The 238,035-nt window shown below is 39.0% G+C and overlaps 8 protein-coding genes and 3 long non-coding RNA genes across 24 annotated transcripts; 6 read left to right on the forward strand and 5 right to left on the reverse strand.

Annotated features, from left to right (window-relative positions):
* Positions 1 to 27,563: 27,563 nt before the first annotated feature.
* Positions 27,564 to 58,697, reverse strand: LOC116961887. 4 transcript variants are annotated; one of them, XR_004407200.2, is made up of 6 exons: positions 58,492 to 58,697; positions 49,182 to 49,245; positions 37,816 to 37,864; positions 34,761 to 34,857; positions 30,862 to 30,940; positions 27,564 to 27,872 (listed from the first exon to the last, which is right to left on the reverse strand). It is a non-coding gene; the product is annotated as an uncharacterized LOC116961887 (long non-coding RNA). The 4 variants fall into 4 exon arrangements; XR_004407199.2 differs by lacking the exon at positions 27,564 to 27,872 and having other exon boundaries at positions 30,842 to 30,940; XR_004407202.2 differs by lacking the exons at positions 27,564 to 27,872; positions 49,182 to 49,245 and having other exon boundaries at positions 30,842 to 30,940.
* SFTPD (surfactant protein D) lies at positions 31,779 to 37,298 on the forward strand. 2 transcript variants are annotated; one of them, XM_009973348.3, is made up of 4 exons: positions 31,779 to 31,886; positions 34,045 to 34,210; positions 35,662 to 35,739; positions 36,477 to 37,297. In XM_009973348.3, the coding sequence occupies exons 2-4, from the start codon at positions 34,060 to 34,062 to the stop codon at positions 36,851 to 36,853; spliced, it is 606 nt and encodes a 201-aa protein (XP_009971650.3). In that variant the 5' UTR covers positions 31,779 to 31,886; positions 34,045 to 34,059; the 3' UTR covers positions 36,854 to 37,297. The 2 variants fall into 2 exon arrangements, with proteins under 2 accessions (XP_009971650.3, XP_032850049.2); XM_032994158.2 differs by lacking the exon at positions 31,779 to 31,886 and adding an exon at positions 31,910 to 32,269 and having other exon boundaries at positions 36,477 to 37,298.
* LOC116961888 lies at positions 46,959 to 49,779 on the forward strand. The gene is made up of 2 exons (XR_004407203.2): positions 46,959 to 48,873; positions 49,307 to 49,779. It is a non-coding gene; the product is annotated as an uncharacterized LOC116961888 (long non-coding RNA).
* LOC116961889 lies at positions 57,120 to 61,619 on the forward strand. The gene is made up of 2 exons (XR_004407204.2): positions 57,120 to 57,791; positions 59,553 to 61,619. It is a non-coding gene; the product is annotated as an uncharacterized LOC116961889 (long non-coding RNA).
* Positions 61,620 to 62,821: 1,202 nt separating this feature from the next.
* On the reverse strand, positions 62,822 to 67,523 carry LOC116961886. The gene is made up of 6 exons (XM_032994157.2): positions 67,336 to 67,523; positions 66,932 to 67,011; positions 65,484 to 65,598; positions 64,664 to 64,770; positions 64,315 to 64,429; positions 62,822 to 63,452 (listed from the first exon to the last, which is right to left on the reverse strand). The coding sequence occupies exons 1-6, from the start codon at positions 67,400 to 67,402 to the stop codon at positions 63,265 to 63,267; spliced, it is 672 nt and encodes a 223-aa protein (XP_032850048.2). The 5' UTR covers positions 67,403 to 67,523; the 3' UTR covers positions 62,822 to 63,264.
* A 2,639-nt stretch (positions 67,524 to 70,162) lies between these two features.
* On the reverse strand, positions 70,163 to 103,696 carry MAT1A (methionine adenosyltransferase 1A). Of its 4 annotated transcripts, XM_032994125.2 has the most exons (10): positions 85,372 to 85,553; positions 82,514 to 82,642; positions 80,813 to 80,890; positions 79,831 to 79,953; positions 78,000 to 78,112; positions 76,325 to 76,468; positions 75,387 to 75,605; positions 72,152 to 72,334; positions 71,523 to 71,656; positions 70,163 to 70,904 (listed from the first exon to the last, which is right to left on the reverse strand). In XM_032994125.2, the coding sequence occupies exons 4-10, from the start codon at positions 79,931 to 79,933 to the stop codon at positions 70,802 to 70,804; spliced, it is 999 nt and encodes a 332-aa protein (XP_032850016.1). In that variant the 5' UTR covers positions 79,934 to 79,953; positions 80,813 to 80,890; positions 82,514 to 82,642; positions 85,372 to 85,553; the 3' UTR covers positions 70,163 to 70,801. The 4 variants fall into 4 exon arrangements, with proteins under 4 accessions (XP_032850016.1, XP_042645868.1, XP_009970926.1 ...); XM_042789934.1 differs by lacking the exons at positions 82,514 to 82,642; positions 85,372 to 85,553 and adding an exon at positions 103,581 to 103,696; XM_009972624.3 differs by lacking the exons at positions 82,514 to 82,642; positions 85,372 to 85,553 and adding an exon at positions 88,186 to 88,778.
* Positions 89,838 to 111,952, reverse strand: LOC104365787 (DPY30 domain-containing protein 1). Of its 6 annotated transcripts, XM_032994134.2 has the most exons (8): positions 111,723 to 111,952; positions 111,341 to 111,484; positions 109,507 to 109,659; positions 109,289 to 109,411; positions 107,321 to 107,512; positions 106,305 to 106,397; positions 104,617 to 104,675; positions 89,838 to 90,948 (listed from the first exon to the last, which is right to left on the reverse strand). In XM_032994134.2, the coding sequence occupies exons 3-7, from the start codon at positions 109,651 to 109,653 to the stop codon at positions 104,631 to 104,633; spliced, it is 600 nt and encodes a 199-aa protein (XP_032850025.2). In that variant the 5' UTR covers positions 109,654 to 109,659; positions 111,341 to 111,484; positions 111,723 to 111,952; the 3' UTR covers positions 89,838 to 90,948; positions 104,617 to 104,630. The 6 variants fall into 6 exon arrangements, with proteins under 6 accessions (XP_032850025.2, XP_032850022.2, XP_042646308.1 ...); XM_032994131.2 differs by lacking the exon at positions 89,838 to 90,948 and having other exon boundaries at positions 104,237 to 104,675; positions 109,507 to 109,662; positions 111,723 to 111,949; XM_042790374.1 differs by lacking the exons at positions 89,838 to 90,948; positions 111,341 to 111,484; positions 111,723 to 111,952 and adding an exon at positions 111,011 to 111,105 and having other exon boundaries at positions 104,237 to 104,675.
* Positions 111,953 to 112,045: 93 nt separating this feature from the next.
* Positions 112,046 to 116,775, forward strand: EXOSC3 (exosome component 3). 2 transcript variants are annotated; one of them, XM_032994129.2, is made up of 4 exons: positions 112,046 to 112,425; positions 112,546 to 112,695; positions 113,562 to 113,713; positions 115,180 to 116,775. In XM_032994129.2, the coding sequence occupies exons 1-4, from the start codon at positions 112,144 to 112,146 to the stop codon at positions 115,379 to 115,381; spliced, it is 786 nt and encodes a 261-aa protein (XP_032850020.2). In that variant the 5' UTR covers positions 112,046 to 112,143; the 3' UTR covers positions 115,382 to 116,775. The 2 variants fall into 2 exon arrangements, with proteins under 2 accessions (XP_032850020.2, XP_042646175.1); XM_042790241.1 differs by lacking the exon at positions 115,180 to 116,775 and adding an exon at positions 114,618 to 114,714.
* Positions 116,776 to 125,554: 8,779 nt separating this feature from the next.
* On the forward strand, positions 125,555 to 135,775 carry PRXL2A (peroxiredoxin like 2A). Its single transcript, XM_042790298.1, has 6 exons — positions 125,555 to 125,772; positions 128,487 to 128,666; positions 129,033 to 129,124; positions 132,737 to 132,877; positions 134,991 to 135,155; positions 135,293 to 135,775. Exons 1-6 carry the CDS (start codon positions 125,763 to 125,765, stop codon positions 135,389 to 135,391), a joined length of 687 nt encoding a protein of 228 aa, XP_042646232.1. The 5' UTR covers positions 125,555 to 125,762; the 3' UTR covers positions 135,392 to 135,775.
* Positions 135,776 to 143,338: 7,563 nt separating this feature from the next.
* Positions 143,339 to 185,604, forward strand: TSPAN14 (tetraspanin 14). Its single transcript, XM_042790116.1, has 9 exons — positions 143,339 to 143,743; positions 159,258 to 159,355; positions 167,933 to 167,983; positions 173,619 to 173,765; positions 174,630 to 174,800; positions 177,452 to 177,577; positions 179,247 to 179,291; positions 179,811 to 179,930; positions 181,834 to 185,604. The coding sequence occupies exons 2-9, from the start codon at positions 159,275 to 159,277 to the stop codon at positions 181,903 to 181,905; spliced, it is 813 nt and encodes a 270-aa protein (XP_042646050.1). The 5' UTR covers positions 143,339 to 143,743; positions 159,258 to 159,274; the 3' UTR covers positions 181,906 to 185,604.
* LOC104360131 (rap1 GTPase-GDP dissociation stimulator 1) lies at positions 183,857 to 222,729 on the reverse strand. Its single transcript, XM_032994091.2, has 13 exons — positions 222,553 to 222,729; positions 208,602 to 208,712; positions 207,611 to 207,733; positions 207,318 to 207,443; positions 205,262 to 205,390; positions 203,918 to 204,043; positions 203,130 to 203,273; positions 198,951 to 199,085; positions 195,645 to 195,770; positions 191,476 to 191,615; positions 190,445 to 190,571; positions 189,286 to 189,414; positions 183,857 to 188,003 (listed from the first exon to the last, which is right to left on the reverse strand). Exons 1-13 carry the CDS (start codon positions 222,554 to 222,556, stop codon positions 187,819 to 187,821), a joined length of 1,605 nt encoding a protein of 534 aa, XP_032849982.1. The 5' UTR covers positions 222,557 to 222,729; the 3' UTR covers positions 183,857 to 187,818.
* Positions 222,730 to 238,035: the final 15,306 nt, after the last annotated feature.

A 238,035-nucleotide genomic window follows, 5' to 3' on the forward strand; every position in this document is an offset into this window, starting at 1 on the left:
TATGCAGTCATTTAAAGTTTGAGGGAGGGGAAGGTGGTACAAAATTACAGTTTGTTCCTAGTTTGTCAGCTCTTTGGCCCAGGACAGAAAAATAAATGAAAGAATATCTGATTCTCATTAACATCCACTGGAATCTTGCTGGGATCTGCTTGATTAGGTCTTTCTTTTTGTACATAGACAAGAACTCAGAGTATTATACATGCTGATGTTTATGCTGTCTAATTTTTGGCGTGAATGAAGGGTGAGACTCTGTAATAATAATTACAGTATTATTCCTATTCCTACTTATCCGTGTTATTACTACAGCATTTTTCCTGGTGTGTCCCGCTATATAATTCCCTCCTCTCTCAGAAGCAGTTGATACTTTTACCTTGCCCTTAATATACAGAGTGGACACAGGACATCCAAAGATTTTATCATTAATGAGGGTTGACTCAGGGTACTGGCCCAAAACAGAAAGCCACTCTTCATCTGCGTAGTCTATGTGGCAGGCTGACAAATTAAAAGAAATGCATGAAGAGCCTCAGCTCTACTCCATCCTTATTACTGTGCAGAAGTATGAATGCATAATAGGTTACACGGGCAAGGGATAAATCACTACTAATTCAGAAGAAAAAGATCCTGCACAGGATAGCTTCCACTTTATATCTTTCCAAGAGCTCTAATTAAACTCACTGTATGAGCACCTATTAAGAATGGTGCTCCATAATGCCTGGTCTGAGGTTTTTCTGAAGGAAGGTTATTTCTAGGCTTTTGTTCTTCAAAAGTCTTTAATCCTGACTCTAGTTGTCTCAGTGAAAAGTTTGAAATACTTTGTAAACTCCTGGTTTGGGGATAAGAGCACTCTGCTGGTCTGACATCAAAGTGAATCAATGAGCTAGCTGTGCATTTCTATCCACTGCTTTAGCCATATATTCTTTTGCAAGTGTCTAGAAGCTGTCACCCTAGAAGCTGTGATGAAAATAATTGGATATAGTTCCCACTTCTGTTATTCCCATATGATATCGTTGCTGGTGAAGAATACTCAAAACTGAGGGCTCCAAAGGCAAGTTTGAAACTTCAAATGCCAAGTGTTCTCACATGCTGAGCTGCTTGCTTCTCCAAGGAAATCTGCAGAGAGGTGCACCATATATCAAAGAGCAGCCAGACAGAAGACCATTTCCCCAAATGAATGATATGCAGAAAGAAGGTACATTCAAGGATCTAAATAGTGAGGAACTCAGTACTCAAACTGGGAATCAGGAGAGTCAAATAATTTTGAAGGAAGGGAAGGCTGTATACAAATAAGAAGATAGAAAATGAAATTAAAAATCCAGTGAAGAAAGACATTTCATGATTTGTGAATACTAAACCACCTGCCCTTATGATTTTTATTTGTCACTTGATGCTGGAATTTACAATAGACCTGTAAGTTTGGATACTGCATATAAACATGCTGGGTTTACCACAGCTTAGTAAAATTTCTGTTGTGTGATAAACTATGTTTCATCAAGGTGGTGTCCTAACCTGGTGAGAACCTAGGGCTGGGGAAATTGCTGAGAATCCTAACTGCCTCATACTTGCTTTTGCAGGGAAGCAACCTTCAGGGAAGTTCAACAGATGAGACGTTTTTGTGGGTTACAAGGCTACAAGATGAGCCTAGGACGCCATGTGTTGACAGCATACAGATACTACATTTGGTTCTTAGTCAAAATAACAAAGGTCAGTGTGGAAATTCCAGATTCCTATTTTAAAAAAATAGATCTCTAATTCCAAATCTCTGTTTAATAATGTTGGCTCTACAGTGTTTTTATAAAATCATGGCTGACAAATAGCACTGCTCTGAACTGGTGTTTTTATTACTACTTTTTTTTTTTTTTTTTTTTTTTTTTACTGAGACTAAATTTATTCTCCTGAACAGGAAAGATGCAAAGGCAGCCTGACAGCCTACATCTCTATCTGATGCCACCATATCAGAGAACAGCCCCAGAAATGGGATCTTGGGAACAAACCCCCTCCTGACACTGCTAAAGGGATGGAGAGTTTGAATTGGCTTTTGCAGCTGGAGATGTCTAACAGACCTTCCTCTGGGTAAGGAAATTTTCTGACAGAAGAACTGCCTAAGACATCTTTTCCTCAGCATTATATTTTATGTTATTAATTTTGCAGAGCTACCTGTGGCAATATCCCACATGCTATCCTTGCTACTGTACTTTTCATGTCTGCACAATGGCACCATAGCCAGCTGGACACTGAAAGCTCTGTTGAGAAGTTTATTCTAAACACAAACTGTACCACTAGCATTTTAGGAAGACAAGTAGTAGGTGATTTACTTAGAAGTTTTAAGACATATTCTTTCACCTCATGTTGTTTTTCCAGATCCCACATCCAATTTATAAACATAAATGGGTATCTTTCAGTTGGCCAAGTTTTTTCCAGGGATAATTCAGAGTACAGTGCAGGAAAGGCAATCACTGCAGTCAAGCAAGCCTCCAATATCCCTCCCTCTCCTAGGTTATTAAAAAATGAATCCACTGACTGAATAAAGGGGAAAAAACTTACAATCAAAACTTTCAGTGCCTGCAGTTCTGATTTTTCAGTTGTTCATTTGTACTGTAACACAGATCATGTCTGTCCAAGGCCGAGCAAAGGGCACACTCCCAGAATGTCATTTGCAGTACCTGTAAATAGGGGTGGTAAGATTGAGGTAGGCAATCATTAGGATTGTGCAAGGCAGAGATAAGCCAGTAAGCAACATCTTCCTAAAATAAAGCACAAAATTACAGATTTTAGTAGAAATATAGAGGATTTTTGTTTTTTGTTTTGTTTTCTCTTGGCAGGCTCATGTTGATGGTTAAAATCCAGCAGGTTTGTGTTCCATTTCTTTCCTACTACATTCTGTTGAGCTGGCTGTCGGGGAAGCCAGTGGTGCAATAAGAGTTTCACTGTGTACTGATCAAGCAAAGGTGTTGGTAAGTAAAGATCTCTTCTGCTCTGATAAGAATTTAACCATACTGAGGCCTCACAACCCTTGCAGGTGCAGACATGCTGATTAGAAAGGACCTTTGTAGGCTGCCCTCCTGGAGCACAGCAAGCTGATGAGGGGGACTGTTAGCAGGATGTAATCTATCAGTTTAACAGCATTCTGTCCCTGAGCATTCTCTGTATAAATGTAACATCTGCTTTTGAGGAGCAGTTTCCTTAGTACTTGACTTCAATAGGGCTGTCCTGTTCTGTCAGACTCTCAGGTTTCAGACTAATGACTCAGAGCTGTCACCTCCAAGACTAGGTCTGGAACAAGGACTCCCTGCTGCCTCTTTGGGGATCTCTTCCCTCCTGTCACCTGCATTGGGTGAATCATGTCCTAAAGCATGTTTTTATGGAGGAACAAAAGAATTAACCTGGGAGCTATGTCTTTAAATAGGACCTCCAGAACTAGCTGTCTCCTAAATATAAAAGTTTCATGGCATCTTTCAAGGCCTAATTCTCACCTCTGCTGAGAAAGTCTGCTGCTCTGTAAGCCTTGCAACCTGAGGACTGTCATTACATCCACACTTAGTGCGATTCTCAATGTGAGGTTCTCCATCTTAATATAAACATGGATAGCAAAACCTCTTTTTTCTACTGCAGCTCCCTAATATTTACTCCATGTTTATGAGACATTTGGAACATTTTGCTTTTTTATCTAAATCATTGTTGGTGCAAATTATTGTTAGTCTCTCTGGGAAATGATTTCATTGCTAGAAAACCCTGCCACCAATTTGTCAAAGGTAAACAGACACTGGCTCTCCTAGAATAAAGGATTGGGGTGGTCAACTTGGAAAATTTTGGAGATAAATAGATCTTAGCTCCTGGCAGGCAAAACCAACAAAGGTTTGTGTGAGGTTGAAACTCTGTAGGGAGTGGACTTCTCTGGGAGCTTAATATTTTGTTTGCAAGTTTTCTTTTATTGTGACATTGTTTTGAGCTTTGTCTTGCTGCCTTAATGGGAGACAGCAGAAATGCTGACTTCCCTGGTGTTGGGAAATTAACATAGTGTAAAAATTCAGCAGAAGAAGGTCCTTAGACGGCTGTTAAGAACTGGCTTGAGTCCATGAAGCTGGGTAAGAAATATAAATCAGGATTCAAGTTTTGTTACACTAGTTAGCTAAATACCTGTCTTTATTTTATTTTGGTATATGCCATTGCCCCAGATTTTGATGTGAGCCTAATGGAGGAAGCACAAAGACATATATAGAAAAGTGGTTCTTTTTAAACTCTACTTTTTATCCTAATGTTCTCGCAGTAATATGTTAGTGATTATACTTTATATTGTACTTTATCAGATGAAACACATCAAGGAAAGCTGCTCTCCATGGGTAATCTTTTCTGAAGCTTAAAATAAAGAGAAATAATTGAGGTGACTAGCAAAATTCACTAGCTGAATTTGATTTTCTCTCCTTACCCCAATCTGTCAACCAAATGGTGCTTCATTAGGCTTGTTTTTCATTTTGATTGGTAGAACTGGGAAAAAATAAGGCCAACTGACTTTAGCATGTGGCTTATTTACTATAAAAGTTTGTCAGCTCATGTTTGTGGTAGTTTCGTTTTAATTTTTCCAGTTAAACACAGAATACATGGGACATGATTGCCTCAAATTTGACCCTCATATTAAAATCAATGACAATCACTATGGTGCAACCTGTCAGAAAGTCACACAGAGCTTTATCTTATGATTTTACTGCCTGTTATTGTTGTTCTGCTCAGAGAGGGCACCAAAGTATTGCAGATCTGGGATTGAAGAGAACTTCAGCTCTGAGGTGTAATAATGAGGAAGAAATGTATCTTATTAATATGCAAGGTTTGAAAGGAGAAATTGGGAGGCAATCAGATCATTACTACTTAAATGCACATAAGTTTTTGCCCTTTAAGCTATGGATGTTTGCTAGTAGTGGAAATGCTATCAAGAGAAATGGTCTAATCACTCTAAACTTAGATATACAGCAATCCTGATAGCTGTGGGAAGAAGAGTCCCGGTAGAAACACGATAGCTGGAGAGTTCAGGATTCATCCCAGACTGGAATACTGTATGAATCGTTTGGCATAAAGAGAAATGCTTTAAATTTAGACATACTATGAACAAAACATTGAAATGGATTTACAGCACAGTGAGATTTATGACTGTTGCTATATTAGGCATTTTCATTACACCTTGAAATCTTCAGATTCTTGTAAGCTTGGTTGTTTCTTTTCTGGTTTCCATACGTAAAGATACAACCAGAGGTTAGATTAAATGGTTCAGATACTATCCCTTGCTCTTGGTCTTTGCCTGAAGATGGGAGTATAGTTCCTAGGAATGTAAGCAACTCTTTCCAAGGCAACCCTTTAAAATTATGTAAACTGAGAAATTTATGAAATTACTCTGCTTGATTTGTCACAGATCTGTGGACTTGGCAATGACTCTTCTTCAGCCTTTCAATGCCTTGGTACTTCGGCTTTCACTGTTGATGGTTACAAGTTCAGTTAACACTGATAAACTTGAAGAGAAAATTTATTCCTGCCCAGTAATTCAGTGCTGCAGTCAGTGGCTTACCAGGCAGAGATGGGAGTGATGGTCCCAAAGGTGAATAGGGAGAACCGGGTACAGAGCTATGACTACTGAGCAAAATTTTATTTTTTGACGCTCCTTATTATCCCTTTAGTCTTGTTTCATGCCTCCTTCATTCTTTCATTTTGTCTGTTTACTTCTCTCCTTTTCTTCTGCCCCATTAGCCTTTTGTAGACTCTGCACAATTTCAGGAAGCTGAAAATGCTTTTTCCATTTACAGTGCTACTCTAGATGCTTGGCTTTTGATAAATAAAAAAAAAATGCAGTACATATTCACAGCACCCCATAAAACAGAGCTGTAATGAGATCTTAATTTGATCGTACCATTTGTACTCTGAATCACTTGCAGAGTTTTCTATGATACCCTGCTAAATGATTATTGCATTTTATCTCCAGGGGCCAGCTCTCAAAACCAGAAATCATCAGTGCTAGAGTTGGCTACTAATCTGATGGTCATCGCTTGATTGCTTCATACTCACTAAATCCCAACAACAGGATTCCCCCAAGGCATAATTAGTCTGTTCGGTAAGTTTTTTCATGCACTACTGCAAACAGCAAATAGATCAGCAAGTGCTTTCTGTCAGGTGGTAGAACCAAGTCACCTGCTCTCCCAAGTTGCCTAATCGTAGTTTCTGTCCAAACACTTCATGAAGCACATGTGGAATTGTATAGTTTCTTGCTGTATCCTGTCTGCGTTATCATGTGTATACCACACATCCTGGAATTAGATAACTGCTTTTCAACCTCCAAGTGAACTCCCATCATTGTCAATACCCCTTGATATGAACTATGACATAAAATTTCAGTGGCATACACTGATATTCTGTATAGGCATTTTCTGGTCCACATACCCTCAGTATGCCCTCTGCAATTTCATGGTTGAAATAAGTGAAGCCAGCACTATCTGTTTCAACAGACTGCTTCAGAGGTATCCTTAATCTTATGATTTAGCTTATTTTCTAGATCATATACTGTGATGTGTGATTGGATTACAGCTGAAGTATATTGGCTTCCTGGTTTTCGAGCATGTGTACCTTTGCAACAACATGAGACAGCATTTATGTCATTGATTTCTCAGTGCCGTATGTAGGTGTAGTAAAATAATGCATTTCCTGGCAAATTAAGTCAAGGAGAAAAAGGAGAATGTGGAAGTAAGAAATACATTCCGCATGTTTTTATAATCTTGTTTTTAACCTTTTATTATGTTTTCCAAAAAATATTTCTGTTAATGTCCAGTATTCTTATAACATCGTTTGAGGAAAGATCTGATTTCCAGAAGTGTGAGGAGCAGAAAGATAAACCGTCTGTTACATAGGAGATGAGTTGACCAATGTAAGTGGGGGAAAAAAGTGTCTGGAATGAGCCACTAGTTTATTGTTGTCTGCAAGTGAAATAACAAACTTTCTATCTCATAAACAACATTTTTTTTCTTTCATTCTTTGCCTGTTCATGGGTGGTTCTGCTTCAACTTTAATTCATTTAAAAATGTTTGCATGTGTGCGTTGTCTTTGAGAACTGAGCTTATCCCTCTAAACAGATGACTTTGCCAACGCTGAGAATTCAGATATTCATCCCGGTCAGGGATCAGTCTCTCCCGGTCGGACAAATTCCCGTGGAACAAATCTGCAACGTGGCCTGCGGTTCCTGCTCTGGAAAGCAAATAGCTCTCGCATGGCATCAGGTTACAGGAGAGCTATACATCTCAGAGACAGTTGTTGTGCAGTCGTTTTAATATAAATTACTAACTAACACCCTTAACTGCTAGTGGTAGTAACCGGTGACCTGCAGAGCCAGAAACGGCTTTGGAGACAGAAGCAGGGGTGCTGGGGGGTGAGCTAAATAGATGCAGAAGAAGCAAGGTCAACTCGCTGACTAGTTTTCTCTTTGGCCTGGTGAAAGGATGGACGTGCTTGTGCTGGGGGGGACCGAAAGCAGCAGGTTGAAGCACACATTACAAATTTCTTGTGTTGCTCCTGGGGGAGGGTCAGTAACTGAACACCGGCTCACTGAATACATCTTTCCTGAACTGACCCGCCAAGATTTAAGGGTCGCTCTGCCAACGCGCAGGGCAGGGGCTTTGCCACCCCGACATCAGGGAACAATTTCCCTGGGCACATGTCCCAGTTTTTGTATCGTTGTGATAAGGTGGTAGACTCCTTTCACAGTAATCCCAGACACCTGTTAAAGACAGATTAATTTTAATTTGATTTATTTTATTTATTTTTTATTTATTTTATTTATTTTACTTTATTTTAATTTATTTTATTTTACTTTATTATAATTTATTTTATTTTTATTTACTTTATATTTTTTTCATTCATTTTCTTTTATTTTATTTTTATTTTATTTTATTTTAAGTTATTTTACTTTATTTTCATTTTATTTATTTTATTTTATTATTTTTATTTTAATTTATTTATTTTAATTAAATTTTATTTTATTTATTTATTTTATTTTATTTATTTTTTATTTATTTTATTTTATTTTATTTTTATATTATTTCATTTTATTTTTTATTTATTACATTTTATTTTATTTTATTTTATTTTATTTCAATTTATTTTATTTCATTTTATTTTTTATTTCTTTCAATATATTTTATTTATTTCATTTTATTTTATTTTAACTTCATTTTATTTTTTTTTATTTATATAATAATTTTATTTTAATTCTGTTTTTTTATTTTATTTTTTTATTTATTTCATTTTATTTTTATTTCATTTCATTTTATTTTATTTCATTTTAATTTATTTTATTTTATTTTATTTTCATTTTATTTCATTTATTTTTTATTTCATTTGTATTTTATTTTATTTTATTTCATTTTATATTTTCATTTTCTCTGATTTTATTTTTATTTTTTAAATTTATTTTCTTTTTTATTTATTTATTTCATTTATTTTTTATTTCATTTTATTTATTTATTTTTATTTAATTAATTTTAATTTTTTTATTTAAATTATTTTTATTTATTTCATAATAATTATTTTTAATTTCATTTTATTTTTTAATTTAATTTATTTGATTTTATTTTATTTCAATTTATTTTATCTCATTTTATTTTTTAATTTTTATTTTATTTCATTTCATTTTATTTTTTAGTTTAATTTATCTATTTGATTTTATTTTATTTCATTTTTATTTTAGTTCATATTTTTAAATTTTATTTTATTTCATTTTATTTTATTTATTTTTATTTTATTTATTTCATTTTATTTTTATATAGTTTTATTTAATTTTTATTTTATTTATTTTATTTTTATTTTAATTTTTATTTCATTTTATTTTATTTTTATTTAATTTTTTATTTTATTAGAATTCATTTTATTATATTTTATTTTTAATTTATTTCATTTTATTTTTATCTCATTTTATTTATATTTTATTTTTTAATTTTAATTTAATTTATTTTATTTTTATTTTTTTTATTTTATTTCATTTTTATTTTATTTTTTCCTTTTTTAATTTTAATTTTATTTTTATTTTTTATTTATTTTATTTCATTTTTATTTTAATAATTTCATTTTATTTTTATTTTATCTCTTTTTATTTTACTTTATTTATTTTATTTCATTTTTAAATTTTTTTATTTCATTTTATTTTTATTTTATGTATTTTAATTTTATTTATTTTATTTCATTTTTTTATTTTTATTTTATTTTTATTTTAATTTTTTTTATTTCATTTTATTTTTATTTTATGTATTTTAATTTTATTTATTTTATTTCATTTTTTTATTTTTATTTTATTTTTATTTTATTTTTTTTTATTTCATTTTATTTAGTTATTTTTTATTTTTATTTAATTTCATTTTTTAAATTTTTATTTTATTTTATTTTTTATTTTAATTTATTTTATTTTATGTATTTTATTGGGGTTTTTTTATTTTTTTATTCGTTTTTTATTTTTATTTTCTATTTTTCTTTTATTTCAGTTTTTAAAATTTTATTTTATTTTATTTTTTATTTTTATTTTATTTTTTAGTTTATTTTTTATTTTATTTTCATTTATTTTATTTTATTATTTTTATGTTTTTATTTTTTATTTCATTTTATTTTTATTTTATTTCATTTTTTAATTTTAATTTATTTTATTTTATTTCCTTTTTAAAATTTTATTTATTTTGATTTTATTTTATTTCAGTTTTTTTAAATTTTATTTTATTTTATTTTTATTTTATTTCATTTTTATTTTATTTATTTTTATTTTACTTATTTCATTTTATTTTTACTTAATTTTATTTTTATTTTATTTAATATTTTATTTTTATTTTATTTATTTTATTTTATTTTTATTTAATTTAATTTTATTTTTATTTTATTTTTTTTATTTTATTTTATGTATTTTATTTCATTTATTTTATTTTTTTATTTGTATTTTATTTTTTATTTTTAGTTTCTTTTTTATTTTATTTCATTTTATTTTTATTTCATTTCATTTTTTTAAATTTTATTTTACTTTATTTTTTATTTCAGTCTTATTTGATTTATTTCATTTTATTTTTATTTAATTTTATTTTATTTTATTTATTTTATTTCAATTTATTTTATTGTATTTTTATTTTATTTCATTTTTATTTATTTTTATTTTACTTATTTCATTTTATTTTTATTTAATTTTATTTTATTTTTATTTTATTTCATATATTTTATTTTTATTTATTTTCATTTTATTTTAATGTTATTTCTTTTATTTTATTTCATTTTATTTATTTCATTTTATTTTATATCATTTTATTTCCATTTATTTTGTTTTAATTTTATTTTATTCCATTTTTATTTTGTTTCATTTTGTTTTAATTTAATTTATTTATTTAATTTATTTTATTTTATTTGAGTTTATTTTATATCATTTTATTTTACTTATTTTATTTATTTTATTTTATTTTACTTTTTTTTGTTGTCTTTAACAGGTTTCTGGGATTAGTGTGAAAGGAGTCTACCTTATTTTATTTTATTTAACTGATCTGTAATTTTTGCATTGGAACCTGGCAAGCTACTTTGTCATGCTTGCAATTTGAGTATGCATTCCTTCAGATCCTGATTCAAGAACTGTAATATTATATGAATTAGAAATTAAAAACTTTAGAACAAGACTTGTGATCTGGTTCCCTGTGAAATTCCGGTTTTCTTGAAGTGTGGGCTTCTTATTTCCAGGTGTCTCTTTTGCCTACTTCTTCAACAAAGAGTCTCTTTACAGCTGGTATTAGTTACTTCTGAAGTACAATTGTGATATGGATCAATAAGTATTACACGATTTTTGGTATAATACAGTTATGTTCACTTTTGATTCTAGCTTTGATTTTAAAGAACATCAAGCATATCGGTAGAAGAATATTTGCCTCAACTGGAAGATACTTTTGATAATGGAAGAATCCCTTTTTTTGCCAAAGCCAGACGCGCACTTGCCTCCTCTCGGAATGAGGCTGAGAATAGAGCTTCGAAAGGCTTAATAACACCTCCAAGGGAAGGTGATCTGGGGCTACCTGATGAACAGACTGAGGGCGGGGCGGGTACCTGAGTGGAGGGGCTGTCATTTACAGAAACTGGAATGCTGGAGAACCAAGTAATCTAAAACATGAAGAATGTGCGGTAACACAAGACTCTTGACAAATGAACTAATTGTCCAAATTCGTGTGCCTTAATTATTTGTGAATTCCTGCGCTGAAGGATCTAAGAAAACCCAAAGTTTTTGCTCTCAATTATGTGGTTGATGTTGAAGTTTGTTCCCATAAAAGTGGCCTGGAGTAACCAGAACCAGACTGTATTTATAATTATTTATAATTGTTTTCTCTTTAACATTCACTTTTGGATCTCCTAATGAAATATAGATTTACTTTTTTCAATCATCATTATGAATTAGATTGTGTTTATCATAGTAAGGCTAATAACTTACGGCATGCTCCACAAACTGATTGTTATACCTTCCTATGAGTTCCTCATAAATGAGGGAAACATTTTTTAATAACCTTGAAACTAATGAAAAATTTTTATATATTCTGTCTTTGAGCTGAGCTGTAAATTTGGAGAGACTACTCTCCACATGTTGCTTCTGATATGTTCTTTTGTCATGTAAATAATGGACAGTGCATACAGTCTGTTGTGGTTTGAGCCTGGTCAGCAGCTAAACGCCACGCAGCCGCTCACCCACCCTCCTCCCACTTGGGAATGGGGAGGGAATCGGAGGGGCAAAGGGAGACTCACGGGTTGAGATAAAAACAGTTTAATAACAGTAACAGAATAATACACTGACAGCAGTATCAACGGCTAACGTACAACACAGCTGCTCACCTCCCGCCTGCTCCCAGTCGACGATCCCAAACACCAAGGCCCCACAGCCACGCTCCTGGAAGTGAGAGCCCCTCCCGGCCCTCTCCTGCCTTTATATAGTGAGCACAAGGTCACATGACATGGGCTATCGGCCAATCGGGGCCCAGCCCTCCAGCTGTGCTCCCCCCGCTCCCGCACACAGGTGAGGGCACTGGGACCTGGGGAGCCCCTGGGGTCTCTGTGCTGCAGCACTGCTCCAGCTACTAAAACAAACAGGAACTCTATGCCAGCCCCAACCAGGACAGTATCCACCCCTTATTCCATATCATTTTACCTTATGCTCACGTTCCATATTTCTAATACATTATTGTTATTTACAATCCTCTTCCTTGGTCAAAGACATACTCATACAGATGCCATTCCCTCAGTCCATGGTCCATCATTTCAGGATGTATCATGAGTTGACTTGGTCCATAGCTTCAGGTTCCATCTGCCATAACAGTCCCTTCAGGCAGGAGGAGCAATGCTCAGTCAGTAGGGCAGAGGTGTCCTTGGACCTGACAGGAGGATGGCATGCAGTCTCTGTTGCAGTCGGAGCTGGTGGCTGATGCATCTGATGCTGTCTGTATTCACAGTCTGCGGCAGTCGCTGGGCATCAGTTGCTGGAACCAGTCCTATTTTCATCCAAGTTCATGTCTGCCATAACAAAACATTGGTAGGGTGGTGTGGTGACTAATCTAATACAGCTTATTGGCTATTTTCACCTAACATTAAGTCCCCTTGAGGTACACATCGGACTTCCCCGTCCTTCTGCATTACCCACCAAGTGCACCCGGGTCCTTGGGCAAAGGTAATCCCACATATGGGCTTACCTTTACCTGAAGGAGGTATAACCCAGACGGTCTTCCCCAGCATGTTTTTAGGGTGCACTACCGGGACTCTGTCTCCATCTACATTATGCAGAATGTTTGACTGCGCAGGGCCAGCCTGGTTGGCAGATCCTCTAGTATTGACTAACCAGGTGGCCTTTGCTAAATGTGTGTCCCAATGCTTAAAAGTTCTGCCTCCCATTGCTCTCAGCATGGTCTTTAGTAACCCATTATACCGCTCAATTTTCCCGGAGGCCGGGGCATGATAGGGGATATGATATATCCACTCAATGCCATGTTCTTTTGCCCAGGTGTTTGTAAGATTATTTCAAAAATGAGTACCATTATCTGACTCAATTCTATCTGGGGTGCCATGCCGCCACAGGACTTGTTTTTCAAGGCCCAGAATAGTGTTCCGAGCAGTGGCATGGGGCACGGCATATGTTTCCAGCCATCCTGTAGTTGCTTCTACCATTGTGAGCACATAACGCTTACCCTGTCGAGTCTGTGGGAGCGTGATGTAATCAATCTGCCAGGCCTCCCCATATCTATACTTTAACCACCTCCCTCCATACCAAAGAGGTTTTAACCCCTTGGCCTGCCTGATTGCAGCACATGTCTCACATTCATGGATAACCTGTGATACAATGTCCATAGTTAGGTCCACCCCTCGGTCACGAGCCCATCTATATGTTGCATCTCTTCCTTGATGGCCCGAGGAGTCATGGGCCCAACGAGCCATAAATTTTTCACCCTTATGCTGCCAGTCCAGATCTACTTGGGCCACCTTAATCTTTGCAGCCTGGTCCACCTGGTGGTTGTTTTCATGTTCTTCCGTTGCTCGATTTTTGGGTATATGAGCATCTACGTGGCGTACTTCGCAACCAAGTTCTCTATTCGAACAGCAATATCTTGCCACAAATCAGCAGCCCAGATGGGTTTGCCTCTACGCTGCCAGCCACTCTGTTCCCACTGCCGCAACCACCCCCACAGGGCATTCGCCACCATCCATGAATCAGTGTAGAGATAAAGGACTGGCCATTTTTCTTGCTCGGCGATACTTAAGGCCAGCTGGATGGCTTTCACCTCTGCAAATTGACTGGATTCACCCTCTCCTTCAACAGCTTCTGCGACCCAACGTGTGGGGCTGCACACAGCAGCCTTCCACTTCCGATGTTTCCCTACAATGCGACAGGACCCATCGGTAAATAAGGCATATCGCTTCTCATTATCTGGTAGCTCATTATATGGCGGTGCCTCTTCAGCTCGGGTCACCTCTTCCTCTGGTGACATTCCAAAGTCTTTGTTCTCTGGCCAATTTGTAATTACTTCCAGTATTCCTGGGCGGTTGGCGTTTCCTATTCGAGCCCGCTGTGTGATGAGCGCGACCCACTTACTCCACGTAGCATCAGTTGCATGATGTGTTGAGGGGACCTTCCCTTTGAACATCCAGCCCAGTACCGGCAGTCGGGGTGCCAAGAGGAGCTGTGCTTCTGTACCAATCACTTCTGAAGCAGCTCGGACCCCTTCATATGCTGCCAGAATCTCTTTTTCAGCTGGAGTATAACGGGCTTCAGATCCTCTATATCCTCGACTCCAGAATCCCAGGGGTCGACCCCGGGTCTCCCCTGGTGCCCTCTGCCAAAGACTCCAGGTAGGGCCATTCTCCCTGGCTGCAGTGTAGAGCATATTTTTAACATCATGTCCTGCCCGAACTGGCCCAAGGGCTACAGCATGAACGATTTCTTGTTTAATTTGTTCAAAAGCTTGCTTTTGTTCAGGGCCCCATAAAAAGTCATTTTTCTTTCAGGTCACTTGATAAAGAGGGCTTACGATCTGACTGTAATTTGGAATATGCATTCTCCAGAAGCCTATCACACCTAAGAAAGCTTGTGTTTCCTTTCTGCTGGTTGGTGGAGACATAGCCATTATTTTATTAATCACATCCATTGGAATCTGACGACGTCCATCTTGCCACTTGATTCCTAAAAACTGAATCTCCTGTGCAGGGCCCTTGACTTTACCCCATTTTATGTCAAAGCCAGCTCTCAAAAGAATTTTAACTATTTTCTCTCCCTTCTCAAAAACCTCTTCTGCTGTATTCCCCCATATAATGATGTCATCAATGTATTGTAAATGTTCTGGAGCTTCACCCTGTTCCAGTGCAGTGTGGATCTGTCCATGGCAAATAGTGGGACCGTGCTTCCACCCCTGGGGCAGTCTGTTTCAGGTGTATTGGACACCCCTCCAGGTGAAAACAAACTGTGGCCTGCATTCTGCTGCCAGAGGGATGGAGAAAAAGGCATTGGCGATATCAATGGTGGCGTACCACTTAGCTGCCTTTGACTCCAATTCATACTGAAGCTGCAGCATGTCTGGCACAGCAGCACTTAACGGTGGTGTGACTTCATTCAGGCCCCGATAGTCCACTGTCAGTCTCCACTCTCCATTAGACTTCCGCACTGGCCATATGGGGCTGTTGAAGGGTGAGCGAGTCTTGCTGATCACCCCTTGGCTCTCGAGTTGATGAATCAGTTGGTGGATGGGAACTACAGAGTCTGTTGGTGCGATATTGCCGTCGGTGCACAGTCGTGGTAGCGATCGGCACCCGTTGCTCTTCAACCTTCAGTAGTCCCACAGCAGAAGGATCCTCTGAGAGCCCTGGCAGAGTGGACAGCTGTTTAATTTCTTCTGTCTCCAAGGTAGCTATACCAAAAGCCCACCGGTACCCTTTTGGGTCCTTAAAATACCCTCTCCGGAGGTAATCTATACCAAGAACACAGGGAGCTTCCAAGCCAGTTACAACAGGGTGCTTTTGCCACACATTTCCAGTTAGGCTCACCTCAGCCTCCAACACAGCCAGCTGTTGAGAATCTCCTGTCACTCCTGAGATACAGATAGCCTCTGTTCCTTGGAAATTCGACGGCATCAGGGTGCACTGGGCACCAGTGTCCACCAAAGCCTTATACTCCTGGGGGTCCGATGTGCCAGGCCATCAAATCCACACAGTCCAGTAAACACGACTGTCCCTCTCCTCCACCTGGCTGGAGGCAGGGCCTCTCTAATGCTGCTCATAGTATCCATTGTTGATGAAGGGGTTAGTGCAGTCTGTGCGAACCTCTGTCTCATCCTGGTTACTCACTTCTTGTAAGTACGACTCAGAAGTTCTTCTCATAGGATCAGGAGCAAAGTCAATTCTTCTACACTGTTTGGGTAACTGATTAGCGGAGACCGGAGCAGCACTTATCCTGGAAGAACCTTGATTTGTAGCCATTCTTCCTTCCAACTCTCTAACCCGCTCTCTTAGAACGTAGGTGGGTTTCCCGTCCCATTTCCTCATATCTTCTCCATGGTCGCGCAGGTAATACCATAGGTTCCCCTGTGGTGTATACTGTCTCACTTGAGTAGGGAGTCGTTTGCTCCTGATAGCCGAGACCTTAGGCTGTGGAGGTGGAGAGTAGGACATGTCCTCTTTGAGTTGTCGGACTTCTTGTGACAGTTTCTCCACAGCTGCGACGATGGAAGAAGAGAGACTTTCTTCGTAGTGCCGGAGTCGGCGAGCCAAGTCATCCATAGTTGGTCCCTCTTCGTCTCTCCAGTCAAATACTGCTAGTGCATTCAAATGTGATGATGGAACACTCCGTATAAACTTCCGCCACATGGGCCGGGTGCATTGGACTTCATCTGGGTCTGTGGGTAGTCACGCATCATCTGGATCATAATAAACCATCTCCCACACAGCCAGTTCCCTCAGGTATTGGATACCTCTCTCCATGGCAGTCCACTTACTTAGATGACATGCAAGATCTTCCTTGAAGGGATATCTGTCCCTCACACCTGACAGTAGTCGTCTCCAAAGGCTGAGCATTTGTGTCTTTCTTCCAATAATCTTGTCAATGCCTGCATCCCTGAGCAGGGATCCCAGTTGCCTGGCTTCTCTACCTTCTAATTCCACACTGTTGGCACCGCTATCCCAGCATCGGAGCAGCCAGGTAAGGAGGTGTTCACCTGGATGGCGGCTGAAATCCTTTCTCGTGTCTCATAGTTCACTCAGGGATAGAGATCGGGTGATTACCACTGGCTCTGCCTCCTCCTCCTGTTCTTGTGAGGGCCCTGGTTCACCATCATCTTTTACAATGCGAGGGGATTTTTTAGTGTATTTCTTCTTCTGTATGGGAGCGACTGATACTGTTGTGGATTGATGCTCCAGTTCACCCGCAGTACTTATCGTAGGGGTCAGATTGGCTGCAGTGCCTGTTGCCTGAGTTGGAGTGGCTGCAGTGCCTGGTGGGGGTGTCAGAGTGGTTGCAGTGCCGGTTGTTTTGCTCGCAGATGCAGAGACGTCTTCCTTTTGAGGATACTGCATGGTGGCAAGCAGGGTTCGGTAGGCACGGGCCAGGCCCCAGCACGTTGCAATGATCTGTGTCTCTCTTGAGGTGTCAGGATGACAGCACACCTTTTCTAAATATTTTACTAATTTCTCAGGATCCCGCACTTGTTCAGGGGTGAAGTTCCAAAACATTGGAGGTCCCCACTGCCCTAGGTACTTGCCCATGCTACCCCACACCCCCAGCCACTCATAACTCTGCAACCCTGGGGTAGACCTCTGGGTGGTATTCAGAAACAGTTGCTTAACCCAAAACAGAACCTGAACCACATTCAGGAACGCTACAGCTTCCAGAAACAAGACAACAACGTTAATATGAGCGTTCCATGGATATTCAGAGTTCTCAGCATTTCCAAGTATACTTGCAAGTAGCTTGGAGAAGGGGAAGATGGAAAAGGTATCTCCCCCTTGGGTGGGCTTTCTGAGGAGAAAAGGTGGAGGGTATAGTTACTAACCCATTCCAGTAGGTGCTCCACTACTCCCAGGACCGAAGATTTTATCATGCCATAAATTAGTGTTACATAATACAGCAAGGCAAAAATCTTAATCCAATTCCCACAGGTAATAAGCAGCAGCATGGGGACTACATATGGTAAGTAATGTGATGTATAACACAACTGCAGCAACAAAAACCACGATTTTAGGAGCCAAGCAAATGACATTATAACAGGATGGGCAGTCGGCATTATAACAAACTTGATAGTACCCACAGATCAAATCTGTTATTATCTCAACCCTTCGTGCCCCACATTGGGCGCCAAAAAGGACTGTTGGGGTTTGAGCCTGGCCAGCAGCTAAATGCCACACAGTCGCTCACCCACCCTCCCCCCACTTGGGAATGGGGAGGGAATCGGAGGGGCAAAGGGAGACTCACGGGTTGAGATAAAAACAGTTTAATAACAGTAACAGAATAATACACTGACAGCAGTATCAACGGGTAATGTACAACACAGCTGCTCACCTCCCACCTGCTCCCAGTCGACGATCCCAAACACCAAGGCCCCACAGCCACGCTCCTGGAAGTGAGAGCCCCTCCCAGCCCACTCCTGCCTTTATATAGTGAGCGCAAGGTCACATGACATGGACTATCGGCCAATCGGGGCCCAGCCCTCCAGCTGTGCTCCCCCCGCCCCCGCACACAGGTGAGGGCACTGGGACCTGGGGAGCCCCTGGGGTCTCTGTGCTGCAGCTCCTCCCGCTGCCAGACCAACGGGAGCTCTAGGCCAGCCCCAACCAGGACAATGTCTTATGTGATTTCAGTGTTTAGTGATGGTTTTGCTCCTAGTGCACTTTTACTTTAGTTCTAAAACTGACTGATAACAATCACTTAGAGCCTAGAGTGGTATTTGTTATCTAGGTACTGAGGTCCATTGCACACAAGTGATTACTGACATTCAAATAAATAATTTATTTTTTGAAGTTTCAGATATTGTGTTATTTTTTAACTAATTTTGTAACTAATGGCATTTATTTTCTCTGCACTAGATTATACAGGCACAGAAAAAAAGCAATTACTGAAATTGGTGAAGGGTATGAATTTTCTAGAGTATGATTTATCTGCTGATCTGCATCAGGTTTTCCTTGTCATCACTGGCAACATATCTTTTCAGTTCTCAAGTGAACTGCATTCCTTTCTTTCATTAATTGGTGTCCCGCAGCTATGAAAATGAGAACTTTTAAAATTTTGCTTAGGAGTTTGTAATCAATATTTATTATGTGAAAATGCAGGATATAGTGCAATAGTTAAAAGACAGATTTGGGTTGATGCAGGACAAGAAAGAGATATTCTAGAGAGTAGGTACAACACTGTTGTGCTTCCAGTTTTAGGGATCAGTGGTAATTCAGTCTCCAGAGCATTTATTTGGAATGATTATGTAAGTCTGCTTTGAGATTATATCCAAAAAAACCTGTGATACGTTTTGTGACCATTTCATTTGGAGCTGGACTAAGAGCAGTGATGTATTACACCCCCAGTGCATCAGCCAGTAGGTTACAGTGACCAAACTGTTAATGTGAAAAAGACTTGGAGTCATATTTTGCAGATGTCAATGGCTGTGTTCTTTCAACTGATTTGTTTTTTAGAAATACTACTCCTGATGCCATATCAGTCACTCTCTCTAGATTCCATCTCTGAAATATAATTTAGACTCATTTTAACATTATTTTGCACAATAAATCTCAAATATGGTTGTTAGAAATTTATGAAGCTTCTGTAACCTTATGTTAAGATTGTTTGTTTGGAGAGCACTACACGTCATTCAAATGGGATCTGTACAAACTGCAAAACTGTTTGCAGGTAAGTGCAAAATTATTCTTATGCTAAAAACATTGGGATCTCATGAAAGCAGAAGGGTATGCTCAGTTTTGTCCAGTCCAAAGTTAACAGATTCCAGCTTTTTTTACCAGGCTGTGTATGTGAAAGGTGTATTTGGCCCCAGCAAGGATGGTGTATATATAGCAAATCCAAGCTGCATTTCTTGAATCTGCTTGAAGTAAATGCCTGGTCAGCTCATCTCTTGGGTCCTTCTCAGGGTCCTTCACCTTCTTCCATCTGAAGCCTTCTCAGGCTTCAGTCTGGTATCACTTCTCCTGTTCCTAGCATTCCCCATCTTGTAGGGTGTAAACCATCTCAAGGCAAATGGCTCTCCAGCTGAAATACCTCGTGTGCAGAAGGGAAGCCACTAGCTTCCCTTCCTTTCTAGAAAACCAAACTCTGCTCCATATTACATTGATAAAAATCCATCTCTGGTGCAGTTTCCCTAGAAATGCAGCTGTGTAACTGAAAGTATAGCTCCATTAGTCTGGCCTTACACAGTAAACTGTCCTGTCCTGAACTGGAAGAGCAGAATAGCAGTACTACTGTTATACAGTCCACAGAGGAGGAACAAGACCTGAAAATAGAAAATGAGCTTTTATTAACTCTTATTACTTGAAACTTTTAAACTCAGCAAAGCATTATCAGATGTGCCTTAAGTTCTGACCTTTCTCACCATGGATCTTAGGGACACCTTTCTTCAGTAGGTGCTGAAAAGAGAGCAAGAGTTTGAAATTGTGTTCTGTTATCTTCCAAATCAGCATCCCTGATGACCACTTAATTTTGCATTAATTATAAACTAATCTGTATTTGCTGTTATACCCCTGATTAGAACCATCTCATTTGGTGCTAATATGACCTCTGCAGAGCATCTGAGTAATTTAGGATGAAAGCAGCATTTGTTAATCGGCTGCTGGTTTATCTTGCTAAAACACAATTTCAGGCTAAATACAGTCATAGAAAGAACCATCCTGTCACATGAGAAAAAAAACAGAATCTCTCAAAAGCTCTTTTCCTTCTCTTTATTTTTCAAGTGGCAATTTTCACTGAGAACTACAAGGTGGAAACAGGAAGCTATCTCAATCAGTAGTGACTTGTACTTACTGCTTTACTTTCTACTTAAGAGGCAAAGTGTTATGAAGGGAAGTCTGTGCCTTCAGCACTCCCAAAGTGGCTCTACCCTTTGCCCTAGCACCTGGAGGCATAAGGAAAGAAAAATAATTCCTACATTGTAGTTTGGCCAGTGATGCCCAGGAGAAGAAACAATGCAGGAGAACCTGGAAATCTAGGTGCAGTCTCACATCTCTCAAACTGTCTGCCAAACCTCTCAGCATTAGCAGCATGAGTGGATTGTCTGTTATCTCTAGGGAATTAATTTATCCTGAGGCATCTACAGTTACCATCTCTTTTTATGGTCTGTGACCCTTATGATGTTTCAGACATTGGTAGCTTGAACTGTTTAGAACAGTGCTTCAGGGTAGACAGTTGTGAGAGCTTTTTCCTGGCTGGCTGTGTGCTCTGGTACATTTATGTCTTCAATTAGTGGCAGTTTGTCCCACAAAGATGAGCTTGTGCGTTAATCCTGCAAGAAGCTTCTGGCAGCTTTGCAGTGGAAGGAAGACTCTACAGTGTCTAAGTGGTTGGCATCCTCTTCCAGGGTGTTTAAATGCAGATACAACTTCAGGCAGCTGGACTAAGAATACAGAATGTGAGAGCAGTAGTCAACCCACATTTAGGTGACCAATTTCAGACTGCCTGATTGTGCTAACATTGGGCCTCATGGAAATGGGCCTGTATCAGCTCAACAGTGCAGCAGACTGAATTTCAGTGTTTCATTGCATCTTTAACAGAAAACATTACTGCAGAGCTGAGAACAATGCATGAGTGCGTATACTGTCTCACAACATTCAAAACCCCAAAGCCGCCCTCTGTGTTGCTCTGCCTTAGTTCTGTTTTTTACCCTGTTGTTTGGATACTTATGGTAACTGTATCATGATGAGTCCCAGTTGTTTACATCCCTAACTGTCCTACTTCATCTCACAGCTTGTACTGAACACGTTTCAGAGATGCGCCAAAGGCAGTGAGAAAGGGAAGGAGGGATTAAACCATCTGGTCCCGCTGCCTTGTTGCCCATCAAGCTTTCTGTGCTCTCTCGGGAGAGCTCTGGACAGCATCTTTCCCTTCCTCCCATCTGCACTGTTGGACTACAACCCTTGGCCACCTTTGCCTTGTGCTTGAGATAAATGTGAAAAACAGTCTCTGTGCAACCTTCCCCCCTGCCCCAAGAATGATTCCCAAGCACGTTTTTGATTCAAACTTTTGTTTTCATGCAAGAAAAGAAGCTAAACTACTACAAGCTGCTTTAGCTGAGATAGGCACAGCACTTCAAATTTAGTTGGAAATTCTGAAACCTCTTAAGCAACATCATAATGAACACATTGGTTACTCTCCTTACTATCTCTTGCTTTGCACTTTGTGGATCTCAATGACACCTGTGCAAGGGTGTCCTGCTCAGACGTGGTTTGGTCAATGCTACTTTGCTTAACAGATCACAACCGTTTAATGCCTCTACCCCCTTATGCCCTCTCCACCCTGCTTAAGCAGCTATATGCATTCACAGAAGCAAGGTGAAGACAGGAAAAGAGAAAGGCAGGAAGGAGGAAGAAGTGATGCATCTTTAAAACCTTTTTACCTCTCTATAATAAAAGGTAAAGAGCTGCAGCTAAACTGGAAAAAGGGGGGTATTAGTGGTACTTACTAAGCCTGCTAAGTAGATCTCTTATTTGTGCATCAAAAACTAGTAGTGCAAATATCATCTTGAAGCCTCAGATTGCCCTCTATGTGCTGTTATTTTCTAGTATCTGGTATTTAGCTGAAAGATACAATTGCCAGCATCTGCAGAATGTCAGCTTTTTTTTCAAAACTAAAGTGCATTTCTAGCTTTCATGACTAATGGTGAAAAAAGGTTAAAAGCCTTTCAATTATAAAGTTCTACAAACAAAGTGAAAATGTTTGTTTCCTTTTAACCTCATATTTTAAAGTCTACCGTAAAGCAGAACCTGTAATTTTAACAAATGAGGATTAAGTGTCAGGAACAGTATGGCAGGACTCTGAACAGCAAGAAAAGCTGTTAGCTCATTTTACAATAGCAGTTGTAAAAGATATTTAAGAAATGTTTCAAATGTTGTCTACAACGCTTAACTGTATCATATATCACTTCACTGAAAATTGTATACTGCACTTTGTCTCGAGTTACTGGGAGCTCTCCAGTGGTTTTGAATGCTGCAGCCCAGAAGTTTATCTTTGTCAAATACTCTCAAAATAGTTCTGAAGTTGGCCTTTATTCTAGCAAATTGTCCAAGTTGTTGGAAAGTACAATAGTTTACATCATTTATCTCTGTTACAGTGGCACAGTATGTTACTCTGGAAAGGTGAAAGAACATAAAAGATGGGAGTTATTAGACGGTTGATCCCCATTTGTGCGGAAACATAGCTGGGAAAATAGATGCTAGAGAAACGCAATGGACCATTTGCATGGTAACACCGGTACTGAACCAATCAGGAGCACAGTTGTTCTCTCCAGGTTTTCAAAACTGAATTTTTGAAGTTAATACTTAAAATCCACGTCAGCCTTAGGGGATAGTCCAAGATAACAGTGGACATGGACTGACCTTGTGAAGGGGGCACCCTGTGTACCCAGCAGACTGGGCTCCGCATAGGGCTGAACATACATCTGAAAAGGCACGGTTGGGAAAAACCTATGCTCCACTTTATTTCTAGCTTAAATCCCTGAGGCAGTCTGGTCAGACAGACAAGCAATGAGACTACTTTAAAAATAAACATATTTGAAGCACTCTTGTGCAGATTCCCACTCCTGACAAACAAGCATATTTCTGACTGCCAGCTGCCAATGTTGCAGGCGTGTCTCTGTCACAGTCCATTCCCTCACACACTAGAGGTTATCAGATATCACAGCCTGCTTTTATAGAGGGAATGCTACAGCCTCCTTTCCTCTCATGAATATAGACAAGAATATTCTGAGAACAGGAAAGTATATGACTGGCAACAGAAGTGAGAAACCACCAAGGACTTCAGGAGATCAAAGAAAGGCAGGAAAAGGAAAATATTATTAGCAGGACAACTACTGCTTCAGTGATTTAGCATACTTATTTGAGGATATTGGTCTAGACATTTAGGTAAACTTTGCTGTACTCGTGGCGTTTGAGCTATGCTGATGTGAAAAGGATTGATTTAGTTTAGTACTTGTTTGGAAGCTCGTGTCTCATGTCATGGAAAAAAGTCGACAAAAAGGGTACCCATAGTTGTGCTGCTGTTGATACTTCTAGAACAATACAGATAGGCTGGAAATATGTAACATCTTTCACAGTCATTGCTGTGTAGTCAATATTTGAATAAGATAATGGCTGTGTAGTTGCATGGTACGTATATATGCTGGGATCTGAGACAAGATGAACAGAAGTTGCTGTTTGTGCTTTTGCATTTCAGATGGAGAAAGTATGGAGACACACGTAGTCCATTTTACAGGTATGCATATATTTGTCACTCTTAGCAGAACAGATTTGAAATCTCTAGGCCAGGCTGTAGTCCATATCATTAAGAGTAGGATAACTGCTCTTTAACCAGACAGTGAGCTTTTTGAGTGTACAGGGGCTAGATTTCTGCATGCCAACTTCCTAGAATGATTCCTCAAACCAGAACAGTGAATGCCAAGCCAAATTGGAACATAAATAAATAAAAAAAGTTCAACAGGTAGCTGAAATGGTTATTAATAATTTTGCAGAGTTTCTCTTGTCTTACTAAAAAAAATTATGTTTACGCTTCAAAACTGCATATAAAGCTGCTATAAGGAGTGACCCCCATGGAATAACAAATTTATATTTTATTAGTTAAGTAGTTGACATTCATGGTTATTACATTTCTCAGGGTTATTAAATATTCTCTTTGATTTGTCATGCTAATCTGCTGTGTTTTAATAACCTACAAAAGAGTTTTAGTTTTAATCATTCTGGCCTCAAGCAATATTCAAGATTTCCCAGCCTCTCCAGAGAGAATCTGAGGTTGTAGGGCTCTGTTCATTCTCTTTTGTTTTCTTTCTATTTCTTTGGGTCTTCATCTGTTCCTTCTTTTTACCCACTAGATGAACTCCAAGGGGCCTTTAATTAGCTAGATAAAAAAGAAAAGGCACTGCAGAGCTCAAATAAAACAGATGGGAGTGTATTTCTTCATGCAACTTGAACTGCAGGTTGCAGTGGCTTGTGCCTTGGCTTAAGAAAAATGCTAAGTGACTGTGATCCTCACCAGCAATTGAATAGCCTCGCCTTTTTTCCCCCTCAATATCTGATTAGAGAGAAGAATTTCCTCCCGGTGATTTCTCAGACATTCCTTCTCCAAGTTTTCCCATTTCTTAATGGTTTTCATCTTTCTCCTCAACATTTTACAGCCTAAGGAAGTTTCAGAAGGACAAATAAGTACCCTTTTTTTTCCCTTTGAAAGTCACTGGGAATTATAAAATTTTAGAAGTGCGGGTGTTATGTTTTAGACTCAAAGCAAGTTGCGTATTCCTACCTTATTACATAGTGTTCCTTGAATCATTCTGTTCAGTACAAAAATACTCTTTACTGGTTAAAAAGTAAAAAATTCAAGAAGTTGCCACTGTTTTGTTCTGTTCCATGTGGATATTTTACTGAAATCCTCAAAGTATCAAACAAGTTAAAAAATACTATTGGGTGTTGCAATGCTTTTTAAAATGCCATAGATTCAGCTGCTTGAATTTCAGTTACATTGCAGTAGTCTTCTGCTCCTCACAAATGAATGAAAATATACGGTTCACTGTGCTAATATTTCCAGTTCTGGGTATCAGTTTTCACATTTTACAGTCAGAACAAAAGGCTCTCAGTATAGCCCAGACTGTAATAATAACAAGCAAAATGGTAGAACATGGGTATAGTTTTAGTTATAGGATATAAACATAGCAAATATTTGCAGGGAGAGGTCATACTTTTTATTAGGGCACCAGATACAGGCCTTAAGCTTCTATTTTTTAATGTGAAGAATTTCTGTGATCAAATCTTGCCATTTTTACGATGTCAAGATAAAACATAAAACATGAGTCCTCATACTTCAGGGAACATCTCAAAATGCATGCTCAAGCAACACAACAAACATTGCAAACAATGCCAATTTGGTATGAAATAAACCATGTTTCTATTGAGAGAATCCTCTCAATTTTAACTTATTTCCTTACCCAACTGTTAATTATGAAGTAAACTTTTCCTCCAACTACATCCTCTGTGAAGAGTAGTTTTGGTCAAATTCACTCTATAGAAAAATCCAAATTGTTTCAACAAGCTGTGTTTATTTTCTTGAAGAGTTTGACTCACAAAGTCTTTCAGAGAACGTAGCAAGGGAATTGGCTTGTAATTAAAGAGTAAAACTACAAGCACCTTTCACAATACCCATAACCTTTTTACCCTAAGATTTCTGAAAACTTAGTAATAAACAAAATTACTGCAGAAAACTACAAAATAACTGCCTTTAGTTATTTGGTCTCCAGAATATTCTGTTCTGGATGTCTAGTTACAGTCGGGGAATGCTCAGGGTTGAAAGGAAAAGGGTCTTAATAAATATAGGTGTGTAGCTGAGCTTGTCTTTTCTCTTCTTCCCTTACAGGAATCATCCAAGAATATTTCTACACCAAAGACTGTGCAATAACTGCACCTTATATAGTTTCAATTCAGTTCAGGTATCAGCAAAAGGTGGAGATGAATATCTGCTTTCTTGAGTGCTTAAGTCTATGGCTTTTCCTTGGCATCTCAATGCTCGAGCTGCCCTGCCCGTACTACCCGGCATGGCTACCTGGAGGCTCAGAGCGGGTGCTCAGGGGCTCCACTTCCCATGGAAACTGAAATAATGAACTGCCTTAAATTCTAGCGGCTGCCAAAGAGGTGTAAAGCACTCCTCTATACTTTTGTGCTAATTAGAATCTAAAAATGTGCCACTCCATAAGAAACAGATTCAGTATATTAAATACCGTATGCTTCAAACAACACAATCAGCTAAAACAGAGATTTTTGTGTTCAATCTCCTGAAAAGTTCTGTGCAAAATGAAATTCTGTAATACCTATTGTCTTAATTTTCAGCTCATAACAGCAATAACAATCACAATGTGTGGTGTTTCCTGGGAATTCATTACCAGCTGGAGTCCCTTCAGTGAGATGCAAAGCAGTTTCATTTTACTGTGACCATCAGATCTTAACAGCAGCTCAGTGAGTATATAATTTTCATTTGTAACTCTACATTTTCTGCCATGTGTTTTCAAAAACAAGTTTCTCCCAAGGACTTTGAATTTCAATTGCAAATAAAATGTTGACAATGCTTTTGGATATATACGTTGTAACACTTATCAGCGAGACATTAGATGGGCCATTTCCCAGCAATAACAACGTCATAACAGCTTAGCAGGATTTTTTTGCTATCTACAGGCTAGATTATCTTTATTTTAAATTGATAAAAAGGACCAGGTGGCTGTTTATAAGGGCAAGAAATGAATTACAAGCATATGTTTCCAAGGCAATGTTGGCCAGTGGCTGTTCAAGCATAAATTGCTTCCTATTACCACTTTTGATAGGGGAGACACAGTACAGTTCATCTCCATGGGAACACAATATGGCAGAAGCCCTCTATGTTTAGTCTTTGCACTATTTCCGATAAAAAAAAAGGCAATATTTATTCCATCGTGACATTACTAGTTGATATTGTTGTGGATAATTTTGTTGTGTTGTTGACCAAGGATTAGTAATCATCTCCCATACTGTTACATGGTATTCCCATAGAGGGCTACATGCTTAGCATGGAAGATACAAGGAGGACTTACAGAGTCAGTAATATGGCCTACAGGATAGAAAAGTGAATTAATACTTTGGAAAAGAACTGTGTTTCCTCAAAGACCCCAGGGATAACATCTCTCTAAACTTTAGTTTCTCTAGCTGTGAAACAGGTAAGACACAGGTGAACTGGAAATCATTATTAGGTTGTGAAGTTAGAATGAGGTTATTTCTGGGTTACTCTTTGTTTCTAAAAGGATAAAGCAGAAGCTGATTTATCATATGGTTAAATTTGTACTAAACCTGAAGGGAGAATTTGGGAAGGGAGAAGGGGAAAGTACTTGTCCTGCCTGAAGGAAGGAACAAGGCTGTGTCTAAAAATCTGCCACGTTATGTCAAAGTAGGAGCTGCTTGATGCCTTTGTTTTAATGTGCTCTGGCTGAATTTCCCTCATTTTTTTTCAAGGCATAGAAATAATGGTTCAGTCAAAATGACTTGTCTAGTAACTTGCCTTTTCACATAATCCAAGAGGCTGCTTTGCTGATGTCCTGTAGTATGCTGACAATGACTCTGTAGTTTAAATCAGTTGCTTCAAGTATATGAGAGAAGGAATCAGATATAATCTGAAAAGAAAGGGCAAGTATTTCTTCCATTAATGTAGTTTTAAGTTAATAAGTTTTTTGAAGGAAAGAATCATGCCTGGTTTTTTTAACAAAAGTTCTGAAAAACCTGGTCACCCCTTTTCTTGATAGTATAGTTTGAATTTGCCTTTCCGAGAATGGAAAATAGGTTGAAGGGAATGCGAGTTTTTTAAATTGAAATGCTTGAAGGCTATTTTTTCCTTTATTTATCTTAAACTTACATTTTCTGTACTTTGTAAGAACAATGCTATGCAAGGGCCATTCAGTACAGTCTGGTGGAGCCAGCTCTTTAACATCCACTACTCCTAGGTCTGTTGCCATCTCTGCTGTCCTCTCTTTAGGAACCTCATCATCTATATTCAGCATTCCTCTTCCTCTCCATCCACATGCTTATACCTAAACCTAGAAATCTCTGCCCTGGGATCCATTTCCCCAAATAACGGTGCGTTATGAAGCTGATAGCATGTCACTAATACTGTGTTGGTTCACAAGTATCAATGTGTTTCATCAGCAATTACATTCTTCCTGTAAGGTGCTTACCCTCAAGTTAAAAGTGGCATAAGTCTAGAGTACACACAGCAGTAATACAAATTTTAAGACCCATCCACAGCGGAACTTGTATTCCTTCAGAATTAGCAGTGTAATAAGGTACCATACTCTCTACATTTTTCATCCTATTTCTGCATTAATACGCTGTAAACAAGCATAAAAATTATTTTGTTAGCATTTCTTGTTTTCCAAAGGCAGGGAAACTGTTGACCTTACCATAGTTATTGTTTGGATTTTTGTCAATAAAATTAAACCACGGGTGAGGAGGAGGCAGAACTTTACCCATTGGATCATTTCATTACTTAGTGGATGACATATGTTTAGTTCCCTATATTTCTTCTGATGGGTGAAGCTGATGCCAATGAGTCTTCTTAGAACTGACTATAGGCACCTAAGTCTGCATGGTTTTAAGACTGTAGCAGCAGAGCAAACAGATTACAGTGGAAACTACCCAAATATAAAAAATGAATGTTGATTTGAACAAGGTAAAGATGGAGAATTGACCACACCTGCTTACCACACAGATGCTGTGCCAAGAACAAACTCAGAGAGCTAGTATCGGGAACTTGCAGCACAGTGACACATTTAAGATTAATGTCTCACAGACTGCTAAAATAAACTAGTGTGGCTGTACAGCACTTCATTTTACATAAAAGTGTGCAGCATAGTTTTATGCAGATAGGGCTATGATAAGGGGGTTAGTAATCAGCTCAGTTCAAAATAGTGTGCTGAGCAAAATCGAGAGTTCACCTTGTTTTCTGAAAATTAGAGGTTTGACAGCTACCTAAAATTGGTTCTGGTTTTGAAACCACCTTGGCAGTTATTAGTTTTCAGATTACTTTTCTGAGGGCAGTGTGCACAGCTGCTATATAAAGAACCAGTCTTTCTGGGTACACGCCACCTCTGAAGAGAAGATTGATTTAGTTTCCATGTTCTCCTTTGCTAATACTTGAGCAGATCAGTGTGAGGTTTGGGTTTAATTCACTGGTATTAACCAGACAGCATATTTAATGCATTAGGGGACATGAGAATGAATCTTATTGCTCTACTTAACAGAAAAAAGGATGCAGTATCTGGGGCCCACTGAAACCATTAGGGTTCCCTGGCTGGGTTTTGTGGGTGTTACCCAGCTAAAGATCTTCAGTCATTACCACACGAGTTTACCTGTAAATTTCAGAATACCAAGCCTTTACAGGGGTGCCAGGTTGCAGAAAAAAAATATTTACTTACTTCCTTCCTTATTCCAGTATATTTGTTTTCCCTGATTCTCTGCCACATAACTAAGGAAAGTAAATCTAATGACTAAGTAATCTCTCATGGTGGATTATGTTTTAGATTTCTTATCAGCTTGCATTGTGAAAGTATAATCTGATTCATGGCAGAAGAACCGTTAGCAAATATATGCTGCTTTTAAAGTTTTGGTAAAAGATAAAAATTTATAATTTTTTTCTCCATCTTAAATCATGTTTCACTCATGTCACTGTTTTCTGAATGGACAGAGTGTGTAACTTGTGGGGCTTTACTGACTTCCCTGATTAATGTTTCCAATTCTTTCTTTCATTCTCTGTCTCTTTTTTTTTTTTAACGATAAATTGTGTTAGGTGGAAGAAATCATACAAATCTGCAAAGAGTTATCACATTGTTCATGCATTAAAGATGCGCGTGTATGCTTGTGGAGGATGTATATGGGCAGTGATATCACAGAACAGTATTAACCATTACAACTGTAGCAGAGTTGCATAGAAACTGGATCTATCTGAGATTGTGCTCTGGTAAGTTAGATTCCTAAGAACTTTGTCACCTAATAATTTAAAATATTACTTCCCAAAATCTGGATCCATTAAGTTCCATCTTATCTTGCAACTGCAGAAATTTTTTAGAGCTGTCAGTACCTCAGAGTTCTGCTGCCATTCAGAAATAGAATTACCCATGCCTTGATTGTGCTGAATTGCCTGCTGTTTGTGCTATTCCCAAACTGCAGCAGGATTCAGAAACTAGGTATTTTACCTCCTGGGTACCATTTAATCCACATTTTATATGCATAACACCAGTTCTTTTCATCTACATCATTTGGACTACAGAAGGAAAGAGTTTCAATGGGTAGGATTAGACATCTTGTAAAATGACCAGCCTCCATTCAAAGCTTTGCTGCATATCAGGTAGAGGAAGGACTCAAAGACAGATTATTTATAACATACATTTGTGAGTGTTAAATCATCATTTGCTAAAAAGGACACTGATATCTCTTCAGTTTGCCTTTTTCTTTTTTTTTTCTTTTTTTTTTGAGAAGGAGGACAAACCATGCAGAGCACTTTTAACTGCAGGACAAGGCTCACAGTTCTGAATGGAAGTGGATTTAAGTGACTAAGTTAATTATAAAGGGGATCTTAAACATATTTCCTGCTTTGTTATTTTTAATTACCTAGGTCAGCCGGTTGATATTAGACATCTCTATTTGTTGAACAAGGAGCCAGAAGAATTTTGGCTTGCAGCTGTGAATTCTGCTGGGTAGAAAGACACTATAGTTAGGGATCATAGTTTTAGTAAAATGCAAATGAAAAGTAGAAACTGCTCTATCCTTAAGAGACCACAGTGTAAGTTGGCAAAATAGACAAAAGTTGTGAAGCAGAGCTATTTCTATCCTAAAGGTGAGGGACTGATGTGTAGGCTTGCTGAGGTTCATAAAACAAACCTCAGCTAGGATCAATCACAAATGTCCTTACAGTAGAAGACATCAGAACCAGAAGGAAGTTATTCACAAGATCCCAATCTTTATTGCTGGGCAACCAGAGGATCAAAGCCTCAGGTTTCTTTTTCACTTGAAAATGTTGTTTGTTTGAGGACTTTGTGCATATATATATATTTTTCCAGGATCCTCTGACCAACTGAAGATCATCTGTACTCTACATGCAGAAGAGTCCGGATGCTCACACAAACGTTGAGCATACACATAGCTAGAAAATTATATTAAAGTAAGGTAAATACATCAGATACCAGGATGGGAAGCAAAGTTTAGAATTCTGATTATCAGGTCAGATTCTATCTGGAAGGTAATGTGCTTCCCTAATTAACAAGAGCACCTTCCTGGCCATTTTTGCTTTTTTAGAAAAAGAAAAAAATGTTACTTAGAATTATTACTTAGAATCACCAAAAGTTTCTTTACACTTTTATATGTTTTGTAAATGTCTACAAATCTGGAGTTATCTGTTAGTTTTAGATCATTTTTTTTCTCCAACTTTGGCTTTTTGTTTTTATAAAACAAAAAGAAATTTCTCAACCCTTAAAATTGTTCTCAGTATTTGCGTAACACGTGTGCAAGCAAAACTGAAAAGGCTCATTCATACCCTCATTATCCAGTCTCCACTTCAGCAGTGTCATATAGCAAACACAACACTATATAAAGAAGACTTGTGTGAACAACTCTTCATTTCACTTTGAAGCAGAAGGGTAAGTTGAATTTCATTTTAATAAATCTCAAAGAACTTCAGCTAGAAGGCAAACCTGTTCCTGTTCATTTCTGTGGTCATATTTACATTTTTAAATTGAATTTTCCTTTATTAGTATTTTTTTTACTTTGCTTATACTAGCAATTTTAGTAGATGAGGAGATGCCTGAAGGACACCAGATTGTAATGACTGATGAAGGTCATTAAAACTGGATGAAAAATGAAGAGCTGCTTTTTCCATTTTACTCTAACTGATCAGGACTCTGACTCTGCATCATGATCCAATTATGAGCTGCATGCACTAGTCCATTCAAATGTAATTCCCTGAATGATCACCACCAGATGAAGAGTAACTGCTGTAATTGTATTTTGTTATCTCAGAGATGTAAGTATTCCTAGCCACCTAAGGTAGGTTTGTGTTAGAGACTTTAATAATCTGCTCTCTGACTCATTGGCCAGCATTGTCAGAGGTGTCTGCTAGCCTTCAGTATAGTGAAGGGTAAACAGCCTAGGACACTTCAGATTCAACACACCAAATTCAACACCACTTTTAATACAGCACATGTGTTCTCTGGTGGCGTGGAAATTCTTGACCATGAGGAATAGACACTGCTATTACTTAAACAGATCCTATATACTTCAAAATACTGAAATTTATGACGTAATTCAGTAATCTTATGTTCAAGGGTATGTCCCACCGAATTTATTTTGATGAGACATTCCTCTAGAAAAACAAGTGAACTTTGCCCTTTAAAAGAGTTGGTGTTGATGCAGACTTAGAATAATGTCAAAAGCCTTCTACAACAGAGTCAGTCTAGAAGATGTAAACAATACTCTTTTTTTTAAAAAAAAGCTCATTCCAGTTTTAGTGTATCCATTTAATAAATGATATCAATATTAAACTGATATTTTGATTCTGCTTGGCATATATGCTTTGAAACAAATAGCTTGTTTTAACTGATGAACCCAGGTGTTACTAACCTTGCAGCATTAAAGCCAACCAAGATTTTATTCTCAACTTTAAGCGGAGCTGGATTTAGAACATATTATGTGTTAGTTAAAGTGATCTTGTCAATTCTGATTATTTTTTTTAAGGATGGAAATTTTTAGGAGAGTGTAGTACATGATCCTCTCTAATTCATGGTGAAAGAAAAGTGAAGTCATGTGCATTAAGTTATGTGTTTCGCATGAGAGTCAACCCATCAGGGTCCTCTCATTAGAAAGGGATACCCATTCTGGCATCTTGAACCTTTGTTTATCTCTCTCATTATTGCAACTGAATGATGCCAATAAGTGGATATCTCCATCTTGTAGTGGCTTATAGTCCATCAGTTCAGGTTTTATAACCACACAGCATTACTAATGCTGCACATCCACTAGCTGCATTTTAAACCCATGAGCTGTAGTTTCAGAGTGCTTTATAAGTCATGATATCTCAGCACTGAGATTCTAACCCTACTTAATATTATATCTGGAAAGGATAAAGTAAGATGAATAGGCCTATTGTCAACCAGCAAAAATGCATTTTCTACAAGACTAACTCTGACATTTTCAAGCTCGTGGAATTTTGTTCAAAACAAGATAGGAATGTCAATTGAGCTATAAAATTTTGCCCATGTGTAAAACACACTATCAGTTCTCATATTTCAAAAAATGTGCTTAAATAAGTACCATGCTTAAAGAGATTACTAACTAGCTCCAAACCACCACCACAACCACTGTAACAGATTGTGTCTTTCAGGTTGGTAGCATATGTATCTATGTTTCATTGAGTGATTATAGCCCTTACAGACAACTAATGGCTTAAGCGTGATAAGTTACATCTGATCCCATCATTTCTCAAGGATTAATCCAACAACTAGTCAGTGATAGCAAAAAGGTTGATTTGTATTCGCTACTCCTAAACGTATAGCTGTCATTCTGTAATGAGTGTGCCAATCTATGTCAGTCTAGAAACAGTTTTTTGTATAAGCTATGCAATGGTAGAAAAACAGATCTGGAGAATCTCTTATACGTATAGACTTTATTTAAACAAGGAAAGAATGCAAATTTCAAGAAGGGACAAATGGGGGGGGAGAGGGGAAATGTTCAATTATATAAACCACTGCCTACAATTTCTTACAGATTCATTGCCTGACAAATATGTGGGTTTTCTTACAGCTGACTTGAGCAATCATGTTGTCTTACTCCTCCTACATGCTCACAGCAGTAACTGTCTTGCTAGTGACTTGCCATGCACTCTGTAAATGTCCAGGAGTTCCTGGCCTATTGGATATCCCTGGACTGTCTGGAAGAGATGGTTTGAAAAGACAGCCACATCTACTAGGTAAGTAAACTTCCCTTTTTTGCAATAAATCCTTGTCATGAAGACTACATGAATAAAAACAGTTAACACAGAAGGACACGTGCTGTCAAGGAAGCATCTGTGTTAAACAGAGGAGAGAAAACTGAATAGAGGAAATGGTCTATTTAAATTTTTTTTCTAAAAGATAAGCCTCCTCTCTCTGCTCAAACAAAGAGGGAAAATTAACACTTTAACAATGCTTAAATATATGTATTTCTATGTATTATATTTATAGAAATATATATATCTGTAGGGCTTTCCCATTGACCTTGCAAAGGGAGTTGCTTCTTTCACAACAGAAGCTTTTTATTGCTTTTTTTCTAAATATGAAGAAAATGTTATTCTGGTATTTGCAAGTGTAATTAGAAGGCTTCTGGCACATTTCTCTAGTATTCAAAGATGGTAGTTGCAAAACACCCCAGTTCACACTGTGTAAAAATTTCTTTCTGTGTAGAAATGCTTTCTCTAGGTCCATTATCAAAATTATTCATGTATGTTGCACATTTCAGTTTGAGATTAGGTTCTGTTTTACCCTGAAGCTTCCAGAATACGCATCCACTGGAAAGAAACGATGATTCTCTTTTCCAGGTCCCTTAGGAGCCCTTGAAAGATGTAGTCTTGCTTGGCCACTAGGTGAGAAAAGAGAAAAAGGGGATATTGGACCACCCTGTGATAAAGGCTGATGTCCATGTAATGTTCTGTCAGTCACATGGACTCTCTTTATTAGGTCAAATATCTTGTTTATTACTGGCTGTGAAATGCAGTAAGAGGAGTTGCACCATTGCAACTTAGAGAGAGGGAGATGCAGCAGTATTTTGTGCTGCTGCTTTGCCATTTGTTTTAGTTGTGAATAATGGGAGCACACTAGTACCATTCTTACCCATGGAAATTTGTACGAAAATAAGTAACTAGCTTTACAGTGAGTTCCCGTCTTTAGCAAGCAGTGATGGATGGACTGTATTTCACACAATCTGTGCAAGACCCCTCCTATACCAATGTTTATTGTTTCCGTTAAAATAAGATCACACTGTAAAAACCCAAAACATCTGCCCAGCAGATTAAAAGAAAATAGTTCCCACCCCAAAATCTCCCTTGTTCACTAATGATTATTAGACTGAAACAAATTCTCTTTGGAAAAGCCACTTTCACAGACATGATAAACAAAATGCTTCAATCTAGAAAAATTAATTTTCTCCTGTACAGAAGGGAATGATCAGCATTTCAGATGGTTGGAGATTTTTGTTCATTTGCTTTAATACAGGTTAAAAACAGTATGAAAAAATATTGGGAAAATATTTATTTTAAACCAGGTGATAAAAAAAATAGACCGTGTGCTAGCCAGTTCCAGAAAATTATTCCTTTTATCCAAGGAATTGTTCCTAACAGCAGAGCCTAGTTTTGCTTTTGTATAACTTCTCTTTTTCTCTGTATAGGTCTACCTGGTTCTCTGTACATTGAACTCTGCAATGTTTTAGTAGAATTGAAACATCGAATTTCCAGACTTGAAGGCGGTAATTTTTCCTATTTTTACGTTTTCAGCTCAATCACTTTTAAGTGCAATAGACAAAATTACTTATAGAATCATGACCTGCAGGAAAGAAATCACACTTGGAAATGGTACTACATCCCAAAACTCCGTTTTCTCATCCAAAGCAGGGGAGATCAGGACTCATTTTCCCTGAAGAAACAGATTTCTCTCAGGAACATGAATGCACATTTATTCAAATTTGATTTATTAAAAAAATTATTCCAGCTGATGTTACACTTTCCACATGGATTCATGGGAAGTCCACAGCCTTGTACCACACTGCTAGCATTTTTATCTATCATCAGCACCCAGATTGTTAAAGGTGGTAAATTGTTTTGTACTGAGAAAGGAAATCACAAAAACTATCATTTCTGTTTCACATGTTCAAATTTGAAGCAAATTGATTCTCTTTAGAGAGTACACACAATATAAAAGTGCTGATAGTGTGTGTATCAAAAGTTAGTAGGGCATCCTTGTCTTGGAGAAGACAATGACAGATGGTCACAAGCAGCATAACCCTACACTTAGTCAACAACTAGTGAATTGGTAAAATTTTAAAGATCTTTATTCCTCTTCATGCTTCATTCTCATTCTTGCTCTCTATTCCTCTTACCACTTCCAATTTTTTATTCATCTCTTTGTTTCTCTTTCTGTGCTTTCTCATCAATATGCCATAGGAAATGTAAAAAGTTAACTGTTTTTTTTCTTCTCATGTTTTAGTGCTTACTTTGGATGGAAAAATAATAGAAGTAGGAGAGAAAATACTTACCAGCAATGGGAAGGAAGTTGATTTTGCATCCGCACTAGAATCCTGTGAAGAGGCTGGAGGAACTCTTGCAACTCCCACAAATGAGGAGGAGAATAAAGCTATTTTGGGTATTGTGAAACGGTATAACAGATTTGCTTACTTGGGCATTAAAGAGGGTGAGATTTCGGGCCAATTTACATATATGAATGGCATGCCTCTGAATTATACCAAGTGGCACACACATGAGCCTAATGGCAAAGGGACAGAAAAATGTGTAGAGATGTACACTGATGGGAGCTGGAATGACAAAAAATGCAACCAGAATCGCCTCACAATCTGTGAATTTTAAAGAATGGTCTTTCAGCCACCTCAGTGTATGGAGACAATGAAATATCCTATGTCTCACATTTATGCAACTTCTGTGATGATTCAATGTTGTAAAATCTAAAATTAATCATATTATAGAAATTTTTTTCATTAAGAAAATGCCAAATGTGGTAGGTGATTAACTTAATTAAAATGTGTCTAATCTGCTGTGTTTGTTTCTTTTGGAGGGTTAGGAATAGCTCAGCATTCATTTTTCATGGCAGACTCTCTGTGCACTGTACCTTTGTGAAGATTAGAGAAAAATTCCAAGCTTTAACTTGGCATATTGGAAAAGCGTCAAGTTAAAATTGCCTGTGGCTTTGTAGTGGAAGCATTTTCAAGTATATAATAGTTTCCATCTTAAAAGAAATGCGCAGAGGTTGACTTCACTGGAAAAATGATGATCTCAGGTTTTGTATGTTTCTGATTTATAGGGCTTGTATTCTGTCACATTGAAGCATGCACTGAATCATTCAGCACCTCTAATTTTTTATAAAACAAAATATTAACAGTACCAGTTACAATTAACTTAGTTTCAGAAGCGACTCTCTACAAGACACAAAGATAAATTGCACTAGATACATGTAGACGTAGAAATATGTGTATAAAATACTAAAGATTGACTTTTTTTGCTCAAACATCACCTTCCCTCATGAAACCATGACCATTGCAGTGATACAAGGCAACCTGTCTTCTCCCAAACCACTGTACCACCACATACTATTTTGGGGCAGCAGGCAAGATTGGAAGTTCATTCAGTTCAAGCACAAACTATTACTCTGCTAATATCATACCAAGCAATCACAGAGTCAGACCATGACTCCAATCCACTAGGATCAGGAAGCATCTTTGCACAAAATATTTTCACCACTACTTAGTTTGGGTAGCTGGTGTGTAATGGGAGCTCAGTAAAATACCACAAGTAGCAAATTCTCACACACTTACCTTGTAGTGAGGAAATCCCAGGCTCATCCCACTGCCATTTTCATACCACCTGAGGGGGAAGAAAAAAAAAGGAAACACTGGAGTTAAAATACACGCATAAGCACTTTTCTTTTACTTCATCTCCTCCTCTACCCCCACATCTGTCTCTGTGCAGGAGGCCCATAGGAACCTGGGTTTGACTCTGGGCAGTGTTGTTCCTTGTCCCTAGCCTGAACCGAGGAAGGGATGGGATCTATTCACATAGTTATTCAAGCCCTGTCAAGTAGGAAAGTTTTAGCAGGAGATAAGGGGCTACTTGCAGCAAAGGATTCATGTCCAGCTTTGCATACAGCACTCCAGTTGATCTGAGAGTGGGCAGGGACTTTGAAATAGAAAAAGTACACCTGGTACCACGTTGGATGGATTTCAAAGTGTGAACCTGTTTTACCAAATAGCTTCCTTTAAGACCTATGACTGTGATAACATTTTGGCCAAAGATTTCATGTGGGAAGGGAAGAGATCATGCCATGACAAAAATTTTGACTTTCAGGTTGCTTTGAGAAAAGATAAGGCTAAACTAGTACCTTTTCATTTTCTTCGGCTCAGCTCTTAGAAGCAGCAATAAAGTTGCTAGGAAGAGTTGTAAGTTTACTTCAACTCTTGACAGTTTACAACCTCTACCTCTTGCATATTAATTACTAGTACTTCAATGAGTAAACCTTGTTAGCAATTTTTGAGTCTTTCAACTGTACAGATTCTTTGTTAGAGCAAGATGATTACCTGGCATAAGAAGGCATCATGTTGGAGAAGGACACATACACACAAAAATCACTCTACTAACATGATCTTTTGCTATCTGAACCAAACTCACATTCATTTACATAGATCTCCAACTAGGTTTGGAGTAAGCTATTCCTTTAGTTAATCAACAGTTAATTTCCATCTGTGTTTACAAAATGGCTATACAAATCTCTTGCTAAAATCCTTAATGTATAAAATGTTATGAATGGCTTAACACAATATATCACCTGTCTCTAAATAGATTTAGACTTCAAAACTTCTTTTTTTTATACAGTTAGGAAAAGTAACATTATGTTTTCAGTCAAAAGCTAATTTTTAATACATCAGTAAGCAAAACATCTAGGCTAGGACTCAGACTCAAGTTTATTTCTGCTTAAGCCATTACTAGTGGAAAAAAAAAGAAACCAAACCAAAACACTAATCAAGCACACACATGCTGCTTAAAAATAAAAACTTCTCAGATCCAGTCAAAGAACTGCTAGGCAGCACTTTCCCCTCTATGGTTCACACTGACATCTGTAGCATTTCACATAATTGAACGAAACTCCTCAGTTATTTTCGTAAAATATCTCCATATATTATACTTAACTCTTGCTATGCCCTAGCCTTCCCCTTACACCATTCTAAAGCAGCCCTCCTTGTCCTGCGGCCACAGTCTCGACCGCCTCATATACAAAACTGAAGATATGAAGGGGATATCTGCCAGTTTCCTGCCTTCTTTATAAAAAAAATACAAAACTGCGTCCATGTTCTTTAACATGGACTTTTATCTCCTAACTGATGAATTTCAGAGAAAAAAACAAGTCCAGTGTCAACCGTCATATGTGGAAGAAATAAAATTCCCTAGTAAAATCAATATTCTACAGTCAGGCTTGGAATGTGTTTGTATCTTATGGAATTAATATGTGGTAATTAAAATCCTAGTGAAGGTACATATTCAGTAGAATGTTACTTGATTATTCTTTCTGGTTCCACAGGAAAAAAAAAGTATCCAGAAATCATTATTTTGTTCTTTTGATGGCTTTTCTTGTATTTGTATAACCCCATCAATTTAAACCCTCAAACAATTTTAAAAACAGTTATAAGTGTTTCGGTCTATTTTTTTGTGAAATCTCTAAATTCTGCAGTTATATATTAATGGATTTTTTTTTTTTTTTTTTTTACATGGACAGAGAGGTTAGGCTCAAGAAGAAACAGAATAAAGTGTTTCTCTGTTCTGTTGTTGTAGGATAAATAATTTTGATAAAGTCTTTCCTTAAGAATACAATGAGCAAAACCAATCCCTGGTGCATAATGATCAGACCAGGAAAAATCCATGTTAGTCTTTTTTTCATAATTTATAATCATTTGCTATAGAAAAACAACATAGCAGTAAGAACTTTAATTCAGTAAATAACTTATTTGCTTCTCAAACATTATAAAAGCAGAATTTGAGACTTAAGATCTTAGTACAAGTTAAAAGGTCACAAAAATTCAGTCCTTTCTGAAGCAAATGGATTGCATATCACATAAGAGAAATTTAATACAATTGTTATTACAGTATATTTAACAGTGAAAGTTTTGTCTGGCCATAAAAATTATGGATATTGATTTCAGAAAGAATTCTCTCTGGTCTAGAGTGATATTCTCTTTTATGAACAACTGTATAATTTAATTAGGTGTTTTAGCTTAGAAATATTATTAGCAATTTTGAGCGCTCAAAAACCTCTCTTCTGCTCCCATCAATCCCTTCCACATATAAAGAAATTGACCTTCAATTACAGCAAGTAAGTATTTTTCTGCAGCTTCCTGATTTTTGTAGAAATTTGATTAAAAAACCCAAGGCTCATGGTTCTTGGGAACATTAAGTTCAAATTCAACCTTATGTGAATATAGTAACTGGCAGGATGTGACACAAGCTGGCAGGGCTACCTTACCTTGTACACGTTGTGACCAGTGTATCTCCTTTATTTATTTATTTATTATTTTTTGAAACCAAATTTAAAGAATAATAATTACTTTATTCCTCTGTTCTTTTCTACAGAAAAGAAAATATATGGTGGAAAAATACCAGTACTTGCTGCTGCGACATCCTAGCAGTTCTGCAAACACAAAGTAGGGTGAAGGTTTTTCATACATTTTACTCTTATTTTCAGATTTTCTTTAGAAGAACACTAAGAGTAAATAAGACAAGAAATATTTGCCACCAGGAAATTTGTTAGCTGGTTTTGAAACCATGCTGAGAAGTGGTAGAAATACTAATGGCCTTATTACAACTCTTATGAACCAGAGGAAAACAATTTTCTTAGGAGTATTGTTTAATGGTATAGTGGACATCTTTGTCTGGACCTCAGAGTGTCAGATTGCACATGATTTTCATTACCAGAAGTTGAAACATATTGTTACAAAATCATATTAACCTACAGTTATACAAACACACCTGGGTTTAAAGCACAATCAGAACAGGATGCATGGCTGTTAAGAGTAGCACCTTTAAAAATAATAAGGGGACTCGGATCTGGTTTGAAGTGCCTGTTAGGAAACCAGGGTTTGGCAGGATTTGGCTCAAGGGTGATAAGCCAGGTGAAACCTGGAATTAAACTTTCACCCAACTCTGCCCTTGTGGCTTGGGAGACAAAAGGAGCCGTACAGCAAGGCTACCTTAACCCTTGAGGAGGTTGAAGCAATGGTAATTATGGTAGTAAAGACTATAATAAGCAATTTAACCTTCTTCTGCAGATAATGGAGGACAACTGCAGAATAGATGGAACAGTAGTTTCATCTGGTTCATAAACATGAGGGTTTTTTCCTCTCCCCCATTAGAATGCTGTTTTGCTATTAACAGCTAAAGAGATGAGATATTGTTCTTGTTTTCTGTTTGTTGTAAACACAAAACTATTTCTTTCTGTATTTTTCAGATGAGCTGCACCAAGTGAAATATCAGACATCTAGTGACCTCCACTTGGATCCTTCACACATAACTTCAATCAGTGGGGCAAAGTAGCAGTAGCATTTACACTGATCACACTGTCTACAGGTGAAATTAAGACTTTCTGTGCCAAAATGCTGCTCATATTTTTTTTTTTTTTAAAAAAAAAGCCCTATTGAAGTTTGCCATCCCAGGTATTCTTACTGAATTCTTTGCTTCCTGTTTTTAAATCTCAGCAAACATAGCCTAGGCCCTCCCCTGAGAAGGAGAGACACTAGGTCCTGTGTGCTCTTGTGCTCTTCCTGATATTCCCAGGCATAAGGGAGCTGCTGAGGACAGTCTGACAATGATTTGGAAAAGAAAAAGAAATACAGAAAGCACCAGACAAGGAGGTAACAAGGTAGGATGGAAACAATAGCAGACCTGCACAAAATCAATGTAACCAGAAAATATAAGTGGGGTTGGGCCCATTTAAATACAGAGAATAAGAAAAGAATTTTCAACATTATCTGGGGTGTGACTAGCACTAAGAAGGGGAAAAAAAACCAAAACAACCCAACAAAAAAACAAACCCAAACTAAACAATGAACCAACAACTTTCAGGAGGTTACATATACAAATAAAAGGCTAGCAGGCTTATGGAAGGAATACACACCCGCTTTCATAAACTGAAATTCAACTCTAGTGTATATATTTCTTTAAGCATCTAAAAAAGCAGCGTTGACCAACTTTTGTCATTAGCATGTTTTGCATTTACCTACTTTGTGCAACATAACCTATTCTCAAAATACCCTTCATTTGCTTCACTAGCACTGAAATTCCAAAACCTCTTCATGATAGGTGTGGAAACACAGAAGAAAAGTTGCTTCACTACTCAAAAATCGTTTGTTCTTTATCAATCATATCTCTATCCTTCAATCTTGCTGAGCTTCTGTTATATGCAGCTCAAAGCAGGATCAGAAAAGAGTTTACAAGTTATGATTGTTATATAGAATATTTTATTAGGCAATCATAAACAAGCATAGTAGAAATGCAAATATTTTTAAATTTCTATTTTAGCTTGCTCTATCTTATCAACATGCTGATGAAAATCAAGAGAAGAAAACTTTAGAATTTATCAAATCTGCATCAGTTCTTGTGTGATAGACTCCTGAGAAGAAAACTTCTGTCTCCCTTCAGGTTTCCCAGGCCACCAGTCAGCACGTGAAAGCTACTTAATGGAGGCCAAGCCTCATCCTTTTCTCATACTGGCCTAGCCTGCGCTTTCTTCCAAATGCAGTTGAAATACTAATGTTGTTCTCACCACAGATGCAAAGACCCAGGTCTTGCCAGTGACCTCTTCTAGGGCTCACCTGGACCCCAGGTAATGGCTTGTCTCATGTTCTAACTGTTTTGTGGAAAAAACAGAGAATACCTCCGTCAAAAGCATGTTGAAAGCATTAAGTCAAACACTCAAAAGCTAAGATACTTAAAGGTTACTCATGCAAATTTAAAACAGCCCTCTTCTGTCAAGGTACATACAGCTGGGTACTGCTTATTTGCTTTTCACAGGACTGGTGCCTTTTCCAGGGTACTCAATAAACAATGCTGCAGGAATTAATCAGGCTTCTGTGGGCACACCACCAATGACAAAGAACTCTACATCAGTCATGGCAATGCATTTCCATTTCAGCGATGTGCCATGTCTCGAGGCCTCTGTACTTACAGGGCTGGTCTAGAACAGCTTTTTCCTGCCCTGACAGGTTATCATTTTGTTGGATAAAACTTATTATTTATGATATATAAACTTCCCCTGGAGTATTTTGTAATTTATTTTAGTATGTGCTTCTCTGGCTGTTACATCTACATATGACGCAGATGTACCATTGTCTTTTAGTTTTGCTGGTACAATGATGAGATTCTGTTTAGTTACAAGACTTCAGTAATTATCACTGATATGTCTTCAGTCCATAATGAAAATGATGGTGGTGTTCCTGGTGCATATTTTATTTCAGGCAGACTTTTTTTGGCTTATCTTCAGTGACATTTAGGATTTAACATTTACACAGCCATCCTGTGGAAACACTGGGCATTTCAAATATGTATTGAGAAATTGCTTTGTTCTGCTCCAGGGTTGGGCTTTTTTCAAATGTGTGAAAGTGTTTCTAGAAATCAAGAAAGTACCCTCAAATATTTTCCTCACATTTTAAGTGTGTTTACTTCTTGAAGAAAACAAATCCCCTATCATTTAAGTTAAAGTTCATTACTTTTCTATTCATATGTAGATTCCTATCATATTACATGTTTTGTATTTCCTGGAGGTAACAAGATGAATATCAAATCACATGCCCTATAAATTAGGCCATTTAATGAGTCTTTCTTATTTCAGATTAGAGCTGCTAGGTAAACTAAACATTTTTAAATAGGTTTCTGTTTAAATTATGTTGAAACATACTAAACTGTATGACAAAACTGTCCATTTTAGATTTTTTTTTCTTTGTATCTCAACATTTTTATTAAGTCTTTCACCTACTTTTACAGAGGATATCACCTGAGGTGAAGATACTTTAAAAGATGGCTGCCGTAATGGAAAAATAAATGTTAACAATTGTTTTGATCTTAAACCAATTGGTAAAGACAGCACGGCCTAGTTTATCTTAACATGGCTTTCTCTTATTAAAGCAGATATGTGTTTATTGCTCCCCTGTAAAATTAAGGCTGAAACTATAGCTTTTTGCATGAGAAAAATGGCATATAATGGTATCTGCCGTATGAAAGAAGAGCTTTGAAGGGGATGTTTTGGGTTTTTGCTCTATAGACTTTTGTAGAGTAGCAGACTGAGTCTTTGGGAAAAATATTTATTTCAAATAACCTAACTTCATAACTACATCAATGACAATCATGTCATTGGGGGCAAAGCTTTTAAGGTACAGAAAACTTCTAACCCAGACAGCAAAATTCTGAAATATTGCCTTTATTTTTAATACAGCACTCTACACTGGAGAGTAAAAGAGTCTGTTCCACATTTGTTCCACAAAATCTTAGGAGTAGCTTTTTCCTGCTCTCATTCTGTGCTCAAGGTAAACCTGCAGGTTTTGTGCACTTGCCCGAAGATGGGATAGGTAAAGGATTTACCAGGTAGATGCAGTTACCATCTCCATTTTTATCTGGATGTACTGTTAGGTTCTATTTTTATGCTTTGTAAACTCATTGCTATCTTGTGTAATCTGATGTGGGTTCTACTTGATAGAAAACAGATCTTTATTAATTCCTTGTATGAAGTAAAACGCTTAAATCTCTCCCACTCAATGCACAATAGTTCAATTCACAGAGAAAATTATATCATTTTCCATAACACAGGGCACAAGAAACTTGTTGGTAGGTGTTAGGCTGGAGCTGCAAGTGCTTCAACAGCCTGAAGGATTCTGTCAACAATCCGTAGGCACAGTTAAAAATCAACTAAACCTACTGCACAAGTGCCACTGTTTTGCCTGGACTGGCTCGAGCACTTTAGAGAATAAAGACTAACCCAGTTTGCTAATTCAAGTTTTCCCTAAACATCACTGCTCTGCAGGTAGTTTCCAGAAATATATTCCCTATCCTTACAAAGATCAATGTATGAAAAGATCCCCTATTTAAAACACAGCAGTAAACCAGGTCAAATGTTTTAGAAGTTCATATTAATTTCACATGATTTGTCTTGACTTTATCTTTAAAGCCAAGATTTAAACTGTAAACACCAAGTGCATAATAGCTGGTTTTGTTCGTAAATTTCCTACTGCTAGTTGGTAATGAAATGGAAGACATTATCTACCAATTAGAACATCATATTTCCAGAGTTGAAGGAGGTAATGTATCTGCCTTTACTTTCTGCTGTAGCTGGATTTGTGGACATAAACAAGATGAGTAACAAAATGGCTTCTTAGGAAAAAAAGAAGACTCTTCTGCAGTTTTATTGCATTCCATTTATATTTTGTTCACTAGTAGATAGGAGAGTGATAACTCAAAGGTGGGGGGGAGGGGTGGGGCAGGAAATTAGTTTTTCATAAGTAGTGGGATACACTGAGGTAACAGCTCTGAAGCATATGTGCAAGCAAGTCAGAAATGCACCAGATTAAAATTCCTGCCTATGCAGAAGTGTTCCATGGGCATCTCACGCTCCTAACAGACAAACTAAACAATAAAACATACTAAAGCAATCACAACCAGATCACATCTAAGATCCTACTCATTCAAGGACTGACATATGTCCTTGTATACTGCAAACCATCTCAGAGAGCTTATACCAAGTCCCAAAGAAAATAATATTATACATTTTCCAAATGTAGAAATCCCCATTTCCTTCCCTCCTCTAACCTCCAGTGCTTTGCCTCTTTTGTTGTCTGTGTATTTATGTGTTTCTTCCCTTCTTCCTCTCATCTTTTCAAATGTCTCCTGGTTTTGGGGGTTGTCTTTTTTCTTTTCTTTTTTAACCTTTGATTTCAAGTTTTCCTCTCTGTTACATCTTTCTAGGTTTAATCTAAATTTATGGAGGAAAATAGCAGGAATTACAATTGGCAGCAAAGTGACCATAAAACAATGCCCAAAAGATTAACAGCTTTCACCTCCTCTTCCAGTCCTCCACTTGGAAAAGATGATAACAGCATCTGGAGGAAAAATATTTGCTACTAATGAGGAAAAAAAAGCTGATTTCTATATTAGACTGAAAAAATGCAACGAGTTTGGAGGGTCTATTGCCTCTCCAAGGAACCCAGGTGAGAATTACACCATTCTGTACTTTGTGAAAAGTTGTAATACCTATGCCTACCTGGGGATAAAAGAATCTCTAATTCTAAACAAATTCCAGTTCCTGGGTGGTACACAGGTGAGCTATACTAACTGGAATTTAAATGAACCTTCTGGCCAAGGGGAAGAGGAATTTGTAGAGATATACACTGATGGCACTTGGAATGACAAAAGGTGCAACCAGAATCACCTTATTGTCTGTCATTGTTAGTGCTCCCCGATGCTGCTCTCTGGCAGGCTCCCTGCAATATGCTTGCCTATCCCTAGTATCTAAATTTGTAGCTAGTGAACTCAGATAATGCAGGATGAAAAATAAAAATCACTTTTCCCCAGCCTGATTTGTCTTTTAAGCAAATGCCGGCCATAAAGAAGAAATTACTTACGAAAGCAGTGACCATTTTGTCTGTTCTGTTATTCATTGGCCAGTGAGTTTCTTGATACAACTGCGTATGGGTTCCTATCGCTCTGTTAGCCTGCTGACTTGTTACAAGAGCAAAAATTAGATTTATTAGGCACATACCTAAAGTGACTTGCAACCAGATCTTCCAGCATCCCTTTTCCCACAAGCCTCTAAATTGTGTGTATTTTGATCCCTTTCTGTATGTTTCCCCTCACCAAACCTACCTGTACAGACATTCCTGCTACCACTGCTGTTACTCAACATGCATTTTTTTGACCACCTTCACATAACTGATCCCCTGAAAGAAATAAGCAGTGCTGCTGTGTGATGCAGAGCTATGAGCACAGGGGGGAACTCGCCCACCTTACATATTCCATGGGAAAGCTTTAGAGTCAGCAGGTCTTTAACCTTTGTGTACCTGAAAAATAGTGGCCAAAAGCTACCTGACCTAAGCCCCTCCAGCAACTCCTAATCCCTTTCCCGACTGAAAGTGGTAGCAGCACAAGCAGCCCGAGGTCCCGGGCCACATGGGATGTGTGTGCAAGAAAACGCACAGGAACCGACAGGAGTTGCAGTGCCCATGTGATGTAGGGACATCACTAGAGCCATGACAAGGCCAATTTTTTTAAGCTAGATAGGGATTCAGATATAGCTAATTTGTGGGCATCACAGAGCTGCTTGGCAAACCCTCCCCGGGGTTCCCATGGGGGTAGGCTTGGTAGACGCCTGCATTTCTGAAGAAGCCTATGCTCCTTGCAGAAGCTGCTTAGGGCCTGCACTCTCCAGCTCAAGCTAAAGGATTAAAACAAAGCTTTCTGAACAACTGTGTTATTGGAGACCAATCACCTACTAAAGTTGAGTATTCCCAAGGTTAGATTCACAATTGTGCAGCATAACAGGCCCATCCAGACACGTCTGATTTTTTTTTTTCCCTTCCTATGGAGCAGTTGACTTTAATATAGCTTTGGCAACGAAGGCTCTGTGTAACCTCCATGACATGGTACAAAGCCTGGTTGAGTATCTGGGCATGCCTCCATTTACATAAATGCAAATGCCTGGCTATTAGTCACACTCACATGCATTTTGTTAGTTCCAGCTCGGTCACAGAGAGCTGGGCAAGGAGACATGCAGATCTAGAGCCAGACGAGCTCCTCTCACCCTCTGTGTGACAGGGAGACAGAACAGTCAAAGGAGGAGGGTAACTGGGGGGGCAAGGCGCACTTGCAGCCGGTGTGAATGCAGGGGCCAGTGGAGGGGCTGCTTGAGCCTTGTAGCCATGCACGTCACTGTAATTCCAGAGCAGCAACTGGCCATGCACAACATTCCTGCTCTGGCTTAAATTTAATTACTCAAATCTTTAGAGTGCCTGTTCTCAGCACCTGCTCTGTGACAAGGCATGGATCTTCCTGCCTCCGTTCAGCCCTCTGCTTGATGTGATGGCCTGTGAATCATTCTTGCTGTTTTTCTCTGAAAACTAAGCAATTTATCTTACAGGTATTTACTTCGGATGATTACTCCAACCAGGCTAATGTCAAATCAAGACACCTTTCTGCTTGAACAATTTGGTACTTGCCGGTGGTCTACCTCCACAGGTTACTTAATTATTCCCTCCAGCAATTTTCAAATCCTTCAGCATAATAATGCATACTAAATGGGACCATGTTTCCCTGTTCTGAGAGCTGTAAAGTTATCCCAACATACGCACAGAGTTGTGAGCAAAGTCCTCAGTTTATCCAATGCATCTGTTTGTCATGTAAGGAGATCTACATGCTGTTAACTAATGCCACATTTCTGGACAACATAGCCAAACTATAAACTACAGAATCCTGTTTCATTCAGGGCCTAGGTAGACTGTTATGCTGCTATGTTAACCCAGTTGAAACAGGTACGTAGAGGGGGAAATGAGGACTCAGGAGTCCATAGGGACTGTTTGGCTTTAAAACTCTATTGCTACTCATGAACCTTTTACAGGTCACCAGTATCTGCCTGCACCCATCAGCTCACCCACCCACAGCCTTCAGCTTTCAGCCTTGCGTGACTCCTATTGTGAAACTAACTCTGCCACGAGCATGAGGAAACAAACACAGGCATCACCTCATATAGTAGTTTTCCACTCATTGTAATCCAATAAAGTTTAGGAAGTTTACAGTGATTAACATCAGCCTGAGAATGCGGTTGGACCCTGCACTAAATGCTTAAAACTATGGTAAGTTTTTTGTTTTATCCTGCTTATCTCCAGGGGGTTATATCAGAATTAGAGCTAATTGCAGGTACGTGAAAAAAAGTGGCTGCCTTCGGTGTCAGCCTAATGAATGTGCCACAGCAGAAATGTTCCCCCACCACCCCGTGTATGGGCATTTTCCTCGGTGGACTCCTAGGGAAGAGGATAAAGGACTTAATGTGTTATTCTTACACAGTTACTACAGGTGCTAGCCCTGTTCAGATGCTCTAGCTACTTGTGGTACTATAAAACTTGTGGACCTAAAAACCTCAAAGCAAGTGTTTCCCACCCACCCTGAAGCTGCTCCCTCCAATAACCCTGCTGACAGCAGGCAGGTCTGGAACCAGCAGTCTTGGCCTGAAAAGCAGATTGAGTCAACATTTGAGCACCTAATTTATTCTCTAAATCTGAATTACAGGGCAGCACAGCATCCTCCGATTTGTAAGAAGACAGGATTCCTCAAGGTTGGCAACTGTTTACTCCACAGTTTTCTGAAACAGCTATGAACTTATTTTAAAAGCCTAATACACTTTATCCTAGCCTTAAATACTAGTTGTGCTTTATAAGGCTGCCACGATTTGCTATGTATTTACCAGTACTTGTGCATTTACTGGACCACCCACCTTGCTGACAAGCTAAACTGTGTGACATTCTTCACTGTTCTGCCAGTGGAGACCACCACTTCCAAAGGTGAGAATACACTACCAGGATTATGATTAACATTTTATTAATTTTAAGAGTTAGTAAAGAAGAGGATAAGCAGATATCTTGGAAAGAAACTTAAAAAGGAACTTGGTTTTGGCAAGATCAATGAAATATTAGTGTCAAATATCAAGAGAGATGGAAGTCACATGTCAGGTTTGGGAATAAAAGTGTTACTGATTCTTCCTTGCACAATTTAAATTTTTTTTTTTTCCACAACCAAATGTTCAGAAAATTGTTAAATCTATAAAAATATCCATCATGTGAAAAATTGTTCTTAAGTTATTTTCTGTAAAAATACCCTAGTTTGTATTTTCTATGTTTTGTGAGCTTAAACCTGTTACCAGTTAGGTGACTGAGGTCTGAAGGGACATGTTTGAAGTCTGAACTTTGCTTTCAGTAGCTGCATACATAGACCCCTTTGGATATATGCATTCCAAGACAGCTGCACAGAGTTCATTTTCCCCACCAATGGGTTTTTAACCCAGGCTGCAGTTTGGCCTTCACATCTTTCCTTGTCACCACAGAAGTGCTGGATGCAATATGGTGTACAGCTAAGAGGGCCAGTTTTCAGGGACCGGGTAATGCCACCTCCACAACAGCATGAATCAGAGCCAGCGTTGGCTTAGCAAAGCCTCTGAAAAGGTTTCTATGTGCTTTTTACTTCATATAATAGATACTGTAGCAGCCTGACTAGCTGTGATTTTTCAAATATTTAAATAAAGCTAAGCTTGTAAATATCAAGGGGGCTGTTGAACATACATAGTTGGAAAAGAGCTTGATGTATGAACCCCTTGGATCTGCAGGAACCTTGGGGGTATCAGCCATCGTGCTCTGAAGGCTGCCTGTACTACTCATTAAATAACTCAAATTCTAACTGGTTATTATTATCAGATTATTCAACTTCTGAGTAAATAAGATGATTTACAAGGAAAGCCCAAGTGGTTTCCTGGCCAAAAAAGGGACATTATTTTTCACTACAGGTGACCGTCTCCTAAAGAAATGTGCATGTGTGAGCCACCAGCTATTGTTCTGCTGATCCTGAGCAAACTGTGGTCGAGGCAGAATGGCTTCATCCTTTCTTTGGAAAGGATTGTGCCTCTTTAAGAACACCCAGTGGGAGGTAACACAGGCACCACTGTACAAACAAGTACCTGTGCACAGGTGCCGGTGCCGGGCTCACCTGAGCCTCACGCAGCTGAGGGGACACTGCCCTCACCCTCCCTGCTTTGTCTGGCAGGTTGAACACCTTCTCTAACACACACTCTTGCTGCCTGAAGGCAGAGGGCGGATGCCTAAAGCGACTCTATTTTATCTGCAAGACACCTTGAGGACGCTGAGAAGGTAAGAGTGGACGGAAAAGAGCTGAATGTCTGTGTGACCACACAAGCTTTAGAGAAAGCCAGAACTTGTTTCAGGTAGTCTAGTTGAGAAAGATGCAAACATTCAACTCAAATTCAACTGCTTGTTGGCCTGTCTGCAAAAATGAGGGGATAGCTAAATTATTTCTAAGTTGGTTAAGAGATTTTTCAGCAGGGAAGGGATGAAGATGAAACTAAAATAAATTATAAGAATAGCAACTCTAAGTTCACTGATATCAAAATAGTTTGCTAAATGGTTATAGAGTTATGTCAGCAAGTGCACTGCATAAGGCAATCCATTTTTTTTTTTAAGACTAGTGGATCTTCAGCTTGTAAAAGTTTATTCAAAAGTGTTTAAAGTCTAAATATTTCAGAACAGGAAATGTCTATTTGACTCATAGATGTATATAACCCCTCTCCGCACTTCATTCAAGAGTCAAAAACCTAATAGACATATGCCAGGAACTCTAAGATAACACATAAATCCACCTTATTAAATACAAAAATCAGAATTTACATGTCCAGAAGTTATTTATGCATACTTCCAATAACAGCAGAAAAACTTTATTGCATGTTAACTTTCATTGTAGGCACCTGCTTACTTTGGAAGTGAAACATACCACAAGTAAGGCATGATCAGCAAAATCCCAGTGTGCTATACTACTTTTGCATTATTAAATATGCTGTCTTCATCATACCTTTCTTTTTACAATCTTCTCCAAAATTTTATACATATCTTCTGTACACAAACTTCATATTGTTTTTAAAATTCTTTAAACTACATTTACATCCTGTAGTGACTTCACTTACAGAAAGCTTTACACAGGTTTACATAAAAAGTAATCAGATTAAACTACAGCATGCTTTATAAAGGCTGAAATCCTTTCAAAAAGGAATACTACAATATTTATAAATCAGCACTTTATTCTGCTGTTATTTGTAGAGGAGATATTTATAATATAAACAAATTCAGTGATACTTCTTTTAGTATTTTATGATTCTAAGCATTTTCATAACACTCTTTTGGTTTGAAAGGTTTGGCTCTTTAGAGGTGAAAGCAATGTTATTAGATCTTTGAGGTTTTACATAGTTGAAATACAGCCTTTTCTCTAAGGTACTAAACACATGAATTCGATTTCTGGATTTTACAGGAGCTTAAGGGCACTTTTAAATTGCAGTATTGTTATCTGTTGATCATCACTGTCATTTCAAGCCACTTACCATGTCTGAAACCCAACTCTCAGTACTTTTCACATTCCTACTGTTTGCTACCTCTGTTTAGAACATACAGTCACAGAAATGGCACAGGAATTCACCTTTCTGCAGCTGCACTCTGTTACAAGGCACACCATGGACATTGCAGCAGTGACGACCTCTTCAGAAAGCTAGTCTACATGTGCAGTTGTCTTTAAATATTAATAGGAAGTTGGCAGTCATGTTAGAGAACACATACACAGTAACTCTTGTTTTCCTCACTTGAAGGCTTAAGATTTAAATCACTGAGTGGAACAGGAAGCAGAACAAGTTCATTGCTGTTGCTGGTTTAGCCCTTTTGACTTGTTTTTCCATTAAAGTAAGTACCTGTCTGGGAGAAGAAGTGTTCACACCTCTAAAATGGCAAGTGTTCTGCAGCTCCAGTTGTGCTAAAGCAACTGAGAGCCAAGCTTTAGATCTAACTGGGCAGCTCTCACATCTAGATAAAGGTTCCTCCCTATCTAAAGAGCTATAAGCCCTCTTTCTATAAGAGGGCAGAAATTCAATATTACATATCTTACCAGATATACTTAATTAGCATAATTTAGTGGAATTGGTGACTTGGTAAAATATCAGAAATGACTGCGTGAAGAGATAACTAATATCCAATCTTTAACATTTCAGATCTATGTTTTTGTTTAATACTATTGATTGTGTTTTTTCATCCAACATGACTGTATAAATCTCCACCAGGCAAACTCATGATTGAACACTGTCATTTGATTACACAAAGATAAATCTGACCAAGGTATTCCCAAAAGTGCCAATAACACATTATGTAGAAGCTTTTCCACTGTCTGCTCTAGCTTCAGTATGTTTCAGTAATAATGAAAATCCAGGCTTCTAGGAATAGGATTCTGAATAAGACTCTGCCGATGGAGAAAGAAAAGGAAAGGATTTAATCTCACTTAACTATTACTGAACAGTACAGTCAATGGCCTAAAACTTTTGTAGAAAACTTGTCCTGATTGATTGGTCTTTCTTAAAGCCACAATCGTTTTCTTTCTTGTAGGAATAGTTTTTCTCTTCCCTCCTCCCCACAACATGGAACATGAAAGAGACTAAACAAATTGTGATTACTCGACAAGATACATGATAAACACCAGTGCCCTTCTACCTGCTTCAGGGACCATAGCAAAACCAAGCCTCCCAATAAGTGTTTTCAGCCAGGTCTTTGCAAATGATACTTACTATTGGAATCTACATGCCTGCATCAGTCAGTATTTTCTTTGCCTATGAGAACATCTAGGGCAAAACCTGATGCTGTTGCCAAGGGTAACTAGTAACACTAGAAACAAAAATCTTAGAGCAGACCATCCAGCACAAAATTAAGCACTAAATTCACCTGTTTGGTGAATCAGTCAAGGGTCTGTTTTCCTTGATGTGTTTCCATAAATAATCAGACACACAAGCCCATAAGCAAGTGTCAGCCTAAAGCATGTTTATGCTAGCTTTACAAATATTTAGCACCAAGGTTTTTACTCAGAGTACTGAGTAGTTCACCAATGGGGAATTTGTTCTGTTGCAGTCACTGAGGTTCTCATCTGCCTGAAGTCATCCAACTCCAGAAATCATTTAAGAGCTACATGATTTAGACAGAATCAGTTATTTCCAAAAGCATGTAAATATTGGTGTAAACCTGAAATGCTGTGTTGGGGGAGATGACAGAATTGCAGCTTCTCTGTTGGAACTGAAGATGAGAAAAGGCAAACAGTATTTGCCCACATTTCTTGTTTGCTTCCAACTGAGAGAATCTTCTGCTCTCAGGTGGTTTTTGATTGACAGTAAGTGCTGTATTTACTAATCAGAATATCCTGATAGAAACAAAAGAAAATATAACTCAGTTCACTGGTATGTAATAGACTGCAGACTTGGATCCATTCTGCCTTTTGGTGGCTTCACTTACAAATTTAACAGGCTCCCAAATACTTTGTTAAAACTTGTTTTTCTGTTCACAGGTTAGCTGGCAGTACTAGATCTGTGACCTTTCCAAGTAGAGAGAAAAAGCTGTTACATGATAGTCAAATATTATGAAGTTTGGAGGAGGACAAGTTATACAAATAGGTGCCAATACAGGTATGAGATTATCTTTCTGCCCTATTCGAAACATCTTCAGAGTAACCACAACTGAGAGCAAGTAACAGACTGGGAGGCCACTGCCTCCCACAAACATCTTGCCCAGGGACCTTCTCAAGTTACAGTGACCACTATAAACTCCAGAAGTCCATCTTAAAGCTTTACACTGCTTCTGTAAACTGCAAATACAACTTTTCTGAGTAACAATATTGCTACCTTCAGCATTTGATCTCATCATACACAAAGTATATGTACTCCTCCTCAGTTGGGGATAAATACATCTGGATTTCCATAAGGTTTTCCCTACTATTAGTTATCTAAAAATCAATATTCATGAGTAACTCAGTGAAAAAATGAAATATTAGTAGAGAAAAATAACAAACTTATGTTAAAAAGTCCATTACAGCTAGAATCAAAGATTGCATTCAATACAGCAATGCCTGCAGCAGGCAGGACAAGCGCTCTTAAATAGTTTCAGCTGGTGGGGAAACATTGGGATAGATTCCTTGCAAGGCAGAAGCCATAAGGCAGCTGTCTCAGCTGCATCTTGTCCATCCACTTCACTGGAAGAGAGCAGCCCATGTTAAAGAGTAAATCACCCCATCTGCCCATGTGGGTTTGTTTTTTCCTAATAATCAAAAGTCAAGGCTTCAAATCAAATGGTCAAACTGTATTTTCTAGTTTTTCTATATTGCAGCAGACTGCAAGCTGACAGACAAGTACATCAGCTAAATATACTATAGTGCAAGTCTTTTGTATCCTGCTTATATTGTCCTCTGTGACAGCTGTATGCTGTCTTAAAGATATTACAATTCATAAATGGATCTGTGCTAAGATAAGGGGAGCAGTGAAGCAATCTACAGTCTAAGACATACATTTTTACAAGGCCTACTTTAGATTGCATTAAACATACACAGTTAATGAAGCATACCAGCTTCATTTCCAGAATTATGTAACAAGGCTATAATTTTGTTTTCTGTGGAGGGTGTAAGTGTAGAATTGTGATTTTTCTAAGGAAGGATTGTTTCTACAGTGCTAGGACAACCTCTAATGTCCAAAAAGGTCTTCCATCAACCGTAGTTCAGAAAAAATAATTAAATTTGTGTAGCTTCAAATCTGAAATGGAAGGTACAACCAGAAATCACAATTACCTAATAGGCTTCTTTTTCGCCTCCCCAAAGGTCTTCATTATTGTATACTTCTCTAAAGTAGTAATTTATTGCATTCCATTTATTTCCTTCAGCTCCAATCCTTGCAGATGCCTTTACTCTTCTACCCTGTTAAATTTTGGGGTCAGATCTAAAGCATCCTTCACAACAAATTTTTCTGTGATTTAGAGACCAGATTCAATATGCTCACACGTTCATTGGTGAGGATTTTAGTGATGATAAAGAACTTGCAAAGCTCCATTGACAAAGTGTATTTATTCTAATAGAAACAACACAGCTTTTGTATTTCTAGAACTATGTTTTGGTTGGCTGCTATTTTGATTCATTCATACCTTCCATAATCAAACCTCAGAGGTTTAGAAAGTTGGCAGGGACACTGGCTGTTCAGAAAGATTATTTAACCACGCGCAGATTGTGTGCATCAAACACTGTCAATGCAAGAAACACCTAATTAACTGAGCAGTTGCAGACCTTTTACAGCTGTGCTGCATGAAACACAGGTTGGCTGACACAGGCAGGCAACATCTAGAAGGGTCAGTGAGTCAGAGCCTCCAGCCTCTGCACTTACACATTGCACAGCACTACAGCTTAGACTCTCTTGTCAGTTCACCTATTTCTTTTTGGAACGGATTCCACTGCCATTAATGTACCTTACTTAATGATGTATTTTACCGAAAATTATATAATGTAGTAATAGTTATGTATGACATAACCCTCTTCTCATGTAGGAGTAGCTATGAAGAGTTGCTGATGTATTCAGTCCCCAAAGACCAAAGCAAGCTGCACATGCCCCCGGGGGCTGCGCAGCACTCAAGCTAGGAGCCCAGAGCCTTAAAACATGAGAACATGAGTGCAGGGAAAGCACAGAATAGGTGGATGAAGGACAAATTACTAGTTTGGGAATATTATATAAGACTTATTATCTGTTACAAGCCATCAACAGCTGTTCTAGCTGAAACAATGTAGTCAACAGCTCCAATAAGCAAACAAGGTCCTTGGTAAACCAACCACTGCTCTTTACAGCCTTGAACTACTCGGCCTTGACTACTTGAAGCTGTCTCCACACTACCACAGACCATCCCATCACTTTCCAATTGCTTCTACATCATCAGCCTCACCGTTATTTTCTGACTGCAGAGCATTTCAGCTCCTCAGAAGGGCCAAGGCAGACAGAAAATCAGCAATAGCACCCAATGAGTGATTCCCCCCGCGCATACACATGGGGCTGTTTTGTCCAACCTCTTTTTCACTGACAGTGGTACAACTGCCAGGACAGCAATCCCGTATTCCAGCATAGTGATGTGTTATGTCTTCTTCACCAAGGAATGACACAGAGGGGTGATTTCCCTGTGGTGCTTCTACTGCCTGTGCGCTCAAGCACACCTCACCTTCCTCATCTCAAACCATAGTGTTTACTTCCTCAGCAGAGGAAAAGCCTTCCTTCAGCCTTAGCACCCAGAGTGCCTTAGAACCTCTATTTGTCATGCACCATGGTATATAGTTCAGCTGAAGATCAATGAAAGTTTGTGGAAGTGGTGTTACCTCCCCTCACAGGCAGGATTTAAGGAAAGGGGCAATGCTCTGCTCTCATCCTCACCAGATCAGGCTGCTGGGGAGCAGTGGATGCTCTCACTGCATTTTTATTCTTTTTTTTCCCCTTAACCAGGTGCTGGTGAGGAATCAGTAGAGTAGAAAGCGGCAACAAGGGACTTCCCATGCAAAGTACGTCTGAATAACTGCTTGTCCAAACAGGGGAATTGAAACAAACTGAAAGAGTGGAATGAGGAAGATACTGAAACAACAGCAAGGATTGAAATGAAAGCTGAAAAAGGAAGAAAAAGCAGCATCAGAAAGAGTTTAACAGAAAATGTCTGACAGAAAAAAAGGCAGAACCAGAAAGCAAGTCAGAAATTAAGATATTTAAATGAATTGATGAATGACGAAAATTGAATTTGAAGACGAGGCCTACCTCTAATACTCCCAGTGCAGCAGCTCTGTGCAGCAGTGAAGCAGCACAAAGCAGCTGCCTGAACCCAAACATCACTTCTCCACAGTTGCCTCCCCTGGCTGAGAACAGCCTCACACTTACCTTCATCCACCAACCAGAAGGAAGAGAAGAATAAAATCAAGCGTGCCACAAGAAAGGTCAGAATACGACACAACCTAACAAGCTCCAGAAAGCAGCCCGCATCAGTCAGAGCTGCAGGCCTGAGCAGATGAAAAACAAGAAAAAACAAGCAGCTCTTTTGTGGCTGAGGTGAAAACGGACACAGGACACAGCCAGCTTCAGGGAACAAACCTGGCGGGCAGCATTCCAGCACCAGCGACTGTCCTGCCGCAGGTATGTGGCTTCTCTGGCAAGGAGGCAGCAGCCATGAGCATGCTCCAGGCTCTGACCTAGGGCGGCTTCACCTACGTCCTCCATTCTTTTCCCCAGTTTGCAAGATTTTACATTAATCTAACCGTTAAAATTTGACACAACCTTGAGAGAACTGAGTTTTTTGGAAAGGTCACTGCTGCAAGGCAGGCACCAACCCTGGCTGGGCAGGCAAAACCAAGTCTAGAGAGAGACCATGTTTTCCACTGCCAAAAGTCTGAGTCTCTCTCTCAAAATAGTCTGAACTAGTACCTCAATAACAAGAGGAGATAATAAACCTACAAGAAAGACTGGCACCAGAGAGCCAAGCTTTGACTGAGTAGTGGAGTGCAATTCATTTAGAAGCCATCTAGAATCTGCCCAAAAGACATCTAGCCTTCATTAAGAAATATCATTAACTAAATCCTCCAGTATTTGTTACCAGACATCTGCTGCTTCTCCTCACAAGACCCAGCAAAAAACCTCAGCTGAGTGCAATTTTAATGCTGTTAAACCAGGTACAAAATTGCGTGCAACTCATTAGCTTCCCATATATACTCAAATTCTTCTACTCTCTCTAAATAAGTCTATTCTATCAACCCTGTTTCAGCCTTTTTCACATAAGGGTCAGGATTTGGTGACAGAAAGCCAGTATACCACCCACTCTGAAAAACAACAGACAAACCTGAGATCTCCTCTGCTGAAATCTAGGCCAAATTCTCAGGCAGCACCGCAGCCCCTCAGGAAACCTCCTTACTGCCAGGACACAGAAGCAAGAGATATGGTGGAAAAAAGCTCTCCTCAGCCCCTGACCACTACCTTTTATTCACCCTCCTTACAGCTTCAGCTTCCTTATGGTTTTCAGGTGTGTAGATCCTGTGTTGAAGGAATTGCACTGAGCCCTTGATTAACCAGGCCACACCTGTTAATAGTTCTGGCTCCTTGTCTCAAAACCAACATGATTTAACTCCTTCCTAACTGCTCTACTCTCTATTTTGCAAAACTAAAGACTTGAGACTTACTAGCTCTGCTTCTGCTCTACACGTACAACCTGCTGCCTGGCTGCTAAACCTCTCTGCATCTTAAGCTCATACCTGTTTGATTAAAGCGTTCCAAATAGAAATCAGTTTTCAACAGATTTAACAGTTTCATTAAAACATATCTGTATTAATTTTCAAAGCATATAATTCTTCATTGAGCATCCATGGAAGCTCTATGCCAAGAAAAAGTTTCTAAAACCTACAAGGGAAAAAAAGAGACAAAAAAAATGAGACAAAATACACATTCTGATGGAAGATAACTTACAGTTCTCCCTTCTTTCCGTTGAATCCTTTTAGCTTTAGCTTTCTTACATGTCAGTGTAATAATAATTTTGTGTAATGATGCTCAAAGTGGGAGGGGAGGGCCTTAGAAATCAGAATTTTAAAGAGAAGATGACAGAGGCTTGTCCAAGAGTCAGGAATGGTGTTTCAGGGTGGACGTAGTGTCTTACACCAGCATCAGTGACGGCAGCTGAGCCAAATGGGAAAGACAGGCTGATGCTCCACGAAGGCTCTTGAGAGGACAAAGGGCAAGAGAACAGGAAGTCTTCTGGGGCCTGCAGCTGCTGAAAACATGTTTGTTCTTCAGGATGAGAAAATAATAGACCAAAGAGGCTGACAGCCCTTTGTTGGCTAAAACAAATACATTATAGAGTTGTAATGCCTATTTGCAAGAAAGTAATGCAGTGTATTTTTTGCTTTACAGCTTCAGACTCTTGACATGGAGGAAATCATGGTGGAAACGGTCCTGGCGCCGTGGGAAATACTGCTGGTCATTTTTGCCACAGTGCTGATAATGAGTTTTCTCATGTTTCTGCCCCCTGCTGCAGTGGTGACCTGGAGAATGAAGCGTGTGCCGCAGATCTCACTGCATGGCTCGGTGTGAGCGAGCCCTGGTACAAGCTCTAACACCACCGATCCCTTCAAAGGGTGGTTCAGAATGATAACATCTCTCAAGACCACTCATACTACCTCAGATCTATCCAACAGTGATGGGTTTCACAGTCTATTGCTGCTAAGTTCCTGTGAAAAGAGAATGTGTACAATTTTGTCTTCACACACTACAGTTCTCAGCACTTTGCCTTCCATTTTTTTTGGCTATGTTATAATTACCATTGTTGGTTAGTTCCTAGACTGACTTCTTCTATTGCATTATAATGGACTGAAAACAAGACTGAAAGAGAAGCAAGCATAATACAGCATTGTATTCCCTTAAGTAATATCAGGAAAGGCTCTCTTTCTACTGTTACACTGTAAGTATTACCAAAGCCTTTAGCTGAGATGACTGACAGTTATGCAGGTGGACATATCAAAAGCATGCAGTATACTCTGGGGTGGTAGTGGTTTAGTCTGGTTGGACTATGAACCCTACAAAATAACAACAGAGAATCGTGTAATAAATACACCTCTTGTGCTTCTTTTGTCTCATCTGAAAACTTACTGGCCTGAAATGTTATTTCGTTTCCTTCCTCCTATGTGAATTTTCCTCTCTCTGCAAATCCTGAGTGCCAGAACACAAAGCCCTCCCCAGCCCAGGCTTAGAGCAGGAACATGAGGGGTAGCCCGATGCTCAGACATGCCCAGCCAGACGCTGACTTGAAGTTAATGCAAACATACAGCAACTATTTGTCTGGATTACATTATGCAAATTTACTCTGGGAAATAATACGATTCTTTTCTTTAGTTTTTAATTGTCATATAGGCTTATTGGTTCAACTTCACTTTCTCTTATATAAATGGTAACTTGGATGGCAGGAATAGAACAAAACTGATTCTCTGCAAGTTTATGGAAAAAACTCCAACAACCCAGACTCCATCTTAATATCGAATTCATGCCACATCAAATTAAAGTTTTCCAGATTAACTCTTCAACATTGTGGGACACTTACTAGCAGGATTTCTGATGCACAGATTTAACAGTTTCTGTTAACTTACAATAGGAGTGGGTTTGATTTCCTCATGAAATCCAATACTGGGTTTCTTTTCTTTTGTTGATTGGTTTGGAAAGCTCACTAGAATAGATTAATATAACTCAGAGGAAAATATTTTTTACACCAGTAGGAAAATGATACTGGGAAGTGCTCAGTGCTTCAGATATTTTATTTGACCACGAGCTGATAATGAATTGGCTGGAAATGAAAGACTGAAAGACATTATAATTTCATTTGATAGCAATTATTTGTTTGCCAGAAATAAACAAACCCACCAGAGATTGAAAAACCATTGCTTTTCTTTAAGACTACAGCACTTTTGTCTCCACCACAATGACTTCAGTTACTGCCTCATACTTTATAAGCAGTCAAAGCAGCCAACTCATCCCTTTGTTGGTGTAATTGTCTGCTACACTCATAGTCATATGACTGTCTGGTTCTGGGCCCAAAAGCAACCGATGGTTTTTTACTTGTAATGACTGGATTCTGAGCCTGAAAAAGTGTGTAATTTTATATATCTGAATCATTAAACTGATTAATGAGGTAAAGGTCAGTTATGTATTACCTACCACATAACTATGCTATCTGTGCCAAAGAGATTTACAGGAATAGGGAAAAGGTAAAGAAGAGAGAGGAAACACAAACAGATGAGCTGGCTGTCTTCAGATCTATGGCTTCAGTGTTTGCTCAACATAAAAAAATTAAAACAAAACCCCAATCACGGATTCCACTGAAAACCAAGCAAGCAGTAACTAAGCTTTTTGTTTAGATTTCGTAATATTTCACATGCATGTCTGTTCTGTAGCTACAGCTCCACAAATAAATTGGATCATCAGTGCTAAGTTGTCTTTGGTCTTCACTTGTGCCAAGCGCCAGTGGAACAACAGTCTGGGTTTTCTGCTCTTCACACCTCTTACTCTGTGTCTTTGATTTTCCAGAGTACACAAGTACATGGAGGGGTGGCTGTGTGTAAAAGAGTAGAGCACTCACAGAAGACAGGGGATTGGAGCAGGAACAAGTGTTTTTATATTTCATTACAATACTCAATAACAAAAACAATCATTTGGATATTTTTTTCTTGTTTAGAGCTGCTACAAATTCAGATGATCAGCTAAATTTTTGCTAACTTTGGCAACAGCCAAATATGCCCCAGTTTAGACCAGTTTTAGAAAAAGAAAGAAGAGGGGAAAAAACAGGGAGGATGACTAGCCAGAAGCTGTGGAAACACTGGACTGGGACCAGTATCTGCCCTGGCACTACTGTGCTGAGATCAGATCATCGCAGGAGGTCGGCCCTGCGCTCAGCCCGAATCCTTAGAACTCTACCCTAAATATGGCCTGTCCCAGATCTATTACCAGCCAGACCTTGTTTGCTTTTGTACTTTCCCTCTGAAGCTAAACCACAGCTTGTGGTAACCACAGCCTCTGCCTAACAGAGGCCCCTCGGGTGTGTGTGTCACATACATCCAGGGAGTGCAAGGAAACACAAACACAGAAGATCACTTGCAGCCCTGGATCCCACAGTGTGGGCACAGCTGCTGTTAGAGCAAGCCAAAGGTCAAAAAGACTTTCTTTCCAGAACCACCATGGTTTTGCCCCAGAGACACTGAACAGAGGAGACTGAAGCTGATCCCTGGCACACAAACTTGAGAAGTTATCATACAGGTCCCTCAACACCCACCTCCTTCATCTTTCAGTCAGAGAAGACATGATGCAAATATTTGCTAGTTTAGGGCAATCCCAGTTCTCATGTTTTGTACTGGACTGAGATGTTACACTTTTACTGACAATTTGCCTGGTTACAGCAAGCATACAGGGCACTTTTGACTTCTAGAAATGCATTGAAGTATACCTGTAGGCTATGTCTTTCTGTGGAATGTCCTCAAGGTGATAAATACAGGAGAAGCCTTTGAGTTCCACCAACAAATGGCAGTGCTTCAAGCTCATGCAAAACACAGCAACTTGAACAGCTGTATGTACAGCCTGATTTAACCCCGAGTCGAGCAGGCACATGAATAAAAGATTACACCCCTACAGGCAGAAACTGTTGTCACTTGCATTGCTTTAATGGTCATCAAAGAAACAATAGTGATTAATTGGCAACTGTAAAACCAACTAAAATTATGGCTCTTTTTCAGTAAAGATGACCCCTGACAGAAAGTGGTTTCTGATAACAATTATTGTGTTCAAATAATGACTACGTCCATTAAACAACTCTAACTCTTATTTAATTCCAGCTAGACAAATTTAAGCCTTAAAAGTGATCTTTGAAACACCTCCGCCACATGAGCTGTGTGAGTATGTTTACCCTATATATCTCTACCCAAGAGCTGAGGTCAAATGATCACTATGATCTCTACTATTTTAACTAAATAAAAGCTGTAAATTTACATGTCTTAGCAATGATTTCACGGCTCTACGTCACTTGTCAAAATACCCATGTCAAATTGCAAATGGCTGGTTGTTCTGTGGCACAAGATTTTTGGTGCTAGTAACCACAGATGATACAACCAGCCTCCTTGTCACGGTTGGAGATGTCGATGCCCTGCTCACCAAGTTCTTTGAGGAAGATGTTTAGCTGCTCTGTCTCAGTTTCAGTGCTGGCTAACGTGCGCAGGCAGGTGCTGTTGGTGGGGAAATAGGCAGATTTAGCCCCACTGATGGCTGTCTCAGAGGCTGGAAAGATCAAAAATGACACACAAAAAAAAAAAAGGCAGAAAAAAAAATTCAGCTGAATTAGCTTAGATATGTCCTGATCTTTAAACAAGTGTCGGCATTCCTATTTACCAAACTAAAGACCTCAGCTTGGATTAAAAGTGCTGATTGCTTTGGGTAAGCCTTGTAAAACAACTGCTCTAGCAACAAGGCACTGTCAACAGTAAAATATTTTCCATTAATATCAGGAGAGATAGGTTGGCCCCTTTGTGTATCTATATGCACATTTATTTTTAAATTAAGGCAATAACAGTGGAGTCAGACAGCCTGCTTCAGGTCACAGATTACTCACTGGATGCAGTGGGAGTAGTCTTAAACCCCTTGGGCTGCTACATGAAAAAGGCAGCATCGTTGGCTGGGGACCAGCTCTTGGGTTTTATTGTCTGTACGTACAGTGAATAGTGCTGGTGTTGGCCCATTTTGCTGAGGTTCTTCAAGTACTGTTGCAGGATAAACAGCAGTTTTATGTTCTACTGCTGTCTGTCCAGTGGGTCACACAGCCCTTGTGCAATGGAGGGTTTGTGTTAAGATGATACCTGTTCACTGTTTAAAACAAAAGGTGCACCTTCCCACAAACACTGCATACATGTCATATTTGCTACACCAAGCTGAAATAGCAATATTCAGGCCTTTGTGATAGTTTTAAAGATAACATGATTTCTTGTTCAGCAGTTTGTCAGCCCAGAACTCTCTCACAATGTCACATACGCCAAGGTTGTTACACATGGCAGAGAGGAAAGAGAAAATTTATTTCCTCCTTTTTTTAAACAAAACAGATGGAGCCTCCCTTGCCTGTGACCAGATGTGATTGAGAAATACTCACGGTTACAAACAGCCAGTGCCTTTCCCCCGACAAGCTGTGTTGTCCAGGAAAACCCAGTGCCGTTGCCACATACTTCATACAGTCTACTTCTTCTGAGGAATTGAAAGTCATAACCCTTGAGAAACAAAGATGGAGAAAAAACAAACAAATGGTGTCTTAGGCTACATCATGGTAACTGCAAGATGAAGAAACATTCAGTCAGTAAAGGTCAATACAAACACTACAATCTCTTCCTGCCCTAGGGGAGGAAAAAAGAAGTATAACAAGGAAAATTATGCATTGCACAATAAACACTTGCAAATTAATGAATAGTTGCAGCAATATTACAGCAGTAACCTCTGAATATTACCTTGTTGCACATGGGTTTGCAGTACTGAGCATTGTCAATGGTGACACACACCAGCCCACCGTTTCTAGGGGCTAGTGGGAGTGGGCACGGAGGCAGCTGCTTGCAGACTTTCGAGTGGATTATGAAGGAAAAAAAGAGAGCAAGAAAACAACATATCAGAAAGAAAGTGAGTATAAAAGTCTCTCCCTGCCAAGCAAAATGTAGGCATACTCACTGGCCTGGGTATGGGTGATAGCTGCCCCCACTAGCTGACTTTGTCAAAGTAAGCATTTTCCTTTATTTAAAACCGTCTTTGTTTGTTTGGGGCTTTTTTTGGCAACACCCAATTTTTCCATCACTTGTCACTGTGACAGCGAAGTCCCTGTCAGCCCCGGGCACACTTTAAAAGTGGCTCAGAGCGGCATTTGCATTCACAGCACTGGCATTCAGTACCTTTGTGGCCCAAACTATCCAAATATTTCCTCGAAAAATACGAATGACGTGCCCGCTGCCGGGCGCCGGCGCGGCTGCCGCTGCCAGGCAGAGCAGGCCCTGCCGCCCCTGCCACGCCGCGCTGCTGCCCGGCACCGGCGGCCAGCCCGTGGGGCCGGGGGCACCCCACGCCTTGGTGCTGCCGAGCCCCCCGGTGCCTGCCAGCCCAGCGGTTAAGCCGCCTTGCTTTCTGGCTTGTTGCTCAGATGCCTTTTCCCCCCCACACCTCAAGAAAGGCAGACACTTAGCTCACGCTGACTGCAGGTACAAAAAATTTCCTTAGTGCTTCTCCATTGCCACTGTGTTCAACACCCGGTAAAGAGGAGCAAGGGTTCAGGAGGGGCCTCACATTTCTCTTGAGCAGGGCGCAGGAGATCAAGTATGTCTTGCAGTGTCCAGGCGAGGAAATTGATTGAAGCTTTTTCACCCTTGGCGATCATTTCATGAAAGCATTTTGAATATTTCTGTGGAGTTAGGGGAGAAAAAGACTAAGCTGAAGAGGGAAAGCCTTGGAATTAATTGATGAAAGATGTCAAATTTTTTTTTTTTTTAAATGCAGAACAAGAACCATCTTGAAAATTATATAGCTTTAAGTAACGTTAATTTCCCCACAATGTTTTTGGAAGAAATACAGTAACTTTTTTTGAAAACAGTGGTTAGATAGGTTTTTTTCATTATATTGGTTTCAGAAGGAGGACCGGTATGGGTTGAGGCTTTCTTTCCTATCTATGAAAAGATGCTTTTATAAACAACCGTATGTGTCTTTTTTCTCTGCAAAACATTGATTTGTTACTCTTACCTTCATATGTGAATAGTGCAGAGCTGTGGTGAACACCACAACCAAGACACAAGTGTGTGCCATCATTATAACGGGCACCAGTTACTTTGGACTTACACAGGTGCAAGAAGAAGAACAAGTCCAATATTCAGTGGCAGCTGCTGAAACACTAGCCAGCAATGGCTAACTGCTTCTCAGGATGAAGCTTACAGAAACACTGCTGAAATTGATGGGCATCAGTCATACCAAGAAATCATATAGTTTTGACTCTTTGGGGGAAAAAAAAACCTCAAACACCTGGGAGAATGCCTCCTCAGCAAGTGCTGCCCTCAGACTTTTTTTTTTCTGCCCTCGTGTGATGAGAACAATACTCTGGGCAGAAGCTCACAGTAGATACTGGTATGTGGCCCGCCCCTACCCCAGCTATTAGTTCAGTGTTGCTGATTTACAGACAGATGTCCCTACTGCATGTGAAAAATGTTTTATATGCTCTGCCCTGGTATTTCTTTACCATTTCTGCCATATTCTAGGGTCACTGCCTGCTCACCCCATTATGGTATACCTAGCCCATAGAAGACAGGAGCACTAACTCATAAAACATAGCCTTTTGGTTGACTGGCTTTACTTGTATTTAAAATATTTAGCACTTCATATTTGAAAGTGGGCTTGAAAACAACATTATGAATGTATAACAAATCACATAAGCCGTAAGTGGTTATGTTCAAGCCATGCTACATATCTGGAGCAAAGCAAAATTGGAAAATACACCTACAAGGACCGTTTTTTGGTTTTGACTAGCAGCAGCAGGGCCAAAAACAAGGCAAGTCAAATGACACAAATCTTTTTTTGCTCTTCCACCTCGCATCCCACCGCACCATGTACTTTTACTGAGCCGGGCATTGCCAAAGCAGCGTGCCGGCTGTGCTGGCCCAGCCAGGGCGCACGGCTGGCAGGTCCCCTCTCCTCCCACACTGCAGAAGGGCCGGGCGGAGCAGGGCCTGGGCCGGCCAACCTCTTACCCCAAGACTCTCATTCACATCCTGTACGGTTGCACTGTCACAGTCACTTGGGCTGGCAAAAGCTCCGATTTCAGTAAAATCTAAAAGACAAACAGAAGCAGGTACATAGGAGGTTAATAATCCCTCCCAACCCATGAACAAACCCCAAATACTGCATAACAGAACCTGCTTATGGGAATTGTGCCACTGGGCTGCAGTCCTAGTGCCGCCTGGTATACTGGCGGTGATCAGGGCTCAAACGTGAATCAGCTGTACAAATACTGATTTAGTCTAAACAGTTAGAAATCTGATCACCTGTTTGCAGCCACCCGGGGCTGAGTTCCCAAGCGGGATGCTTCATTTCTCTAAAAGACAGCTGCTATTTAAATAATTGTTAATCGTATTCAAAACCAGCAATATCTTACCTGCAAGAAGCACTGTTAAACATGTGAAAACCAGTGTTTTCCAGAGCGTGCAGGATCTGGACAACATTTTTTTCTGTGGGAGACTTGGGGCTAGTTACTTGCTGCTCGTGGAGCCTACGAGCTGGTGCGCTGGCGTCAGGCACAAAGCTGCATGTCTGTGGTCGCTGGTTGGTCACGGCATGCCTCGCGCCGAGGCAGGGCTGCAGTGAGGCGTTACGGGGGTGCACATATTGCCCAACTTGCTGGGAACCAGCGGGGAGTTTGCCAGCACAGTTTAAGGAGGGCAAGGGGAGGTTTCTCATTACCGTACTCTGGCTTTCCTGCTACTGCCAACCCCACCGGGAAATTTTCAGATTAACTGGTTTACAGTAAACATGTGTAGCGTATGCACACTCTTGCATGTTCTTGCTCTCTCCCCACCCCACCCCATCTGTCTGTGTTTGTCTGTCTCACGCTCTCACACACACATCTATAGCTCATATAGAAGACATAAGTATGCATTACCTACAGGGCTCAACCCTGTAGCTCATGCTCCAAGAGACAGCTCAAATCATCAAATGATGACTAAACTGATTTGAACCAAGCAGATGTGCTCTATATCCTGTAGCATCCAGAGTTTAGCTACTCGGTAAGGAGAGCAAATTATGGTTTCCAATGTTTAGCTTCTGGATTATTAAGCACAGATTAAACAAAGCAGAGACAGCAGCAGAAAAGTTAAAAAAAGAAGAAATATCGAGGGCGCAAACTTACTTTCTGTGTGTATATCATATAGTCAACCACATACCTGCTCTCTGTGTGCATATCAGCAACTTCATGGTATTTCTATTTGGCATTTTGGGTTTTTTTTTAATGGAGCCATGAACCTCATATGCTTATATTCGTTTATGCGGAAAGTTTAATAGCTAGCAACATTGCCACAAAGTTCAATCACTTCTACCCTATGCATTTGCTAGTTAATGCTCACGTGCTAGAGCTGTGGTTGACTGACTGACCCCCGTCTGTAAACTGCAGGTTTCAGAGTCAGGGCCTGTCACCCCCGCCAGCGCCAAGCCATCGCGCTGACCTCGCCCGCCCACCAAAGCGGCCTGGCACGCCCGCGCTCCCTCGCCAGCCACCACTGTCAGGGCCATTCCTGTCACCGCCCGAGCAGAACGGGTCATGCTGTCTGCAGATGTTTGGTTTTGTTGAGACAGGGACACGGTGCTTTCGTGGTACGTTATGCAACACATTTATTTATACAGCACTTTTTCAGGTTTCTTTTTATTTATTTTTCCTCCTGCTAATTGTAGTATAACATATTGTGGCCAGGAGATCCTGAAGAAGTGAAGCCAAAGGCAAGGCCTCCATCGCATTAACAAAGACGTACCTTGATAAACAGGTATGCGTAGGACTGTAACAATTCAACCAAACAGTTCTGTGGCGGCATGAATGGCGACTTCCTTGTTATTAGTAAAATACCTTTGTATAAGGTAAAAGCTCATTAGCAAAACAAGTCTTTAACAATGGAGGCCAAGGTTTATGTTTCCAGGCAGATCAATAGGACCTGGCTCCAAACAGTTTACATTTTTGAAGCTGACACACACAAGCAGCTTCTTCCTTGCAAGATGAGCAAAATGCAGCTGGGAAAGTAGTCCCTGGGCAATTTTTGCCAATACATTCTTTAAGATGCATCTGCCCTTTAAGATGTTTTCCTACCAAAATATATCCAGGTGTCCAGTGAGGGCCATTGATTAATGCTCAAAGTCCTCTGGAGATCAGAAGTTCCACATAAACCTACTACTTGTCCATCTCAACTCACACGGTACACATAGCACATTAGCATAATTACTAAAGTGGAGCAACTTCTGGCTTGAACAGATAGAAGCTGTGTTTGTGGCATACTCGAAGAAAACAAATGGCAGTTTTTGTTTAATGATCAGCAGGATCAGGCACTTTCTTTCTACCTCGACACCTGTTTGGGAGACACTGTACAAAGGAATTTAGTCAGGAGAGAAACATGGGGTGGCAGCATTTCACCAGTGAAGATCTAACAGGGTGCTGCTTAAACCACAAAGCTAGGATTAAGTGACTCTTGGGGGCCATGCGCAGGTAACCCTTGCATTGCAGAATGGAGTTCATCCTTGTCACCTACTGACAAACAAAACCGACCACAAATGTGATCTCACACCCTCCCAGTTTAAACAAACCTGGGATTAATCCACAGTCATTTGCAAAAAGTAGCTTGTCACTTGAGAGGACTATCTAGTACATGAGCACCGAGAGGTCCTTGCCCTCAGCCTAGCTTGCAGTCAGTCCACCACGTGCACCCGCTACCCAGCTCTGTTGGAAGAGGCAGCTGCCTCCACCCCCGGCAGGGGCAACAGGGTGCTCCCACCCCGGCGGGACACGCAGCCATCCAGTGGCTCGTCCTGCAGGCACAGACTGCTGGGGGGGGCAGTGCTCCCAATTTTAACCTCACGCTCTATGTATTTGTTGTTGCTTTGCAGTTACTGCTATGCACTTAATTTTATTCCAAAATTACATCAAACCTAGTAAGTCATGCAATGAACCTAACATTTGGGAGCAAAAATTACAAAAGAATGCTGTATAGCACAAACTTAAGAGTTAAAAATAAAAACCAAATACTTTTTCACCAAATTTCTATTAATCACAAGGACTAACAGTGATCACACACAGTGAAAGGTAAATTGGTATCACAATTCCAAAATCTACTTCAATTATGTTGGTAAAGTAAAATCCTACAAGAGTATAAGAGGCTGAGTTGAGATGGACCATTATAGTGCAACATTAATAAAAAAAAAACCAAACAAAAGTACCTTTACAGACATGGTAGGAAAAAGCTTTTTATTCAATGATTGTTGTTTTATAGGAGAACACTTATGTTTCAAAAACTCAGGTAATTGAAACACAACAATAACAGCACACATGCAGTGAAGGTGATTTAAATATTACATATATGTTAACATCTTCTACAAAAGAGGCTGAGATACACTTATGTGATATTCAGCCTTCTCGCATCAAAGCAATCCCCAACTGTATGCAATGCTAACTCCAATAAGGAAATTGGACCCCAGAATTTCCCATTGTCTAATTAGAAGCAAGACATCTGCTGATCTTTAGTCAGAGTTGGGAAAGTTGTCTTCGCCTTTGCCCATGAAAAGTTTGAGGTTCAGCCATGGTTTGTGTACCTGAGTCATACTTTGCCTTTATCAAAAGAACCAACAGAGCAGCAATAAAAAGTAAACTGTATTTTGTTGTCTTATGCTGATTAAAAAAAGACTCTGTCCTTTATATCTTAGATAATGAAAGACATTGAGGGTTAAAAAAAATCAATTTCCAAGAAAACATCCTTTTCTTTCTTTCAATTTAAAATCTAAAATTCCTTTTGTAAAATTTGCTTTTCAGACGCATCCTCATCAGTAGCGGACTTCTCTTCCTTTCTGTTTTTAAAGGGTGACTGCTAGTGTCAAAACACAAGTTTTTTAGGCACTTCCCATGAGAATTCATTTCTTCCAAAGTGACCATAACATGCAGTCTTCTGGTAAATGGGCTTTTTTAGGTCCAAATCCCTGTGTGTATAATAAAAAGAAGATAAAATTCTTCACATTAAGATTTTTTATTATAACTACAATTAAAATCCTAATGTTGATATCCATTTCACACCCTTAGTCAAGCAAGCATATTCTGGAGATCCAAGCATACCAGTGAACATGTCCAATGAAGAACAAGAAAAGTTACAACAACACTTAAATGTGAAGTACTTTAGGGCTACAGGAAAAGTCCTTGCTATTGAGAATTATTAATTTTAATGGAAAGATGAAATAACCTTCAATTCTTTTCATAAAACAAAACATATCTTTTTCACAGCAATGTAACTTAAAATTCTTGGAATAAAAAAGCTATTTTATTTTATTTGAGTTCCGCATACTATAATGCTGAAAGTATATGCTTTATATGAAATTTGAAAAGTACGTCTGTTATCTTAAAAGACATGGCACACATCCATAAGAAGTATTAACTGTGAAGACTAACAGAATGACAGAATCAGAGTCTCTTTTCTACTGTATGGAACAATCCCATGCTAGTTCAAGAGGTTGACTCTTAGATTGTATTACTTAATGATTTTGCAAGAAATCATTTCTAGCACGTGATCACCAAGAGATTTTCCTTTTTGTGTGTTTCTGTACCTGACAATGACTCCAGGCCGAAGATCGAAGTTATTGTGCACAATGTCCAGCAGCTCTTTCTCTGTTTTTTGGGAAGTTCCATAAGTGAACAGTGAAATGGACAGTGGATGAGCAACCCCAATGGCATAAGAAACCTATAGCAAAAAAGACACCATAGTTAGCAAATAAACATGGCACCTCCATGGGCAACAGTATGCAGCAGAAGAAAGCATTCATTCGTGAACTATCTTAAGAAAACTAAGACCTCTCCTTCATTTCCCGTATTTGCACAATCTGTATTTGTAGAAAAAAAAGAGAAAACTTCGAAAATGATGAGGTCTCTGGATAACATTCCTCCCCATAATTCAATCAGCTCATGCTCATTTCCATGACAATAAGTGTCGGAGTGTTGAGGGCTCAATAAATGCCTAGAAAAACAGCCAACAGAATGCAAGCTAAAGGAAAAGTTCCAGCTTCAAGAAGCTGCTATTACAGTAGCCTTGAACCAAGCACATGAAGGTCTTGCTTTCCTCAACCCCAAGCCATCACCAAGACTGCTCCTACTACAGGGTCTCATACGATGTGTATTCCAGGTGATGCTGAAGAAGAAAAATCTTTTTGAGAAAAGCAACATTCATAGCAAACCATACCTGAACCAGAACACGACGACAGAGCCCAGCTTTCACAAGAGACTTGGCCACCCAACGGGCTGCATATGCAGCTGATCGATCCACCTTTGTATAGTCTTTGCCAGAAAAGGCACCACCTCCATGGGCTCCCCAACCACCGTAAGTATCCACAATGATCTTTCGACCAGTAACACCAGCATCACCCTGAATCAGCAAAAGAATTTGTCCGTTTTACAATCCATTTTATTGTAAGTCTCAGACAAGGCTATGCATCCTTCAGAAGACCACAACAATGTGTAAGTTCACCACATACGGATTGCTGTGGGGTAGCTGAAGGAACGAACTTGTCTCACCAAGCTACAACAGTGGATATAAATGTTCTCTAAAGCCAGATTCACATGACAAGCCATTCACGAATTGCATTTGGTAATCAAGTAAACAGGTTTACAACCAGAGCATGCACTGCCTGTTTCTAAAGTAAATTCCAGACAATAAGGGAACTTAGGTTTAGAAGTGACCTATCTACCACATCCAAACTGAATACAGAATATTGCTAACAAACTACCTGACATATAGGAAACTTTGAGAGATTTTACATTGTTAAAAAAAAAAAAAATCAGGCTTTCATATCTTTTAGTCAAAATCTGAAGTTGTGTCAATATTAAATAGTAGATGTCTTTTCTGTATTTACCATCAAAAGGTATGTTAGTGTTGCCTTATACTTCTTTACATGGAGGCTGGCATTCAGCACTTCCAGTGCAGTATCATTACAGAGACTGTCACACAAATATGTACTAAAAAACACATTTCCAGACCCAAAATATTTCTAGTCTAATTTAAACTATACACAAGTGGTATGGAGTAGTAGGCAGTTATAGGTAATGGAGAAAGAAGCATTACTTCTTTCTAAGAACTGATACTTACAGATTAATATTCTTAAATATTAAAGAAGGAAGTGCAGATAACCTTCTAGCTGCCTACACAACTATTCTGATTGTTCCTCACAAGTACTTGATATTTTCATTTGATCTTGGTTAGCTGATCAGTACCTGACTAATTGTCTGACCCCCCCAATTTACTAAATGCTTAAGCTTTCTGGTGCGAATGGAAACATGGTCAGGTTTGAAATTCAGTCTCCACTTGTGCAGGAAGGTTTGAAATTCTTTGTCTACAGAATATCATGTCAGTAAAATTCAACTGCTAGAATGTTTGCACAGCAAACACAAGTGGAGTGTCAAAGTTTTTCTTAGAAAGACTGTGCATATACACAGAAGAAAACCTTTGGTACTGTTTGTTCCATTCTGCTAAGAAAGCAGCAAGATGTAAATCTGAATTGCAGTTAGCTGAGCTTGTCTAAAGGTTCCTATCCTCCTGGGGTTCTTCTGCTTGACTCAAACCTTAATTTCTGATGGCACAGACAGTTACAATGAGAACACATAGTGTGTGCCATCATGACTTTACTGCAGAACTGGGTGAGAGGAAGAGAAATGGACAGGTCAAAGGGGAAAAAACAAACAAACAAACCCAACAAAACTACCCCTCGATTTAAAGGTGCTCAATTTAAATCCATTTAAATGGATTTGTAAAGCTTGTGGAAGTCACTTTCCCAGCGAGCTGTAATGTCCTCACAGTAGCAGCGGGTGTTGCTGTTGGGAAAATGGTGATAGCAGCAAAGTTACTAATTTTGCCCCGGTCAGAATGCAAGGTACCACTGTGCTCAGAAGCATAAGGTGAAAATCCAAGTGATGTGTGTCTTCTTTAGATTAACTGAGGTGGAGAACAAGACAGCCTTCTATACCTAGCTTTGTTAAAAATAAAACTGAGTAATACTCTTATGAAAAGTGATCAGAAAGTTCAAGATGTGAAAGACAAGAAAACAAACAGTTATTTTCTGGTTACTGCAATGCTATTGTAAATTGCACAAGTGATGATAGGAGTTGTAAGGCCATGGACACACGGGCAGATTGACCCACAGTAAGTAAACTTATCCCAGGTTTAAAAAGCTGCAAACATACACTGCAATGTGCCTGTGTTTGTATGTGCAAACATAAGCAGTAGTTCCATCGCAAGAGCAGAAAAGGTATATCCTGGTTGTTTTACCAAATTTAATTATATTACATTTTTAAATGGGTGCAGTTCAGTGTACACCTGAAAAATTTACATTTTTAATGAGTGCAGTTCTGTGCACACCTGAAAATCTTCATATATGTAGCCTTCTTTTTGTATGTAGCTATGATTGCTGCATGGGCTCATTTGCTCCAAGTTACAGCTCCAGTTCACCTGTCCATTTATCTATAGTCTAGGATGTCAGTGATACAAAAATTACAGTGATACTACCAATTCAAATACACAAAAATACATCTTTTGTATAATCATTATTATAATGATTAATCTCAACACCTTCCTACTTGTCCCATGGCACTAATGTAAAAAAGACGCAGCACCTTCTGGGGTGCAAATTCCAGCAAGTGAATGAATTTGAACAGCAAACGAAAAACAATGTGTACTAGGATTTGTTGTAAAATCTGATCTAATTTCAGGAAGGAGTTTTGAAATTTTGCTGTGATTGTTTTGAAGGGAACTGAAGACTAAAACATTGGGAATGGTGAATTTGTTTTTGAAAATTAAATCTCAGAAGTCCTGCTCCTACAGAGAGTGGAAGTTCTGCCTGACTTCTGTGAATGCAGGACCAAATTATAAATCCCAGCTCCTGCATTCCCTAGATAAAGCAAAAGCAACATTTATTTTCTCACCAGGAGAAGCCTATCAGGGGCTGATTTTCAGAACAAATGAAGACATTCAGCTCTCATTGGTGTCAGGCAGAACAGTGCGGGCTATACAGATCTGAAAACCAGGTTCACTGTAAGAGAAGTAAAATTTCATTTGTCCATCTCTCTAAGGAGTGTTTTCCATGAGAAAGGATTGCGTGTCTCACCCTGTGCTGGACTTGAGAGGGTTTGAGGAAACCCAGATGTGGGCTGTACTTTCCACACACAATGTAAGATTCAGCTCAACTTGCCTGCCTAGTCACAACACATGTATGATATAATCATGCCCTCAAAGGTTACTTTGGCATAGAGCACATGAAACCCTGGGTGCTTCTCTCACATACAACTGCAGTTAAAACTTCAACTAGGCAGCTTGCTTCTCACACCCTAGGACAGACATGCCAAAAAGCAGGGCATTTCTTTTAAGACACACGCCCAGTGACAAAGGCAAGCTGATAAAAGCACCGAAACAAGATAAAAACACAAACCTGAGGCCCTCCAATAACAAAACGTCCACTAGGTTGAAGGTGATAAATAGTTTTCTCATCCAAGTATTTTGCAGGGACAACAGCTTGGATCACACGATCCTTCAAGGTTCTGCGCATGTTCTCCAGTGAAATGGTTTCATCATGCTGCACTGATATGACAATGGTGTGAACACGCACTGGGATGACTGCTCCGTTCTCCTGGATATACTGAACCGTGACCTGAACAGAATGGGGAGAAGGAGGGAGAAAAAAGCAAAGTTGCTATAAAACATATTACTGGTCTACATCAAACATCATGTTATACTATTCCAAGATCAAAATTGTGGCAAATTATCAATGCTGGTATCATAATGATCACTGTTCACTTTGTTTCCAAGGTATGAAAAATGACTTCTCTCATTTTTGATTTTTGCTGTGATGAGCAAAAAAAAAAAAAAAAAAAAAAAAGCAAACAAACCCCAAAACAAACAAACAAAAAACCTCAGTATGGACAATCTGATTTTCTATGAAATTTTCCAAAAATGTGTCTTTCAGCTGTGATTTCTAGCAAAACTCCAAGCCTCAGAGAATTATGTTCTCAGTGCCTCTTTAAAAAGGCCAGCCCGAATCCCTAAATACAAATAAATCCTTTGGATCTCCTGTCACTTTTCAAATGAGCACAGACTGCTTAGGTCTGAAGGGTTAAATATTTCTTCACTGATAGGTGGATAAGTGCTACTAGCACTCTGATACAGGTTAACCATTTTCCAACAGTCAAGGAGACAGCATCATAAGCAGTGGAAATGCTTTGTCTGCTGCTTGTAGGTTATATATCTGCTGTTTGTAGGTTATCCTGATGCTCTGAACACCATCAATTGCTGTCTTTAGAAATATTTAAGATTTCTGGGAAGAAAAAGTGTTAGTTTTCAACCGTCTGTAATATCCATAGCAGTATTTACCTGTGTCTTAGAGTCAGGCCTCAGCCAAGGAAGTTCTCCATTACGCCTCAGCTCTGCTAACCTGGCATTCAGCTTATGAGCAAGAATAATTGTTAGAGGCATACATTCTTCTGTCTCATCTGTTGCATAACCAAACATCAAACCCTACAGGAGGAGAAGATATACTTCAATCACTGCTAAAAGCACCACAACCAAAGGCAATGAGATTTCATCTGAAGCAAAGAGTAAACAGTACCCTTAGGTTTACTTTCTACTGTTTTACATTACAGTGCAAGAAGCCTAAACTCAGATCAGGCTCCAACATGTTACAGTGTAATGAGAAACAAACCACTAGAATTTTTCACTGGAAGCCTGGAGGTTTACGTGTTAAGCTGGAAACCTGGACAAAAATTGAGAAGTTTCTGTGAAAAAATCAGGTTCTTTTACAGAAAAATAAGTCTGTTGGAGCAAAACAATTTCAGGACTATTCTGCCATAGGAAAGGTGTTACCATTAGCCTAGAGAAGTTGTAGAGGCTTTTATGTATGTATACAGACACACTTATACTGCAGCTCTCATCTGAAATTTCAGCAGAATGGGATATGAATACTCCATGAAGGATGTACCGTTCACCTGTTTAAGGAACCTGCCTCAGATTTTCAATGCCACATGCTTCTAGTCATAGCTTCTACTATTATTCAGTCATGTTCCCTGCATCAGATTATATTTTTTTAAATAGAGTTAGTGGTATTTCCCTTCTCTTCATCCAGTGGATGTTGTGATAAAAGAAAAAAGACAAGAAGGTACTTTGATACAATGGTAAGAGAAGCCATCAAAGTGCCAAAGGAAGTCAGATGTCTTTTCATCTTATGTAGTATTATGACCCCATGGCAGCATAAAAGCATTTTAATTTAGTCCTTGAGGGGCTTTTGAACAATACTAGCACGGCTCCTGGACTCTGATATCTCCACTTATGGTTCTCAACAGCATTCTTATAAACTAGATATTACTACTAATGATAACTACTGTAAATGTTAAAACTCGCTCATACTGGCATCAGTCTGATTATGGAGTTTTTATGTTAGCATCTTTCTCTTGGGAACATACCATAATTATCTACATGTGTTATTTAGCTCATAGAAATGCAGCTTGGACAGCCTTAATTATGTGGAACACCTATTAAAAAAGCTGCCTCTGGGAAATAAATGAGAATTAAAAGTACTCTGGTGTATTTGCCTTCAATGTACTAATGCTGAAGACAGCTGAAACATCGCCTAATTTTTTGCTGTGTAAAATCTCAAGAGCTCCGTGAAAGTTAAAAGATCCTTTGTTTATTCCATCTCACAAGACAAGTCTGGCTGCAAGATGAATGGTCTAATGAATCTAAAGCTATTCAACAAAAACAAGAAATACATAAGCAAAAAACGCTTGCTAAATTCTGAAGGACACATCCTCAGCTACTACAAAATGCCAGAGGTCTCCTAACTTGCATGGAGTGCTATAACAAACTCCAGGCAAAAGTCTACCCTTAAAGAAATTCCAAATATTTTAATAAAAATATAGGTTTTATTCTGGGGTAGCCCAAGATGGAAGTGTGAAAATCTTCATATTGGTTTTGATTTTGAAAATAGGGCAATAAGATGGGGCAAACTTTCATTCAACCAGCTTTGATGTTTTAGATGTGATATTATGTCTACCTGATCTCCAGCACCAACATCCTCTTCATCCCTGTGTAGATGAACACCTTGGGCGATATCAGGTGACTGCTGTTCCAGTGCCACTAAAACATTACAAGTCTTGTAGTCAAAGCCTATTTGGAAAAAAAGAATAGCAGTGAATTAGCTTTTTCTGCCACAATTAAGGGAAGTAACATGGAATCATATGACAAAATTGTCATTCTGAAGGATACCACATTCAGAACTCAAAACCTAATTGCTGTTTTTATTACTTTTTTTTTGTCAATACAACACTTGAAGGCTATTTTGAAAGGGGGTGGGATATATAGGGTTGCTTTTATTGCTTGTTACTGCTTGTTTTCTCTTGCACTGGCACCCTGTGCCAAACCAATTCAGACCATAAATTAACTGCATTATACTAGTCAAAAAAGTAAATAATGAGCCCCTCCCAAATAAATAGTATTAAAAACTTCTATGTGAATTCCTAGGAGCTGATGTTTTCAGCAAATGAAGGCTCTGCTCTCTGATGATATAGTATTTGCAATATACATAAAGCAGTGTCTGTCCCTAAATCTCTTGTGGGAGTTTGTGTGAGAGCTACAAACAGAGAAAAAAACTATTTCAAGTTTCACAGCAAATCTGGAAGTGGGAATTTTCTCTTAAAGATCAAAAAGAAGGTTTTAAAAAGAAATTCAAAGACTTACAGAAGATTGTGGCAAAATTTTCCACCTTTCCTAGGTATATTAATTGTAACTTGCTTCTCTCCAAATCCAACCTTTCCTAGAACTGTAGCTACAGACAGTTGCTGACCAAACTCATGTTTAGCCAATACAACATATATACATGACCATATGCATATGATCCTCTTGAAGTATGCTCTCCACCCTCTTTTAAGTAGGCTATGAAGAGAAGAAAATTATATTTCTGCATGCAATTGTTTGTTTTAGCTTTTTGTTTTACTTCTGCATATAAATTCTTTCTTACTGGGTAACTGCATCTCCCCTTACCATTTTTGGCAGTTAGGATAAAAAGGAGATTTATGACTTACTAGATTTGCCAGTGTTTCCTTAAAGAACAGCTGTTACATGATGGTGGAGGTACCCTGCAGATGTGCTGCTATAATATTCTCCCACCATAACCTCCCTGTAAATGCAGTAGCAATTAAAGGACTGCAGGAAACAACGTTTTTTAATCAAGCGCTCTTAAAAGTTACACTTCACTGTAACAGTATATTTGGAATATTTGTAATGTATAAATGACACATGGCAAATCAGAAAGTGAAATGTACCTAGTAGATAAAGCATTTTGTCTTTTTTTTTTACCTGCACATTACACAGACTGGATTTGGACTGCACAGTCCTCAGTGTAGGAGGTGTAGTTCAGAGCTAGCAGAGCTTGCACAGTGAGAACCTGATTTACATCTGGAAATTCTAGATGCTACCACAGTACAAATATATAATGGTTCAACAAAATTAACTAGGTTTCTTCTTCCCTCTCTTCTGCGCCAAGATACATCAATCGGCTTGCCAAATGAATAACCAAGATTCGTGTTCTCACAAGTTTGGAGGAGTGGTACGTTTTGTGGCTCAAGCTGCAGTTAACTATTCTGGCCCAATACCACAGTTCAAAGTATTTTCTGTCTGCTCCCTCTAAGTTTTAACTAATACATGATGTTTTTTCTACTTACTGGGATAAAGCCAGAAAGTGTATCATGCAACACCATGTAAGCAGTTTTCACACAGGATGTTCAGTTTTTATCAGGCTTGCTAAAGTGCTATGGAAGTGGTGACAGACCTGTTTTGAAGTTGCCTATTGCCCGCTCTTCAAGGATTTCATGATCTTTTCCACCAACCTTTAGCTGAATCATCATAGCCAATATGTCTAATTGCATCTCGGACAACTCGTTGATAATCCACAATGGCATGAGATGTGATTTCTCCACAGAGCAAAACCATTCCTGTCTTACATACTGTCTCTGAAAAGAGATATGAAAACAGGATTACAACAGCAGAATAATGTAGCCTTCTAAGACAAATAAGCATATTTGTGATGATGGTGATTTTGAGAGATCTACTGGGTATGTACAGTCTAAGTCCACTCTACCCATATTTTTAGCATGATTAGTTCCTTCTACAACAAATTCTTTTCATATTCACTGTATGTCTGAAAGTAAGGAAAAGACTAGCATGTCCAGTTTACAAATGGGAAAGTCAAGACACTGAGCATGATTCAGTGATATGCAGACACTTTATGGAAATATAGCATTAAGCTCTGATTTCCAAATCAACTTAATCACTCTAAGATACATAGTGAGGCTAAATAAAACGCATCAGTGATCAACTATTTGAAAACTTGCCTCCAGTGCCAGGAGGAAGAGTCTGAAGATGAGGTTTAGTTACATAATACATGAACTGGTATAAAGACCTGAGAGTTGACAGTACAACTCTGAAGAGATTTCAAAAATGAAGCAGTTATGGGGACTTGGACTGAAAAATTAGTACTTCATTAAATATAGTAAATGAACTTTTCAACAAAACATTCAAATATTCTTTCAAAAACCCACTGTAATGAAGCCAAATCTGTTTCTCTCAGGAAAATTTGGTCCACACACAAAATTAAACAGCCTACTCTTCTACAGTCTGCTTAGGCTTCAGTCTTTATAAAAACTTTTGCTGTTTCTTCTCATCTCTCCTTCTCTTGGAGACTAATTCTTATGTAATTTTCCTGAGAGTAAAATAAGTTAGCAAATGATAGCATCACGCTCTTTGCGAACATAATAAAAAAAAAGAACAGTGACTGGGTGATGACTTAAAGCAAAGCAGCAAACAACTTACCACAAGCAACCTTGGCATTCGGGTCCTGTTTGAGATGGGCGTCTAGTACAGCATCACTGATTTGATCACAGATTTTATCTGCAAGAGATCAAAGTTGCAATTCATAACCATAGCACTCAATATAAATGTACTATTCATATTACTTTGAATGGGTAGGTATTTCAGCTAGGAAATTTTATAGCTAATTACCGGAGTATTTAAGCTAGCTAAATAGAAAGACATGAAACATCCTGCAAGCAATGTCAGTAGACACAATGGGGAATTTACTTACTGGGGTAAACTAATACTGGCTACAACTTTACCTGTAGTTTTCTGTACTTAAGTGTGAAGCAAGTATGTTGTGCACACAATAACCTGAGAGGCTAAGAGGCTTTACTCCCAGCCCTCTCCTTCTCTAATATCACAAGCCAATAGAGCATGGGCTCCACATCAGTACTGTGCTAACAAGCAGGTGATATTCCACCATCAACTTCCATCTCCCCAACAAAAAGTTAGAATGTACATGACCAACACTGCCAGTAAAGCCCGAGAAAGTGTTTAGAATCATACAGACAATGCACAGCTCGGAGTCAAGTGCCTGTTTCGGGTTTGCTTCTTCTCACTGCATCCTACCATCCTGCAATACCATCTCCTAAAAATCCCTGCAACCCACCTAAGGCAGGGGAGCAAGTAGCACGTGCAGAAGCAAGAAGGGGTTACCAACTGAAGTTTGCCTAAGGTAAATCTTGAGCCTATCTTCAGTTACATCCCAAATACAAAGGTTTCACCTCAGGTTTATCATAATGATCTTTTCTCATTTTCTTTCTTTCTTTTGTTACCTTTTGAATGAATAATGAAACTTAATTGAATAATGCAGCTATTTAATGAACATAAAAGAGCAGCACTCATAACAATGCCTTCCAAATGGTAATTTTTCTCATATATTTTCATTTCATTTTATTAATTTCTTAAGAAAAGTCTAGTATTGCATACTATGTTAGATATTGCCATAACATGCTGTGTGGCAAAATAAATTAATCTCCTGCCTTGCCATTTGCAAAGGAGCAATATTTGGAAAGCAATGTTTTATAAGAGTATGTCATTAGAGACTTTTAATACATTTGACCTCAAGTCAAAATAACTTATTTTCATGAGGAAGGTGTACATTTATCCAAGAGGGATAAATCAAAGACTAGAGAGTTAATGTGATTCTGACACTTAACTCCCATATTAACCACTTCAGCACAGAAAAAAACAAACACAAAAGACAATTAGCAACTGTAGGCTGTGCTTTCAGTCTTGCAAGAACTGTACATGGATTACTAAATTTGGGACAATTATTACCAGATAGGAATCACAACCCCCATTCTTGCATTTCAGTTAGAAGTCCAAATGAATCTTGTTTAGCAAGACTGGGGACAAAGGTAGCAGGAGTAACTAAAATACATCTCTGCTTTCTTCAAAGTTTCCATTTTTATACGGAAATATGTCCATATTTCAAGCATAAAAGCAAAAATTACTGATGAAAATATCTAATTTTTGATTACCTGAGTGAGACAACAGAGCATCTGGGAGAGGATGACCTTCTTAGTGCAGGTCTAATGCCCTGCAGTAGACTCCTAGTGATTGGGACTGCTTTCTAGTCTTTTTTTCACCGCCCAGAGTTTCTATGCCAGGAACAAACTTTATCCCTGTCCTTGCTCCACATGACGCATGTCTCACCTGCATTAGATGCCAGTGTCCCATGTTTGTCTAAGTTCTATATTATATGCATTCTTTCCAGAACATTCAAGAAGAGTACAGGTAATCCCATATGACTAATTCATCCTCACTTCTCCTTGTGGCACCTATCTGATACAAAAAACCTTATGTTGGTTTTGCATGCTGTGGTTGAAATTAATTTATGAACTAAAACTTTCATGAAATGTCTCAAGGGAGCATTAGCCATAGTAGGCAGTAAAATCAATAAATGAAGATTTAACAGGATGTTTTAATGTGTCAGGATTTTTTTTTTCTTAATGAACTGTATCATTAGTATCTACAGTATTTCATGTATATTGGTAGGTAAAAAGCAGCTCAGCTTCCCTCTCAAGGGAAATAACACAGCAAACATTCATGAACAAAAGGGGAGAATTCATTTACATTCATTTACAGAAGGGGAGAATTTGTCTTACAAAAATTCTACTCTGAAAAGATCATGACAGAAAAACAGATGAACAGTCAACCATAGAAATGAAATTATCTCCATACAATAGCATTAGTGAGATTGCTACAGAAACACTAGATTTTGTTGGTGGTATTCCAAAGAAGATGTTAAGAACTTACGGGAAGGTTTAAGACAGACTGAGAAGAATGCCCCAAAATCAGAAAAATCTGTCTTTCAGGATTAAATCAATCAAGCTCAATAGAGTCTTGAAAAGCTGAAGGAAAGGCAACCCACCAGAGGAAATCCTTATAGGCATTGGGATCACAGTCTCTAAGAACCTAAAAATAATACGCTAAGAGAAATTTTTCTTTCTGATGGACAATAATGTAACTACAGTTGATAGCTGAAAATTAAAGAGAGACAGAAAGATTCAAACCTGAAAATCTTAAAAGGGCGAGGGCCATTGAAACCATTCATCTAGAGGTATACAGGATTTGTTGTTCCTTCAAATCCCTAGATGAAAATTGGCTACCTTTTTGAAAGGTATGAATGAAAACCAACCATCATTTACTAGCATGTTTGAAGAATTCTTGCATGAAATATTATTATTGTGTATGAAGGTCTGACCAGATTAGATATCAGAGGTCCCTTCTGGTCTTTAAAATCTATGTGAGAATTTAATCAATTAAAATAATAAATTATAATTTAATCTACTATGCTGATAGCATACCTTTAGATTAAGTAGGCTGAGACAAATCAGTCTGACAATTTATATTATACCTGACTGTTGGCGCAACAACTAGCAGCTTTAGTGCAACTAGATCCAAATAAATACAGATATATCTATTAAGACTGGAAAGAGAAATCTCGCTGGATGATTGGCTGATTAATGCATTAAATTAAAGGCATGTCTATTAGTAAAGGTCTCTGGTGTAAAATAAAACCAGGCATTCTATTTTTAGCAATGCTTAGCAGGCTTTGTGCACCCTTCATTCTGTTATTTAAATTTCTCATCTCAACTGTCCCATTTCTCTTATTAGCTGCTAAATGTGACAGGCTGTATTTGTCCACTATTTCCTTCCATTTTTTGTTTCTTCATTTTTGGAAACAGGGAGAGTGTAATGGACCACCTCTGGTGAGGCATTATCATCTAAAAAAATGATGTAATAGGTAAGAATTTTGTTCATGCATACCTTCATGTAGTGAACTACTATCCAATAGGATAAATATTGCAAAAGGGATGTCTAGGCTGAGGATTTCTTGACCGAGCAGGGAAGTATTAGATAACCATGAATTCTTTTCATGAAATCAAACCATCCCACAGACCCAACCTCATGGCAGAGATGCCAATTAGCCATAAACAGTTCTTGCTAACTATAAAAGGAATGGGAGAATCTAAGGGAGCTGATGATATACCCTACTCAAATGCCCAGTTGTCAAATTATGAAGTAAAAGAGGCATTCAACAACAAAAGTGATCTCAAAATCTGAAGGAGTTTCACAGTTTTCTGGAGAGTTGGACATAGTTTGTAATGTGAACCTAGACTGTGGAAGAGCCTAATGCACGCCGTGATATCTGCATGTTCTCAGGACCTGCCCTGAAAGAATTCAGTTTCACGGATTCGCCACACACACACACACATGCCCCAAATACATCTATGAACAGAAGTAACAACTGAAAATTTAATTCAAAAAAGCTCTGCCCTTTGAAGCACAATGAACAGGTACAACCACGCTTCTGACTTTGATGCTGTAGTAAACATAATAAACAGTGAACATTTCAAAAGGTAAGGTTGATTTCTTAAAAACCTGTAATCATCAAAACAAGATTCAGTCTTTTTAATGATGCATTATTTATATCAACAGAAAAAAAATATTTTTAAACTGGAATGGGAAATTATATATTCAAAATGTGATAAACTGAGCAATTCTCAATTTTCTGGTTAAAATTAAAACAGTCATGAAACACATATACCTATTATAAGCACTTCATCAAAAAATAAGCTTTCCACCAAAAAGTTTCACTAGAAAGAATCTGAATTCCCAAATTATGCTGAATTACATTTTTTCTATTTAAGAGACTCCTGAGGAGTGCTAATTGATAACTGCCATGGTACTTCAAAATTAAAACTACACTGTTTAAATATCTTGTACATCTGTTCTCCTTTTTCAATACCCAGTTTACTGAATTATTATGTATATTGTTAAGTATATACAATGTTAGATATTGTTAAATATATATAATGTTAAATATAAGACATGCAAGCATCAACTTGCTGAGGTCTGCATTTTCTGTTTGCTCATTTTTTCTTTTGTGACTTTTTTTCTGTGAAAATTCAGAAGGTAAACATATGTTTTTAATATGGTTGAAAATCTGCTGGTGCTTCTAGCAGATGTTTTCTCTTATATTTTTAAAGAGATTCCTTGATACTTACTGGAAAACTGAATGACATTCTGTTTGCAGGCAATTCCACCTGAAGTCACACCAGATAGGGGAAGGAATTATTCCTAAGTGGTTTGGCACCTGTAAGACATTGTGGGTCAGAGAAACACACAATGCCTTTCAAAGCACAGTGAAACCATTGTGCAGCATGGATAGACACTACTGGACAAAGCAAAATGGAGCAGTGACAAAAAGCAGCTATCAAAAAAAAAAAAACCAATCTTTCTCTTCCCCATGCTGCTATCTATGTGCTTTTATTATACTGAAATGAAAAAGTCACATGTGTCTTCAGAGAGTTTGGTATTTACCCCACTAAATGCCAAGATTGAAGACGTGGAAGGAAGTCTCAAATTTTATACCCAAGTGATTTTGAAGAATTTGGACTGAGAAAACAGGATAAACAGAGTCTTCTATAAAGTCTTTGGGGAGAATAGGTAATACCTGTACATTAATTATTGCCAGCTATTACTTGCTTCAATGGCATTTGGGCTACTTAGTGACACACAACTCTTGGGCATTGCACAGGTATACGACAGTTCTCTCTATACCCAAATAAATAGTATGTAATTTCTCCTGCTTTGTTTATTAAGAAGGAGGTTTCCATTAAAGCATTCAGTCCTCAGCTAATATAATCAGAACAATTCAAATTTCCACCAGACAAAGATCTAGTTCAGGATGTTTGTTCACTTCACATAATGCCCTCTAGCAAAATTATACTATCACACGCAGAAGTGAAATAATCAAGGACACGCAAATTATCCATTTGGTATCAAACAGAGGAACTCAAAACTCACAATTAAATTATAGTGCTGCTGATAATGTCAGAAGCCCAAGTACTGCCTCAGACACCGGGCCTCATTTTAAGAAATAGCCAAGATTTTCCTGAGTGATAAAAACTTAATGGCATGTCTACACCACTTATAAAACCACAGACATGGAAAAGGGGGGTTGGCCAGGAGGTAGGGGTGATCAGTTTGATGTCAGAAACTGGAGCTATTGCGATTAAGACCTATTGCTGGGCTGTGTTCAGGAACAAGAATTTGCAGGACCACCAGGAGCTACTTATTGCCAACCTGGCCTCCCTTCAGCTGGAAAATCTGTATCCTTCCTCTGTCATAGGCGTATGGGTTTTTAGTACCCTACATGAAGACTGAGGCTGTTTAAGAAAGTGTGAGTATCAAAGTCTTGAGAATGTGGAGTAAATTTCCGTTTTCGACTCCCACTGCAACAAGCCTCTCAGGCGGCCACTTCGCATCTCACAGGATGCTGAGATCTGGCAACCTCTGCCAGATGAGAGGCCGCTCGCAAATCTAAATAACGGTAACACTGTTTCCCAAAGGCCTGCCCAGTGTTTCAGCTCAGGAGGAAGACAGTGTTCATAGGAATTAAAAGAGGGCCTACTGAGGGCCAATACAGGTTTTTGGGAATAAAGAAGGAAATGTGAGTAAGAACTGAAAAATAGGCTGAATTCTAAAACAAGAAACAAGACAAAAAGTTAACTGGTAAAGGAAGGAGACCAAGGGACAAAGTTAAACCTGGGGACTCAGTTGAACTCTTTCTGTTCTGAGATTTATCTATTATCACCCCAGGGGGATTAAAAATAACGATTAGAGTAGCCTAAGTTGTGACCTGTCATCTTTGGAGACACCATCAGCAATTTAAAATTACCATATTGTATAATGTTATTTTTCCCATGGAATTACATTGCGCTACAGACGCTGGTTGTAATTATATATAAATTTGAGATGGGATCAATGTCCCAAGGACCAAATGTGGGTGTCATTTTCTGATTGTGTTACATCAGAAAGAACCCCAACTGGCCTAACCTGATGTAGCTGCCTTGACATTGTCAGAGATGGACTCAATTGCATCAGCCATGGATCTGACCTTCAGTAAAGTTAATATTATAGAAGAGTATCAAAATTATAGACATAAAATTCTCACTGCTGACCTTTTATTCACTGCTGTGTCATTCTACCCATTTAAGATTTACTCACATAATGCGAGGACAGACCTGAAAAAGCCTTATTATAGCAAAAGGTAGAGGACACCAAATTGGCTTTGAAAATAAATACACTTTTCAGGACATCAAACAGCCTATTGTCCCCTGGCCTCATTTGGGGGAACACTTGCTGTTGACATAAGGTACATGTTTATGGCAGATGAACACTTGTTTTCAATAAAATTGAACTAAGTTCTGCTGACCATACATAAAGTTTAGCAAATAACTGTCCGCTATTTGCTTAAGCAATTCCATATATTGCATCAGGTGATGGAATGGGGGGAAAAAAATCAGCAACTTTGCCATGTACAGCTGCTGGGGCCATTGATTTTTACAGGCTTTAAAATAGCCTGCTTAGAGATATTCCTGTCAGGGGTGGCAGTTTTAGAGCACAGCATATATGCAGGACAGGTTCACAGGGCCCATAAAGATATGGAACTTTAGAAGCAAGCTATGCATTCTTATCCGTATGTGAAACTTGAGTCTATCTGATCTCTAGTAGTGTCTTCACAGTAATACTGAAAGAAATTCAGATGAAAAGGATCAACAACCATAAACTACACTGCCCTCCTCAGTGTAACACACACCCTGCAAAAGCACATAAACTCCTGTTGGAAGCACCCTAGTTATAGCAGTCCGACGGTCTATATGGACAAGGTCCAATAGAAACAAAGTAAAAAAGCATCCTGCTACAAATAACTTCTATAATAAGATCAATAGCAGATGAATTCTTTTTCAGGCTTTCAAAACATTTTAAATGAAAATATTATCCTTTTTACACATTTGTCAGGGCTAGTTTCTTACCTGGATGTCCTTCTCCCACTGACTCCGATGTGAACATGAAAGCCCCTTCATCATCCAGCGTGTAATCACATAAACCATCCACTGGCCCATTCATGATTGTGATGCTTTTCCTGATGGATTACTATAAACACTGGTTGAAGAGTTCTACCTTCAGTGCCTTCTCTTAAAGAAGGTTCTTTATCAGCAGGACTATCCCTGTCTTCACTTACTACCTCTCACAGCCACTTGAATTTCAGTGTGTGAAATCAGCATGTGCTTGCATCTGCGTACGCATGCAAGGAGTATGCATGTGCCTGAAGTCTGTATCCCTACCTAGCCTGATCTGTCAGTCCCTGAGCTGCTCCTATATATGGAAAAGTGAAAGTGCCTAGATAATCATGTGAGGAAAATGGAAGAGCTCATTTCTTGGCAGGGGAGTTAGTTAACTTTAGGATATTTCACTAATTAACTCAGTTCTTGGAAACATTCTGGAATCAACCTGTGCAAGATTGGTTATCTTAGCAACTCAACCGAGCATGAAGTAATGCAGGAGTACGGGTGACGGTTCAGGTCAGCTGCTTCTTCAGTTTGTCTCTCCCCTAATTTTGGGATCTGTGTTGTGCTTCCAACTGTGTGTTGTGGTTTTACAGGGATAGATAAGAAAATCTATAAATGCATGCCTTTCCTAGCAAGAGACTGGAAGAAGTTTGCTCTGCATCATGTAACTGTATTTTCCTTTACTTTTTCATGTCTTGAAAGCTCGAATTCTCTCCTGAAATATTTTTTTTCATTTTCATTCATTCTTCATGCACATCTGAGAGACGAAACATCTGATAAGATCTAGCATGATGCGTGCTTCTCATTTATGCAGACCTCTCCCTTCAGCCTTTGCTTTGCTTTTCCTCTGTCTTCTATTAATTCAGATCCATCTTAATTATCTTTTTGTATTATATTCTCATATTATATTCCATAACCCTTAGAAATACAATAGTTGCTACATCTGAGTACTCAGTGCTCAGTTCTGCTACTGAAAATTTCTTCTAGTCAGACAGTTCATGTCTGGAATATGCTGATGGCATGACAGGCATGAAGACAGATGGCATTTTGTGGGTATATGTGTCCTTAAGTTAGTATACAAAAAACAAGTAAACATACCCATGAAGCAGATCCAGGAAGTGCCCAGCACTACTGCACCATTATAAAAAAATGTAATTATTAATTCCTTTACAGAAACCATTCTAGTCTCAATCTCAGACCAAATCATTTGTCTAGCAAAAAAATTTCTCTTCAGTGAACACCGAATCATACTCTCTTAATCATTCAAAGTGTAGCTGATATTTGGATTGGAATAAGTAACATCCTGCTTGCTCCATAGCCCTTGTAATTTTGACAGCAGTGAAACCCTTATCACTCTTCAGTTTAAAAACTGACTTTGTTTACCTCAAACCCTTGGTCAGTATCAATTTAAAAGATCACTTTATATAGCCCCTTGGATTCAAATTTCTGTATTGCTATACATTTATGTAAGAAACCATTAGAACTTACACTTTCTGCCTACATTCCTGAAAACAATAACCAATGCCTGTGAATGTACACTAGTGATCTGCTGTAGCATTGGCCCCTCTGTAATTATAATCAACACAGAATCATTCATTTCAAATACATTTTCTTGGTTTTCTGTTGTACTGAATTTATTTCACAGAATGAAAAGCACTGGTTGCACTTAAAAATGCAGAATTTACACATCAGATACACACTATGAGACATAGCTTTCTCTGGAGTAAACTGCCATCACCCCACTGACACAAAGATTGTATCCCAGCCTGAATAAATTACGCATTAACACCACCAAGAAAAACAGAATTTATAAAACAAAAATAGAAGACCAAAGAGTAACTTACTATGTTAATCCTAGTTAATGGGTAACATTCAAAAATTATATTAACTATTAAAGTAAAATAACGCCAGTGACAAGTGTTCATTCTTAAATGCAGACTTTTTCTCTATGGCAGCACAGAAAGACATGATGGGAATGGATGAAGCACCTCTGACAAAAACTCTTTCCATACACGTGAGAGTTTTCATTCCAATTCTACAAACAATCCTCCAGCAAAAGCAGATAAGATTGAACATTGTCTGTGCGTTCCATTCTCTCTTGCTTCTGGTTTTGTTCTTTCTTGGTTTTCAATGCCACTTAAGGACAGAAATTGTAGTGTGGGGACCAGTATTCTTGTTTTTAAAGTAACACTTATGCAGAAAGCAGAAACAAGCCTCTCACATAATCCTCTTATCCCTTATAAAAATAAAAAAAACCCACAAGCTCCTAAAATGCTGTAGATTGTAAGTAATTTGACATACACGAGTAACGAGCTTGCAGGCCCATTGTTTATTTTCCTTTTACAGTTCCTCTTTTTGGACTGACTTCTGCCTGGTTAAGTGCATTGGTCCTTAAGGCCTTTGGAGGGTCACCCTTCATGGAAATAGCCTCTCTGGTAATCGTATTCTAGAAATGCTGCACAGCTGCATTTCACATAACTTGTGTAAAACCTCCACTTTGAACTGCTTCCAGTTGTGGCTTTACTATCAAGGGCAACACATTTGCTCCATGGCCATGAAGCATCTCAGCATGTCCTCTTCTAGGACGTCTGTGACCAACTCTAAACCACTGTAGGGTTAGGTAATGTTTAATTTGGCTTTTCTTCCCAAACAATTTGACTCGTCAAATATTTGTAAAAAGGTAAGACAGTGCTCTACCATAATGTCTTTTTGGCACAGAACTTCTGCCTATTAAAAAAAAAAAAAAAAAAAGAGGATAATAATGATTCATATCAGCATTTATCCCCATTTCATTTTATTAATAATGACTCATCAATGTAACAGGCTTCCAAATTTTCTGTTAACTTTATTGCCATACTCAACAGCTTTGTGGTACTGAGCCCTATGAAAGTCAGTTTCTCTGCAAATCTCTTTATAATTTCTATGTTGCACAACATTGCATTAAGTATCTTTTGACTATACTCTATGACCTTTATTCAGAAGATACCTAATGGAAAAATCCTCTCAATCAGTATGACTCCTGTGCTTTGAAATGAAGCTAAAGACAGGAAAACCACAATATTATAACACTGTCCTCCTGTATTGCTCTAAGTATTTATTCATATTGACTATAACATCGATCCCAACCACTGGAATAGCAACGTGAATCCTTCTATTAACTGTAAGAGTTTCCATTTTTGGCAGCATCCCATGGTTTTGCTACTTTTACTCAGCAATTCTGCAAAACTATCCCCCTTCTACTTCATATAACACTTAACAGCTGTCAGAAGGCATAATTTTACTGCAGCCTTGAGAAAGCCCTGAAAATAATGAAGTGAACAAGACTTAACTGAGAAAAAGAATTTTATGAATGTTATTGATGCTGCTGATTCTCTAGACAGACATGACTGATAAATTGTCTTGATCCTAGACCTTTCATGACATTTGCATCAGACCATTTTATTTGCTCACCTTCTCCTCGCCTTATCTGCTTTTCCACTCTACTCCCCTTCCCTCATTTTTGTCTTGCTTATATCCTTTTGGTTAAAACACATTTCCTTTTTTTTTTTTTTAACTTTTACTTACTCCTTTCCACCTCCCTAGCTGTCTCTACCGATGTCCCATTTATGTTATAAACCACTGAGAACTGAGCCTACATGGATGAATGATATCTGTAGAAATAAGAAAATGAGCTTGAGCTAATAGCTTACAGATAAAACACTTCTAACTCACAGTAGAAAGGGACGGAAGAAAGTAGGTATCCCTAAGACCTGGTCATCCTCACTTCAGCTGCAGAAGAATCATGTTTTCATTGGAATCACTACAGGTTTACACTCATTCATACATACTGTTTCACCACTGTGGTAACTTTTAGGTGACTTGAGTGAAGAGGAAATAATATCAAGAACTCTGGAAAAACTTCCTGTATGACTGGCATCACTCATGGGAAAAACACTGCTTAAGTTATGTAATTTGTCTCTCTCACCACACCTTTCAAATGAGAAGGACAATGACTTGATTTGTAGAGAGCACACACTTCACAGCAACTTAGAACTACAATTTAATTACCGTTGAAGGACCCAAACATGCTTAACTTTTAAAATATACAGAAATACTTCATGCATACAAATAACACATAGGAAAGTGCTTCCCTAAATACTTCTGTTTTGTTCTCTCAACTTTATCATCAGGTAAGACTTCGTTTTACTAAAGTTAACTATTTAACAGGCTAACAGTTAAAGTTTCTTATATTGCTCTTTTATTCTCACTTTACAAAATCATGCAAGGTATTTGCTCCTAATTTACACCTGTGGAAGTAAAAGTTTTCCATGTGTTTACAAAAACAACTTTAATACTAGTTTCATTTGTGCTATCTACTAGGAGAAATTTATATAATACAAATTGTTAACAAATGGATTCTTCAATACAAATAGTGGGTTTTCAAGAAGTTACTGCAGTTCATCTTTTTTCCTATTGGAAATAAGCACTAAATTGTACAAGCCTCACAGGGATGTCTTTGAGGACTTTTTGGTTTGCAGCCTGTACATTTTGGTTTGGGGGGAGGTGGATGTTTTCTTTTTAAAGTTAACATAAGGAAGATTTGTTTAGCTGGGTTTATTTCTTTTGCATGATGAATGACAAACTTGGTCAGAGGAATAGAACCTGAACATCAGGAACTCAACACAGAATTCCCACCTGCTTCAGAACTCTTACCTCTATCTGTTATTACCTGAAAATGAGAGTGGCTCAAGGCCTCTTAGATGTGCAGGTGTAGAAGTTCACTGACCCATAAACATTCACAGTAAAATAAATATTGTGGGGCAGAAAAAAACATTGTGATTGTAGAAGGAAAGGAGGTAGTATTCCGAGATGGGTGTTTTATCACCCAGCATTTGATCTTTTGTATCACCTTTCTCCTTCTCTGGAGCATTGGACCTCCTGCAACCTCCGCATACTACCATATGCAATTCGGCTCTTTCATTCTTCAGTTTTCTCATAACTTTTTGAGTGAATACCATTTCTACTCACAGCAATTTCTTGGTGTGCATTCAATGTAACTTATTCCACAGTTACTTCAGCTTCAGAGAGATCCTCAGCTGTGTCTCCCATCTGCCTTCCCTTCCACTCCCTAAGAAGTCTCTCCAGGTTCTTCCATTACAAACATCAAAGGATATAATTAATTTTGCTCCTCTCCCATGTGCTTGTCCTCTTTGCATCTGTTTGACCTCAAATTCTCTATTCTGACACATCACTGAATCATGGAATGTTTGGTACTGGATGGTCTCTAGTCCAACACTCTTCTCAAAGCAGGACCAACTTGAACAGGTTGCTCATGGCCATGTCACAAAGTAACATGCGCCAGGGCTTTATACATGAAGTAGCAACTTTGAGTTGCTTCTTAAGAAATAATTAAAGCTACTTTGGGGGCTAAATTCTGCTTTCATTAAAGCTAGCCGTAGTCTTGGTATTCATTTCACTGAGAGCACTATTTCCTCAGAACTGGGACACTAGGCGGAATTGAATATAACTTAATTTTATGTTTATTCATTTATTAAAAGTTCTAGCTGTTTGTGTCTCAATCCCAAAGTCACTCCTCAAGGTTCTGTAAATGAAATACCTGTTTATATACACGGGGGCATTTTTAACACCCCATTGATAGACACCTCAGTTGCCTGCATAATAATGATAAACAAAAGAGTCTGTTTTCTAATCAGTCTTCATGAATTAGCATTGTCGTACCAGAAATGGTGGAAAAATAACAAGATTAGTTAAAGTTTAATGTTTCCCTCACACTGATTTTTTTTTTATTGCTTCATTTAAACAGCATTAAACCATACTGGTATACAATTAGTTCTGCCTCCAGTCTTTGGCAGTTTTTCCTGTTTACAATATAAGCTCTACAGAACAATGTACAAGCATTTGTTTGTGTTATGTCCTTACATGAAGCACTATTACAAGGGGATCACAAATTCTCTGGGTCTTCTATAAATGATGAAGGGGTAGATGAGAAAGGATAGAGCCCTACTCCATCTTTGCCTCATGCAGCAAAAAATTTTTTCAGTTTGCAAACATAACAGCGTATAACTTACAGATTCAGCATTTTGCTCATAAGCTATTATGCTAAATTTAATAAAGTAACCCATTCATTGTTAAAGTTATGCCTTGGACAAGAATGGAAAAGTCTTCAGATAGAAATGTTAACCTTACAGAAAGCCATTTATGTATATTCCCTGGATGTTTTTTCCAGTTGCTATGGTCAGTTGTTTGGCTAGGGAAAGACAGTCATTTGACATGTAACAAAGCACAACCCTTAATTTCAGTTGCGTGGGGTGGGACCACACAACAGATACACACACAGTCAGTTCCCTTCTGGGGGGAACAGTTGGGACTCCTTGCTGTTAATGACAGGTGTGATCAGCCGTCCAGACTAAACCCCGTTACAACCATAGATCTGTATCTCAAAACCAACTTGGCTAGGGAGCTCCAGCTGTCTGCCAGCCACTTCAGGTCTGTACAATCATCTGCTTTCACGTGTCTTGTGACATTATTATTGTATATATGTAAACCATTAGTATTTCCTCAGTATCTTAGAAAACTGACTGATGCATTTAAGCAGTCATTACCCAAGAGTTTTTGCTGCAGTGTTTCACTGATGTTTACAGTACAGGTGGTCTTTGGACTTTGAAACAAATATTGACTCTAGTACATGAAGTCAGGTTTCAGGAACCCATCTGCAAGAACAGTTGTGGAATTTGTAAGTTCTGGCTTCCTGACAGAGAACATTAGGTTAAATTCAGACACTTTTGACTTTTTCTAGATATATAAAGCCAGAAGAGACTTTTTTTTCTATGTAGTATATGACTGTAATTACTTTTCTGAAACATTTAGTAATCAACCACCATCATAAGTCTACCCTATATGCATAGTGTATGTGCAACAATAATCAGTATCTGCAGGATGTACCTCTTTTATGGTCACAATGACAATATTTACATACTTGAACTGCTTGATACAGGGAAACATATCTACTTACACACTCAGTACTAATCTAGTAAATAATGCATAGCAGAATTTTACATTCATTTTGCATGACTGAGAATGACTGAATGCTGTGAGCTCCAAATTTAGGCTTGTATGGCTATGTGGAGAAAAAGATACAACACACACCCAACAACTTCTTTAGTCATAATTCCTATCCATGGATTATTCACTACCTTTTCAGAAATGCTCCCACTGTCATTGCTACTGAGCTCAAATACACTACTGGTGCTCTGAGGGCTACAGGAAACTGCTAGCTAAATAATCTGATTGGTCACATCTTTCAGAAATCCCCCAACCTGACCTTGTTACCACAGCCAGGGAAGGTTGCCATTCAGGTAGCAATTTCACATACTTCACCTGGGCAAACATATTAGCAAACAGCAAACATCATTATCTTTCATCTATGTCTGAAAGATTTCACTGCAACTAGTCATTCAGCAATTTCAGATAAACAAGTCTGAAATAAAACACAGCCAAAAATATTCTTAGGTATCTGTCTAAACAGGGGACATTAGATAATGAATGAAAAGTATGTAGCATCAACCAGCACAATTATGTAAATGGTACTAGACAAAAATGCATACAGTAACCAAAACATTTCTGCAGATTCCCATTCATACATTGAATATGGAATAGAAAATGTCAATCTCACCAAAAGATCATCAGGCTTATAGGTAGAGTAGCAGTCTCACAGTTTCATTATGGTACTTTTTTTTTTTTTTTTCCACCTCAAGTCCTTTGCCCTGAAACAAACTAGAAGTCTCAGGATATTTTCCAGATTTGTAAATAAATAAATTTAGTTTCTTATGACGAGGCAAATAAGAGTCCAACATCTATTACTGTGTGCTACTGACGTTTTAAATAGCATTACAGAAATGCTGCCTTGCAAATTTTTGAATTAGTTTTGAAACTTTGTGTTCAAAAGAAACTCTGGGGAATGTCAGCAAAAACTCACAAGATGTGCAGTGCAGCATATCATTACATACCTCCCCCCCACCTTTGTTTTGGCTTTATTTTGGCTTTATTTTCCTAAAATTATTAAAATTATGCTAAGAACTGATTCATAACCAGCTAGAAAGAAACAATAAGGATAAGAGGTCTCTGCAAACATTTTTTTCGTACACATAAATATATGTATCTGTCCACATACTTTTTCTACAGAGTAAGGAAATTTTCCTATTACTTTATCTCTAAACAAGTATTTTGATATCACAGAGTGCTTGAAAGCACCTAATTGTGACAATACCTTGAAATGAGATACATGAAGTTGCATAGAACAATTAGGGTCTAAACTTTCAAGATGGTATTGTGGAGCTTTGTACAATTATTGTTATAAACTTTCATATATCCTGGGCTAGGTGTACAACTGAGTCATGTTTATACCATTGTTTTTCCAACAGAATGCATATTATGAGAGTGAAATGCAAGTAATATCCTTGTAAAAAGCAATTTTTTAAAAGTCACACGCAGGATTATCAAAGTTTATAAACAGAAGAAATATTATCTTTTAATGATGCTTCCAAAATGATTAGTAATACAGACATATGCACCTAGTGGTTTCTTATTCCCCATGTTCTTTGTGACTGCCAGTCTACTCACTCTCAGCTGGAAAATCAAGAACCACCAAAGAATGCTGAACCATCCTGGGCACTTCTGCTAGAAGTGTATGTGTAAAAACTTTGTCTTTTCTGCAAGGGGAAACTTTTACCCTTCTGCCAAATGGCACTAGGTCTAGCTAAGAACTAAAGTGGGATCTGTGAGGTGCAATGATCTCATTTTGACCCTTAGCAACAAGAACACTCAGCAAAGAGAAATGTCAGAACTAAGAATGCCGCATCTTACCTCTTGTATTGAAACATGCAAAAAGGACTAAAACAAACAAAGAAACCTCCTGAGTGTGATCTGGTGTCAGTGTTTGCAATGTGAATTAAGACCACGAAATTCAAAATTTGGTTCTTAAGGATCAAGATCAGTATTTTTTTCATTTCTGCAATAGAGTATTAAAGTTACGCTCATCACAAAAATCGCAGTACTCCAGGAAGTGGACCAGCAACACTAGGTCTTCTCAAGGAAGCAGATCCTGTTTTAGTCCTCTAAAGGGAAACTTAGGCCTGCAGCCCTACTAGGCAGGGAAGGAGGAGGACAGAGCTACCAACTACTCTCTTTACCATCCTAAACCCTAACCTACATGGATACATAGGCTACCCACAGGTAGCAGTTCCTAGTTAAACATGTGCAAGAGCTGCTCCTAGGGTATACCTCTTTCTTCTTCCACCCCAATATTTTCTCATCCCTTGGTTCTTTTTATTTTTCTCTCTTACAGTTTTTCCTACAAATGGATTTCAGGAGTGCCTTAATTTCCCAAATTCATACCAATCATTGATTCCATTTCCTAGGCAGAGCACTGCTTCCTGTTTCTGAGGTTGACAGCTTACAGGGTTGCTGCTACTGCTCCTGTCTTATGTTCACAATCCACATTCCTTATAATTAAACACCAGTGTTGCCTTTGGTCTTTCAACAGTTAGCTAAGAAGTAAACCAGAAAGAGAACAGAGCAGATCTGCCATAACTAAAAACTATCAACCATTTCTGTCAACTCTTAAAAGAGAAAGCATTTGACTCATACACATTAAAAGGTATAGACAGTGAAGTGAGAGAAGATCGCATCATCTGCTTTTGAAAATTAGTATTGACAGCCATCATAAATCAACTCCTCTAAGACATCCTCTTTTCTGTGTCTTTAGAAATCTTGGCTAATGAGAAAACTAATGGTAAGTCTACACCGCAGTTTATTATTAACCACTTCCCAGTTGCCACCAATGGCTTAGCATCTCAACAGCAACAGTTAGAAAACAAGGTATTTGGAGGTTTTGTGTGATCGGTTCTATTTTGTTAGCTCTCCACCTCTGCAGTACCATAAAATATGTCACTGGGATTCTGTAAGTCTTTAGAAGCAAGGTCAGCAAAGTGATTTCAATGTGTAATTATTTTTAAGACACATACAGATATTCCCACGCAGCTGGCATAAATGTTTTTACCAGGACTGAAGTGGGAGTCCTGCCAGTAAGTTCAGTAAGCACAGACCTGACCTCGTTAGAAACTACAATATTCTCTACACAGACAGAAAACCAGAATATAAAATTCATTTCCAGATTTTGAATTCACAAATATTTGAACCTATTCAAAGCTTCAAATTTATTTTTGCTTTTACAATGTTTATAACACTGAAATACTGTAAGCAATGATTTTTTTTTTTTTTTGCTTAATGCTAGGAATTTACTTATCCTAACAAACAAAGCAAAATACAGAATAGTCAATGGATCTTTTTTTAAAGGTTCATGGTCCTTTGGTTTAAAAGAAGTGTGAAAAAGAATCTTGGTGTACTGCTCCCAGCTTCATGAGCTTACCACACATACAAGTGGCAATTTTCTTGTAGTCACAGAATAGACAGACAGTTGTAGCTGCTAGAGGGATATTTGATGAGACCGCAACAAAAAAAAAGGGAAACCTGTCTTTACAGTACTCTGCTTTATGTCAAGTCAGGCTAAGTATATAAAAATATATAGGTCTGGCTGTATTCTCCTGATTTTTTGTTTCAAGCAAAGATTGGGCAGATTCTAAGACAGATTCATACATCACGTAACTATGCTGTTTCTAAGTGGTAGTTTAAAAAAAAAAAAAAGAGCTGGAAAAAGCCACATAAGGGTAAGGAGCATATAAGTTTGAGTTAACAGTGGCCTACATCTGAGCAGTGTTGAAAACATTTATTTTAAAGGTATTAGGAGACCAGTGTCTATAAAAATATGATCTATTGAGAAAAGAGAATAGTTAGTGTTTCAGAGGGATGACTGATCACAGTTCTTGAGAGAAGCCTGACTAAATTTTAAAATACAAACAAATACAATAACACTTAACACAAACCTAAGTGAGAAACAAAATAGTCATGCATTTTTTTCTATAGGCTCCACTTAGACAGACACATATGTCCACTGAAAAAATGTTGAAGAACAGCTGTCTCAGAACTTGACAGCAGCCCCAGCCCTAGAAATTTTCAGCTGTCAGTGCCTAAGGGTAACTTTTCAGTGCAGCTAGGTTTACAATGAAACAAACAACAGATCCTGTTTCCAGGGTTACAATTATCAGCTAAATAAATAGCATTTTTTGAACTTATCTACTAAACACATCAGCGGCAAAACCGCAATTGCTTAAGATAATAATGAACCAAATACAGGTGTGTCTGCATGCAGCCAGTCATTTCTGGAAGAAAGTGCATTCAGGAGGTGGAGTAGAAATGAAGCTGAATGATTGGAGAAGCCCAACACACTCCCAGGAATGTGACTTGAAACTGAGCAAAAGGGAGCTGCAGTGTCCCTTTGCTGCAATGGGAATGATTTATTATCTGAATGTTCCCTCTCCCTCACTCTCCCTGCAACAATTTATCTCTCTGTTTCTGCAGGATCCTCCCCTACATGTAGTTTGAGTCAATCAATTATCTTATGTTTTAATATTAAATATATGAAAAGTTTAATAAATAGGAGGTGGCTTCTCAGAGGTAGAACTCATGCTCATGTCAGTAGAGAACAAAATCATCTTATGATTTCAACAACACCTTTTTCAGCAACTTCAATGAGAACAAAATTGAGAACCTTGGAAGACTACTTCCTTAGTGCATCAAAAAAATGTTTTGCTTCAAATTTTTTTGGAAACAACAATCAGCTCTATTACAGAGCTGAAAATATGATTCAGTTCATTAAGAAAAACAGACTAACCAAGATGCTGATCAAGTTCAGACATACTTCCTCCTCCTACTCCAGAAAAAGCTAATTTTTTTACCTGGAATCTGCTAGACTACATCTAAATTATAGAAGATCCACTGATTAAAATAATTTATTTTGTCCAGAAAACAATTTGCTGAACTCAAACACCAATGGGTTCTTGCATCAAACTAAAATCAGTTATTTTTTGCACTTACTTTCCCAAGATAATGGAAAAAATTATCTTTTATAATAGTAACTTTTGTTGAGAACCATGAATGACTACATGCAGAAAGTACCAGAATCTCCTTGGAGAGTTTGTTAAAAGATTCATAAACCTTCTAAACACTCCTTAGAGCAGGTAAGATTACTTAGATAACTTTGGTATGATATTTCAAAATATCAATGTTTTTTTCTAAATCATACCCAAGCTTCACATCATTATTTAAAGTACATCGAAAATTTAAATTATGCCAGATGTAAAATAATGGAAAATAATTTTTATTTTAGTGAAGCATATATTTCTGTGTCTGTACAAAGATATCAATACAGCCTTTGTAATAGATAACAACTCAAAATAAGATTAATTGACAAGAAGCAAAAGATGACCTTCTCTACTTACTACATTACTTGACTGCCTGTGGATTTACTTTCAGGTGGTAATACAAACCTGCTTGGTATTACTAATAAAATGGTTTACTATAATCACTTTTTTTTTTTTTCCTACCTCCCCCTCAGTTTGTGTTCATATAGTCAAAAGACTAACCTAAGGAACCGGTCACCTCAATTTTTTTCAAAATGGCCATTGATTTTGGGTGCTCTACAACTAAAGGTGAAATGGAAGCACTCAGTATCTCCACGCAACCCCTAGTGAACATAATTTTTCATGACATAGTATCTTCTAGAGTAACTTATTTCAAATAAAAAATAGCAGTATAAGTGACAACAACTCTGATCTCTGATCTAAGTTAAACACTAATTTTGGGTTATGATGATGATTCTATAAAGTGCAGGTCGACAGGGAAAACCCACAGCATTTTAGTTGGATATACATCTGAGAGCCCTCAAATTCTGTGAATCAGTCTTCTGCTGCTTAAAAAATCTGCTACAATGTGACAGCTCAATTAAATGGCAAGTTCCTCTACCTTCCCCTTCTTCTAGTACTATTAGGCCACTAATACCTTTATAAATATTTATGCTTTTTCCATCATACAAATTGAAACAAATACTCAAATATAAAGCACAAAGACTACATGAGGGTTTATAATGGTAATGCCAGAAAACAAACAAAAGTGAAAAAACATCAAACAAATGTACTGGTAAGATATTTTAGAAAGTAGTTCAGTCCTTATCAGCAATTAACAAGTTTAGACTCTCTCTTCTAGCTGTACTCATTAGACAACACTGTTCTTTATCTAACCTAAGTACAGGAAAAACGTCACAGAAGTAAAGCAATTAATAGCTGACTTCAAATACGAGTCAACTATATTAGCAAAGTTCAGCGGAATTCAATTTTACATTTAATCCAGACTAATTCATCTGACTCTCATTACCATTTGAAAATTACTGGATAAAGCTTTGCTTACAAAAAGATAAGTTAGTTCCTTTAGACTAGGAAGGAAAATCATCCATCATAAGAAAGAGTACAGCCTATTCTGGTAAAAGATAACATTAAAACATGCTTGCTGCAACATGTATGTCTCCTTGTAAGAGAAAAGCTTCTCACATTGCAAAGCTGAGTTTCCATTTTTGTGAGCAGACTGATAGTTAATCTGATTCATTTTGTCCTATTCTGGGCTTCATATCTGTTTTCATCCTTACGCTTCACTATTGCTGGAATGAGAACAGCTGTGAATGGGCACGTTACTATCAGCACGTTCTTAGGAGGATCTGTACATGGGGTCTGATAGCAGCCTAAATAACTCTGCTCCTATTCTGAAGAAAGGAAAAACGACAGTTTCATTAATCTTCTGTCAGTATTTAGCATCTTATTTTCAGCAACATTTTCCATCAACTGCCTCTGAATTCAATCTTCTTCATTCCACAAAAACGTATTCAAAGAGAATGTAAGCTGTAGCTGAAGTTACATTAGGCAATTGCTTTTTTTTTTTTTCAGTATACAACTTCAGATTTTATGCAGAGGTTAAACCGTACTAATAGTTCTGAAATCACATCCAGTAACAATAAAATAGTACCTTCTCCTCTGTTCTCTTTCTGTTCCAGGCTCTAGCTTGCTATACTCCAAAGAAGGTTAAAGTTCAGGAGAACACACAGATGATTTTAAGCTGCCTTAATTTCCTTCCAGGCTTAGACACCCAAGCAGAAGTCATCTTTGTCATGAACTACATTTCCAAGTTACCTACAGGCTGCTTTGCACCTTTTAAGAAAGCACTGATCTAAGAACTGTTTATCCTCTGGTCCCATACCCAACGTAAGAATTCCTATAAAGCTGTAAGAGGCAATCAATGCACCAGGTCTAGGCACATCAAATCCTGAAAAAACAGAAATTCCTATAAAAAAAAAAAGTGAACAACTTACGTCTTCTGTACATAATATATCAGCAAATGAATAGGTAAATTGGAATCTACCATTTTCTTTTGACCCCTGCTAAGCAATTTTCTGATTAAAGTTTTGATCCAAAGGTTCAATTCCTCTCTAGAAAAAGAATGGGGAATACAAACCGCAGGATCAGAAAGAAGTCACAGTTAAAAATAAGCTAAAACAAAATGACAAACAAAAGTTGTAGCTTTCATGGGCAGTAACTGACAGAGCCACCAGTATGTTTATCTAGGACGCACTCTAGCGGACATACATATAACAAAATCAAAGACACAAATGTTACGAAAAGATAGAAAATGAAAGTCACATGTTGGAAGTACTAATTAGAGCTATTTACTAGTATGTTTTAAAATACTATCTTATAACTCGAGTGTATCTCCTAATTAAATATGAAGGCTGAAGGCTTAAGTTTTCATTGTCAACATGACTGGACATAAATGGTAAATGAACGCAAGCTACTTACCAATTTTTGAAAATTTTAATCTAAACAACAACATTCAGTTATACATACTGGACTTTTCTGACTATTTATACCTGGAAGGTGGCATTCTTCTCTCTTGATTTTAAGGATGTTCATTTAAGTCATGCCAGTTAACAGCATCCAAAAAGCAATATGGCAATAAAGAGGGCAACAGGATTTTTTTTAATAAACATACTTTGCTATTTTTAAGGGAAAAATAATATATTACTATACTGGAAATCAACAGTGCTTACCTTTTAAAAATTGATAGGATTATGCCTAGTATAAACTACATGAACAGAACAAGTTATTTAGAGCAGAAAAATACTTATTACATGGTTGACCGTTGCCTGTTGGGTATATAGATATTTTTAAGTTTGCCAAAGACAGCAAAACCCTTAAATCTAGATATAATATGAACAAATTAAAGTGAAATTATCCCAAAAATCTTTTTCATCCCCAAGCTGAAGAATGCAGCGAATGCACTAACTATGTACTGAATTTGTAATAAAAAGTATTTTCATTTTACAATATTGGCAATGACTTAATGTTAATTGTCCAACTAACCTGTATTATTAGAAGACACTGAGATGCAAAGGCACATTTTAGCCAAGAAGTGTAGGATTTCTTAATGCTGGTGTCTTTTCCATTTATAATGAACAGACATGGAACAATCTTAACAACCTAGACCAACATATCAGCGATTACAGAAATTTGTTCTTATGAAAACTAATGCAGTCTTTAAGGGTTATAAAACTTATTTATATAGATAAATATGAATCAAGCTAAATATTCCTCCAGATTTTTAAGAAGTGAAGCTTTGAAAGCTAATAATGGTATTTAGTAAAGACAACACAGATGTAATTTATTGAATTGCAAATTCAAGACAAATGCAGAAAAGATTATTTTAAGACTTGACTAATCAAAACTGATATGCAGACACTTGCAGCTCACCTAATAGCACACAATAACCAGAAAAGGTTATTATAAAGCATGGAGCAAGCATCTAGTATTACAAAAAGCACCTCGATTTCTAAGACAGACAAGATCTTTTATTATATCTGTCTGTGAAGTCACACAGAGTTCAATCTATCTCTTCCAGGTAAACTGGAAAAATCTTTTTGACTTGATTTTTGCACCTAGTTTGATGTGCAAAACTCTCCATATTCTGATCTTTAGAGCATTCCCTCTTTCTACCAGAAACCATTCAAATTCTTGGAAAATCCTTTTCCAATAATCTTTTATTCTGGTAATATTGATTTAAATTTTCATATTGTAGCCTCTACTCCAAAATAGGCTCGACACATTAATTATATCTGTAATTATTAATGTTACCATTCAAGAATCAACAGCTAAGAAGTAAAAAAAAATATTTACTGCTTTCATTTCAATTAGTTTTCTTCCTCCAAGTCAGCCATGCTAGCTACAATGATTTAATAACAAAAAGCAAGCATCACATGCCAGAATTAACAGACTTTATACAAACACCCAGAAAGCATGAAAACTGAAACAAAAGGTATGTAAATCAATTCTGTATAGAAAATACATAAATTAAGATATTACACTTCAGGATCAGCAAGTAATGAGTAGAAAATATATTTACTGCTTTCAGATCAGTTAGGAACTTTCTTGTTCTGCTTCTGCTGTGAGATCTGTTATGCTCTAAAAAAACAAAAAATGAAATTCTATCAGTTGCCAGCATTAACTGAACTTTATGAAAAATAAAAAAGAGGAAAAAAGAAAAAACCTACATGACAGACAATTCAGTATTCATTAATATAATTCTGTATTCTTCCATTCAGTAAAATACAACAAAGTTTATCACCAAACTTTTACTATAAATCCAGCGAGTCTGGATGAACTATGATGACTCAGAACAATACAGTTTCAATAGTACAAGTCTATGTATTTTAATTTTATTGATCTGTGCTTAATTTGTAGTTTAATTCAACAAACATATCACTGTAAAACCTGAAACAGCATCATCAATGGCCAATGTAATCCAGCTTTAAACAATCTTAGGCATGAAAACTTAGAAGATGGCACATATAAGAAGCAGGTAAATTTACACTCATTTCCACTTCCAGTTTTGCAATCACTTATTTAAGAACACATAAAATATGCCTGAAACCTCTAGAGTAGTTTTTAATATGTAATTATCAGAAAAATATAAAAATTGGGGCTATATGAGCTCTTGAGAACTCATCTGATTTACCTTAGTGAAAAAAACACCTGTGAAAACCTGACCCTAAAATGAGTTATAAATATGTTCATAAATACATTTAGAGAACCCTTGTAAAACAGACTGTTATTAAAGTAACCTTAAGCATAAAGCAGATTAATATTACAATATAAATACTGAGCTAGAATTACACTACTGATACCATAAATTGAGAAAATTATTAAGGCTAATAAAGGAAAAAGGCTTCTGATAATCTCGTCATTATCAAATGAGATTTAGTGTATCAAAATCGCAAGTCATACCACCTGGAATATTTTAACTGGAAAAAGTCAGACAGATACCAATATCTTTATGACCAGTGAATACTCATAAAGCTGAGTCATTTCACAGGATTTGGCATCATCTGTTAAATGTACTGCCACGCCTTACAATAAATGAAGGCTGATTCGGGTTCTCTCATTTCCCTGGACTGTCAAGTATAAAAGGAATTTTAATAAATAAATAAACAAAAAGCTGGGCATTGAAGATGTCTGAGGATCACGAGAGACATAGATGTAGTAGTGAAAGCAGCACATTCATGCTAGCACAGGGCTCAGATTCCCAGCAGGTCCTAGCCCTAGTGAGCACTGCGTGTCCTTAGCATTTGGTGTTCTATGTTAAATGTTTGCTCAGATATCTCTGTGGAAGAGTGCATTCTGCTGCACAAAATATGTATTTCGCACCAACCAGAAAAATATAAATAACTTCGATCACTCAAAAGTGAGTCATCTTTTGTGTTTTAGTACATGATGTATAAGACTATCTGTTCACATGGAAAAAGAAGGCTGCCTCCTTTCCGAGAATATTCATACTTTCATTTGTAACATACCTGAGTACAAAAGGACATTTAAAATCTTGAGCCAACACCACACAGTCTTTTAGAATGGCTTAGCTTAGAACAGGCTATGGGCAGTCTGGAGGTTGTGGCCAGAACACCATCCCTCGAAACCACAGGTGAGAACCAGCATAGTCTTGTCTGCAACAGTATTAACCTTTGATATGTCAGCACAGAAAAGCAAATCTGTAAGAATCAATCATTTATAATCTCCCTGTTCCTTATAAACACTTACCTCAAACTGTCCATTCTCATCTAGCTCCTCAACTCTGGTCAAATTAGGAGCTCCAGGTCTATCTGTAAGTTCAGCTATTGTCTTTTCATTTTCCTATGGTAACAAAAATCAGGTTTCAGTTAAAAGTATTCTATGTCATGAATAATTATCCATAGAGAATATTTCAGATGTGCTGAAATGACATTACATATTAAGAGAATACTTTGTGTGCGTGCTATGTAAGTGTTTTAGTATGTGAATATGGTCTATGTGAATATGCTTAAGACTATTTTTATCATTTTTTTAAAAAAAATCACAGAATTTTGGTTTAAATTTCTGCAGATTCATTTTTTCTGTCGCTTTCACACTGTCATCTTTCTACAACTACGTTCTATCACTATTGTAACAGAGTGCTCTAAAAACATACATATCTCTAAAATATGATGTAATCCATGTAAATTCAAGAGATATTCACATTTAGAAATTTTATTAAGATAAACATTATCAGTGTATGTTTTTATGGACATAGCATTAAGAGACCATACATTTACATGGACATGTGTATATGCACTCTTCTGTTAGTATAAATTTCTGTGTACCAGGAGGATCTCAGAATCAAGAGGTATCCCAATTCCAAATGACAGTGCCTTTTCCAGGTATAGCAAATTGACTTTGTGCTGACATACTATAAAATATTACTGTCTAGACATGCTTAAGTTATAATACTTTCTCATAAATACCATCAAGGAATGCGAAAGTATCAACTAAGCTGACCTCACACTAAATTTTTCAATAAATTTATGCTCCGTTCTGAATGTAAACTAAATAAACCTAATAGACCAAAATTCAAGTATAAAACCCAGACTGGAAACAATATGTTAGATGTCTTCCCCCCTCTTAACTTTTTTGGGTTTTTAATTATGGGTTAGCTCAATACCCATGGGCTTCTCCCTTATGTTTTGCATTTAGTGCCTGCATCTGGAAAAGACAGCTGATTAACAGTATTTTCAAACTGCTGACTAAGCTTTGGCTTAAACCTCTTGATCTTTCTGCTGCAACAGCATTTCCTCTTCTGCATCAGCATTCTGCAGTTCCAACTCCTGACGTTCTTGCTTCAACTCCTGACGTTCTTGCTTCAACTCCTGACGTTCTTGCTTCAACTCCTGACGTTCTTGCTTCAACTCCTGACGTTCTTGCTTCAACTCCTGACGTTCTTGCTCCAACTGACTCTGCAGACAGTTTAAGAAAGGACAAATTAGAAGGAAAAAAAGTCCACATTCATCTTCCCCACCTCATTGCTTACAATGTATTTCGTGATTGAAATCTTAAAACAAAAAAGGAAGCATAAAACATAACTGCAGTGTTAATAATATAAACCCCTTTCGGTATCATCCGACTCAACATTTTCATAGGGTTCAGACTCACATGGACAGAAAGGTTTTACTTCCAAAAGGAAGAAGAAACAGATGGCTGAAGTTAATGTACACACTTAAGATACTGTCTCGTTCCACATGCTCTTTATCTGTCTATAGTCATTACCTCCTATACTTTGGACTTTGCTTTTCGATACTTTGTATAGTATCTAGTAGACAGATAGACAAATTTGTATAGAATCAAAACTGAATAAAAGATTGGTAAGCAATGTCATTAACATTAATCATCTTCATCAGAAACCTTTAATATTTCCAATGGGAAACATCCAATACAAAGTGTTTATTCTTTGTGAGCCTAACTCCTACTGCAACAAAACTTCAAAAACTACATAATCTAAGTGTCCACATTCAACCACACTAGGGCCTAGAGAATACTGTTTGCTGTAGTATTTTGTGAGCAGTTACTAAAAATATGGTCATATTGTAGTAATTAGTTTTCACATTCCTTTTTGGGAGATATAATCAAAACATACCCGAGTACGTGACTATAGCCAAAACTGTGAGTTAGGTTAAAAATGTGTCTAATATAAGTATTGTTCAACAACTTTCCCTTAGTTTTCATTAAATAATTCACATAATTCTCTGTGAATTATCTCTGGACACAATCTCATATTCTTATTTACTATTCTAAATGACTCATGAAATCCGTAAGCACATAACTTTCGGTCTATGGATTTGTAAATTCCAAATTTTAAAAGTGCAAGTGAAATACAATGAATGCATTTTACACTAGAACTGTGCTTAACAAGATCAGCACAGACCTAAAATTACACCTTTGATTTTAGCATTATGAAAGTCAGCCATGTAAAAAAATCCAGTCAGATAACGCCAACATTACCGCAACAACACTGAAGCTGCTACACAGGTGGTCAAATTCACATGAATCCTTTATAAATAGCAGCTAGAAACACAGGTTTTATCTTTATCTCTCATATTTAAAGCCCATATAGCATAGGATTCAAATTGCTTTATGCCAACAGAATGCTCAGGTAGCTAAGAAAAGAAAAAGGCACCTCACTGTATCGGGCTATACATACTGCGCAAACGTGCATTCTTTGTTCATGGATTCCCACCCATTTTCAGGACTCTATACTTTCTATAGTTGTATATACATTCTCATTATCTTTTTTGGCATTACTGATCTTACACTGAAGTAGCTTGAGACAATGATCAGTTATTACTCGTAGGCCTCCTAGGAGGCCTGTCAAAAATTTTTGCAATGATTTCTAGCTTTGTTTCCTCTTGTTCATAATTAATTACAGAAGATAGTCTACTTATTTTAAGCTACTTCTCATGTAAGTCTTAAATTGGTTGCATTTTACCTTAGGCTACTTCATTGTTTTTTTTTTTTTTACAACAGTTTACCACATAATATGTGAGTTTTCCTTCCCATGTGCTGATTAATTATTTCAGTTAGTATTTAGAAAAGTGAGATTAAAATGCTTGTTTTATGCTACCTTCTATCAACATCATCATGCAGATATTAGAAGTATACAGAGAACTACAAGATTGTATAGCTTCATATACTATTAATATACTATTTATAATTATCTGTTATGAAATATTATTAACTTGACGTTGTTCTTCAAGTTTCTGCTGGATCATGAGCTCTTCTTCCTTCATTTTTCTTAACATTTCGAGTTCTGCCAGGGCCTCCTCCCGTTCTTGTTCCAGCTCACTCCTTTCCAACATTCTCTATTTCAGAGGTAACAAATAATCAATTAAAATAAACAGAGATTAAATAGCATCAATTATACTGTCATGAATTTTTTTGCCCAGGAGGGATCCACCTTTTTTTCTTCATCTAAGAGTCTTCTGTAATTGTAAATCCAATGTGCCAGATACTCTATTGGATCTGCTGGCTGATGCTCTACGACCTCTGCCAGTCCCTTTTTCAAGCAACTTCCCAGGCATCTCTTCAGATACTGAGACTCCATTCACATCTACTAACAACAGACAGACAGATATTAGCCATCAATGCCAGAATTAAATTAGGGTTTTTAAGAATTATTGCCTCAGGCACCAAATATTGAATATAACGTTACTCCTTTTATTAAGCTGGCAATGAATAGAAGAAAATTACTGAAATTTAATATTTGTTGAGTTCTTAAAAGCTCCAGTGATAGATCAGGATCAGTTATACTAAGCACTGCAGAAAACAAAACAAAACAAAAAAACCACAAAAAAACAAACAAACAAAAAAAACCCCAAACAAACAAACAAAACCCCAAACAAACAAACAAAACCCCAAACAAACAAACAAAACCCCAAACAAACAAACAAAACCCCAAACAAACAAACAAAACCCCAAACAAACAAACAAAACCCCAAACAAACAAACAAAACCCCAAACAAACAAACAAAACCCCAAACAAACAAACAAAACCCCAAACAAACAAACAAAACCCCAAACAAACAAACAAAACCCCAAACAAACAAACAAAACCCCAAACAAACAAACAAAACCCCAAACAAACAAACAAAACCCCAAACAAACAAACAAACAAAAAACCTTTACTGTTTAGGCACATATAATTTAGAAACTGTAGGGAAATATCCCGATAATTCTAGGTCAGCATAATGGCAAACCAACTCAAAACGACAACAGGACATCGAGAACTTCTATACAGATACCGGAGGAACAGCGAAGTACTGCTGTGAATGATTAAGGATAGATCTTGTCTTGAACGAACAAGGCTACCTTTAGGATATGTATGCAAGCCTAGGGCCTGCAGCAATCACTCTGCACAGTTAGGAAAGGCACAAATCTCCGTGCACACGCAAGTTTTTACCGGTCCCGTGCCAGTAAACAAGTAACACAGCCGAAAGCCGCTCCCTGCACAGCTGGGGCCCGCTGCGGTCGCGGGCGAGGGGGCCGAGTCCGGCACCGACCCCTTTCGCCGGGAACGGCGCCCGTCCAGCAGCGGCCCCCGCGGAACACGCCGCGCCGCGCCCCACGACCCCCGCGGGAGGCAGCCGGGGCACTCCGCACACGCCCTGGGTGAAATGCCGCGGACAGAAAACCGCTCTCACCCATCGCCTTCACATGGGCTCCCGCAGCGGCGGGCCAGCTGCCAGGGCCCTGAGAGCACTCAGAGACACCCATTGCCACCCGGAACCTCTGTCCACACCCTCTGCCCCCAGGCGCCATTTTAAGCACCGGCAGGGGCCTTTACCCCTCCCCTGAGCCGCTGGCTGGGCGGGCCCGTTCCTCAGCCCCGCTCCGGTGGGGCTCTTCGGCTTTCCTGGCGACCCTGTCGGCAGCCCGCCCTCCCTCCTTCCTTCCCTCCTCACCTCGCTCCCACCGACCGCCCCCGGCCCAGCGGCCAGCGGTCGCCCTCTACCACCCACGCCAGCGCCGCCACGGCCGCCACAGCGCCCTGCGCAGAGAGACGCGCCGGGTTGCTAAGCAACGCCGCTCGCGAGCGCCCCGCGGAGCCGGCGGGAGGCACGCCATTGGCGGGAGGCACGCCATTGGCGGGAGGGCCCGGTGGGCGGAGCCAGCTGCCACCGCTATCTCCGCCCCCCCCCGCCCCGGGGCGACCGCCGGTCCCGGGATGGCCACCGGTAGCCTCGTCCCTCCCGGCAGCCCCATCCCTGAGCCCAGGCGCGGGGATGACCCACCGGCCAGCGGCGGAGCGATGCCGCCGAAACGGGACGTCCGCCACCGCTCTGGGGGGCGGCGGCGGCGCAGTCGTCCTAGGGACGTTGTTGAAGGCGTTTAAGGCCATCGCTCCGCGAAGCGTTCCCTCGGAACGGGAGGGGTTGCTGCAAAAAAAAAAAAAAAAAAATAATGTGGAACATCTTCAGTCGGTCCTGGATGCCAACAACTGGCAACGAATAGATCCTTCCTGGTTAATTTAGGTGTTAAATCGGTGTGTGTGTATAAATATGTATGCGTATATAGGTAAGGAATAGAAAGCAATTTGGGGAATAGTATTGGAATTTTAGCATAAGGCACCTGAGGTTACTCCGAGTAAGAATTTTGTAGCCGAGTACAAGTTACCTTTTAAAATAAAGAGGTGGTTTCCCATGCTGCTTGAAGTTAGACTTCCAGCATTAAAGCAGAGTGATTTATTTTTATTTTTCTCCTCACCGACAAACTCCTTGGCTGACACTCGCCTGAAGCGCAGCCGGCTCTCTTCCTGCCTACAAATGATCGCAAGGGAAAGGGTTAATTCGGTGTCTGTTTTTCTGGAGCTTCGTCCCAGTGACGTAACCCTTGGTCTTCCGCGGGCAGAAGCGGAATCCTTTCCAGGACTAAGGGCTTCCGCGGGGTGACGAGGCACCCGGCTGACTGGGACGGGGAGAACCCGGCTCCCGCGGCGGCCGGCAGCGGGGCTCCGCCTCCGCGGAGGATCCGCGGTGCCCGCCCCCCCCCCCCCTTCCCTTCGCGCCTGCGCGGCGGTTTCTGCGGCTGCGCGGCGATGGCGGCGGGCCGGGGCGCGGCGGCGGAGGAGTGCGTGGGGCAGGTGGTGCTGCCCGGGGACGTGCTGCTCCTCCCCGGGCACCCCGAGGAGGACGGGGAGCGGCTGCGGCTGGGCGCCGGCGCGGCCCCGCGGGGCCGGCTGCTCTGCGGGCCGGGCCTGCGGCGGTGCGGGGCCGGGCTGCTGGTCACCAAGGGCGGGCTGCTGCGGCACCGCCGGGCGGGCGGCGCGGCGGCGGCGGCGGCGGGCGGCGCGTACTGGGTGGACTCGCAGCAGAAGCGGGTAAGGGCGCGCAGGGACCGGCCGGGGGCGAGAGGGTGGTCGTAAACCCCCGTCTTGCCCGTTCTTCGCTCACCCGTGCGTCCACCGACCGACCTCCCCCCCCCCCCCTCCGCTTTGCAGTACGTTCCGGTTAAGGGCGACCACGTCATAGGAATAGTGACGGCCAAAGCGGGAGACGTGTTCAAGCTGGACGTCGGCGGCAGCGAGCAGGCGTCACTCTCCTACTTGGCCTTTGAAGGCGCCACGAAGAGGAACAGGCCCAACGTGCAGGTTAATGCGCCGGGTTGTTGGCGGTGACGCTTTAGCGGCGGCGTTCGGTGGGGCTTCTGTTACGTTTCAGTAGTGTTTCTTAGTAAAAGCACTTCTGTGAACCGCGCATAGCTTTATTTGCAGTGATTTCGCCTTGGCCCTCCTCAGAGGCTTCTGCACCATCAGGCTGTGGGCTTTCTCGGGTTTCTTAAGAGAACGTGTAACTTGGTGTGACGGTTTGGCAGCTGTCAGATGTCAGGCTTTTTCACTCCTTAGGCTTCAACTGCCACACACAGTAAATGCATTTCATGAGTGATGCCCATCCAAGGGGGCACTCTGAAGTTAAGGTTTCAAAACAAGCTTTTATACCATCTGGTGAAAAAGGTGTTTTTGACAACACTGTTATAAACAGTTGCGTGGCGCGTGCATGGCACAGCTTCTCTGTTGAACTGAAATACCATCACCAGAACGTAAAAATGGACTGTAAGGAAAAAATAGCTTAGCATGACTTTTTTGGTTGTTGTCCTGATGAATGAATACAAGAGCAGGTTACTTGGACTTTTAATACCCTTAAAGTTTGAAGAAAGAGGAATTCGTGTTTAAAGTTTTTTTTAAAAAAAGGAGAGGAATACTCCATGAAATAAAATTCTGCACTTTTTTACATCTTTAAATTTCTAGGAGTGATACAAGGTAATTGTTCTTAGAGGATGTTGCCTTTAGTAAAAGAAGAGACAATGAAAATTCCTATTACACCAGTTTATTTTTCTATCACCAGTATTCTAAAACCATTTTGTGGCCTTATGAGATCTTTATCAACTGAATATTTATTGCAAATATGAAGTATGATCTTCTCTACGACTTTTGCTTTTTGACATTGCTTTATTTAGGTGGGAGATCTTATTTATGGTCAGTTCCTTGTAGCAAATAAAGACATGGAACCAGAGATGGTCTGTATAGACAGCAGTGGAAGATCAAGTGGAATGGGAATAATTGGACAAGATGGCTTCCTCTTTAAAGTTTCCTTAGGTCTAATAAGAAAGTAAGTACTAAGAAAAGTAAGTAGTCACTCTTAACATGTAACATGGCGGGTAGGATTCACACAGCTGTTTCTTCTGAGCAGTGTGGACAATTTCGTAATCAGAATGTGTAATTGTTTTAGTGCATTTATGCCAGTTTATTGAATATAGATACTGACCTAGAAGGAACATTTATTTTTTCCCCCCTAAGAGATTTAAGAGCTCTTCTATACCATGTTGTGCAATCTGTTTAAAAAAAGTGATGTAGTTGCCAAGGCAACATGGAAAATAAAACTAGTGATCTGGGGAAATGAAGCATTCAAGCTAGGGTTTTGGGTATATACCTACTACCTTGGAGTTTAAAAATCAGGAATGCTTACTGTCCTTTTTCTGCTTAATGGGATAGTTGGGGAAGTACCTCTGGCTGACAGATGGTTAAAGGGGTCTGTACACATCGATACACATTATTTTCTGGCTTCCAAAGAAAAATAAATTGCATTGAAATAAGGATAAATTGGTGGGATTTTCACTTAAAACTGACATATTAATCCAGGAACCATTTTAGACTTATTGTGAACTTTGGAGTTACTTATGCTCATGTAAGTACAAGATTTTGGTGACTGTCAAAGAATACTAAAGTATATGGATAAATGATAGTCAGACTTTGTTGTTGCTTTTGGGTGGGGGTGTTTTGTTTGTTTTTATTGTTTGGAAAAGCAGTCTGGAGATGCAGAGCAGCTACTTCATACCTGGGTTTCAGTAATGATTTGTCTGTCTTATATGTCCCCTTGGAATTCAGTGTGAACCAATAGAAGTTTTTTTGCAGCCCTTCTGTTTCTTTTCCAAATTTTATCTCTAGGCAAGTAAAGAAATAATAGTCTATTACAAGTAAACTGCTAAATCCTGGTACATTTGTTTCTTCTTCAGGAAATCCCATTGAAGCTCGATTTGATCCTAGATGTATTAAAATATTCTTGACACTTTTTTTTTTGCTGTGCTGTCACCTAATAAAACCAAACTATTATATGTTTACTGCTGTTGTTATTGTCTCCTGAAGGAGAAGGGAAAGTTGTGTGTTGAAAGACACATCTTTAACTCTGGTGTCAAATTTATAAATAGCAGCACTTTAAAAATGTCACTTTGTCAAACAGCGTAGTTTTAGAAGTTACTAAATCAGAGATTTACTATAAAAGTATAAATTACCTTTAAATTTGTCAGGTATCACTTCTGAATCTAATTAGGGAAAAAAGCTAAATTGACAAGTTCTGTATTTTTTTAGGCGCATATATTTTATATAAGGAGAATTCAGAATCTGGTACTGTATTGCTATTTTGGATGCATATGTAGCTTGATCGTCTTACCTTTTGGTATTGCTTTAATAGCAAGAACTCCTGTAATGCCAGTACTGCAGTTTAGTTATTGATAGCAGTGTGGTGTTTTATCAAATGTGAGCACTTTTTCCTCTGACTTTTTTTAATCTTGTTTACAGACTCTTGGCTCCAAAATGTGAAATAATCCAGGAGTTGTCACAATTGTACCCATTTGAGCTGGTGCTGGGAATGAATGGAAGAATATGGGTAAAAGCAAAAACAGTTCAACAGACTTTAATTATAGTAAATATTTTGGAAGCCTGCGAGTATATGACTGCAGAACAGAGAAAACAAGCACTTGCCAGATTGTCAGGGAATTGATAAGAGAAAACCTTGAGGGTTTGTTAGAGATGACTGAGGTGTTTTAGTTATTTTTGTATTCAGCTTTATATTAAAAATCTTTTTTTAAATTAAGTACTAGACTTTTGTTGTTGTTATTCAGTTCCTTTCCCTATTCACTCAGCTTATTTTTGTCTTCTTTAGGAAATTTGGTTTTACCCACTTTTGTGATTACTAAACGCTGTTTATAAATTTTTTGGCTGATGCGGAGAAGTCTTTAAAAGCTACCATTAGCTGTGAGTTTTGAGGTGTAACTTCTTAAATTGTCTTTAAGAAAACTTGTCAATTTGTAAACTGCATATATTTGCTGCTTTGGTCATTATTAATATTAGAACTTCAAACAATACATGTTTACTTGAGGTAGTGGAAAGTATCCTGCAGGTCATTCATGCTGGTCAGGTGCTCTATTTATACGGTGACAAGAAGTGATGATTTAGTATTTTACAAAATTTGGGAGTAGAAATGCAGGTGGAAAATACGAGAAAATAATTACAGGGTGTGGCATAGGGTGGTTAAGGCAAATGATCAGCTAAGACCCAGCGTATGGTCACAGTGACCCTACCACTTTCCCTGAAAGATAACCTGGCTAGTATTATTAAAGAAATGGTGATTAGGACACAACTTCAGTATCAACATTCAGGAAGCTTGATGGCTCACTGAAGGTAAAAAATATACTTAACAACAATGCTATTTGAAGCCACTTGCAACTTTTTCATGTGTGCTTTCAAACTAGAGATTAGGTAAACATCACTGCAGCAATAGGCATGTATTTCTCAATTCTAGACATTTTAGATTTATTTTTTTTAGAGCACAAAGATTATATCTAGCTTTGCATCATGTTAAACAAAATCAGCATTTCTAAAAAAAAAAAACCTCTATTAGGTTTCATTATGTAGTAGTTCCTCACATGCATATAGAGGAAATGCTGTCCTAGAAAGGATAAACTGTCAGTCTATTTTAGTATGTAAATAGTTTGCTACTGTTTTGAAAGAGGAAGAGAATGCTGGACTAATGGCAGGGGAATTACTGATGCCTGCTTCCTGTGGGATAAAAGTGGAAACAAAATTCTTTCTATTTATTTCTTCCAAAGCTCAACCTGTGGTATTTGATGATATGGTTTTCTTTGGCATCTTTCTCATTTAGAAATTGCTTCAGTTCAGAGCCACTCCTCTGAGTCATCTTTTAATATGCTTACCTAGGGCTTCCCCTGATTCAATAAAAACACAACTCTAATGGTTTCCATGTGAGTCTAGTGGCTACAATTCAGAATTCTTCCTGGGTTTCACTGCCCTCACTACTTAGCATTTAGGGTATTGCTCATCTGGCTTGGTAGATTTGTAGTTGTCTTTTTTCACCTGTTCTCTCAGATGAACTGACTTTCATTCACATCCCATAAATCTTTTAGGCTTATAATCTATGTCTTGCTACACATGAAAAGCTGTAATTTAATAAGGATTTTACTAACTCTGCTGTTTTCCAGTATTTTTTAAACTCCAGCTAACCAGAGCCCCTGCAGGTTGTCTGTTACTAGTACAATAGCTGGCATAAGCAGAAAAGCACTTGCCAAATCATCTCAGGGTGTTAACTTCATTTTCTGTGAATGTTCTTGGATCATAATAGTAAAACCACAGGAATGGGGAATGACATGGATCATTTCCTGAAGAGTTGTGGCTTGAAACGCAATTAGCCTTACCATTCCCCATTATACCTCTCTAACCAGTCTCCCTTCCCTCCCAAAAGTCTGAGGTTTAAGCCTAACCTGCAAGATACATGAAAAATTCCTGTTTTAAAAATGCTTTTTTGGTAGTGCAGCATAGCAAAGGGTGACCTTGACGGTTTTCAACATCATCAGTGCCCTGTTTCACACCACCCATTATTCTGTCCCAATGTCAACACCTTATCACCAAATGGGACCTTAATTAAATCAAGAGCGTTAAAATTATGCTTGATTTTAATTTAACAGAATGGTGTATCCCCAAAGTACTTGAGTAATTAACCCTTACACAATCATGTTAAGTACACTTAGGTTTGTTTGACAATTTAGGCAGCGGCAAAAATGACAGTGGATGTGAACAAAAAGGGCGTGGGGAAAATGCTTGAAAGAAAATACATTTAAACACATTAACTAAAAGAAGGCAATATTGCTTTTTTGTTTGGCTTTTTTACTTGGAAAAAAGAAAACTATTCTTTAAACCAATACTGGCTTTGACAAGCTTTATCTAATGAACAAAATATTCAGGCAAAATCTCTATGATGACTGTGAGCTTCTAGTTCTGGCTCGGTGACTAAATCAGTATCACCAAAAAAAGTGGTTCTAGGAAGAAAGACTGATCACGAGTTGATTATATATTTTTCTGGAAATGTTACAAGAAACCCTTCACATTCCCATTAAAGGCACATAAGCACATACATTTCAGGAAATGGAACTTGAGGAAGTGATGCTGTGGACTTGAAATGTACCTTGCTTAGCAGAATGTCTTTCTGTTGCGTTTATCTGCCTGACCTGTGCCCTTGTCAGTTCAAGTCATTATTTAGAGTTACTCATTTTAGATACTTGGTGATTGTGCATTAGGCACTTTGTTATTTTGCTTTTCTTTCACGTTGTTGTGATGAAAATTAAGAAGTAAAGATTGTAGATGTCAAGACGGACACAGTCTGTATCCTGAGAGCAGCACAGCCCATTAAAAAGAAAGTTCATGAAGAATTAAATGGAAACCACTGAAAATATGAAACGTGTAGTTTGTGGCCCTTTCTAGGTTGATGTGTTGTATAAAGACCAAGAATAAATGCTAACAGAAAGTGCAGATACGCAGTGTTGAAATTGTGTGTGATAGTAAAACATTTGTATTTTGCTCTAGCAGAAAACAAATAGTTCAATGTAATAGGATTAAGAGCTTAACTCTAAGGCTATAGTTAGAGTGTGGCTGTAGCTCTGCTAGATTAGAAATTTACTGTGCCCAACTACTCATTACCACTTTACCACTAGAAGTTGCAACTGAAGTTTGCTGGCATGTGTATTTGATTCCTAGCCAAGTTCTGTCAAAATGACCCAACTCAGCATCAACACTTTTAATAGCAGGGTTACTTTGTTTTTTTAACCCGGATATTCTTTTAGCAGAATCAGTCATGGAATTTTTCTCTCAAGTTTTTAAATGTTAAGAGCAGCTCATCTACTACTGGAGAAGCTCAGATTTGTTACAGAAAGCCTGGTTTGCTTCACTAGTACATAAACAAATAATTCTGAATAACAGCTAGATCAACCAGTAAATCAACAGGTTATTTTAAACTTTACAAAGTGATCACCTCGAAGCTTTCAGCCTTACATAAAAAAAAATATTTACACCAGCTTTTCTAGCTACATACAACCGACGCGGTGAGCTACATTATTTGACTGAGTATAGAAACTAGCTGTCTTAAGGACGATGTAAGACACTACTTGGTTGTATTAGTAACACAGACTTGTCCTTACTAATGACTTGTATAGATTGCAAGGTGCATAACTATTATTGTAGTCTATAGTAAGGAATTAAACATGTAAGTTTTTCCCCAACAACGTGGAAGAGAAACAGCCTAGAAACATGCTGGGTGCCTGGGTTTTAATAGAAACTGTGTAGTAGTTGTGAGCAGTTAACCAGGAGTGCTGCAGAAGGACTGTTTTCTTCTGATGTCCTGATCTTGCAGAAGTGCAGTTACTGCCTTTTCAGTGCTATCAATATGGGTATTTAGGGATGTTCAAAATCCTGGTTTGGCCTGTAGAGCCTGAAGCGTTATCACTATTCTAGTGGCTTGAATAGTCATTAAAAAGAACTCTTTTCACTAGGCCTTAGTGTCCTACCTAGTATGGGAAAAATTAAAAAATCAGAATAGAGTAACAGTATAGGTAGCACTGCAGTAAATGGGACAAAGAAAAACTGTAGGCCAGTGGAGATTCAGTTTTGTTTTAATTACACTTGCCTGATGTAAAAATATTAAAGACTGAAGGACAGACGGAAGGACTAATGACCTCGCCCGCTCTCTCCAAGGCTTTGGTTATCTATTGCATTGTTGTAAATGGTAGCCTCTTCTGTGATTCAGTGTTTATTAGGCCATTGCCAAAAGAGATTTGTATAAGCATCTGTATACCCATTAAAAAGACTTACTAATTCTTTCTTCCTGCTCTTGTCCAGATGGAGGATGTTGCACCAGTCTCTTTTTGGTGTTCCACTGTGAACTGCTCGTGTGGGTGAAACTGATTTCAAAAGACCTGTAGGTCCTTTGGTTTCTTCTGTGACTACTGCACCCTGATCTTTCTTAAGATAAACCTAAGATCCTGTGTCCAGGCTGGCTGTAGACAGACTTGTGCTTTTATTTCCTGAGAATCAGGATGATGTTGAAAACACCACCACATGAGTACATACCACTGTACAGCCTCCAAACGAGATGGCTTTTGCCTGGTCTGGTCAAAAACCTATGTCAGTGTGCAGCTGTGTGGATATGCCTTTAGAAGCACATGGGTGAAAAGTTCAAGCTGTATTTTTGTATATCCAGTCTTATTGTTTCAATATCAAAAATCTTAGTCTGGAAATCCTTCTACAGACACAGGGCCTAGATCCTGCCTTAGCCCACCACTGTCTGTTTCCTTGTTGCTTTTGGGATCTCCTGTTTCCTGATAGAAAAGACGGTTTGTTTAATATAAGCCATTTGTCTAACAACGCCCTTGGTCTAAAGCTGATTTATAGAAGCATGATCCAACAAGAAATAGAAATAATTAACTTCTGAAATAACACACAGCTTTGTCATTCTGTACATGAATTTAAAGTTTCGTAATGCTAGATCGTGTTTTAGCATAGATACTGATACAGTGCATACTGGGTGACTTATGCACAGGCATGCTAGGGAAATTTAATTAACAGATCTGCAAGCAGTTTTCAGAGTGATACTCTTCATTCAGTTTAACTGCTATAAAACTAAATTATGAAAGCAGGAAGAGAAGGGCTCCGTGTGGTTTTTAAGAGCACTGTTCAAAACCTGAGAACTAGAAGATTAAGTTGGTGCCTGGTGCTCTGTGAAATGTTCTTTTTGTGTATGTTAGGGACTTCATTATTCTCTTTAACAGGAAAAAAATGTGTGAATAACATCTGAATAGGTGTATGGAAAAGCCAAACTGTTATAGATCAGTCATAATTGATCTATAAAGAGGGAAAAACAGAAAACAAAAGAAGTCAAATTCCCATTCAGCTTTCCTGCCAAAATCTCACTACCTTTCTAAAACAATGAAGACAAAGGTAGTCTAAGAAGGAAGTCTAATACAGACAAAGTAGTTGTCCAAAGTAGTTGTTGCTGCAACTCCACTTATGCAACACAGTAGCTTTTCATGGAAAGCAAGCCTTTCTGAGGACATGGGTAGAGAAGGTTACATTCCAGTATTTTCATGACACTATTTTTCTTTGCATTCAGCATCTACTAGAAGTGTGCATGGGATTTCAGTGCTCTGTGAAGTAGGAAGATACTGGATGGAATCCAGATGTGAGGGCTCAGATTTTTCTGTGTTTTTCCTAATAGGGACAAATGAAGTTGGCATCGCTTTGGGACTGCTTTTTGTCTTGCCTGATGCCTTATCATGGATGCCTACTTAGAGCAAAGAATAAATAAAAAGTTGTTTTCACCTTGTGATAGGTGTTTCCCCACCCCACCCCCCCCCACCCCCCCCCCCCCCCGGGAATACTGGCTACCTTTGAATTGTGAAAGCCAGCTGCCAGATTGTTCGAGGTGTAACGTGCAGAAGTATAATTAAGAAAATAAGTTTTTTTGTTTTATGTGCTTACCATGGCAACAAAAATAATGGAGCTGTAATTCTGTCCTTGCCAAATGTTGACAGCTGGAGCCACAACCATTATAAAATTCAGAAAAAAGGAATGTTGACAGCCTGCAGAAATTAGGGGTTTAATTACATGATGATGGCTGATGAAATTTGTCAAGTGTTTTTTTGGTCATAATGTTTTTCCAGAGATTGCTGTGTCACAGGGGCAAAGATACCTACGTTCTAATGCTGATTGCATTTCACAATGCAATCAAAGCCACTTTAGCAAATTATGTTTGGTCTTGACAGAGAACCTTCCCACACTGGCTAAAGAGAAAAAGTGGAGGTATTATTTGGTTTCATATATTTCCAAGAAAAAATGCATCCCCAAACCTTACAGTTGTCCCAGATCCCCCAGGTCTTTCAGGTAGTCCAGTAATGCTGTTTCTGCCATGAAGTTTCCTCATGTTATTTTTTAATTGCTGGTAAGTCTTGAGTGACTTAAGCACTTTTTATAATTCCTTCGTTTTCTAAAAGCATGTGTACAGATAAAAGCATAGCTACTGCAATTTTGGGCAAAAAGACCCAAACCCTTCTCCCTGCAGCTGCCCAAGACCAGTTAAGAGAGAGATAAGAGAAGGCCATTTGGTCTAGATGAGTTTGGGACGTGCTGAAAAACAGCCGCTCTCCGTCCTTTGGACTGTAGGCTCTCTGGTACCATCGAAGCGGTTACGTTGTGTTCCTGACCAGACGGTGCTGTCATTGCTGCTGCCTTTTTTTGTTTGGCTTTTGGTATTTTAAGTGCCAGGTTACCAGGAGACCTGAGGAAATAGTCCCAACGTAGTGAAGATGAGTCCTGGAGTTCCTGGCTGGAGCAGAGGAGCCTAACGACCACAACCAACTGAAGAGCGTGTTTGTTAAATGATGTGACGCGTTATTGGCTGGCTTATCTGAGCAAGTATATTCTTGAATGTAATATGTATGTAAGTGTTTTAAGTGCCCCATTAATCAGACTGCTTGAATGATAAGCTCACTACATTCTCGGACTTGAGTCGCTACCTGTTGGGTTTGTTTTTTGTTTGTTTTTTTTTTTTTTTTTTTCTTAAATCTATTTAAGCACTGTTTTTTACAATATCTTTCGCTTCTTTCTTTGCGTAGTCAGTAGCTAAAAAAATCCTAGTGAGGGGAAAATGGGTCCCGGGGGGTGGAACTGGAGGGTTGCCACCGCCCCGGCCCCCCGCGCAGGCAGGGCGCAGAGCCGCGGGCCGCGCGGCGCGCCGGGGGCGGGGCCTGCGCGCCGCGTGCCCGCACGTGCCCTGCGGCGGCCGCGGGGCGGGGAGCGGCGGTGGCGGCGGTGGCGGCGCGGGGCCGCAGTGTGAGTGCGGGAGCGGGGACGGAGGGAGGGGCGGACGGAGGGACGGACGGATGGATGGATGCCGCCGGGTCTGCCGGGCTGCCCTCCCCGGGCTGCCCTCCCCGTCGCCTCTCGTGTTGCGTGGCCCGGGCGCCGTGGGCCCTGCCGCCGCCGCTGCCGCCGCGGGGAGCAGCGAGGGGCCGGGGTGGCCGTGCGGGCAGCGGCACCGCCGCGCAGGGCGGGCGCGCGGGCTGAAGGGCCCTGCCGGACTTTGCCCTGCCGCGGCAGCCGTCGGCGTTCTGCTGCTTCCCCCGGCCTTGGCGGGCCCGAAGTTCTGCCTATGGCCTGACCTTGCGGCTTAGTATTTTGATTGATCCCCGCTTTCTTATGTAACTTAATCTGGGTGTAAGTAGGCACAGCAAGATCAGTGGAAGACAGAGGGGTGCCGCGCTTTGTTCCTCGTGTCGTTCCTGGTGCGTTAGTTTGGTCCTGGGTGCGATCGCGCTCCTCGAACTGAAGAAACCCCCTGAACGCTCCTTCGGGCTGCTGGAGGTACCAGCAGGGCGTCCTCCCAGCCTCCTCCTGTGCAACCACGGCGACACTTTCCCCATCAGACCTGGTCCATAGCAGGCAATGGGAAGGCTAAACTAGGTTGTGGGGAAATTGTACTCCCCTGGGTGTTATATACTGAGACTAAAGTGTCACAGCCTCACCCGTGCGTAGGGCCCCCCCTGCCCTGTGGGTTGGAGCTGAAACGTGCATTGATTATCTTGTAGTTTTGCTTTTCGTAACAAATAATTTTGTTGTTAGGAATTGGGTAATGTGAGGAATGTGAAAGTTTAAAATACAAGCAAGACCTAAGAATCAAAAAAGGTAGAAAAATAATTCTAAATTTAAGCGTGAATCTGCAGGAGGTATGGCTGGGTTGGAACAGGTTGGAACCGCTTGCTGCCTGGCAGGTCGCAGTGTTTCTGGTGAGCAGGGATTAGGGGGGGTCTGTTGGTATTCTCCTTCTCCCCCCACCTTTACAAACTAACACAGTGTGCAGCTTTCCTGCTGTGGATCCCCGGCAGACCCAGCGGTGAGCTTAGTCTGCATTACCTTCACATAAGTGCTTTTTGCAGTTCTGTAGTCCAAGTACTTCCCCTCCGTCTCCATGGCATCTCCATTTTGCTGATTGAGCACAGATTTGAATTTTCCCATACTTGGTATCTAGCTGCCTGTCCCCTTTGAATACACATAGAGAATTGGAACGTTTCCAGAGTGGTGTGTCAGAGCTCTTTGCTCTCCCTTGCTCAAAAGAAAAGAAGGGGTTGTTGAGACGTCGGGTTTCTTTAAAACAGTCTCAGAATGGGGGGAGATTAGTTGGTCTAACAACTAACTTCCCTCCAGATGAAGAAGTATGGTTTGCTTGCTTGACACAGCAACTTTCTCTTCAGCTAAAGACAAGCGCAGTGTTGTGCTGAGCTCAGTCATGAAACATGCGCAGACTGGGAAGAAACCTACAATGATGCCTGTTATTCTTGACACAAAGAATGGTTTGTTACGGGATCTTTGCAATGGCAAGAAAAAATTGCTCGTGTTGTGACAATTACTTGCACTCATGCCATCAGAAACGTTAGGAGGCTTCTTTATGCATTGATTTTGTCATTTAAAGGGCAGTTTATGTTGGAAGGGGCTTCTGAAGTTTCTCCAGTCAAATCCCCTCTTGAAGCAGGGCTAATTTTGAAGATCAATCAGGGTACTGTATTTCGTAATCCTTAATGGTATTTAAAAGCTCATGAAATCTTGATGAGTGTGTTACCAGATTTTTGTGAATTGTAAATTGTCTTTATAAGACTTAGATTACAAAGATATTTGTAATCATATGACTCATTTTGGGGGGGAATGTCTCATGAAAAATAATCAGCTCAACTTGTTTGGGATATGCAAGTTGTGACAAAGCTCTGAAAAATTTTTAGGCTTAATATGGAATGTCTTGGGGGAGTGAGGAGTGGGAGAGAAAAGCAGAATTAGCAATGGTCAAAGCCATTTTAGACTAGGGCATATGTGCTAGTGCAGTTCAGTTTGCGAGAGTGCCCACTGAGTGTTTCCACTTTTCCTCAGTTGTCTTCTTAGGAAAACTATGTAAGTAAATCTGTGTGTACCCCGAGTTTTACTGACATAGACTTTCCAGGGTTTTTTGACACAGCTGCAAAGGGTCCTGTTTACACTGCTAAAATAAATGTTTAAGCATAGCTATCCTCTTAATGACAACTTTTTCTCTGGTTGTGGGTGGGGGGGAAATGAGACATCTAGAAAGCCATGTTTTAACTGGTGATCTTCACACAAAGTGAAGACCATCAGCTGGCACTTACAACAGGGTTAAGACTAAGCCTGTTTAAATTCAGGTTAGCTGGGTATTGATGGACCATAAAATACCTCACTGTTATCTTGGAGATCTCTTGTGGTCACCACAAAAACACACAAAAAGATGTTTTTCCATTTTTCTTTGACCTCTGTAAAGAGAAGTGCTTGTTCCCTTCTGGGGGTTTTAGCAGAGTGGAGAGCTTGCAGATCTGATAGTTCCAGAGAAAATGATGTTCTTTAGTGAAGGGACATTGCCACTAATGCAGGTAACCAAGCATAGAAACACTGGGTTACTTCACCAGTACAGCCTCTATATTGAAACTTTTTTCTAACATTGTGCATTGCGATGGCTTTTTTCATTGTTTTCAGGGTTGTTTGTATTGTTTTTGGCATGTGTGTGTGTGTATGGGGTTAGAAGTGGAATAGGCTGAAACACAGGGAAAATATTACTTGTAAACATGCACAGTTCTACAGAAAAGGACAGTTTAGCATGCAGATCTTAAAGTTCAGTGCTGGGTTGCCAGCTTCAGAAAAGCTTTCTGTAATTCCTGTTCCCTGTACCCGCCCACCCCATAAAGAGGGTAACCGTGTGTTGAGTTAAAAAAAAAAAAAAAGAAAAAAAAAGTTGAGTGATTAAGATACCTTTAAAACAATCTTGCCGTGGATTGGACAGCTGTTCTTTCGTAACCGCTGCAGGGCGACTGTGGCACGAATTGCTTAAAGACGCTGAGAGCCAGGTCCTGGCCACAAGGCAGAGGCTCGGGAGCTGGCCTCCTGCCTGGTCCTGCCCACTCGCCACCCGTGGCAGCGCGGTTTGTCTTCTCTCCTGCCTGCGCTCGCGTTCGGGGGAGCTGGTGGTGGCTGATGCTGGCGCAGGCTGCATGGGTTCCGGTGAGTGCATGCACCTCAATGTTAAAAAGGCTTAGGGGATGCTCTGGTTGTACCTTCTCCTCGTGGACTGTGGCTCACGGGATGCTTTGTTGTATCTTCTTCTTGTGGATTGTTCTTTGATGTTTAAAAACTCATCGAGTTTGATCACAAGGCAGTAGTGTTTGTATTTTAAGGTGGAGTGAAGCGTTGTAAAGTTCTTCTGAGCTTCAGATTTCCTTAATAAACAGCAGCTAAACAGAGAAGCTGCTAGCTACAAATACTCATCTGTTTTCCATTTAGTCTCTTTACTTGGGGTTCAGTGACACAGATGCGTCAGGGCTCATCCTGTCTTGTTAGCAAATGTTTTAATAATCTTGGTTGATGTTTCCCATACAAATTTTTCAAAGTGGCTTACTATGTTGTTTGCTTAGCAGGGGAGGAATTTCAGTATCACCCTGTAGAGCTGCTTCTTCCATTTCCCTGTTTAAATAGCAAAAGATTCACATATTTGAATAGGGGTTTTTTTGTCACTGAGTGGAAACCAGCGTCCAACTAATCTTGAAGAGGTGTGTTGACTAAACTTAATGATCTCTCTATCAATTACAACTGAGTGGAAGCTGGCTTTTAGTGATGCTAAAAAAAAATAAGAAGTTATGTGAGAACTACTCATTAATCAGTTGCCACAAATTTAGCAACATTTTTGTACGCAAATGACATGCACAAGGGATTAATACTCAGTTTTTACCTCCCCTCTCGTAACTAAGAATTAAGAGAAAAACAGTTCCTGACCAGACAAGATTCAAGTCCAAAGAGTAGTTGGATAATCAGGCTCTGAGAGGGAGCCGGGCTATAGCCTTTTGAGTATGGCACAGAGATTTTAAGTCTTGACACAAGGATATTGCTGCATTACAGCAATACATTTTGAGTTACATTTTGGTCATTCCAAAGGCTGGGGTCAGGATGGTCTCTGATTTGAGTCACAGATAGATACCAAAAAAACGTTATTACAATATGACTTTGTTTGAAAAAAGTATGTAGAGAAAGCAGATATGGTCAAGGAAAGTTTCCCTTAGTTAGAAGTAAGTGGTGAAATGAGGTAAAATCTGTTCTCTTATCTGCATTATGTTTATGTAAACTGGCCTTGTTTCCTGCTTGGGATCCTGGATTACTCACGTTTCTAGATACTGCGATACTGGAACCAAGTATGCTGTTAAAAGAACAAAGCAGTATTTTTTCAAAAATGTTTTCTAGCTATTTCTTCAGGTAGGCAGTTGGCTGTAGTTGTTTGTCAGTAATATTCTGGAGCTAGTTTTAATGATGGAAAGGGATTTTCTCCTGGAAAATTCTGGTCACAAAAGCAAGGAGCTACTCATAGTTCTTTCTGAATTCTGCCAACAGCTAGCTGTGGCAATAAAGATTATCTGTGTCTCTGGTTTATTGCCAGTCACAGTTCCAAACAGTAATATTTTCCTGTATTTATGAGGGGAAAAACCCCTCTCCCATACAAAAGTACATACAGACAGCAATATTTACCAAAAGAGACTATCAGAGAAGAGGGTTTTCAAGATGGCTCTGGAAAAAGTTTGGTTCTCCGTATTGTGTAATACTAAAGTTGGGTGACTGCAAATCTAACAGCCCTTTGTGACACATAACTGTTGTGATGTACAGTGACTTTTTATGCTGCCAAAACTCTGGTGACTCTTGTACCAGTTACTGCTCAGAGCTGGGCCTTGAATTTTGTTGATGAGGCAGGGCTAAGTGTGCTTTCCTGCATCCCCGTAACTGATACTGCCTCACTGGAAGGTGGCTGTCAGCCCCTTCCAGGATTGTGAAACATGTTCAAGGATCAGGATTGGGCTGTGGGGAGTTTGTGGATAGATGGTGGTTAAATAAAATTGCCACCTAACTAGAGTCACTGGTAACAACAAGCAGTGTTTGTACTTGTAAGACATGAGCATGCATGTGTAATGCTTTCCATTGCAATATTATCAGTTCTAACTGGTGGGTGTGAGTTCGGGTTGTTTGTTCCTGATGTAGTTTCTGCTTTAGCCAGAGTGGAAATTGGTTAGCATACAGAAGGTGCTGTCCAGGGCATGTTTGTAATGTTCGATCACTGTATCTAATAAGATGGTTGCATGTCTGCATATTTCTGTCTGCAGGCATGACTGATGAGCTCTAATTTTGGCTTGGTGCCAGTTTTGGTTCTAATGTGGAACTGTAAGGAACAGGAAAGGTTACCAGTTATGGTGAGCTGGATACGGATTTTTTTTTTTTTTAATTTTTTTGTGGTATATTTGTAAAGTTCACTGTTTAATATAGATTAGTGGAGGGGGAAAAAAATCTACAAACGTTTCTTTTTTGAAAGAAACCACTGTTTTACTGTAATAATTTCAGTTACTGACTGACATAATGGTCATCTTGTTAGAGGCTCTTCACTACACACATAGTCATCATTCTCCCTGTTGCATCTGAGCACTTTAATCATGAATGTTTTTGTCATCCTGATAGCAGGAAAAAGAAAGGATATCTTGTTAATAGTTTCGATGTGGATCAGGTGCAGAGCTGGAACGTAATCTAGATCAGTACCAGTTCAGTACATTAATAAATACACAGATCATCTCCAGTCAAATGAAGAATATCCATGTGAGCTTTTAGTAGTTGTTTTAAAACAGTTCCTCCTTGCCTGTCATCATCGATGTCCAGTGTTAGAGCTGCTTTCTTATTTCTTTTTTCAGAAATGTCCTTCCTGCCCGACTTCGGGATCTTCACCATGGGCATGTGGTCTGTTGGACTCGGAGCCATCGGTGCAGCTGTGACAGGGATTGTCCTTGCTAACACTGACTTATTTCTGTCCAAGCCAGAAAAGGCTACGTTGGAGTTTTTAGAGGAGATAGAGCTAAAAACTGTGGGATCAGGTAAGCTTCTGGATGTTTCAGCCCACGTTCTTCAATAATTGGGCTTTTATAAGAACCTTTATAAGGCTAGGGTTAAAAGAGTTTTTCTAAGTCTTTTCTAGTTACAACACATAGTTGGGTGTCCTTGAGAGCCAGTAATTCTGGTGAAGGCAAAGCAACCAAAAGTGGTGTTTCTGGATGAAACATGACACACTTCTAAAAGTCAATAAAGCAACAATACCCTGTTACGCATGTAGAATTTTTTTTCCAATAGAACTTTATTTGAATGTGGAATTCTCTGCAGTGCTTTGTGTTGCTCCTTAAAGCATTAATAATTATAACCAGGAATGGCTGATACTGTTGATGCTGTTTCTCTTGTATAAACAGAACAAAGAACATTCAAAGCGGGTGAATTATGGAAGAAGAATGGTGCAGTGATCATGGCTGTGCGAAGACCTGGATGATTTTTGTGCAGAGAGGTACTTGCTGGGATTGAGGATTAATTAGGAAAAGTTGAGCTCTTATTTGCATAGATTCCTGTTAAATAAAGAGAGGGGGTGAATAGGACAGTCATCAGATACATCTCAAGTATCTGAAAGGTGTTTCCTAGCCCAAACTGGTCACCAGCTAACAACACACTTAGTTTTCTTTGCAGCTGGTTTGTATAGTCTAGGTCCTGAGCATTCTCCTTCTGAAGGCGACGGTTACATGATTTTTACATCTGCCAGGGACCTAGTCCATGGGAATGAGAAAGGGACATTGCACAAAATCCAGTGGGTAATGAGCCTTATGAGCCAGTTGTATTCCATATGTCCAAAGTAAATCTCTGTGAGCCAGGTAGTCCCTGGTCAAAAGCAGCCCAAGGCTGGACCGGCAGAAAGCCACCAGATAAAGCTCATCAGCAAAAAAGAGGTGTGCATAAAGGGGAGTCCTCGTTGTTCAGGATGCTGAATGTGAGGCAGAAAGATAAGGAGTCTGAAGACAAGGAGTTACTGTTCCATAACAAGGTGGGTTGGGAAACAAAATTTGATCCTTAAGTTGGCATTAGGCTCCTTGGATGGAGGTGGGAGTGTACACTTAAAATACGATTTGAATGTACTGCGTGCCTGGGAACAGCCATAACTGGCACGTTGGCCATTATTTTTCTCATAGCTATGGGGAAAAATAGCTATTATGTTGTTACTCACTACTCTATAACATGGAGTAATTAATATTGCAACCACTTAATTAAGGGATCTGCTCCCATCAGTAGTAACTGCCTAAGTATGTATAGAATTCATGGAAGGTTAAAGATTAAAGTGCTCTGAACAGGTGTAGCATAGGCAGGAGGAGAACGTGCTACATGCCTGACTGTGCCTTTCTCATACAGTCAGACAGGAATTGATTAATGATTTTTTTTTTTTTTTTTTTTAATGCTAACTTCCTGAGTAGAAAGAAAGAGTCCAATTCAAAGAACTGTGTTGTTTTTTTATTTCAGGAAAAAATTGAGGAGAGAGAAATTTAATTTTCCAGTTCTTATTTTTGGTTCAAAGCTTCAAATTTTTAACAGAGGCAGTCACACTACTGATCAGCTAACCAGGGCAAAGAATTGTTTTGTATTTTAACTATAAAAGTGTTTGAAAAAGCTGTTAAATTTTCTGAATTGAAGTTATTGTTGATTGTATGCTCAGAGCATTTTTGTGAGTTGACTCTCCTAAGAACAGTTCAGTTGTCTTTTTTTTTTTTTTTTTTTTTGTCCATTAACATTTCTCCATAGTATAGACACTGCTTCTTTTCCTACTGTCACTGACTCAGCTGGTGGAATAGTTCACCGCTTGTCATATCTGTTAAGCTGCAGGCTGTAGGTTTTTTTTTTTTTTTGCAAGAGGCAAAATACATTTGGTTCCCACTGTCATAGATCTTGGAAAGGATGCTGAATTTTGTCCCTGTTGACAGCACCAAGAAGGAATATATACTTCCCTGGACACAGTGCTGGCATTCAGAAGCGACCGTTCTACCTCATAGATCACTGACCTGGTATCAGTGGTGAGGACATGCTTCCATTGTCCACTGCAAAGGATGTCACAAATCCTACTGGAATGATGCCTTTGGATCCTTGAGAATTGAGGCCTGTAGACTTAAGAAATATGGAGTCTTTTTATCATCTGCATCCTAAATCATCAAGATTCCTTTTTTGTTTAAGATAGACTATGCTTAACATGACTGCACTTCTACATCTCATAGTCTCGATCTGGCCGTGTAGTCATCCAGTGCTCCAGTCACTGTGAAAGTGCCACGGGCCTGCTAAATATTGTAGGTTTAAACTCAAGCAGTCTAAAGTAGCAGAAGAGCCATATAGTTGAACTGTTAGTGGGACAAACTGAAATGAGAGTTGTTCTTTTGGGTTGTCCCTGCCTTGGTGGAGAGAGGAAGTATTCTGCTAGGGTGTGCCTGTCTGCTTTTTACAAAAGTAAGAAAACAGTTTCACAGACTAGATGAAAAGGTCACAGCCCCATGGTAGGGCTGTACAGCTGTTACGTGATGTCATTTGTCCCCCAAAATAGACTTATTTGCTTTCCTGTATTGTATAATTTTTAAATAGCAGTAAAGAAAAACAAATCGCGTCTAGTCCCAAGATGCTGCTTGAAGTCTAATCTCTTGAGAATTTTAAAATTTAACTGTTCTTACATCATTCCTGCTCTCTCCTCTCCCAAAAGCCAAGCAGGGAGACACAAAATAAACCCCACCAAATTGCTGAAGTGCCTTTCTCCAAAGGGCTAATCAGTGTTTGGTGATCTGTCCAAATTATTTCTCACTTTACAGGGCACCCTACTGCAGTAGCCTGCAACATCAGTTCTCAGACATGTTAGGTCACAATACAAATCTTTTTTGTTTTGTTTTGTTGGTTATGAGAGTTTTGAACTATATTAAAACTCCCAGATACAATTGTTACTACTTCCCCCTTTAGGAAGATCATAAGGCATTTTGTTGAGGGAAAACAGAAACTAATTACCAGGTCTTTAAGAACAGAAAAGAGGGGAAGGATCTAACAAGCATAAGCTATGATCATTTAATTCTCACCACTCACTACTCAGTGTTTACTTGGGACGCCAATTCACCCCTTTTTCATTTCATCTGAGAAAGCCAGAGTAGTGAACTGGAAAGCTGCCCTTACCCTTTAACCTGCTGATGTCGTTAATGTCTTTTTTCCTGGCTCTTCACCCCTATCTGTCTGCTACTTGATACTCTGTAAATTCTAGATGTCCTGCAAGCCTTTGAGTTACAGCATTCCAGTTAGATGGCTGAGTTCATGTAAACCGTGTCCATTTTTAAAGCATGGAGTTCTTTGTGGGAGTTTTGTCCAGTAAAAATGACCTTCCTCCATTGGAGATGAGAAGAAACATATTTTCAGTGAGCACTCTGATCTGTTGGAAACCTCATAGATCTTTGTACAAACTCTGAGAGTTGGGATTCCTTCAGCAGAACAAAAAACTCAGCAGATGAGTGGTGATACCTTACACTCTTACACATCAGAAAAAGTAGTATTGCTCCTGGAATACCAAAGTTGTATGAAGAAATTCCCTGGTAATTTTCACTGAGGGATCTAGGAAGGAGAGTGCATTTTCACTCCATTACTTATTCTGGACTTGTATAGCCTGCTCCTGCACAGAGCCCTCAAAATACCTTGCGAAAGGGCTGATAGTGACATATTTCTACTTGGAAAAAAAAGATTGGAAATTCTAGCCTGGGAAAGTTAAGTGATGTGCCGACAGTATCTTTTCACTGTTCTGTAAACACTTTAAAAGATAGTTAAAGCCCTAGTACAGGCAAGGTGTGTCTACAGCTTTGAGTTAAAAGTATGTTTTTGCCAAGATTTTAATATTTTTATACAGTAAATGCTCAAAAAAACTCCATGCTTAATGAAGAAGATTTACTAAAATCTGATGAGACCTGCCTAGGAGTAGAGCTAGCTTGAATGTCTGATTTACAGGTCTGTTTCTGTTTTGTGCCTCAAGCTAGAATTTATGAATGTTTCTGATGCTCTTGAAATTCAAGGTGAAGCTTTCCAACCTCTGTTTACTGCATGAAATGTTTGGATTTTTTTTCCTTAGGAGGCTTCTGAGCTCTCCTCTCTGAAACCTCAGCTGTCCAAGCTGGGCGTCCCTCTCTATGCTGTTGTGAAAGAGAAGATAGGGACTGAAGTGGAGGATTTTCAGCATTATTTCAAAGGAGAAATCTTTCTGGATGAAAAGGTATAGTGAAGTCTGTGTGCTCCTTTTGTTTAAAAACAAACTTATGACTGTCCTCTTCGAAGAGCTTATCTAGATAATATAAGAGAGAATGTGGTCTGAATGAAAAAGGATTTAGCAGAATTGTAGTTTAAAGAAGTTGATTAGCTTTGCTTTTCTGTATATACATATGTACTGCTCAGTTTACAAACTACTCTGTAGCTATGCACTGAAAACATTCTGTTGCAGATTTATTCCTCCCCTCCCCTTTCATAAGTAAACAATTTGGCCTATTAATATTTGTTCCTTTCTTCCACTGGCTGTGTGACTTGCTGATGTTTATGATGTGTGAATCAAGATCTGGAGGTGACAGACGTAATTAAATCATGATGTACAGGCCAAATTGTAGCAATATGGCTTGTCTCAGTACGCTGGCGCATGTTGTATTGCCAGTCTTGTGTCCTACAAAACCATGGCCCTGTGATTACTCCTTAACCCAGAAGATACATAGAAATCATTTGGCTTCTGAAGGAAAATGAATACGTAATACTCAAAATCAACTAGAAGATACCTTTATTTTCCCTCCCCACTCTGCCTGTGTGAAAGAATCAGGCTGATTTGAAAAAAAAAAAAAAAAAAAAACCAACAAAAAAACCCAAAACAGATGGCTAATAAAGTTTTAGAACTAGGCACCACTGTTATCTCTTTGCCAGTGTTTTTATTGCTGTCGTGGTTTAGGCCTGGTCGGCAGCCAACCACAATGCAGCAGCTCTCTCTCCCTTCCCCTCCGGCAATGAGAAGGGACAGAGAGCCAGGCTTGGGGTTCAAGATAGGACTGGGATGGGGAAAAATTTCCCCTTTATGATCACGAGCAAGAGCCAGACTTGTTAGGGGAAGAAAAAAAAAGAACATACATTTATTACAGACACTAACAACACATAACAGAGTAGGACAGTGAGAAGCATTGCCACATCTTGAGAACACCTTCCCCCCACCTCTCCCTTCTTCCTGGGCTCAGCTCTGCTCCCGATATCTCTCCCTCCTCCCCCAGTGGTGCAGGGTTAGGGAATGGGGGGTGCAGTCAGCACTGCCACTTTCTTCATCTTCGGTGAGGGGAGTGTCCGGAACTTGTTCCTCCTGCTCCATCGTGGTCCCCCTCTCACAGGAGACAGTCCTCCACAAACTTTCTCCAACATGAGTCCCTCCCATGGGCCGCAGTGTTCCCCACACTGCTCCGTCATGGGTCACTAACTTCCTCCGACTGGATTCTCTCCCACGGCTGCAGCCCTTCCCGAGCTGCTCCAGCGTGGGACTCCCCTGCGTGCTGCAATCCTCCCAGCGCTGAATTACAGCAGCGGGGCTGCCTTTTCCCATGAGACCCTGGTCTTCTTCGGGCACAGAACCTTGATCATCCAAGCAGGAGCCACAGGCCATAAATCAATGTCTGCTCCACCGTAGATCTTCATGGGTGATGGAGGGGGCCGCCCTGCCATCTCCCCACAGGATACAGGGGGGTCTCTGCTCCGGCACACCTCCCCCCTCCTTTCTTCCTCCGTTCCTCCACTGACCTTGGTGTTCACGCAGCTGCAGCAACTCCTCCTCACAAGTCCGACTGCACGTCACCACGTCCCTTCTTAAATACGTTATCGCAGAGGTGCAGCCGATTGGCTCAATTTCCCAAACAGAAGTGGAGCTGACTTGGAGCTGGGGGTGCTTCGAGAAGCTTCTCACAGGGGGGCTGCCCCGATAGCCCCCTCCCCTGCCACCAAAAAAACTCCACCATTCACTCAACCCAGGACAATTGCCATACTTAAATATTTTTTTTTCTTATTTGTGATCACAAGGCACCCTTGTTGTCAGCAGTAGCGATGTAGATGTACATGAGGCTTAAATACCTGTGGATCAGCTTAAAATCCACATGAATGGCAGCAGTACCACTAGTTGACTGTGGGGAGGTTGACTGTGGTCAGGTGGTGCGTTAGGTTAGCTCAGGTGCAATTTCTTTTTAGCTCTGCCTGGTTAGCTTTTGTGTGCTGTGACCTTTCTTGGATACCGGGTTGGCTGGTTTCCTGAATTTCATTTGGGAGAAAAAGTCCTTTTTACTTTGTTTGCTGAGGTATTTTCTGTTTCTCTGCAGAAAGGCTTCTATGGTCCACGCAGACGAAAAATGATGATGTCAGGCTTCTTCCGCTTTGGAGTCTGGCAAAATTTCTTTCGTGCTTGGAAAAGTGGATATAGTGGTAACCTGGAAGGAGAAGGATTCACCCTGGGAGGAGTATATGTGATTGGGGCAGGAAGACAGGTATTGCAGGCTATCTAGGAGGCTTTTATGTCTCCTATAAGGCCAGAAGTTTCTCTTCCAGAATTGTTCAGTTACTGGTCAGTTGTTCTCCTCTGGGGAGACTAGCGTATAAATTTCTCTCTTGTGTCTTTGACTAGGGTGTTTTCCTGGAGCATCGTGAGAAGGAATTTGGAGACAAAGTCAGCCTTCCATCTGTCCTTGAAGCTGCTGAGAAGATAAAACCACAGGCTTCATAAGCAGAAAAATAGTCGCATGTGTTTCTGATCGCAGCTTGAAATGTAGAATGTATCTGTTTGTTGAACGTGCAGTTTAAGTGCTTCTTAACTATTTAGTGATCAATGCAGAGGAAACGTTCTCTATTCAGACAGAAGATTACGAAAATCCTCCTCGATCCTTTTTTGTTGCTTTGCAGCCTTTCAGGTGGTCAGGATTTCAACTGCTCTTTTGTGTCTGACTGTATTAATGAAAGGTTGGGTCTAAAATCTGACCTAGCCTAGATGTTTTCAGTCAGAGACAGTCGATTGAAAACCTGTCTACCTAGGGTAGCAAAACTCTGCTAAGGTTGGAGTAATAGATTACCAGTTGAGGTTGAAGGATAATAAAACTTGATGTAAATGAAATGCCTTCGCTTTTTGCTTGTTCATTAACACATAGACACATTTGTGTTTCTAGAAGACTAAATCCTGTCGGTCTAGGTTATTCTGAGATTCTGCATTCAAGATGTGTCACTATGTCTACCCAGTAAGTTTCTTAGTTAAGTATTGGCTCTAGCTCTTCCAGTTCTTTGTGTGGTTCCCTGCAAGGAAGATTGAAGACATCTAGTGTTCACCTCGGAAGATAATTGTGGCATGAGGCAAGTTCCTTCTTGTATTTAAGATTCTAAAAAGAAAGGGAACAATATCAGAGAGCAGATGAGGTAGAGTTTCCATCCTGATTTGCATTCTGTGGTAGAATGGCTGGGCTGTTCCTCCTAAAAATAGAGATGGTGTTGCACAGTATGATCCATGAGAGCCAGTGCCATACATAGCCAAATACATGTACCTAGACTGAAGTATGAACAGGACAGCATTAATTTTCCAAATATGCTGATGTTTGAAAGTAAACAAAATTTTAACATTGCGCTTAGAGAGAATTATCAAATGTTGCATGTCCTTCCTTAGCTAGCATAAATAAAAGGCCAGGTAACTTCGGAAAAATGTGTAGGCTAAAACATACTAAGCTAGCAGAAGAGTTAATGGGAATGATTATTCTGTCCTGGCAGCAGGTCAGTCTGAACTGTTATTCTACTTTCTTCTGACTAAAATTAATGAAACCTTCATGTATCATTGGTACTGAGGGCAGGGATACTTTGCACCTCTGAAACTTTAGTAATATGCCTATTTTTGCTTTGTGTGCCAGTGCCTATCCATTTGTATTGTTGACCTGTGTGAAAAAAAATGGTCATACATGGTTCTGACAGTATGAAACCTAAATGCCAAAACCTCAAACTTTGCAAACACTGAGGCCTGCTTTTGTCTATGTTAGATCAGTTATATGGGCTTTAGAATTGCATCATTATGAATGCAATCCTGACTTTTTAAATTGTATTTTATTTTAATATTTATGTCCAGGCAGAACTAATGTTAACTAAAAACATTTTTGTGTTCTTCAGAGTCTGTTCTGCACAGTTCCCTGAAACAACACTAGCAGTGAGGATTTTGAGGGATTCATATATTTACCAAGATGTGTAATTTGAAAACTAAATGGAAATTGGACTCATGTGCTACTATCAGCTGAAATTTGTGTTTGAATGTTCTGGGGGATGAAAGAAGGAACAGGAGTTTGGAGAGCAGAGCAGCAAAGTCTACAGCAAATTGACGACATGATACAGACCTTCTCTGTAAAGCCTCTCCTAGGAGTCATGGACAGGTGCAGAGAACCATGTACTGTGTCTATTCATGTTCTGAGCTGCCCAGGTAAGGACACCCATAAGATGGTGTCAGAAAGCTGTTGGGTGCTCAGAGACATAAAATGACTGGAGGTGGGCTCCTCTGACATCCAGTGCAGCCAGGCAGCTGCCAAGAGTTTGCTCCATGAAATAAAGAACTGTGCTTGAGGGCTTTCTGTTCTGGGTTTTACCATGGGAGAGAAGTCCCCTATCATGGATGCTTTTCTGACACAAGGTGCCTAAAGCTCTTCCTCTACAAACCTGCTAAGTTCAGAGCCTTGTGTAAGTAACCACTTGTCTGCAGTAGGCGTATAGTTACTTTGGAGTGCAAGTGGTAGGAAACACAAAAGATGCTAAAAGAAATAGGTGTGAGCTAGTGTTTCTTACAGTTGCAAGATGCTACTAATAACAAAGATCTTACAACAGGAGGAGAATTCTGGATCACAGCTCCTATAGAGTTTTGAGTTTTCTTTCCAGTAGGAACCGGAAAGCTTTGCCATTTGCAGAGAACAGATCTTGCACAGAGACAGGCAAAGAAGGTACTGATCTTGGACCTGGGTTTCAGGCCTTGTTCCAGGGGCTGTTAATGCATTTTACATACACATGAAATGTGAAGGGCATAAACAGTCCTTGAAGAGTGGGATGGAAGCCAGATAAATTGCAAGATATTTAAGATTAAAGTGAAGTGCCTTTAGAACCTGCTAAATTTGGAGAGCACCTACCTACAATTTTGTGTACGTGCGATTGAATTCCACCCACTCTGACAGAGCTGGCTGCCGGTTCTTTCGGTCTGACTGCAGGAAGTCCTAGATGATGATGAGGACGCCACGGGGTTGCAGCCCTGCTGTTACCCCACCCAGAGGGGCTGTGTTTTGTGATGTTGGGAACAGGAGCAGGAAGCCATCATGTCCAGCATTTACAATGTTTAGCTGAAGTATAATGGCTGTTAAACATACAAATCACTAATGCTACGACGTGATGAAATGTTCTTTTAGTGTAGAAACATTTTTAGAAAGACTCATCAAGTCCTTTGAAGGGTGTTTATTAAAATACTCCTGGAGAATGAAAGTTCTCTGCTCTGTCAGCTCCAGCAAAGGCATACATATGGTAAACACATCAGACCTAGGTCTGGGAGAGTGTGTTTTCTTACTCATAAACAGCTAGCAGGACAGTATACTTCTTGATTTGAAAGTTACATAAGCTTACCCACATTTCAAAGTTTTCTAACCGTGTTTTAGAGATCGAGTCAAAAGTTGGAGCCACAAAAGGTCCAAATGGTATTTGAAAATGTTCTGAAGAATTATTATGAATAAAGCTGTTGTGGGTTTTTTTTTGTTTGTTTGTTTTGTTATTGTTTTTGGGTTTTTTTGTTTTGGTTTGTTTTTTTAAGACAACCTTGTGATTATTTGGAGTTGACTCATCCTTTCTGAACTCCATGTTGACAAAATACAAATGGAGAGGATAGAAAATATGTGGTGCTTAGGAGCTGTTAATAGGAATTGGAAATGGGCGATCTCAAAGAAATAAAAATGGCAGTGAAATAGTTTATTTCCAATGCTGGAGACTGCAAGGTCTGACTGGTTATAAAAATGTTTTCTTTAAATGTAGCATAGTTATTGAAAAAAATTTTTTTCATAGTTGTTGATTTTGTAGTACGAACAGCTACCTCTGCTGGCACGGTTCCTTATATGCATTTAATGTTTTGATTTTCTTTTTTAACACAATATGTACACAGATCCTAAATCGCTTCCCAGTGCTTCAAATATCACATCACAGTTCAACACTCAGCTGGTTACTGGAAACTCTAATAATTGAAAGTTTGTTTAGTTTGGGCTTGAGAAACAAAACTCCCCTGTAGTAATTGCTCTTCAATGAACTTTCCCTTGTTTGAAGCCCACTCATCTTTTTTTCAGTACAAACACAGGGTTAATAAAAAAAAAAAAAAAAAAAAGGAAAATGCTGTGAAATCAATGAGGTGGGTGTAATAAAGGAAGGTGCTTTTTACTTGAACATTTAAAAATACAGATTACATTTCCTATCTGCGGTGTCCTTTTAAAGCCATTTGGAAGATGGTCTGCCTCCTCAGAGGGTGTTTTCTGTTTATTTTTTGTTCTGTATCTTTGTTTCCCCGTGTGAGTTATCCATTCCCACGGCTGTCAGACTCCCTGCAGTTGGTGCCCTTTGCGAGGAGCCACAAAGAAAAGGGAATGCCAAGGGATCTCTGCCATTTTCTGATGCGTTTCTAGTGATGCACTGTGGTAGAAAGAAAAGAACGAGCAAATTTCCTTTTCTCCCTGAACCACTGGATGTCACTGCTACCCCAGCCAAAATGAAGGTCAGCAGTAAACTCCAGGGTTTTTCTGCAGTAAAAGATTTGCATAACAAAGATGCCAGGAACAGGCCGCTGTAGATTCCGATTAGGCTAGAAACAAGCCGTCAGAAAAGACATCTACTCCTGAGATCTTTTTACTTGTGTGGACGTTTTCCTTTTTAAAATAAGGAACTTGAAAGATACACTGTATTGACTGATACAGTCTGTGGTATGTAGAGATTTCTGAATGAGCGAAGGGAATAAATTATTAACAGACTCACTGTAATCCTTATTAATGTATTATGTTTCAGTCATACTAATTTTAGATATTGCCAGTGCGTGCGTGGCTTCCTTTATCCCAGAGAGTTCTGTCAGAGGCTGGGATAGTGGAGCCGGAGTAGACAGACGCAATACCCACTTGGTAACAGCAGAGAGAGCTGGGGAGCCGGAAAAAACACCGTGGAGATGTGATAAATAAAGTTAAATCACTGATTCAGTCTAATCCACTCCAATTTTATTCAATATCTGAATAGTTCCATCTTAATTTATTCTTCTTCTGACTGATCTCAAAAATGTTATAAACGTTTTCCCTAAAATATTTCTATTTTCTCTTCTAGGTCCAGTTACTGATTTCTTTGTATTTGAAGTTTTTTAAAGTCTCTCAGTAGCTTTTTCAGTGGGCTTTCCCCCTCTCCCCCTCTTAAACTCATAATTATAAAAAACAGATGATAATTCCAACTTTAACTCTGATTTCCAGAAACCTCCCTGCTTAAATAGAAATTTCTTCCACTGAGTAGTTGTGTTTGATGATAATGATAATGCTGAGTAGATACAGTGGAATTGGTGAAAAGCTCTGGTCATGCCATTTTCCACCAGCTACTCCTCACAATGGCTCATTCATTAGTTTCAGGAAATGTTTTGTAGTGGTCAGAGGAAGCAACATTGACAAACCATATGTGAACATCAGCCTGCACAAGTTCACTAAAAAAATCAGATTTCCCGTTTTCATTCCTGCAGTATTATTACACCCTTTTACTGGTGAAGTGACTGTCTTTTAAAAGTCTTGCAGTTTGCCCTAGCACTTAGGTAATGTTCCTGTGATGGATGAGATATTTACCCTAATTTTCTTGGCAACACAGTGAAGCACAGAGAACAGAGATAATGTCCGAGGCAAATAAATGGGACATGGAGAGGTTGTTCGAACTACCTCTGTGCTAACAGTGGGCACAGTCAATTCAACTACTCTCTGAACTGCTAACACTAACCATTTTACAAGACTATTTTAAATTTCAGGGGAACCTTATTTTACTGATGAATGCCCTTCCTAGTTCCACAGTCCTTACATCTTAAAGTTGCTGAATTTCCCTGAAATTTCCCATTTCCCCTGCTGAAATTTAGCAGTTCCTATTGCACCCTCCATCTTCCCATCTCTTACAGCAGCAGCACACTGGAGCTTTCTGCCTTGGCTCTGTGTTTTGTGGAGCTGTGACTCGGTGCTCTGTAAGATGATTTAAGTACTTATGAGATGGAGAAAGGATCTCTTTGCCACCTGATAAACCAATGACTTCTTCTAGCTCCCCTTCCTTACTTAGATCCTCCCTAAAATTCAGGTCATTCTTTTAGCATCTTCTTTCAGCTGTACTAGTCATTTCAATTTTACTTTGGTTTCTAAGAAGCCTCAAGAAAGCTCAGGGGGCCTGCAACACAACATGCACACCCTTTTTTTTTTTTAACATTTCTTTGAACAAGGACATGGGGGGGATGAGGAGGAATCTTGATAACGAAACTGCTGGGTGGGTGGTGCACTGGTATATCTCTCCCTTTTCTCTGACTTCAGATGGGTGTGGGTGAGGGGAACTGTGCATTTATGACTATAGTGGTTTGAGCCCAGAGGGCAACTGAGCACCACCCAGCCGCTGGCTCACCCCTTCCCCCTCAGGAATGGGAAGGAGGAAATACAACAAAAGGCTGGGGGAATTGAGATAAGGACAGGGAGGGATGACACTAATTACTGTCAGGGAGAAAAGACAGACTTGTTAGGGGGAAAAAAAAAGAACATCAATTTAATTCAAACACTAACAGCAATACTTAACAGAGCAGGACAGTGAGATGTATAACCACATCTTAAAAACACCTCCCCCCACCTCTCCTTTCTTTCCAGGCTGAGCTTTGCTCCCAATTTTCTATACTTCCTCCCCACCAGCAGTGCGTCAGGGCATGGGGTTGCAGTCAATCCCTCACACATTGTTGCTACTGCTCCTTCTTCCTCAGGGGGAGGACTCCTCACACTCTTCCCCTGCTCCAGCACAGGGTCCCTCTCACGGGAGACAGTCCTCCACAAACTTTCTCCTGCATGAGTCCTTCCCACAGGCTGCAGCTCTTCCCAAGCTGTTCCAGCCTGGGTCTGTCCCACGTGTTGCAATACTCCCAGTGCCGAACTACAGCAGCAGGGGTTTCCTTCAGAGTCCTAGCTTACTTCAGGTGCAGACACCTGCTCCAGCGTGGGGTCCTCCACAGGCTGCAGGTGGGCTTCTGCTCTACCATGGACTTCCATGGGCTGCAGGGGAGTCCCTGCTCCGGCACACCTCCCCCCCGCTTTCTTCCACTGACCTCGGCATTTGCATAGATGTCTCCCTCACAACTCCAGCTCCTTCCAGGCTCCCCTTCCTAAATATGTTATTGCAAAGGTGCAGGCACCGTCATGCCTTGACCAGAGGAGAGTCCAACTTGGAGCTGGGGGAACTCTGAGAAGCTTCTCACAGGGGCCACTGCTGTAGCTCTTTCCCCACTACCAAAAACCCCTGCCACACTCACAAACCCAACACGATGCCACATTAATTCTAGCATGGTTTTGGTTGTCAGCCTATACATAGTGGAGAATTACCACACAAGAGAAGCACTAAGCTCACCCTGTTCAATTGCTCAACAGCTCCTTTCACCCTTTAGCTATGTGCTCGGTGGGATCACGGCTGTCTGTGAGCAGCGCTTATTCCCAGTCTAAGAGGAATAAGGTAGTCCCCAGAACTCAAGCCCTGAGGCAGTTGAAGGAAGTGCAGAGAATACAAGAAGGCCTGTGATAATGCCTCTCTTGTTGAACTACCTTCCTTAGCCTCGCTTTTCTACACACAAATGTATTTTCACAGTGAGGCACTGAAGAAAATAGTTTTGCTCTATATATGAGGAAGGGAATGAAGGTGACAGAAGTTTCCCTGTGACAAAAGAGATCATTAGGTATGGAAAACAAGGGGCCAGGAGCAGTGTATGGAAGTTAGGAGCGAAGCTAGACAGGGGAGGGCATTTCTCCACCTGCCACGCGGTGACTACCTCAGGTGTGAGCTATCACTTGCTCACCACATGGGTTTAAAAATCCACGACTCAGCTGCTCCTTCCTCTCCCTTCCATCTTCCCAGGGCCTCGAAAGAGATTAAAAAAAAACCCTGTGATGCCTGAAGACTCAAAATATTTTTCAGGGTAGCTTTATTTTTTTCCTTCACCTTCTGGCTCTCCAGGTAAAGCTCGATTGTGCCTTCAATATTACAACGAAAGTACTGTCCCTAGCATGCTAGTTCTCACTCCGAAAGCCCCCGAAACGCCGCTGAGGGGACGGGCGGCTTCGCGGGGGACAGCCGAGCTCCCTCAGCCCGGCCCGGGGCGGGGCGGGGTAGGCCGGCTTTCTGAGCCTCTTCCGCAGGGCGGGGGACGCGGCCCATCTCGACAACAAATCGTCTAAAAAAAAAAAAAAAAAAAGCTGGCCGCTGTGCTGAGCGGTCACGGTCTTCCTCCAGCTGAGCGGCCGAAGGGGGCTGTGAGGGGTCGCCCCGCGGGGAAGGGACGGCGGGAACGTGAGGGGCGGCCGTTCCCGCCGCTGGGGCGGGGCGGGGGCCCCAGGCGCTCGCAGCCTCCGCCCGGCCTCGCGGTCCCTGTGGGGCACCGGGGTTCCGCCGCCGGCTCGGGGAACGCCTGGGGCCGGGGGGGGTCACAGCCAGCCAAGCCGCCCAGAGGTCCGCGGCACCGGGGGCTGCGGAGCGAGAGCTGGGCCTCCTGCGCGTCCCCTTTGTGTGGAGCACGGCTGCGTGCGGGGAGCGGGCGTGGCCGGCGGGCCGGGCGTGCATTTCCGCGCTGCCTCGGTCCCCGGTGGGAGCGCGGCAGCGGCGGGGCGGCTCGGCTGGGCTGGGCTCGGCGCCGCGGAGAGGCACTGCTGGCCGGCCGCGCCGACGCGGGGAGGGTCCGGGAGCGCCGCCGCGCCGCGTCCATGGACTAGCCGAGGCAGCGGAGGGACCCCGATTACGCCGCCCGCCGCCTCGCTCTCCGCCCAACTTGGCGAAACTTAGCGAGAAGGCTCCTGCCCCGGTGAGTCCTTGCCCGCCCCGGCCCGGTCATCCCCCTCAGCCGCGGGCGTCGCGCCGTTTCCCCGCCGTACGGAGTGCTGCTTTCGCCCCCCCTCCCCCGTCTTTAAGCACCGGCATTTTGACACCTCGCCCCCCCGCCCCGGAGCACTGCTCTCCCCTACGAGACCCGCTGGGAGCTGGCAGCCATTGAAGCGGGCGGGGAGCCAGCGCTGCCCGGCTGCCCTCCCTCGGGGCGGGCAGCAGCCCTCAGACTTTCTAAGTTTACCGAAAACGTGGGGCTGTGGGGCGCCTCTGCCATTGTCCTAGTCCATTAAAGGAAGCCGGGGAGGCCAGGCGAGCCTTCCTCTGGGAGTTCACGCGAAGTTGTTTCGTTGAGTGAGGTGCCACAAGGGAGAAAAATAATTCTAATTTTTTTTTTTTTTTTAAAAAAAAAAAAAATAAGCCTATCGGGGTGCTGCAGCTGCAGGGCGGCGTTTGCAGCCTGCTTGCTCCGCCGTGGCACCGGCTGCTGCCAGCCCCTGCCCGCGATCCAGGCGGTGCTGGTAGCAGAAGCAGCTGCTCCATGTGTGTGAGGATTGAGGCCTGTGACTTTTTTTTTTCTCTTAAATTTCAACTTCAATTACTTGTAAGCTGTGTTAGCGAGGAACCTCTCTGACACCCTTTCAGCGTCCTGGCAAAGCCTGTTTCAGCTCCTGTGGGGTCCCAGGATGGAGGTTTGGATAACTAACACATCACCAGCTCCCGTTTGGCCACTTACCTTCTAGCCGGTTGTCTTTGTAGTTTCAGGTGTATGTTTTATTCCTGGTCTGTGACCGCTACAGAGCGCTGCCGAGAAGCTACTGCATACAGACCCTGTGAGAAGAGTTCAAGTAAAATACATTATGTACAGTTAATGTGGGGAAGGTGGTTTTTTTCCTTTGTAAACTTGTATTTTTTTTAAGGAAGGGAATGGCCCTTGTGCATTCTCGCATGTGTGAAGGGAGAGGGTTTAAGCTAAGATGGAAAAGGCTTGGTATTAGGAAGGACCTGTGGTGTTATCCCAGCCCAACTTCAATACTGACTTGTTTTTGTGTGTGTAGAACAAACCACGATTTTGGACTTTCAGAGAGTCTGCATAAGGCTTTTAATCATACATGTGACCTTACCTCACGTACTCGATGTAGACTTAGTGGTTTAGTTTTGAGCCTTTCTGAATAATAATAATAAAAATAACGCTGTAAAAATAAGATAAGTTACTTATTGTGTTGGCCTTAGTAGGCCTTCAAAGGTGATGATGGAGGGAAGGATATTTTAAGTTAACTGGCAGGATAGGATTTTTCCAGCACTGGTGTGGTGGTGTTTTTGTGGGTGTGGGGTGGTGGGTTTTTTTTTGATTGTTTGTTGGTGGGTGGTTTTTCGTTTGTTTGTTTTTTTTTGTTTTTTTTTGTTTTTTTTTTTTCCGGAGCATAAAGCTTGTGACCTAGAACTCTGAGTAAAATGGAAGGAAACCAGTTCCTAGAGGATGAAAGTACAGGGCATATCTTGTTCATAAATGCTGTCTGGGGTGATGATTTCCTTTCTGGCTATCCCCATTAGTGAGTTGGGCATCAGTACTCACATGCTCTTACGAATTCCTGAGCCACTTCATGCTCAGAGTAAATGTGTGACACTTTAAATGCTTGGGTGTGGATGGCTGAGATGCTACCACTATCTGCTTGACAGGAATTGTGAGGGGAGAGAAGGGGTTAGGGGCGGATTCAAGTCTACTTGTTGGTGTGAAATAGGAATGAGCTGTGGGGGAAACTACTCTGCAGCTTTTGTGTTTTGTTTGTTTGTTTGTTTTTTTGTTTTTGTTTTTGTTTTTTTTTTAAGCATATCCAGGATATCTGTGTTGGTGGAATAGTATTATCTTCTGGCTAATGACATGAGAAGAAGGTACTTTTAGGGTATGATGTATGTCCTTGTGTTCTTGTGGGGTGGGGAGGAAGAACATAGTAGTGTTGCCTGTCCTTAGAAGATTTTCATGTTCAAAATGACAATGCCACTGAAGCAGCAGTTTTTAGAAATAGCTTCCCAAAAGTTTGGAAATGCATTTATAATAGTGTTGAAAAACAATGTGCAAGTAAGTTAAAGCAAAATGCCAACCGTGTATTTTTGGTGTTCTTGCTCATAATGGAGTTGCTAGACCTATATCAAAATATTTGACAGTTGCTCTTCTGTCTGGTGTGAGCTCTCTGTGATTTTATTTAGTGTAAGTTGATCCATTTAGCTTCCTTTGTGTCGAAGTGTTATCTCCAGTCCCCAAATAAGAAGACCAAATCAGAAGAAACTTCACTTAAGTCTTAACTGAGTCTTACTCTTGTTTCAGGGCATAGGCTTTGCCTGACATTTAGTGCATTGTAGAATAATTAATCTTGTGCTTTTTTCTTCTTTCCTCTGCTTCTTGCCCCCTTGTGGGACTAGGGTGGGAAGTGTGGCAGAAAAGGAAAAAAATCCCCTTTGTTAGGAGCCTTCATATAGGTAACATACCTGACAGGACTGAAATGGGGTATGTTCTGGGCTACCTTTTGCTAGTTTTAGGCCTTGTAATACCTAATGAAAGAATCATAAAAAGCCCTTGCTCTGAACCCTAAAATGCTGTCTAATTGGGGCACTTCATTTGGTATTGAAGAAGTAACTTTTTGCTCTTAGATGTAGCAAGAAAATTGTTGACATGGTGTGTTATGAATTTGGTCATGTCTGGATGCAAATGTGTTGATAATCTGGATGAAGTTTAAATTGTAGGCTAACTTCTAATTAACTGAGGAATATGCTTTTTGATCCCTTATAGATCGTTTTGCCTTAGGGTTGTCCTCTGATTTTCTTAAAGGGCCGTTATATTTAGTTTATGAAGCTTTGGTGTTTGCCTCCCAGTCGGCCATTACCTGTAAATTGATGTTTGGAGGAAAAAAAAAAGGGGGAGAGGGTAGATTTTTCCACTGAGAAACTCCTACAATTCTCAGTCTTCTGTCAAATATCCCATCCTGTTTTAGGTGTGGCACAGTTTGAGCACTGCTGAGCGTAAATAAATTAAACTCTTGTTCTGATATCACTGTGTTAGAATAGAAATCTCGGGGGGGGGTGTGTGTGTGTGTGTGTGTGTGTGTGGAGAGGGAGTGGTGTGTGTGGAAGTGGAGTTCACAGACCTATTGTCAAAATCGTTCATACAGATCCTTCTTTTATGCCATTTTCTGCTTTCACAAAACAAAAAATTCGGCTTGGATGGGATATGGTAAAATATGTGGGTTTCAGATACCAGACAAAGGAGACATTTATGCCTCACGTGTGAATCAAGAGTGTTTTTACTTGTGGGCTTTTTGTGCCATGCTGCTTTGCACTTGGCTTCCTGGGTCAAAATTTCCCGTTTCTGATAGAACGGACTTTTGTACTTTGGCATCTGTGTTGCGTTTCCAAGGCAAACAGGCTGCAGTTCACAAAATCCATGAACATGCTATGGTTCTTATGTTGCTCTAAGCTGAAGTACCTCAGATGAAGTAAATCAAACTTTCAAAGAAGAATTTTCTTCACTTCAGAGTGAATGTTTTGGGCTCTTGGTAAGGGGGAATTGAGAAATGGTCCTTTTTCAGGCGGCTTCTGATTGTGTGTCCAAAGGACAGTCATGTGTCATCTTCACTGGTATTGCACAGTCCTAAAATCTATGGGTCTTTTAGGACTGTAGTGTTGGTAGTTTGTGTGAGGGTACTGATTCATCCTTCCATCCCCTAGTGCAGTTTGGACAGGAACAGGATTCTTCCTGACCCTTTGGCTCATGCTCAGCTGAAAGCATCTGATAAAGGAAAGGTTAAGAACAATGTCAGAGATGATCAGAGTAAGGCTCATCAAAGGTAGATATGTGTGGGGTTTAAAGTTTAATAGTTGGGTCCTCCCCAAAAAGCTGAGATCTGCTTTGAATTTAGCAATCAAAAAAAAAAAGGGGGGGGGGAGGGGAACCTGAAGTGTTCAGATGACTTCATTTTGAAAACAGACACAATTTAATTACTTAAATATAGTTGAACATCTTGTATTTGAATTTTTGCATTGTAAAACAGATTCTCTTTATTCTGGATGACTGAACAAAACCTGTTTTCAGTATGGCCAGTGAGCTGAAAAGTCATTGTTGAGTAAATTCTCTTTTAGGCATGTCACAGGTGAGGATTACAGTGAAGGATTTAACCTGCAGAAAATGGTGATCCTCAAATGCTGAAAGGATAAGGTATTGCAGTGTTTACAGTTGAAACCACTGTCTTGAATAGCTAGGCTTCTGCTGACTTTCTTTACCAGTCTGACGTATATCTTGGAATTGAAGCCCTTTGAGAGAGAAGTACCATTCTGCTTGATTATTCACACTTGAATTCTATTATTGCTTATGCAGAAAACTTTTAGCAAATGAAAATAAAATATGCTGACCGCAAGAGGAACCGTACCCAAGCCCTGGGCTCTCAGCAGGATTTAAATACAAGTTTATTTTGCTTTCTGGTTCAAAGTGTGCCTCAGCCCCTGTTTGGAAGGGGGGGACCAGTACTTGTTTTGCTTCAGTGTTTCCTGTCTCTCTTCCTTTTCGAGAGCAACAACAGTGTTTTATCCCTTTCCTTGTAGTAAAGCTCATACATTATACGTCTAAGTGAATGAATTTCTGTACTTTACCAGACTGTGTGCATACATATGTTTTTTATGAGCGCTGTTTCTGTGTCCTTGTCTCTAGAAGTCCGTGCAAAAGCTGAAAATCATAGCGTTGAAAGTCCTTAATCTAAACCTGAATGTGAAAGACAAGGGTGTAATAAACATAGAGGTTTGCTTCCTCTTGATCTTTGTAGTAAGCATTGCTGAATGTTGTCCTGGTATTACAGCAGAGCTTCTCTTCGGTCTTGCACTCTCAGTCTAGAGAGCAGGCACTTGGAACAAATCAATAAAGGTCTTCCATGTGAAGACCTGTGCTGAAGCCCCCAATGTAGTTGTTCTTCCTTTGTCACTAATAGGCTCGGGCACTTGCTGAGCTTGTGTGTGCATATCAGCTTCTGGCTTTCTTATGGGTTGTTTTATTTTGGCCTTTTCATTCTCTTTCAGACAGGTTGCTAGTGTACAAAGCTAAATTTGTTCATGTGGCTCAATGACCCTTTCCAGAAATCTTTTTTCCTGTTTTAAAGGTTTTTGTTTCCTGCTCAAAGACTAAATAATTGATACTCGAGTCTCTCTGGAAAGGTGGTTTCTTTAAATAATTGATGGTCTTGGAGGTAACAAGGCAGCTTCCAGTTGCTGCAGCAGCAGTTACAGGAAGCAGAACGAAGCAAAGTATTCAGAGGCAGCTGAACACTGTGAATTTTAATATTTCAAAAAGAGCATGATTTGTTCTGCTTGGTGAGAGCTGTCTACTCTTCCTTTAGGGTATAAAATCAGTGCTGAAACGTGTACATTGACATCTAGAAACTTCTGGAATAGAAAACAAAGGGAATAACTTCAAGTAACTTGCATCTGAAGGAAGACACCTGAGATGTTGGGCTTTGGTCTGCATGTAACAGCAGCCTTCTGACTGCTGGAATATGGAGCTGATTCTCTTGATGCACATTTCTTTCCCCTCAACAGTTTGTTACTAAATGGTGCTCAGGGAAGTATTTAATGTTGTGTGGAATATGAGTGCAGTGGTATAGCTATATATAATAAATGGTACAGAACAGCAAAGCTTTTTAGCCTGCGCTGAGTATTAAGTTACTTCAGTTTGTCTGCATGGCAAGCCTGTGAAGGACGAAAGTTAATCTAAAAAGTTGTCTGACTCGAAACTAATAGATAGGCAATTAGTGAGATGACTCTTTGAAGACATCAAGGCGGCTTTCTTTGCAAAGCATATGGTGTGCAGAGGTTGCAAAAGGCATTTTGCTGCAGTGGTCATAGTGGTCTGCTTCTGCAAAGCAGAAGGGAGTTCAGCTGAAAAACCTTGTCCATCTGGGACAAATTGGAAGGGAAGGTGGTGTTCAGCTCTTTTTTTTTTGGGCCGTGCTGTGTGTGTAACCCGTCACTCCGTCAGCCTGTTAAGATGGCAGTTTCCTGTTTTCTCACTTTTTTTTTTTTTTTTTTTCCTCTGGAGGTATTTGTTTTTTCACTTTTATTAAAGGCACAGATTAGGAAATATTTGTGTCTAACCTCTGCACCTTCTAATTCTGTTGGTGCATTTGCAGTTAGCTATTGCAGGGACTCACGTCTGCACTGGAAGGAGCTCCGGCAGTGTCACTTCACAGCCTTTGCTGCCCTGATCTCTTAATGGCACCGTGTTGTTCTTGGCGTAATCTTGAGAGGTGGAAAGCCTGTTTTTCCTCCTTCCCCTGGGGCGGATGCAGAGTCTTCCAGCGAGACAGTCGAGGGTTTCTCACGACCCCGCCTGAGCACTGGCTCCTGGGGGAAGGGCTGGAGCTGTTCAAGCATGGGCTTGGCCTGAAGCAGCTTTGGTCTTTGTCTTTTTAATTCTTTCGCCTTGTGTTGTGGTAGCGTGTGCAGGGTGCTCTGCAAACCTACCTGCTACTTCTCCTGAAGCATTAGCTTATTTCTGTGTCTTTGGGCTGAGACATCTAGTCTGCTGAAGAGCTGGCGGTGGTTAGGGTTGTGAGGTGTTTGAATGCCATTTTGTCACATCTCCTAATGTTTTCTAGTGTTGTGCTAGAGGTTTACCTTCTAGTTGGTTTTTGGAAGTCACACAAATGTGTTTCTTTACCAGAAAGTCAGGTGGTAGGGAGAATAATTACATGGTTGTTGGCGCTGTATGTGGCCACAAAGAGCTATTTTTTCTTGTGGCGTACGAGCTAGTGATTGTCCTGCTTGACATGTAGAATAAAGTTCTCCTGGGTGTGTTGTGAATGCAGTTGGTGTACAAGGTGAAGGGCAGAAAAAGAAGGAAAGCTTTGACAGCATTGTCCCCAAACCCAACGTTCATTAACACCCCAACCCCCAGTAAGTAGCATTCCCTGGTGCTGGGAGGGTGCCTCATTTGGAATGAGCATTTACTTGGTGTTTGAAAGCATGAGTCCTGTTGTTTGGGGTGGGAGGGCAGAAAAAAATTGAGCTTTTATGGATTCATCTCCATGCCATGTCTCCATGATATGGAGTCAGCATTGTTAAACCAGAAGTACAGCTAGATGCATTCATTTCTTAGCATGCTCATTACTGGAGATCAGATGTCAGTGCTGGAATTCTTCTAACTTAGATAGCTTGAGCTGGTTTAAATTGTTAAAATATATTTGTATTTTATTATACATAATATATATGTATATATTATATAAATATATATATAGAAACATGCAGTGTAAAGGCTAAGAAATATGGTGTGGATGTGGACAGACTGCATGTTATACCCAAAGCAAAGAATGTTTTTAAGAAAAACAAACAAACAATACAACAAAAACCATAACAAATTATATGCTTGTCATTTCCTTAGCATATATTACTATAATCAGTCTCCTGTTTTTCTCTCTTATGGAAAAAAGAAAATAAAATGATATCCTTTTTGTCTGAAATGTAACTAGAGACTTGAACAAGTGCATTCCTATAAAAGGAGGAAAGCCACAATATGTGTAAAAGTTTAGGATGTTCTCTGAAGGAGGAGCGGATTTGTCAGCAAAGACAGTTCGTGGCTTCTTGTCTTTTCTCCTTTAAGTTGTGACTTATTTTTGTGATGTAAAGTGGTATGGCAAATGGAGGACCCATTTTGTTCTTGAAACTTTTTGGCCCGTATGGAGGTATAGGAGGGAGCAGGTAGTGTGTATGGAGTAGGTTCTGTTACTGTTGGATCACTAAATAAAAATAAAATTATTTCCAAAACTGGAAGTTCTGGCTCCTCAAAATATTTACTTTGTAAGTGTTCCAAAGCCTTGTGTTGGAACCAAAAAAAAAGTCAAATTACATGCTTGTTTTAATTTGAGACCTTGAGTTTTGCCTTGCTACTGTTGATGTTACAGGGAGTGGGTATGTATCTGCTCTCATGAGAGGTAGTAGAAAGAAGCCGAGAAGTTTTGATTAGCTAAGGTTGTTCTGGCTACTTGTTCTAACAGACTTTGCTCCCTGGAGTGAATAAACTCCTGGTCAGAATGACTGACACGCTTCTGTGCATTTCACAATACCTAGAAGGAAAACATAGCTTCTGGTTTGTTGCATATACTAAATAAGTTACAACATAGGCAAACTCCTATTCAGGTGGAACTGGTCAATACTTTAGTTTAAAGAAAATTCTTAGACATGAAAGATTTTTCCAGAGTTTCCCAAAATGTTAATGAGCCATCCATTGAACTGCAGTGACAGTGTCTAGTGTTGGTTTACTTATTTTAGTGTAATCTGAGTTTTAAGTTGTATGAGCGTGGGTTATCCCATAGTGCTTTTAAGGGTAAGGTCAGTGAAGGCCCTACATCCTGTATTCCTGCTGTTGCCCACAATTCTTAAGTATTATTGAAGAGCCTGACAGCTTACAAAAAGATTTTTTTTCTCTTCTACTGTCTTTTAGACTTCTTATGTTTGGAAAATCGTTGGCTTTTAGACTCAGTTCACTTGTGACATTTCCTTTTCTTTCCTTTCTGCTTCCCGTGCTATCTCTTGCTTGAAGTCAGAATATGGAGTGTGCACTTTATTTGCAGTCAGCTACTTTGAGCAGATTTCCCTTGAACTAGGTAAGAGATCCATGTCTTTTTAGCTGGTGCCTTTGTCAAGCACTGCTGTATGTTGGAGCGGAAAGTCTCTTTTCTGTTCACTTATTACTTTAGTGAACCTGAGGTCAGTGAAGCAGAAGTAGCATAAACCTAGTAAAATTTAGTGGATAGCTGAGTAGAGTTGTACCTCTTCTCAGAAAATATTTGCAGTTTGAATTCACATGCTCAGTACTTGCATTCTACAGTCATTGGCTTTCATGTTGACCAGTTTGTATAAATGAAAATATGTAATTTTTTGATCTGCTTTTGTTTTGTGGATTTTTTTTTTTAGCATTGTTAGTAGCTTTTATAGTTAAGTAGTAGTAAAGACTTTAACGTGTGAAAGCATGATATAGTAAACCATATATTTTGGTAGCTCTTGTGTGAAGAACTGTGAAAAGTGAAATTGTTACAACTGCTATTGTCCTCTGTTGGTGCTTTTTCACAGCTGTGGGAGTGATCCCTAATTCTTCTTCCCTTTTTCAAGTCTTCCTTTAGTGTATTTCTGTTAGTTTAAGAAATCAAGTGGAGCTGAAAATACCCCATGAATAATAGCTTGACTAGCTCCTTGAATTATAGTTGTGCAGTGTAGAGCTTTTATGCCAAAGTATTGATGTTAGTGAGGTAGGCTGTTCAGGAGGGGCTAAGAGATGATGCTTCTTGGTACCTATGTAGATTATTTTTTAAGAATTTAACATTAACATTATGAATGTTAGTCTACTTTCAGTGTACTTCTAAATGATATTTCCTATCCAACTCATCCACATAAAAGTAGTGGCTGGGCCAAAAGCACATGCATAACTTCAGTGAGAGTTATCTGTAGAGCTGGGTTGGAGTTCTTCTTAATTGCTGCTTCCTTGTTTTGGGTTTGGGAACACTGATGTATGTTCCCTGCATGTTTTCTGAAGGTGCAGTTTGTGTTGTAGTGAATAAGGCCTGGTCACTGAAACATGAAACTTGCCATTTATATGGAGGATTAGGTCTGCTCTTGAGGGATGGTTTTGTAGTTTGCGTCGGACCAACTTGTGCTTGAAATATTCTTTAAATACTTTGAGGACTTTGAGTCTTCAGTGCACTACAAAAATAAGAGCCCCAAAAGATCATGTCTCCTAGTAAAACAGGGATAACCTATTAACAATATCTGCCTGGCATCATGATCTTCCAGGTTGAAAAATATCCTTTTGTTAAATAATCATCACGTTACCTCTAAGAACGAGCAAATCTTTCGCTGCTCTTCTGGACTGCAGCAGAAGTAAATATGCTATACTTGTATTCCTTGAGAAGCTTGTGCTTTCTTTGTGAGGCTCCAGTTGGAGTTCCTTGGAGACAAAATTACAAAAATAAAAATGACACATGCTTGCAGGGAATTCCTGAATCATTGACAGGGCTACTCGCTCTATGTCAAGGAACAGTTAAGTCTGTAAGAGCTTCAAATCCTGTCAGTTTTTCTTGCCTTTGTGTTGCAGCAGCTCAGTCCTTACACATAAAGATTTGATGCCCAGCACCCAGACGACTCCCTTGGTGGTCAGCTGCTCTCTGGCATGTGGAAAGAGCAGTCTGTAGGTGCCTCCGAGTTGCTTCATTTTCAGAAGGTCCTAAGAAAATCCCTGAACTATCCCTGGTCAGGAATAAATCTTTCTTTCACCTTCACAAAAAATATCACCATTGATTGAGCACCTCCAAAGAATATGACAATTATTTTTAATGGCCCTATGTCTTAAATAAATGAACTGATGCTTTTTGATATAGATTTGGTGTTGATGGAGTGATGGAATGAAGTAGTCATATCAAAACAAATGATAGGTCAAAGTGCATCTTTTGCTGTATTTTAAAAATTAATCTTGCTCCTCAGTGTGTTCTTTTGACTTTGTTGATTTGCTTCACCGGCTTCATATAGACTTGGTGCTTTGTATTGATAAATGATGGGGGGAGCAGCCAACAGCTTACAAAATAAAATTTCTCTTTGTTTTCTCTTGCCTCAGTTCTGCCCCTGTTCCCCTAGCTTCATCTATTTCAGTGTTGGCTTCAGGTGTAGTGGAACTTGTGGTGCTGGTGTAGGCTGGCACTGCAGGGATGCTGCATTTCCATGAGCACCCTCAGAAGCTAGCACTGCTTCTGGCCTTCCATCCTTGTCCTCCTGTCACCTCCTGACTGCACCCACACTGGTATTTGTATGAGCTCTGGGGAGGTAAACTGGAAGGCTTAAAACTTTTATTCTTGGCAAGTGGTACAAGATCACAGGATTGATCTGAAGATTTGCTACATGATTTGCTGTGTGATTGTTTCCTCCACTTGAACAGGATGATTAATGGTTGTGGATTTTAGGAGGGAGCAGGGACGGGGATCAGGACTATGTATGGCGGCAGTACTCGCTGAACCTGGAACTTCAGTGTGACTTAGGTCTGCCTTGTAAAGTTAATGCATCCTAAGGGTCAAAAGAATTTGTGGACCTAGATCTAGAGATGTGCATTAGTGTTCCAAATGTTTTTGTTCTAGATTTAACATCTTATCTGTGAGGATTTCCCTGCATATCCAAATTAGATTGTTTAATATATCACAGAATCTGTTTTATGAGAGTTAAAATCTATAGACTATGAATATCACTGCTGTAGTGTTTTGAAGGTAAGAATGGAATCTGTGGGTGTAGAATGCTTTGGAAATGGCAGTAGCCTCTTAATGAATGACTACATTTTGTTCCTCTCACTGAAGCTGTAAACACCAAGACAAAATTACATATTCTACCAAAGCAGCAGTGCTCTGTATTTAATTTTTAGAAATTCCTGTTGTCATGAGTGGGTGATAACTGTCAGCTGACACAATGTGACTTGCTTTGTCTGAAACACAGTAGAGAAAGCTACTAGTCTATGCTGCCCACATACGACTTTAATCTTCCAAGTGTTTTGTAGTGTTGACTAGCCATAGTTATGTAGCCTATGATGTAAATTAAATGAAATACTGATATAGCAGGTTTCTAGATGGTAACAGATGGCCCTCCTACGTTAGGAAACCTATCTAATACTGAGACTGCTTTTAGTATAAACATAGAGAAGGTAGCTATGTGGCCTTGAGTGGATTGCTTGGTCTGTTTATTTGTAGGGTTAGGGGAAAAAGTCAGACACACATACACTTTAGATTTATTATGTCAGAATGTCACTCCCACACCAGTAGTGATTACACTGCTCCATATGCTGTTTGGTGGTCCATCAAGAAGAACCAAAAGACTCCTGATGAGGCTAAGCAAAGAGAGTAAGTTAAACCTGCTCTTAATATAGGGCAGGTGTTTCGGGAGGTAACTGTTATAGGACAGCAACAAGGAGCCAGTACTGGTAGTACTAAGCCCCCTGTCACTTCAGAGCATTAAAAAAAAAGGGCATTTTGCTTTTTCATTCTGTGAAGATACTGTGATTGGCATTGACTGGCGCATCTTGCTAGCTGTATGGGGAAGTGGGGAGAGATGTCTTACAAGCTGGTGATCAAAATGAGGTAGGTGGGGAGTGGTGCTTATCAGTAAGGGTACTTTTGATGTTCTTATTCCTGTGAATAGTTTCACTGAAGTTGGGGCTTGAACAGTTGGATGTATGTCCCAATGCCAGGGAGGGCAACCTAACAAAAAGTAAGACTTCAGACGATGTTTGTATTTCAGGTCCTGAAATGGCATGCTTGTCTTTCTTACTCAGATTATATTTTAAGCTTCTTTGTCTAGTACAACCCAATTTTTATGGAATTGAGTGATGTGCTAGCTAAATGCCACCTGCTACCTCCTTTTTTGTAATGGTAGCAGCAGCAAAAGTGATGTTTCTTATTAATAGTATGTACATTTTACAGTTGCTGCTCCTGTCTTTTTTTGCCAGGATCCTGATTTTCACAGGGAGGGAGGCAGAACAGCGATGGAGGCCTCGGTGTGCCTGCCTCTGGAGAATGCATTTGCTCTGGCAGACAGTGTATTGCTGTAATACGGGTTTACACTGTTGCAAATGGAGTCTTGAACGCAGCTCAGATTAGTGGGGTTCTGCTGTTGTCTGCTAGGGTCCCCTCTTTTCCCTCTCTTCCCCAGACCTATGAGATTTACTGACTTGGACAAGTGTATGGCTATTGATTGTTGAAATATAAACTGCCATTTGGAGCTAGAGACTGAAATAAATTGAGAAGAACAAGCGTTGGTTTATTCTCTTGTATTCTCTCAGCTGCAGGCTTAGAAAAGCATGTCAGGAGGGTGGTGTTTAAACAAGTCTTCTTTACTATGTCTCATAATAGTAAGATTCCTAAATGTTCTCTGTGAAGCTGAGTGGGTTGAAAAGGTCAGTAACTAAAGCTGAACCAGGGCATGAGGAAACAAAACTGTCAACTACTTAGGAATGTGTATTGCAAAACTTAGCTTATGTATGTGACTGGGTCACATCTAGGAAGGTCCTTTCCAGTCATTGTCTGTACTGCCATAAAGTACAGTTTTCTTTGTTTTAACAAAGTGTAAGTGCTTTTTGCTATGAATGAACAGTGAACATTAGAACCTAGTTAAAGGTGAGGTTTAGGAAGGCAAAATAACTTGTTTTCAGTATTCGGTATAAACTATGGAAATCAATATCAGAACTGTGGAAATATCAAGCTCAGGTGTTAACGGTGAATGCTCACACTCTCTACCCTGACAAATTTTGCAGATTTTATTTTGGTAGGAATGTGCAATTATGCCCTTTAGTCTTTCTCCAGACTCTGCTGTTTCTCTGAAACCATCGAAGTAGTTCATTTTGTAAGTTCAGTCCCTTTACTGGGGCTATTGAGGAAAACATGTTTTAGTTCTGACTCAACTCACTTTTACTCAGTCTTGTATGGAATTTTTTTATTCCATCTTGTATGGAGTCACGAGGAGTAATTCCTTCTTTTAATGATTTTTCTGTTGCTACTGTGTCTGTCCAGATGCACTGATCTAATGTCACCTGTGGGTAATGTACCTTAAGCAACCTGCATAGGTAGCATATACATGAAGGCTATGTAGATGATGTCTGGCTTTATTATATACAAACTAATCTACTTCATGTCAAGTGGATCCGTATGACTTCTGAGTAATACCTACCAACTTTCAGTATGATCTGAAAATTCATCTTATGCAAAAGTAGGCCATTTTAGCTTGAAAAAAAAAAAAAAGCAGAAATTATTCTGAGTCCTGTAATCTTACTTTGGTATGCCAAGTCACATGATTTTCCAATTGTTTTATCCATAACTGCTTATAGCTATGGAGTCTTCTACCAAAAGGTACCCTCCTTAGATTTTTCTACATGTTCTCTGCATTTCTGCAAACTATTTCCATTTGGCTGGGCTTGAAGAGGGGTGGGGGGATGTGTCTGGACCAAGGAGAGACTTTCAGTCTGCTTCCAGATGGAAGCCAGGCCTGGCATGGGGAGATTTCTGGAAGGAAAATCAGTCTGGGATCTTTGTCCATAGTCTCATGGGCTGGATATGTGTGTTGTGTGCCCTTGATCTGTTTGTATGAGTGTGGTTAGGTTCAGGGGGAAAAAGTGTAAGGTAAGTCTTGAAATACTGGTGTTGAGATTTCAAAAAATAAGCTCTTCCAATTACACTGATGGTAATACTCCATCATTGTCCTGGAAAATAATCGGTATTTCACTTAAAAGCTAAAGCAAGCTGTTTACGGTATTAAAAGGGATTCCTAAATCTGCATGTATTTGCTTCTGTTCCTTCTTATGGTGGGATTGTGTTTTACATCCAGATGCAGATTGCCGTTCAAAAAAAATTAGTTTTCCCATCTCATAGCTGTGGATATGGTGGAGATCTGCAGTTCTCTGTTCCTTGGTTTCAGACTTTGCTGGGTAGGATTGGTTTTTGCATGATGTCTGTGAATGTCTGGGTCATCATTGTCCTTAAAATCTTTTTCTTAGTTATGAGGTGTTTGAAAATTCTCTATGCTTGCATACCTGTTGCAAGCTGACATCTTATGAGAGGAAAACATTTACCTCAAGTGAGGGGAGGGTTGAAATGTGGAACTGCTTCTTGCCTGTCATAGGCAGCACATGTGTGGTCAGCTCCCTCTAGGATGTGAGGGCTGTGCGAATGCTTTGTCTTCCCCGATCCAGTTCTCAATTTAAGTGTCTTTTTTTTTTTTTTTTTTTTTCCCTATGCATGGCGTTTCTGCAGAGGTGGTTTAGTTATGATACTCTGAAAAGCTGTAGTTCTCTGACATATTTGATCAACAGTTGTAGTTGAATCTTATCTCTAAGGAAGCAAGAAAACTGAACTCTGCAGAGCATCTCAGCTGTTTAATGGTGGGGCTTTTGTTCTTGAGAATAAAACCTCTTACAGGGTACTGATTTGGTAAAGAAACATTAAAGTATGGAAAAGACAGAGTGCAGCTATCTATTGTATTTAACAATCTGTAGACACTGAGGTTTTCCAGGTAATTACTTCTAACATCTTGCTAGCTAGGTTGTTGGATGTGCAGTCCACAGGGTGTGTGTTTAGACACTTGCGTAAGTCCAGGCAGCCATCTGTGTAAGTAAAATGGTTTTGAAGGAGTGAGAAAAGCGGATGAAAGTCAGCTTGCTGATGTAGATCTTCCTAGGCTAACTGTATAGCTAGTTTCCTTTTTGGGTGTCCCTCCCTGTTACCACATAAGGGTGCTTAAAGAAGATAAGATTATTAAGCAAGAAATACTTAGAGGGAGTTCAGGGTCAGAAGAAGTTTCTGAGATGACTTTGAACATACCTCTGAATGGCATAAGTAAAGGTTACTCTAGTCCCATTCTCAGGAAAGCAAGAGAGATCTGGGAGAAAATTCTTTATTCTTAAAATCTTTCATTGCCTAATTCTCATTCTCTTTTCTGTGCAGGTGCTGTGCTATAGAAGATGCACTATTACCGATATTCTAATGCAGAAGTCAGCTGTTGGTACAAATACCTGCTCTTCAGCTACAACATTGTCTTCTGGGTGAGTGCAAAATGTAGACACTGAAATACTTTAGGCATACCTCAGTTTTATTAACTGAATGTCTCAGTTGAAGACAGCAGGCTGAAATATTTATGTGAAAGCAGGAAGCTGATGTATGGTATGTCCTGGGTGTTTTGGAATTGAAGAAGCCTATCCCATGTGAGAAAATAATTATTATTGAAAACTATATGGATACTGATTCCTTACAATCTTTCCCTTCCTTGCCCCTTCTTCCTGTCTTACCTTCTGAGTGAAGATAAAATACACAATAATGGTTCTCTTTGTATTTTGTTTCATTTGTGGTTTTTTTTTTTTTTTGGTTTGTTTGTGTTTTTTTTTTTTTTTTTTTTTTTTTTTTTTTAAAGTGGAGAAAGGAAAGATCTGCTTAAAGGATTTGTCAAAAGCAAATAGTATAGTCTCTGCTATTGGTGACAGGGCCTCTGTCTTTTGAATGATAGAGGTCGTTAAATGCTGGTTGTGTTTAGGCAAAGGTTAAAGCTACCTTTAAGTGGTATATTAAGTTGCTTTCCTGCTAAGAGAAATCTTGTCTAATGTCTCCTTCCAGATCATCTTTGATCTCCCCGTTGGGGTGGTGTAGCTGCAAATACACTATTCAGAAGAGAAGAAAGGAACTGCCAGCTGGCATTACAACATAGTCAGGATCTTTGCTGCCCACGGAGCATGGCATTTAAATTCTCTGATATTGTCTTGAAATACCTAGCCAGGGACTAGCTTGACTATAATGTTTGTTTAGAACTGTGAATATGAAAAGGGTGCAAAACCTGGTGTTTCTAGATGTGTGATAATCAAGTTCACTGAAGCACCTACCTACCTACCTTGGAAAAAAAAGGCTATTCCCAGGATAGTGTGTAGCATTGCATTAGAAATAGTTAACATGTCTGTAAGGGGAAGGGGAGGGTAAGGTTGCAATTGAGAAACTTGATTATTCTTTTCAGAACTTGCAGGTGAAATGTTAGGAGTTTGCACCTGAAGTAGTGGAAACTGCAGTTGTGGAAAAGCATGGGTAGTCATGGAGAAGTGCAGATATGTGACATGCCTGGTGCTAGCAGCTTGGACTAGCGTTCTGATTCAGAGTGGAAATACTTCTAAGTATGGGTAGCCTCTTCTCAAGATGTTTAGATTTTTTTGAAAGTCAAAAGGATCACATAGTAAGAGTGGAAGTGTGGTATGTGGTTGAAGCAACATGTTTTCAGTTAAAAGTAAAAATGAATTCTCCTGATTCTGACTTGTCTGAGATCAGCAGATATGCTAGAGAAGACTATTCGTTAATTCTATTTGTTTGCTGTGATTCCTTAAACCATGTTTTAACCTTTACTACCTAAAATTTAAGATATACAGAATTGCTACCCAAATCTGCATCTAACTTCAGTAAAAAAAGGGATTTAGTATCTGAACAGAGATTGCAGGCTGCAGTCTTGTTCGTACTTGTCAGTAATGACTTGGTGTTTTGCTTGGTTCACCCACATAAACTAGTAAACTAGATTAGAATTTCTGCACATTTTGACTGCTGTGGCAGTATTTAAGGTAGAAAATAAGCTTTTTTTAAAAGCTGCAGGTATGATGGACAAAACTCTGAATTAATCTAGAATCATAGAAAAGTCTAGATTTTGGTGCAACTTCTGGAGGTTATCTGGCCCAATTTTCTGTTGAGAGCAAGACCTGTAGGATAGGAAGTCACTGCTTAAAGAGAAGAGCTGGGAGTCTTGAGCTTCTTGATCATCAATTTTGTGCTGTCTTCAGCCTCAAAAAAAAAAAGGCCAGGTGATACTGAGACTGCAGTGTTTTGGGTATAGTTGTTGAAAACCACAGAACTTTGCTACTGTTACCACCTCTTGTTTATTAGTGCAATGTTTTAACATGATACTGTAGCATTAAGCCACAGGGAGTTTATCCTTGTGTGGATAACAGGATGTGTGCTGGTGTAGGAACTTTTTCCAGTAAGGGTTAGTTGGACACAATATTGCCACAGTGCAAATGTTTTTACTTGGACACAATATTGCCATAGTGCAAATGTTTGTTAGTGATTTTTCTCACCCTAGTAATTGAGGATTACCATCATGGCCTTGTGTCAAAAAGTAGGTGCTCAAAGGCCACCAGCTCTGTAATTACTTTTCTTCTATATAGTGCAACTCCCATGTACCTGTCGTGAAGTGTAATGCAATGAGAAGTAGTATTTGTTAAGTTATTCTGGTTTTCAGAGAAATCACTTTAACTGGGCGGATGCTCTTCAGCAGGTAGTGGGAGGGGTATGTGAGAAATAGACTCTTTGTTCATTAATATATTAAGATTTTTCTAGACCTCTGCTTTCTAGTGAGTGTCTCATGAATTGGGATCTATTATTGTTTTTGATGAGCAAACAACCTTTAAAAAACTGACTTTTTTTGTCTTTAGTGGGAAGAATATCAAGAATTTGCCTTTGCTTTTTCACAGGAATTAATTTTGTCTCTTTCTATTTTCTTATTCCCTGCAGAGTCATTACATTTCACTTCTTTCAAATTTCTTTTACTGTAGTCTCTTGAAATTAATGATGAAGAACCAAGGATTTTTTTTTTTTCTTTTCCTTAAAGAATCATTTGTGAAGAGATGCAGAAAAATTGAGGAAAATTTGAAAGACAGCTTGTGTGCTTAATCTCATCTGTTGGCTGAAGGAATTTGTTTTCTGAAATACTAGTTGTCTTGGTAGCTTGCTCTATGAATCGTCTGCAGCTTCTGTTGAGAAGTTATTATCAGGTTGACCTAGCAAATTATGTGTAACTGCGGCTCTTTTGATAAGAGTTCGGCACCTTTAGTTGTAGAACAAGCTATGTAAATGTTGAGTGGGAGGGTAGACACTCCTATAAGCAATGGATGAATCATTTAGTTGACACAGTGATTCAGGAGCCTATGACATCCTGCTGACTGGGATGACTAGTCTAACAATCTTTTTCTTCTACAGACTATGGGTTTGTCCAATTAAATTAAATTTTCTATGTGTCTTAGAAGAACTGAAGGACTACAAAATCAGAAGGGAAATGTATCTATGACTCGAAAAAGCAGCATTTAAGGAGGGAATGTTAGTCTTGATTTACTTTTATTGACTTGCAGGATAGGTGCTTGTGGAGAGCTGGTTTTTGAGTGTTTGTGTTAGTGAGGATGGCCACTGTATAATCGGTATGAGGAATGGTGTTTAGATATGTTTGCAGACAGCCTTTAGTTCATATAAGCTGTTACTGGAGGTATGATTGTAGCTCAACTCACAACACAGTTTATTCACAAGCCAAGTAATTTGCATGTAAATAGTTGCATTTGTTGTTCTGTCACGCTTACTAAAGATGCATATTCACTTACCCGATGTACCTCTAAAGATAATATCAGTGAGTGTGTAAACTTTAAAGCATATGGTGATTTAGTTTACAGAATATTTAAAATTTTTAGTGGGTTGTTACTTTTCTTCAATTTGTGTCAAGTTTCAAAAACAGTTCACATAGATTTCAGTGGAACAAAATATTGAAATCAGGACAAATATTACTATTTTAATAATGGGAAGCTCACAGTTTAGTCAGCCTTTATAAATCTGTAAATCTTTATTCTTTGGAAGTTCATCTTTTCTGATGGGCATCTTGGCAATAGAAGGTTCAGCTCTGATGGCTTTGAGTTAGTTGTGTACAACTAGCTGGCAAAATCACTACTTTTTTTTTTTTTTTTGTGCTTGGCTTTCCCTTGTAAGAAAGGGAGTGGAGGCTCTGTCTTCTTAGGCATGATTTTAATGTGTGATTTACTTTTTGATCTTGCCTTTTAAGCATGCTAATAAGATTTAACTTCTCCAAGCACACTTGTTTTAATGAGTAGTGGTGAGTCAGTATTGCAACCATTAAGATAGCCCTGCAGGGAGTGCTCAGAAGTTCAAGTGAAATTACCCTATTACAGCAAGGCTGGACCTCCATTTGAATTTTAAAGCTGCCTTTTTTTTTTTTTTTTTTTTTTTTTTTTTTTGCCTAATAGCTTAATTTGTCATAATGAAATTAAAAGAATACAGTAGTACAAGGTGAAGAGCTTGGTGCTGGCAGTTTTCTGTTGTGAGTCATTTTGCAGGAGTCCTGTGAAAACCCCAGTGGTGGGAAGGGACAAGGGGTGGACAACTGACCCCAGGGCGAGTGCAGGGGTGCCCTGTCTTGGGGTGCAGCACTGCTCTGTGCCTTCCAGCTTGCACTTGGGAAGGCCCAGGGAATAAAAGGTGGTGCCTCAATCACCTGCCTCTGGTGCTTGCTGCTTTGTCTCCAATTGAAAGATTCTTTTTTTTTTTTTTTTTTTTTTTTTGGTGTAGTCCAGGAGTTGCACCTTCAGTGAGGTAAGGGATTGCATGTCTGCTCTGCCAAAACCTTTTAGGTTGCATGTGAGCTCACTGTCGCTTAGATGAATTGAGAGGAGAGGGTAAAATAACTTTTAGTTGCTGTCATCCTGATTTATCTTCTAATGCTCTGTAGCTTTTTGTGTGGCTATTAAGGGGCTTTGGAGAAAAAAAAATAAAACTTTTCCCTCATGCTATAGGAAATGTGGCATTTTTGTCCTGAACATGATGATAAAGGACAAAAACATCTCTTAAATTCTGGAAAAGAATTTTGAGCTCATTTTTGAAAAGTAGAAGATACAAGATTTTCTTGGCTTTTGCAGCGTATGTTGTTTTTCAGGAACATCTAAAATCACAAAGCTGTGTCAGGAAGAGGAAAGAATCTACCGCCAGGTGGTTTTCTGACCCTGACAGGGGAAGCCTGGGAAGAGAGAAGGGTAGGAAGGAAGGAAGGGCTTGTAGGCTCCTCATTGCTCCAGTATGGGTGGAGCTACAATGTAAAATAGGAGTGTCCAGGGAGTGGAAAACTCTTTCAGAGTGTTCTCTGCAAGAGTAACACTTCGTGCTTACAAAACCTGAGCGCAATAAGAATGCATTCCCATTGCTTCCGATGAGACCTTGAGGCTGGCTGACACGAAATCCGTTTGTGTGCAAGGGTTGTCTTGCAAGCATTATGTTTAGCGGCAACCTAGATTTGAGAAATAAAATAGACCCATTTTCTCAGTAGGATGATTCTAATAGCATAGTCAAAGGAATTCAAAGTGTGGTTGGGAACAGATGGTGCTTAAGCTAAGTGGTCCTGTGCACAGTGTCTGTGAGTTGGCGTCAGTATTGTACTTTTCCTGATCAGAGTTTACAGCTTGATGCAATATATTAATGATGTGGATTTTTCAGTTCTAAAGCAGGAAATGACCAAATGCTGGTTACTAGTTTTGGTTTCCTGTTCACAGGGGTACAGTTGCTGCTTTGTGTATGTTTCCATCTAACCTTTCATGCAGTATATGGCTTAAATGACTCTATGGCGTAGGAGTGAATTGGGTAGTCCAGTTTTTGCTTACACATCATCCAGATTGTGGTGAAAGGCGAATTTCAAAATGCTTCACTTGAAATAGCTGGCTTGCTCACTCTCACCCTGGGAACACTTTAGTTAGCATTGCTACTTCTCAGCTGCGTATTCTCCCATTCATGTGGCCAGTTAGTTCAGTGAACTGGTGAAGGTTAAAACTTCTCTTTCAGATCAGATTGGATCAGTTTTCTGGTCTGCCTCATAGCAGTCACTTCAATTCCTCTGGGCAAGAGTGGTAAAGAAGGTATTTTGCTGGTGCTAATTCTCTGTAGAACTCAGTATTGACTGTGCTCAAGCATGCTTAACTAACTTCTGAGGTAGTTTATCACAATGCTGTGTTTTACAATGGGTTTCAATAAGGCACTTAAAAGTTATCTTGCACATGATACTTAAAGCAAATAAATCTCTTTTGGTTAAATAATTGCCATTTTAATTCCTTACAAATTGGTTGTCTTGGTAATTGTGCCTGTAAATGTGGTGGCTGATGGCTTTGTTTCTTCTGCAAGTACATCATACTTCACTGTCTTTTCCTATAGAAACCTAACGTATGTGGTTTGGCTGATTCTAGTGAAAATTTTTAATCACTTATGTCTTAGCTGAATGAAGTTTTGGATTTATCCACATTGATTCTGTGAGTTCTTCTGCTGATAAACTCTCTTGTAGATAGTTTGCAGAGCTGATCATGGAAATAACTTGGCAAAAATAGTGTAGTTTTGTGAAAATGAATGTTTTATAAGACATGAGAGCAATGTTGGTATTCAGAGGTGAGAATGAAACATGCTAGTGAAATATCTACCTAATCAAGAATCTATTACAATTTAAGATGGCAATTGCAATGGAAGGCAGCCAGTCTGAGGAGGAAATCCTACTTGTGTATTTGATAGCACAGTATTAGTGTTACACTAACATTAGTTGGTATACAGAGTGTGGAAGATGTGTCTTCCCAATTCTTTTTTTTTTTCCTCATTTCTTTAGCAAAAGTTTCCAAAGATCCAGCTGTGTCTACTGTGTAATTTACCCTGATTACTGCAAATTATACCAGCTGTCATCACCTGTCTCCCAGCATTCCTGGAGCATGTGGAATGAGAAAGGGTGAAGGATAAATCAGGTGCATGCACTGTGTAACTTCATGACATATGAGTTTGATTATTAATTACTTTTTTCCCTGTTTTGCTGCTTCATCCAAAAGTCACTGGGTTGAGATTTAGGGGTAATCTGGATCAATATTCTGATTATATCTATGTGGTTTTTTAATACTGTTTTTCGAGTTGTGCTTTGATCCAAATCATCACTTTAAATGTTCTTAATTTATTCAGAGTCTGAGATGAGCAGTCATTGTGCTGTTGCTTATTAAGCAACATCTGGAAATCTAACTTATTTAGCACTGCTTTGCCTGGTTGTAACTCTTTACGTGTATTGGTAGTGGGTTTGGTTGGTTAATCTGTGTGCTTAAGCCCTAAAATAGGGCATATAATACTTCATGACTGGACCGAAGCGTCTAACACCATTTGAGTAATTTTTACAGAATGACACTTGCAGCCCTTTTTGGTTTTCCTTTCCCTCACTCCCCCCAGCAAAGTAAACCTAGAACAACTTAATCTGCTCTAAGTGCAGTTTAGGGTCAGCAGGCAGTGAACCCACCAGTACTTAAAAGCTACACATATATTTTCTTGTGTGGCTGTAGGAGGGTCCCATTTTTGCTTCTTGCCCGTGCTGTGGGAAATTGCCTGTAATGCCTGTTTAGTTCATGAGAAGTGCTGCATTTCCTCAAGGAAAGGGCCCCTTTCTCAACGCTTTTTTTTTCAGTTGGGATTTACTTGTCAATATGTGTAAGGCTTGGGCTGGGGGGAGGAACCTCAGTCCTTTATATAGAATCATTCAGGTTGGCAAAGAGCTTTAAGATCATAGAGTCCAACTGTAAACCTAACACTGCCAAGCCCACCACTAAACCATGTCCCTAAGCACCACATCTGCACATCTTTTAAATACCTCCAGTGATGGTGACTCAACCACTTCCCTGGGCAGCTTGCTTCAATGCTCAACAACCCTTTTGGTGAAGAAATTTTTTCCTAATATCCAATCTAAGCCTCCCCTAGTGCAACTTGTGGCTGTTTCCCCTTGTCCTATCACTTCTTACTTGGGAAAAGAGATCAACACCCACCTCACTACCACCTCCCTTCAGGTAGCTGTAGAGAGTGATAAGGTTTTCCCTGAGCCTCCTTTTCTCCAGACTGAACAACCCCAGTTCCCTGAGCTGCTCATCGTAGGACTTGTTGTCTAGACTCTTCACCAGCTTCGTTCTTCTTAGGACACAGTCCATCACATGAGTGTCTTTTAAGGTTACATGGACGTAGCAAGGTAAGAGTGCCATTTTAAGCAATGAGGTGGAGCTGCCTTCAGTTTGTAGAGAGGTCATTTTAGTTTGAGTATTGAAATTGGATATTAAAGACAAACTGCCCGAGAATGGAGAAAGGGAATAAAAGGCTAGAACAAGGATCTCTTACTTCATTTGGATGAATATAATCTGGAAATATTTATTATACAAACATATGAATTGGTGTAGGGTTTGTATATTGTCAATTAGATTTGTGGCTTATTGAAAGTAAATGGATGGACTGTTACTTCAACTTAATTCAAAAGGGTTTAAACAAGGTAAGATTTCAGAAGATAAACTATATCTAATTAGAAAAGAGGTTAATATAATGAGCCTTGACACGAAGAAGTTATGAAGACTCAAGCATGGCTACTGTCAGAGGGTGGTACTATGAAAGGACTAATAAATAGGGAAAAACCTCAAAATGCATTAAATATTCTGAAATCTTCATTAGTGTGCAGAAGGAAGGTTTAGAACAAGTCATTGGGACAAGGATTACTCCCACTTGCATGTTACTGTGTGGAATTGTTAATTTATTACTGTGCTTCTTGAGTAATCATGAATAATCAAATAGAAATACTTTTAAAAGGCAGTTTATAAAATGCAGGCATGGTATGGAATAAAAACACTCAATCCTTTTTGCAAGTGATTTATGGGGAGGAATGTCACATTACTCTTGTCTGAGATTACAGACAGTACTTATTTTAGTTGAGCAACAGTGCTGCTGGCTAAGTGTTTTGAGAATGTGTTGATTAGTATATCTAATTAACTTTTTTCTTTCTGTTTTAGCTAGCTGGGGTGGCCTTCCTTGCAGCTGGTCTGTGGGCATGGAGTGAAAAGGTAAGGATAGAGAATGACTGATCTTACTTTGGCTGCCCTCTTCTGGCCCAGTAAAACTACTTCCCCAGGAAGCAGCAAAGTTTAAATGTAGCATCTGAGCTCAGGATCATGTTCAAAAGATCTAAACTGAGTTCAGCTGGAGTTTCTTTCTTGTCCCTGATCAGGTGTTAAGCTGTTACTCTTGATGTTTAGACCTTTTTATGTAAACTTGCAAGAGTGGGGTGCTAGTGAGAATTTAATCTTTATGAACAGTCTGTATGAACTGGTTCTTACTTGAAAGCATGTTTTCTAGAATGCACTTCTCTACCCCACTCTTTTTATTACAAACAGGAAGCATTTGGGAGGAATGTAAGATATCTCTTTTTATATTAAAAAAACCCAAGCAAAACAGGCATATATCTTTGGGACCAACTTTCTGAAGTATTCCAATCTTCAGGTTATCTGTTTTCTGCCACTTTACTCCCCATGGAGTTGCTTAAGAAACTGTGTCTCTGTGTGGAGCAACAAAATTGGGGAATGTGATTTATCCGCATAACACTATTATTTTTGGCAAAGGTTTCTTTCAGCTGAATCACTTCCTCAATCAGAGGAAGTCTGTGCGGGCATGCATCTGCAGAGTTTTCCTGTTACAAGAGAAGAGATGGTATAGGTATGGAAATGAATGGTTCACCCCCTTGTTATGAATGTAAAAGCATAACTTTGTCTGCAAGCAGTAGGAAAAAGTGACAATTATTAGCAGATTTAGTGATCTGCATCTTAATTAACAGTGGAGGGCAGGTGCCCTCACTGCTCAGTTTTACTGCTGAGTAGGAACACTAATTACCATCACTGTAATGTTTCTTTAATCACAGTTGCACGTATACAGCAGCTACACACATACAGAGAGTTCTTGGGATTCTTCTACTTTTTGGAAGTGAGAGAGTTTTATGATGATCTTAATGCCGAGGTATTTGTTCTCCTTCTCCACGTTACCCATGTGCGTGTACACATTCTCAAAACTAGATTAGTGATAGCATTGGTAAGCAGCCTATCTCCCCATACAAATGCATTTACCTCCTGTTCTGTTGTTATAAAAGGATTTTCTTTCCAACCCTTTAGGGAGAGTGTTAAACTTTTATTGAATTTGTATTCTCTCATGTTCAGACATTAGCTTCTTTTTTGTAAAGCAGCACATATGATCTGTGTGGTTGGAAATGACTAGCTCACAACCACCTCCATGGACTTCATGGAACATCAAAGTTACTAAAAGGCAAGGACAGACTCTTTCTGTCTTTATTTCTTAAATTTTGCCTGAATTATTTCTGTCCTGTCCTGTCTTGCAAATAAGTGCTTCAAAGCTTTTCCTGTGGTTTTGAACTTCTGAATGGCTCATGAAATCTGTATGTTATTTTTAATTTCTATTGTTCTGCACTAGGTAGGCAGTCTTTCATACTAGTTCGATTCTTCAGCTGTAGTGCCTGTATGGATCTGTCTGTTTACAGATAAACATCTTGGTGAGCAATAGATGGGAAGCAAGAGTAAAACATTCCAGAAGCTGTGCTGCATTGGTAAACCCAAAGATAAACTAGAGGTGGTAGAAGAGTGTTGAACATCCTGTCTCAGTGCAACGTGAAGTACATTGGGTCCCTTTAACTTCTCTGTGTTTTCTTGTCTTTTATTTTTTCCCTAGGACTACGCTTTGATTCTTTAGCAGTCTTTTTCTGGATATAAATGCCTTGCATCTCTCAGCTGATAATATATTGAAATGCGATTGCCGGTTTGTGAGAAATGTTGAAAATACTATATGTAGTTACTCATCCTGATGTGCGTTACCTGTTTGAGTCAAATTGAGTCTCTTTAACTGTTATATCTTAACTGACCTATCTTCATGATCCTATAACTGGGTTTTGTTGTTCTAAGCAGTCCTGTAAAAGTTAAATTGCATAAAATTTTAAAAGTCTACACAATAAAAACTGGATAGATGTTAATATCTGTCACCTAAGAGATACTGCAAAAATCACTAAGAGAAAGTGAATTACAATAAACTGTTAGTAGAAGCAAAGTGAACAACACTGAGCTGTCTCATCAGGAAAACAGTACTTATTGGTAAAACCATTTCAAGGACACAAAGGAGTATCTGGGAAGCGAAAGGGCTAGTCAGCTTAACTTCATTCCAGCAAGTTCATGGCTAATGAGAAACGGAGAGGGAGCAGACAGTCTACTTCAAAGCAAGACTGCTATTTAGAGACACTTCAAGAGCTTGGAGAAATGGGATGACAGGAACCCCTATGAAGGTCATAATAAAAAAAAAAAGGCAAATGCAAAATCCTGTGCCTGAGATAGAGTAACCCCAAGAAAAAAAACCCTTGATCTCCTGTTGATCAGGAAGTTGAATATCAGGTGTGCCTTCATGGCAAGGCTAACAGCATACTGGGATATATTAGCACCGATGTGGCCAGTGATTGAGGGAGATGCTTCTTCAAGATTACACTTGAGACTGAATCTGGAGTACCCTGTCCAGTTTGGGCTCCCCTGTGTCAGGCAGGTCTTTTCCAACTTCACCCTGATTCTGTAATTAAGTGTACTTGCTCTTTAGTCTGCTGATACTTGTACGCAGAGGTATGTAAACAGTCTAAAGATAGGTGCATTTAACTTTTGTGTTACAATCGGTGGCAGTGTAATATTGTGATGGTCAACATCCAGTTTACAGAACTGTTATAACAAATCAACTCTGTCCTTGTCAGATGTATTTTGTAGTTTCCATACCTAGTGTATCTCAAAACAGTAACTGGCTTGGCATTTGTTAATGGGCTGTATTAGAGTTGTTTGGTTGTGGTGTTGTTTTGTGTTTTGTTGTTTTTTTTTTTTTTGTTTGCTTGTTTTTTTTTTTTTGTTTGCTTGTGTTTTTTTTTTGTTTGCTTGTTTTTTTTTTTTGTTTGTTTGTTTGTTTTTTTTTTTAATTTTTGTTTGCTTCTTTTTTTTTTAAAGCCAAACTATCTTTGTTTTCTGCTGGCAACATGCCTCCATTCACATGATGGCAAAATACTTACAAACATTAAAAATGGAAAACAAGTTAAGCATGTACAGTGGGACTCTTAATTCACTGTTCTGACTGAAAGGAAGACTTAAAGTTTTAGTCTTGGATTTTTTTGACACTGACTTCAGGTATCAGACTTAATTTCTGTATACCTGTAGGAAATCTAGGTGCTGTTGTAAACATCAGCCTGGGCTTCAAAGAGCTTTTACTATCCTGCAGATGGCACAGGCAGAAGCATCCTTAGAGAGATAAGGGAGAATGAGATAGTCCCCTGAATTCTCTTGTTTACTTCCTGCCTTCTGGATTTTTCACTTAACATCTTTTGTTAGGCAAAAAAACACCCACAACTTTGTTTTCAAGAGAGAATGTTACAAACATCAAATGTGAACCTGAAGAAACTGTTGTGAACCAGCAACATCTGAGGGTGAATAATAGAGCCCAGTTCCTGCCAATTTTTCTTCATAACATGCTTTGATCAGAGGAAGTTTTCTTCCAAAAATGTTGCTTGAGCAAATGAGATTGCCTGAAAGAAAACTTGAGTTTGGATGTGGGAAGGAGATGGCTGGAAATAGTTGTGAAAGTTTCAGCATCCTGGTCACAGTGTTTGGTTTCATAGTGGATCAGTCCTACAAAGACACTGAATTTAGCCTAGCTGATCTTGGCATGTCTTCCTTGATTGTGGGGTCTGAGCCAAGGTCTGATGGGGTGGGACTCTCGTAACTAACCCAGTAGACCAAGTCTGATAGTTAGCTGTGAGGTCTCACAGTTTGTAAGAATGGAAGCGTGTCAGTGGTGACACTAACTAGAAGAGGCTTTGCTTCCCAAGACTTTCTGAATGCTGAGAAATCTATAAACTGTGACCACTTTTTAATAGATTATTTCACTTGTTAGTCACCAGATATTGCAAGGCAACGCTGAACTCTACAATTCAATTATTTTTTTTTTTTCTTTTCATTCCTTCAACCAGTTTTGGTAAAAACTGTTGTCTTGCTGTTGCTGAATTAACACCTCTAACAAGATCTGTTATGGAACACATTGAGAGATGAACTCCTGTGTATCACTGTAGTACTAGAAACCATTGTCTTTTCATCAGCTGATGAAGTTTTTCAATGTGCATATTTTCTTCTAATGCTGTATTCTGAAGACATTATTTTTGTTAAGTAAGTGTTTAAATACAAAGTGATAGGGATTTTTCCAAGGTACTCTCTTAAAATGTATATTCTTTGCACTTAACTGTAGCATGAATACCTGAGTAGCAAGATAAGAAATTGCATTCCCTTGACAGAATTTGTCCACTTATATGAATTACTTTACAAGTTTCTCTGATTTCTTTCACTTAAAGTAAATGTAGTTAGCTTGAGAATATACTTTAAAAAGAAAAAAAAAAAACCAAACACAAAACCAAAACAAAAGATAGTAAATGTAATTATGGGATATTGTACTGTGTTAATTGTTGTTATTTCTATTTTAACGGGAAAGTGTTTCCTTATTAAAATGTTCTATGTATTGCTGATGAGTGTATGATGAACATTGACTATTGCAAGGCTGCCTGGATGTCCCTACAAATTGTCTTTGTTAACTTCAAAAGTTTCAGCTGCTTGTTCCTTTTGTCTTTTGCATGTTGCATCTTGTTCTTGCACATTACACGAGAAATCTGTGTTACAGGTATCTGATGGAATTTTAATGGTAATTGGTATATAAACTTCCTTTCTTTAAAACAAAATTTAGAAATAAAGGCTTCACTATGTTAGCATTACATTTACAAAAACTTAGAAATTCTGTCCTAAGAGCTAGGCAGAATGGCTTAAATAGGTAAGATTATTGTCAAAGTAAGTGGTATCTCTGGATAGTTAACAAAAAATAAAATATTTCTCCTAAATTAGCCAAATTGCAAGTATCTTATAGGGAATAGATAACTTTTATGTAAGAATTTTATCTGGGGTGAAAGGGGAATATTTAGAGTATACTTCTGTATTTTTTAGAGGTTTTCGAGGAACATTCCTGAGACTAGACAATGTTAGAAGGGGTATAACTACAACGTTGAGAGAAAAAAATCTGCTTGCCTTGAATACCAAAACAACATTTTGTTGCCCTCCCCTAAACTGTCACCCATAACCTACTTTGTAGTTAGAATGTTTCTCCCTTTCTGTCACCTAAACATTAGGATTGGAAGTATTCTTTTATTAATTTTTAAAGACTTTGAAATTGGAGTGCCCTTCCTATTGATGCATTTTAAGTTACTATTAAGCAATAATAATTCTTTGAAACAAAATGAATATTCAGTGATAGCATTGCTTTTGGCACCATCTTGTGGAAGTTTGTTTGGCGAATAGACCTAGGAGAATGTAATCTGAGAAGCTGACTGTACTGGATTTATGTACTAGAAGAATTAATAGCTGTAACTTTGCATGAATACTTCCTCTGCTATGATGAAGAAAACTGGTATTCTCAAAAACCATTTTGGAACATGACTTTTCCTTGTGGGTTGCTGTTGGCAAGCTCAAGGGTTTGCAACCATTTGGAATCATGTGGAAGTCATGGACATCCAGAAGGAATGTTATATGAAAAACACACTTATAGTGGTCACCTTTTTCTGTTATTCTGTTTTTTCTCTTTCAGGGTGTATTGTCTGATTTGACGAAGGTGACTGGTCTTCATGGTCTGGACCCAGTGGTGCTTGTCTTACTGGTGGGAATAGTGATGTTTACTTTGGGATTTGCTGGTTGTGTAGGAGCACTGAGAGAAAACATATGCCTTCTGAAGTTTGTAAGTAACATCATTATATGAGTGGATTATTATTTATGTGAAAGTTGCAAATGATGGGTGAAGAACAAGTAGCAAGCCTCAATAATGAATTCATAGAATTTGGTTTGTTACAATGTGTATGGTAAACTTACTCCTCTGATGAGCCTTTGAACAATGATGTTAAGAGCAGTATAGGTTCAAACCTATGTATGCTTTCCCCATTCTGGAAAATGTTTCTTCCCTGTTTCAGTCATTCTGCTATACAGTGATGTTGTTATAATTTGTATACCAGAATCTAATATTGTGTCTGTAGTAGCACAAAATCTGAGGTTCTGGAACATATTTAGTCATCTAGCAATTACTGAGAGGAGATGGTATAGTGGCTTAGGGAGAACAAGATCCCTTAAAAACTTCCTCTAAATGTTTGGTGGGCAAAAACTTGGGGACTTCAATGACTGATGTGAAATCTCTTAAACATTTGTTTTTATACTGAGGCTCCTTCTTTGCTTTAGATCTGAAAACAGTTAAGCTGGACAGAAAATTATAAAAGTGGAAACAATCCAAGAAGAAATACCAAGACTACTTTAGCCCTGTGTTTTGCAGATTCTCATTTATTATTAATATTTTCATGGTTGTATGAAATGACTGTGGTATGGTGCTCATTTTACTGTTGGGTTCAGGTGACCAAACCAAAAAGATAACTCCATGTCTTGGGGATTTCTTTACATTGTATTCGTATTTAACAGGCTGTGTTCTCATGGCTATCTGTACTGAGTAAGAATTTTACCCTAATTCTCTGTGTCTGTTTCTGGTGGAGCTGAAGCAGAGACACATTCAAAATGAATGGATATTTTTTTAATTTGGGACTTTTTTCTTTTTTTACAGTTCTGTGGAGCAATTTTGTTTATATTCCTGCTGGAGCTGGCAGTGGCAGTTTTGGCTTTCCTGTTCCAGGATTGGGTGAGGGACAGGGTCAAAGAATTCTTTGAGAATAACATTAAATCATACCGAGACGATATTGATCTCCAGAATCTCATTGATTCGCTACAGAAAATTGTAAGTTCATGTCCTGTCACTCCTTTCACGCATTCTAAGAGAATATGTAGATTTGGAGTTTTCCTTTTCTGTTACAGATTTATCATATTCTGTAGCTAACAGTGCCATGTTGCAGATGTGCAGTTTTCCTCTTTCTACATTGAAAGCATTGGGGAGGACAGATATTCTGAGATACAGTGCTGCTTCTAACTGCAAATGTGGAAGCTCTGCCAGGCATCCATTTGCCTTTTGACCTTCTTGACTTGCTCCCCTGTTCTGATCAGTGTTGCACAACTTGAAGTGAGAAGTGAGCAACAGAAAGACCTTTATCCTAAAAAGATTGTGCGATGGAACTGGTAGTCTGCACTCTTATTCACTCCTATTTTTAGGAGGCACTGCAGTCCTGCACATAGATGCAGCACAGGGACTTTTATCTTCAGATGCACCTCGTTGTGAAGCAAAAGAGAATATTTGTTAATTGGGAAATGCTAGTCTCTATTAAGGCAGTTGTCAAGGAAGGTTGAAACAATTTTATGTTCCTTGCTTTCATTCAGTCAGCTGCTTTTGTAGTCGTGCCCAGGAAACAACCAGTGAGGGTGACTTACGTTTATTCGTGTGTGGTTAAAAAAACCCCTAAAAATGGAGAGAAAGAGAGTACATACATGAGTACTTCACGAAGAGATAAAATGGTTATTTCCTTTATATATATTTTTTCCTCTGTACAAGGGAAGATTGTTTTTGTCTGTCTTCTGTCTTCTAGATGATCGTGTTTAGATACCTGTGCTCACAGCACAGTTTGATAGCAAAATATGTTTTAGAGTGGATACCAGTTTGGTCAGCTGTATGTTATGAGCAACTTATCTATCCTGTTCATTCATCATTGTGTGTATTAATATGGAAGCATCCTCTGACTAAGCTGCATGGGATGAATTTCAGTGCTGTTTTGCTTTAGCTGTCAGTGCTGAAGGCACCTGTTTGTAAGGTAGGGCTCTTCCGGGCCGTGACCAACACCAGTAATTGTCTCAGTGTTGTCCACTCTGTTGCTCTTTCTTTTTATCTAGTTTCAGTGCAGTCATGTAGGCTGATATGCTGAGCTGATTTACAGTTGAACTCCAGTGAAATACTTTTCAATTAAAATAAAATGCTGATTTTACTAAAAGTTCACTAGCCAGATTACAAGCTAATAAACCTGAAAAAGGAAAGACCAGAAAAATCTCTAAATTGGGCTGCTGTTGATCCATACCTGAAAATACTGAGGAAGGGGGGGAAGTACACAATTTGGATTAGCAAGTGTAGTTCTGCAAGGGTTGAACAAGGTGCAGCAGTGTGTTCAAATGCCTCACTGAAGCCCATCTTCTAAGGAGCCATGCCCCTTAGGCTGATTTGCTCTGTTTTCAATATGTGCCTTGGCACCCAGAGAGCTCTTTGTAGGCAGCCCCTTGCTCTGGCTAATTACACTACTTTTGGGCCTGTCAGTGACCTTGTAGTCTGTACCTTACTAAGGTAAATTAGCATGTTTAATGGCTGTATGGCTTTTTACAAAGACATAGATGTATGAGCAAGGAGGGACTACAATGACAAAAATCAACCTCCTTTGTTTTCTTCACAGTAAATGTATTAGACTTAATCTTTTTTTTTTTCCCCTTGGTATATTTTCTGTTCTTAATGTTCTGTTCAGCTCTAGTCGTATTTCCTGTGAGAACTACATGAACAGTTCTGTTCTCTGTTCCCATCCGTGTCTGTCACAAACTTTGTAATGTCTGAATCCATTTACTGACTTTAAGTTTTGGTGGTCTTGCAGACAGGTTAATACAAGGTTTGTGAAGATGAGTAGTGGGCAGAGTAGAGAACATAGAGATATCCCAAGAGGATGAAACTTCATGAGTACCAGGAAAATCTGTGTGATGGTATAACGTTTCAAGTACTGAAATTATAGAGAAAGATTTGCACCCTTAAATATCCAGGCCAGTAAACTGCAAAGCCTAGCTTACAAAGAAACTAGCTTTCATTAGTTCCAGGAATTTAACATTCTTTGAAATGTTGGGATTTCCCCAACCTGCAATTATGGTAATTGTTACACTGTTTAGGTTGAGAAACTTATGTGAAAAATACTTCTAGGGTTGACCTTTGAGCTAGTGAGACTTTACCGGTTAATTCATTTGGATATAAAAAACTTCTAATTTAAAAGAAAGGAAGTATATTCATAAATGTTTGTACCCACTTTTCACAGTAAACAAGGAGAGGAAAACTTGTTGATTCATGAAGATTTAAGGATGGAGTCACAAATGTAAAGAAACATTTTTCATAGTTTTTCAGGTTCTGGCTGACTTGGAAATAATGGGCTACAAAGCATTTGTATAAACTATTTTGTTATACCATTTATGGTTGTATGCTGATTGCATCTAGCAGTTACATCTAAAGTGATAACGTTTATGATTTTGCTTGTCATGCTGACACTCGTTTCCAGAAGCAGTATGCCAAATGTATTACTTTGACTTCATAGAGCCACAGTATTGATAACTCATTTTTTTTTACTCAGATGTTGCCATTGATTCTGCACAGCCTTAGAGAAAGTGAAGATGATGAACAAATATAATTCCAGAGAGTTTGTTGAGTGGATAAATGGTCTCTAAAATACCCCCAAACGCTAGGTGTTTGTTTATCTGTTGCAGAACCATTGCTGTGGTGCTCAAGGTCCAGATGACTGGGACTTCAACATATACTTTAACTGCAGCAGTGAAAGCAAAAGTCGTGAGAAGTGCGGCGTTCCTTTTTCCTGTTGTATACCTGATCCTGCTGTAAGTTGTTTCCTGGCTTTGTATTCCCCTGATGTTGTTGGAGAGGTAGAAAAGGAAGTACTTCCTGTATAAGGTGTGATGATTAGGGCTTTTAAATGATCAAAAATTACCCTTGTGCAGAAAAGCTCTTGTTTCTGTTCCATCCTTTTTAGACTACAAATGTGGCAACCTGTTATACAGCTGAAAATGTATCATCACCAGGAATTCAAGCTATTTTTGTATGGCTTGAGTCTGCAAGTATTGGTGGCTGATTTTTTTTTTTTTTTTTTTTTTATTCCCAAAGCGTTGTTTCCTTGAATTCCTGGCCTCTGTTATCTAGCCTGTAAGGACCTCAGATCACTGTTTTAGATACTGCTTAGGTAGTATATTTGACCCAGGTAGAATTAATGTTACTGTCCCTGTCAGACAAGTAGGAGTAACTCCATTTCCTGATTTTTTTTATTTTTTTTTTTTAACAGCAACTAGTAAAGTGCTTGTGCACTAACTCAGTTTAAAGCATTTGAGTCAGTTGACTGGTTTTGGCAAGACTGAGGTTTTTACTGGTTATATCTGTTTACTAAACTTTAGGAATTTGACCTGTTCAGCCAAAATGTGGAGGTTGGAACTAATATATAATGTTTTATAGTATTTGTTATTTTAGGGAATAGTTACAGCTCAAAGTCAGTCCAGCAATCCTTGTGCAGAACAGATAGCCATTGGTAGGTTATACTAAGCCTTTTAATTGTCTTGGACATCAACCAAGGAAAGACTTTTGGGGCAATATTCCATGTTCGCATTATCCAGTAATAAATTTTGGCTTTAATTTATAGCAGTATTACTCCAGTGCAACTTCTTCTGTTGCTAGTGCTGTATTTAAGGAGACATGAGTATGTTTGAGTCCTCTTAATATGAGATTCTACTCCTACTACTTCAATGTAACTCACTATGCATTGTGTAAATTATGTTATAATTGTATAATACATGTGTTTTCATAAGTCTCATGTAGAGAAAACAAAAAGTCTTAAAAGGAATGTTTTTGCATCTTTGGAGATAGTCATTGGGTTAGGTGGGGTTATGATCTGGAAGGTGTTTATGGTCTTCCTACTTGGGATCTGCAACTGGAGCGTTTTGCCTTCAAGGCTAACCCATCTTGGGGCTGGGTTATGTATGAGACTTGGGACTGGAGAGGGCTCAAGTAGCTTGTAGCTGTTACTTGTTTTAATTGACTAGTATAGCAAGTTGTGTACCACTTGACCTGATGGAGTTGTAAGGCATATTTCTCCACTGCAGGTGTAAATAAATGTCTGGTACCTTTACTGTTACCTCAGTGTTTAGGTGTTACATGAAATAGCTAATGTGACACTGTTCTTGGAAATGCAGGCATCTTCTCTATATGCTGGCAGTGCAGCTGCTGTACTTCCTGTTAAAAAGTCCTTGTTAGTCGAAAGCCAAGTGATAGAAGCAGCTGGGATTTCTGGTGGAGAATGTTTTCTTGCTAGTACACACCTCCGCTTTTCGCTACTTCTCTTGTGTTCTGGTAGTGTTTTTCTCGTTTTTACTAAAAATGCTTCTTAAAACGGTTGGCTCTGGCAGACCTGCTTTTTTTGCCTGTGAATCGAAAAGAAAAACTTCTGTGAACAGAAGCGAGTAGAATTCAGTTGATTTAAAAGAAATCTTTTTTGCTTTGCAGCAAAAAGTTGTGAATACGCAGTGTGGCTATGATGTCAGAAAGAAGGTAAGGTGCTGGGATCTCGCTGTCTGTCATGTGCTGTGCCTGCAGAGGCAAAACTATAACAGTCGTGGAATTGCTGATAGAAATGTCAGCTTAAAATTCTGGGAACTGATTGACTGTGCTACATGATACTATAGGTAGAGCATGGTAGAGACTTTTCCCTTTGTTTAAAGTAAACTTGTACTGTGGGGGGGTGAAGAAAACAAGTGTTGGAAAGGTGTATTTCAAAAATGGATAGGACTTGCATTTCAAATGCGCATTCCAACTACTAGTTACACTAGTCTAACTCTGAATTCTATTATCTGCTAATTCTAAAGTAGCCTAATAACAGGATTTGCAGGAAGATACTAACTTCAGTGTCAGACATTCCCTGATTTAATCTGGGCATATATGTATTTCTGGAGTCTGGTTAAAAATACTACTACATAAGTGACAAATCATTAGTTTAGCTATATCACGTGATTGATTGATCTTATAATAAACTTGAGCAAAAAAAGTAATATTCTTTTTTCCTATATTCAGAGCAAGAGTCAATGGGATGATCAGATTTTTGTCAAAGGATGTATTCTTGCCCTTGAAGCTTGGTTACCCCGAAATATCTACATTGTTGCAGGTGTCTTCATAGCTATCTCACTGCTCCAGGTTAGTTGTTTTTGTTAAGCTACTTTAAAAAAAGTTTCAAGTTTACAGATACAGACCTGCTGAAGGTAAAAGTAGTTGGAGAGAGGTAGAAAGTAAATATTTTGACACTGTTTTTTCTTAGGTATGAGAACAATATGAAAATAAAAAAAAAAAAAAAGAAAATAGTAATGAGGACTTAGAGTGAAAATATCTGATGTCAACTAGTTTAATTGTTGAAATTATGTTCCTCAGAGCAAATTAAAGTCATTATAAAAATACCATACAATTATAATGCATACAGTATATGATGATGGTGATGTACATTGTTATATATTAATATAGCAAGATGCTAATATAGTATTGTTGTTATAGAAAATAATGTGATACAGTAATATTTCTTAAATTTCAATATTCTGTGAGGGAGGGGAGATCATCTGGTCATCTACTCCAATAGATCTGAACTACAGCCCTCTATCACAAATGTGAAATGAGTTAAATAACTCTGTCCTTCATGCTAATATTACCACTCAGCTGGCTGTAAGTGACATGTAGCATACTGCTCAAAAAAAAGTTGAGAATAGAAGAGCAGGGAAATTGGTGAACAGATTTCAAATGTGATACTAGCAGAACCTGATGAAGGAGTTGCTGTGACTTTTTCCAGTACCTTGTTAGCGCTCGGTACATCAGAGAAAAAGAACTAGAGTTCTCAAGACAGGATATCAGATTATTTCTTTCAAGGTGGATCCTCGTTCCATTGTGTCAGTTGTTTACAGTTACCCGAATTTCTTTGCTATGGCACTGCTGCACTTCAGTGGTAATTAACAAACTTGTACATCTACTATAGAATGTATTCTCCATTTAGCTGAAAACAGTTGAGCACAGAGTGCTGGCAAAGTACCTTTTCTCAGCTGTGGTGATACTGCCCTCTGTTGCTTGTTTTTTGATATTTTTATCACCATCTAATGATAGTGCTTCCATGGCTTTGAGAGATGCTGTCCTGAGAACACCACTTTCAGTTAGGAAGATATTCAAGATAGGACAGCTAATCTTTTGACAGTGTGACTGACAGTAACTTGAAGTTGTTCTTATTCATGTCCTCAGTCTCTGTGAAACCACTTTGTTACTTGTATTTTCAAACTGTTTTTTTCCTGTGCATTAAACTATTTCATGGTGGGACTGAGTTAGACATAACCTGACTACTTCTAAAACAAACCCTTTTGGCTTCTCTAAAACTTCACCCTAGTCTTTTGTTGGGTTTTCTAAGAATGGTTTGGGAAATGTGCTGAGTTATGAATTTATCTAAAATCTGTGAAGGAAGATTTCCCTAAGAACTTGAGTAAATGTTGAAATTTCAAATTTACATGTCTCGGAATAATCTGGGACTTTTCTCACTACTGTTTGTGAGAACTTCATTTTAGTACAGGTAATTGTACATTCTGTGTGTATTTAAAAAAAACTGATCAGAAAATTGACTGGATTATCCAAAGTTGTGGAATGAAGGAAAATGCATGATTTCTAACATTAGCCATAGGTAAGCGTAAACATTGTAAGACTCAAACTTAGCTAAGTGGATTTCTTCCAGCTCTGGAGCATCTAGAAGCTTATTATTTTGAATGCTTCTGAAGTGTTACATGAAAGCATCTTTTTCTCATGAGTTTTATTTTCTGCAAGATTCTGCTGCCTATATTACTTTTTAGTAATAGCTATGCTTTGACGGATGATCCTGGCTATGAAATATCTGAGCCTGCAAACACTTTGAATGCCTACCTTCATTCAGTACAGTGTAATAGGAACACATAAGAGTCAGGTTTCCATTCTGCCGTAATGGCTAACGGTTTTAGGCTCTAATTTTTAGAAAGATCTTGTGGACTTGTGCATTACAAGTGTTTTGTCTCACAAATGGTTTGTGTTTTTGTCTTTTTAGATTTTTGGGATTTTCCTAGCCAGGACATTGATTTCTGATATTGAAGCTGTAAAGGCAAGTAATGCCTTCTGAATATAAAAGCAGGCACGTGTTGCAAAAGAAGTGTATTTTATGGTAATTGGTCAGACACCAAGGTGGAAGAAATGCACAGACCATGAAATACTTCTATTATTAAAAGCCTTATGTGGATTTTACCCTGCTCATGCTTTTTATTAGAAACTGGTACAAAAGAATCTCAGAACACACACCTGTCTACCTTTTTTCTAACGAGACAACTCAGTGCATCAGCATTGATCTCCGAGGAAGAAATGGAATTTCACAAGACATTGGCGGAACAGATTTTGAAGATTGTAGCAAGGAGATGTGAAACTGCTCTAAACTTTCCTTGAAAGATTACCATGAAAATTGTCCTGTTTTCACTCCCAACTGTCATCAATCTCAAAATGTAATCTTCTCAGAAGGCGTGCTGATTTCTTCAGAATCTTGAAATCGTTTTAATCTCTACAGTAAGCTCATGCAGTCATTTTTTGGCAAGACACCCAGCAACCATAATTGTCATGGTATTGGAAATTGGATAAAGAAAGTCACAAATTCTTTAGTTGCCTTTCAGTTGTGCAGAAGTAGGGATATTTCTGTTTAACTGAGAATAATGCAGATGTCTCAAGGAGCAGGAATTTGTGCTCCGCATCAGAGTTTGAATAATGCATGTTTTGAAAATGCAGGCATTTTCTCAAGAGGAGAAAACCTGACTATCTGTAGCATTATATGTTAGAAATCTCCATTTCAAGCAAGGGGGTGTGAACCCCTGATGCTGCTTCCTGTGCGAAAAAAAATGTATATATTCCTTATTTATAGAAGAAAAAAACTCATTAAAAATGCTTAGCTTTCTATTGATCAGTAATATCTTTAAAAAGTGTTGTCTGCAGAAATTTCAAAATGCAGCTTGTTTCAGTAAGTAGAAAGCATGGTAAGCTAGCTGTTGATGGTTTTTGCCTTTCCTCTAGTTTCTCTCAACTGCTGTCTTGATCTTCACAAGTCCTAACTGCTAATATCAGGACTGATCAAAAACATTTAAATTCAACACCGATCCCTACTGAAATCTTTTATTAATGACATATGCATTTTGTGAAATATTAGAGTTGCTGAATTTTAAAATTTTCTGTAAAGCTATTGAATCATCAGTTCTGCTTGTATTTTGATACATTGTTCAAACGCCAGTCACAATATGGTGAATCAGAATTTCTTCACAGTAATTTTCTACATCAAACAGAACTATTTCTGCTGAAGTCAGTTTTTTATTTTTGTCATAAGTAAACAACTCTCTTCTTCCTGCCCTCCCTTCTTGGCCGTTCAGTAGATGGATTTGTAGTTCAGGAAGAGTACTAGTCTTCATTAAAAGACTTGGGCATGGTATTTTTAGCTGTAAGATAGAAGTATGTGGATGAAAAGTTCTTGGAAGTAGCTGTAGCTGTCAGTTTTACTGCGGGCCATATAACTAACACTGTTTACTGCTTCCACCATTTTTTTTTTCCAGGGAGAGCAGGTTTATTTACAGTGCCTAACATAGTGTAAATTTTAGTAAAGTATATATTTTTATAATGAAATTTTACTACATGTAGTCTGCCTGAAGGATTTAATATTTGTATTTCCAAAGTATATGTCTTTCTTAGGAAGCCAAACTTTTAAATATCCCCCTAATGTCCTTTTTTCTAGTATGCATGTATTAATGAACATTTCACTGGCAGAAGCTGATCAACAGTAAGAATCTTTGTATTGATTGTCCGGACATCCTTTTAACTTTTAATCTGTGAAGAATTTCACAGACACTGCTGTACTTCTCATGTGTACTTCAGTTCAGCTTTCATAGTTCTTTTTTTTGGCCAGTGATTGAGACAACAGGAAAAGGAAGCTTGTCTAAGGATGGCTGATTTCCTTACAGTAGCAGAGAACAGTCTGCTATTACTCATCTGAAAACCTGAAAGTAAAATTGCTAGAGGTGCACTGTGATTTTTTTTTTTTTTTATTATTATTATTATTTTTAGCTTTGATATACAACAAGGAAACAATAGCAGTAGATCACTGAGGAGAGAGCGAGAGGCATTTCTCTATAAAGCTTTGAATTTGAGGTCTGTATTACTTTATATGTTGATTCTAGTCCATTAGAGGCAGCCAGAAATTTGCTGCTGTGGCTGCTAGTTTGCAAGCAGCAAAGCAGTGTCTAGCAACCTTTGTTTAAACTCTGATGCTTGAAACTTTACACTGCCTCATGAACCAGTTTACTCTGTTAACGTTATGGGTGATAATCTGGTGTATGTAAAATTGGAGAAGGATGCTTTCTATTTGTAACTTTTTATTTGTAAAACATTGCATGGAAAATTGCATTTAGGGAATACATTTCCCTATGCCACAGAAAGCTCCTAATGCTGGGAAGTAATTTCAGCAGTTGGTGAAAGTCATCATGGTGTCAAAGATATCTGTGGAGTTCATGCACTGAAATTAGCAGCTGACAAGAGCCAGTATCATGGTTCAGGATTCCAGTGTCTACAGATCTTGCCAAGTTGCCTGAAGACAAATGAGTACTTGGTTTCTTTTTGAAGTGCTGTTTGTATGCAAAATATAATTTAATTGAAATGTTGTCTTTCCACAATTTGTTCTTATTGGCTTTGACCATATTAACACTAGCTTTGTATCAGTGATCCAGTTGTTTGGAACTGGATTCAGGAAAGCAAGTTCAACCAACCTGTTTGAGGATCTTTGAATTCATGGAGTGATTTGTTTTCACTGTGTATAAACTTCTCTGTGGTTATTCAGTATCACTTTTAAAACCCTGGGGCTCTAGGCTGGTTTACACTAAGACATTCTGAAGTGCATCTCCATTGATTGTACACATAGGTAGTGTAATTCCAGACTTGGAATGGGAATACTTTCTTACCACTTTCTACTTAATTATACTTAGGACCTTCTCTGTGGACCTGCAGTGACTTCATGGCTAAAGGTTTAGGTTGTGGTTTATGAAAGTCTTGTCAGCAAAAGCAGTTGGGTGTGAACCTGCCTCTAAAGCTTTGAAGGAGAAGCAATTCAATGATCTCGCAGAGAGGTTTGGTAAATTGTTGATGTTGAGATTTCAGTGGTTGCATTTGGAACAACTCCACAAACACTACAATGGAAATAAGTTTTTTACTGAAGATGTCAAATATGAGATTGGACTTGAATAACTAGACTGAGAGAAGGAAACTTCAGTGTGATCACTTTTATTTCTTGGAAATGAGCACAATTTATTTCTGTGAAGCAATGTATTTATTTGTCAGTATGCTTGACAGTGCAACTGCCCTTTTGTTTCTATAAATATACCTGTATTTGGACATTTTCCGTGTATGTGAAGAGGAGGATGAGTATAAGCACTGAAAAAAGTGCAGTGACCAAAGGAGCTACAGTTGCCTCCTGAAAACCTTAATATTTCTTCCCAAGGGGTCTTTAGTTTGGGGACCCTCATACAGTGCCACGTGGATAGACTTGTACCTCCTCCAGTCCATTAAAGCTGATGTGGCAATTGGCTTGTATGTAGAATTGCCTTGGGTTTTGACTCCCCATTCCATCCTTTGCTCTTCCTTCCCCCTACCACCTGTGGGTTATCACGCAGCTTGAATGTTGTTTAGGCAGTGGAAGGGGAGCATTCTGTCTCTTTGTCTGAGATGGCTTTTCTCAGTGACTTTCAGTATATTTTTTTTTCTCAAGCCTTACATTTGATTAAATAAAATCTAATGTTTTGTACTCGTGGAGTCTGATTTCTAAGGTTTGTTGCTTCCAGTTGCCAGTATTTCCCTCTCTGAGGTTTAGACTGCCCACTGAGACTGCACTTTGTTGATTAACTACAAAAATGGTAAAGCTCTGCTGGTGTTCATGTGTATATTTTGCTGAAAATAATTCTTGATTTTTTTGTTTTCAGTCTGAGCTGCTGAATAATAGATAACACTGGTTTTTCTCTCCATTGTTAATGGAAAGCCATGAACAAGTAAAGAGTTGCAGAATGGTGTAGAGAAATTATTAAATCTCTGGACACCCAAAAAGTTAAAACTTTTGTTTGCACTTTGACTGCCATTATCCACAGATTTATCACTTTTGTGATTTGCACAGTTTATGGTTTGTCGTGTCTGAGCAATGTTCCTACAACTACTCTTAAGAGTGCAGAAGGAAAGTAACTTACAGGTTTCAAGATGAGACTTACAGAAATAGCCTTGTGTCTGCTGCTTTGACCATTTTAATGTTTCTTTAATGCATTAAAACTTGATTTTAGTTTTAATAAGGTCAGAGAAACATTTAACCAATAGATAATGGCTATATTGGAATAATGAAATATCTAGAATTAGACACTGTAGAAAGTTAAGGCTGGATCATTTCTCATAAGAGTGACTTAACTTGAATGTGGTTGTTTGGTGTGTGTGTGTGTGTGTATAACTTGTAATAGACCTTTATATATCTTATACTAATGCCTGGTTTGGGCACATCCCCAGATCTTATTCTGAAATTGAAATTGTCTGAAGCTATTTCTCATTTTGACGTTGGGAATGTGTAGGATGCCCATATCACTGTGTGTTTTAAGCCAGAGGAAACTGCACATGGTTCAGCTCTTGTTTTTCTGTTCTCCTACTTCTCTTACTTCTGAAAGTGCTATTTGATGGTAAATATAGTGGGCTAAATAGCGGTAACAAGTTTTGCAAATGGGAAAGCTTTTGCAGGAACAAAGTTGTAATGTTTGTTTGCAGACATAAGCCAGTTATACTCAAAATGCTTGAGAACAGGAGGCCTTGTTGACTTTTGAATATTCTCTGCTTTACAACAGTTTTGTAAAGGTCAGTAATTTCCCATGGTGTTTCACAGTAACTTTTACTGATGGCTAAAAAAGTCACTGTTCTCTAGCTATTCAGTATCTACCGCTAGAGGGTTTGAATTTGATCTCCTAGGTCTTGGCACTGCAACTCTGCAACATACCTGCAACTGGTTCACAATGTTCCCATAAGAACAAGTTGTGCGATAGATCCTGTTACCTTTTGTACCAAGTGACCATTTTTAAATGTGAAAGGTTTCTGTAGAAATGTTGAGACACTTGTTTTACTACAATTTTTCGCTATCTAAAGTTAAAGCCAGGTTCTCTTACTGGAGATAACTTAATGAAATGCCAGCTGCCTCCAAATCTTCACACCTGCCCACTTGTAATTCCCAATTAGCTTTAGTTTGTTTTTTGTCTGAGCACTGTATGGACATTGAGTGCAGTTTATGGTAAACTTTGCTTCTACTGGGTCTCATTCCAGGTTACAATAGCTGCAACTCTGAAATTAGGACAAGACCATGACTTCAGATACTTAGGAATATAGCTTGTGACGCTAGCAGGTAAAAACTCCCATGAGCTTTCAGATTCTAAATTGAAGGAGGACTTGGTTTAAAGGTACAGTTTTGTGGTGGTTTTAACTTGCACAGTTAACAACTGGGCTCACAGGTTGATTCACAGTGCGCAGAGGTTGAACTGTTGCCAATTAGCCCTTTGCATTAAGCTACAGCTCTCATCTAAATCTAAAATCCCATTGGTTTAAGTTGCATGATACAAGCTTGAGATTTTTTTAAATGATTTTAAAGTCCCATTGATGCAAGAAAAAGTTGCAAGTTATATCTTGATTTGACAAAACCAAGCAGCTTAAAATGTATGAGAAGCATCAGGTAGGAAATTACTTTTGTAATTTCAAAAACGACTTCTTGATAGGCCTCATTCCTATTGCTGTGTGTTAGTAGCTCAGTGAAGAGCAGCAGTGATGCAAGTATTTGTAGGCTAAGTAGGTGAGCAAATGAGTTGGTGTTTTTTTTTTGTTTTTGTTTTTTTTTTTTTTTTTCCTGTATGTACAGCTTTGAAAACAGGAGCTGTACCTGAGCTTTAGTAGTGTTGGTTTTGTGGCAGCATGACAAATGTGAGGTAGGGTTGGGAAAGCTGGTGTTTCACTGCTTTGCCTCAGGAGCAGTGCAGGGTTGCTCTGGGGAAGAAGGGAGGCTAGTGGATGTTTCTCCTCTCAAAACCTGTAATGTTGTGATGGCTCCCTTGACCACATTTGCATTGCTGTGACTGCAGAGTTGTTCAAGGGTTTCTTTAATCTTGTCCTCTTCTATTTCTTGTCTCAGATCACCTGAATGGGAGACAAAATGCTGACTTTTTAGTGACATGCCATGGCATAGTGGCTCCCAGCAATTGTTGTAAGATCAAAGTTTGGAATACTTGCAGTTTAAAACGAGCTGCTTTAATTTAAATACCTTTCTCTCAATAGATAACCTTTCAGCCATTGAAAATATTGAACAGGTTAAGATTTTTCTTTCTCCTGTTTGACTTCCAAGAACTGATTGAACAGAAGAAAAGCACTTTGCTGAAAATATAATACAGGACAAGTTCCAGCATTTGTTTTCCTGTATACTGTTTGTTAGTCTTTCATATTAGTAAGATTCAAGTCATAGTGTTATAGTGAGTCTATAAAGCGCTAAGTATATACACCTGTGGAAAAAAAAGGTCATATAGATCAAGTCTGTTGTGTCAATACTATGTGGTAGCACTGAAGGATGCAAGTGCTTACCCCTGTTCCAATGTATACATGGCTACAGGGTAAAAATAGAGTATACTGCAAAATCCAGCTTGTCTGCCAATATAGAGTGGCTCCAGGATCTGAAGGGCAACTCTCCATGTGGCAGATCCTTGTCTGAGCAAAATCATTATTTTCAATTTGCATGATATATATATATTAAGGCATCAGAAACTGTCCTGAGAGCTTTGGACACCCATTTTCAAGGTAGTGTTGTTTTCAATTAGTGCCACACATCCAGGATGAGTCTGATCTTGCTCAAAGCATTTTAAGTCTTCCTTAACCATGGAGTTAGAGAAATTTAAATCATATCCTTCATATGTTTTACTAAAAGTTGCTGTGCAAAGGCAGCATTGCCAAAGTTGCTGTTTTATCTCAGCTGCTGGTTTGCTTACAGCATAGGCAGAACAAATGTATGCCTGCCTGTGGAAGATGGTAGAGACTCTTTATTTCTTTGAACACAAAACTGCTGTGATACATACAGGACTTGGGACTGCGAGACATTTGTGCATGGTGAATTTGGACAATGATGCCTTTATTCCAAGGCTCTAATTTTGCTATTTATGACTTATGTCACAGACTCACTGGAATAAAGCCTTTCTTTTTTTTTTTTTTTTTTTTTTTTTTTTTTTTCAACTGATTGTTTAGTCAACTTTCCACAAAGAAAGAAGCTATTTGTCTGGGATTTTTGGTGATCAATAAAGAATGAACTTCTTTAATATCCTTTACTACTCATTGACTGCAACATTGCAAGCAGCACACTTCAGTAACAGAAAACATTTGTGTTTTCATCACAGATATCCATCCTTTCAACACAGACTACTTAAAACGAAGTTACCTGAATTAAGAAGATGGCACAAAAGGCCCATTGAATTATATTTCACATCAGGACTTGTATTATCATCTTGTAGAAGTTTGTGTAAGCTTTGAACTAGCTGTGTTTCCTTAAAAGATTCTTCAAGGGTTCCTGAAAAATAAGTAAACAAATACCTGAACTGTTACCTGAAAATAAGCTAGAAAATGAACATGCTTGCTTTTTAAAAATAAAACTCCTGACTGGCTTCATTTCAAATTGGCTATAGAGGGATGCCTTGAGCATCTCTCTTCCATACTGGAGAATTTTTGTACAGTGTTTCTTCAGTGGCCTCATTCTGGAAGACAAAACCTGTATACTATAGATTGTATAAAATAACCTTGTAATAGATTAAAATTTCCAATGATCAGTGTTAGAAATGCTGATTCACATTAGTTGCCCAATTGAATTTGAGAAACTTAATGGTGGACCAAGCAGTAAAATGGGCTCTTTACTGTCTTACTTGTTGGTATATAGGAAATTCCAAATTTCAAGTTGACTATCTCTCTTCAGTTTATCTTTTGATGTATGCAGATTTTATTATAAGAGACCCATTTTCAAATGTCCTCAGTCATACAGGAAGAATCTGAAAAAAAATTATGCTCAATCTCTCTGAAAATTACCTCAGGAAACGTAGTTAGAACCTTTACAGTTTTCTCACTTGTTTCATTTGCACCTTCTACAAGGCCCTCTTGTCTATGCTTCTGCTTTATTCTCTCCTGCATTCAAATGTCTGTCTTCTGAAAATTATTTCCTCCATTTGTAGTCTTCATTGACCATTCAAGTTCATAATTTGTCATTTAATTTTGTCTTCATTTAGACTTTCTTGACTTTTTCTCTAGTCTTTGCTACCTTTATTTTCCTTCTGTTCTTTTGTATAGATTTCTAGCATCCTACCATGTTCCTCACAATGGATTGTGCTTGTCCACACAACCTGATCATTTGACTGTACACCAAACAAAAAAAAATCTTCAGGCAATTCCTGAAGCCTGTGATCTTCTGGATGGCTGACTTCTTCATGCTGAAGAGCTGAATCTAGACAAGAAGCACGCTTTTCTTACATGTTATGTAGAATTAACAGCATGGTAATGTTTCTTAATAATTGAGGATCTCACACAGATAAGTGCTTTTAGGAGAAAAATACCTAAATCGATTGCAGATGCTATTTTCAAGGCATTCAGAGCCTCATTCTGCATGGCAGCATGCTTGCTTGTTGTCATGGAAACCAGGTGCTTCACTGCTTGTGCCTCCTGGATGGCTTTGACCACTTCCTGTTAAAGCAAATGTGAAAGACCACAGATGGAAATCTGACTTAGGAATAAAGTAGAATGAAGAGAAAAATGAGATTGCACTCTTCAGCCTCAGAATAAATGGGAATTATTTGCTTGCTGCAATACAAATTGATGATATTTGAGGATTAGAGATAATATTGCTTTTGGCACTGGTTGTACATGTCTGCTTAGGGCTGATCTAACTTACTTGGAATATCAACACATAAAAATCATGTATATTGATATCTAAATATAAACTTATATGTATTGTCTCAAGAGTTAGTTTGAACTTATTCCAATTTTTCATTTCAAGACTTCAAACTACCGAAGATTAGTTTTATTTTACGGAAGTGTGTGCAGATAGTATCTACTTTTTTTATCACTACCTCAGAGTGAAACATGGTTGGGATGTCTGTTTATGATAGCACAGTTTACAACAAACAAAGAAGCCTTTTTTAATGCAGATACAGATCACGCCAGATTCATCCATCACTAGATGGATCAGTGGGCTCTTTGGAGCTCCTAGAGGACTGACATTAGGGGCAGGTCTGGGTTATATTTGTCATTCCCATTTGAAACTAATATTTATGGAAATTGAAAAGCTTTAGCTACTTACCGTTTGTCAAGCTGTACTCAAGCAGGGTAAAAGTTGACAAGTGAGAGTAAGTAGCCATGTTTCTTGTTTCTGTACAGTATCTGTAGTTACCGACAGCACTGCTTTCCTGCTCGCCTCCCCCTTACTGGTATTGAGGCAGACCAGAGGAGTTTTTACTGTGCACTTTCATGTTTTTAACAATAAAGCTATATGTGCTGTCTAACACTTAACTCCTAGCTTTATTGACAAGCTTTTAAAAATATTTGAGAAGGATAAAGTAGAAACATATCAGACTGATAGCTCTCATACTTGGGATCTGTTGTGACGCAAGATTGATGCTAGCAGCCGATTTGCTTCTCCACGAACACCGGTGTGGTCATTGGCATGGCACCACTGCACAAGTCTGTTGAGCAGCATGGGGTCTTGGCCCAAGATTTCAGCTGCATCAGCTGAAGAGAAAAACATCATCAGGAGACATTAGAAATCAGACTTCTCATTCTTTCTGTCACAGAAATGTGAATGTAGAAGTAGCGGGGACCACAAACCTGAGTTTAGTATCCTTTAAGAGTGGTAACTAAAACATTGGGCTTTTGAGAGATCTTGGAAATCTTTATCCGAGGAATGTCAGTTGTGTTAAAGCAACTCTTGGGGGTAAAGAACAAAGTAAGCTCTTCCGATAACCCTAGCCTTTTTAAGAGGCTGCTGAAGCAAGGCTTAAAATGAGCAGCTTCATACTTTTGACAGCAAGTATTCTATTTCTATACTGAGATCTTCATGAGGACTGTCCCTTTTCTGCTTGGTTTCTTGCACGTGCTCTTTGAGCCCTGCAGAAATGTAATCATGGGCTCTTCAGAGCCTGTTTTTGCTGCTTCAGTGCTTTCAGTAAAGGTGGTAATTACTGTTGGTAGCATGTGTGAAGCCAAGTCTTGGTACATAATTGCAGCATGTCTGTAACTGCCTGTTTCAACTCTTAAGAATGTGTGTTGAACTGTGTATTGAGCATCGTCAGAACTTCCACCAGAGTTTGGAGGAGCCTTTTAATTTGCATTCCCCTGTGTTTCAGGAACTTTATTTCAAGACTTGCTAGAAGTATTAATCTGGGTGGTTGGCATTTAGAAAAAACCCTCACTAGATAAGTTTTCCTAAGAAATGGAACTCTAATGATACGCTGTGGTATAAGGCTTGTTGCTGCTAAGGGAGACTACTCCCAAAGCTCTTAGAAGTTCAGCAGCAAAAATAACTTCACTCATGCTCTCTCTCTATATTGCATCAAGTCTAACATGTGGCTCCACATGAGTCTTATTGCAGTTTAATAACATATCTTCAGAGTACTGTGGATCAAAAGTGACTAACTGGTGGAAAGTGATTTCCTAAGCAAAGGAAAAATGCAGGTGTAAGGGCACTGAGAACTGTGAAATACTCTGTTTTGACCAAATATGTTAAGCAGGGGTTCAGCTCTGAGAATGTCCTGGTAAATACTTCTTCAGTAATTTCAGTTAGTTGATTCTGTTCAGTATTTGAGACTTTGAATTTCTACATCTTGGTTCAACTGGAATTTTCTTCTAAGTGAAGGATACAAGGAGAAAGATAAGAAAGTAGTTATGTGCACAGCTTAAGCTGCCTTTTTATAGGAATTGAGTGCTTACCCATTTGGCTTTTAGCACAAAAGAGCTGTTTCATAAACTGCTGTTTCTATGTGTTCCAGTTGATAATAAACCGAGGATATAAAAGCACAGCACTTGCAACTGGGCACCAGATGTAGCAACTGAGACACAAGAGTGGTCACAGGACAGATCCCCACTTTTTGGTGCAGAATTACTCTATTTGCAAAAATACACTGTTGTTATAAGATTTAATTTAAGTTCAGGAGTGTCATGTGATTATTTGTAATTGAGGGGTTTTCTTGTTGACTTAATTTTGGTTATTTTGACTCCTGTCCCATGCCCACCCCCCACCCTCAATGCTGCAGGACCAGAGCAGATGAGCATCAAATGTGCGTTGTGTTCTCTGAAGAAGAAAGTGTGGTAAAGGCCTTCCTGGGAAGTGTACACTCCCTAAGAAGGGCTATAAAGGGTCTGTGAGCTTTTTCTAGTCCTTGCTGCTTTTGTAGTCTTTTGAAGTAGTTCCAGGCCTGAAAGAAGGTAACCAGGGAGACTCCTGCTCCTTTGGAAGCAAATTCAGAAAGAGAAAAATGTGGGGAAAAATCTGCATGGTTTTAAGATTCTGGGAAGCTTGTCTCTTGGATATTTATTGAAGGAAAGACTTGAAGAACCAGCATTAACATCTGGAACAGAAGGGATAGGTTTAGATGTTAGGGGCATCACCCTGCTTCTGCTTGTTTACCTCTCCCTCTCTGCGTGTGTTACATTTGTTTTGAGATATTATGAAAAAGGTCAAATAGACTGTGCACCAGAAGGTCAGTGTCAATAAACCACAATTACTCTGCATCATTTGCAGAAGCTGTAAGTCAACCTCTACTCTTACTATTTTGGGGAGGGAGATAAGGTGGGATGAACACTTCCTTTTTTTTTTTTTTTTTTTTTTATTTGTCTGGTACACTAAGGAACAATCCACAGCCAAAATTCCACAAGGAATCTGGGAACTTCTAGCCTAGTTGAACATGTTTGTTTTGAGATAAGAATCACTTGTTACACAACCACCTCCTTAAAGGCTTTTGTTTCTAGGTCAGATGTTACATGTTAGTCTGAGGGGATCATGGTAATCCAGTTTAGTACAGAAGGCTGAAAGAGTTAAGGGGGTGATGAATGGAACCAGTCTAAGAGGTTTGTTCAAAGGAGAGGCATCTTGACCCAGTTTGACAGGGACTTCCTGATGTCTACCAGCAATAGAGCTGTTTGAGATAAAACCCAATTAGTTATTCTTAACAGAAACAGGAGGACCTTTTAACTTACAAGACACCAAATTTGAATAAATTGTGTGTATGATTGAACTTTAAGTTGAACTGAAAGCCCTCTGGCTGTTGAAGTGCACAAATTCTTCTGTTCCTCTGAAGCAAAACAGTGGAAAAAACAGGAGTTAACATCTCTTTAGTGTAATGAAGCTGACAGATCTGACTGCAATTTTCTGTTGTTAAAAAGAAACATACCTACCCCTTCTATTCTGTAGACCTCAGCATGTCCAGTGATTGTCAGAGTAATGAATTTATACTAGATAATGCAATTAACTAATTAAGTATGGACTTCTTAGTAGATGTGTATTCATAAGAGTTTCGGGCTGAGTTAATTAAGAGCAATGTTATCTCATGGGTAAACAGAATAGAAAGTAATTAAAGGTGGGAGAATTGTGTGCTCATAGGCAGGAATGGGTAAACATTGAATAATCTCCTACGTCTTTTTTTCTACTCTACACTTTGATACCTTTGATATAGAAATGAAAGCAGCTTTTTACTGGACTGGAATCAGTGCAAATTAATGAGTGCTAGATCTAAATTTTATATCATGCATATTAATTTGAAAAAGGATGCAAGTAGCTGCCATATCAAAGTGGTGTCTGCAGTGATATGAGTACAGCATTAAATGTAAGAGTGGGTTTTTTTTCCCCTTCTGTATAACTAATGAATTTGTGATTGTAATTGTTCTATACCAGCTGTCAGTTCCCATTGCAAAACAGTCATAATTTTTCTGATTCTGTTTTTGATCTATTTCTTGTTCCTGCACATAAACGTGGTTTGTACAGATTAATGTTCTAGAGCAGCTGCTCTGGTGATGTGAAAGAATTAGAACGCTTATCAAAAAACCTCAAACTCTACAACACTTCTTTTTCTGTTGTATTCTGGTAAGAAGCTAGATAAATGTAAGGATAAATTAAGATATTGTAGTAGATCATAACATAGTTCTGTTATTGTGGATGTTTCTCAAAATGCAACTATATGGACAGAGTGAATATTTCTGCCTTTGCATATCCACCTCTGTAAAACTGAATGGTGAGGTGATAATCCCATATTTCAATATGGAAAGTAAATTTAACATTTGAGCCACACCAGCAAGATAAACCTGTCAACATGTGTGTAGAGAGAATGTGTGACTGGTAGAAACCTAATTTCTCCTGCCCCTCTCCACCCCAGCTCCCTTTTATCCTTTAATATTCTCCAGTTCTGTTGATTTGCTTTCCTGCAATTTGGCACTGTAAATCCTTAGCCCGACTCTTTTCCATCATACTCATGTTTTGCTGGTATATCCCTGGTGGAAAACATCTTTCTTTTAGGCCTTTGCCATTTCTCACTGACTTGTCCAGATTCTTCCATTTGGTTAGTTTCTCATCTACCTCTGAGGCTGACTGGGTCAGTATGGAAGCCTTGCGGCCTCCAGCAATCACCTCTGATGGAAGATCTCCACATTGAGAGGAATGAGGTTAGCAAGACGCTTAGCCTGTAGTCTCCTTGCACATCTGTTTTCTTGCAGGGGGAGAGTAGGAGGGGGATGCATAGCTGACATCAGTAAACATTAGAAATTCCCTACCTTGACCATCTGCTAACATCCGTAGTGTTCCAAGAAGTTTAAACTGCACAGGAGGCATCTCTGACCTTAGAAGTGCTTGAATCCGTTCTGCCACGCCTTCCTCCAACATTTGAACCTTGTTAACAACTAGAAAATGGGAAAAAAAGATGTTGATGTGAAGCTCAGTAACTATACAAGCGTCTGAAAATATAGATACAACATAACTGTTGTTCTAAACTTCATGATCTCTTATGCTCTTAACAAAAAGTCCAACTTTCTGAGAGCACTCAGAAATGAAGTCAGGACTATCCAACTTATCTTTTGAGCTAAAAGATTCATAAGAATTGCTCTTATAATTTGATTACTTTTGATCTTAGACCTGCCTGGAATTAAGTACATAAAAAAGGATAAACACAGCATTGTTGTTTCTCTTCCTTTCTCTAGTTATAATAATTACCCATCCATTTGCCCACTCACATGAATAACCCTTTCCTATGCTTGCTCATCTTAACTGAACAGAGTGACAGAAGTGATTTAAATAGCCATGTTTTTTGAGAATGAATTTTCTATTTGAGCTATTCTTATATGAGCTCACTGATCCCCTGTTGTTCATGCCTTTGCTTCTGTGCTTTCCTAATTCTTACATCTTCGCTCCAGTCGTTAGTGCAGTAATCCCTGGTAATAATCAGAAGCTTGTCTGGAAAGAGTCTTAATGCTGCTTAACTGTGCTACCAAAAGCTGCTTCCTCCAGAGCAATTTTCTTCCCATCTTCTGTATGCCCTTTTTTTGAAAAGGGGGTGGTAGTGGGGGTGTAGGTGACAAGACATTGACTTTAGGGAGATAACTGTTCTATCCCTCCTTTCATTGGGCAAACTGAGAAGCAGATATTGTTAAATAACTAGCTCTTAATGTCCTTGTTTTTCAGTGGAACAGACTGACTCCATTCACTAGAGTGTAATGACTATTTTCAATTTTTTTTTTATAAGCACCTGTTCTCTTTTAAGATCACCACTTGAATTGACTTTTCCTGTGCCCATTTGCAAGTATTGGGCCATATATAATTCATATTTGTTTTACAAATTATTTGGATTTGCACTCTTTATTTATTTATTTATTTATTTATTTTTATTTTTTTCTTCCTGAGGTAGCTGTCTATATTGTTGAAAATGATAGTTTGTTCATTTCTAGAAGTGATGTACTATTGTGAAGGAATGTCTTACAGCTTCCATATTCTGATATTTTTATGAATTGGTAAGTAGAAGTACAGTGTAGGAATAGCATTTTAAGTGCTATGCATTGCCCACACACTTGGAAAGATCTAAAATGATTTGTAATAGGCTTGAACATAAGAGGTAACATAAATAGACTCTGTATTGATACACTGATATTTTATAATTTAGAGTTGAGCCTTTTAAAGTACAGCTGCAAAGAACATTGAGGTCTACTGGTACTATGTGTAGCAGGCAGTGATATAGGGGTAAAGTTGTAGGTTGCAACCACATTTTTTGGAGTTTTAGATTCTATAATCTTTGGTTTGTTAAGGAACTCCCAAGGAATGCGTGGGCTTGGTATTACAAAAAGTATTTGTTGAGGAATGTGGTTTGTTGTGAGTTGGGATGTGATCATCTCTGCTTGTTGTCAACAGAAACTACATCAAAAGTGCTGTCTTTCAGATGAGAATAATTAGTATCTTTGCTGCTTATAATCATTAAATCCTGTTGTACATACTGCAGGAGTGAAGTCAGGGAGAACTAAGCTAAGCATGGGACACCCCTAGGCTTATAGAAGAAAATCCACCTTTTCATTCTAATAAAGATAGTTACATTTTTGCCTACTAAGTTACTCTAATTTCAGCTGTATGGCTCTCTGATTTTTCATGATTCTATTATTTTCTTCAAATAACTCTGTGTTAGGTTGTAACTGCTGTAAGGTAGCTGGCTTGCATGGTCAAAATACTGTGTACTTTGTTAGCACCGAAAAGCAATTTGCACAGGCCTGTATCTGCTGATGTGAATGGTGCTAGAAAATCTCTTCACAGAGAGGTAAAATATACAGAGAAGCAGTGAGTGGTTTATGGTGTGAAATATGTTTATTAAAATGCTGAATAATCAGAACTGGCTGGTTATTATGATCCAGAGTGTGATAATACTGTAAGCCAAACTAAATAAATTACTTGAGAGCATATCAAAACTAAGTTGAAAGAAATAGGTGAAGTTCTGAAGAGGGCTCTCTGCAAGAAGTGGTTGAGTGTGTTTTAGTCTTTAAAAGGTAGTGGAGGCAAAGCAGCAACGAGTATATTCTGGGACTCTCACTGGTTCTAAGCAATGGTTATGTATAAAACTGTTAGACCAAGCATGCTGACTAGCTTGCATAAAACTGGCACACAACTTAATGTTCTTTTATTTTCAGAAAATAGCATTGGTGTCGTGCTCTTTTCTGGGGTACTGTGTAGCAATGTAAGGACCATGTTGCAGGGTGCTGGACTATTAAGTCTCTAGCAAAACATTTTTGGACTCAATTGTGCTTCACATGGAAGCAGGAAATTTGAGATGAGAAGCAGCACAATTTTCTGACGTGTATTAACAGAAAATCACAAGAGTAGAATCAGAATAGTTTGGGTTGGAAGGGACCTTTAAAGGATATCTAGTCCAACTCCCCTGCAGTGAGCAGGGACATCTTCAACCAGATCAGGTTGCTCAGAGCCCTGTTCAGCCTGACCTTGAATGTTTTCAGGGATGGGGCATCTATCGCCTCTCTGGGCAACCTGTGCCAGTGTTTCACCACCCTCATCGTAAAAAATTTCTGCCTCACATCTAATCAAAATCTACCCCGCTTTAGTTTAAAACCATTGCCTCTTGTTCTATTGCAACAGGCCCTACCAGAAAGTCTGTCCCTGTCTTTCTTACATGCCCCCTTTAAGTATTGTTACAAAGGCTGAATTTGCACGCAATATTGGCTTTATAGAAGAGGAGTAGATTTATGAAATTCCTACCAGCTGTGATGTGATGACTTAAACTTCAGAGTATGGGGTGGAGCTATAAACCCTGTTCTGCATTTTTGTCTTGAACTGCTGTATGCTGTTAATATGAAGCCATTTCAGCAGCTAACAATGACATTACACTTTATTATACTTAGACCCTTTATGTAGATAAGAAGTCCTGGTGAATTACTCAAATATATATGTCTCTGCAGGGGGAAAAAAGGTCAGTTGCCCCTCAGAATACGAGGGACTGGAATTGGTGACTTGGACAGAGCTACACAGATCTCCATTAAATGACCCATCTTTACATAGAATCACAGTAAGTCAATTGTCTTCAAACTCTGTACCTGGTATCGCAAGGTTTCGGAGTGCACTGAGTGCAGCATGTTGAACAGAGATGTCCCCACTCTCTACATGTTTCTCCAAAAGATCCAGGAGCTGATGTATGACTCCCAGCTGTACCATTCGTACACAGTTGCCATCTGAAGAAAGAGGCAAGACCAAGCAGGTGAGAGAGATGAGCACAATGATAGAAATTAATCATGCAGATTGAGAAGACAGGGAGTGTTTGCCTTGACTGTTTGCATTTCTGATAAGATTGAGACTATAGCTTTTGCATTGTTTTTTACAACCTTCAACTCTTTAGAGATAAGTGGACATCAGCTACCTGTGAACTGATGCTCTAGTAAAGCATACCTTGAGAGAGCTTTCTAGGGACAGTCTCTCAAATTCAAAGCCATGCACTGTCCAGTGAAATTATTCCTCAATACTACTTTATTTTCACAATGTATGTGGTGGAATACTGGTGGAATTTCCATTTTTCCACAGGAGAGCTTTAATACTCCAGTTTTGCTATTCTACTTGTTTAAGAGACTGTTGTGAAACCAGAGATCTTATCCAGCAGTGGTGAGTCTGGTTACTAGTTTTGTACCGCTGTTACTCATTGTACTCAGTCAAATAATTTGTCATTAACTAATCATTGAAAGTATCAGGCCTAGATTTTTCATATTTGTTTTGAGAAACTTCCTGAAATTAGAAGTCTAATTGTGAAGCACTCAGAACCTAGAGAGTACTGATCTGTTTAACACTAGTGAGAGAGCAGATTTGTACATCCCAAAGAATGACCATTTTGACCAGTACATGTTCTGCAATATTTTGTCATTGCATGTCTGTATGTCTCCCTCTCTCTTTGAGAACCTGCTCTGCAGAGGTGACAGCTCTTTTGTCATCAGAAGCTATGTCGTTCACCTTGATAGGAAATGAGGAAAGTGTTCCCTAAAGAGAAAAAGGAAATCCTCCATATTACAGTCTGCAGCTTTCCTGAAGAAAGTGTTTTGAAGATGCCATTTGGCAAATATTTTTCTGTTTTTCATCTCATGCAGATGAAGAAGCACGTTCCCGACACCAGTCAACACATCCTTATTGTTGTGCTGTTACCACGTGAATGCTGTTTGTTCAAATGTGGCAAAACAGTGTGAATGCTATATAGGAAGACCACTTCTTCACCTTGAGTGAACAATTATCCATGGAACTATACAGACTTGCTGCAAATACAGAATCTGGCCAAAAGTAGCTTTAGGTGCTTCTCATCGTACTAACTGCATGCCTGAGATGTACAGACTTCTAATTTTTCTGCGTACACCACTTAAAAATGGCTCTAGTAATTGTAACACATTTTTTGGTTTGAATGTTATTTCCACCCCAAAGTAGCAGAAACTCCTTCATGTTGTCTTTTGAACCGATATTGCCTACTATTCTTTCAATCTCTTAGCATTTCAGTTAGTAGCATATTTTCTCCCTTGTATTACTATATGTTAAATGAGAATTTGTCAAATGCTTATAAAATATAAGTGGATATTTTTGTAAGAGAACTGTCAGTCTGTGAAATAGTTCCAATTATACTCATGCAAAAATCTTTTGATAAGAATTTATGCACACACTTTAAAGCTGATGATTTTGCTTGCAATTCTTCAAATGTTCTCTTGCCTGGTCCTAATTTTTGGACATCAGAGTGTATGTGAAAAATTGCCCAGTTCTCTTTAGGAACAGGTTCTCTAGGTTCTCTTTTGTTCTGACAAAATTCTGCAGGTGAAATAGTTTTATGTAGACTAACCGTAATTGAACTTAATTTCTCTCCTCTCCCCACCTTTCAAACCAAAGAATGGCAGAGCACTTTTTTCCTCTTTTAGTAAAGCGTGAATAGGCAGAACCCATTAATGGTTACCTTGCTTTGATTATTACAGAGCTCCAAATTGGTTCTCTCTCCTATGGATTTTTGCTTGGATAGCAGCAGAACCTTCAATTTAATGGCTCATAGTTAAAGTCTAATAGGAACAGCCACTTTTATAGCTGAAAAAGCTGTCTGTCATATTTTCACTGCCTCAGAAGTAATTTGATGCTGAGATCAGATTTCCATAGGATTTTTTTTTTTCTCTTAGATTTAAGGCTGTGCATACATCAGTGGCACATACTGGGGCCTGAGAGGGATAATTCACTTTGTCCACATGAAACCTCTAATGGGGTTGTGAGGAAGATGAAGGGAGAAGAGTGAGTGACAAAGCAAGACATTCAGCTGAATAAATTGAAGATAGCCAGTTTAAGGACACCGAGGGCATTTCTGTGGCATTTGTAGAACTGTGATGCCCAAGGGCTGATTCGGAGCAAGGTATAAGGCAAGAAAGAAGGGGCATCTAGAGAGGATGTGGGGGGAGGTGGAGAGATGTGTATATGGTAGCTTGCTGTGAAAAAAAGAAAAACAAAAAACCAAACAAATGGGACTGACTAGCTAAACATTCAAACGGATGTGAGGGGTCGTTTATGATAATTAAGCATGTATTAATGCAGAAAGTTGAACAATGTTGAAAAAGCTCCTTTTTGTTAGTTGAATTTGATCCCGGTTCAGTAGCTATCAGTGAGAAAGGACAGAAGACATGGTGAGGTATCTTCTGCTGACTGATGCAGCACAGCATGCCTTCTAGGAGTCTGTTTATAAGAGTCTCTCTGTGTTTCTCTCTGCATAATATTAAGGCTCATTGCTTTCTATAATAGGAAAGTGTGAAAGATAAAATGGCTTATCTTGAGATTTCTTTTTTCCTCCTGATGTGTCTGAGTAACCCTCCCTTCCTGAAAGTGACTTAAAACCTAAAACATCAGTAACTACATCTTATTTTTTGTATTTTTAACACATGTATTTTCCATGAAACATTTCCAGAGTCTCCCCTCTAATAATGGGTGATTTAGGAAAAAAACAACCAACCAACCAAACAAAAAACCCCCAAAAAACCCCAAAGTAGAAAACTTGAATACCTGACCACCCCATTTTTCACAATTATGTCCCTCGAACTACTTCAATATCACTAGCATTTGTAATTTAAAGGTACAGAAGTCTCTACTCTGCAGATAAGCAAGAATGTTACTGTTTCAGAGCCAGGGAGCAACGAAAGCTAAAGTGTTGCTTTTCTCTCCACTCATAAAAAGTGGCTTTCCTTCTTTGAAGGGCAGAGAATAACCAACCTTCCCATTTTTTTGTAAAATTAGCAATAGCTGTTGCTCCTGTCTCTGTAGCTGCATGTGTTTGAATGTGATGCAAGTATCAATATTCTGGGAGGTGATATCACATCCCTTAGCAAAAAAACTTCTGCATGTACTTATCTGTAGTATGACAAATAGAGAGAACGTCTCATATCTGTTTATAATTTGACCCAAAGTGAACTGTTCTGTCTGTCTTTGGGGAGACTAGCATCAATGATGACTTAAAGATTGTTGTTACAGTTAATAATTTAAGACTTTTAAATTGGTAGTTGCTTTGGGATTGGGGGTGGTGGGATGCAGTATAAGCATCCAGTTCGTGATGTTTTATTCTTTAATTTATATTGCCTAAATTAGTACATCACAGAGCCACCTAAACTAAGTTGCTGTTAGGTCTTTAGCCTTTTTATGTTGTTCCTGAAATCAGCTTAAAGACTTAGTGAAAAATCTAGGTCAGCAGTGTGTGTAGTCTGTTCCTAATAGATAGATGCAGAACCTACCTTACAAGGAAGTTCTTACATTTAATTTATTAATCCAGATGTTTGAAGTATGTGCACAGATTTGGAATGGTGAATGAGGAAACATGAGTAGTTCAATTCCATGTGAACTTAATCTGATAATTAGCTTTGAATTTAAAACGGGCTCTTAAACCAGCTTAGAAAGTAAATTTATAGAAGCAGTGTGTGAACTGACAACCACAGGTACAGCTACAGTGGCCTGAAGTTCTTGTGTTTGTGTTATGTGCAGGAGCAGTCACAGTGGTATTAGATGACTTGAGCAACATATGTATATGCTTGAATGGAAGTATGGCAACACAAGCCTTAGGCTCCTATAAAAAGTGTGGTGTCTGAAAAGAATTCCCCTAAGGATTTTGAAGCAGGTTGTGTCCCTGTTAAGGAAATTAAAGCAATGGGGCAGATGGCAACTCCTCTGATAAGGGGAATTTTTGAGGTTGTTTCTTTTTGTATCTGGACTGTCAGCATTCTGTTTTTTTTTACCTCCAAGAAGCAGAGAGACAATGAGATCCGATGCAGCCTTCACAATGCATGTATCTTCAGCTTGTGAACTACCCTGGAGCCTCAGCAGGATCTCGGACAGCACCTCTTGCACGCCTGCCTCCACCAACTGCACTTTCAGAGCATCTGTAGAGATCACAGTAAAAGCACACTAAAAGCTTCTTGGGTCTTTGTTGAGGTGTTTCAAACTAGGAAGCTAAGTCCTTGAACCTTAGCCAGTTTTTCAGGTGCAGCCACTGTTTTGGGTTGGTCTGTAACAGACATTCTGGTGCTAGGATGACACCAAGGCAGAATAAACAGAGCTTCTGCATTGATCTTTGACATTTCTTGTATGGCCAGTCATGAGTTTTCATTTCTTTAAAATCTACATCAGGTATCTAGATATTTTTAGTGGACTCTTGTTGGTGCTTGTTACACCACTGCATAGAGTAGACACCTATGATGTTGGTTGTAATTTTTTAGTACAAAAACAATCTGTCCAGTCTGCTTTCCTGTTACACACCATGGAGAAATATGAGTTTTAATCTGCTTTCTTATGGATCCACTGAAATAGAGTGGAATACTAATCTCTTCTTCCTCTCTTTGTTGCCTCACCTATTAAGCTTCAAAATCTTGCTTAGGACAGATTTCATATGTTCTTGTGGCTTATTTTCACTGAAGGGATTGCTGGTTCCATTAGTAGGATCCGATGGCAAACTTGGAGTTTAGAGCTTACGCTAAGTACCAGTACCCTGTTGGCCCTCACTCCCCCATGATGAAAGGAGCCTTACCATTTTCTGCAAGTGCTTGCAGGATCTCAAAGACAATTTCTAACCTCTCATGATTCTCTGCTCTTCTCAGTTGTTTCACCAGCTGTTCAGCAACCTTTGTCTTGCTTAGGGCTTCCTTGGCTGTATCTGTGTATATGATAAAGTCAGGATTTGAATGTTTCTTTATCTGATTAAATAGTAAAAGCATATCTCCCTACAATCTGAAGTGTTTAGACGCTAGTTTGTTTTTGAATGCTGCTTCATAGTGCTTTATAGACACTTCTGTCCAGCACTGAGACAGCAAAGCTCTGCTCCGTTCATTCTCTTCCCGCCCCTTCTTTCTTAAATAATATTTTTGTGAGATTCCTGTGGCTGTGGTCTTATAGCTGTCAAATTAATCCTGGCTTAATTCTGCTGACTCTTATAAATCCACCTGTAGTATGATTATTTAATATATCAAATTGGCAAAGACCAGTTTGCTGTAGTAGTATATTTTCTGCCTTGATTAGATGGTTCTAGCCTTGCTGGGATCCTCAACATCTACAATGTGTATGTTAACAAAGGTCAAATTCTTTTAAAGCTTGCTGCTGTCTGATGTAGAACACATTTGAATGGGATATGGTATTAAGTAATATAAGAGGTCTATAAAGGACAGACCTCACTAGAGGATGATATGACAGTGTGATACCATACTCCCTTCCCTGCCTCTCCCCATAAATGCAGGAAGCCTTAGATCAAATTTTAGACCATATCCAAAGGGTAGTAATAATTTTCTACTTGGGATTTTTTTTTCCATTATTACTCACAACTTGTGTGAAGTAGGGCAAATGTATTTTAAATCAGTGGAAATGCCTTTGGTTTGAAACTAATGTGGATGAAAAGGGAAGCTGTTTCATTAAGGTATATAAACTTAATTATGAAATAGAAATAATTTTTTAATAAATGAGTATTTAATGTACCATATCTGAAGTAGTTGAAACTGTCAGTTTACTACATGTAATGTTGCCCTCTGTACTTTTCTATAGCTCAAAAGCTGTCTATTAAATCTTAATTGTTTTAATATAGTACCAGCAATTGCTTGTACCCCAGGAAAAAGTAGTTACTTCTCCAGTACAGATACTGTTGCTAGTCCCTGATTAGGTATCTGTAGTGTTTGAAAAACAAAACCAAAAATACAGGCAAGCAAAGAAACAAAAAGCCAATCCAACCCCAATAACCCAACAAAAATGACCCCCCACAAAAACCCCAAAACCAAAGCAAAAAAAAAAATATCCCACAGACCTGTGGGTGTTCTGCATGTACATGGAAAGGCAGTGACAGTGTGAAGATGATATTTTGCTCCAAGATACAAAAACATTTACTTACCAAAGTCTGCAAGATTGCATAAGGCCAATAGATCAACATGGACAAGTGGTTCACTCTCAGCATAATCGGTTAATATTCGGACTAGGGATGTGATTACTCCTACCTTCACCAGCTCTTCCTGAAGATCCCCTGGTAAGAGTAAGCATAGAAGTTAAAGGTCATTAAATAGGGACCAATTAAATCAGTAACAAGGGTCCACCTGAGGGAGTTTGCAGCAGTATAGTTGGGTTCTTTCTTGCACAGTTAGAATTTGTACAGCTTTTGTGCTGTGGGTTCAGACTAATGCATGTGTCTGGGAAATGCAGGTTCAGGACAGAGTTGCTAAACCTCCTGGTTCTACTTTGACTCAAGGAATTAAGCCATTGTAAAAATATATAAGGACAATTGCATGAGCATCTCTGCTACTAGTGTGGTTTGTAAAGTGAGTTCTGATGGACTGTATATCTTGGTATGTATCTTAAAACTGAGAGAGGAACAGACAGTTGGCTTACTTCTCTCAGGGAATAGCAATCTCAGCTGCCTTGTCCTGCTTCTGTTCGGAAGGACAGGTAGATGAAAGGGACTGGAAACCCCAGATACAGCATAGTCTAGTGATGACTCTGCTTTCAGGGGTCAAGTGTTCTGACTTGTACAGTAAACGTCCATATACCTGCTTCTTACATGTTAGAATAATGATTTTTTTTTTTTCCCTTAAAAAAATTCTTTCTAAAACAAGACACTTCACCAACCTGGGCTATTATAAGATACCACTGAGAGACAGACTGCTTTTAAGTTGTTCTGGGGGAGTCATCCTCTTCCAGTTTTTTGAATGTTAGTTGCTCAGCACGTAGGGAGTCTTGAAGTGCTTGAATTCAAGATATCTTTGGAATTTTTATAGGCTAAGGTGCTCAAGCAGCTGTAAATTCATGTGACTTAAGGGAAGTGAATAAAGTAAGTAAATATTAATTTGATCTTGATTCTAGTATACTAATTACAGTTGTCTCTCTCCACATGCAGAATTGCTGAGGAAAAACACTGATGACTTTTCTTTCTTTTTGTAGTTTGTCTTGTAATGAATGAAAGCTTAATATCTAAACTGATTTTGAGAATGACAAGAACTATGAAGTACCATGTTGGACAGTGATGGTTGCTTAACAGTAGTAATGCTGGTGTACAGTAGTTGCATAAGCCTTGCATATAATCATATGGGGAAGGTTTTTTTTTTAAACTATTATGTGGCATTCCTTGGCAAATACATGTAATTTGCAGGGGACTAGTAGAGTCTGTACGAGGTACCTATCACACTTGGATTTCATAGGAACAGCGTGGGGAGGCAAACATAGCTTTCTAGATAAAGCTATGCAGGTCCACAGTAGAAAGATAAGAGAAGATAGGTTGAAGGCAGAGGGAAATGGATAGAAGATACTGGGTGAAAAGCTCCATATTACCTCCAGTATGCAATAAATACTTTTGGTCAGTCTGAGAATTAAAGATTAAAAAATTCTTAAACTCTTAGGGTAAGTAAATGAAAAGGGTTTAATTTGTGAGACCACCAGGCAAGCTAGTGTACTGTCTTTCTGGAAAAATCTGGAGCACAAAGATCTCCTATATGCAAGCAATGTCCTCAGAGAAGACCATTCCTTGTATAGATAAATATCTCAGTATTTTTTATTGTTTAGTGTATGTGTTTTCTGACACACTTTTTAAACAAATGTTTTGCTTTATAGACGCTATTATTACTTTGGAAGAAAACAAAGCTATTCGGGATTTGGGCCCAAGGCAGTTCTGCAAAATTAAGATATGTATGAGGCTGTGCTACTCTTGTAGTTGCAGAGCAGTTCTGACAAAGATGTGTCACCTTGAAGTCAAAAATACAGGGGGGAAACCCAAACTAGGAGGTGTTTGGGATGCATTCAACCTAGTATCTGTGAGCTATGTGAATTGTATATCTAACTGGAGGCTGAAGTGCATTGTGTGTTCAGGGACCATAAAATTATTATGAGCAACAGGTTACAATGCCTTATAAAATAATGCCTTACAGCTAGGGAAAATAGGATTCTCTCAAGTCGATACTTACGATTATCATAACAGATACGGCCAATAGCCCTCCCAGCATGAAGCAACATTTCTTGGTCTGTGCTCTCCAGCAAAGGTAACAAAGTTAGAACCAAATCTGCTTCAATACATGGTTTCTTCATTTCCTCTGTGTAGGTAAATGAGAGGGACGTGTGGGGTTTTTTTGACATGTTGAAATGAAACAATTGCAATTACAAGACTAATAGCTAGTAACCATGAAACAAAACTCAAGAGTGGAAACATACAACTAATGTGCTGTAGTATGGCTTGTAGTATCACTTTAGTACAACATACCATTCTTGGCTATCTCTGAAAGCACCTGGGCTGCTTTCACTGCACATCGTGGATTGCCCTTCAGGATTTTTGCCAAAGTCAGGAAGATCCCACTCTCTCTGAGTAGGCTGAAGGATCTGTGCTCTGTAATGATAAGAGCGTTAACAATACCAGCAGTAAATTTGCAACTGTTTTATTTACAAGTTGCTTTGTTTCCTAGGGTTCTGAGTAGATATGTGTGGGATCCAAGGTTCTGATTTAACAAAATACTTAAAGGCTCTCTCAGTCTAAATATATAGGAACAGTTATCTGCTTGAATTGCAGCAAGTGTAGTTCCAGCTGATTATTCCGCTTCATGCTGAATTTGAAGCACAGGTGGCAAAGCAAAGAGGAAAGCAGTTTCATCTTCTCTGACTTTAAGGGGATGCTTACATAAGGCATGGGAAGTCAGGGATTAAGATTCTATTCCTGAGGTATGGCCTAGCAATTAATTTTGTAGGTAGGCACAACATCTTTCATTAGACTAGCAATTAGAACAGTCAATTCCCTTCACCTTTTTTTTTTTTTTTTGTCAAAAATACGGCTAATTGTCCTTAAGGTACTAAATCACCATCTGCCAGGAGATTCAAACAATTGCAGGTTTATGTAATTTCAGGAGAATGTGCAGAGACCTGAAAGACTTTCTTACAAGGAGACTAGGAACTACCTTTTAAAATTCCTGACCTGGTAGGGTTGCCCCAATTTAATCCTACGAGTTTGTAGTAAATAGAATATTAAATTTGGATTTTCTTGGCAGTTTCAGGTGTTCTAGTGACCAGCAGCTTTATCTGGTTACAGGTAGATTTAAAAGGACACAAAGAGAAAGGAAAGCAACAATACAGGCTGAGGACAGCTATAGTTCCAGCAGCAATCAGTTCTTCTATAATAGAGATCATCACAATAGACAAAAAGCTCCAGTGAATGCTTTTGGATTTTGCTAATGGTTAAATAGTGATCTGGAGTGATACTTAGCTATCTTCAGTAAGAGCCAAGAGAATCCCATTCAGGCTTTCAAGGATCTGGTCTTCAGCCTCTGTGTCATCTCCACAGAGCCCAAGGTATTCCAGGTGCTGACTCAGGGTTTCTAAACAGAATGGGATAGAAAACTGTGGTGAGCCACTATGGAAGATAATCCTAGTTGCTTCTGGTATTTCTGTTCAGTGATGATGGCTGACCAGAAGATATCTCCTGAAGGGTCCAGATCTAAATATGCTCATTAAATATCAAATTTAATCCAAGAGCATGAAGGCAAAGGCTTGGTCCACTTCTCAGCACATAGCTCTTGTGCAGGCATAAACATGCAGAGGTAAATTCTAGCTGGAAAAAGGAATTAACATACAAAAACTGTGGCAGAGTTTGAGGTGGGGAGAAGAGAGAAATAATTAGAGAACCCAAATTAAGCCCATTATTTCTAAACACCTCTTTATGATAAAACTAGTGCTTGCAGTTCAACTAGCTGTGTACCTAGTCTGATAGTGGCCAGTAGCAGGTACTGAAGGAACACAAGAATAAAACAGGTATGTCATATATGTCTCCTTTAGTTTCTGGCAACCTTGGTCTTTAGAAACATACCTAGTATTTACATCAATATATTTAATACATTTTGAAGGACATTTATTCCATAACTTTTCAATTACCTCTTTAATATATTTCATACTTTTTATCTCCACAGCACACTATGACATTAAGTTCCACAGTTTCACTGTTGTAAGAGAAGATACTTCCCTTTGTTTTAAAAAAACTACTGAAGAGCTCAATGGCGGTTGAGTTTCTGTAGTAAGAGAAAGGAATGATTCTTCACTACTTGTCCTTCCAATGCTTGTTATAATTAGCTGGATTTTTATTATATCCCTCCTTTGTAATTCTTCTGCAAATTAATTTAATATTTTATTGACAGGAGCTTTAAGAAGTTCCTTATCTTTTTCCAGTCTACTTTTATTCTTTTTTTTTTTTTTTTAGGTGAGGAGCTAGAATTTGAAAGTGTTTTCAAGATAGGGGTGGACTGGGATTAAGACAGCGATTATAATGTTTTGTTTTCAACTTTTAAAATTCTTTGTCTATTTGAGAATGTGGTTGGTGCAGCTGTTCAAAATGACTCTATCTCTTCTGGGCAGAGGGAGTTAATTTAGACCCCACCATTACTCATAGTTAGGTCATCTTTTCCTCATGTATGTTGTTCTAAATTTACAGACACTGAACTTGATGTGCCTCTTTATCCCAAGTCATACAGGATGATAAGATGTTTCTGCAACTCTCTACAGTAGATTTTAATTTGAAATAATCCAAAAACTCTTTACAATTCTGATATTTCTAGATTGTTTATGAATATATTGAATGACACAGGTTCCAGTAAAGGTAACCTCTAATAATTTTGGCTCTCTATTATGAAAGGAATCTTTATTCTGCCTTTCAGACTTCATCACATAGCCTTCTCTCATATCCCAAGATAGTTTAGATGATAAACCTTATTTCAAGGTTTGTAGAAGTCGCGATGCATTGTTAACAGTATCTCCTTTATTGGGCATTACTTGCCGCCACAGAAGTCATATAGACTCTCTCCTTTCTTATCATACCTGTGTTTAGTAATTCTGTGCTTTACTATAATTCTACAATTTACCTATTCAGAGATCAGATTTCTCCACTTTAATTTCCTGCATTCCTTGGAACTGTTTTTGTAAACTCATGCCACTCTTACTGCTTTCCACCTTATTAATCCTGTAGTTGATTTAAATGTCACTCTGCATGTCACAGTTAATGATTTGACAATTCTTTTTTTTTAATTCCTTAGAAACTCTGGGGAAATAACATACAGTGCGGACAACTGTTTACCATTCATTTTATTGATTTGTTCTAAATCCTTTGCCCTTTCAATCTGAAGCTTCTTCCATCTACTTCCTGAAGACAAAAAGACCTAAAGTGGTTGAAATTAATATAAAAATAATGCTGGAAAACTGGTGGCTGAAGTAGTTAACTTATAGTAGCATATAATGTAAAGTACTACCAAAACTGTGGTAAAATAGCATTTCTACTTCACAGACTATTTAATTGAAAAAGATGAGCCTAGAAGTTCTTCAGCTGAGGATTAATAATTCATCGTTTATTTTTGTCTGATGGATTCACTATTTAGTGTTTTCTTAAGGTATCCATTAGTTAATGTGAGGGTTTTTTAAAATTAGAATGCATGAATTTAGTGCATACAAGAATTTATTTCAGAGGAACCAGAAGTATCTTGAGCTGTTTTGAAGAGAGGGAGAATTAAAGGGAGAGGAAGTAGAACATAATTAAAGGCTGTTATTGTTCATTGAGAAGAAAAATTCTTTGGCTTAAAAAAGTAAAAGCAGTTATTTAAGAACAACAGCAATTTTGTGCTTTAAAGAAGGTGCCGTCCTTAGAAAAATGGCTGGATTCATCAGGTTAAAAATCTGCATGGGGAAACTTAAATATTCTTTATTCTGCATAAGAGACTGAGGCTGTACGTATTGATGTCTCTTGGAAAGGCTTTGTAGTTGAAAGTAACTGTGTTTTTCTAGTTTCTTCAAAATCATATGCTAAGGGCAACACAGGCATAAAACTGATAAGAGAGCAATGGTTTCTAAAAAAGTAGATGACTTTGTATTTTGCCTTTTTTTATTAACAAAAACAGGCTGAAAACTCCTAGTACAGATGTACAACAAGGATGATTTTCTTTGACCTGCTTTAAAAAATTAACATTAATCACTGGTTTCCATTTCTGTCCAGTTCTCCTGCCATAATTTGCTGAATATATGATTTTGTATGAAATAAGTACATGTAGAATGCATTTTTCTTACAAAAAAAAAAAAAAATAATCACCTGAGCAACCTGACAGTTGAATTTGCTTTGATCTTAAAGTAGGTCTAGTGGGAGTGGGCAGAAGGCTACAACTGCTGATAGAGCAACATGAAATAAATTAAGAAAATGAAACTGTGAGAATGAATTACCTACTAAACTCTGACTTCATCCTTATCAAGATCCAAAGTGTTTTGGCATGAGGTAATGCATTTAACCTGTAGTACTCTATTTTATAATTAGAGCAGTAGTGATATTTGCAACTACCCTTCTAACACAGTTAGGATATAGAGAGAGATGAAAAGGCAACCGGATCTCTTAAGTTGGAGGAGGTTGTTTTACAAATAGCAGGGAACAATCTGTACTACTGGTCACTCATTAAGTTGGTATAGTGGTAATTAGAAATCCAGGTGCTTTGTTATTTCTCCAGAGAGTAGACCAGTAGAATAACACCATATGCACGATGACAGACAAAGTCCTTGTAAAATATCCCTCTGGTTACAGTCAGCAGTGTTGTGAAATTAGTACTATAAGCAGCAGAATTGACCAAGTAGCTGACTAAAAAGCTATTTTTATAAAAGGCAATATGTAACAGTAATAGTCTTGAAATACTGAACCCTTTTCTCAGATACTCAGAATTTTCTGTTATATGTCTTTTATAAAAACTTGATTAATTTAATCAATATGGGACTGATTCCTCAATACTCATTGTCTTTAAGTCCATGCTTATGAAGTGGAATTGAAGCAGACACTGTAAAACAGTTATTTTTGTGGAGAGGCAATAATAACAGCACACATACAGATTGTAAAGACTAAAATTGGCCAGAAAAGGATATTTCTGTTTTGTGGAAAACTGTGAGTTGTTAACATTTTGTTTCCTCCCATGCTGGAACAAAATGTCGACATGGTGGAACTTCAGGCGAAGCAGAAAAATTTGTTTCAGGTTTTTTTTGCAAAAGTGGTTCTTCCCCAGGCAGGGGCTGCCTGGCCTGCTGCCCAGCCAGCTGGTGGGCAAACTGGAAAGAAGCCAGCTGGGCTAGCCAGCTGGTCGGGCAGCAGGGAGTGCCTGCCCGCCTGGCTTCTGAGGGGGGTTTTAGCAGAATAAACATGTTCTCAAGGAATATTTTTTGTTTGCTTGAATCAGCATTTATATCAGAATATTGTTGATCAGCTTTAGTAATTCGCTGTAGAAGCAGGGGAAATGGTCTTAGGCTCTGGTCTGGAAAGCTGTAATTTTGCTTTCTCAATGGTTACCTGCAGGGTCTGAAATTAGAAATCTCTGGAGATTGAAGTACAAAAGACTTTCTTCCTGAGCTGAAGGGCTAGATTATAAATTTGCGCATAGATCTGTGCATGAGCTACTGAGTAGAGGCATAGGAACCAGCCTTTTGCTGTGGGAGTTGTTTTTTGATCATCATAACGAGTGCAGAAACAATAATGCAGAAAACATGTTGCACCACAGATTTCATTTGGCTTCTGCAGTTGGTGATAGATCCATGAGGCATGAGCTCTTTAGATCTCTTGGACCATTGCTGTGTCAATTCCCAGTGCAAGTTTTGACCTATAAACTTCTCAGGGAGTGAGAAAGAAGGAATTCCACATATCTTTATATTTTTCAGTGACTGATTATGCTGCCCCTAAACCAGCAATGCCTTATCTTTTTTTTTTTTTTTTTTTTTTTTTTCCATTTTATAGCCTTTCACATGTGTAGGAGCTATTTTCTATTTTTTTTTTTTTTTCTAGAGGAAATATAGATCATATCTTGCAATACCAAATGCTACATTCGGTATCATTTATTACTGTTTGGATCCTGAGCAGTGTGAAGTCAGTGATTCAGTATGTTTGAGGGCTTGAAAAAACTTCTTTCAGTTGAATGCCTAGCCTTGTGTATGCACCTTCAGTATTTTTTAGAAGATTCTTCCATGGACTTCTATTATTATTATTATTCAAAGCTGGAAAATAAGTTAGTGTATTCTTCTAGAACATAAAGATGTGGTAATTGTTTACAATAGAGGTCCATTTAGCTCAGTGTAATGTCTCTAGTAATAGATGATTAAAGAACAGTAAAAGAAGACAGTACATATCCTTTCCTTGGTATCCTTTCTCAACTTTTAGTAATCAACTCTTTAGGGATTTTCTTTTCTGGAAGTTTCATCTTGTTTAATTGCACTTAAATTCATGAAAGTATTTATTTTGAACTTGTTTGTAATTTAGCTTCCAGAACATAGATGGGTTGATGAGTTCCACAAAGTAATTTTGGATTGAGAGAGAAAATAACTCATTCTTGTTTTCTTTTGTTGAAATCATCACCAGGGCAGGGAACAAGTCTATATTAAACACATCCTGTATAATAACTGAGGGGTAAGATTCCATGTTGATAAACTGCTGGAATTCTGCAGGACCAGAGTAGCTGCAACGCATAACAAGATCCTGAAGAAACTAAAATTTCAAGTCATAATACTGTCAAATAGCTGTTGGATCTAGCAATTTAATAATAAAAAATGAAAAGTTGACCTGCATTCATATTCATATGGTTGTCTGCAAAATCATTTAACTGTAAGTCTCCATTTTCTCACAGTATTTTTGTAATGCTCTTCCCTGAAATAACAAAATAATTCCTGGTCAGTGGCATCTCTGATATAAACCTACGGTAACAAATGAGCCTGCATGCAGAGTAGAAGAATTGGTAGTGGTAGTAGAAGTAAGGTTCCAGGTCTCCTCATCTAGGAATGTGATATTTATTTCATTATTAAACATAAAAATGGTGTAAATTGGAGACAAAGAAATCTAGAAGTACTGGTAAGTGTATGTGTGTTAGAAGCAAATAAAGCCTATAACGTCAATCACATTCCTGCTGACTGTGAATTGTGCAGCTGTACAATTATAGGAGTTTTGCTGTAACCAAGGGAAGCAAAAGCTGCTTCTTTTGACTGGTGGCCCTACCAGGGAAGGGAGGAGAAAGGTGCAATTTAGTTTGGAGAAAGGGTTTTGAATTTCTCCAGTGGTGAATTGCTGCATTCCATCTCTAGAAAGGCATGCCACTGTTTTGGGAGTGGGCTGACATGTATTCTTTCCAATAGAACTATCTTATCTTGGTGCATGAAGTAAAGTATTGGAGGAACAGATCCTCCATCTCTTCAGACTTTCAAACCCACGACAAGAAAATTGTCCTGTAAATCAGATAAGCTATTATCTATGTCTCCATGAAAAGCCACTTATGGCCATGTTAAAATATGTTTTCTGTCTTTGTCACTGCATTCAAGGGTGATGAGACATAGGAGAAAAAAATCATTAGATTAAAAAGGAACTGGGAAGAGAATTTAAAACCAATATCCTAAGGATGACAGAGATATAGTTATGAACAACTCTACACCTGAGTTTTTGTTTTTTTTTTTCACTTCTCTATTAAGTGTTTTAGATTATTAATGTCTATTCTGTAGCTGTAACAAGTTCACAATAGAAGTAAATTTTAAGGATTCCTTTGAAGGTTTTTTAACTTTTTCTGCATGAAAGTTACTTGACAGAAAACATCTGTGGACAAAAAAAATGAGTTCTGCTTTGTGGACACATTTGCTTTATTAAATTAGAAAAGGGGAAGAAATACTTTGAAACATTTTTGAAAGCTTGAGACAGCATTTTAATTTGCAGTTCTCTTGGTGGATGTTCACTGGAATGTCCATGGTTTAATTAAGCTGAACTGAACTTAAATCTTGATCCAGTGTGTACGGGGTTGAAATCTTAAGATGTTGTTTGGAATGGCACCTAGCACTATTCTAAATTTGTTCATCCTGTAGTTTATGATCATGGGGGCATGTATAGCCTTTGTATCTTTCTTGCCCCTGCACCCCTCAACAACCCTCTTCAAGGAGGAAATGAGTAGGACTGGATGGCTAGCATAGGTTGTCCTGGAAGACTGGAGCCATGACATCTGGGAATTGAAGTCTCTCTTCTGCCCACTCTCAGAATCTGAGAAGAACCATATTTTCCCCATTATTCTAGTCCAGACTATTGGTAAATATTATCTGTGTTAATGGCCAAATATGTATGGTTTCTAAGCATGCTTTAAAAGCACCTGTTGCCAAGAACTGGAAAATAGAGGAAATCCCATTGTGTTGTCCATAGCAACTAGCCTTTGCCTATCACTTTTGCAGCATTTCTGGATTGCATTGATCTGTCCTGGACTCTTTAGAGCGTTGTTCAGTGCCTGTGATACTGTGGGTTGCACCTTTGAACATCTTACTGTTCAAAGAACATGAGAATGCAGCGGGTTTTTAAGATTTCTACTGTTTAGCCTGAGCTCCAGGTTGAAAGGATGATGAAGACAGGAATTTAAGTCTGACTGGCTAGTACTTATATTAATGTTCTCTATTAATCACAAGGATTTAAGAAAGCTTTTTATAATCCATGCCTAAAATTCTCTTAATTGTCATAGATCAGCCAGAACAGCCATAGGTAGTCTGTCTTTGACGTGGTGGCATGTGTGGCATCAATTTAAAAAAAAAAAAATAGGTAAAGAATAATAAGAACTCCCTAGCAGTAAAGTAGAAAAAGAAAATAGGTACAGAACACAAATGGGTCAGAATTTGGATGTCATGGTTGGATACTGAGTGTTTAATTTTTAATGCCTGAATACCAACCATTAGACAGAAGAGCATTGCAAGGGGAATGGAAGCAGAAAGGATTAGAGGGAGTTTACTGTGGTGTTGGTATGTCTACAGTATGTGCATCAGCTGGCCTTGGACTACTCCTTAATCTCTCAGCTGTTGATCACCACCACGCAGCCTTTACTTCTGAAGGGGTTCCTACCATTCGTCTGCAGTTTGGCCAGAAAACTTAGTTCTCCTTTGATGCCAGGCTTGTTTCCATGCATATTCAGAGCAGGTATCAGAGAACAAATGGGTAGACACAGTGGTTTGCTCCTGAGCAGGAGTTTTACTAACAATATGACTGCCCTGAGTGGTGAAAGATAACTTTATTGTATGGCTGAGAGGTTTAGAAAGAAGGGAGTGCGCTGATGCGGGAAGGGGTTTTAATTGATAACATTTATCCTTTGAGAACCAATGCATAGTTTTAACTTGAGCAAAACATAAGTGAGTGAAAAAAATTGAAAATGTAAGCAGTTAAAGGAGATGTTGCATATTTGGGTGGGAATTACATAGTTGAAGCTTAGAGTTTCACAGTGCAATGACTGAAGTACAAAGCTGTAAGTGCATGAACAAAGGCTTTTTTCTTTGTTAACAGTATGAGACTCAGCTATGCTTCACATGATCAGAAGATGGTATTTGCAGAAAACTAGCAGAGAAACTCAGGCTCAGAGGAAGAGGACCCGGTAAAAGGTGATACTGATATTTCTTGTGGTAACACAAATTTATATGTTGTTGCTGGTGAGGAAAATGGCAATTGATTAGGAGGGGGAAAACAACCATTTTTTTTTCTTTTTGTTTGTGGCAAATTTATTCTTGGATAATTGTGTTCCACCAAGCAGGGAGTACAGGGAAAGAGTGTGTGTATGGGGAAAGCTTGGGTTAGAAAGCAGATGCTCCTGGCCTGTGGCTGATGCTGTGCCCCGTGGAGTCAACCAGAAAAATGGCTGCGGAACCCTGACTGAAAACAGATAAGAGGAAAAATGATTGTCCTAGGATAACCTAAAATGAGTCAGTGAGATAAATCAGAAGAAAGCCACCTGAGTGCAGTCAGAGAGAACATACCTGCTGAAGAGATGACCCATATCATGAAAAGCTGCTTAATCATATTCTGCTAAACTTACTAATTTTTTTGAGGGATAGAGAATAGGAATAAAATTCACTTTAGTGTAAAGGAATCAAAATGTTGTAAACTTGTGTACAAGTATGAGCCTTTTTATGTGCCTGTTAACGTAACTGTGACAGTGCTTATGGAATAGGTCTGTGTGACATGGGCCAGCTTCATAAGTTAATGCTGAGCCTGAGCTCCCAGATACTCTGATTCCTAACACAAGGTAAGAGGAACACTAGCTTTCAGATTTAGAAGTCAGACTTGCAGGAATAGCCACAAATGTACTGTGCTCAAAAGCAATGAGTAATGCACCTTAAAATTACTTTCTTTCTCCATGAACAACAACTTGTGTTTGGGTCATATTTTCAGCTTTTTCTTCATAGACAAGAGGTCAGGAAACTTTCTGGTTTAAATCAAATCTCAGCTTTTTCTATAGTTGTTTAGTTCCAGGAGGTGTTGATTTCGCCAAGTACTGTGAAACATAGGAGTAACTTGTCAGAGCTGGCAAAGCTACGTGCTGACTGCAACAGTGTGAGCACATAAATAATCAGACAAATTGTGACTACTGGGTATAAATTGACTGACTTATGGAAATTAACGAAATCTCTCTGTCTTGCTCACTGGAGGTCTAGTTTTCTGTATTTGTTATGAGTGATATTGGTCTCTAAAGGTACCTTTGATCACACAGTTAATATACATACTAAGTAGGTTGTCTTTTGTGTAATGCTTTCTATTTGCTCACATTCTGTAGTTTTGCAGCACGAAGTGAATTAAAGGAACTCTTCCCTTTGGTCATTATGAGTGTATGGGAAGTAGGCCATAGTCTCAGCCGAATAGCATTCAGTCTGATTTCCCTGACTCCCTAAATTTAGCCTGAAGAACTGTCAGTGGAGGAAAACCTAGTTAGACTCCATAGCAGAGAAAAGACTGATTTCCTTTGGCTGACAATTCCTACAAGGTTTTTTTTTCAGCCAAATAAAACAACAGCTGTGAAAAAATAAGCCATTGCGCTGATATCAAAGCATCAGCCCAGTCCTCAGCTGTCCCTGCTAAACAGTCTGTTGGGAGTGTAGGTGAATGTTACGGGCTATAGACAGTGACAACAAAGCTGGTGGTGTCCAGACCCCAGCATTTGTTGTCATAAGGAAAGATGTTGACAAGTGTTGGAGGTAGATGGCAGAATGGTGGGCTGGATAGCTAGGAAGATGTGCCATCCCTGATCCCCAGCTGTCCGCTGCCTCTGCAGTGAAGCAGAGAAGTCTCATCCCTGGCCACGGCAGCGCATGTAATCTGGTTCTCCCCAGGGACTTGTTGCAGAGCCACCTGGTTGGCTGCAGATGTTTTGGTTGGTATGTGTATAGGTATTGCTGGAGTATGGGGATGCACAGCTGAAGCCAGAACGTGTGTCTGTGGTGAAGAGAGCATCACCAGGTAGAGTCTAGAGATTAGGACTGGCTGCACTGGGAAACCTGGCCACGTGGTATGGCTGGTGGAGCAAGGAGGTCCTACCAGGGAGCCCAGTGGCGGGGGAGCTACATGGACAGATGACAAGCAATGAGGCAAATGCAATTATTGGCCTTTTGTGCCTGGACTTCAGCTAAGTAGGCACAGCACGAAGGTCCCACAGTCCAGGCTAAAACTCCTGATCTTCTAGGGTTTAATTAATTAATGCTTGTTGCCTGTGCAAGGAAAGTCATAGGCCTGAGCATTTGTCTGTTCCCCCTGTGTGTGACAAATGCCATTTCTGTAATTCTTAAAGGACAGAGTTTTTGTCTAAAGCTTATCCTCCACCTGCACCTGTCTTATCCCTGCTAATTGCTTGTGTGACTCCACCCAAGATCTGGAAAAAGCCATTGAGAGAGGAGGGTCTTGTCTCTGCACTGTTGAGGAAGAGAAGGGTGTCACATGATCTACAGTGCTGTTAGTGAGATTCCTTATTATTCTCAGAAGTTTCCAGAATAAAGCAGACTGTAGTGGGAACTTGCATAAATACTGGCAATTTCTTCTGTGGACAGTGTCTGAAGCTTTTGTAGTGCTCAGTATTATAGCGTCAATTCTGGTTATATTGGTCAATTTGACCTGGGTTATAACTTTATACGGATGTGAACATCATCCTTGGAAGATAGCCTCGAAGTTGACTGCATAATGGACATGCTAGGAATATCTCTTTCCCAGTTAGTGTGTGGCTATTTTTGTGGAGTATAAGATACCACATACCGAAAAAACGATCATCCTGAGGTCTGACACACATTTTAAAAATTATGGCCTTAAAAGAGCTGTCGGTGTTTAATACAAGTAACGTGTTGATATAATATATGACCTATATTATAGAGCTCTGCTCCAAAAGCATCATCTGCTTATTGGTACATCACTTTATTGATACCTATAAAATGTTACTTTTGTGCTCTTTCCCAATGCAGCAAGAAGGATCAAATTTAAAGATATGTAGATGGGCACAGGTGTCCTAACACTTTTGAAATCTGGTAATTTTTTTTGTTTAACTTAATTATGTTGACCAATTGTTAACTGTGTATGAATAGGTTTGATCTCTGCTGTACGAGTGGGTTGGTGCTGCCTGGGCGTTGAAGGAGGGGCGTGCAGGGAGGACTGGAATGCTGCCTGCATTTCGCAGAGGACTTGCTTCTGGGACCTCCCAGTAGCTGTTCTCTGCTGCCAGTATGAAAGGGGGATTATATCAAACAGTGCTGTTTGAAAGGGAACAGGCTTATACAGATTGACATCTTGAGAAAAGCATGGTTATATTAATGAAATAAATTCAATAAAGTGGTTAGCACATTCAGTTGTAAAGCATTTTAGGCAGCGTTCATGTCAACAATAGCTCCAGTCTATGCAAGATAACCTGAATAACTTCTATCTTGGGTATCTTTTCCTGGGCTGAATATTGCAATGAGATTTTCATGCACAAACTTATGTTTACATTAATCTATACAAGCTTTGTTAAGGGTACTTAGAACTGTCAGGTTCAAAAGTCTTTGCAGGTTATCTCACTTTTATTTGCCTGGAAGAAATGCTTGCAATTATTAGAAATTATCTAAGTCAGGGTTTTTTAATATCAGAACATATATCAAAGAGTACGGGAGGGGATTTAGAGAAAGGAAAAAATTAAAATATTTAATTAAGGGGAGGAAGGATGTATCTCTGAACATGTCATAAGATTCTTTTGTTGTGGTGGGCTTGTACACTTTTCGTCTAAGTACTTTGTGACTGGATTTCTTCCTACTGTTCTACTTTCTTTGCACTGATAAAGAATCATAAAATGCTTTTGATGAAATAGTTTTGGGATGCTAGATGTTTCAACAAATGGGTTGAACAGTGCTGATTCCAAATACTTATTTCTGGTATGAGAAGTAAAAAATTCTTTAATTTGTAACATGGGCTAATTTCTCTTACATGAGTATTTTTCTTTCTGGAATTCATGTCTTTGAAGGAGTTTCTAGAGGTCTTTCAGTAAAGCTGAGTAGCTCTTATCCCTAAATATTTTTCAACTAATTGGGACAGTAATCTTACACTCCAGTGTACAAAGGACACTAGCAAAGTCCCCATATCAGTTTATAAATAGGAATATACTGTCACTGTAGTTTTGATGGACTGAGTTCTGAATGAAGTACTTCTTCTGTATAGATTTTATTTTAAATCGGCTCTTCATTAGGAAAAAAGCTCCTCCCCCCCAAATTGGATTTTGATATTAGAATAGTGAAAAGATAATTCAACTCTTTCCAAGTGGCACTATATTTATTTAATTTAGCCTTTTCTAATTAAGGGGGTGTTGTCCCAAAGCACAGGAGCGATAGCTTTAGGTGAATGAATAGTAAAAGTTACTTGAATTGTCAGAGAGCAAGAAGAGGTGGGTTTTTTTCCAGATTAGAAAAAAAGAAGGAAAGATGGAAACAGTTTGTGAAGTGCCTCTGGGTGTGGGCCCTACACAGTTGTCTTTCCTTAAATTCAAGAGCTTTATTTCACAATGAACATCAAGCTAAAATAATGCTGAGAGACGTTGAGGAGTTTGCTCAACACTGCTGTTTGGGACCCTATCTCCGCTTCTTCAGCCAGTACCGGTCAGGATAGTTTTACTGACTTTGGTGCAGTCTAGATTCTAATTCTACGGAACAAGAGTGGCTGAATTTTCATTAGCTACTGGAAAGCAACAAGCTTTGTTGACTCCAATTTATTTAAGTGCATCTGGCACAGTGCTTTAAAAATCTGTAAGGAAAAAAAAAGCTTAAATTAAAAGTAGCAGCTGTGAGATTTCCCTATGGTATTGACGTATTAAGGATAAAATGCTGTTGAAGAAAATGGCAAGGTGCTGGGGAATGCTGGGAAGAGCACACACAAGGAATTTGTAATATTGTCCAGGCTGGCTTTAATATTTTTAGTTCTAAGGAAAGTAACACATGTAATACTGATTTAGGCCACCTACATTTTGTGTCCATTTCTCTGACCGTTTAAGGTGCTTTTAAGTTAAATTTTGACCTGCTTTATCAGTGTCCCAAAACTACTGAGATGTTTAACTTTACTTGAATAATTATTTAATTGACTAGGAAGCTAATTACTCTGGCTGTTCAGTCGTCATACTCCACTTAGAGACAGGTTATATAGCCTTTAAACATGTTGAGTAATACTAAGATTAGCTCTACTGATGTCATGAGGTCTAATTGTGGAGTAAGTTGCCATCATGTGAATGAAGGTGGAAGGCTGAACCCTTTGATACAGTTACCTGATACCTTTGAATCATCTGGACAATAATGGAAATTAAAATCTCAAAGGTGTATTCTAAATCCAGTATGAATGTTGTTCCTTTAACATGGAATGATTGTAGCTAAAGGTTTACACTCCAGCCTTACCTAGGCTAAGAATTGAGTCATAGAGAAACCTATTCAAAGGCCAGGCCACTTAAATACAGCTCCGGTCTTTTCAGTAGCACTTGAAAAACTGGAATAAGTATGCAGAGACTTATGTGAGCAGCTTTTCTTTGATGCGTGTTGTACTTGTAATAGAGAATGATGAATTTTAGTTCCCTTCAAAATACTTAAATTGGTAAGAACTCATAATTTTCCAATGTTATAAGCTCATTTTTCATTGCCATACTCATAATTTGCTATTGTTCTTTAAACAAACCTTAATTTTCTTGTGACTTTAAGTGTTAACTACTGTTTAAAATAGGACACACAAGAATTTCAGGTCACCTATACTACTGCATTTATCATAGAACTACATTTCTGTATTTAAATGGTCCTAAATTAGTTTTCTAGTTCTATCACATACATTTGCAATTCCTATATGAGAGAAAATTAATCACATATTAGAGATCATATCTATCTGGAGTTAACAAGAACTCTACTTACCCATAAAATCTGTAGCTCTCCAGAATGGGGACAGTAAAGAATAGCTGATCTGTACTGTGAGCCTTTGTCCTTTACAACTAGCAAGCTGTGAATAAGGGGGGATATTTTATAGCCTTCAAGCTGATGTGCAGCCCCCACAGCATGCTCGCTCTCTTTTCTCCTTCTGTCTTTTTCTGACCCGGCTCTTCAAATGCATCTAATACTCCATAATTACTTAATCCTCCGCCCACTGCTTGTGTTTCCAGTTCTTAGATGTCATTAACAGAAATGGAAACACAGTAATTATCATGCTGGGAGAGAACTTTTCAGATCTTCAAAATAATTTATATTGAATTTCCCTCTAATGTCATTCAGAAGAGTGATTGTTGAATCTAATAAGGGACAGGTTACCAAGAGAGACCACGTCCATTATTGGCATCTAGGTACACACGCCAGGTTTAAAAAATGTTTGGCTTCTAAAGTCTAGCCAAAATATATCAATGTCTAAATCTTACCTGATAGGTGCTAAGCGCTTGAGAAAGCATGATCCAAACTCATATTATTCTGCTTTGCACTCACTGTTTAAGTTTGTGTGGCTGAAACATATGGGAGTATTTTCTTTTCTTCCGTAGACATAACATTAGAGCCTGAAGCTGCCATCTCTGTCTTACTATTTTTGACCAATTAGAATTTTTTTTTTTAAACATTTTTTTAGTAATTGTTTTGAATAAAATAATGCTGTCTTTCTAGCAGTGGTTCCAAAAATGTATATTTTCTCCTGTTGCTCTTTTCAGCCCACTTCATTGGAGAGTTGAACCTCTAACAGGTAAGAGCCAGTTGCACGATGGCTTACAAAGTATGTGCTGTGTGCTATTCAGGATGCATTACAACCCCCTAGTGTTGCTGCAGTGTGGGCTAGAGGAAACACTGTCTGCCAGTTAATACTATTTAAAGATTGTGCCAGTAAGCAGATTGAGCTTCCCAGTGTGGTGCTGCCTGGTTGTGGCTGCGTATTGCGGTGTCTGTGGTAGTAGCAGTGGGCTCCAAGTCTGTGCCGTTCTAAAACTTTGCTGCACCACGGAGCTATAATTGTTGTGGTGATTATAACACTGGAGGGAGTTTAAATTGCTGACTCTTAAAGATAAAAAGCGATCTGATAATGAGTTTGGAGCCTCCTGTTAGGGAGGTTGGGATGTTTTACTGACACTCTTGCTAGATAATTAAAAAGCTGGTCCCTTTGGCTGGGTTTATGGAGAGGGAGGATGAGCTGAATGCTTTACGGATTTTTTTTTTTTTTTTTTTTTTTTTTTTTAATACTAATGGCATGTTTTGCTAAGTTGCAAATGAATTGGAAAATAGAAGTCCTAGGGTAAAGATTGCTACATTACATCTTGTAATGGGGAAAATGTTTGCACTGTCACATTCAGAAAAATTGTTCTACAGATACTAGAGAAACATAGCATGTACGTTTGACTGCTTAGAAGGGGCCAAGATCAGTCATGGATCGAGCTGCATGTGGCAAAATGGTAAGACCTACCTGCCAGTTTCGAGATTAACAAAATTAATTGGTTCTTGACTGCTTTTGGATATCAAAGGTACTACTCTTTAAGGTTAGAGTGAGGACCAAGTCTTAAACAGGATTGTCATATGCTGCCAGCATAAGCAGAGGTTGTGACATTTCTGAAATGCAAGCAAGAGGGGTAAATGTTAGCATTTTATGGGCAGATGTGGCAAACTGGAAAGCCCCAAAAGAGACAGAATACAGAGGGGACGAGCAGGTGGTGTTACTGCAGTAATAGGTATGCCAGAAACATTCAGTCTCCTCAGGGGCCAGTTCCAGTGTCTTTTGAAGTCAATGGGAATTTTTTCAAAGGAATACTGGATAAGGCTCGTGGATAAATAGAAAATGGTAATAACAAAAAAGAGAAAATAACAACTTTTCTTTATAAAAGACTGAAGACAACAAAGGAAACAAAATGAGGTATACAGTAAATGGGTGAAGACAAGTAAGAAATCACATCAGATACACTCATCTTCAGTGTCATTCATCATCTTGCTGCAGTGAATACTAGTGGGAAAACAGGTTCATAATACTGCACAAAGCACTAACAAGCAGCCAGGTATGGAAATCCTGTGCCAAATGAACTGTGGTTTTATCTGCAAGCTAATCAGTTATAAAGATTATGGTAAAGATAAGACAGTATGGGAATCCAAATTTATAGAACAGAGCTGTCAAGCTAAAATGTTTTCTATTTAAATATAATCCTGCCAACCTGTTGTAAGATGCACTGCAGAAGGGTCTTACCAACACCAGGTGCTTATTATGCTAGGTGCTGCACAAATGCACATGGAGCACTTTTTGTGCTGGGAAAGTTTAGAACCAAGCAGAAAAATCATATCATAGAATAGAATGGTTTGGGTTGAAAGGGGCCTTAAAGATCAACTAGTTCCATCCCCCCTGCCCCGGGCAGGGCCCCCTTCCCCCAGCCCAGGGTGCTCCCAGCCCTGTCCAACCTGGCCTTGAACCCTTCCAGGGAGGGGGCAGCCACAGCTTCTTGGAGAAACCTCTGCCAGTGCCTCACCACCCTCACAGGGAAGAATTTCTTCCTTATATCTAATCTAAATATTTACCCTCTTTCAGTTTAAAAGCATTACCCCTCATCCTATCACTACACGCCCTGATAAAGAGTCCCTCCCCAGCTTTCCTGTAGGCCCCCTTTCAGTACTGGATAGGCTGCTATAGGGTCTCCCCTGGAGCCTTCTCTTTAGAAAATATCTCAATAGTAACCTGGTGGAGGGTCAGTGGCAGAAGTGATGAGAGGACCCAGTTGTGTTCGCTGGGTGAGGGAGGCCCAAGTTCTGCTCTGGTGAAGCATTAGCTGGTCTGCCCTCCTGAGAGGGGCAATGTGCTCAGGTCTGAGACTGACCGTGTACCTGTACAGCTTCTGAAACAGAGCTTGGTCATGGGGGACTCTGCCTGGGGGACCTGAGGTATGTTTATGTCCCCTAGGCATGTCCCAGGACTGACAGATGTGGAGAAAATATTTTCTCTGCAGGTGCTGAGGAGAAAATTTCTTTTGCTGAAAGCAAGTTGTCTAGAATAAATGGCGGAGTGTTTATTTCTTTCTTAATTGATTCACTGCTTTAAGTTAAATTAATCTAATATTCTGCATTGTGATGGAGCTCTCATTTGAAGGTTAATTTACTGCTTTAATTTTTTACAAGGTGGAAATTTGATTTACTCGATCGTGGCTTCTAGTAGACTGGCCTCTTTTCAGAAAAAAAGTGGACAGTTTATACCTGTTAATCTGAGCAGTAAAATACCAGAAAGACTTACTGTAAAGGACTCTCTACACCGGGGAATATACAGTGCTTCCATATATGGTATTGTTTTTCTTCTCTGCCCTTGAATGCTAGTGAAAGGCTATTTTTGTCTGGTTCACAGGTCTAGTAGATGCAGTTATTTGGGGAAAATGAAAAGATTTTTAGAAAAGAAACTATCATCAGCTTACTTGCTCAACATGAGATTTCTGTGACTATGATGAAAATAAACCTAACAGAAGGGAAAGTGGAGGAGTTAGATCAAAGGGTGAGCATATTGGAGAGTAGAGCTAGGACCTGTGGTCATGCTTCAGCAAACATTTTTGGGGAAAAAGTTGACCATAAGCTGATCTACAACATCCCATTAAGATCCACTGCAAGTCCCATTCTTTTCATGGGGGCATATTATCACACAGGGAGTAGTGCACAACATCACAGTGCTATGAGACATGTGGCTGCAGTTCCCCCAGCATGCTGCAGTGCTGCTGCTCTAGCTGTGTAGAGGACATTAAAGATTTATTACTCTCTGCAATTCAGATTACTCTGAAGTACTTTGATGGGGAGTCCATATTAACAAATACCATTACTGGGCTTAGAGGTACACTTCTAATTTATTATGAAAATAATTACATATTCTATCTGTAAAAACAAGTAAACACAATTACCGGAGTTCTGTCCAAGATTTTCTGGAAAGAGGCACACACATCTACTGCACTCTGGATTTACTGTGCATCCTTCTGTGCACGTCAGACGTGACCTGAACATGCTGTTTGGCTTGGATTTTTTGATGTTTTACAGTTCTCTTGTAACTATAGCCCTGAGTGGGCTACAGAAATCCCCAAATCCAGGACAAATTTCCATTATGTATGTGGAGCACTCTGGTCCTAATACACATTCTAGAGACCCCAGTTGTGCATATTTAGGGGCCACGTTTGGAATTCTGGAAATTTTGTCAGGGTTGTACTGGGACGTACCTAATGGTCATGTTCTCAGATTAAGTACAGTGTTTCCTAATGGCAAAAAAAGGACTTGTCAGTGAAAGAGTGTATGAATTGCTGCTGTCACTACTACTTTTCAAGCTGTTTTTACCAATATGCCCTCAATATTATGAGAAGAACTTGGCCACCAAAACCTTGTCTACCTATTAAAATGCTGTGGCTTTATGAAACTGAGGCAGTGGGCCCTCTGAATGCCCTTATCTCACTTTCAGACTGATTTAGGTTGATATTCCTAATAAAAACAGCAACTCTTATGCTCATAATGGAGACACTCCTACCACAAATTTTAAATTAATTACTGTCCTGGTTGGGGCTGGCCTAGAGTTCCCGTTGGTCTGTCAGCGGGAGCAGTGCTGCAGCACCCTGAGACCCCAGGGGCTCCCCAGGTCCCAGTGCCCTCACCTGTGTGCGGGGGCGGGGGGAGCACAGCTGGAGGGCTGGGCCAGGATTGGCTGATAGTCCATGTCATGTGACCTTGTGCTCACTATATAAAGGCAGGAGAGGGCCAGGAGGGGCTCTCACTTCCAGGAGCGTGGTTGTGGGGCCTTGGTGTTTGGGATCGTCGACTGGGAGCAGGCGGGTGGTGAGCAGCTGTATGGTACATTACCTGCTGATACTGCTGTCAGTGTATTATTCTGTTACTGTTATTAAACTGTTTTTATCTCAACCTGCGAGTCTCCCTTTGCCCCTCTGATTCCCTCCCCATTCCCAAGTGGTGGGAGGGTGGGTGAGCGGCTGTGTGGCATTTAGCTGCTGTGTGGCATTTAGCTGCTGAGTAGGCTCAAATCACAACAATTACTTAAAATGGATTGTCATTAAGTCAGAACCATGGTTCAGTGTAAACAAGTTCAGCTGGCCATGGCACCTCTTTGGACCTTTTTTCTTCCTTGGCTGCCAAAAAAAAAAGGTGATTGCCTCTCCTGTATGTGTAATTAAGTGTTCCACTCGCTTTAGAGATCTGCTCTTTAAACTTTTGGTCATTAGAGTTTTTCTCCGGTTACTTTCAAGTTGTGTGTTTGGCGTTTGTGGTTTGTCCATGTTATAAGTTTTATCTTTCTCTGGAACAGGGTCCTCCCATCATACAAAAATGTGGAGGTGATAAATTTATAGTAATATTGCTTCATCATCTTGTCTTGTACAACTATACTTTTTGTATAAAACAATATCCAGGGTCATTTAATGCCATGCAGTTTTAAGAAGGTTAGTAATCATTTACTTGGAAAAGGTGATGTCTATACCTACTGTAAGCTGACTGAGAACTTCAGAGAATACCTCTAGGCAACATCTCTGCTGAAGATCAAATTACTTTTGAAAGTCTACTCATGAGTACTGAGAAGAGTAAGGGATGATGTTATAATCCTTTCTAATCCTTCCAATGTTCATGTTTTGACAGTGAATAATCAAGGAACTCTACAAGGAGAAGTGTGAATGATGAAAAATAAGATGTAGAAAAGGATGATATCTTTTAGCGAGTAATGTGTTAAGTGTGAAAAACTGGATTTACTACTCAAATCAGTATGTTTCCTGTCCTATCTTTACTACTTGAATGCAATCTGTAGTACTTCAGGGACAGGAGGGTGGTTCTTTTCTATACATTCATGGAGTACCTAGATCTTTCAAGCCTATTCATTTCCAGTAGTTTTTTTCTGTCTTTGTTCTCACTTGCTGCAATTTTTATGTACTGTTTTTTGCTTCCTGTTTTGTGTGGTGCTGTTACAATAAAAATACACATACACCCACGGACTTTTATGCTTTTTAGTACAGAATAAGAATATCAAATGAAAATGGAGAAGCATCAGATGCCTGTCAGTTATCCTGAATATCTTCAGCTGAGTAAAAAGCACTACCATTATCCTGCATTTCCCTTGACTTGAATTTCAAAGTTTATCTGGAGTTTCTCTATCGTGGACAGAAACCTGAAGGAATTGAAGTCTGTGACTTTGGGAACCAGAAAGAAAACTCCCCTTTTTAAAAAAAGGCAGATGAAAAACACCAGTCATTTCAGTCCTCATTTTTAAGAGATGCTTCTGGAAGGCGAAGAGATGACTAACAGGAATAGATATGATAGTTTGTGATCCTGGCTGACTTTAACTTTAGTCAGGAAGCTTGCATGTGAAAGATTCAAATTGGTGGTAACAATGTAACGCTCTGGTTTCTTATTTTGTGAGTCACTTTTACAATGCCCACCTATTAATGTTTCTCCAAATTGTCAAAATACCATTCCTAGCCTCATTTGGTGCTGTAGCAGTGTCATGGAAGAAATTCAGATTAGCTGTAAATCATAAGCACGATTAGTCTCGGGATGATAGCCAAAATACCATGTGTTAAAGAGTAGCTCTGTTCTATGCATACCGCATTTGGATTTATTATCCTTCACTCCCATACTATTTTAAGGAGTGATGTTGGGACAGAATGGTTGCTGTGGTTTCAGTCCTGAAGGCTGTTCACACTCTAGAGTTTCACTTCTAATTTGGCAGTCTTGTACTTTTGTCCTAGTGGACCAACACAAGTCTTTATTGTGATATTGTTTCTTGCTATTGTGTGTGTTTATTTGGAAGTCTGGTGGTTTAGCACAGGGGATGCCAGTGCAAGTCCTCAGGCTGCTTGAAAGGCCATTGCATAGACTTGCACATACAGAGCTGCTTTGGAACTCCTGTGTGCTAAGATTTATTTATTTGCAGTTTTTAGTTAAAGGGGTTAAAGCAGGGTTAATAATTTCCTTTCTCCCTGGAATATTGAGGCCTTACTAATTAGGCAGTGAATGAACTGACTTGTAGTGAAGTAGAAATCTGAATTGCATTAAGGTAGTAAAACCTAGGGAATCTTAATGTGCATGCTCCTGAGCTTTGCTCAGTAGGGCAAGAACTGTGGATCTGTGTGACCAAAGGACAGGTATAATTACTAACTAGTACAACCTTCTTTTACCTAGGAATCCTTTATTATCATGAATACGGGTCAGATTTCCATTCCTTGATTATTTTGCGGTAATGTGTAGTATAGGTTAAATCCTAGGTTGTCATTGGTTCACTGCGAGAGTTTATTAATATAAAAAAGAAAGAAAAAAAAAAAGGAGGGCCATTAACTTTTCAATAGGTTCCCCAGCTTTGTGGAGGCTGGGAGATGTCATGTCCTTCCACATAACTTGCTTAAATCCTTTTTCCCTCAGGATGTTGGTCAAGAAAGTTTTTGAGAGAAAATTAATGAACTTTCTAATTTCACAGACTAAGGAATGGTTAAAGGAATATCAGTGATGATTTGGGGGGTAACTGAGCAAATCCCTTTGGGGGGTAACTGAGCAAATCCCTTGTTTAAAACTGTTCTGCCACTATGCATTTGCAAAATACTCTAGGTGTTGTGTGTACCAGGCAGATTTTAAATTAGCTATAGATTTTTCATTCTTCCCATCTGGTTCAGTAAAAAGATTATTTGCCTCATAACGTGTTACAATAGCAGCTGGCTATGAAACACTAACTTGGTTTCAGAAAAGTTTTTTGAGGTTTTGACATTTCATTTTGTTCTACATTGGGAAGATTTTGGCTTCATTTTTATGTTTCCATAACCAGAGCTATACTGGTGTGTCATCTCTGGAATGGGATTTCAGTTAGAAGACTGTGCATACATATCCAGCTAGGCTGGTAGAACTGGCTTGGGAATGGGCAAATATACACCTCTGTTCTGCCTGCTGTCTACTAAGAGTAGGTTTTAAATAAGAATTCATCCAAGTACATCAAAGACTTCAGTATTAGGGCCAGTGCAAGGAGAATGTCTCACTTTTATACTTAGACCTAGCCCTATCCACCCTTTCTTAATAAATGTTTATTGATAAGTCTCTAAAATATTAAAGTTTTCACAGAATGTTTTTTAGTCAAAACAGTTCTGATAATCTCTAATTATTTCCATCCATGTGTGACAGCATGTACAGCACAAAAGGAAAGCTAGGTCTTGCTTTCTATAATTAGTACATCTGTTGCTCAAGGAAGAGGTTTAAAAGCAGGCATTAGATTCTGTTGTTTGTACTTTATCTCTGTCAGGCTTGGAGAACTCAAATATTTGACTCCAGAATTCAAACAATACTGTAATAAGTAATATTATTGAAATATTCAATATATTCTATGCCACTTTTTAATTACCTATTGTTATATAAATCCTGCTCTTTCATTTTATAATTGAGATCAGAGGAACTTCACTGCTGAGAGTAATTTTTGGTGTCAATTAATTTCTTAGGTCCTCTGAGTATTTGAGAAATTTCTTGCTATAATTTTCATTAATAGCAGGTTTTTTTAAACTAGTTCTCCTTCAGTTGCAGGTACTGAGGCTTAAGGGACAGATTCAAAGCCCAGTGAAGGAATTCTGACTTGAGGTGCTCTATTCTAAGTGCTCAGGCAGTGAATATTGTAACATCGAGGGAATGGAACAGATAGGTCCTACAGCTCAGCTGTATAAAAAGTGACCAGGGTTCTTGATTTGGGATATTGGAGGATCATTCTAGCTGACCTTTGGAGGAACTCTAGAAGATACAGAGAACCCAACCATGCTTGTTCCTTGTGACACCTTCCTGAAATGAAATACTCTTCTAAACTAGGCATTTCTTCTCTCAAATATTCTTAAATAGATATCTGAAGAGCAATAAATCAATCCAGTAGCTTCTTTGTTCAGAGAAAAAGGCTGGTGCATAACACTTATGAAATTATAAAATTGCTTGGAAATTTAAAAAATTGCGTTGGTATTCATATATTTTTTGAAAGAAAACATGTGAAAGGATTGAAACTACCTGAACCTCTGACTTTGTAGTGCATAGAAGAGCCTGTAAAATGCATTATAAATCCACAGAAGAGATTTGTTGCTGGTACACATGAACTTCGAAAAGCAGGATACGTGCAAGTATTTATGATGCTCAGAGCTGCTTGTATTCTTCTGAGAATGTTGTGGATTTTCTTAATCTCATTCCACTTCGGTGATGACAATACCTCTTTAGACATAAAAAGTTATGAGATTATGTTTTTTTCTTTTAGAGTGGAGTTGAATATATGATTCATTACAATACTTGTATGATAAAGAAGTATGTAAGCATGGGAATATAGATGAGGACATGATTTTGCTTATTGAACATTTAGCAAACACTACAAAATACCTTTGCTCCTAAGGAGATCAGGAATCATTAATGATATGAGCTATTTTGTTGAAATATAACAGTTGCAAAATATAGTGATATATTAATAACGAAGAACTGTCTTTGTATTCAACCTGCGGTTGAGTTAAAAAAAGAGAACTTCTTCATAATGGAGAACAGACCATAGTAAGTCTAGAAGTTTATAAATTTCTGGGGGGCAAACATCATGGAAGTCAATCTTGATTGCAATTTCAGAATTTTCACCTGTCCAGCATGTGTAGTCCTTAAGCCACAAAGGGATCCCTCTAGAAGAATTTCTGATTGTAGATCCAAATTACAATATTACATTTGTGGTTAAAATCTGGGATCTTCATTAAACCAGGGTGTAGTCTCTTTATTTTATTTTAGTTTGTAAAACTGTTAGCTCTTCTTTTCTCCCTCTTTTTAAATGCAGCTCTGACTTTAAAATTAATTCCTACATCAACCATCTGCATCTTCCTGCAGCTTGTTTTTTTTTTTTTCCAAATAGGCTCTTTAGTCCCTGTTCTACATACTGAATGTCTGTAATATCTCTCCTAGAGAATGCAGACATTGTCCATCTTGCTCCATGGTGGATTTTACTTCCAGAAAATAAGTTTTAATGCATCACTTTTGTAATGGAATTATAACAGCTAAAGAAATACGGCCTCTGAATATTTCTGTAGAATCATATGAAAACAGCCTGAAATAGAAAGGAAGAAAATGCAATAAATTACAATCTCAAGGACCTAGTCTTAAGTTTAGCTGAGCCAAACTCTTTGTATAGCCCTGGGGTCTGTGGGAAGGGCCTGGAGCAAAGTTGGGGCACTTCAAATTCCTGTGTAGCCTAGAGAAGCCTCAAGGTTGTTATAGTACTCTACCCACTTTTTCTTGGCCCAAGGGACCTGGATATATACATGTTTTCTCTAAATAAGCTACCTGTTGTATAGCATCCTGCTGATGCCTTGTAGCTTGCCCTTCAGCTGATATGTTTGCTTGTTTTTATGAGCTGCTGTATAGACTGTATGGAGCAACACAACCTATGGAATGGGGAGTCCTTTGGAAACTAGCTAATCTGGTTGTGTGGTTCCTGTGGCTTCCAAAGAGCTGTGTATCAGGGATGAGAATTTAGCCTGTATTTCCTTATTCCCCTACATATTGCATACATTTTAGAGAGGGATTGAAAGCTGCCTGCTGCCTTGTTTTCATTTCTCTAATAGTTATGGTCATAAAGATCATTACTTTATATGATCAAAGTAAAGACTAGATAAAATTATCAGCACAAGTACCGCATTACTCCCGTGCCTTCTGGCAGTTATCATATTTATATGCTAACTTCTTTGTGCACTTGGGAGCAGTCTGTCTCACTCTTGGGTGAGTTTATAGATTCATAGTAAATAAGCCAGAAGGGACTATTAGATCATCCTGATCATCATAGGCCATTAAAACTTCACCCAGTTATCTATGTAGCATTTATTCTTAAGGCTAGATGTAACAGAACTATGACCTTTCTGAATTCCATAGCAGAAAATGGAGTGGCTTCATGGAGATTGCTGGAGCACTCTAGCACTCAGGATTGATGGTTAATTTAGTTTGCAAAAATCTGTTTGTGGTGCCAGTAGAGAAAATGAAAAAGTTCCCACTAACCTGGGCCTTCAGCTTCACGTTAGTATATAACTAGTCTCACTGTGAGACTGATGATTATCAGTATAATTTAATCAGAAGAGCTGCTTGTGTTCATAGGATGTAACCTACTGGATGACTCAGTTTAAACTCCCAACAGTAGTAATGTAAAAATTGCCTCCTCTAGTAAATAAATCATGTTTCACTGGTCGAATCAAAGGGACCAGGTCTTCCCCCATAGTTCAGACTGAGCCAGATTGCAATTCGTTATGCTAACTGTGAGAACTTAGGAATGACTAAATTCCCTGCCTCACGTTTACTTCCATAAACTGATCTGATTTACTTGCTTGCTCTCATGAGGAATAAGTGATCTTTTCTACCTAACAGGTTTAGCTGGGAGGTAGCAACACACTCAAAGGCAGCGTAAGCCCAGCTCCTCTGCAAGGGCCAGCCTTGTGGCTAGTATGGAGAGCTGGGCCACAGGCTGCACAGACAATGGTCATAAGACGGTGTGCCAGCATGTCCTGGACATTAGAGTTGTAAGGAGAAGACTGAAAGAAGGCTAAGGAAGAAAACAGTGAGTTTCTTTGTAGTTTGGAGCAGAACAGTTAGTTAAGGCTTCTGGAGTTCATGGCAGTGTAGATGGAGGAGACCTCTGAGCTACTTGGTTGTGCAGTTAGGGCGAGTGGTCTGCAGAAGAGAAGACAGGACCTGTTAGAATGGCAGCTACTAGTGTGGAGGATGATAGGTAAGCCTTGGTATGAGACATCAGAATCCTGAAAATATCACAGGATCTGAACCAGTGATGTGCTAACAAACTTCAGGGAGCTCTAGTTATTCCACGGACCTATAGGCAGCTGCAGTCACCTGGGAGTGACTCAACTGGATATTCTAACCATCACAGGAATGACTGTGCCCATGACTGAAGCACGTTTTGATAACTGCAATGCAGCAGCTAACTGAGCTCTACTGACAGTAGTTTCTGTCATTCAATACTTTGCAGAGAATGGAAGAGAGCTGAACTGCTGCTGATCCATACAAGTGGTTGTGAGAGTGTAGAGAAATGTGAAACAGTAGTAGTACGCTGTCTGCTGCCTGGATGGCACACTCACTGATAAAGAAGTACTTAAAGAATTCTAAGATGAGCACATGAAAATAGTCTTGTTTGGCAATTGGAAGTAATCTTATTTTTAGAAATCTGAGAACATCATCTTGAAAGCATGTAGGTGGTTTAAGATGACTTCGTAAAAGGAAAGAAAGACCAGGAGCAATAGCCATAGCCATAGTTGTTACTTAAGAATGGCTAGAAAATTTAGCCAACATATGGTAGGTGTCTGTTTGCAGAAACTAGCTTATATAGTACAGTGACAGTTTATCCAAAGCAGGAATTTCCGTAGGAAGAAATTCCTCAATCACCTGAGTACTTTAGTCATTTTGTGGCCATGTTGTATAATGTATTTAATATGATAAAGTGTTAGCTCTGCATATTTGAGTCATGGGGAATGTAGAGGGGCTCATCTTCCTATTAGGAGAGGGGAAGTGTGGGATACCACAGGGACAGTACAGTTCTCTGTTGCAGTGAGAGGAGCAGGCACGAATTTACTTGAGCTGGTCCTCTTGTCTCAGGAGGTAGCTACTGACAGTGGGGAGAGGCTTAGTGCAGGAAGCAGCAGTAGAAATCTAAAATGCAGAAGCTTAGAAGAAAGGAGGAAATAAATAAAAGTGTGAACTGACTTGTGTGGCACTGTTGGAAAAGAATGAGGAGGTGACTGTCATGACTAAGGATATGACAAGAGAGAATGAGGAGAAACAGAACTGCTCTTACTTCCTAAGTCCGCAATAAGAGGTTGATAGGGGCGCATCCCTATTGTGCAACTTGGATCTGTCATGATTTTGCAAATAGCTTTTAAGAGTGTATTTTCTGTCAGGTGAATGGAGCACAGATATGAATGCCAAAGCTGCTAGGGCTTGTACTGTGAAAAAGAGTCAGTGGGCTTAATCCAGGTTTTGTGATTTGAAACTGTGAAGATGATTAGAGGAAAAAAAAAAAGTAAGTTTCAACAATGTCCTGAGCTGTTCTTTGTCCCACAGTACGTGACAGGAATGGAGAAGATCTTAAAAAGGCCATGAAATAAAAGGGAAGGATTTTCCGAATACTTTAGGTAATGCTTTTTAAACCTTTTGAACAGCACCTTAGTGTCAAGATCATGAGTATGACCTGCAGCAGAAAGTCAGGGGTCTTTCATGGCAGAGGTTTTGCCACCTTAGAAGGTGGGCAGCAAGTGAAGCTGAAAATTAAAGGGCTTTAAAGAACAATATGATACCAAAAATGTTTGTGGATTTTTCTACCTGACCCTTGCAAACAAGAAAAAGTCTGGCTTCTTATGGTGAGTACGATATTAAAAAAAACAAAAAAAAACGAACCGAAACTGCAAAAAACCCCACCAGAAACAAAACCTAAACCAGAAATCATCACAAGTTTGTTGATGCAATTCAGAATGGCAACTAGCTTTGTCTAGCTGGATTGTTGATCACGTCTTGCAAACAAGAGTCCGATAGTCAAAAGAAATCCTATATAGTATGCATGCAGAAAATGCTCTGCCTTTTGTAAATCTATAGGATTTTGTTGCCAATAAAGATGACAAGAATAATAAGTGGCTTAAATGAGCAAAATGCTATGCCCTGAAAGAAAATCACTTGCTTGATTCCACTAAAGCAAGACATTTTGTATATAAAGCTGATGAGTCATTTAAATGATTAAAAATTTTCCTATCAGTGGTCTTCAATTACACAAGTAATCAATTTAGCTGCCATAATGCAGTGTCTAATATGATGTGAAGTTGATATGATATGACTGTTGCATTATACATAATGCAGCTAAATTGTACCAGGGAGTATATTCAAGAAAATTAGCTCTCACATGATACATTTTGATGCACTTACGGTTAGATGAAAAAAGGTGAACTTACTGAGCATCTTCATAAGTTAATATATACCTGAGAGAAGAAACTCACATAATTTAGAGAGTGATATCTCTGGGGTGGCTTATTGTAATGAATCTCATTGAAAATGTACCAAACCCTGGAATAATTTCATGTAGCAATTAGGTCATGGAATCCAAAGGTCTCTTGGGCTTTGCAGATACACAAAGCGAATAACTCATGTAAAGAAGAATATTGAATTCCTGCTTGAAGATATGTATCCTGTCATTATGCAGACAGCTAGGTCTTGGAAAGGTGTGTGCTGAGGGGCAGGTGAAGAAGAGCAGACTACACCAGTATTCTTTAGGTAGCTGTATCTACTTGGAGTTTTGTCCTAGGTTAACAGTTCATTATAAAGATCAGACAGGTAAATCAATAAAAAAGAAAGGTGTGTAGAGTCTTAAGAAAAGCCTATCACGCAGGAGTTGTAAGGCAACCAGTTCTTTGAGGAGTCGTGGATGTCTTCCCTCAGCTATGGAGACTTCTGCTGAAAAACAGAGGGACTGATGTATCCTGCAGTGTGCAGCGCGAGCACATGCTGCGTTTACCCCAGTGAGGTATAACATCAGGTTCTGACATGAACAAGGAAGTGCAAGTAGGAGAGCAGGGAGCAGCGTGTTCTGTGTATCTTCTTGAACTAGGAGACTCCTCGGAGGTGTTGCCAGTGGGCCTTTTAATCTATGTTAAGGCTATATCCCTATAGACACTCAGTGAGCTTTAATTGCTTGCTAAGTAGAGCCTGTTGCCTGCCAACCAAGCACACCCCACTCGTAGCTGAGGGTCCAATCTGAAGAGCTTGATTACTATTCTGTGAATAAGATATACACCAGCTGAATTAGACAGCACAGTCCAAGTGAGAGGGTGGTGGAGTACAGGGCCCTCTGTTTTAGTTAGCTGCGGTGTGTGTGTTTGTGTGTTTCGCCGCCTTTTTCTGCCCCTCTGCTGTGAAGTATCTCGCTACAGCGCTTGGCTTACAGGACACTAGCTGTTGCTCGCAAGCCTATGTACCATGTTTTCTCAGATGAACTCTCTCAAGGAAGCTTGACTTTTTTTTCTCCTTGGTTTACTTTACTAGCTTTCACTCCGAATTATTTTAATGACGGCTGGTTTATTCTCCATTTGAAAAATGATGATGGGGCTTGCCAGGTCTTTGCTGTATCTTGCTATTGTAAGTGTATTAATAACAATAAACATCAAGCTTGTAATGTTCTAGTTTGGGTTGCATCCATGTCTATTACTACAGAGGTATTAAAACAAGTCTAAACTTGAAGTCGACAAATTTGTATTAGCCTCAGATCTTTGTAATGTAGGTCAAAATTTCAAATGCCTACTATCAACTTGAAGAAAAATAAAAGTGCTGCCTTTTCTACCTAGCTTCCCAAATCTCTGATAAATGGTGCTGAACCATGAAGGTATTACAGACTCCAGTGTAATCATGTGTACAACAGCTGTA

This window comes from Tyto alba, unplaced genomic scaffold, assembly GCF_018691265.1.
Source record: "Tyto alba isolate M040663 unplaced genomic scaffold, T.alba_DEE_v4.0 Super-Scaffold_1, whole genome shotgun sequence".
In the NCBI taxonomy this organism is placed as follows: domain Eukaryota; kingdom Metazoa; phylum Chordata; class Aves; order Strigiformes; family Tytonidae; genus Tyto; species Tyto alba.

Excerpts from the sequence above, each read along its gene's own strand:
- LOC104360131 (XM_032994091.2), bottom strand. Across the intron at positions 203,274-203,917 it reads GCAAGCACTTGCAGAAAATG|ATGCTCTGAAAGTGCAGTTG; the intron begins GTAAGGCTCCTT and ends TGATCTCTACAG. Across the intron at positions 199,086-203,129 it reads TGTCTCTCTGCTTCTTGGAG|ATGGCAACTGTGTACGAATG; the intron begins GTAAAAAAAAAC and ends CTCTTTCTTCAG.
- LOC104365787 (XM_032994134.2), bottom strand. The coding sequence starts at position 109,653 with ATGGAGTCTCAGTATCTGAAGAGATGCCTGGGAAGTTGCTTGAAAAAG. Across the intron at positions 106,398-107,320 it reads TGCAGCAGAAAGATCAAGAG|GAAAATGAAAAGACAATAGC; the intron begins GTTTAAGCCAAA and ends TTGTTACCATAG. Across the intron at positions 104,676-106,304 it reads ATGAGAATGGACAGTTTGAG|AGCATAACAGATCTCACAGC; the intron begins GTAAGTGTTTAT and ends TTGTTTTTTTAG.
- SFTPD (XM_009973348.3), top strand. The coding sequence starts at position 34,060 with ATGTTGTCTTACTCCTCCTACATGCTCACAGCAGTAACTGTCTTGCTA. Across the intron at positions 34,211-35,661 it reads AAGACAGCCACATCTACTAG|GTCTACCTGGTTCTCTGTAC; the intron begins GTAAGTAAACTT and ends TTCTCTGTATAG. Across the intron at positions 35,740-36,476 it reads AATTTCCAGACTTGAAGGCG|TGCTTACTTTGGATGGAAAA; the intron begins GTAATTTTTCCT and ends CTCATGTTTTAG.
- EXOSC3 (XM_032994129.2), top strand. The coding sequence starts at position 112,144 with ATGGCGGCGGGCCGGGGCGCGGCGGCGGAGGAGTGCGTGGGGCAGGTG. Across the intron at positions 112,426-112,545 it reads TGGACTCGCAGCAGAAGCGG|TACGTTCCGGTTAAGGGCGA; the intron begins GTAAGGGCGCGC and ends TCCGCTTTGCAG. Across the intron at positions 112,696-113,561 it reads GGAACAGGCCCAACGTGCAG|GTGGGAGATCTTATTTATGG; the intron begins GTTAATGCGCCG and ends TGCTTTATTTAG.
- MAT1A (XM_009972624.3), bottom strand. The coding sequence starts at position 88,279 with ATGAATGGGCCAGTGGATGGTTTATGTGATTACACGCTGGATGATGAA. Across the intron at positions 78,113-79,830 it reads CTATGATGATTCAGCTAAAG|GCTTTGACTACAAGACTTGT; the intron begins GTTGGTGGAAAA and ends TTTTCCAAATAG. Across the intron at positions 76,469-77,999 it reads ATGTTGGTGCTGGAGATCAG|GGTTTGATGTTTGGTTATGC; the intron begins GTAGACATAATA and ends CTCCTCCTGTAG.
- LOC116961886 (XM_032994157.2), bottom strand. The coding sequence starts at position 67,402 with ATGTTGTCCAGATCCTGCACGCTCTGGAAAACACTGGTTTTCACATGT. Across the intron at positions 65,599-66,931 it reads ATGTGAATGAGAGTCTTGGG|AAATATTCAAAATGCTTTCA; the intron begins GTAAGAGGTTGG and ends CTAACTCCACAG. Across the intron at positions 64,771-65,483 it reads GCGCCCTGCTCAAGAGAAAT|TCTGCAAGCAGCTGCCTCCG; the intron begins GTGAGGCCCCTC and ends TCCACTCGAAAG.
- TSPAN14 (XM_042790116.1), top strand. The coding sequence starts at position 159,275 with ATGCACTATTACCGATATTCTAATGCAGAAGTCAGCTGTTGGTACAAA. Across the intron at positions 174,801-177,451 it reads TTGATTCGCTACAGAAAATT|AACCATTGCTGTGGTGCTCA; the intron begins GTAAGTTCATGT and ends TATCTGTTGCAG. Across the intron at positions 179,931-181,833 it reads TAGCTATCTCACTGCTCCAG|ATTTTTGGGATTTTCCTAGC; the intron begins GTTAGTTGTTTT and ends TTGTCTTTTTAG.